Raw genomic sequence first — 288,358 nt, 5'->3', positions numbered from 1 at the left:
AAGGAGGAGGGAGGGAGAGAGGGAGCAAGGGAACGGCTGAAAACTTCCTAATGGATACTATGTTCATGATCTGGCTAATAGGGTCAATAGAAGCCCAAACCTCAGCATCACTCAATGTACCCTTGCAACAAACCTGAATGTGTGCCTCCTGAATGTAAAATAAAAATGGAAATTTAAAGAAATCTGTTATGGATCATTCCAGATTTTATACATACATGTACACACACCAACATGCACTCAGTTTTTCTTCATATGGTATGATGTCATCTATGTTGCTCTTCCAATGGCTTTTTCATTTAGTGGACAACTTTCCAAGATAGTATTAAAGAATAAAGTAGGTATCTACCTTATTTTGTAATACTTGCACTATTTTAATGGACATTTATGACAGTTCCCATTTCCAATGGGAATTTGTGGTCATTATCCTGAGATTATCACACAATCCAAGGAAAAGCTAAACAACCATCAGCAAGAATGAATGAACCAAGGCAATTCTGCAGCAGGAATTCTTTGTTTATTTGTTTGAGAAGGAGTCTCACTCTGTCATCCAGACTAGAGTGCAGTAGCCTGATCTCAGCTCACTGAAACCTCCATCTCCTGGGTTCAAGTGATTCTCCTGCCTGAGCCTCCCAGGTAGCTGGGATAACAGGCACATATTACCATACCAGCTTAATTTATTTTTGTATTTTTATTAGAGACGGGGTTTCACCATGTGGACAAGGCAGATCTTGAATTCCTGACCTCAGGTGATCCGCCCACCTCGGCCTCCCAAAGTGTTAGGATTACAGGCATGAGCCACTGCACCTGGCCATCAATCCTTTGATTCTCCTTTCAGAGCTCTGTGATCAATACGCCTTTCCGTTTAAATTCTCTAGAGTGTCTCAGATTGGTTCAGCTGGGGTCAGGTGCTATTCCTAGTCCAATTAGGTTTGACCAGAGAACCAGGGTCATATGGGGGGAAAAAAAGGCTGCCAGGAAGCAATACCTAAGGTGGAATGCTGGGCCTATTACTTGATTTTGTCTTTCTGATGCTTACATGGTCTTACCAACTTCATAGAAATAAATACGACAGGCCAGGCATGGTGGCTAACGCCTGTAATCCCAGCACTTTGGGAGGCCAAGGCAGGCCAATCACGAGGTCAAGAGATCGAGACCATCCTGGCCAATATGGTGAAACCCCGTCTTTACTAAAAATACAAAAATTAGCTGTGCTTGGTGGTGCGCACCTGTAGTCCCAGCTACTCTGGAGGCTGAGGCAGGAGAATCACTTGAACAGGGAATCGGAGGTTGCAGTGAGCCAAGATTGTGTCACTGCATTCCAGCCTGGCGACAGAGCAAGACTCCATCTAAAAAAAAGAAGAAAGAAATACGACAAAGTAGTGTTTAGAACCTTCTACAATACGTTGTCCTTTTCCCACCTTGCCCCTTTACTTCAGTGTTTTCCTGGTACTAGATGCTAAATGCAAAGATCATGTGTTGTGACGGGCCCTGAAGTTGAAGTTGAGAAAGGGCCAGCCTGCGGAGCTGCAGGGAAGGTAGGGACTGGCAGTCTGTAAGAGACCTGAGTCACAGGTCCTTCCTTTTTCTCCAACACACTCACCCGCATTGCTTTCTCAAGTTCCAGACCTACGTGTCCAAGTGCTTACCAACATCTCCATTTAGTCATCCAAAGGACACTTCGGATCAGCATTTCCAGCTGAACTTATCTCCTTCTCACAAATTTATCTCCTTCACTTTTTCTGGGTTACCTCAGTTAAGAGAATCTCCAGCCAATTCCTTTCTCATCCTTGCTTTCCAACCAGGTCACTAACTTCTGTCAGCTCTTCCTCCTTAAGGCATCTCAAATATTGCTTCACTTTTCTCCAGCCCATTACAACTGCCCTTGCTTAGCTAAGACAATTACAACCTCTAACTCATCTAAGCCAGCTCCTGCCTTTGGTCTTGTTCCCTATAATCAATTCTTGACCCTGCAGCCTGTGTTAGCAAAACTGATCACTCCTTATCTTGCAACTAATTTCTTTTCAGAATAAAGCCTAAAGTCTTTAGCATAGCACAGCATAGAATGACATTGCATAGCCTACAAGGCATTTCATTAATTGTCTGCTTCTTCTATTCTAGTCTTTCTATTCTCCTCCCTCATTAACCTTTCTCTTTATTTTCTCGTAACTCCCTGATTTCGTGTTTGTAGAGGTCTGGTTCTGAACCTTGACTAGACATTAAAATCACATGGAGAGCTTTAAACTATCCCACTGCCAAGGTCATCCCAGACCAATGAAATCAGACCCTCTGGGGGAGAACCCCAGCATCATCTGTATGTTTTAAAGTTCCCAAGATGATTCTGATGTGCAGCCCAGTTTTGGGACCTTTGCAATTTGGTGCATATGTTTACTTTCTCTTTCTGACCAAATTTGCATCCATGTCTTTATTTGTTCTTAGATCTTCACATCCCCTGAAAGCTGCCCAGTACCTACTTACCCTACAGATTTCATCTCACAACCCACTTATACTGGGAAGCCTTTGACCATAGAGAATAGGTTATGTAAATAGATGTAGAATTTTGAACAATGAAGTCTCACAAATCTTTAAATTCATGTTCATAAATTATTTCTTGAGCCATCTGATATCTATGTAATAAACATTTTTGAAGACTCAAGTGTGTTTGTCAGGCCAATAATACACTTATATTCATGAGTTAGCTACCACTGCTGGGGTTTGTACTGTGAGTGGTGGCAAGTCTATATGGGTCTGCAACAACATAAATTCTTGCCCCCTCAGAAGAAAGAATTAGACTGAGGGGCATAAGGCAGAGTGAGAGACTGAGGGAAAGTTTTAGAGCAGGAGTGAAAGTTTATTAAAAAGTTTAAAGCAGAAATGAAAGAAAGTCAAGAACACTTAGAAAAGTGCCAAGCAAGCGACTTGAGAGATTCAAGTGCACGTTTTGACCCTTGAGTCGGGGTCTTATATGTTGACATGCTTCCGGGGTTGCATTACTTCTCTCCTGATTTTTTCCTTGGGGCAAGCTGTCTGCATGGAGTGGCCTGCCAGCATTTGGGAGGGGCCACATGCACAGCGTGTTCACTAAAATTGTGCGCATGCTCACTTGAGACGTTTTCCCCTTATCAGTCCAGTGTTTCTAGAGGAAGGTCATATACCAGTTAAACTCCACCATTTAGTACATATGCTGGAACTCACTATCCCAACTCCTGAGATCTTATCAGGAAGCTGCTGGTCACCAGTGTCAGTTTTTTTCTATCTATTGGGAAACTTCCTTTTCCTGGTGCTGGCTATGACAAATTAATATTTTAGAGATGCAGTTCAACAACTACCTGATCGTCACCTGATGGCTGCCTGACATTTCTGGTGAGCAAGCCTTCTCCTGTCTGCCCTACTACCTCCTGTAACAGTGCTGGGTGAATTGTCTACATTATTTCATTTAATCTTTTTAACATCATTAGGAGGTACTCAAATCCCATTTTGCTACTGAGAAAACTGAAGTTTTTGGACAGTTTAACAAATTTCCCAAATACATACTGAAGCTACAGTATAGATATGTATATGGATTTTTTAAAACCCAAAATATATTCACCAGACTTTTAAAAAATCAGAACGTTGTAAATGTAAACATTGAAATCTTTTAAACAAGAAACCTTTTTAAGTTGATATTTTTAAAATTTCTGATACCATGGAACGAACTGTTTGGCTGGATAGCAGAAAAAAAATAAATAAAAACGTTGGAAATAATAACTAATGATGTTATGACATATACCAGTGTTTCTGATAAGCACATAAAGATTCAGAGAACAGAAACTAGAGATGAGCTTATTTTACTTTAAATTGGAAAACAGTTATTTACTCTTTCAATGTGAACTCAAGAGGGTGCATTTCAAAAGCAATAGTTAGAAACAAAAATTTGAGCAGGATTTCTAGAACTTTTTTTTGCTACAGATACCTCTGTATCTACTGCATGGTTGGCAGACATTAAGGTTTTAGAACCACACCCTTTTCTTTTTTTTTTTTTTTTTTTTTTTTTTTTTTTATTGCATTTTAGGTTTTGGGGTACATGTGAAAAACATGCAAGGTTGTTGCATAGGTGCATACGTGGCAGTGTGATTTGCTGCCTTCCTCCCCTTCACCCATATCTGGCATTTCTCCCCATGCTATCCCTCCCCAACTCCCCACCCCCCCGCTGTCCCCCCCACTCCCCCACAACAGACCCCCATGTATAGTGCTCCCCTCCCTGTGTCCATGTGTTCTCCTTGTTCAACACCCGCCTATGAGTGAGAACATGTGGTGTTTGATTTTGTGTTCTTGTGTCAGTTTGCTGAGAATGATGGTTTCCAGGTTCATCCATGTCCCTACAAAGGACGCGAACTCCTCGTTTTTAATGGCTGCATAATATTCCATGGTGTATATGTGCCACATTTTTCCTGTCCAGTCTATCATCGATGGGCATTTGGGTTGGTTCCAGGTCTTTGCTATTGTAAACTGTGCTGCAATGAACATTCGTGTGCATGTGTCCTTATAGTAGAACGATTTATAATCCTTTGGATATATGCCCAGTAATGGGATTGCTGGGTCAAATGGAATTTCTATTTCTAGGTCCTTGAGGAATCGCCACACTGTTTTCCACAATGGTTGAACTAATTTACACTCCCACCAACAGTGTAAAAGTGTTCCTATTTCTCCACATCCTCTCCAGCATCTGTTGTCTCCAGATTTTTTAATGATTGCCATTCTAACTGGTGTGAGATGGTATCTCAATGTAGTTTTGATTTGCATTTCTCTAATGGCCAGTGATGATGAGCATTTTTTCATATGTTTGTTGGCCTCATGTATGTCTTCTTTTGTAAAGTATCTGTTCATTTCCTTCGCCCACTTTTGAATGGGCTTGTTTGTTTTTTTCTTGTAAATCTTTTTTAGCTCATTGTAAATTCTGGATATCAGCCCTTTGTCAGATGGGTAGGCTGCAAAAATTTTTTCCCATTCTGTTGGTTGCCGATTCACTCTATTGACTGTTTCTTTTGCTGTGCAGAAGCTGTGGAGTTTGATTAGGTCCCATTTGTCTATTTTGGCTTTTGTTGCCAATGCTCTTGGCATTTTGGTCATGAAGTCCTTGCCTACGCCTATGTCCTGAATGGTTTTGCCTAGGTTTCCTTCTAGTGATTTTATGGTGTTAGGTCTTATGTTTAAGTCTTTAATCCATCTGGAGTCAATTTTAGTGTAAGGTGTCAGGAAGGGGTCCAGTTTCTGCTTTCTGCATATGGCTAGCCAGTTTTCCCAACACCACTTATTGAACAGGGAATCCTTTCCCCATTGCTTGTTTTTATCAGGTTTGAACCACACCCTTTTCATCCACTACTCCTTTCTCTCTCTGCCTCTCCCCACGTCTCCCCTAAAATCACCTCCTCTAGGGGACCAACTGAGTAACTTAAGGAGGGAGATTACCTGTTTACCTAAGATAGTTGGCTCTTAACTCTGACTCTTAACTCCCCTAAAATCACCCCTCCCTACCTTTCCCCTAAACTCCCCTAATCGCTCTCTATTTTCCAGTTTGTTCTGTGTGTTCGCCTCCTGTGTAATTACCATAAATAATCAGCAAGATAGGACCTGTGTGGTACAAGTGCCATACCTTGGTTGTGTTGTGAGCAACCACTTAAAGTGGTGGCAACCTAAACATTTGCACACTTCTCACCACGGTGTCAACAAGTAAATCCAACCGGTGAAATTTTGGAATACCTCTTCATGGTTAATAACTGACCGGAAAGTCACCTGCTGTCAGTTGAAGTGTTGACTGGCTAATTGACTCTGTATGCTTAGTATGGGTGTTTATAGCAGCTCAAAATGATTTATTCAAATTAAACAAAAAAAAATTGTTCTGTCCTATGGAGAACTGAGCTGGGGAAAACAAAAGGCTTTGTTTAGCTGTAAACCATAAAAACAGAGGTATGGTACTTGCTTCTGCCAAGGCTAAAGTAAAGCAATTAGCATCATGACTTGAGGGGTCACAAGATCCAGAAAAGCAACATTGTGGAACTTTCTTAAGCCAGATACGGGGGGGGGTGAGGGGGGGGGTGGTGTTGCAAAAAGTCCACAGGAGTCCTCAGTTAACAGTAAGGTAGGCAGGAAAAGCTCCCATTATGAGTTTCTTTGGTCTATCCTCTGTCTTCATTGTTCTCAGGCCTTGAATAGGTGTTAATCCTTCCCTGCTTGTGTTCTATTCAGTATTTCTCAGCTACAAGAGAGTTTTTCATTCCCTTTCTTCCCAAAGAAAGTGTGAGGTTATTCAGCATGTTATAGTGAGCTGCCAGTGTTAGAGAGATACCAAACTCTGATTTCCAAGTCACTAATACCAGCCCCAAACCTGCCCCCCCCACCACACACACACGAGGCCAAGGTGTGCAAAAAGACAAAATTATATCAGTGGATGGAATAGTGTAAATCAGTCAGATTGCTAACTTAAATACCAAGAAATTGAGAGTCAGAAAGGTGATTCATTTGTTCAAATTCACACTACTTATTGGCAAACTAGAATAAGATCCAGATCTCATAGTTCCAGTCAAGCGTATTTTTCTACTCCTAATTATTTATTTTAGTAAACTAATTTTGTTTACAGAATTTCTTAACACCTTTTGAGGTAGGTAGTGACACCTTGGTTATCACAAAACTAGGGGTAGACCACAGCCAAAAAGAAGCACAACTATTTAGTATAATTTTTAACTTAATTTTATACTGTGCTTCTAAACTTTACTGATATCAGGTTTTTTTTCAATATCTGGGTTTTGGTGGCACAATCTGGATTATTTATGTCTTGTAATTTTGCAATGTTATTTCAAAGGAAAATGCATTTTCCTTTGATTTGTCACTATTACTCTTTCCAGTATGACTAACTATTGCACTATGTGTTTTCAAACAAGGTGGCACGGCTCCTCTAGAGGAACAACTGAGTAACTTAAGGAGGAAGATTACCTGTTTAACTAAGTTGACTCTTGACGCTCAGTGTGTTATGCAGTTCTCCTTCCTGGCCCAGGAAGGTGCCTTCGAGAATAAACCCAACTGGGCCTAATCCATTTTGATAACCTTTCTTAAAAGATCTGGCTGGGCAAGGTGGCTCAAATCTGTAATCCCAGCACTTTGAAAGGCTGAGGTAGGAGGATTGCTTGGAATTCTAGATCAGCCTGGGCAACATAGTGAGACCTAGCTCTACAAAAAAAATTAAAAAAAAATTAGTGGGGCATGGTGGCATGCACCTGTATTCTCAGCTACTTGGGAGGCTGAGGCAGGAGGATTGTTTGAGTCCAGAAGTTGAGGCTGCAGTGAACCATGATCATGCAATTGCACTCCAGCCTCGGTGACAAGCCAGTGGGTGACCCTGTCTCAGAAAGGAAAAGAAAGAGATCTGGCAATTGCTTTATTTATAATTCTTTGTGAAATATCAAACAAATAACTTCTCTGCTTTGGGTGCTCTGACGATGTAAATGTCATGAAGTCAAGGCATAATTGTTCTTACTTGGCAGCACTTAATGGCATATCTATGACATGCCACTGAGTGCTAACTCTGTAAGCACATGTAGTAACTATATCCCAAATTGCAATTCCAGGATACACTGGATCTTCAGTGTCCAGGATACCCAACAGGCACCACCACATGTTACTGTACTCAGCTCCAACCTATGCCCTGGCCAATCATGCTATTTCTTCAACCTCAACCTGAACTTTACATTGAGAAATATATCTACCATTTTTCCTCCTTTCTAGGTTTTAATCTAACTAAAAATATTGGATGCCCATCTTTCAGACAATGAGCTCCTTAAAACAATCACTATGAGGTATTTAACTTTGACTTTCCAGTCACTGACAGCCTTATTATGCGGATTTAATAAATGTGAATCAGGTGAATGAATAAATAAATAAGAAATGAATGTTTTTAGAATCTCTCCCATATAAAGATAATCCTGTTGACATTATGTCTTAATTATGCCCATTTTTCTTTTCTTCGATAATTCCTTGCCCTTTCCCTAACTGCAGCTCTCTTCATCTTTGTCTCAAAATACATCATCCCTTTTCTGCTATGGTCTAAGATTATAGGGAATTGTAAGGCTTGTAGAAGATGCTGGTCTCACATGTCAAAGTAATAAGGTACTGGTTGACAGGCCCCAATAAATTATTAGATGTTTATTGGGGGGCAATGATCAGGTTCCAATTTGCTAGCAAAACTGACACAGTTCATTAAGAGATTAACTAAGGCCAAAACATTGAAAGGGGGCACATCATTTCAAAGCTGGGAGGCTAGAATGGAAATCAGTGAGGAAACGAACTGGAAGAAGACTAAGAGTTATACTACGAGGTGGTGTTAAAGTTGATGTGAGCTTCTAAACACAACCACAGAGGCAGCTCATACCTTCCCTGACCCAGCCCCCGTAATGAGCTCTGTATTGTTGATGGTTGCTCAGTGACCACACTCCTTTCCACATGCCTATCTCAGTTGCTTGTAAAGGATTTGTGGTTTCTCGTTTTTTTTCTTTTACCTTTTAGAACTGCCTTTGAGATTCAGTTATTAATCACAATCCAAATGTCAACAAATGTACTATTGTTTTGAAAGCTGAACACTACTCAAGATGGCCCAGTTGCCATAGAGAATTTTGTGTTATTGACCTGACAAACCCAAGGACGGTGTCCGAGTTAGAGACTTTAAATGTATGGATCCTTCACCCCAACACACCTCTTCTAGGAATTTAACCCAAGGAAGTATTCAGAAACATGCTCACACTGATGGCTCATTATTTACAAAACTCAAAAACTGGGAACAATCTTAGCATTATACATCCATACGAAGGACTGTTGTCAACTAAAACTTAAGTTGTAATAGGATATTCTCATCATTATTATTAACATGCTATTTAAACTATGTGCGTGTAAGTACATACATAACAAATAACTCGACGGATGAAAGCAAAATGTTGACAGTGGTTATCTTTGGGTAGTAAGATTATGGTGAACTTTGTTTTATAACTTTGTAGTTACTTGGTATTTTCTAGGTTTCTGATTAGAAAATATATTATTTTTGTAACTAAAAACATTAATAAAATATAGAACAGGCAAAAGAGATAACTTACATGCTGGGAATTCAGAAACAATGAAATTTTTTTCCTGCTTCTTTAAAACTACCTTTGGAATAAGCTTATTGGTGTCTAAAATTTCACATTTAGAGATATTTCTTTCTCCCTTTTTTTTTTTTTTTTTTGAGATGGAGTCTGGCTCTGTCACCTAGGTCAGAGTGCAGTGGCATGATCTCGGCTCACTGCAACCTCTGCCTCCCAAGTTCAAGCAATTCTCCCTACCTCAGCCTCCTGAGTAGCTGGGATTACAGGCACCCACCACCACATCTGGCTATTTTTTGTATTTTTAGTAGAGAGGTGGTTTCACCATTATGGCCAGGCTGGTCTCTAACTCCTGACCTGAGGTGATCTGTCAGCCTTGGCCTCCCAAAATATTGGAATTACAGACGTGAGCCACTGTGCCCAGCAGAGATACATTTCTTTGTCCTTACTTTGCATCTTTTGCTAAAATGAAAATACAACTAAAAGGGGAAACATTAATTCTATTAAGGATTTATACCATCAGAGACCCGTGTTTTTAAGCTTCAAGTTTATGAAATTAGTTTATTAGGTCTTGGCTTAAACACAAAATAAATGAAATAAAATAGAATTGAAAATATCTAAGTTTTTCCTTCTTAGTAAGGGAAGGAATTATTTAATGATATTTTAATTTCAATCACATAAGTATATACTGGGACATGATGTAAAATATATCCTTTATGAAAAAAAAATATATATATATCCTTTATGGAAGAACACAGTCAAAATAGTTTAGAAGTCACTGCCATAGAAGGAACACTAGATCCTGTCCTGAAAATGTGGCAGAGATACCTGTGAAAGACCACTAGGTGCTTCAAATAGATAAAAGAGAAATCTCTGGGTTTTAAGGATGCAGAAAGGGAGATGAAAGCATCAAAGGACACAATTTGTTCTGTGGTTCTTCTTGGCTCTCCTTGACCTCCTTTGGGAGTCTGAACTGTGGCGCAGAGCTCTACTCAGCAGTTTCCTGGAAAAATGGATCTGCTGCTGCTGTTACACTCATAGTGGATGTTTTTGTTTGTTTGTTTTTTGAGATAAGGTCTTACTCTGTCACTCAGGCTGGAATGCAGTGATGTGATTAAAATTCACTGTAACCCCTCACTCCTGGGGTCAAGTAATCCTCCCACCTCAGCTTCCCAAGAATCCAGGACTACAGATGAGGGCCACCATTCCTGGCTAATTTTTAAATTTTTGTAGAGATCGGATCTCTCTATTTTGCCAAGGCTGGTCTCAAACTCCTGGGTTCAAGTGATCCTCCTGCCTCAGCCTCTCAAAGTGCTGGGATTACAGGTATGAGCCACTGCACCCAGCCCATGAATAGGGTTTTTATAGTTAGTAAAGTTTAGGACTCTAGGATCATTGTAATCCAGTGGGCTTTTCAAGATCTTACTATCTGCTGTTATTTAAACAAAAAACCAGCTACTTGCTCTGTCCTGTGAAAGCAGTATAATCTTTACAAGCTACTGGAAGAATATTTTCTAACAACTGAATGCTCAAATATATTGATACATTTTCAAATAATACAAGAAGAGAGATTGTAGGCCTTCTTTCACCCTTCTAGGATCCAAGATTCTAAACAGTTTGGGAAATCACAATTTATCCTGCCTAACTATTCTGTACCAGTGGATGGGTTTTCATTCTTTTTCATACATTCTTTGTTCCCATAGCATCCAGAATTTCTCATTCAAGCAAAGGAAACTGAGAAAAAAATACATTAAGTTGTACATGATTTTGTGTTACCTCTTGAATGGGTATTTGCTTTGGAAAGAGGACCTAATAGTGTCAAGAAGATACTTAACAGAAAGCAATAAATGCAGCCCATGACAGGCAGGTCAGGAAAAGGTCTATAGTAGACACTTCTCATGTTTTGACATTTATTATTTGTGACATCCTTCCTCAAGTTAGAAATCTAGGCCACAGCCAAGCCACCTTGGCTTTGCTAATCATGTGTACTTATGTGAAACTCTCAATTTGAAAAGAATAATGTGAAGTGATTGGGGTCTTAAAGGTAAAATTATTCTGTGTCCTTGTACAAGAAAATCAAAAAGCTACTAAGTAGATAAGTATATAGAAAAAATTAAGCTAGATAAGTAGATAGCATTCCTTTAACCATTAGTTATAGTGCTTTGGATTCATATTAAAAACAACATAAAATTTACATAAAAATTACAAAGTTATATTCCTTTTTTTTACTACCGAGTTAATTTAAACAGAATTTATTGTAAAGCTTCATACACAGAGATCAATAAATACTTCTTAACCAAAACAATAAATGGCTTATAAGGACAACTCAGGGTCATGAAAGCCAGAATGGAAAAGATGTCTTCCCATTTAAAGGAAATTTTCATTGATTCAATGGATCTTCTATCATAACAGCCAGTTTTGCTGGGCTGTTGCTTCAAGAGTTCTATTAAATTCACAAATTGTAAGAACCATGATACAAACAAATAATCCATTCATTTAAATTTTACATAGAAAATGGCTGACTACAAGTACCTGACACTCACCTCCTGCACAAATAAGAACTAAAATAAACACGCTTCAAATGCAGAATCTAAGGGAGAATACTGGAATTTAGCAGAGGAAACACTTGAAACCAGGAAGAAGAGGGACCTAAGGAAATCTGCTGGTGCAAGATCAGCTGGGAGCCCAGAGAGACTTTTCAGTACAGGGAAAGGGTAAGTGAGAGATCCCCAGTGGTCTGCATTCCAACTATGGACTCTTGCTCTTCTAGCCATGAGGGAGCTCCTTGACTCTTGTGGAGTCTGAGGCTAGTATAGGAAGCTGCCTGGCATCTGCATGACAGTGTTGCTCCAGAGAGAGAGCTCACGTTAGGTCCCACACATGCCCTGAGACCGAAACAGCTGCAGCACAGCACCATTTTGAGAGCTCAGCCCCCAGCAGAGTGCATCTTCCCTGAAGTCCAGCATCTCCTGCATGTACTACTCCTTGGAGCCCCACTGACATCCCCTTGTGCCTACCTGGAGGGCTGCAGTAGGATGATGCTGTTTGGACCCAGTAGTGTGGCCTGGTCCAACACTCTGTCCAACACAGTGTCCTACACTCTGGGGAATGGGTGATGTAGCACACCTTGTAGCTGCTCCTGGGACAAAGAGAGCCAAGCACAGGGTTTCCCTACCCACTGCTGCTGCCGCCATCACAGCCACTGGAGGCAGAAGTACCTGATCTCCAGAATTTGAAAGCCACCTGCCTAGGACCACTGCCACTGACAGTAACATCACCCCCTGCCCCTCATAGGAGAGGGCAGCAGTGTACTTGTACATGGCCTGATGACAGGCTCCATCTGCCCATCGCCACCTGAACTTGCTGCCCAAGGACCTGGGACAGCCCCATTCTGTACAACACAACCCATATACACCACCAGGGGGCCTGAGAACAAGCCCTCCCAGCCCGGTACCACACCTCAGTTCCCAGGCATGCCACCTGAGGATCTCCCAACTCCACTGGCTGCCTCAGGTGTGTGTAGACCACCAGGAAATCTAACAACAGGCCCAAAACACCTGCTGGGACCCAAGCATGCTGTCTGGAGGCCTGAAGATCTCCCCACCCCATCTACCATCTTTGGCGTCAGTGCACTCTTTCCAGGGACCTGAGGATGGGTCCACCCAGCCAATTGCCATCACCCCATACACACTACCTGGGGGTTGAACATTGGCCCACCCATTTAATTGCAGCCATTGATAACATCAGCATGTGCTGCCTGGGAACCTGAGTATCGTCTTGCTACTGCTACTCCCATTGCCCATGCCATACATGCTGTGCAGGTACCCAAGGACCCATCCACGTGCCCGACCCGCCAATATGGCTGTCACATCCAACCAAGCTGTCTGGAGGCTCAAAAATTAGTCTGCTTGAACCCACTAACGCTGGTACCTGCATATGCCACTTGGAGGCCCAATGACAGGCACAATTGGCCTTGTCACCACTGAGTCTTGAGGACTGACCCTCCTGGTATCCCTGTCTTTAGCAAAGCCTCACTACAGCCTCTGCTAACAATGGCAGCCTAAGCCACTGAGAAAATCACAGACACTACTAATTATATTTACAACTGAAGAAATAATAGGGATACTACATGACTATATAGACACAGAACCAAAGTTAAAGTGTCCTACCTAATAAATGTCCTACCTAACCAATGCCATCCACAGATCTTCAGGAAAAAGTCACCTCCTATGAAAGCCACTTAAAAAAATTTGAAGAATCCACAATTATACAAGATGTGCAGATATCAAAAAAAGGATACCAAAAGAGAACAAGAGTTTCTGCTTGGTAATCCAGAAAATTCTTCTGGATCTTGTCCAAGATCATAAACGTGATACTTCTACAAGTCTGAAGGAAACACAGCATTACTGGGCTTGGGGTGCCCCGTAAAGCAGATACAGCTTAGATAACAACTCCCAAGTTCTTCAAAATATCTGGAATGCCTTCCCAAGAAGGATGGGCACAAACAAGCCCAGATAGTGCAGACTATAACACATACCTAACTCTTCAATGCCAGGACAACAAAGAACATCTATTAGCATCAACACCATCCAGGAAAACATGACCTTACCAAGTGAATTAAATAAGGCATTAGAAACCAATCCTGGAGAAACAGAGATATGGGACATTTCAGACAGATAATTCAAAATAGCTGTGTTAAGGAAACTCAAAGAAATTGAAGATAACATAGAGAAGGAATTCAGAAATCTACCAGATAAATTTAACAAAGAGACTAAACTAATTAAAAAGGATCAAGCACAGATTGTGGAGCTGAAAAGTGCAACTGGCATACTGAAGAACACATCAGAGTGATTTATCAACTTAAGAAAGAACTAGAAACAGAAAACCAAATACCACATGTTCTCACTCATAAGTGGGAGTTCGGCAATGAGAACACATGGGCACAAGGAGGGGAATATCACACCCCGGAGCCTGTTAAGCAGCTGGGGGCAAAGGGAGGGAGAGCATTAGGACAAATACTTAATGCATATGGGACTTAAAACCTAAATGATAGGTTGATAGGTGCAGCAAACCACTATGGTACATGTATATCTGTGTAACAAACCTGTACATTCTGCACATATATCCCAGAACTTGAAGTAAAATAAAATAAAAAGAATTAGTGAGCTTGTAGACAGGCTATTTAAAAATACAGTCAGAGGAGACAAAAGAAAAAATAATAAAAACCAATGAAACACACCTACAGCATCTAAAAAACAGCTTCATGCAAATCTAAGAGTTATGGACCTTAAAAAGGAGGTAGAGAAAGAGGCCTAGGGATAGAAAATTTAATTAAAGGGATAGTAACAGAGAACTTCCAGAACCTTGAGAAACATATCAGTATACAAATAAAAGATGGTTACAGAACACCAAACAGATTTAACCCAAAAAAGACTACTTCAAGTTATTTAATAATCAAATTTCCAAAAGTCAAGTATAAAAAAAGAATCCTAAAAGCAGCAAGAGAAAAGAAACAGATAACATACAATGGAGCTTCAATACATCTGTCACGAGTCTTCTCAGTGGAAAGATTACAAGCCAGGAGGAAGTTACATGCCGTATTTAAAGTGCTGAAGGGGGAAAAAAAAAAAAAGGTTTACACTAGAATAGTATATCTAGTGAAAACAAGCTTCAAACACAAAAGAGAAATAAAAAGATTCCCAGACAAACAAAAGCTGAGAGGGTTTATCAACACCAGACCTGTTCTACAAGAAATGCTAAAGAAAATATTTCAATCAGAAAGAAAAGGACTTCAGTAAGAAATAAGGAATCACCTGAAGATACAAACTCAATGGTAATCATAAGTAAATAGAAAAACACAGAATATTATAACACTATAATTGTCAATGTAAACTACTTTTATCCTAAGTAGAAAGACTAAATGATGAACCAATAAAAAATAGTAACTACAGGCTTTAAGATATAGTGCATGCAATAAGATATAAATAGAGATAACTAAGTTTAAAAATGAGGGGATAATATTAAGGTGTAGAATTAGTAGTTTTCTTTTTGCTTGTTTGTCGTTTCATGCAAACAATGTTAAGTTTCTATCAGGTTAAAATAATGGGTTATAAGATAGTGTTTGCAAGCCTCATGTTACCATGTTTTTTTTTTCTCAAACCAAAAAAACATTAATGGATACACAAAAATTAAAAAGCAAGAAAGTAAATCATATCACCAGAGAAAATCACTTTTATTAAAGGATGACAGGAAGGGAAGAAAAAGAGAGAAAGAAAGGAAGGAAGAAAGCGAGGGAGGGGGAGGGAGAGAGGGGGGAGTGGGGAGGGAGGAAAGGAGAGAGGGAGAGAAGGAGGGAACACCTCAAAACAACCAGAAAACAAATAACAAAATGGCCAGGAGTAGGTCCTTACTTATCAATGATAACATTGAATGTAAGTATACTAAACTCTCCAATCAAAAGACATAGAGTGACTGAATGGATGAAAAGACAAAAAAGATTTAAAGATTTAAAAAATCAGAAATGAAGAAGGAGACATCACTTATAAAGACACACATAGACTGAAAAGAGAAGGGTGAAAAAAGTTATTCAACGCAAATGGAAACCAAAAAGAGCAGGGGCAGCTATACTTATATCAGACCAAACAGATTTCACAATAAAAACTAAAAGAAGAGGCAAAGAAGGTCACCATAGAATGGTAAATGGGTCAATTCAGCAAGAGAATATAAAAATTTTAAAGATATGGGCACCCAACACCAGTACCGAGACATATAAATATTTTTAGAACTAAAGAGAGAGAGAGAGAAGCCCAATACAATAATAACTGGAGACTTCAACACTCCACTTTCAACATTGGACATATATTCCAGACAGAAAATCAAAGAAGAAACATTGAACTTAATCTGCACTTATAGACCAAATGGATCTAATAGATATTTACAGAACATTTCATCCAATGTCTGTAGAATATACATTCTTTTTCTCAGTACATGGATCATTCTCAAGGATAGACCATATGTTAGGTCACAAAACAAGTTTTAAAACATTCAAAAAATTTGAAATAATATCAAGCATTTTCTCTGACCACAATAGAATAAAACTAGAAATTAATAACAATAGAAATTTTGGAAACTATAGAGATACATAGTTATTAAACAGCATGTTCCTGAATGACCAGTGGATCAGTGAAGAAATTAAAAAGGAAATTGAAAAATTTCTTGAAACAAATGATAAGAGAAATACAACATATCAAAACCTATGAAATACAGTGAAAGCAGTACTAAAAGGGAAGTTTGTAGCTATAAGTGCCTACATCAAAGAAGAAAAACTTCTAACAATGTATTCTGCAAGATACATTGTTAGATTTTTTTTTATTAGAAGTGCCAACATCAAAGAAGAAAAACTTCTAATAAAAAAAACTAACAATGTATCTTGCAGAATTCAAAAAGCAAGAGCAAACCAAACCCAAAATTAATAGAAGAAAAGAAATAACAAAGATCAGAGCAAAAATAAATGAAATTGAAGAAAACAATATAAAAGATCAATTAAACAAAAAGTTGTTTTTTTTTTTTTGGAAAGTTAAAATTGGCAAACCTTTAGCTAGACTAAGGAAAAAAGAGAGAAGATTTAAAAAATCAGAAATGAAAATGGAGACATTACAGCTGATAGTGAAGAAATTCAAAGAACTATTAGTGGCTACTATGTGCAACTATATGCCCATAAATTGGAAAATAGAGAGGAAATGGACAATTGGTTAGATATATACCATCTACCAAGATTGAACCAGGAAGAATTCCAAAACCTGAGCAGACCAATAACTGAGGTCAAAGCTGTCATAAAAAGTCCTTCAGCAAAGAAAAGCCTGAGTCCTGATGGCTTCACTGCTGAACTCTACAAAACATTTGAAGAACTACTATCAATCCTACTCATAGTATTCCAAAATATAGAGAGGAGGGAATACATCCAAACTCATTCTATGAGGCCAGTATTACAATGATACCTAAACCAGATGAAGACACATTTTAAAAAAAGGTAAACTAGGCTGAGTGCAGTGGCTTCACACCTATAATCCCAGCACTTCAGGAGGCTGAGGCAGGCAGATCACCTGTGGTCTGGAGTTCAAGACCAGCCTGACCAACATGGAGAAAACCTGTCTCTACTAAAAATACAAAATTAGCCAGATGTGGTGGCACATGCCTGCAATCCCTTCTACCTGGGAGGCTGAAGCAGAAGAATCTCTGCAAATCAATCACTGTAATACATTATATGAACAGAATGAAGGATAAAAACCATATGACCATTTCAATTGATGCTGATAAAAGCATTTGATAAAATTCAATATCCCTTCATGATAAAAACCATCAAAAAACGGGCTAGAAGGAGCATACTTCAACATAATGAAAGCCATATACAACAGACCTACAGCTAGTATCACACAGGATGCAGAAACACTGGAAACCTTTCCCCTAAGATCTGGAGCATGACAAAAATGTCCACTGCCACCACTGTTATTTAAACACAGTACTGGAAGTCCTAGCTAGAGCAATCAGACAAGAGAAATAAATAAAGGGCATCTAAATTTGAAAGGAAGAAGTTAAATTGTCCTTGTTTGCAGGAGATATGATCTTATATTTGTAAAAGCCCAAAGACACTACCAAAAAACTATTAGAACTGATAAACAAATTCAGTAGAGTTGCAGGTTACAAGACAAAAATTAGTACATACAAACATCAGTAGCATTTCTATATCCCAACAGTGAACAAGCTGAAAAAAAATTAAACTGTAATCTCATTTACAATCACCACAAATATAATTAAATATCTAGGAATTAACCAAAGATGTGAAAGATCTCTGTAATAAAAACTATAAAACACTGATGAAGGAAATTGAAGAGGACACCAAAAAGTGAAAAAATATTCTGTGTTCATGGATTGGAATAATCAGTATTGTTAATATGTCCATACTACCCAAAGCAATCTACAAATTTAATGCAGTTACTATCAAAATACCAATGACATTCTTCACAGATATAGAAAAATCAGTCCTAAACTTTATATGGAACTGCAAAAGACCATGAATAGCTAAAGCTATTCTAAACAAAAAGAACAAAACTGGAGGAATCACATTACCTGACTTTGAATTATACTACAGAGCTATAGTAATCAAGACAGCATGGTACTGGCATAAAAACAGACACATAGACCAATGAAATAGAAACCAGAAACAAATCTACACACTTACAGATAACCCATTTTTAAGAAAGGTGCCAAAAACACACACTGGGGCAAAGACAGTCTCTTCAATAAATGATACCAAAAAAAAAAAAAAAAAAAACTGGACATCCATGTATAGAAAAATGCATCTAGACTTCTATCTCTTACCATATGCAAAAATCCAATCAAAATGAATTAAAGGCTTAAATATAAGACTTGAGCTATGAAACTACTACAAGAAAACACTGGGGAAAATCTCCAGGACATCAGAGTGGGTAAACACTTCTTGAACAATACCCCACAACACAGTCAACCAAAGCAAACATGGACTAACGGGATCATATCAAGTTTAAAAGCTTTTGCACAGCAAAGAAAACCATTAACAAAGTGGAGAGACAAACCACAGAATGGGAGAAAATATTTGCAAGCTACTCATCTGACAAGGCATTGATAACCAGAATATATAAGGAGCTCAAAGAACTCCATAGGAGAAAATGTAATATTTTGATCAAAAAATAAGCAAAACATTTGAATACACATTTCTCAACAGAAGAAATACTAATGGCAAATGGGTAAATGAAAAGATGCTCAGTATCATTGATGATCAAAGAAATGCAAATCAAAAGTACAATGAGATATCATCTCACCCCACTTAAAATGACTTATATCCAAAAGAGAGGTAATAACAAATGCTGCTGAGGATGTGGAGAAAAAGGAAGACTTGTATGCTGTTGGTGGGAATGTAAATTAGTACAACCACTATCGAGAACAATTTGGAGGTTCCTGGAGAAACTAAAAATAGAGCTACCATGTAATCAAGCAATCCCACTGTTGAATATATATCCAAAAGAAGGGAAATCAGGGTATCAAAGAGATATGTGCACTCCCATGTTTGTTGCAGCACTGTTCACAATAGCTAAGATTTGGAAGCAACCTAAGTATCCATCAACAGGTAAATAGATGAAGAAAATGTGGTTCATACACATAATGGAGTACTATTCAGCCTCCATTATAAAATGAGATTTTGTCATTTGCAACAACAAATGGATGGAAATGGAGATCATTATGTTAAATGAAATAATCCAGGCACAGAAAGATGAACATCACATGTTCTCATTTATTTGTAGAATCTAAATATCAAAAAAACTGAACTCACGGACATACAGAGTAGAATACTTACCACAGTCTGGGAAGGGTAGTGAGAATTGTTGAGTACAAAAATGTATATGTATACTTAGAAAGAATGACTAAGACACCCTACTTGACCACACAAGAAGGTGACTATAGTCAACAATAAGTTAACTGTATATTTGAAAATAACTAAAAGAGTGCAGTTGAATTGTCTGTAATGCAAAGGATAAATGCTTGAGGTGATGGATGCTCCATTCTCTAGGATGTGACTATTTCACATGGCATGTCTGTATCAAAACATTTCTTGTACCCCACAAATATATACACCTACTATGTACCCATAAATATTAAAAATTAAATGACAAAAAGGGATAGATACCATAAAAATACATAAAACAGAAAACCTAGAACGGAAACATTTAATGAATAAAACAAAAATATAACCAAGAGCTTCAAAAATAGACTGGATCAAACAGAAGAAAAAATTTCAGGACTTAAAAATGGGTCTTTTGAAATAGAACAGTAAGACAAAAAAAAAGAGAGAAAAAGAAAAAAGTACAAAATATTGAATAAAGCCTATGTGACATATAGGATGCCAAAAAGCAATCAATCAAAAGAGATTAAGACATCCAGATATCTGATCCCCCAATAGAAACAACCCAAAAAGGTCTTCAAGGCACATTATTGTAACATTATTGTAACACTGTAAAAGTCAAAGTCAGATAATACTAAAGACAGTAAGAGGAAAGCATCTAGTCATATATAAAGGAAACCCATCAGACTAAAAGTGGATTTGACAGCAGAAACTTTATAGGTCAGGAGAGAATGGGATAATATATTCAAAGTACTAAAAAAAAACATATTAGCCAAGAATATGACCACCAGCAAAATTAACCTTCAAAAATAAGGGAGAACTAAATATTTCCCAGACAAGCAAAACAGAGGGAATTTATCACCACTAGATCAGCTCTACAAGAAATGCTTAAGGGAATTCTATGCCTGGAAGTGAAAGGATGATATCTACCATCATGAAAACAGACAAAAAATATAAAGTCACATACAGAACAAACACACATATGAAAAAGAGAAAAGACTCAAATGTTACCACTATAGAAAACCACCAAACTGCAATGATAATAAGAGAGAAACAAAGGACATACAAAACAATCAGAAAACAATGAACAAAATCACAGGAACAAGTTTTCCTATATCAATAATCTTGAATGTAAACAAACATTCCACTTAAAAAATATAAACTAACTTAATTTTTTTAAATGACTGAACTACATGCTGCCTACAAGAAACTTAATTTGCCTATAAAATACATGTAGATTTACAGAGATGGAAAAGGTAGTCCACATTAATGAAACTCAGAAGTAAGCAGCACTAGCTATAATTATATCAGATAAAACAGACTTCAAGTTAAAAACAGTGAAAAGAGGCAAAGAAGGTCATTATATAATGATAAAGAGATTAATTCAACAGAAGGATATAACAATTCTAAATACAGATGCACCCAACACCACAGCACCCAAATTCATAAAGTTAATGTTATCAGATTTAAAGGGAAAGACTTCAATACAATAATAGTTAGGGACTTCGACACCCTGCTTTCAGCATTAGACAGATAACCTAAACAAAGAATCAACCAAGAAACATTGTGTTTAAATGGCGCTTTAGACCAAATGAACCTAACAGATATTTACAGAACATTTATCCATAAGCTGATTAATACAGATTCTTCTCATCAGCACATGGAACATTCTCTAGTATAGAACATATGTTAGGCCACAAAACTAGTCTCAACACATTTTAAACGACTAAAATGATATCAAATATCTTCTCAGACCATAATGAAATAAAATGAGAAATCAATAACAGAAAGAACTTTAAAAACTGTATAATATGTAAATTAAACAACATGCTCCTGAATGACCATTGGGCCAGTGAAGAAATTAAGAAGAAATTAAAAAAAAAAACCCTTGAAACAAATGAAAATGGAGACACAACATACCGAAACCTATGGGATACATCAAAAACAGAGCTAACAGGGAAGTTTATAGTAATAAATGCCTACATAAAAAAATAGAAAGATTTCAAATAAACAACCTAACAATGCACCTCAAGAAACTAGAAAAGCAAGAACAAACCAAACCCCAAATTAGTACAAGGAAAGAAATAATAAAGATCAGAATAACACTTAACAACATTGAGACTAAAAAACATACAAAGGTTCAATGAAATGAAAAGTTGTTCTGTGGAAAAAAAAAAAATAGTAAACTACTAGCTACACCCACCATTAAAAAGGAGGTAAGACCCAAATATACAAAATCAGAAACCAAAAAGGATATGTTACAGCAGATCATCAAAGACTACCATGAACAGCTAGATGCTAACAAACTGGAAAACCCAGAGGAAATGGATGAATTCTACTTATGGACACATAAACCTACCACGATTGAATCAGAAAGAAAGGGAAAACCTGAACAAATCAATAAAATAGTGAGATTGATCAGTAATAGAGTCTCCCAACAAAGTGAAGCCCAGGACCAAAAGGCTTTATTACCGAATTCTATCAAACTTATGAAGAATATCTAAAACCAATTCTCAAACTATTTCACAAAATTGTAGAGGAAGAAATTCTTCCTAATTTATTCTATAAATTGATAAATGTGCACAGAAATAATAAATGTTGGGTGTGATAGATATTTTTAAAACTGAGTTGATTCTTACATGTCGTTTGCATGTAATAAAATATCACATATGCCACATAAATATGTATGAATATATATATTAATAAAAAATTACACATCAGACAATTTAAAATCCTTATTCTGTATGCATCAATGTGTGTGTGTGTGTGTGTGTGTGTGTGTGTGTGTATGTGTCTGTGTATGTGTGTTCCAGCTTTTCAAAAAGCTGGAATCAGTATTTTGATTTTTTAATTCTAACAGATATAGCAAAAAGTTTCAGAATTGTCTTATTACCTTTTGCTCTTAATACAATGTGTTATGTGGGGGAGTTTTTGAGAACAGGCTTAAGCCTTCCAAGGCCCAGTAGAACACACAGTTAAGTATCAGTGACTAACATTTGTACTTTAATCATGATCATAACAATTTAGGACACATTTTTATTAGCTACATCTACTATAAATCTCACCAGCTAAGAATCTGAGTTTTGGTGCCACTTATGAACAAAAATGGTTTCTTTTGGCTTTAACATTGCAACGCACAGAATAGAAGTATGTGTGTGTGCCATGATACTTTTTAGATATATATCAGATTAGCATAATAATTCATTTTAAAGAAAAAAAGGGGGAAAGTATACATAAAAAACTCTGACCTAGAATACATTTTGTCAACTCAAAAAATACCAGTTTTCAAGGTTTTGTTACCAGTTTTCTGGAGTAGAGGGCATTTAAAAAATTGCTTTTAACAAATTTCTTTGAAATGTTTGCAAAACTGCTTGGAAAAGCTAAGATAAAATTTCTTAAGAAATAAGCTGAAAAAAGAAAGAGCAGTAGCAAGACTGCTGAAATCAAAACGTCTGCTCAGAGTCAAGTATGAAGTGGCATTAAAGAACAAGAACTCTAAATTTGAACAAACTGGAGTTTTAATTCTAGGTCCATCATTTGATTTCTGTGTTATTTAATCTCTGTTCTTCAGTTTTCTTATTCTTAAATCAGTAAAATATGTTTTAATATCTCTCAGGATTTTAAGTATTTAAATGAAAAGTACTTTATGTAGTATATTGCATATAATAAACGTCAGTAAATGGTGATGATCTTGGTGATAATGATGATACTGTTTTGGAGAAAGCAAGGCAAGAATAGGGCAGTGTTTTCTACAACTGGCTCATCAATTCTCAGGCTTCATCCTCTTCCTATTAAGGCAGAATTTTAGAAAGATTTTTTTTAAATCTCCTGGTCAATGTGTTAATAGGCTAATTTTGAAGGCCATTGGAATTTTGTATAGGTTGCTGGCATTCTACTGGCTTTTGTGATGAGAAAGACATCATAACTGCAAAATATCTCAAAGTAACCAAGTAAAGAACTTGTGGGTGAATCATTACCTGAGCTCCTTCTTTGTACCTGTGTGCGTCTCTAGACCTGGTGTGGAGGTTACCCTCCAGCTACACACAAAACTAGTATGCTAATTTAAATAATTTCTTTAATGAAAAAATAGACCCGTGTTAACATTCTCTGTAAGGCTTATAAATTCATTGAAAAAGTAAATAACTAAGCCTATGTTGATTCATAAACAATATCTCCAACTTCTGAAAATATCACTGAGCTATGAGCAGACTGAGACTCAGTGAGACCTGAGGCACAACTTGCAGACTCCACTTACCTTCATGTTTCCATTAGTGGTTCTCGAAGCCTACTCTGGAAAGCTGTATGCCGCCAAGTGGCCACAACCCTAACCCTGACTCTGCAGTTTTCTGCTCTGGCTGGCAAGGCGGATTCATGGACATTTCCAGGTATCCTTAATTGGGTAAGACTGAGCTCTGGGACGTCAATGAATGTGAATTGGATTGGAATGTAGAGAAAACAAATGAAATTCCTTCACTTTTAAGAAATGGCAGTGAAGATTCCTGAATCCCTTCCCCAGTCCATGTAATGTATTTATTTTAGGTACTTTTGTAACACTCCTTTTCTCTGGACTCAATGTTGATCACATGTTCTGACATGTATTCTATAAAGAAGCATCACCTCCTGTGACACACTCCAGATTGCCATTCAGAGTAAGACATTGCAGTATATGATGCACGATTTTAAAAAATCAATTTGGTCTCTGGGAGACTGACAGGGGGAAATAGAATAACTTAGCAGAACTTTTTGGGGCACAGTAATGACAAGACAGTAATAATAATAATGTAACCCTTATGTAACACTTTGTAATTTATAAAAAGCATTGCAAATGTAGTCTTACATTTCTAGGTTTGAGAAACCTTGTTTTATTTAGTTTGATATTTATAATAAAAAATCAAACAAAAAGGGCAATATTAAGAAATTACTTGCCTAAATTTATCAACTATTGAAGCTGCATTTTTATTTCCAATTCTTAATTCACTTCATTACTTTAAGTCTAATATTTTCACTGTTAAGGTGATTTGATCACAATTTATATGTAGTAGGAAAACATTAGCTGACTGAAACCTTTTGGTGTTGTTCCAAAACTAAATGTAATAGTTCCTTTAAAGAGGGTTTTACTGAATTGGGTGGAGGAGCTAATTAACTAAGGCCTGAAGTAGGAGAGAACATCTTATTACTGATCTTAATGTGTCCACACAGAGGTATTATTTATTGGTTTCAACAATCCTTTCTCAAGTGGTAGTTAGAAAAAAATAAACTACTATATTTAACACAAAGATCATATTTCAAAGTCTTTTTCATGAGGAAGAAGAGCAAGTGGAAAGCTTTATATAAAATCTTCAGCCATAATTAAAAAGGTAATAATAAAATTCCCACTGAATTACATGGGAGGACGTGCCAGTTCAATAATAATTACATCGTGTGTCTTAATAACACTCTAAAATCACTAATTAGATAATCCAAATGTCTTTCCTATGCGGTAGGGTGAGTACTGTCAACTTTGTTTTGTCAATGAGAAAGCAAAAATGCCAAGTGGTTCCATGACATGCCCAAAGCCATACAAGTGAGTTATGGCAAACTGAAATAAGAATCCTTAGCTCTGATTCTCTTATTCCTAGAAATTATTAATCTTTTTTTTAACCAGTTTTTGGGCTAAAACATTGTTCTTTATGTTTTACAATTATTATTATTTCTGATTAAGTGTTTTATAAAAAGCATGTCATCCCATTGTATGTACAGCTCCTTTCTTCTGGTGAATTTAAGAACTTGCAAGACATTCACTAGAGTGTCTGTCAAGATTGTATGACCATGCATCTATTTTCTGATTGGTATAGCAGGGAATGAAAGAGAGACATAGAGAAAATAATGAGATTTACATTATAGGATATGCATACATATACAAATACATGGGTATGTTTGCACATATCTTAGATTATAAAAACACACATACACTCTATGTGACTCATAAAGTCTCTCCGAATGTACTAATGACTCTTTTGAACTGAAATTACTGGGGAATGAAATAAAGACACCCAAAAACATTTGTGGAAATAAACTAGACAAGAGCTACCAGCTATCTTAGTCTGAACCAAATATAATAAAAAACTATTTTGGTTCTGGTTCCATTGTTGACATACTCCTTTAACCCCATTATCTCTCTGATGATACCTAATCAGAGAAGTAAATATTGCTGTATTAATAGATTCTTATACTGCTGATAAAGACATACCTAAGAATGGGTAATTTATAAAGAAAAAGAAGTTTAATGGACTATCAGTTCCACATGGCTGGGAAGGCCTCACAATCATGGCAGAAGGTGAGAGGCACATCTTACATGGAGGCAGACAAGAGTGAATGACTGCCAAGCGAAAGAGGTTTCCCTTATAAAACCATCAGGTCTCTTGACCCTTGTTCACTACCACAAAACAGTATGGGAAAAACCACCCCCACGATTCAATTATCTTCCACTGGTTACCTCCCACAACATATGGGAGTTACAATTCAAGATGAGATTTGGGTGGAGACACTGCCAAACCATATTATTCCACCCCTGGTCCCTCCCAAATCTCATGTCCTCACATTTCAAAACCAATCCTGCCTTCCCAACAGTCCCCCAAATTCATAACCCATTTCAGCATTAACTCTAAAGTCCACAGTCCAAAGTCTCATTGAGACAAGGCAAGTGCCTTCCATCTATGAGCCTGTAAAATCAAAAGCAAGTTAGTTAGTTACTTCGTAGATACAAGGGAGGATAGGGATAAATACACCCATTCCAAATGGGAGGAATTGGCCAAAACAAAGGGGCTAAAGGCCCCATGCAAGTTCAAAATCCAGCAGGGAAGTCAAACCTTAAAGCTCCAAAATGATCTCCTTTGATTCCATGTCTCACATCCAATCACACAGATGTAAGAGGTGGGCTCCCATGGTCTTGGGCAGCTCTACCCAGCTTTGCAGGGTACAGACTCCCTTCTGGCTGCTTTCCCAGGCTGATGATGAGTGTCTGTGGCTTTTCCAGGTGCAGAGTGCAAGCTGTCGATAAATCTATCACCCGGGGTCTGGAAGACGATGGTCCTCTTCTCACAGCACTATGAGGCAGTGCCCCAGTATGGACCCTGTAGGGGCTCCCACCCTACATTTCCCTTTCTCACCACCCTAGCAGAGGTTCTCCAAGACGGCACCGCCCCTGGAGCAAACTTCTGCCTAGGCATCCAGGCATTTCCATACATCCTCTGAAATCTAGGCAGAGTTTCCCAAACCTCAATTTTTGACTTCTGTGCACCCACAAGCTGAACACTATGTAAAAGCTGCCAAGCCTTGGGGCTTGCACCCTCTGAAGCCACAGCCTAAGATATACCTTGATCCATTTTAGCCATGGCAGAGCAGCTGGGATGCAGGTCACCAAGTCACTAGGCTGCACATAGCAGAGGGGCCCTGGGCCTGGCCACTGAAACCCATGAAACCATGTTTTCTTCCTAGGCCTCCAGGCCTGTGATGGGAGGGGCTGCTGTGAAGACCTCTGACATGCCCTAGAGACATTTTCTCCATCGTCTTGGTGATTAACATTTGGCTCCTTGTTACTTATGCAAATTTCTGCAGCTGGCTTGAATTTCTTCTCAGAAAATGGGTTTTTCTTTTCTATCTCGTTGTGATGCTCCAAAATTTCCCAACTTTTATGCTGTTTCCTTTTTAAAACTGAATGCTTTAAACAACATCTAAGTCACTTCTTGAATGCTCTGCTGCTTAGAAATTTCTTCCACCAATACCTTAAATCAACTCCTTCAAGTTCAAAGTTCCACAAATCTCTAGGGCAGGGGCAAAATGCCACCAGTCTCTTTGCTAAAACACAGCAAGACTCACCTTTACTTCAGTTCCTAACAAGTTTCTCATCTCCATCTGAGACCACTTCAGCCTGGATTTCATTGTCTATATCATTATCAGCATTTTGGTCAAAGCAATTAAAAAAATCTATAGGAAGTTACAAACTTTCTCAAATTTTCCTGTCTTCTTCTGAAGCCCTCCAAACTGTTCCAACCTCTGCCTGTTACCCAGTTCCAAAATCGCATCCATGTTTTTGAGTATTTTTACAGCAGTGCCCCACTACCCAGTACCAATTTACTATATTAGTTTGTTCTCATGCTGCTGATAAAGACATACTTGAGACTGAGTAATTTGTAAAGAAAAAGAAGCTTAACGGACTCACAGTTTCAGGGGTCTGGGGAGGCCTCACAATCATGATGGAAGGTGAAAGGGATGTCATACACAGAGGCAAAGAAGAGAGAATGAGACCCAAGTAAAAGGGTTTTCCACTTATAAAACCATTAGATTTCATGAGGCTTATTCAGTACCACAAGAACAGTATGGGGGAATCACCCTCCATGATTCAATTATCTCCTATTGGGACCCTCCCACAACACGTGGGAATTATGAGAGCTGCAATTCAAGATGAGATTTCATGGGGACATGGCCAAAGATCACTGGTTTCAGAGTCCAAGAACTGGTGTTTTTAAGGCCCGTCTTCACCATATAAACTTGGGGGACCTCTTTAACAATTCATTTTCCTCAGATGTAGCATTAAACAGGTTAGGGATTGCAACAAGATGTGTCCTGCTAAAAATCTGCACATAGGCTACTTACGGATACATGGTTGGCACTGGGGACCCTGTTGAACCACTGGGCCCCTTTCTTCATCCTAATTCCCCTACTTCTTCATCCACCATGAAGCTTCCCTCTTACTACATCATGTGGTCTGAGGATCCCATAAGATGATGCACAGGAATTCTTTATAAATCTAAGTGGGGTTGCGGGGGGCGGTTAGGATGTAAATATCTGTTACCAAAGGTGAAGTGGTATAAAGTAAAAACCAGAAAGGGGTGCAAAGTTATGACCATGATAGCCAATAAGAAACTACTACGCAACTGCCAAAATTCCTGTGGCTTCCAAGATGAAGCATATATTTTGATTAAACTTGGATATAATTTGGTTGTAATATATTAAGTCCCTAGTAGACATGTGCATTTTCCATACGCAGGGCACAAATCATTTTACTGAATTTTTAAAAACACATTATACCTTGTTTAAAACCTCTAGGAATAAGGGCAAGATATGTTTTGACTGCTCATCTATAGCTGCCAAATTTCCTCTCAGAAAACTTCTGCCTTCAATGATGAGAATCAGTGGAGAAAGTTTAATTTTATGTGGCATTTCCTTCCCTTTTATTTAGATTTAAAACTTTATAGTAAAGTAATAATAATAGCAAATACTCATACCCATATCTGTGTGCCAGATTTTGTTCTAGGCACTTATGTATCACGCCACTGAATTTTTACAATAACGCTTTTAATACGCCAATTTTCCTCGTTTTACAGGTGAGAAAAGTGAAGCCTGAAGTTGCACAGCTGGTAAGTGGCAGGACTGGAATTCGAATGCAGGTTGTTTGGCTCAAGTTTGGGTTCCTAAGTGCTTCATGATTCCATCACTTTGTACAAAAATAACATAACCCTCCACATCTGATCAATGTTAACATTTGGCATGTTCAATGCAGATTACTTTCTTCTTTGGGTGGTGGCAAGATTATAAACAGAAACAGTTGACCAATACTTTGTGCCCCTTCCTGAACCCATTGTTCTTAACAGAGCATTTCCAATGAACCAACGTTAGTCAGGAAAGCATTAGTTTCTTCATGAGTGGCACAGTATGTCTTTGAAAATTCATGCCTGAAAAATCCCATAGGTATATTTGAAAATACAAGTTTTAAAAATTTAATTATGGGTCAGATGCTTTAAAATGCTAACATGTTCCAAATTTTGCTAAAAATGTATTCTTCATCAGACATTTATCTTTAATTGAAGGAAAAAATATGGATAGTATTGTATGGGATTCATAACCAATACTGCCTCATTTTTTCACAATACATCATCATAATAAACTCTTTGATTCAGTTATCTTCTTTCAAGGTATGCATTCTCTTATGGGCTTTGCAGTGGTATTCAACAGCAAGAGTATTATTGTCAGTGCTTTTGTATAATTTAAATAGTGGATTTAAGAGTTAAGATTTAAGAATTTCCATAATACCTCTCTGTTCTGTATAGCAAATAGTTTTCTTGCATCAAAAAATAAAATCCACATTAACCTTTAAAATAAGATTGTTAAGATGTGTTGAAGCCCTTGATTTGCTGTCTTTCCTAGTTCTTTTAAAACTCTGGTCAAAGTAATTTTAGCATGCTGCCAAGCTACAGCAAAGTTTTATTGTGCTTTATTTATTTATTTATTGAGATGGAGTTTCGCTCTTGTTGCCAGGGTTGGAGTGCAATAGCACGATCTCAGCTCACTGCAACCTCCGCCTCCCAGGTCCAAGTGATTTTCCACCCTCAGCCTCCTGAGTAGCTGAGATTACAAGCGCCCAGCTAATTTTTTGTATTTTTAGTAGAGATGGGGTTTCACCATGTTGGGCAGGCTGGTCTCGAACTCCTGACCTCAGGTGATTCACCCCCCCTCGGCCTCCCAAAGTGTGGGAATTACAGGCGTGAGCCACTGTGCCCAGCCAGTTTAACAGTTAGTTTAATATCTACAATTTAGTGACTTCTGAATGTGAAATAAAAACTTACTTCTGGAACACATAGATTCAAGCAGCATCTTAATCACATATGTTATCAAATTATTCAACAAGTATTTGTCAAGCTTCAATTCTAGGCACTTTTCTAGATATGGGTATACTGGCATGAACAAAACCTCCTGCTCTGTGGAGCTTACATTCTAGTTGGGGGTAGGAGGGTTGCATTTTTTTTTTTTTTTTGAGACCCAGTCTCACTCTTTCTTAGGCTGGAGTGCAGTGGTGCCATCTCAGCTCACTGCAACCTCCACCTGCTGGGTTCGTGATTCTCCTGCCTCAGCCTCTCGAGTAGCTGGGACTACAGGCACATGCTACCACACCCGGCTATTTTTTTTAATTTTTAGTAGAGATGGGATATCATCATGTTGACCAGGCTGGTCTCGAACTCCTAACCTCAGATGAGTCACCTGCCTCAGCTTCCCAAAGTGCTGGGATTACAAGTGTGAGCCACCATGCCCAGCTGAGGATTGCATTTTGCAGGATTTTTCTGTCATCAGGAGAGTGGTCAGCTCTGTCTTTGGTGTCCATTAATAAGGTGAGTTACTTTCTGCTGTGGTTTGAATGTTTATGTTCCTCTAAAATTCCTGCATTAAAACCTAATCACCCACATGATAGTATTAAAAGATGAGGGCCCTTGGGAGGTGATTAAATCATGAGGGCAAAGACTTCATGAATGGGATTAACGCCCTTAGGAAGGAGACTTGAGGGAACTGGTTAGACTGTTTTGATCTTCTACCAGAAAAGGAGGAGCAGTTTATTTTGTAGCTTCTTGCATGGCAGAAAGACTAATGTGAGGAAGTTTTGAAACAGGTAAATGCTGCCAACCATATTTTTAAACAGTACATAGTTTAGGCAGGAGTTTTTAATTTGCTCTCTCTCGATGGACTTCAGGGATCAGTAGAACCCTTTACATTATAAACAAAATTTTATGTACATCTGCATTCCTCTCTTGGATCACATTATTAAGGGAGCTCAGTCTTTCTTAACTAAGGCCATTGTTGCTATTTTGGGTGGAATAATGCTTTTTCATGAGGGGCTGTCCCAGGTTTCAAAAGACATATAGCGTCCTTGGAAGTCTGTATAATACATTAAATGCAAGTAACAACCTCTAGCCTTTGTGACAACCCCAAACAACCCACGTATTCTCAAACGCCATTTCAATCCAAGCAATTTGGATTGAAAATCACTGAATGTTACATATTTCCAAAGAAGATTGAGGAGCGTTGTTTTCCAAAGTTTTGATTACCTCATTGCTGAAAGATTTTTTCTTGCTTATGGGATGATCTACTTATAGAGAATAGATGAATGGGACTGGAAGCCTCAGTTAGGTGGACTAACAGGTATTATGGGAGTATCTGAGAAAGGGAAGAAGTGTAGAAAGAAGGCATCAGAATGAGGTATCTGACTTTAAGTTCAGAAGTTCAAGTAAGATGATGACAAAGTTTTACTGTGTCCATGGAAGGGAATGGCTCATGTGGGTGGAGATGAATGTCATTAGAGATGAAAAGGTCAAGGAATAAAATGACCCATGTGGTTAGATGAGTTATTCATATGCGCATTGAAAAGACTCAGGGCAGGTCTTGAAATGAAAGAGAATTGTGCTAGGTAATATAACTTTAAAACGTGAAGCTGACATCTGACATTTGAAAAGCTGTTTAGGATCTCCAGTAATCATGAAAATACAGAGTAAAGAATAATTGGGTTCTGGTTTTTTTGCCAGGTTACCTACTGGGGACAGAGGAGACAAATTAACACTCATGCATTACTGTAGGAAATGCTATGATCTTTTTGGAAGACGATCTGGCAATGTATATTAATTCTTCTATTCCACTTTTGAGAAGCTGTTCTGAAGAAATACACTTACCAGCATGGAAGCCACATAGACAAAGCTGTTTATTGCAGTCTTGATAGCAGTATGCTAAAAATCTGGAAACAATTAAAATACCCATTAACAGTGGAACAGTGTACCACATTATGAAATAGTAGCACTTACTAAAAAGAACAAGTTAGAAACAAGTGTTTTCAGAGAAAATATCTATAATATATTAGGTAAATATTTTTTAAGTTACAGAATTATGTGGAGTAAACAGAAGTAAATAAATCCTATACCTGTTAGTATAAAAATAGAGAAAGCTATGAATGCTTACCAATTTGTTCACTTGGGATATAAGATTGAAGAGAAGAGAGATTATGAGTGCTTTCTTTCTACATCTTGACTTTTTTTTAACCTGTTTTAAGTATGATTATTACTTTTACCATTGAAAATAAACTATCATAATGAGCAAAACAATCCATTTCCTCAAAAGAAATTACAATTTTTTAAAAGGATAATAGAAGTATACATGTAAAGTAAAAGGCAGAAAAATTGATGATCCCTGAATGAGATCAATGAATCGAGTGTCTTGAGGACATAGTCTAAACAAAGAGCTCTTAGAATTTTTATCATACCTCATAATATTTCTAAGGAAAAAACACCTGTTCACATTTTAATTCAGATGATGATGTAGAGGTTTTTTTGTAGTGAGATCTGCCTTGTGGGAAATTTTCTTCTTTAACCCTGCGTTAGGGGTATATTAAATTTTTAAAAATTACTTTAGAATATCAAATCTCTAGTTTTATAATAATTATAAAACAGTCTTTAGAAATTAATAGGCACTCCCTAACATATGTCTTGTTTCATTGCCCGAGAAGTATCCTTAAAACTCTTCTCAGTGTTTCTAGATACTGCCTGGAACCAATGCAGTGTTTGATAATACACAGCCCATCTCTAGCCTTTGGCTATAGAGGCAGTATGACATGTTATGAAAATAGATAAAGAAAAATAAGAAACAGAAGTCACATGATAGGAATAAATCTCAACAAAAGTGATAAAGAATTGCTGCATGTGAATAGCGTGCTTTGCAGAACCTGGGGTATAGAAGCCACTCCTTCAGCACAAATTGTTATAGTATTACTGTTTTCTTTTCTCCACCCATTTTAAGCTAATAAATTATGTCAGCAGCTATAAACCTGGGAGTCATCAGTGAACTCCACCCCTTACTTCCAGTTTCACAAGAACCATAAGTAGGTGAATAGGTGTGCAGTAGGGTGGTGGCCCTGCCACATCCATCATGCCCCTGCCAGTCCAGTTGTTGAGCCAACAGGAGGCTGCAATGCTATAAGGAATAAAGGACAACTTCTACCCAACTTATGATCTTCAGTTCTGCACAATTTGACACTTCACTTGTTACATGATATTGTAAGAGCATTGACATTGGAATCAAATCCCAGCTTTAGAGTTTATAATTGTATGATTTGGAATGTTATTTTCCCCTCCCATCATCAGTTTATCTGCCAGTCAAAATAGGGCTTATACCATCTTCATAGAGTTTTTGTAAAGATAAAGTGAGAAAATATGTGAAAAGCTCCTAGTACAAAGCATGCTCTGAAAATGTTGAGTCTAAGCCAGGCATGGTAGCTCACACCTGTAATACTAGCACTTTGGGAGGCCAAGGCAGGAGGATTACTTGAGCCCAGGAGTTTGATCAATGTGGGCAACAGAGGGAAAAAGGAAGAAAGAAAGAAAGAGAGAGAGAGAGAGAAAGAAAGAGAAAGAAAGAAAGAAAGGAAGGAAGGAAGGAAGTGGAGGAAAAGAGGAAGAAAGGGAGGGAGGGAGGGAAAAAGAAAGAAAGAGAAGGAAGGAGGGAGGAAGGAAGAAAAAAAGAGAAATAGGGAAAGAAAGGAAAGAAAGAAAGAGGGAGAAAGTAAAGAAAGGAAAGGAAAGAGAAAGAAAGAGAGAAAAGAAAGAAAGAAAAGAAAAGAGAAAAGAAAAGAGAAATCTCCTCAGCCACCTGGCGCACACTCCTTGATGCTGGCCTCTCGTTCAGTGCTTGGCTCACTGTCTAGTTCACTTACCTCTGTCCTTCCTGGCCCGTTTGCTTCTCTAAATGGATTCTCTTTTCTCTGGAACAATTTTTCTTTCTTAAATATACTGCCCCTTTAAAGTTATAGCCACTAGAGGGCTATAAAACAAGATACAATCCACTCTCCCTGATCACATTTGGAATCAGAGGGTGGGATCAAGTAATCATAAAATGTTGAAAAGACTTTAGAAAGCATCTAATCTAACTCCTAACTTTAAGAATAAGGGGACTAGATATTTAAACAAATACAAACGGGTAATTGTTATATTTTTCAAATTACTAGGCCTCTCTATAAATCTATAGTTAAAAAATAAATTTTACATTCTTTTAAAAGTTTTTCTTCAAATTACTTATTTAAAAAGACATATGTGAGGGCAAATAAATCTCCATTATTATCAAAGGTAGTTTATAGATCATTTTTGTTAATTCATTTCAAATAAAGTCCAAAATTAATCTACATGTTCACCATATTCAATTAAAAGTGTATAATCTCTAAATTTGAAATATCTTAGATATATTTTATTTTTTGCTTTAACATTCAACAAATTGAAATTTGTCTTTACTTAGATATCCAAGCAACTTGATGCTGTAATCACTTAATTTTGAATACCTATTCATTCTAAAATATACACAAACTATGCCAAGTGTTCATACTTACCTGGAAACTAATATAAAATATAATACCATAATTGATAAAATAGCCTTAAGTAAATACTACATGCTATTGAAAGTATAGATTAAAAATTTAAACAACGAAGAATTGAGACCAGGCACAGTGGCTCATGCCTGTAATCCAGCACACTGGGAAGCTGAGGTAGGCAGATCACTTAAGATCAGGAGTTTGAGACCAGCCTGGCCAACATGGTGAATCTCCGGCTCTACTAAAACTACAAAAATTAGCCAGAAATAGCTTCAACCTAGGAGGCAGAGGTTGCAGTGAGTGAGCTGAGATCATGCCACTGCACTCCAGCCAGGGCAACAGAGCAAGACTGTCTCAAAAAATGAATGAATAAACGAATGAATGAATGAATGAATGAAAAATACATGTAAAATACACAGTCTAGAAAAAACTCTATATATTTGCTTCAGAGTTTCTTCTAGACTGTGTATTTTAGAGTCCATATGTCCAGAAAGACATTTTTTATTTTACTTTTCTTTGTTCCCTACATTATTCTCACTTTAAACAGAATGTCACTTTGATGTTTTTGAGAACATATCCGACCCTAGACAATTCTACCACAAAAATTCTGGTGGCAGTGAGAGTTTTGTCTGTGTCTTAGATCTGCACTAAAGGGCCCTGAGCAGCCAGAAGCTCCCAAATAACATCCACCAAATATGGAAGGTTCAAATATATTCTCATGCTTAAGTTATATTTTAAGAAAAGGCACACATAAGCTGTTCATAAACTGGTTCTTACAATTAGCAAAATTAAGCTAACACTTTTATACACATAGAACAAGCTAAATTCTGATTTTTAACAAGTGACTATACCGTGGAATTCTTGACTTTAGTAAAATAGGGAGAAGAGTTTTGTTGTTTGTTAAACAGATTTATATTTAGGTGCTTAGAGCACTTTAGGAATCATATACAAGCAACTTAATTGGACAACCTTGAGAGATAAGCTAAAGAAAATGTTCTCTCTCCATCCCTCACATGTTTACTTTTCATTTTATATCCCTGTGTTCCATTTTGATTGAATGTGTGTGTTTTTTGGCCAGCAGCATCACCTTTATAAAAAGGACCAAATAATTTGTTTTGCCTGAAAATCTGGTTTGAGCCTTGCATTGTAAACACTACCCATGATAAAGTGTTATGTATATGATATCATATCTTTGTTGTCAGGTAGGTGTGACTAATACTGGACTCCCCAGGCTACCCTCCCATTACCAAATGTGCCTAAACTTGGAGGCTTCTTCAGGCCACCCTGTCTCTGTGCCCCTCATTTCCTGAGTTCTCTTTTTTCCTCTGTGTGCACTCAATCCACTGATGATGCCCTCTGGCTCTTAGGAGATTGTGCAAATTTCGTAGACCCCCTCCTGCACTCTAGACACACACAGGCATTGCACCTACCTTTTCAAAAGCTCCACTTGGATATCAAGCAGACACCTAAAATTAAACTGGTCTGAAACTGAACTCATCTTCCCTCTAAGGAAGGCTATGCTCTACCATATGGTAGATATGCTCTACCATATCTCAGTTGATGGTATGTCCAGGCTTCTAGTTGCACAAGCCTATAACCTGAGTAAAAGAATGACTGGAAAGTAGAGTGTAACCCATAATGCCAGATACCTAAAAACTAAGATAGGTTTGGATATTAGGATTGAATACATCATAAAATCATTAAAATGATGTTTGAAATGTTTAAAGATAACTCATTTTAAATCTATGATTTAGATTTTTGTTGAATCCAACAGACTCAACAGAGTGACAGATTAAAAATGTACACTGACCCAGGCTTGCCAGTCAGCGTGGCCAGGGGCCCTCTGCCAAAGTTAGCAGTGGCCCCCATAAGCCGGCAACCTTTGCATTTATTTAGTACAGATTAAATGACAAAGGTATCAAGTAAACACCATTAGAGGGTAATTAACATTGTCGACCCCGCTAATAAAGAGCAGTTCTGCCCATGAATGTTTGAAGGTCTTCCTTAGTACCACATGAATAAACGAGGTATTTAGATAAACTCCTCTACATTCCCTTGTTATCTGCTCTATGCGATTCTCTCAAGGTAAGAGGGTTAGGCTGCATTCAGCCATAAGCTTCTTCCAAGGCTTTTGCAAAACCTTCTGACCTTCCAAGAAGGTTTGACTTTTCTAAAATTTCTGCCACCGTTCTGACCAATCATCTACAGATTTTTACATTTTTGTTTCTTTTGAATATATCAGCATTTTACAAGCTAAAAAACAGAATCAAAATAAAGCCATCTGGTCCTCCAGGGATTCAGGAATCCATGCTGAGTCTTATAATCATTATCAGAATGACATCATAAAACGAGGTGCTAGCAATAGGGTTATAAACTCGGAATCATAACCACTAATCCACATTTTTCATTAGAAAACAACCAAAAGTCCAGTCCTTAAATGCATGATCTACAGAACTTCTTGATTTACAAAGGACAAAGTGATCCAAATTATATGTTGTCCAGCCTATTGGTAGACCAGATCCAGAGCTGTCCACGAACTGGTGTTTGCATTTTAACAACTTGCTCTGTGGAATAAAAAAATTCCTGGTTGCTATCAATAAGAAAGCAAGTAAAAAATATTACAGGCGAATCAAAATGAGGCAGGAGAATAGGGTCGGGAGGCAGGTAACCTAAGAACTTCCTAGAACTGAGTCAAATGGAAACACCAGCTATGACAGGAAATATCGTCTTCATTTACATAGGGCATATAGTAAGTAACCAATGGAAACATCTAGAGGGTATTTAAACCCCTTAAAATTCTGTAACAAGCTCTTGAGCACCTATGCTTGGGCCACTCTCACACCGTAGAGTGTATTTTCATTTTCTTTCTTTCTTTTTTTTTGGAGGGGGATGGAGTCTTGCTCTGCCACCCAGGCTGGAGTGCAGTGGCACCACCACAGCTCACTACAACCTCCGCTTCCAGGGTTCAAGTGGTTCTTCTGCCTCAGCCTCCTGAGTAGCTAGGACTACAGGTGCCCACCACCACGCCTGGTTATTTTTTTATTTTGTATTTTTAGTAGAGATGGGTGTCACCATGTTGGCCAGTCTGGTCTCGAACTCTTTGCCTCAAGTGATCTATCCACCTTGGCCTCCCAAAGTGCTGGGATTACAGGAGTATGTACTTTCATTTTGAATGAATCTCTGCTTTTATTGCTTCATTTTTCCTTGCTTTCTTTGGGCATTTTGTCCAATTCTTTGTTCAAGACGCCAAGAACCTGGACACCTTACACCAGTAGCAAACTCACACTGATACTTATTTTTCCAAGGTCTTCCACTAAAACATGATGGTAGAGATAAGTATAGGGGATAGAATACTTAGATATTTCAAAACTCTATTACCTTGTATTAAGAAATTAGACATACGCATTCTTCTATTTGGTATAAGAACAAATTGACAGTGAAGACTAAACGCTCAACTGTAGAGAGGGTAGTGACAGCAACACTTTCTACTACAGAATAACCTCTCATTTTTGCAGTTAATATATCGATTCTTCCATCATACATATTCCTACTGAAAAACTTGTCCAGAGCTTTTGCCAGGGCCGCAAGATGGAAAACAGAGCATGTCCTAATTAGCTAATTATAAGCTCAGTTAATATCTTTGGGATGGGCCCATAAAAATCTAGCTATTGTCTTGTTAAACACATGAAAACTACAGGGTTCCTTAGTCCTTTAGCTATAGTTTCTGCTTAATATCTTAAAGTTGGGGCAGTCCCACTGAGACTCATCTCCTCAGGGCTGAGGTGGGTGCTAGTCTTCAAAGGCTGGAATGCCATTGCAGGAGCTAAAATCTCAGCAGAAGTGCCAGAATGCCAATGAGCAGGACTGGCACAATACCATCTGCCCCACCCTGGCTGATGTAGTGGACCTGCAGGAGTGACTCTATGATAATGAGAAAGGCACTAATCAAAAACAGCACAGTGCCAAGTGTAATGCCTTATAAGGAATCATAGGAGAGCTTTTCTTAAACTCAAGGTCAATGTAGCCATTGTGCTGGGGACGCTTGACTATTTCACTTTACTACTGACACACTGACAGCTACATTCAAGAAGCAGATTCCAGTTTATCTTGCCACGAGTGTTTCCTGCCTTCTAATTTTCCCAAAGTCACACAGAGATTAAGTAGAAGAGTGATGACTCAAATCTCGGTTCACCTGATACCGTAGCATTGCCTCTCCCCTTCCTCTGTGGAGCATTGCTCCAGGCTTCCTGTGCACTGAGAGCTCACTCACAGTTGCTAATACTCAAGGCCACATAGTCTGGCCCACTTAACAGCCGGCCATCAGCAAGGGCTGTTGTTGTTTTTAATAATCCCTTTAGAAAACGTTTTAGTGGCTCTATACCAATTCTCTGATACTTAACCTTAATTCTTACTTTTAGCCCTTACACATAGAGAAGAGTGGTAATTTGATTGATTAATTCTTCCATTCTGAGAACTAAGCTCTGATTTTTCTTATCTTGCTCAAATTCCCACCTAAGGGGTCTGGTGAGTTATACTCTACAAACCATAAATTCTTATCAGAAAGCTTGTTTTTTTTTAATCCTATATATCCTGACTCACTTTCTGATCTGACTCTGGCATAACATGATGTAATGAAAAAAAAAATAAAAATACCCCAAAACACGTTTCTTTGCCTTATTTTGAAATGGCCCTACAAAACTGTCCTTTGTGGAAAAAAATTTGCCTCTGTAAAGAATCTCTCTTAACATAGCTAGATATTTTTCTTCCAGGCCCTCCCAATTCTGAAGGGATGAACTGACGGTCTAGCACTTTTTCAGTCTGAATAGGAAACATTTCTCATGTATTCTCTCTAAGGGCAGCCACTATGAGACTTCAAAAGAACCTTGGTCTCCACAACCTTTATCTTAACCTGAACATTTCCTTTCTCTGATCCCAGGTCTTTAGACAAACTCAACCAATTGTCAATCAGAAAATGTTTAAATTATCTATATACCCTCCCTTCCCCCAATTGTGCTGCCATTCTGGACCAAATTAAGTATTTCTTAAACGTATTTGATTGATGGATCATGCCTCCCTAAAATGCATAAAACCAAGCTACACCCAATCACCCTGTGCACATGTTCTCAGGACCTCCTGAGGGCTGTGTCATGGGCCATGGTCATTCATATTTGACTCAGAATAAATCTCTTCAAATTTTTTACAGAGTTTCACTCTTTTCACAAACAACTGAACAAATATTTCTTGAGTTCCTACTATGGTCCAGGCAAAAGGCTAGGAAAATTTCTAGAGCCAAACAAACAAAAACAAACCCCATAGTACTTGTCCTAATGAAACTGACAAACTAGCGTGAATAGAAATGGAAGATTGGAAATGTTAAAAAGTAATAGCAAAACTGCAGTTACTTTTACACCAACCTAATAGATGTTAAAGAAAAGTAAAATTACATCTGCGATACAATTGATACAAAGAAGGCAGTGCTGTGATGAGAATTAAACAGAAAAGAGAGTTTGAGAAAGCTTCCCTGAAGAATTGAAGAAAGAACATTAATCTGAAAGAAAGAACGAGTAAAGTTGGTGAGGGGGCAGCTTTCCAGGCAAGTGGAATGACCCATGAAAGACTCTGTGATGTGAGGAGCATCTCCCATTTCAGGAAAGAAAAAAAGGACCTGAAGCACAGAAAGTGTGGTTCAAGAGGAGGCTTCAGGACAAGGGAATTCAGATTATGTATGGGCTTGTGGACAAAATAAAGATTTTCGTCTTTCCCAAGAGTTACTGAAAGTCATTGAGAGAACAATCACAGGATTAGATTTGCATTGGGAAAAGGTCACTGGCTACTGTGACTGGGATGGATGGACCCAAGAGAAATGTGTGCACACATGCAGCACGTGACATGGGTAAAAATGTTCATAGCAGTATGCTGCTCTTAATAGCCCTAAACTAGAACCAGACCAAAGGATTATCGAGTGGAGTAAATAAATAATTGTGCAGTAAAATTATTACCATATAATATGAGAATGAACAAACAATTACACACGACATGAATGAACTTCATGCACATAACATTAAGTAAAACAATGCAGAAAGATATAAACAATATGATCCTATCTGTATAAAGTTAAAGGAAGGCAAAACAAATGCAGTGTTAGAAGAGAGGATAGTGATTACACTAAGAGTAGGAAGGGCTAGTAATGGAAAGGAAAGCAACATAGGGTAGACCTTTGCAGTGCTGGCAAATGCTCTATTTCTTAACCTGGGTGGTGGTTAAACAGATTTGTGATAACGCATTGAGCTGGATGTTTATGTTTCATGAAGTTTTTAGAATATGTGTAATATAACATTTTTAAATATTCAAGAAATTTTAAAGAATAAGTTGGTAGAGTTATTGAATGGATGTAGAGAGATTAGTTAGGAAGCAATGGCGACAGGCCAGGTCAGAGAAAACAGTTACGCTTGAACCTTGCTAATGACGGTGAAGATGGAGAGAAGAGGACTTAGTCAAGGGCTGTTATTTAGGGGGCACAATGAACAGGATTTGGTGGTGAATTGGCTGTGGAGTATGAGGGATGAGGAGATGTCGTGGATGATTCCTAGGGTGACTGAGTTAGGTAGGAAAAGGGGCAGTCCTATGTTTATGAAAAGGGACAAAGTATAGAATGAATGAGGATAAGGGTAAGGTTTTATATTTGGTGGCAGAATTGTAAAGGGTCAGTCGATTAGCCATGAGAAAAGAAGGAAGGGAGGGCTGGACGTGTTCAGAGAGCAGGAAGAGTTTGAGATGAGTTGTACAGAATGGAACAGTGAGTGAACTAAAGAAACAGAGGAGGATTGCTGAATGGTGCTGAGAACGCTTTTGAAGGTGATCATCATGAATTTATAGCGAACTTGTTCCCGCAGCGCTCAGCTTCTCTTGTCCAGGTACGAAGAGAACCAGTGATTAGGGTCACACATGATTGAAATTTTGCCAGATGGGTATGATCAGTATAGTTTTAAGACAATATGATAAGTCAAAATATCAATGAAAGATTGTGATAAAACCCAATTTTCCATCCCATCTTAAGGACAGAGAATTTTCAATATTCACCTGCCCAGAATTCCCTGAGAACATGGAAATTTACCTGAGAAGATGAGAGAGAGATGAGTGTGACATTTGGACTCTTGGTCATAGGTGATAGGTCTCCAGAATTACTCCTCTCCTCTCTAAGCACAATTTCCATTGCCACTGCAGTCACATATTACTGTCTCTCTTTCCTTTTCTTGTCTATTTCTTATTATTTTTTTCCAAGTCCCTTGCTTTCTTATGTCCTTTTCCTTTGTGGGGATTGTACGAAACATGTAAGCATGAAATAGACACATTAAAATTGTGTAGGAACACCAGCAAATTTGGGTCTGGAGAAACTGAATTGAAAGGAACTTAATGTTTCAGCTTTTTGAACACATTATTTTTACATACAACCCAGGCTTTAGTAACCAGTAGTATCCATTGCAAAGACAGAAAGTCCATACAATTATAGCAACATGTCATCTGACATTTGGAACCTTGGCCCAATCTCAAAGAAAGCAATTTTATCGTTGGCATGTGCCTATCTCCTTTTTCCTTTCTTCTGTTAATACTTTATTTACCGATTCATTCAATCATTCTGTTACTTATTCCACAAACATATATTAAATAACTACTGTGCATCAGATACTGAGCATTAGCTCAGTATCCTCTATCAATTCATAATCCTTTTGAGGACTTGAAAAGACATTTCTCTAAAGATGATATACAAATGGCCAACAGCATATGAAAGGATGCTCAATATCACTAATCATGAGAGAAATGCAAATCAAAACTACAATGAGATATCACATTATACTTATTGGGTTGGCTCCTATCCAAAAAGTAGAAAATAACAAGCGTTGGTGAGGATTTGGGGAAGTTGGAGCCATTGTGCACTGTTGGTAGGACTGTAAAATAGTGCAGCCACTAGGAAAAATAGTACAGAGATCCCACATACACAAAAATAAAAAACTCAGCAATTCACTTCTAGGTATATATCCAAAAGAACTGAAAACATGGTCTCAAAGAGATAATTGTAAAACCATAATCATACAGCACTATTCACAATGGCCAAGAGGCTGAAGCAACCCAAGTAAGTGGTTAGGCAAAATATGGTGTATACATACACTGGATTATTATTCAGCTTTAAAGGGAAGGAAATTCTATCACACACAACAACAGGGAGGAATCTTGTGGACATTATGCTAAGTGAAATAAGCCAGTTACAAAAAACAAATACTGTACAATTCCACTTTTATGATGTATCTAAAGTTGTCAAATTCATAGAAACAGAAAGTAGACTGGTGGTTACTTGAAACTAGGAGTTGGAGGAAAAGAAGAGTTTAATGGATATGGAGTTTCAGATCTGCGAGATAAAGTTCTGAACACCCGCTTCACAACAGTATGAATATACTTAACATTACTGAACTGTACACATAAATATGTTAAAGATGGTAAATTTTACATTATGTGGTTTTTACCAAAATAAAAAAGAATTCAGTAACTTAAGTCCTCAAAATATTTACGCTGGTTTGTAATAAACTTCTAAGGGGTTGTGTGTGTGTGTATGTGTTAGGTTACAGTAAAATATATGTATAGAAGGTCCCTGTGATTGACTTATGACTTTTCAACTTTACTGTTGTGTGAAAGTGATATGAATCCAGTAGAAATTGTACTTCCAGTTTCCAATTTTGAACTTTGATCTTTGCCTGGTTAGAGATATGCAATATGATTCTTGCACTGCTAGGCAGCATCAGTGAACCTCAGTTCCCAGTCAGCCACTAATCAGAAGGTAAACAACTAATACTCTACAGTGCACTGTGCTGCTAGATGATTTTGCCCAGCTGTAGGCTGCTTTAATGTAACTGAGCACGTTTAAGGTAGGCTAGACTAAGCTACGATGTTTTGTATATTAAATGTACTTTCAATTTATGATATTTTCAACTCACTATGTGTTTATCAAAATGTAACCCCATCTTAAGTCAAAGAGCATCTGTATCTGCTTGGATCTACATTCACCTCATTTACCTATACCCTACCTATGTGAGTCTTGAAAACTTGTCTCATATAAACAATGAGCCAGCCTAAACAAAGGGACTTTAACAATTGCTTCATCAGTCTTTGTCACTCTGGAAATATCAGCATCTGCATGTTGAAAAATGTCTCATTGTATTAGTTTTCCAATAAGATGTCACCTGACTATAGGACGACTTTTGCATCTTCCCAGGTGAGTCCTCAGACAATTCTTTCGTTTTATACGTTTGTAGGTCCAATGCATTTTAATCAAATTTAATATATAAAAATTAAATATACTTCACATATAAGGTTATGCCTTATTTATATGAATTAAACTGACTAAAATTTAATGATATAGCCAAGTTAATATTATTTCATGTTTATCAATATTTCATTGCCTCATGAATACATAATCTATTTTTAGGTATAATATTAAATCACATAAAAACTCACAGGTGAATACTTAATCTCTTGGTTGTCTATATCAGGTCATAAGTACTGAGACAAGTTACATAACTTTAAATATGTTTAATTTTGGAATTCTTGTTTACTATACAACTATAATTATTTATTTTGCTTTTTAGAGTTTTCCTGCTATGTTTATCTGCATTTTGTGGTAACATAAGAGAATTACTTTTTTACTGTATAAAACTGGTTCATTTTCCATGATCTGAACTTGAGAAGCTATTTCTTAGGTTTTAAAACAACATGCTAAATATATGGGACCATCTACTGGTGAAGGATGATATAGTCATATAGACTGGTTTTATTGGAACTTGTAATAGCCCAAGTTGAGGATCATGAGGACTGTGAAGCCCAAAATTGTATAATCAGGAGAATCCTGCTGCCAGAATACACTTACTACTTAAATTGCAACAGAATTGTCTTAGGTAGAAAATATAAGAGCTGGGAAGATACTATAAAACAAGTAAGTCGTTTATATGGAGCCACAACATCTAACAGGCATATATTTGTTTAATATCTATATACTAAAGTATTTGATGAGGGCTCTGACAAGGACTGTCTTGTTAATCTCTGAGTCCTAGCACAGTAACTGGTGCCTGGAAGTATCAATAAGTATTTACCAAATGAGTGAATGAATAATGACAACCAGGGTCTCAAAACTTTTGAAAATTTGCCTTATGTTCTCCCTTTCCCAGAGGACTACACCCATAATTTATAATAAAAACAATACAAATATAATGTGTTACATAAATTCCATTTTTACGTGAAAAATGCATCTGTTTGGTTAACCAGAACCCTTGAGTCAGTAAAAATTATACTAATACTTATGTTAAAAATAGTAATAATGAAAAATGACCTAAAATAATTAAAAGGAAGGATATGTGGAGTTGCATAGGCTTTATAATCAAATATTTCTCATTTCAAATTTTAGCTCTATAGTTTGGCTATTGGATGAGGTTGAATGAATTGCTTAACCTTTCTCTCCTCATTTTCCTCTTTTACTAAATTACCATGTTGTGAAGATTTAGTGAGTCTGTATATGCAATGCTTTGTGCCTACTTGGTAAATATTAATAATAAATACATCGACTGACTTTTTGTCTGACTGAAGGCATTCACTTTCCTAATTTTCAATGGTCATAAGCATCTTTGAACAGGGACCACATTTTATTTAGTAATAGAACTTAGCACACTGCCTGGCATAGGGTAGATACTTGATAAGCGTGTTGTATTAATAAAGAAAATAAATATTTAAATAATTATTTGGTGGCTATTGTCTATAGTTCTACACATGGTTACATACAATACAATGTATAAGTAAGGTATACATAGACATATACCCAACATGGACATTTAAAGTATAGAAATAGGGTATTTTCTACCAATGAAATAATTTGTAGTTTCTTCGATTAATCTAATCTTTTTCTTGATGGTTAAGAAATTCATAAGGAATCATGAACTCAAGTAAATACACATTGGATGGAAATTGTATTATAATGTACTCACACACAGCCACAATCTCATTTAGCTACATAATGATTTTTACAATTAAGGACATTTTTCTCATTCATTTTCGTGAATACAAATCTGGTTTATAAATAGGCAATTGGTTTTGAAAATTTCACAATATAAAATGTAAAGCAGCCCTGAACTTGGTAATCAGGAAAAGCATAACAATGAAGAAGGAATTGGTTTTTAATAAAAATATTTTATACATCCACCTGAAAGCACTCATGTGGCAAATGTTAGAAGTTCAATCCCAAAACATATTCAACATATCTAAATCTATGTCATCAGAACCGTAAATAGCCTAGGTTATATGAAAATACCTTTCACTTCTAAATTAGGACAATTTTGCCCATAAAGTAAGTATATCAAAATCATCTTTTGAAATCAATGATTTAATATATTTACCATCATTTTATGCATATATCAGAAGTGTGTAACATTCTCTGGATTTGGGTTTCAGTGTGTAACAGATTTTTCTTGACTTACTGAATCAAAAACTATTCCAAACAGATTGTAATAGGCCGAGTCTATTGCCAAATATGAAATTATACTTGGAACGAATGTCTCAAATAAAAACTAACATATTCATTTATGCCTGTACTGACATTCCAAAATTTGAGACAAAAACCAAATTTCTATCAAGAGAAAACCATTCCCATTGTAAACAAAGGTAAACTTTAGTTTTAAGGTATATCATTCTTCTTGATATTATTTGCTAGGGATTATTATATCTCATCCTGCTGACAAGAACACAAACTGTTTTAGACTCATGCTTGGCATAACATTACATGCTGTGGAAATATAATGCAACATTTTCATAGAATGCAACTTATTTTCCAAGTTTAGGAATTAAAGAATACACATTTTATAATCAAGCTCCATAAACTTACAGCTTTTTTTTCTGACCAAAAATATCAAATGTTTGGGCAAATAGATACAACATGGTAAAAGCAGTTTGAAACTTGAAACACTCCTTTTTCCTTTCCTCATCTGTTTCTTGCTATATTCAAAAATGGCTAGTTTCTCAGTATTTTTCATGTTTTTCATAAAATATAACTATAAGAATAGTAAAATATGATATATCCATTGAATCATTTGGAAACAACTGAATGGTATATAAATACAAGTTCAAAGCAGAGATGTTTTCCCCTCCAAGTTAAGGTCCTGAAAAATAAATTTAGAAAACAAATAGGCACAAAAAGCTCATGGAAAACATGTTCGTATTAGAACTTTAACATTTAAATTACAGTGTATATAGTTTTTAATGCAGAATTTTAGACATCTTTGAATCCTGTACATTATAAATAATAAGTCTTTCGTCTTTAGTTCATTGATAAAATATATTAAATAATGACTAATTACAAATCTAATATTTGTTTTGGCGTTCTTTTCAATGTTTCAAAACACAAAATATCAAGTTTTTAAAAAGTATGTTTTATTTTTATATTATGAAAATTAAGGCATGAAAATTATACACGTCTTTCACATGAGGATTTTTCATTTTCTTCTTATACCTTTAACAGTTAAGAAGCTTGCCTCAGACTTTTCCCCTTACAGCAGTATAAACTGGATAACTACTTTTGTAGAAAAGATTAATGAATAATTTTTAACAAGGTTAAGTTTTGGTTCCATGCCTCTTAAAAAAATCTTTAAAACCTGCCTCACTTTTCTAGCGGGAAATATTAGTAACTGATGAATAAGTAAGTGATGATACTAACAGAAAATGTTGGACAAATGTACTGATTATAATTTTATATTGCATTCCTTCATGTAAGTTGGTTACGTTTATTGACAATTAAAAATGCACTCGTTATCATGGTAGAATTGAAAATGTGGAAATGTTATGATGTTCTATAATGACCATTATGAATGACTTCCAGGTACTCTATCACCTGAGAAGGGCTAAGAATCACAGAGTTGACATCTATTATGGCTGTGTCTCAACAGGCAATAAAATTCTAGGCCGCTAACAACTGATCATTCCAATATTCTTTTGGCCTATCAAAGTGGTGTCATAGGCAGCAAGAGATTGAAGTTTCAATCTTAGCTTTTGTACTTCCAACTCCAGTGCACACAAATAGAATAAGATCTATTTCATACGACTAGTCCATGCAGATTATTTCTCATTATGTTCAATAAATATTAAATTTACCCAAACCATAATTATTTGCCCTTCTGATTGCTGATGCCTTAGAGGTATATTCATATTGAGTAAGAGTGCATAGTTGCTGAATTATTTGCTAACTTTCTTGGTTCATTTTAAACCACAGAACGATGATCTTTGCACTTTGTACTTAATTTTTATTTCTTGTAAATAACAATAAGACTACCATTACCAAATTTATTTTATTTTCAACACCTCATCTAACTTTTATTGCTATTATAGCCTAGTTTGATTTAAAGGATAATAACAAAGAGTACTAAACCAGGGAGTAAAGAAAACTTCATTTGATTTCTGGATCTTTCCTTAAATAAATTGCACAATTAGGGCAAGTCTGAGAGTCAATTTTCTCAAAAGCAAAGTAGGAAAAATAATATCTGTCTCAAAACATTGCCACAAGAATTAAAGTGAAATGATGTAAATGGAGATTGTAAATTATAAAGCACTAGTCCAATGTATGTGATTACTGTGATTCTCAGAATCCTTAAATTCTATTATATCACTGCAATTCTTAAAATGTGGAATCTCATCCTTGGGCAAAAAAACAAGCTGTGTATTTCTGAATTAGAAGTTACAATAGATAATTCTACCAAGTAAATGATCAGGCTGAGACAAACATTGTTTGGATACTCCTTTTCTGTATTGGCAATTCTCTTTTTAAAATTAAAGGGCTTATTAAAAAATATTTCGGATTCCTACTAAAATTAATTCATCATATGTCCTCATTAAGATGTTTAAAGTCTAAAATTTTAAAATATGGCATTACATTTTAGCCGTGCTTTTTTCTTTGAACCACTGCCATTAAAACAATTTTTATATTGAAATTATTTATTAAACTGTCAGCTATTTTGTTTAGTTGGCCACTAGCAATGATCAATATGAATTCTAGCTATTAAACCTAATATCAACCATAAATGGACTAAATGTTACTCTAAGTTCTAATTTTATGCACTTGGTATCAACCCAAATGCTGTTCTACTTTTTTCTTTTCCAGAATATCTCCCATGTTTGTTAAGAACTTCAGACACATCACATAGACATAGTAAATCTGGTATTCATCATGAATTCACCTAGAAAATCCTGCTTTACAAGTGTATTAGGCCTTCACTAGGAATTAGTATAAGTCATAATGACTGATCTTACATAATGCATTTGTTTGTTTTTCTTCTGAAAAGTCAGATCATATACTTCCTTAATGCTAAAATCTTACAAAACGTGTCTTGCTGCCTTTTTTTAATCTGTGCTTAGCTTAACATACTTCATGCAATATAACAGAGTGTCTTTGAGGCTTTATCTAATAATTAACTTTTAAGATGTGTCAAAACAAATTAAGATGTCTCATCTTCATTTTTAATTGTTTTCAGCACTGAGTCTTCTCCCAAAATTTTACATAGTTCATTGAGTCTCTGCTGCATTTTGGGAATTCCAGCTAGTTGAGATTCTAGCTTTTGTTTTTCTTCACTCAATGTCAAACGGATAGCAGTATCCAATTGTTCAAAGCGCCAACCTCCTTCACCATCAAACTGTAATAAATGTGTATGGTATTTCCTGCATAATTAAAATGAAATAAAATTATTAGCCATAATTTTGAAAAGTCATTTTAGTTGTAGGTTTATCATCCAAATTGATACTCAGAGGCAAATTTTAAGTAGGTGCTGTTTTACATTTGAGTTTTAAGGACATCAAGAATTTAAATACTGTGATTTTTTTTAAAAGAAAATATTATTATATATTTTTTAATATTCTGGATGTATATTAACTATAAAGGAAGACATGCTGTTGCATGTATTTAATTTATCTTCATAATTCACTATGACTCCTGAATAAATAGTAAGGAATACTATTTATGTATGGGAGTAAGGAAGGGAAGCTGAGGAAAGAAAGTCAACATTCAAAGGACATAGAAAAACTAAGGAAAATAAAGGAAATACAATAGCAATTCATTAATAGAACATCCTCTGAGAATGAGTTCTTCTACATAAGTAAAATTTCTCAATAATTAAAGTTTAAAAAGATTTTTTAAAACAACTCTTTGATAGAAGAAATATTTTAAAGATACTTCCACATTTTTATATAATTTAATTTCTTTCTCGTGGCATAGTTTCATAATTAGGAACTTCACAGAGGTACAGAGATTATTTTACTGATAAGATAGGAGATGATCCATCTTGTGCTAAGGGAGGTTGAGGCCACCATTTTGTGGGCTATGCTATGTCGGGGATATTTGGTGAGAGAAATATTGGCAGAGCTGGTCCTGCATGGCTAAGTCACCTACATTTTGTTACTGCCGAACTGGCCTATATTCTTATGTGTCCTCCATTTTTCTGCCTTCCCTTATAGTTTTTCTCATTTCTTGCTTCCTTTTAAGATTTCATATATCATTATTAACTATGATTGGTGGGATTTTTTCCAAGCAATTTCCTCCTGCTTTTTAAAAAATTGAGATATAATTCATATACCATAAACTCATCCTTTAAAGCATAAAATTCAGTGATTCTTAGTATCATCACAAGCTCATGTAACCATCACCACTAATTTCAGAACATTCTCTTCAACCCCAATATAAACCTGTTACCCATTAGCAGTCCTTCTCCATTTACCTTTCCACCCAGCCCCTGACAACCACTAATCTCCTTTCTGTCTCTGTAGATTTCTCTACCATAGATGTTTCATACACATGGGATTATAGAATATGTGGCCTTTTGTGAGTGACTTCTTTTACTTGTAAAAATGATTTCAAGGGACAGAGGGTGGAGAAAGATGGTGGAATAGGACTCTCCAGTGATCATCCGCTTGCAGGAAAACATCAATTTGAACAACCATCTACACACAAAAATACCTCCACAGGAGCTAAGGAAACCAGGTGAGAGTTCACAGTATCTACTAATAGAATAATAATAAGAAAATAGTCACTGAAGTGGGTAAGAAGTGCAGTTTTACATTCCTCAAGTCACCCATCTCCCAACCACAAAGTACACAACTCAGAGAGAAATACCATCTACTTGGGGGAAAGAAAGGGATGTAAGCATAAGACTTTGCATTGGAACACAGTACCAGGGCTGCCCCAGTAAAATGCAGCACTGGACAGACTACTACAACCCCTCACTTCTGCTAATACCTGCAGACTGAGCTTCTGAACCTGCCTCAGGGCCAGACAGAAACTTGTAGTCGCTGTCAGACAAATTCAATTTCTGGTTTGCATCACCACCGACCAACTAACTATAGAAGCTATGGGCTCCAAATAGCCCACAGTGGCAGGCAGGACTGAGTGGCTGGGGGTTCAGATTTCACCTCAGCACTGTGCCAGCCTTAATGGCCAAGGGATTCCACCCTGGCACTGCACCATCTGTCATGGTCCTGGGCTTAAAGTGTTCCTGGTGTTGCAATAGCTGCAGCAATCACTATCTTAGAAACCGTAGTAGGCGACCTGCCTAGAATTTCTGGATAGGCTTACTGTTGAATTAATTTCCCAGACAAAGCCAGACTGTGCAATCTGGAATAAATTTATAGTTCTTTATTGTGTAGACATCAACTCATGACCACAAGGAGCAAGAACAATCAGGAAAATGGGACTTACCAAACGGACAAAATAAAGTGCCAGTGACTGACTCTAAAGAGATAAAGATGTATGACCTGCCTGACAAAAAATTTTAAATAGTTTTTTTAAAGTAAGCCCAGTGAATAATATGGTTTTTCTGCATCTCCACCCAAAATCTCATCTTGAATTGTAATCCCCATAAGCCCCCCGTGTCAAGGAAGAGACAAGGTGGAGGCAATTGGATCATTGGGGGTGATTTTCTCCATGCTGTTCTCAAAATAGTGAGTGAGTTCTCATGAGATCTGATTTTGTTTTTATAAGGATTTGGTAGTTCCTCCTGCATTTGTTCTCCTTCCTGCTGCTTTGTGAAGAAGGTGCCTTGCTTCCTCTTAGCCTTCCACCATGATTGTAAGTTTCCTGAGGCCTTCCCAGGCATGCTGAACTGTGATTTAATTAAACCTCTTTCTTGTATAAATTACCCAGTCTAGGGCAGTTTTTTTATAGCAATATGAAAACAGACTAATACAGTAAATTGGTACTGGTAGAGTGGAGTACTGCCATAAAGATACCCCAAAATGTGGAAGTGACTTTGGAACTGGGTAACAAGCAGAGATTGAAAAAGTTTGGAGGGCTCAGAAGAAGGTAGAAAGATGTGGGAAGTTTGGAACTCCCTAGAGACTTGTTGACTTGCTTTAACTAAAATGCTTATAGTAATATGGGCCATGAAGTCCAGGCTGAAGTGGTCTCAGATGAAGATGAGAAACTTCTTGGGAACTAGAGCAAAGGTGACTCTTGCTATGTTTTAGCAGAGACTGGTGGCATTTTGCCCCTACCCTAGAGATCTGTGGAACTTTGAATTTGAGAGTGATGATTTAGGCAGACAAAATTTCTAAGCAGCAAAGCATTTCAGATGTAACCCAAGTGCTCTTAAAAGTGTTCAGTTTTATGCATTCACAAAGAGGTGGTTTGGAATTGAAACTTATGTTTAAAAGGGAAGCAGAACATAAAAGTTTAGAAAATTTGCAGCCTGATAATGCAGTAGAAAAGAAACATTTTCTGGGGAGAAATTCAAGCCAGTTGCAGAAATTTGCATAAGTCATGAGGAACCAAATGTTAATCACCAAGACAATAGGGAAAATGTCTCCAGGGTATGTAAGAGGTCTTCATGACAGCCCTTCCCATCACAGGCCTGGAGGCATAGGAGATAAAAATGGTTTCCTGGGCCAGGTCCAGGAACTTGCTACTTTGTGCAGTCTCAGAACTTGGTGCCCTGTGTCCCAGCTGTGGCTAAAATGGGCCAATGTACAGCTCAGTCCATTGCTTCAGAGGGTGGAAGCCCCTTTTTGTGGTTTACACATAGTGTTGGACCTGTGGCACACAAAAGGCAAGAACTGAGGTTTGGGAAGTTCTGCCTATATTTCAGAGGATGTATGGAAATGCCTGGATGTCCAGACAGAAGTTTGCTGCAGGGGCAAAGCTCTCATGGAGAACCACTGCTAAGGCAGTGCAGAAGGAAAATGTGGGTTGGGAGCCCCCACACAGAGTCACCACTGGGGCACTACCTACTGGAGCTGTGAGAAGAGGACCACTGTCCTCCAGACCCCAGAATGGTGATCCGGTTTGCAGCATGCACATGGAAAAGCAGAAGACACTCAATGCCAGTTCATGAAAGCAGTCAGGAGGGGAGCCATACCCTGCAAAACTACAAGGGTGAACAGCCCAAGGCTGTGGGAGCCCAGCTCTTGAATCAGCATGGCCTGGATGTGAGGCATGGAGTCAAAGATTATTTCAGAGCTTTAAGATTTGACTGCTCCACTGGATTTAGGATTTGCATGGGGACTGTAGCCCCTTCATTTTGGCCAATTTCCCCCATTTGGAATGGGTGTATTTACCCATTGCATATACCCCCATTGTATCTAGGAAGTAAATAACTTTGGACTTGAACTCTTAGGTTAATGCTGGCATTAGTTAAGATGTTGAGGGACTGATGGAAGGGCATGATTGTATTTTGAAAGTGAGGACATAAGATTTGGGAGGGGCCAGGGTGAAATGATACAGTTTAGCTGTGTACCTACCTAAAATCTCATATTGAATTGTAATCCTCATAATCTCCACATGCCAAGCGAGAGACCAGGTGGAGGCAATTGAATCATGATGGGAGTTTCCCCCATGTTGTTCTCATGATAGTGAGTTCTCATGAGATTTGATTATATTGTAAGTGTTTAGTAGTTCCTCCTGAGTTCATTCTCCTTCCTTCTGTCTTATGAATAAGGTGCCTTGCTTCCCCTTCACATTCTGCCATAATTCTAAGTTTTTTAAGGCCTCCCCAACCATGCTGAACTGGGAGTCAATTAAACCTCTTTCCTCTGTAAATTGCCCAGTCTCCAGCAGTTCTTACAGCAGTATGAAAATGGACTAATGCAATGAACTTCAATAAAATACAGAGAAACAATTCAGAAATCTATTAGATAAATTCAACAGATATGAAATAATGTCATTAAGCCAGAAATATTGGAGCTGAAAAATGAAATGAAAAAATATTAAAAATGCAATGGAGACATCAACAGCAGAGTTTGTCAAACAAAAGAAAACTATATGTGAACTTGAAAAGAGGTTACTTGCAAACATATAGTCTGATATGAAAACAAAATGAAAAGGAATAAAGAAAACTTATGGGAGTTACAAAATAGTATCAAAAGAGCGAATGTCACTGGACTCAGTGGCTCATACTGTAATCTCATCAGTTTGGGAGGCTGAGGTGGGTGGATAGCCTGAGGTCAGGAGTTCAAGACCAGCTTGGCCAACATGGTGAAACCCTGTCGCTACTAAAAATACAATATTAGCTCAGTATCGGGGTGGGCACCTGTACTCCCAGCTGCTCAGGAGGCTGAGGCAGGAGAATCACTTGAGCCCAGAAATCAGAGGTTGCAGTGAGCCAAGATCAAGCCATTGTACTCCAGCCTGAGTGACAAGAGTAATACTCTGGCTCCAAAAAAGAAAAAAAAAAACAGCAAATATATGAGTTGTTGCATTCTAGAAGGAGTTAAGAAACATAAAAATTTATAAATATATAAAGCTTATTTAATGAAATCATAGCAGAAAAATTTCAAAATCTGGAGACAGATGTGAATATCTAGGTACAGGAAGGTCAAAAGTCTTCAATCATATTCAATCCAAATAAGACAACCCTATAATATATTACAATCAAACTGCCAAAAAACAAAGAGAGAAACTTGAAAGCAATAAGAGAAAAGAAGAAAATAACATATAAGGGATTTCTAATATATCTGTTATCAGCTTTTTCAGCAGAAACCTTACAGGCCAGGAGAGAATGGGATTACATATTCACAAGTGCTGAAGGGAAAAAAACCTTTCAACCAAAAACACTGTTCTTAGCAAAATTGGCCTTTGGAAATGAAAGAGAAAGACTTTCCTACACAAATTAAAGCTGAGGAGCTTTATCACCACCACACATGATACAAGGAGTGAGTATTAAAGGGAGTTCTTCACATTCAAATAAATGATGCTAATGGGTAATAAGAAAACATTGAAAAGTATAAAACTCACTGGTAAAAGCAAGTACACAGTCAAATTCAGAATACTCAAATAATGTAATGGGGGTATGTAAATCGCTTATTTCTTTTTTTTTTTTTTTTTTTTTTTTTTTTTTAATTGCATTTTAGGTTTTGGGGTACATGTGAAAAACATGCAAGGTTGTTGCTTAGGTGCATACGTGGCAGTGTGATTTGCTGCCTTCCTCCCCTTCACCCATATCTGGCATTTCTCCCCATGCTATCCCTCCCCAACTCCCCACCCCCCCCGCTGTCCCCCCCACTCCCCCACAACAGACCCCCATGTATAGTGCTCCCCTCCCTGTGTCCATGTGTTCTCCTTGTTCAACACCCGCCTATGAGTGAGAACATGTGGTGTTTGATTTTGTGTTCTTGTGTCAGTTTGCTGAGAATGATGGTTTCCAGGTTCATCCATGTCCCTACAAAGGACGCGAACTCCTCGTTTTTAATGGCTGCATAATATTCCATGGTGTATATGTGCCACATTTTTCCTGTCCAGTCTATCATCGATGGGCATTTGGGTTGGTTCCAGGTCTTTGCTATTGTAAACTGTGCTGCAATGAACATTCGTGTGCATGTGTCCTTATAGTAGAACGATTTATAATCCTTTGGATATATGCCCAGTAATGGGATTGCTGGGTCAAATGGAATTTCTATTTCTAGGTCCTTGAGGAATCGCCACACTGTTTTCCACAATGGTTGAACTAATTTACACTCCCACCAACAGTGTAAAAGTGTTCCTATTTCTCCACATCCTCTCCAGCATCTGTTGTCTCCAGATTTTTTAATGATTGCCATTCTAACTGGTGTGAGATGGTATCTCAATGTAGTTTTGATTTGCATTTCTCTAATGGCCAGTGATGATGAGCATTTTTTCATATGTTTGTTGGCCTCATGTATGTCTTCTTTTGTAAAGTATCTGTTCATGTCCTTCGCCCACTTTTGAATGGGCTTGTTTGTTTTTTTCTTGTAAATCTTTTTTAGCTCGTTGTAAATTCTGGATATCAGCCCTTTGTCAGATGGGTAGGCTGCAAAAATTTTTTCCCATTCTGTTGGTTGCCGATTCACTCTATTGACTGTTTCTTTTGCTGTGCAGAAGCTGTGGAGTTTGATTAGGTCCCATTTGTCTATTTTGGCTTTTGTTGCCAATGCTTTTGGTGTTTTGGTCATGAAGTCCTTGCCTACGCCTATGTCCTGAATGGTTTTGCCTAGGTTTCCTTCTAGTGTTTTTATGGTGTTAGGTCTTATGTTTAAGTCTTTAATCCATCTGGAGTCAATTTTAGTGTAAGGTGTCAGGAAGGGGTCCATTTTCTGCTTTCTGCATATGGCTAGCCAGTTTTCCCAACACCACTTATTGAACAGGGAATCCTTTCCCCATTGCTTGTTTTTATCAGGTTTGTCAAAGATCAGGTGGTTGTAGATATGTTGTGTTGCCTCCGATGCCTCTGTTCTGTTCCATTGGTCTATATCTCTGTTTTGGTACCAGTACCATGCTGTTTTGATTACTGTAGCCTTGTAGTAGAGTTTGATGTCTGGTAGTGTGATGCCTCCTGCTTTGTTCTTTTTGCTTAGAATTGACTTGGCTATGCGGGCTCTCTTTTGGTTCCATATGAAGTTTAAGGTGGTTTTTTCCAGTTCTGTGAAGAAGGTCATTGGTAGCTTGATGGGGATAGCATTGAATCTGTATATTACTTTGGGCAGTATGGCCATTTTCACGATATTAATTCTTCCTAACCATGAACATGGAATGTTTCTCCATCTGTTTGTGTCCTCTCTTATTTCGTTGAGCAGTGATTTGTAGTTCTCCTTGAAGAGGTCCTTTACATTCCTTGTTAGTTGTATTCCTAGGTATTTTATTCTCTTTGTAGCGATTGTGAATGGCAGTTCGTTCTTGATTTGGCTCTCTTTAAGTCTGTTATTGGTGTATAGGAACGCTTGTGATTTTTGCACATTGATTTTGTATCCTGAGACTTTGCTGAAGTTGCTTATCAGTTTCAGGAGCTTTTGGGCTGAGATGAGGGGGTCTTCTAGATATACAATCATGTCGTCTGCAAATAGAGACAATTTGACTTCCTCCTTTTCTAATTGAATACCCTTTATTTCTTTTTCTTGCCTGATTGCTCTGGCTAGAACTTCCAGTACTATATTGAATAGGAGTGGTGAGAGAGGGCATCCTTGTCTAGTGCCAGATTTCAAAGGGAATGCTTCCAGTTTTTGCCCGTTCAGTATGATATTGGCTGTCGGTTTGTCGTAAATAGCTTTTATTATTTTGAGATACGTTCCATCGATACCTAGTTTATTGAGGGTTTTTAGCATAAAGGGCTGTTGAATTTTGTCGAAGGCCTTCTCTGCATCAATTGAGATAATCATGTGGTTTTTGTCTTTGGTTCTGTTTATGTGGTGAATTACATTTATAGACTTGCGTATATTGAACCAGCCTTGCATCCCCGGGATGAATCCTACTTGATCATGGTGGATAAGCTTTTTGATGTGCTGTTGTAATCGGTTTGCCATTATTTTATTGAAGATTTTTGCATCTATGTTCATCATGGATATTGGCCTGTAGTTTTCTTTTCTTGTTGAGTCTCTGCCGGGTTTTGGTATTAGGATGATGTTGGTCTCATAAAATGATTTGGGAAGGATTCCCTCTTTTTGGATTATTTGGAATAGTTTCAGTAGGAATGGTATCAGTTCCTCTTTGTATGTCTGGTAGAATTCGGCTGTGAACCCATCTGGGCCTGGGCTTTTTTTGGGTGGTAGGCTCTTAATTGCTGCCTCGACTTCAGACCTTGTTATTGGTCTATTCAGGGTTTCGACTTCTTCCTGGTTTAGGCTTGGCAGGAGGCAGCTGTCCAGGAATTTATCCATTTCCTCCAGGTTTTCTAATTTATGTGCATAGAGTTGTTTGTAATAATCTCTGATGATGGTTTGAATTTCTGTGGAATCTGTGGTGATATCCCCTTTGTCATTTTTTATTGCATCTATTTGGTTATTCTCTCTTTTCTTTTTTATTAGTCTGGCTAGTGGTCTGTCTATTTTGTTGATCTTTTCAAAAAACCAGCTCCTGGATTTATTGATTTTTTGAAGGGTTTTTCGTGTCTCTATCTCCTTCAATTCTGCTTTGATCTTAGTTATTTCTTGTCTTCTGCTAGGTTTTGAGTTTTTTTGATCTTGCTCCTCTAGCTCTTTCAATTTTGACGATAGGGTGTCAATTTTAGATCTCTCCTTTCTTCTCATGTGGGCACTTATTGCTATATATTTTCCTCTAGAGACTGCTTTAAATGTGTCCCAGAGATTCTGGTATGTGGTGTCTTCATTCTCGTTGGTTTCGAAGAACGTCTTTATTTCTGCCTTCATTTCATTGTTTATCCAGTCAACATTCAGGAGAAAGTTGTTCATTTTCCATGAGGCTGTGCGGTTCTGGGTTGGTTTCTGAATTCTGAGTTCTAACTTGATTGCACTGTGGTCTGAGAGACTGTTTGTTATGGTTTCCGTTCTTTTGCATTTGCTGAGGAGTGATTTACTTCCAATTATGTGGTCAATTTTAGAGTAGGTGTGATGTGGTGCTGAGAAGAATGTATATTCTGTGGATTTGGGGTGGAGAGTTCTGTAAATGTCTATTAGGTTTGCTTGTTCCAGGTCTGAGTTCAAGTCCTGGATATCCTTGTTAATTTTCTGTCTCGTTGATCTGTCTAATATTGACAGTGGTGTGTTGAAGTCTCCCACTATTATTGTGTGGGAGTCTAAGTCTCTTTGTAAGTCTTTAAGAACTTGCCTTATGTATCTGGGTGCTCCTGTATTAGGTGCATATATATTTAGGATCGTTAGCTCTTCTTGCTGCATTGATCCTTTTACCATTATGTAATGTCCTTCTTTGTCTCTTTTGATCTTTGTTGCTTTAAAGTCTATTTTATCAGAGATGAGAATTGCAACTCCTGCTTTTTTTTGCTCTCCATTTGCTTGGTAAATCTTCCTCCATCCCTTTATTTTGAGCCTTTGTGTATCCTTGCATGCGAGATGGGTTTCCTGTATACAGCACACTGATGGGTTTTGGCTTTTTATCCAATTTGCCAGTCTGTGTCTTTTGATTGGGGCATTTAGTCCGTTTACATTTAGGGTTAATATTGTTATGTGTGAATTCAATCCTGTCATTTTGGTGCTAGGTGGCTGTTTTGCCCTTTGGTTGATGCAGATTCTTCATTGTGTTGATGCTCTTTACCTTTTCGTGTGTTTTTGCAGTGGCTGGTACTGGTTGTTCTTTTCTATGTGTAGTGCCTCCTTCAGGAGCTCTTGTAGAGCTGGTCTGGTGGTGATGAACTCTCTGAGTTCTTGCTTGTTCACAAAGGATTTTATTTTTCCTTCACTTATGAAGCTTAGTTTGGCTGGATACGAAATTCTGGGTTGAAAGTTCTTTTCCTTAAGGATGTTGAATATCGGCCCCCACTCTCTTCTGGCCTGTAGGGTTTCTGCTGAGAGATCTGCAGTGAGTCTGATGGGCTTCCCTTTGTGGGTAACCCGACCTTTCTCTCTGGCTGCCCTTAGTATTTTCTCCTTCATTTCAACCCTGGTGAATCTGATGATTATGTGTCTTGGGGTTGCTCTTCTAGAGGAGTATCTTTGTGGTGTTCTCTGTATTTCCTGGACTTGAATCTCGGCCTGCCTTGTTAGGTTGGGGAAGTTTTCCTGGATAATATCCTGAAGAGTATTTTCCAGCTTGGATGCATTCTCTTCGTCACATTCAGGTACACCTATCAAACGTAGATTAGGTCTTTTCACATAGTCCCATATTTCTTGTTGACTTTGTTCATTCCTTTTTACCCTGTTTTCTCTAATCTTGCCTTCTCGTTTTATTTCATTGAGTTGATCTTCGACCTCTGATATCCTTTCTTCTGCTTGGTCAATTCGGCTGTTGAAACTTGTGCATGCTTCACGAAGTTCTCGTGTTGTGTTTTTCAGCTCCATCAATTCGCTCATATTCCTCTCTAAGTTGTCCATTCTTGTTAGCATTTCGTCAAGTCTTTTTTCAAGGTTCTTAGTTTCTTTGCATTGGGTTAGAACATGTTCTTTTAGCTCACGGAAGTTTCTTATTATCCACTTTCTGAAAGCTGATTCTGTCATTTCATCACACTCATTCTCCGTCCAGTCTTGTTCCCTTGCTGGTGGGGAGTTGTGATCCCTTGTAGGAGGAGAAGTGTTCTGGTTTTGGGTGTTTTCATCCTTTTTGCGCTGGTTTCTTCCCATCTTTGTGGATTTTTCCACCTGCTGACTTTGTAGTTGTTGTCTTTCTGATTTTGGTAATTTTAAGTCTGCTGTGGCAGAACTCATAAACCCCCTGCTCTTCCCCCGAGGTGTTCTGTCCCAGGGAGTTACTGTTTTATGATGTTCCCCTGTGCGGTTGCTGTTTTCCCTGCCCACAAGGTGGCAGCCTAGTCACACTCAGGTTGCAGAGGCTTCGCTAAGCTGCTGTGGGCTCCACCCAGCTTCCGTGTGAGCTTCTGGGTGCAGTTAGAACTGCTTCCGCTATGTTGGCCCACCCCTGTAGTGACGGAGTCTCTGTAGTGGCGGATTGCCTTGGTACAGAACAGCAGGGTGCCTATGGAGAACGCCCCTCCTCCACAGAGCTGGACCGTCCCGGTTTCAGTTGTGTTTCAGGTCTTCTTGCTGGGTAAGAGGGGACACCGTCTCATCTGATCTGCCTCCGGAGCCGCTGCGTTGGCTAAAGCCGCGGCTCTGAGATTCGTGGCGCTGGCCTGGCTCCCCGTTTCAGCTCCCCTTGCTGGCTTATAGGGGACTCAGACTCTCTCACTTTATACAGTGAACCGTTGCCTCAGGGTGCCGGCCCAGCGGCTGCGCCGTTCAAGCCAGCTGCGCTGGTGACCCGTGTGGCTTCTCTGCGTGTGAATCTCCTGGTCTGTGGGCAGTAAAAATCAGTCTGGAAATACGGCGTCCACTCACCCTCTGTGCTTTCTCTCGGAGCTGCATTCCCGAGTTCCTCCTAAGCGGCCATCTTGGATCTCCGTAAATCGCTTATTTCTTTAGTATGAAGGTAAAAAGACAAAGCTACTAAAAATAATAGCTAAAATAATTTATTTTAAAATATAAAAATATATACAATATACAAAATGTAAACTGATATTAAAAATTTAAATTGGGGAGATAAAGGGTAAACTTTGTGCTTTTTTTGCAACTTGTATATACTTTAACAACTAAAATAATTTGTTAAATTATATACATTATAAAAAGATGTAAATTGTGTTATTAAAAATTCAATGGGGAGATAAAGGGTAAAAATTGTGTCTTTTTTGCAATTAAGTTAAAGTTGTTATGAACTTAAAATAACATGTTATAACTATAAGATGTTTTTATAAGCCTCACGGTAACCCTCAAACAAAAAGCTGTAACAGGTACAAAAATAACATGTTTAACTATAAGATTTTTTTGTAAGTATTATGGTAACCAACAGAGCAAAAACCTATAGCAGATACACTAAAAATAAAAACAAGGAATTAAAACATATTACTAGAGAAAATCACTTACCCACAAAGAAAGACTGTGAGAAGAATAAAGAAAGAAAATATCTACAAAACAACTAGAAAGCAATTAACAAAATGGCAGGAGTAATTCCTTACCTATTAATAATTACCTTGAATAGATTAAGTTTGTCAATTAAAAAACAGAGTGTCTGGGCCAGGCACAGTGGCTCATGACTGTAATCTCAGCACTTTGGGAGGCCAAGGCGGGGAGATCACTCAAGGCCAGGAGTTTGAGACCAGTCTGGCCAACATGATGAAAACCTGTCTCTACTAAAAAAAAAAAAAAAATTAGCCAGGTGTTGTGGTGGGAGCCTGTAATCCCAGCTATTCGTGAGGCTGAGGCAGGAGAATCCCTTGAACCTGGGAAGCAGAGGTTGCTGTGAGCTAAGATCACACCACTGCACTCCAGCCTGGGTGACAAAGTGAGGCTCTGTCTTAAAAAAAAAAAAGACAAAATGTCCAAATAGATTCAAATCAAGACTCAACTGTGCACTGCTCACAAGAGACTCAGTTTATCTGCAAGGACAGTATAGACTAAAAGTGAAGGAATGCAAAAGATATTCTATCTAAAATGAAAAATAAAAGACATCAGGAGTAGCTATACTTATGTCAGGTAAAATAAACTTTAAGTGAAAGCTATAATAGAGACCAAGAATGTTATTATAAAGGGGTCAATTTAGCAAGAACATGTACTAATTCTGAATATATTTGAATGCAACATCAGAGCACATACATATATAAGTCAAACACTCATCGATCTGAAAGAAGTGAACTACAATACAATAAGAGTAGGAGACTTCAACACCCTACTTTCAGCAATTAGATCATCCAGACAGAAAATCAACAAAGAAACACCAAATTTAAGCTATATTCTAAACCAAATGGATCTAACAAACATTTAGAGAAAATTTCATCTAAAAGCTTCACAATATACATTCTTTTCAACTACACATAGAACATTCTCCAGGACACATAATATGTTATGCCATAAAACAAGTCTTCACAAATTTAAAAAGACTTAAATTATATCAAGCATATTTTCTCTCCTCAATGGTATAAACCTAGAAATCAATAAATAAGAAGAACTTTGGAAACTTACAAATATATGGAAATTAAACAACACGATATTGGTTAATCAATGGGTCAAAAAAGAAATTAAATGAAAAATATTAAAAATTTTCTTCAGAAAAGCAAAATGGAAATACAACATACCAAAATCTGTAGAATAGAGCAAAAGCAGTTTAAAGAGGGAAATTTACAACAATAAATACCTACATCAAAAAAGAAGAAAAATGTCAAATAACCTAATGTTGTAGGTCAAGGAACTGAAAATCAAGAACAAATTCAAACAAAAACTTTTCTTTTTTTTACTGAAAGGAAATAATAAACATCAGAGTAGAAACAAATAAAATGGTGACTGGAAAAAAATATGAGATATCAGCAAAAACAAAAAATTGATTTCTTTCAAAGATAACCAAATTTGATAAATGTTTAGCTAGAATAAGAAAAAAAGAAAGAAGATTCAAATAAATAAAATCAGAGATGAAAAAAGGGAAATTACAGGTGATACTACAGAAATTCAAAGAATGACGAGGCTGTTATGAAAAATTATAAACCAACACATTGATTAACCTAGAAGAAATGAATAAATTTTGAACACGTACAACCTACAAAGATTGAACTATGTAGAAACAGAACATATCAACAGACAAATAACAAGGAAATGGAATCAGTACTAAAAAAAAAGGCTCACATCAAAGAAAGGCCCAGAATCTGATGGCTTAACTACCAAATTCTACCAAATACTTAAAGAAGAAATATTAGTTCTTCTCAAACTATTCCAAAAATTGAAGAGGAAGGAATACTTTCAAACTTATTCTACAAGGCCAGAATTATCTGGATACCAAAACCAGACAGGAAGACAACAAGAAAAAGAAAACTAGGCCAATATCCCTGATGAACATAGATGCAAAAATCCTGAACAAAGTGCCAGCAAACTGAATTCAACAGCACTTTAAAAAGATCATTCACCATGATCACGTGCAATTAATCCTGGATATGCAAGGATGGTTGAACATATGCAAAGCAGTAAATATGGTACATGACATTAATAGAAGGAAGGACAAAAAACATATGATTATCAGGGCCGGGCACGGTGGCTCAAGCCTGTAATCCCAGCACTTTGGGAGGCCGAGGCGGGTGGATCACAAGGTCAAGAGATCGAGACCATCCTGGTCAACATGGTGAAACCCCATCTCTACTAATACAAAAAATTAGCTGGGCATGGTGGCGCGTGCCTGTAATCCCAGCTACTCAGGAGGCTGAGGCAGGAGAATTGCCTGAACCCAGGAGGCGGAGGTTGCGGTGAGCCGAGATCGCGCCATTGCACTCCAGCCTGGGTAACAAGAGCGAAACTCCGCCTCAAAAAAAAAAACAAAACCATATGATTATCTTAATTACACAGAACCAGGATTTGATAAAATTGAACATCCTTTTATGATAAAAATGCTCAAGAAAACTAAGGACAGGAGGAACATATCTCAACATAATAAAAACCATACATGACAAGTCCACAGCTAACATCTATACTGAATAGGGAAAAGTTTAAAACTCTTCCTCCAAACCAGGGATGGTGGCTCATTCCTGTAAATCCCAGCACTTTTGGAGGCTAAGGTGGGAGGATCACTTGATCCAAGGGGTGTTTTGGTTACAGTGAGATATGATCACACTACTGTAGCCTGGGTGAGAGAGTGAGACCCTGACTCTAAACAAACAAAGACACAAACAAAAATAAAAGTTTTTCTCTAAGATATGGAACAAGATAAGAACAATAATGACCACTTTTGCCATTTACATTCAGTGTACTATTCAAAGTCCTACTCAGAGCAGTTAGGCAAGAAAAAGAAATAAAACACCTCTGAATTTGAAAGGAAAAAGACAAATTGTCCCTGCCTGCAAATAACATATTCTTATATATAGAAAGTCCTAAAGGCTCCATCAAAAAACTGTTAGATTTATAAATGAATTCAGTAAAGTTGCAAGATACAAAATCACTATGTAAAAATTAGTAGCATTTCTCTACACTGACAACAAATTATGTGAAAAAAATTAAGAAAACAATCCCATTTACAATAACTAGAAAAAATTAATACTTAGGCATAAATATAACCAAGGAGGTGTAAGATCTCTACAATGATAATTATAAAACATTAATGTAAGGAATCAAAGAGGACACACACACACAAATAAAATGCTATCTCATGTTCATGAATTGGAAGAATTAATATTGTTAAAATGCCCATAGTACCTGAAGCAATCTACATATTCAATTCAATCCCTATGAAAATGCTGATGATATTCTTCAGATAAATAGTTTAAAATCTAAAATTTGTGTGCAACTGCAAAACACCCAGAGTAGTGTAAAAAATATCAAGCAAAAAGTACAAAGCTGGAGCCATCACACTACCTGATGTCAAAATATGCTACAAAACTATAGCAACCCAAACAGCATGGTACTGACACAAAAACAGACACATAGACTGAAGGGATAGAATAGAGAACCCAGAAATAAATCCTTGTATTATAGTCAACTGATTTTCAACAAAGGTGCCAAGAGCACCCTATTGGGAAAGAGCGGTATCCTCAATAAATGGTGGGAAACTGGATATCCATATGTAGAAGAATGAAATTTGATCCTTACTGCTCACCATATACAAAAATCAACTCAAAATGGATTAAAGACTTCAATGAAAGACCTGAAATTATTAGAAGAATACATAGGGCAAAAGTTTTATGACAGTAAAATTTGGATGTTAAGTTTGAAATAACAAATTTAGGCAATGAGTTTTTGGATATGACTTCAAGAGCATAGGTAACAAAAGTAAAAAATAGATAAATGGTATTTCATCAAGCTCAAAAGCTTCTGCACAACAAAGAAAACAATCAACAGAATGAAAAGATACCTATCAAATTGGAGAGAATATCTGGAAACTATACATCTGATAAGGGAGTAATACCCCAAATATATAAGGAATTCAGACAACTCAATAGCGAGAAAACAACCTGATCACAAAATGGACAGAAGATCTGAATAGACATTTCTCAAAAGAAGATATACAAATGACCAACGGGCATATAGAAAATGCTCAACAACACTGATCATCAGGTAAATTCAAATCACCTCACTCTTGTTAGAATGGCTATTAGGAAAACCACAGAAAGTACTGGTGAGGATGTGAAAAAAAGGGAACTCTTACACACCTTTTGTGGGAATTTTAAATTTAAATTAGTAAAGCCATCATGGAAAACAGTAAGGAGGTTCCTCAAAATATTAAAAATAGACTACAAAATGATCCAGCAATCCCCCACTGGGAATACATGCAAAGGAAAGTATCTCAGTATGTCAAAGAGATAATTGTACTCCCATGTTTATTGCAGCACTATTTATATAGCCAACATATAGAATCAACCCTAAAGTCCATCAACGGATGAAAGCATGAAGAATATGTTATATATATACATGATGGAATACTACTCCACTGTAAAAAAAGAATAAAATCTCGCCATTTATGAAAACATGGTAGAACCTGGAGGACGCTACAGTAAGTGAAACAAGCCAGGCACAGAAAGACAAATACCACATGATCTCACTCATACCTGGTCATTCATGCATTGGGCAAGTCCCACCTTCGATGTATAATGATGGTTTGGCTCATCACCCTGGTCTTACAACATTATTTGATTTCTACATGGGGGAACCAACTGTGTAGGTGTTTCATACCCTGAGATTCAAAGACGTGTTCTATATTACAAGCTGAGAGAATAGAATATTTCAGGGTTTATCTTTGAGGAATTGAAAAGAAACTGCTATTTTAACTGAAACTCATTTGAGATAATCTTTATCCTATTTCTTTCACAAGCAGGATAAAGCTTAGGAAAGTGATGGTTATACAACTACAATTCTACCCAGGAATCAAAAATTCTAATAAGCTTCTATAATTTTTCACTTAACACTAGTATTGATTTTAATCTTTACAATCAACAATTACTCATTTGTTGTTATGGGAAAAATATGATACATCTTTCCCCACTTCAGAAACCTATTCAGGGAAAATAAAAATTTCATTTTTCCTGAGAGAAAGAATAATCAGAAATGACAACCTAAAATGGCAAAGCTAAATAAAAAATCAGAACTAACATGGTATTTTGTTTGGAGGAGAAATGTACTGTGGGTAGCTACAATTAAAATGTGTTTCTTGTCAAAAGGCATAGCACAACAGATTTCATTATTTACTTAAAAGACTATTTGTTCCCACAATTGCGGAAAAAATGGCTATATATGCTTTCAATGCCTCCTAGGGCTACTTGAGTAAGGAACTGAATGTCTGGATAGTGTAATAAATCCATTAACACAGGTCAGAAAAACTTTAAATCTAATACGTCCCAGCATGTGATTAATTTGGGAGAAAGTCTGGAAATTAAGGTTGATGCCAAAAAGGGCTCAAGAGTTCTGGCCTAGCTCTGTGTTATCCTCGATTCAGAGGATTTACAGGCACATGTCTTTATTGTTTTAAAGATCTAGGTCCTATTGATCTTCTTCAGGATAAAAGACAGGGGAAGCATACTCATTGGCTGGATCCTAACTCATGCTGGAGTAGATCCAGAAAATACATTTTTAAAGAATTCCAAAAAATCTGAATGTTTAAATTGAGTGTGAAAATAGATTATCTTTTCAATAGAAATGAAATTCAGAGTCAAAGAATTTTGAACAATAAAAGCCTGATTAGATGAATACTGGTTTGCTAACAATTTTAATGTAAACATTCTTTATAAGGTCAAAGGTCTAGAAGGGCTTCAAGGATAAATTCCAATAATGCTTGCTACTAGGCTAGATTTGAAGACATGTACATGATGACAACTTTGGCATGAAATCTGATCAGACACCTTCCACAGAATGCTGCAGCCAGAAAAAGGGGTGGAATCCTGTGCAGTCATTTGGAAAATAGGAGGCCAAAGCATATACAGAGTCAGTTATGGTTACTAAGAAGTCAAAAGAAAAAATTTTGATTGATTAAATAGAAATGCAAAAGTAGAGAAGGTAGTATTTATGGCCAATGCATGAGATATACTTTGAGGTCCTTATAATGAGAGCTGTGTGCTATAGTACAGAGTGTGTCATCATGGAAGTATCTCACTTCTCTGGTTCTCAGTTTCTTCACCTGTAAAATGGGAAGTTCAGGTTTCCTAAACTTCACTGGGTTGTTGTGAGGCTTAAATAAGATATACCTGGAACGGAATAAGTCCTCAACTATCATGATGCTGATAAATCAATGGAAAAGTAGGGAAAGTGTAAAATTAGTATGTTTATTTGAAGGAGAAATGCAATATAGTTTTATGAGATATTATTTCTAAAAAAAAATTCAGCTCATTTTTCTTTAAACCAACTAAAAATAAGCCCATCCCCACACCACCACCCATGTTTTCTCCATTTAATCCTTTGGGGGAATATCAAGTTGTGTGTACATGTAGTTTTCTCTGGATTTTACTTTTCTGGGTTTTAAAGAAAGGACTAAAAGAATGATGTACAGTACAATAAATATATTTTTTCCCAGTACTTGTTACTGGGTATTGATAAATATTTTCCATTAAAACAAATCACTGGATTTTTCCATGTCTTTTAAGAATTATTGGAAAGTGATGATAATTCAAATCATACATTAATGATAGTAGGTAGTGAGTATCTAAGCTACTAGTGTGCAACTTAAGAGAAATATAGGTAGAAAATTAGTTAAATACCCTACCCTCTACTGTAAAAAGTTTTGCAGTTATTTTCTGAGAAACTTAAGGAAAAGCCATCTACCACAAATTAGCGCTTCGAAACACTTACCAAAGAGAAGGCCTGTGTGTTATAGACAGTAAGGAAATTCCAGCCCCTTTTGCAGCCTGAAATATCTTTCCTTCGACATCAATGCTGACAGCACTGGTACATTCATCCAGCAAGGCATATTTTGGTCTTTTAAAAAGTACACATGAAAGTTAATTATTTTCCTATTTGAATTGTAAGTTTTTCTTTGGACAATATGACTTGCATTGCTGACAATTTTAGAGGAGAAAAAGAGAATATGACATTATTAAAGGCAATCAATTATAAAGCAAACAAGTAGTTATCCCCCTCTTTGGACTAGAACATCACATTTTTAATAAATTTAAATATATTTTCTGATGCTTTTTTAAATAATACAATAAGCTTTATTGTTTTGCAGATGAATGAATCATAAATATGAGGCTAGGAAAGATGAGGCAGATCACTGAGTACATCACTCCTCCAGGAGTAGGAGGCAGGTTCATTTTTGGTGAGAAGGGTCTGACTAATTACATGAAAAATACATTGCAGTAGCTAATTATCAAACTGGCCACAGCCCTGTTAGCAAAGATTTAATGAGAAGATTATTTTATCAGCAATGTGAATAGCTAAGCATTACTAATGGAATTTCATCACTAGAAGACTGCAAGAGTGAATGTGCCTCATCTTATAAATTTATAGCAGACATTTAACCTCGTCATATTGGAACCATACTCCAGAATCAAATGCTTAAGTGAAGAAGTAAATATTTTCCTAATTATATTGGACAATTTTTAAGCGTATTTTTTACTTTGATAGTGCATATCTGTTATCAGAGGCCCCTGTCACTTGGCACTGTTTCCTTCTGTTTCTCCTCTCTCTCTCATCTCACCCCTGCTCTTACTTTTCTTTGACCTTTCCCTTTCTTCTTTCCAGTCCCACTGGACTGTTGGTACTTACTTAGCTTAGTTAATGGTAACAGAGTCAACTCTTACACTGTCATTTACTATTCAGTTTGGAGTTGAAAATCAGTATCAAGTATTTGCGAGGACAATTTCTTTTATAAAAAATATTCTGATTTTTAAAAATTAAATGAAGTTTTAAAAAATGAAAATAGGCAATTTCTTATCAGCATAAATAATTATTTGCCTGTAAGTTACTGTTCTATAATAAATTTGCTTATTAAAAGGATCCAGTTACCTACTATAGGTCCGGTAGTCAAGGCTAATAGATGCAGGAGTCAAAGACTCTAAAACTGTTCTACATGCAAAGAGTAAGAGATCAGTACCTGTTCTCCATGACAGCGTTACTGGAAGTAATGTTACCGGTTGATTTTTGGTTACTGTTCTGGTATTAAGCATTACTTCTTTGTCTCAGAGTTATTTTCTGTTTCTTGGATGATATTTTTAAATCAACAAGAGGAAGAATTAAAGGAAGTATAAAAGAGAAAGGTTGAGTAAAATTTTCCTTTTGTGTATAGCTCTTTCCAGTTACTAACTTGTTTATTGCATTTGGTTTTATTTTTCAGAGTGCTTTGAAGGAAACAGAGAAAATATGCCATTTTAGAATTAGAAAAAAGTATGTATCTTACACTCTGTTGTCATAGCAACCCCTAGTCTAGCAGATGTAAGATCACACGTTTTAGTGTCCTTGGCAGGACTGGTGTGTGTGTGTGTGTGTGTGTGTGTGTGTGTGTGTGTGTGTGTACTTAAATATATCAAGCAATAGCTAGAATCTGGTACTGATATAAGTAAATAAGGCATTAGATGACATGGTTTCTCAGATTTTCTTTCGTTTTTGCTTTGTGTATCATCAGTAGAATGGGCTTTGTGAAGGACTTAATCTACCCCCCTTAAGACTGGACTTTTTCAATCATTCTTGAGTTATTAAAACATTTAAAATCCTCTCAAAAAGAGAATACTATTGTGATGCTTATTACTTCCTGCTAAAGTTATTCATTTTTGCCAGCTCAAGTCTTTCACATCACAATTCAAACTTTAAATCCTTTGAGAATGAGGGAAGGCAGTTTCCTATAGTTAAACTTTCTCTTCACTAGATTGAATATCTAAAATTCCTTTTATCTTTTGTCAAAAGATTGTGCTTTTAAGCTACCTGCTCTTCTTAAAAATCTTTATGTGGCTCACTGAATTTTCTTTCCGTGGATATACTTGTGACTTACCTTCACTCATTATCACATTATATACAAAATGTTTTAGATACACAAACATTAAGTATTTATTTCAGGTTATAAGTATGTGAAATCTCTTTGGGTCAACAACTTTTATTAATGCCACTTGCTATTTATTACAAGGTTTATTCTATTAACACACTGATACAGTGAAAAATTTATGGCTCAATTTTACATTCACCATATTATATTTCATTAACTATGCTGGTGATCATATTAGTGGATCCTTATGGCCTAGACCCAAACAGATTCAGGGTGATAGTGGGTAACAGCTGGTCATAAATACCAACCTGTAAAGTTTACTGTTGAATTTCATCACATCTTCTGAGAAAGGAGTATTCCAAAATACATGTCATTAAAAATCCCAAGTTAGCAAAATTTAGTTTATATTTTTAGCTAGCCATATTCTTAACCATACATTATTATAAATAACATGCTATGAACACAACTAATAATTTTTCTCACTAAAAATTCCAGCTAAACATGAAAATAATATTTAGTGCATGATTTAATTTACATGAAGTTCTACAACAATCAAAACTAATTTATGGTGATAGGAATCGGAACAGAAGTGTCTACAGGGGACTGGATTGAAAAGGAGGATGAGAAAACTTCCTAGGGTAACGGAAATGTTCTTTATCTTGATTGCGGTATTGGTTACATAATGTAGAAAAATTTATAAAAGTCATTCAGTTGTATACCTAAAATGTGTGTATTTGGTATATAAATTTCAGTACAATAACAATAAGCTCTATTTATTATACAGTATTATAGAAAAGCACATAATTACATATATAATTACATATGAAATAAAAAAGATGTAACAATATGTTTCATGAAAATAGCTGCATTAAAATAATAAAAACAACAACCAATTTTTGTGTATTATCAAGACTGGTAAAAAATATCCCCCAATTTTAACAGTGTTTAAATGTTACAGTAATTTAAAATATCCAAAATGCTAGTGCTAATAACAGCTAATGAGATAATAGCTAATGAGATAACAGATTTTTTTCTTTTTTTACTTACATACATTTTCTACTTTTTAAAATGCACCTAATTATATTTTAATACAATTTTTAAAATCATTTTCATATGCTATGGTCTTATTAAAAAGGCTGAACCCAAATCTCATCAAGCTCTTTGCTCTAATTTCCAGTTTACAGAAAAAAAAAATGAAAGACTGGGAGAAAGATAAAGGACCACTAGATTTACCTGTTAAGGTAGCAATGAGGTAAATCTAGAACAGGTAACATTCTACGGGACAATTAACCCAGTTCCTTCAACAAGTCAAAGGTATAAAAGGTAGGTGGGGCCCGGGAGGAGGAGAGACTCCTTAGATTAAAAAGGAATTAAGAGGTGTAACAATAAAACGATAAAATGCAATGTGTGAAACTTGTTTAGATCCAGGTTTGAACAAATCAAGTGTAAAAAGATATTTTTGAGACAATCAGGGAAACTTAGGATATGAACCATATATTAAATGACTTTAAATAATATTACCAATTTAATTAGGTATTCTTATTATATGTTATTATATAAGGCTATATTCTAATATTTCAGAGACGTCAAAGTATTTAGGGATAAATGTCACAATATCTGTGATTTGCTTTAACATACTTCAGAAATAAAAAAATGAGTAGATAAATCAAGTGTAGCAAAATGTTACACTTGTTGAATCAGTGCGATGAGAATATGGAATTCTTACAACAATTTCTCTTTTTTGATGAAGTTTGACATTTTTTCCATAATCAAAGGCTTTTAAAAAATGAATAGCCAACTGATTGCTAAGTGTGGGACAACTAATTGCTACATGTTCAATAATACATACTTGATATAATTTTTAAAGTTCTCTAAAAAACGTTACTAATGTCACTGCAACTCACTCAAGAGCGCTGCATCTGCCATTATTTGTGGCCCATTCATGCATTCATGTACATAACTCTTTGGTCTTTTCTGCCCAAGACCTAAGTATTAAAAGTGAGTAACATAGTTTCTGACAACCTTCTGTACTGCACAACTTAGGTTATCATTGCCAGAGATCTAAGAGGTGAAAAGAAAAAAAAAAAAAAAGGAAGGAATCAGGCGAATCAGAAGGACTTTAATATTTTCTTCCCATGTCTTGTGCTTGCTATCCTTAAACTCAAAAGGGTATGAAGCTAGTTGCAATTAAAAATGTTTTATCAGAAGCAATTATTTCCTGCCTCTCAATTTTTCTCAGTCCATTGAAATCTATGCAGAATAGTCCCTTTTTCCATTGACTATAACTTTGATTTCCAAGGAGAGAGCATTACTTGGTTTAATAGACTGCTAAATGGTCAAAAAGTTGATTTACCTTGAATTTAAAAATTTAATTCAGAAAATATTACTGAATGTCTACCTACTGGATTTACACAAGTATTTTAATGATTGTATATTCTTCATATTTTAATATTTGAAATAAAATTTATTTTATTTCATAAAACGTTTTATGAAATAAATTTATTTCATAAATTATTACATAAAAACTTTTATTTCATAAAATAAGTTTTATGAAATAAATCTATTTCATAAATTAAGCTTTATTACATAAAAACTTAATTTAGTCCTCTGTATACATTATTTCTGTATTACTATATAATAAACAGAGCTTATTGTTATTGTACTAAACTTTAAATACCAAATACACATTTAAATTAAATTGAAATTAAAATTCTTCATATTTTAAGATTAGTAATTATTCCTTCAAGCTTAGGATACATAAAAACTTAATTTAGTCCTCTGTACACATTATTTCATCTACCATTACACAACATGAAAGAAATAGAAAAAATACTTGGAGATTCTACTATGAAAAAAATTAATGTAAGAAATTTAAAAACTATAAACTCTTTGCACTAATCTTATAGTAAGATATTTTTAAACTAAAGATAAGGACAATAAATCCTGTCCAAACGTTTGTTGTTGTTGCTTGGGTGATTACAACGATGGAATAGTAGTTACCTGAATTTGGTATACTTACTTATGATAAAACATACGAGCCATGCCCATTCTTTGTTTTTCCCCTCCTGACAGGACATCTTTCCAGTCCATAACAGCATCCCATCCTTAAGAAAACAAAAATATATACATTTGTATAAATCATTTGTTTAATTGTTACTGTTTCTACCCTAGACAAGTGATTCCCGACAAATCCAAATTATCAACATGAAGAACTTGGTATTTTACAGAACATGTGCTTGGGATAAATGGCAGAGCTTCGTGTATAAGCATTTTGTTTTAGAGTTGATATTGTTTTGATGGTAATAACTTCTTACATTGACAAATGATCTCACAAGGATTCTAAACACTGACACTTTAAAATTTTTCTTTGTTTCTCAGTGTCTCCAGTGGGTTGATAGGCTTATACTTATTTTGGTGGGAGATGGGAGAAAAGACCCAATAAATTTTCATAGGTCAATTGCAAAGTCTAGGAAAGGAGCTAACAAGTGGCACCCCTGTGCCTAGCACTTTATGTGAGATTTGTCATCAGATATTTCACAGTTTTGTAAGACAGATTTTATTTCTTGCATTTTATAAGTGAGCAGCCTACAGTTCATAGAGTAATTGACATGTCTAGGTTTATACAATCAGATGTCAGAACTGGGATTTATGTTTAGGTCTGTCTGATGCTTTGACTGTTTTTCCACGCATGCTATTTCTTAAAACATCTTAACTGTTGACTTTCTGTTTGATACTTATTAAAAAAGCAAGGATTCTATTTTTCTTACAAATAGAGTAGGTCTATGTATATTCATATGGAAATGTGCCCAGAATATCTGTATTTTAAAAATCAACTTTCAGAATTGTATATATTATCATCTTTCTGTAAATAAACACATACACACTTTCAGGAACAGAATTAGATTTATTTCCTAAGTTATCTATTTTTATAAAATCTAAAAATTTTATAATAAGCCTACCTTATTTTTGTAATTAGATTTTTAAAAGATTACTTAAAAACAAAACCATAGTTCCACTACTGGAGAATCAGATTTTCAAAGAAGAAAATGACTGCCAAAACATAACAGTCACTTAGAGCAAAATTTCTAAATCGTAAGTGTTCAGGGCTTAACTCTCCTCTTTGGAAACAATCCATATTCTTTGCCATCTTTATACTTATTCAGCTGAATTTTTACCATTATTAAAATCTTGAAATAATCTTGGTCAATAGGAAAGAAAATAGAAAGTGTAGTCTTCATTGTTTTGTGTGTACTGTGTATCTGAAAAGTCAAATTATCAAAAATGATTATTTGATTCTGCTGGTCAAAAGAAAAATTTGGACTCGTTTTTTAAATCCAAAAGTTCAGAGGCTTTGACGAAGTAATATACATTAATTCTTAAAGATAAAATGCATCTTTATATTTCTTACCATCTTCTTCCTTTAAAATTACCACTACAAAGTACATAGCATTAAAAAGTGTATAAAAGCATAAAAACTAAATGAAAAACAGTGCTTGACTAATGGAGATAGATGATAACTGGATAGAAGGAAACAGGAATCAGATGTTTTTAGAGTACATTTAAAAATACCTTTTCATTTATAAATTAAAGTGTTACTTCAAAAATTAAATAAGCAAAGGCATATAATAAAGGTAATGCAATATATGAAAAGTTACCAATAAAAAAATATCTCGAGTGAAAAGGAGACTGTCTCTGTTTCCCAATAACACCTAAAATCTCACTTTCCAGAGGGGATCACTGTTCATTTTCTTGGGTAAACTTCCAGAAATTGTCATTTCTTAAAATACACATAGGAAATAGATATATCCTTAAAATTTTATATTAGGAAAAATAATCTTGAAATATCATCTGATTTAGAGTTCTTGCTTCTGGGGAAAACTGTTGAAATAAAACTTTCCCTCTGATTGAATTTCATAGTATTTATGAAATATAAATGATGATTCGAGAAATAGATTTGGATTACTATGCAGTGGAGAAATATTCTGGGCTTAACATTTTTTTTCCCTGCCCACTGAAGACATGGCACAAGAGAAAGTATTTGGGCCAAAGGACATTTTAACTTTTACATATTTTAATAATGTTCTTTGTTCTACTAAACCCAAAGATTTTTGTAGGCCCTAGTATTGCATGATCACGGAACACAAATCAAAACTCTGAGTCATAATGTTGCCTCTGATGCTGATTTAATGAGACCAAGTCAGCAAAAAAGAGAATGATTTTCCTGCTTCCTAGAGATGTGTATGCTTCTTTCATTCTGTCCATTTGTTAACCCTTGTATGCTTTCCTGCTTTGTAACCTAGTTGATGGAATGGAATGTAGTTTGTAATTCCATTTTTATCATGCTAACCAAAGGATTAGCTAGTCTAAATAGAACGTCAGTAGGCTTCTTTCTAATTAAGTAATGTACTTGCAAATTTAAGTGTTTTCCTGCTTTGCTTAAATATTTCAGGTTTAAGAATTAAGCAAGTAAAACAGGTTTCCTTGAAGTTTTTTTATATGCGAGGATATAATCATTTTTATTATTGTTTAAAAAGTTAGGGGGTACCATAGTGCAGTGGCATACCCTAGCATAGAACACTTTCAAGTCAGATCTGTGCTTGAATCCCTGTCCCAAAACTTGCCATGGGACTCTGAGTAAGTTACTAAGTTTCTGAACTTAATCTTTAAGATGAAGATACTAAAACCTATGTCATTATAATATTATGGATATTAAATAAGTTGATATATATAAATTCCACATAGTAAGCACTCAGTAATCCGTAACAACTGTGATTACGTTTTTAAGTTTGAAAAATTCTTGGAAAGAATTCTAGACTTTCTTGATGACTTCTAAAAGAATATAATACCTCATGTGTGTTCTAAATATCTATTAGATTTCAAACTTCCTCAACATAACTTGCCTAAGATAAACATGTAGTATTTATTGTACCACAGTCTTTTGAAACTCCAAGGAGTTGGACCTCATGAAACAAAAAACCAATCTGCTTTCCATATATAGTAGGAATCACAAATACCAAAAAATTGAAAGTATTTTTTTGCCTGCCTTGATTGTTTATTGTAAGGATCAAATGAAATAATGTATGGATATTGCTATATAAAACATCAAGCATTATCACACAAAGACAAGATAGTATCAATATTACAACTACTAATATTAACATTAGCTACTAATTCTTCTTTTTTCTTTTTTTTTAAGACAGGGTCTCACTCTTGTTGCCTAGTCTGGAGTGCAGTGATGCAGTCACACCTCACTGCAACCTTGACTTTGCAGGCTCAGGTGATTCTCCCACCTCAGCCTCCCAAATAGCTGGGACTTCAGGGGTCTGCCACCATGTATGGCTAATTTTTGTATTTTTTTGTAGGAAGTAGTTTCACCATGTTGCCCAGGCTGGTTTCAACCTCCTAGGTTAGAGCTACCTGCCCTCCTGAGCCTCCCAAAGTGCTAGGATTACAGGTGTGAGCCACTGAACAGGTGTTAGCCAGCTACTAATTCTTGTGTACTCATATGCCACTGTGCTAAAGTTTTACATACTTATTTAATTTATTTAATTTAATTGATTTAATCTTCACAAAAAAACGTATAAGGTAGATATTTATCCTCATTTTATAGTTGAAGATACACAGAACAGTGCTAATCAAGATTTAATTCCAGAACTCTGAGTTAAAAGCCCATATTTTCAATCAGTATACTACTACTCTACTTCTAATAATGTAAGTGGGCTGTGAAATAGAATATAAAATCCATTTAAAATTAAACTTGGTGTCTCATTTGTTATTTCAGTCATTTTTCTAGACTATGAATTATTAAATTACTTGAAAGTGTGACTATCATTATTGTTATTATTTTAACTTTTAGGAATTGGGGGACATGTGAAGGTTTCTTGCACAGGTAAGCATGTGTCATGGGGGTCTGTTGTACATATTATCTCATCACCCGGGTATTAAGCCCAGAACCCAATAGTTATCTTTTCTGCTCCTCTGCCTCCTCCCACCCTCCAACTCTCAAGTAGGCCTGAGTCTCTGTTATTTCCTTCTTTGTGTTCATAAGTTCGTATCACTTAGCTCCTACTTATAAGTGGGAACATGCAGTATATGGTTTTCTGTTCCTGCATTAGTTTGCTAAGGATGATTGCCTCTAGCTGCATTCATGTTAACACAAAATACACGATCTCATTCTTTTTTTATGGCTGCATAATATTCCATGGTGTATATGTACCATATTTTCTTTATCTAATCTGTCATTGATGGGCATTTAGGTTGATTCCATGTTTTTGCTATTGTGAATAGTGCTGTGATGACCATTTGTATGCATGTGTCTTTGTGGCAGAATTATTTATATTCCTCTGGGTATAAACCCAGTAATGAGATTGCTGGGTCAAATGGTAGTTCTGTTTTTAGCTCTTTAAGGGATTACCACACTACTTTCCACAATGGTTGAACTGATTTATACTCCCATTAACGGTGTATAAGTGTTTCCTTTTTCCCACAACCTTGTCGACATCTGTTATTTTTTGACTTTTTAATAATAGTCATTTTGACTAGTGTGAGATGGTATCTCACTGTCGTTTTCATTTGGATTTCTCTAGTGATCAGTGATATTGAGCATTTTTATAATACGCTTGTTGGCCGCATGTATGTCTTGAGAAGTGTCTGTTCATGTCCTTTTCCCACTTTTTTTTTTTTTTTTTTTTTGAGACGGAGTTTCGCTCTTGTTACCCAGGCTGGAGTGCAATGGCGCTATCTCGGCTCACCGCAACCTCTGCCTCCTGGGTTCAGGCAATTCTCCTGCCTCAGCCTCCTGAGTAGCTGGGATTACAGGCACGCGCCACCGTGCCCAGCTAATTTTTTGTATTTTTAGTAGAGACGGAGTTTCACCATGTTGACCAGGATGGTCTTGATCTCCTGACCTCGTGATCCACCCACCTCGGCCTCCCAAAGTGCTGGGATTACAGGCTTGAGCCACCGCGCCCGGCCTTTTCCCACTTTTTAATGATGTTGTTTCTTTCTTGTAAATTTGTTTAAGTTCCTTATAGATGTTGGATATTAGACTTTAGTCAGATGCATAGTTCGCAAATATTTTCTCCCATTCTGTAGGTTGTCTGTTTACCCTGTTGATAGTTTCTTTTACTGTGCAGAAGCTCTTAAGTTTAATTAGATCTCACCTGTCAGTTTTTGCTTTTATTGTGATTGCTTTTGGTATCTTTGTCATGAAGTCTTTGTCTGTTTCTGTGTCCAGGATAGTATTGCCTAGATTGTCTTCCAGGATTTTTATAGTTTGGGGTTTTACATTTAAGTCTCTGATCCATCTCGTGTTGATTTTTGTGTGCGGTGTAAAGAAGAGGTCCAGCTTCAGTCTTCTGCATATGGCTAGCCAGTTATCCCAACACCATTTACTTAATAATGAGTCTTTTCCCCATTGCTTGTTCTCGTCAGCTTTGTCGAAGACTAGTTGGTTGTAGATGTGCGCCCTTATTTCTGGGTTCTCTATTCTGTTTCATTGGTCTGTGTGTCTGCTTTTGTATCAGTACCATACTGTTTTGGTTACTGTTGCCTTGTAGTATAGTTTGAAGTGGGATGGCCTGATGCCTCCAGCTTTGTTCCTTTTGCTTAGGATTACCTTGGCTATTCAGGTTCTTTCTTGGTTTCATATAAATTTTAAAATAGTTTTTTCTAGTTCTGTGAAGAATGTCACTGATAGTTTGATAGGCATAGCATTGAATATGTAAATTGCTTTGGGCAGCATAGCCATTTTAATAATATTGATTCTTTCTATCCGTGAATATGTGATGTTTTTCCATTTGTGTCTTCTCTGATTTCTTTGAGCAGTGTTTTGTAATTTTCATTGCAGAGATCTTTCACCTCTCTGGTTAGCTGTATTCCTAGGTATTTTATTCTTTTTGTGGCAATTGTGAATGGGATTGCCTTCCTGATATGGCTCTTGGCTTGGCAGTTGTTAATGTGCATAAATGCTAGTGATTTTTGTACATTGATTTTGTATCCTGAAACTTTGCTGAAGTTGTTTATCAGCTGAAGGAGCTTTTGAGCTGAGACTATGGGATTTTCTAGATATAAAATCATGTGTCTGAAAGCAGGGATAGTTTGACTTCCTCTCTTCCCATATAGGTGCCCTTTATTCCTTTCTCTTGCCTAACTGCTCTGGCTAAAATGTGATTATTATTATTAAATTATTTGAAAGTATCACTAAGCACAGAAAAAGTATTATTAGACCATACTTCTATTTTAAGCTTACATGTACAAATGTTATTTATACTCTTTCAAAAATGTTTTATGCTGAAAAGCCACAATACAGAAGTTTCTAACTTTAATTCTCTATGTGCTACTTGAGATCAAAAAAGATATTGGTAAGATTGTGTGTCTGAAAGCAAAAAAAAAAACAAGTTCTGTGGTATCAACTTATCAAATTATTTAATTTAATGTAAGCCAAGAGCTTGTAAGGCAAATATTTCGGTCAGTGACTTTACATACATCTAGACTGGCAATGTCCTCAGGGACTTTGTACATTCACATATAAAATAAAAGAAACGTTTTTTAAATGTTAGCTGCACTGACATGGAGACTTGATAAAAACCTAGTGTGCTGCATTAAACATAACACAAGCAGAAAAAGAAATGTAAATAATGGAACAGCAATAAATCTCCATCTTTACACTTATGCGCTTATTTCTGATTATAGCATATGTTCAAATTAAACCACAGACTAAATATATATTCAAGCTTACTTTTAAAAAGTGACTCTCTTCCTGCCACCCAAGATGCCCAAAGGAAAGAAGGTCAAGGGGAAGAAGGTGGCTCCGGCCCCTGCTGTCGTGAAGAAGCAGGAGGCTAAGAAAGTGGTGAATTCCCTGTTTGAGAAAAGGCCTAAGAATTTTGGCATTGGACAGGACATCCAGCCCAAAAGAGACCTCACCCACTCTGTGAAATGGCCCCGCTATATCAGGTTGCAGCAGCAGAGAGCCATCCTCTATAAGCGGCTGAAAGTGCCCCCTGCAATTAACCAGTTCACCCAGGCCCTGGACCGCCAAACAGCTACTCAGCTGCTTAAGCTGGCCCACAAGTACAGACCAGAGACAAAACAAGAAAAGAAGCAGAGGCTGCTGGCCCAGGCCGAGAAGAAAGCTGCTGGCAAAGGGGACGGGGAAGCCCCCACTAAGAGACCACCTGTCCTTCGAGCAGGAGTTAACACCATCACCACTTTGGTGGAAAACAAGAAAGCTCAGCTGGTGGTGATTGCACACGACGTGGATCCCATTGAGCTGGTTGTCTTCTTGCCTGCCCTGTGTCGTAAAATGGGAGCACCTTACTGCATTATCAAGGGGAAGGCAAGACTGGGACGTCTAGTCCACAGGAAGACCTGCGCCACTGTCGCCTTCACACGGGTTAACTCGGAAGACAAACGTGCTTTGGCTAAGCTTGTGGAAGCTGTCTGCACCAATTACAATGACAGATATGATGAGATCCGCTGTCACTGGGGAGGCAATGTCCTGGGTCCCAAGTCTGTGGCTCGCATCGCCAAGCTCGAAAAGGCAAAGGCTAAAGAACTTGCCACAAAACTATTGAGTTTTCTGTACATAAAAATAATTAATACAAATTTTCCTTCAAAAAAAAAACAGTGACGTTAAATGCATTAAAAAAGGATGATGGACTTTACCTCCTTCTCTTTGAACTATGTGATAGAGATGGACATTGTGTAGGATATGTTCTAGATCTTGATCTGTATAACCTTTATCATGCATATCATCCACTGAATCAGGGTAAATGACTTGATCCCGAAGGCTTCCAAGAGACATATATGGCCTGTAAAACACCAAACACACAAAAACCCTGGTGGAAAATCATGTTAACTTACTCCGTGTTACATCTTGGTCTGAAAACATCAGCAAAGACTTTAAACCCTCCAATTCCAGGATGATATTTGTTACCTGGTGATGAGTACTTCTCCCGCAGGCACTGATAACTGCTAAACAATACCGTTATGTTTACGTAAAATCTTACTGACACATGGACGCAAGAAAAGCTTCTCCAAGAAATCATCTGACATTTTCTTTTTCTAAAAAATTTTATTTTATTTTTCATTTTGTAGAAACAGGGTCTTGATATGTTTTCCAGGCTGGCCTCAAACTCTTGCCTCAAATGTTCCTCCTAACTTGATCTCCCAAAGCACCGGGATTACAGTTGTGAGGCACAGAACCCAGCCACATTTAACATTTTCAGCAGAGGAATACTGTATATACTTTGTTTCACTGTTTTTGATAAATATTGCTTCTGTAATTCATCTATAATTATTTGGGTTACATATTATACAATTTGGGTTTTGACCCAGCAATGTGAACAGACAAAACAACAAGAAAATAATTCATAGTAAGAAAGACACATATTAAAACTACCTTGAGTTTCTTATTTATCATATTGGCAAAAATTCAACAACTTGATAACTCACTGCACTGGCAGGCCTATGGGTTAAGGAGTGTTCTCACACTACAGTGAAAATGCAGAATGGTACCACTCTTATGAAGGGGATTTGGCAGACTGACAGAGCATTTGCCCTTTGACCAACTTCTGGGAATTTACTCTGAAAATACACTTCTAAAATACAAAAACTGAGGCATAAGGTTATTCATTACAGCTTATTTGTATTAGCAGAATATTGAAATACAACATAAATACCCATAAAAGGAGGCTGATGGAATAAACCATAGTACATCCACCATGCAGCTGTAAAAAAGGATGGGGAAGGCCTTCCAAACTGATATAGACTGATTTCCATGATATATTGTTAAGTAGAAAAGCAAAACACAAAAGTAGACAAATAGCAGGGTTTCTCCACTGCAGCACTTTGGCTTATTGAATCAGATAAGTCCTTGTTGTCGAGGGCTATCCGTGTGTATAGTAGGATGTTTAGCATTATACCTGGTGCCTACCCACTAGATGTCAGTAGCACCCCTTCCTGTAGTGAACCAAAAACGTTGTCTCCAGATATTGCCAAATGACCCTGGGGGACAAAATCTTCCCAGTTGAGAACCACTTCTATGTAAAAAGAAAGCAAAGTGAAATATATACATACCCATTTATCTTTACAAAAGGAAACACAGGAAGAGTAAACCAGAAACTAGTGAAGTTGTTTAGCCTGAGTATCCTTTCTATTAACATAGTTTTTACTTTTGGAATCCCATGAAAGTGTTATTATTCAATAAATAAATAAAATTAAACCAACAAAAATGAAAGAAGAGACCTTAAAATTGAATACAACAAGAAACAATTTAACTGAACAGTATAGCCAAAGGATAAGTAACCTCACACAGAGGGGGATGGAGGTGGGGATGAATTAATCCATGCAACTTTTGAACTTGGCTACATAATTGCAAAGTCAGAAAGAATCACATGGAAATCTTGAACCTTATTTACAAGTTTATTTTTGGTAATGATAAAGCAGTAGCAATTCTGAAACTATTTTATGTATATTGTAGGATGGATTAAGTAAGTGAACGGTTTGGTGATGTTAGGAGCGAGAGTTCTCACTGTGGAAGAAGACAGATACAATCATGCTATGTGAGAAGGCAAGAGAAAAACTCTACCATTTAATTTGAATTTGAGTATCAGTATGAATTTATATTTTTTAACAACAAAAAAATTTCTAGCCTTATCCACATCTGGAACATTCTAATATTATCCTTTGAGAAGCACACAACATCATTACAGTAATGTCATAAATTCAATTGTGGACCCAAAAAGATCTATCTTAATCCAGACCCCCCATATCTGTAACTGAAATCTTATTTAGAAACAGAGTCTTTGCAGATTTAATTAAGGTTCTTGAGATGAGATCATTCTAGAATAACCAGATGAGCCCTAAATCCAATAAATGCCCTTATCTAATGAGAAGAAACCCAGCAAAGAAAAGAAAGCCATGTGAAGAAGGAGACAGAGATGGGAGTTACGCCACCACCAACCAGGGAATGCTTGGCACCATCAGAAGCTGGAAAAGAGGAAAGAAATAATTCTCCCCTGGAGTATTCAGAGGACGTGGATTGCAGATACTTTGACTTCTGGTGCTCAGGAATGTGAGAAAATAAATTTCTGTTGTTCAAACCACCAAGTGTTTGGTAATTTGTAACCCTTAGAAACTAATACAAATAGTATTTCCGTAAAAAGTTTACAACCCAAATTACATCATGGGGAAACTATCACACAAACCGAAATTGAGCTATTCTCTTTAAAATGAAAACAAACAGTAATAGTCTCACACTCTTTAAAAATATCAGTGTCATAAAAAAGAAATGCTGAGAAACTCTTTCGATTAAAATAAATATAATATATAGACATGGCAACTAAATGCAATGCATGACAATGGATTGGGAAAAACAAGTTGCTCTAAAGTACAGTGTTATGACAATTGGTGAAATTTAAATATGGACTGTATTTTAGACACTAATATCAATGTCAAATTTCCTGAATTTGATGAGTATACTGTAGTTACACAAGAGAATATCTCTATTCTTTGAAAATATACCCTTAATTAGTGAGGGGTAAAGATTTATGATTACTGCAACTTAATTAAAAAATACAAGGTGTATATTGTGCGTGTATGCCTGGAGAGAGAAAGAAAGAGGATAGATTTTCAAACACAAAATGTGTTTTACAGATGAATTAGCTACCTATTTTCCCATGGTACACAAGCCATTAGGTTGAAGGATAGACAGCACAAGCTTATTTTGTAATATATTTAATTATTATTTGAATTCAAAATGTTTATATTTATAGACATATATTTCACATATCATAAAATTCACCCTTTTAAAGCATACAGGTCAGTGGTTTTTAATGCATTCGCAAGGTTATGTAACCATCACGACTAATTCCAGATCGTTTTCTTCATCCCAGAAAAAGAATCCCATACCGAATAGCAGGTATTTCCTATTCCCCCTTCCTTTCAACCCTGGCAACCACTAATCTATTTTCTGTCTCCATGGATTTGCCTGTTGTGGATATCTCAAATATCCAGAACCATACAATATGTGGTCCCCTGTGATTGCCTTCTTTCCATTAGTATGTTTTCAGGCTTGTCCATGTTGTAGCATGTAACAGTTCCTTTTTTTGGCTGAGTAATATTTCACTGTAGGCCATATTTGATTAGTCCACTTATCAGCTGATGGATGTCTTAGTTGTTTTCACCTTTTTGTGTTATGAATAATGGATATATGCCAATGAATGAAAATACTGAAGCATATAATTTTTAGAGAAATTGCTAGATTTTTTTCTAAAGTGGCTACATCATTTCTGGCTGCATTTCTTGGATCATATCTCTCTCTAAGGCTTTCCCTTCTGCCCTCTTCTTTATTTTTCCCTCTCCAGTATAACTATATTTAAAAAAAATAGGACACATAGTTATGCGTCTGTGTAGATTGTCTTAAGCACTCATATAATATGACATTATCTTAAATTAATATCAAATAATAATAGCATAAAATAGAAATTAGTCATCAGAGCCAAGGAGCAGTTTTAATTAAGTACTCTGAGACTACTCAGAAGAAGAAATGCATAGAATCTCAGGAGAGAGTCCTTTTGCTGCCTTCCAAGGTGACATCAGCTCCAACTTAATATAAATCAGAAGCACAGATATTCTCCAACCATAGCATAAAACCCCTATATAATTAGGTCTAAAGAAAAGCCATGATACAATATACAACTGAGACCACAATGACAAAAATACATCAGTACATTCATTTTGCAAGTGTTTCTACAGGATTCTACTAGAGAACTTGATTAATTGGCAATATTTGATGATGAAATTCAGTTTTATACCTATATTTCAGAAAAGGCTGGCAATGTAGAATCATGATTGTGACAACTGGTTTTGGAGAAATGATTCTGGGGAATCATTGTGATGTCACCCAAAGTCCAAGCTAGAGGTACCTCATTTGTAAAATAACTTATTTTAGTAATTATATTTGTTACGAGGACTAAATGAAACAGTGACTTTTTATGGAGTTAAGTGAAGCAATGTACTCTGATCACTTATTATAGTACAGAAACATGGTAGGCACTCAATAAATGACATTATGAAGGCAAAAAAAGATCATTTCTACTTATGCCTATGTTCTCTACTTAGGTGAAAATGTAACATCTTAAAAAAGAATGGATACAAAAGATTTCTATTTGGCCAGACAAGAGACTGGTGGTTTTTATTCCATAGTAAATTTTCATTGTTCTTGACATGACTGAGAATTAAGTACCTAAATATGTAGATTTTAGATTATATTCTGTTAAGTACTCATGAGAATACTTCATTTACCTAGAAGCTATTGCTATTTAAATGATGTAACAGAGTATTTTGTAAAAAAAATACTTGGAGTATCATGTATTAATAGTTTACTGGAGGAATTTATGGGGCCTCAGAAGTATCAGAATGCCCCAGGATGCCAACTGTTTTCTTTGTAACATGAATTTGGAGGAGCAAAACTCTGTAATTTCTTCAAAAGTCTAGTTTAATACTATTTTTAATTTCTATAGACCTTTTGAAATCAGCCAATTTTCTTTAATGAAAAGATATGGACATTTTTCTTATAAGGGCTCTTACTTTTAAGGCAAAGCAAAATAAATTATGGTTTTACAATGCTTAATTTCTTATTGAATTTGTAAGTCTAACAGTAATATCTTAAATGTATACTCCTGAAATTAGAAAACAAACCAAAACAAAAAAAAGAAAACAAAATTTTAGCTACCTTTTTAAAAAACTTAATCAGGAGAAGATTTCCATAAAATACCAAATCATAATGTGGTGGTAAAGAGCTGCAAATGTGCCCACGTTATTTGTCATCTGAGCTATTGTAATTTACATGATGAGTTTACAAGTTGCTCACTTTGAAAACTGATGTGAATGAGAATATTGATGAACACATATAAAAATATTCATAAGATTATATGTTTATTGAGGACTTATCAAATACTGTTTTATTAAAGTTTTGTTTTCTGTAAATTACTGTTTTATGATCATGTGAAATGGTAAAAATAATACATTCTATATATTTTTGATGTAAGTAGCAACTAAGGACACAGGTTTTTATTAATATAATGATTTAAAAATATTATTATAATGTTAAAGTCACCACTGAATTCTCTGGAAAGATGGTGTCAAGCAAATTTGGAATGATATTTACTCAATTTGGAAGCACAAGGAAATGGAGGGCCCTATAGCCAATGTTTACATAATTAGTTTGTATGTGATTTTCTTTCCAGCTCTAAGGTCTGGAATTAAACATTTTGAATCAGTTCAAGTTTCTGTAGTCCTACCAATGTTGTACATAATAGATAAGCACTCAAAGTACCCTTTACTAAACTTTCCTTTCTAGATATATAGACATTCAGATTATCTTCTAAATATTTCAGGTAGACCAATTACCATGTCAGAATGTTACTGGCTCACTTGCTCTGGCTCATTAGAAAGGGGGTCCTGCAACATCTCTAACATAAGCAACAAAGGAAATGGACAGATTGCTTCTAATTAGTAGCCATCAAAAAAGAAACATTAACTAGTTTTAATTTACTTTCTGTAAGTAAAACCTGGAATCATCTTTCTATGTTATAGGAAAGATATCAGAATAACTCCATAGGTATCACGTATCATTTAACAACTAATCCTTATGTAAACAATTATAATTTTTTTTTGCTTGGGAATCTAAAATTCTTTCAAATGTATATATATAGTTAAAATTCAATTATAATAGTAAAATTATTTGAGATAAAATTCATTCCCCATGATTATGGCTTTTTATAGTTTTGTTACTAATGTCTTAAGGTGCTTTTATAGTTTGCATTATAGTCCCACTGTTCTGTGTTAACATTTAAGTAATCTGACAGTGATGATTTTTTTGGTAAAATGTATTGATGTTTGTTAGAGTTACTTTTTTATTATTCTCTAAGACAAAGCTAGAAAGAAGGGAAAGCATTGAGAAGTATTAGCTGTGTCTTTGTGCTTGGAGCTTCTGAACGACGCAAAATTCTAAATATTTCCTGAATTAAGAGCAAAAAAATAATTCAAATCCAGAGGAGAAAAGTGTAAAATGAAAGGTCTATATGCAGAGAAAACAACATTTTTAAAATAATAATATAAAATTTAATTGGAACAAAATTGATAACAATTTTGCAACAATGTTAACTGTATTTAAGGCATGAGGTGTGTTAAGTTTAAGAGTAATGTTCCACTAAGTACTGCTGTGTTGCTGTAGCAATAAGAAGTTAGCAATCTGAAAGCCATAAAATTTAATTATCAATAATTGATATAACTACACATGCTGGGACCAATTATGTCATCAGATTTTTTCAGGCATAGAAAGAACTAGATTTGGGTCATTTATACTGTTCTTAAAATAAATATGTGACAAAAAGAAGAAATATTGACGTGAAAATAGATATTTACTATTACTGAAATTATATCTTTAGGATAAGGTATTTCTAGATTCCAAAACAGAGTTAAGAATAGCCTAGTAAGAGCAGGGAAAAGGTTTATTTTCAAGTAATAAAAACAGTATTAGGCTGGGCGTGGTGGCTCATGCCTGTAATTCCAGTCCTTTGGGAGGCCAAGCCAAGTGGATCACCTGAGGTCAGGAGTTTGAGACCAGCCTGCCCAACATGGTGAAACCATCTCTGCTAAAAATACAAAAATTAGCCAATGTGGTGGCACATTGTAATCCCAGCTACTTGGGAGGCTGAAGCATGAGAATCTCCTCAACCCTGGAGACAGAGATTGCAGTGAGCAGAGATTGAGCCACTGCACTCCAGCCTGAGTGATAGAGTGAGACACTGTCTCAAAAAATAAATAATAATAATATCAGTGGAAGAATTAAAGTATTGCTAAGCTGTTAAAATGCAAGTTTCTCTAAAAGTCAACTTTAAGAATATCCTTATATCAGATTACCATTTAAATTGCTGATATCTGACCTATAAAAATTGCAGTTCTATATGGTTTAATAATACAAAACGAGGAAAACTTTTGAGTGAGAAGGAAGATTTTTTTCATTATTACTTTTATAAATGAAACCTTAGAAAAGTTAAAGATTTTAAAAAGTATTTTTAACATTCTTCCAAGCAATAGAAAGCTATAGAAAATTGTGTTTACATTTCTAGATCTCTTTAAGAGAAAAAGAGATTTAAAACAACTGAACTGTACCAACTACTAAACAGGAGGCACTAAAATGTACAACTATGTTTCTGTCAACTGACTGCCCAACGAAATTTATATAAAGGTTACTTGCTGTAACTCTAACAGTCAGAAAGCAAGGAATACAAGTAAATTTACTACAGCAATCCTACTGAGCCTTCCTTGTGGCTAAAATATTTTTCTAAAAAAGGACATGCTAAATGACAGATATTTATCCCCATCACGAAGAGGATTATGCAACATACCAACTGCAAGCAGCAAAATAAATAGATTGCCCATAATTAATGTAAGGTACCAGACTGTCTTGACAGTGGAAACCAGATCTGTGGAGACATTCATTCATTCAGTCAATCACTGATCAGATATTTACTGCACAATTACAACACATTTCCTAGGATCCTACCAGTGCTGTATGGAGACATGTGGATGCCTTTTCTAGCTTTTATTCTATAAAAGTTTGTTCAACAGTGACTCATAATGGGCAAAGTCTGTTCCAGTAAAGCCCCTACTCCCCAAGCCCAGGTTTCCTTACTTTGAGGGCAGCAGGACAATGGATATGTAACCTACATATGCATTGGTACAGTACATAGGTATGGAGTTCTCTGAGGAGGCCTGGATTAAGCCACATCACATTCCTCCTTTATTCTAGTGGCTTTTATAAACCCATATTCCACTCTGGCAGTGGCCTACTAACCCTGTTTCTTAAATAAACACACTCTTTGTCCTCAAGGGGTGCACCTTGTTTGCCTTTTGGCAGCTAGATATTCATTACGAATCAACAGATCTAAAAGCTAGAGACCCAGAAAAAAATTGAGATCAAGATATTTAAAAGAGCATTCCCCAGATTCTTACTTAGATCCTTTTCCAGACCACATCCTCATTTTAAAAACCTGAGACTGAGATAAAAAGAAGAAAAGCAGGGATCTCACCGAGAATACTTTAACAGCACACTCTCCTTCCACAGAGAAAGGAGGCAGATCAGTTCTTCTGATCTGATTTCATGTGCTTTCTAGTTTATAGTCATCATCTGGTTTTATATGTGTGTGTTAAACAATGTTGATATATAACAAATAGTTCCCTGATCCCTACAAAGAAGAGAGCTTGGATTTGGAAGTCATTTATATCAAAACAATAGAAAATGGAAGTTCATAGTTTTTTATTTTTGTTTATTCTTATTTTTATTATTTTGAGATAGCATTCTCACTCTGTTGCCCAGGCCGGAGTGCAGTGGTGCAATCGTGGCTCACTGCAGCCTCAACTTCCCAGACTCAAGCAATCCTCCCACCTCAGCCTCCTAAGTAACTGGGACTACAGGTATGTACCACCATGCTCGGCTAGTTTTTTATTATTTGTATTGACAGGGTCTCCCTATGTTGCCAGGGCTAATCTTGAACTCCCCGCCTCAAGTGATCATCCCACCTCAGCCTTCCAAAGTGCTGGAATTATAGGCATGAGCCACTGGGCCCAGCCCAGAACTTCATATTTTAAAATATCTAAAAAGCTTATTTGGTGCATGTACTTCTTAGTGTGCAGTGCAGTTGTACCAATGTTGGTATTACCATCATGCAAGTCCTTTCTGCAGAATTTCTTGAAACAAAACAGAGTCTTCACTCTGTTGCAAGAGACAATCTCTTCCTTTGATGACATAAAGGGTAAGTCATGATCTTTTTATGGAATAATACGTCCTGAAAATTAAGGCTTGCTTATTTTATATCTCAGCTAGAATTCTGATTTAAAATTAAGGGACTATTTTTGAAAACTTATTTAAAAGTTTATAGAGAAATGAATTTTAGAATAATAGAAAAGAGTAGAGAATATAATTTAATTTGAAAATGAATTGAACACCATTTAATTTTTTAAAATTTCACTTTCATGTGAGAATATAGCTTCCTTCATCTTAACATAGCTGAATGATGTCCAAGTACTTATGTTAAATATATATGTTAAAATTGACTTAATTGCCCTCTACATCCGGGATTATAAGGACCTCTGCCTCCAAACCACAGCTTGACATTAGCACAGATCAGCACACCAACAAAACAACCTTAGCTGCCTTCCATAGAGAAAGGAGGCAAATCAGTTCTTCTGACCTTATCTCACGCACTTTCTTTTTTTTTTTTATTATTATTATTATTTTTTTTATTGCATTTTAGGTTTTGGGGTACATGTGAATAACATGCAAGGTTGTTGCACAGGTGCACACGTGGCAGTATGATTTGCTGCCTCCCTCCCCTTCACCTATATCTGGCATTTCTCCCCATGCTATCCCTCCCCAACTCCCCACCCCCCCCACTATCCCCCCTCCCCCCCAACAGACCCCCGTGTATAGTGCTCCCCTCCCTGTGTCCATGTGTTCTCCTTGTTCAACACCCGCCTATGAGTGAGAACATGTGGTGTTTGATTTTGTGTTCTTGTGTCAGTTTGCTGAGAATGATGTTTTCCAGGTTCATCCATGTCCCTACGAAGGATGTGAACTCCTCCTTTTTAATGGCTGCATAATATTCCATGGTGTATATGTGCCACATTTTTCCTGTCCAGTCTATCATCGATGGGCATTTGGGCTGGTTCCAGGTCTTTGCTATTGTAAACTGTGCTGCAATGAACATTCGTGTGCATGTGTCCTTATAGTAGAACGATTTATAATCCTTTGGATATATGCCCAGTAATGGGATTGCTGGGTCAAATGGAATTTCTATTTCTAGGTCCTTGAGGAATCGCCACACTGTTTTCCACAGTGGATGAACTAATTTACACTCCCACCAACAGTGTAAAAGTGTTCCTATTTCTCCACATCCTCTCCAGCATCTGTTGTCTCCAGATTTTTTAATGATCGCCATTCTAACTGGCGTGAGATGGTATCTCAATGTAGTTTTGATTTGCATTTCTCTAATGACCAGTGATGATGAGCATTTTTTCATATGTTTGTTGGCCTCATGTATGTCTTCTTTTGTAAAGTATCTGTTCATATCCTTCGCCCATTTTTGAATGGGCTTGTTTTTTTCTTGTAAATCTTTTTTAGTTCATTGTAAATTCTGGATATCAGCCCTTTGTCAGACAGGTAGGCTGCAAAGATTTTTTCCCATTGTGTTGGTTGCCGATTCACTCTATTGACTGTTTCTTTTGCCGTGCAAAAGCTGTGGAGTTTGATTAGGTCCCATTTGTCTATTTTGGCTTTTGTTGCCAATGCTTTTGGTGTTTTGGTCATAAAGTCCTTGCCTACGCCTATGTCCTGAATGGTTTTGCCTAGGTTTCCTTCTAGTGTTTTTATGGTGTTACGTCTTATGTTTAAGTCTTTAATCCATCTGGAGTCAATTTTAGTGTAAGGTGTCAGGAAGGGGTCCAGCTTCTGCTTTCTGCATATGGCTAGCCAGTTTTCCCAACACCACTTATTGAACAGGGAATCCTTTCCCCATTGATTGTTTTTTTCAGGTTTGTCAAAGATCAGGTGGTTGTAGATATGTTGTGTCGCCTCCGACGCCTCTGTTCTGTTCCATTGGTCTATATCTCTGTTTTGGTACCAGTACCATGCTGTTTTGATTACTGTAGCCTTGTAGTAGAGTTTGATGTCCGGTAGTGTGATGCCTCCCGCTTTGTTCTTTTTGCTTAGAATTGACTTGGCTATGCGGGCTCTCTTTTGGTTCCATATGAAGTTTAAGGTGTTTTTTTCCAGTTCTGTGAGGAAGGTCATTGGTAGCTTGATGGGGATAGCATTGAATCTGTAAATTACTTTGGGCAGTATGGCCATTTTCACGATATTAATTCTTCCTAACCATGAACATGGAATGTTTCTCCATCTGTTTGTGTCCTCTCTTATTTCGTTGAGCAGTGATTTGTAGTTCTCCTTGAAGAGGTCCTTTATGTTCCTTGTTAGTTGTATTCCTAGGTATTTTATTCTCTTTGTAGCAATTGTGAATGGCAGTTCGTTCTTGATTTGGCTCTCTTTAAGTCTGTTATTGGTGTATAGGAATGCTTGTGATTTTTGCACATTGATTTTGTATCCTGAGACTTTGCTGAAGTTGCTTATCAGTTTCAGGAGATTTTGGGCTGAGGTGATAGGGTCTTCTAGATATACAATCATGTCGTCTGCAAATAGAGCCAATTTGACTTCCTCATTTCCTAATTGAATACCCTTTATTTCTTTTTCTTGCCTGATTGCTCTGGCTAGAACTTCCAGTACTATATTGAATAGGAGTGGTGAGAGAGGGCGTCCTTGTCTAGTGCCAGATTTCAAAGGGAATGCTTCCAGTTTTTGCCCATTCAGTATGATATTGGCTGTCGGTTTGTCATAAATAGCTTTTATTATTTTGAGATACGTTCCGTCGATACCTAGTTTATTGAGAGTTTTTAGCATAAAGGGCTGTTGAATTTTGTCGAAGGCCTTCTCTGCATCAATTGAGATAATCATGTGGTTTTTGTTTTTGGTTCTGTTTATGTGGTGAATTACATTTATAGACTTGCGTATATTGAACCAGCCTTGCATCCCCGGGATGAATCCTACTTGATCATGGTGGATAAGCTTTTTGATGTGCTGTTGTAATCGACTTGCCAGTATTTTATTGAAGATTTTTGCATCTATGTTCATCATGGATTATCTCACGCACTTTCTAGCTAATAGTCATCATCTGGTTTTATGTGTGTGGGATAAACAGTGGCGATACTTGCAAGCTCAGGATAAGAATAGTAATTTTGGGGGTTGGGCACTGTGGCTCACGCCTGTAATCCCAGCACTTTGGGAGGTCAAGACAGGCACATCACGAGGTCCAGAGATCGAGGCCATCCTGGCCAACATGGTGAAAACTCGTCTCTACTAAAAATACAAAAATTAGCTGGGTGTGGTGGTGCGTGCCTGTAGTCCCAGCTACTCAGGAGGCTGAGGCAGGAGAATCGCTTAAACCTGGAGGTGGAGGTTGCAGTGAGCCGAGATCACACCACTTCACTCCAGCCTGGCGATACAACAAGACTCCAAAAAGGAGTAGTAATTTTTCATAGACATCCCCCTGTTGATACCAATAACCAAGGCAAAGTGACTAGGGTAAGACACATCTGAATTCAAATTCTAGCTCCAGCATTTATCCACTAGAGGACTTCAGCCTCTTTACGTTTTCTCACAAAATAGGGATACTAATATCAACTTTATAGGTTTTCATACAGAAAAATAAGAAGCTTATATAATATGTGTAGAATTGTGACTAGCAACACTAGTTGTTTGATACATTCTAAATCACAAAAATTAGCAATAGCCCGAGATGCTAAATCCTGGTTCAAGATGCCTAGGACCCATCAGTTATCTCAAGAGGTCACAACATTTATCCTGAGGATAAAATCAATTTTAATTCATATAATTTTAAAAACACACACACTATATCATTAAAGGGGAGAGGTAGAAATGTCATCAAAGAAAATACTGTCAATACAAATAATACAAAGTTAGCCGGGCATGGTGGTACCATGGTGAACCCAGGAGGCAGAGGCTGCCGTGAGCCCAGATTGTACCACCACACTCCAGCCTGGGTGACAGAGTGACACTCTGTCTCAAAAAAAAAAAAAAAAAAAAAGGACAAAACCAAAACCTAAAATGCAATAAAAAAGAAAAAGAAAAAAGAAAAACAGTTGGTGAATACAGACATTTTTTAAAAGTGAGGACAAATTATAAAAAATGATACCTTGTTATTTCTCCGAAAATTGGAAAAATACTAGAGACTTTATCATGATTATCTGAGAAAATATTTAAGATCAAACACAGCAGGGTTTTTTTTCACCATAAGAAGGTGCTTAAATATGATAATTTCATTAATCTGAAAATAAGAGGCAATGAGTGTAGAGGATGTGTATTGAAAGACTTGGTATAGTCTAACTCTGGCTCTGAACTTCTGTATAACTCTAAGTAAAGTCTATAATCTCTTTGAAATTAAATTTAATTACTTAAAAATATTCTATTTAGCATAACTTATGCAGAGCATAATCAATATGTATTATTCATGCATAAGAAAATAGAAATAAAGTTATTATCTGTATTTAATTTCCTATGCAATCTAATTAGTAATGTTACCATTCTTGCTTACAATCAAATTTAAGATTTTTATGTTGCATTTAATTTTAAAATGTGATTCATAACTTTATTTATTAAGTAGTATTTATATTTAATCAAAGAGATTAAGTAACATGGTACTTGAACATACAATCCTGTGAATGAAGTAGTAGTTAATAGAAGTAAATAAATATTGAGCTGATAAGTAAAATGTTACTCATGATTTCAGAATATCTTCTGAAGAAAGGAAACAAAACATAATAAGTGTTGTGGAAGCAAGCTACTGTCATCTTTTATTATGCTTTTTGAGAAGCAATTTAACATATAAAATTGTATCATTTACTTATATAGAGCAGATTGAGCTCCTTAGCTAGAGACTGGGAAAATGGCAAACCTCCAAAGTACTAAAAAAACCTTTAAAAATTAAGTCAAAGAAAAGGCACAGTGCAGCAATGCCTAAGGACTTTGAGGATGAGCACTATTATTTTCAGTATGTACTGATGACTTCTTATTAGTGGGGATGAATCTAATAAATGCTTTCTTTTCTCAGCATGGCATATTAGAGAAGAGTGGGAAAGAGCAGTGTGCTATCCAAAAGTGTCCAAAAAACAAAAACAAAAACTTCTTACTTGAATCTGTGGTATTTCTGACCTGTTTCGAAATTGGAGAAACTGATGCAATTCATGGCAACTGTTCAAATCTTGAGTTACTTTCAAAACTCAGGTCAAATGACACGCTGTTCTATTTTTCCTGATTGTGAACATCCATAGCATTTCTTGACTTTCTTGAGGCACTTATTTCTGGCTTTCATTTCAGTTGGTTGAATGTTTTTGTTTATAAACTAAATGATACATAAACATCATAATGAGACTGTATCCTAGTTATTGTCTATCCTGAAAAGACTAAATGAAAAAAAAAATACTTCTCTGACATGAAGCACAATACTCCAGCCATTTCTCCCCCACCCTCCTCCTTTTTCTCCTTTTCTTTCTTTTATAAAACATTTGGTCAGATTTAATTCTATACTTATAATATCATCCTTCTTTCACTCTCCTAACCTTTTGCTTCTCAGACTCCAAAGTCATGGATGGGCAGAAGTTTATATAAGTTGCCTTTTTGTACACAGTTGTGGGAAGCCTGAATGTATTTCAGATCCTGTGGGCCTTAATATTTGGGCCTGTATAGTAAGTTTGAATAGTAAGAAAATTATGATTAAAATTTCCCTTTCAAGATATTTCTGCCAAAGACGGGTAGGTAGTGAGAGGGTAAGTGTTAGAATTACATGATGGATTGGTGCCCAGGATGGAATTGGTTCCATGACCCCAGAAAACACAAAAATCCACAGATGTCTTTCTATATAATGGCCATGGTTTTCGTATAACCTACATACATCTCCCTACATACTTTAAATCATCTCTACATTACTTGTAGTACCTAACACAATGTAAATACAATGCACTGGTTTTTTGTTTCTATGATTTTTTATTGTTATGTTGCTTTTAGTGTTACTTTTAAAAATATTTTTGATCCTTGGTGGATCAAATCCAAGGATATGGAAGCCGCAGATACAGAGGCCGGACTGTAATGTGATGCACGCAAATAATCTTCTGGAGGATTATTTTTAAAAACAAGCACAAAAGAAAGCAATATTTTGCTCTGAGCAAAATCTATTTTGTCAGCAAAGATCTATCATCCATCTTTCTTCCTTCCCTCCCTTCCTCTCTTGCTTCTCTCCCACTCTCTCTCTCTACACTCAACTCCCACTAAATTTCCAATTTATTATTTTGGTGCCTGTTAACATACTATAAAATTTTGTTAGCAGGTGAACAAAATAAACAAACAAAAGGATGGGTTTAGGGTCTTTCATGGGTGAAGACAGAAACTTACCAGGGCATTAGGAAGTAACAAATAGGCCATAAATTAGTGGATTTGTGCAAGTGAGAGCAGGGGATCACAAATCTCTCCTTAGGGACTTGGAAAACTGCAACAAGAATTGGATAAACTGAAACAAGAATTGACAGAAGAAATTTAGGCTCTATATCCAAGTGAAAGGCTTTTCCAGAGGGTCAGGATGGCCAAGATAGGAGAAAGCAGTAAGTTTCAATCATCAGCTTAAAGGGTACATTCACATGGCTCAGAAATTCCTTTTCGAACAGCCTAAATTTCCAGAATACTGTTTTAAAGTACTATCTGGGCAATATTAAGCATTTTACCATATGTCATTCCACAGATTTAGAGTAGCTAATCTACATTTTTGATGAAACTTTCTTTTCAAAAACGTATCAGCTGCTCCACTAATTATATATCTCATCATTAATGAAGACAGGATAAGGGGAAGCTGTTTTGAAACTAATTTATCTGCCAACAATTTTTTGTGTGTGTATTCTTGAACTAAAGCAGAGATTTTCTTTTATCTGGTTCTCATTATCAACACTGCTAAAGTATTAGCTAATACTAACTGGGGAAACATTGAGGTGATTTCATAATTTCTTAGCAATTCAGGTTTCCAAGCTTACAAACTGAGCTATAGCAGCATTCTTTGGGAAAATTTGGTTTAAAAACTAAATGGTCTAATATATTTAATTAGAACTTTTCCTTAGTGGTTCACTTCTTTCTTCTGTACACTACATGACATCATTATAAATCCATCTTTACAGAATACACTCTATTTTTCTCCCATGCAAGTAACAATTAGTGTACATTCTGATCAAACCATAAAGAGATTCATCCTCTACCCAGAAGACTTTCAATCACAAGAAGTGAATACAGGGGGATTATTGTAAAGGTCTGTTTTATGGCTTGTGAAATTCATACATAAGTCTCAATTCTATATTGAAATTTCATTTTTTTTTTTTGCTGCCAAACTAGTAGTTAACTTATATTTGATTACTATGAATTAATGCAATAAATTAGATTATAATATTCTAATGAGAATATCATAAGGCACTTACCTACCAACAAATATTTTGAAATAGGTTGCATAGCAGCTTTCATATCATAAAAACATGTGAGATTATTTTTTAAATGTACTTGAAAAAATTAGCAGCTTTTGGAATGTAAGAAACAAACACTACATTTAGACTCTCAGTTTATATATGCATTTAAATAAATTCTATGGTTTTTGCAAGGATAATAATCCTATAAAACTTTTAACATATACTCAAATGTTTATGTTTCTAAAAGCCATATAATCAAGGTAAATGACTTTTAGCAGTAATTATTAAAATGCATTTTAGCCTTAAAATTAGAGTTCTCATGGTTATTTTTCTCCTTAACTAGATTGTGGTTGATCTTTTTGGTTAGGCAACAGTAAATTTCACAAGTAAAAAACAGTTTCCTTGTGATTTATGTTTGTTGCAAAGTAACATAGTCAAGTTTCTCTGCAGGCAAAGGCTCGAGTTTCTTCACTTTTATTCCCTGTAAATGTCTTATGTTATTCAGGCCAAAGTTATATTCAACAACTGCAGCTAAAAATATAAAATTTATTTATGTGATTTTACTTGCATCAAGAGAATATAATTCTATGATATGAGAAAATGTTCTTCATAATATGCCTTCTAACCTAAATATAAAATTAAAATCAGACTACCAAATCAGACTAACACAATAATATCTAAAACAGAAACTTTTGACAGTATAATTTAGCTTTCAGAATCAGAATTTTCCCTAAGGAATTGAAAGCATAGACAGAAAGAGACAATGCTTCCGGTGTCACAAGATGTTATCTATTTTGTGTTAAACACAAATATCTGTGTCATTGCTCATGTCCAGCATTTTTGGCCAATGCAGTTCTTCATTCTTCTATATTCCAGGCAGCTTCCTACTACCACCATAAGTCTTACTTTAAAGGAAAAAAAACACACATACAAAACCTCATCTGCCTAACTACTATGTCTGGTCTAAAAATTAGGCCAGTAGACAGGATTGTACAGTACATTCAGGCAAAGGCAAAGGGAAAAGAGAGACATATGAGTACACCATACTTGATGTCACTTTTATGTTTGTGCTTGTGCTGTACTTCCAGCTTAGGCACTTGTTAGATTCCACAAAACAGCCCTCTGACATAGTAGGAGTACTCTATGGGATACCTATGTAACCAGGGTGATGACAGATGGAAAAATTACTGGGTCCAATTAACATCAGGAAGTTCTTCAAACTTCATCTTCTCTTATCCACAATGAATATTCCAAATTCACAAGTGTATAACTTTGAGTTTTAGACATTTCTAAATTGTTCCCAGGGAATATGACAGCTAAAGAGTTCTGAAGATATAATGTTCTTTTTCTATGCTTACATGATACTCATTTTTACAGTAAAATATTTTACTTAAGAAAGTTACAAATCATTAAGTAATCATATAGCATGATTGTAAAGTCTATTTCATGGAGTCTCAAACATAAATGAACAGTTTTAGAATATATAAATGTGTACAGCTTAATAGAGAGAGCTGTATACTTATCCAGGTGTTATTTTTTTCTGTGAGAAGAGATAATCTGGTATCTTAGGCAATCTAATCATTCTCTGGAACAGCCTGATTCTTATTTCTTGAGACTAACATCTGCAGTCTTTGAGTATTCATTCCATCCGGACAGATGTGAAAATGAAAAGGAGTGGTATTGTCCTAGAGAGTATTACCATCAAAGCAGTAATAGAATATTTTGGCCTACGTGAATTTTTACTTCCTTAATAGCTTCTCTTAATACAAAAATCCTTGTAGATTAACTGAGGAGCTTGAGGAATCAAGACAATTCAAGAGCTAAAAGAAATTTTTTCTTGTAATATAAAAAGATATGCCTACCTTTGTGGAATATAAAACATATGTTGAGGAGGCGGTTTATAGAGGACTCCTTCATACACAGGCCAGAGCCCACTTAGAATTCTGAAGAGAGAACTTTTCCCACAACCATTGGGACCAGTTATCAAAAGATGCATTCCTTCTTCTACCTAAAGTAAGAAATAAAATTACAAACTGCAATAGTTTAAAATGATTTCTTTTGGCATCATCTAAAAGTGAAATTTTTTTTAATGTTCAAACACATGATAACCTCAGATGGGTAAGAGATCAAAGAAAAATATTTCAGGGTTGAAAACAAGTTTGGCTTTTGACTATTCTCTGAAGCTAAAAGCATCATACAATAATTCAATTTGAAAGAAAATGGATCTTCTTGAAATGTCCACTGGCTTTCCAAAATTGTAATTTAGGTCTTGTTTTCAGATACCACATACACACAGAGAAAAACAACTACATGGGAAATAAGGTAAGTCATAAAAATTTAAATAAAAATATATTATATTATATTTTTATATTGATAATTGATTAAATTTATGTTGGATTCAAATACAACTGACAACTAACTGCAATTATTAGCTACAAAGCATAGTTATCCAAGGCATCGGCTGGGTTGTTTAATTTTGTACTTCAGCAGTCTGAAATGCTCCAAAAAATCATAAGAGCCCATAATGAGAGAGAAACTATGATTCTCTCTCTCAAATTATGCTTTATTTGCAGATGGAGAAAATACATTTAACAAACCAAGGACAGAGGAAAGCAAGAGGACTGTAACTTAGTCTCATGGCTAGGGATGAATTAAAACACACACACACGTATAGAATATTACATATATGTTAATACATATACATAATATTCATCAATAAAACAGAGGTTATTTATCTATTATCTATTGATAATAGATAAATGTTGGATGCTTCCCTTTATTTTCTATCTTATCTATTATTTAAATTTAAAGTGTTGAATTTTATGAGTTCCCATTCCACACCATAGGATGAAGAAGTTGTTTTATTATGGTATTTAAAGGGCACTGTGAAGAATGAGCAACAGAAACACCATTGAAACATTTTATTTGCTTCTACTAAGAGCAAATGAAATTTTATAATCAGTGATACCCGAAAAATAAATATCAGAAATTTACAGGATGTCTGTTGATCTAGCTTTGTATAGAAAAAGAAAAAGACCAATATTCAAGTATCAATTATGTAGAATACATCATACTGAAACTCAAAGATGAAGGAGTATTATATGTTAGCATACCAAGAAAAATCTCAGAAAGAACCTAGGAAAAACTTATTTTGTGATTTGCCTGTGCTCTTTCACTAGGCTAAGGGTTTAATTTTTAGAAGCATAAATATTTTTCAAATGATTTTTAAACAACATACATACCATGGTGAGAAACACATTGGCAAAATATCTTAATAGGGCCTTTCTCTATTAGAAATTCTCAGAAATCATTTTGAGGGGGTAATTGGAGACTTTCTACATTAATATTAAAATTTTCTCAGCATAAATTATCTGATGTTTAGTAAATAGTGAGACAAAAAATTCTCACACTAACTTTTCTTCTGCAAATGATTTTTAAATTTTTTAAAATTTTTATTTCTTTATTTTGAGACAGAGTCTCACTCTGTCTCAGGCTGGAGTGCAGTGGCATAATCTTGGCTCACTACAACCTCTGCTTCCTGGGTTCAAGTGATTCTTGTGTCTCAGACTCCCGAGTAGCTGGGATTACAGACACCTGACACAACGTCCTTCTAATTTTTGTATTTTTAGTAGAAATGGGATTTCACCATATTGGCCAAGCTGGTCTTGAACGCCAAACCTCAGGTGATCTGCCCACCTCAGCCTCTCAAAACATTGGGATTACAGGCATGAGCCACTGCTCCTGGCCAGCAAATGATTTTTAAATTCTGAAGGCTAACAAAGGTATGAGATCCTTTCCCTAGAAACTTATTTTTCAATCTATGCAGAGGGAACAGAACTTTCTATTATATTTTAGGGACCTGAGAATTTAAATATACTTCTCTGAGTTAGACCAAGAAAGTGTACTTTGCTAATGTATATCTTTTCACAACTTCAAACCTTCTAAGATACTTTCACTAGATGGAGCATTTTTAGTTTAGTTCATTTTACATAAAAGAAACTGAGCTGTAAATTTTTCTGCAGACTGTGATATGTCCATGCTAACGTACTTAGTAGGCAAAGCTCAAGACATGCACACTATTTATTTAATAAATAGAGCAACAAGAGTTGATATTATAAAACCTATCCTGACCAAAAAAAATCCCTCTTTATAAAATCATAAATTATAAATTATGAAACCATTAATAATAGTTAAATACTCTATGTATGCCATGGGTACCTAATCAGTATTTGTGGTCAGATCCTAGTAATGAGACCACCTTATAGGTCTATACATGAAAAAATAAAGTCCGATGAAATTGCAGCTAAAATACAATTTCTTTAAATTGACTGACACAGGATTTTATCCTGTTCAATGCTGCTCATCTCCTTTCAACTCTCAGTAACCCAAAATATTTGCAAATACATCTTTAATAATTAAACCTTGACTAAAGTCCATACTAAAATCATTAATTAGCATATGCATTGTCATTTTTGTAATTATTTTATCAAGTTAAATCATGTCTTTGTTTGAACTAAGCTCAACTTGCTATAATAGTCAATGCTTGTCAGCAAATTATTTTGTACTTCAATCCCAAAATGTGTATTTGAATTTTATAATGCCTTAAGCCAGAGTTTCAGGTTTATTAAATACTTTTACTTTTTAGTTTTTGTAATCCATATATAAGATATTAAATGACAAATTATTGTCAACAGAATTAAAAACTAAATTCCAATCCATGAAGCTTCTGATTATTTTATAATAGTATATTAGTACATGTAATTACTTTCAAAATTTAAGTTACAGAATGTATACTGACAAAATAAAACTTGCTTATGACCTCTATTTATATTTTATTGAGTATATTACAAGATAGGCTTTTAAAAAAGTAATTCCTACAAGGCAAAAAATTAAAATTTATTTCCAGGTAAAAATTTCTGATGAAATTTCCTATTGTTTCCCAAAATTACCTTGTGCACTATAATTTTGATTTTCAACCTGGCAATAAAGCAGTAGAAATCTAATTTCTCTTTTCTCTCTGCTTTCTGAGGAATAACTGCTTCTGTAATTGAGCCACTGTGCATACCTTTCTTGACTTCCCCTTTCCAAATGCTCCTCCAAGTATTTAACATAAGGTACATGAATTCTGAGTTGTTTTGTATTAGTGTGATGGCAACAATCAGAAGATTCTTGAATATCATCTTACTTTGAAGTTTAGCCTGGAAGCCACCACTTCTCCTGCTGGTGTAATTATGGGAACATTTTCACAAATAATTCCATGATCCACATCAATAACTTTTCCTGTAATTAAGACAAAGTGTAAGATACAAACGTTATCAAAGGTTGCTGATTAAATAAATTATAATGCAGTATAACAGGTAAATTCAATTATAAAGATAATTCACAGTAATAAATCACAGAAACAAATGTAAATGTAAATATCCAGACCTGAAGAAAATTTGATGTAATGCAAATTTGTACATATTGCCACACCTACTTGGAAAACTTTTCTGAGAAACATTGTTTTATAAAAATTGAATGTCAACATCATTACAGTAGCCAAATTATACAATCTGAAATGACCCAGCCATGATTTTTACAGCTACTCTATTTCCCTAAATTAAGATTTCCTATAGAAAAAAATTACCGTGCTGCAAAAAAGAGAATTAAGACATAGAATAGTGAAATTTTAATGAATACGTAACCAAACTTAAGTTTAGAAACAGTATAATGAAGAACAACATAATATTAGCTCTAATTCTATTTGTTAGTTGAATTTTTAAAGCAAATCATTCATTATGTCCTATGTGTAGTTTCCAAAAATAATTTGGAAAATTGTGTCCTACATAAAAGTAGCATAACACTATGTTTTTATGGAAATGTTAGTCACCACCCCTCAACTTGCAATACTAATATTAGAGATTGCTGTTTAAATAATGTTGTTATTTATGTTGGTTCCTTGTAACTACTAAAAGCTATCTTCTTAAACTTTGGTTCTGTGTATAAACACTTAATATAGGAAAATATAAAAGCACTTGAGTTTAATACCTTTAATTGCCAATGTGTCACTGAGAGGTAATTCTACATTAGCTCCATTCTTGCTATGGCTTTCAGACTCTTGAATAACAGCAGTTCTCTTATAAATGCCTCTTTTTACTTCGTCAAAGACCCAAAACATATTGTACACTCGAGCAGTGTAGCCTGCTAATTCAGTGATCTAAAAGCAATGCAGAGAGATAAAATAGAGTTTACCCAAGACAAGATTTTAAATAAATACATAATCATATAAGCTTCTTGACTTAATGTTAAAGATCCTACTTTATTATACATGAGACATAGATAATACATCTGAAAACTAAAACAAATGACAGTACAAAGCTTACCAAAAGAGCACGATAACACAATATGTTTGATTGAAATCATAAAACACATAATATGCAGATTTCAAAATATTAATGAGACTTAAGGATCTTTCAGTCAAATTTCTGATTTGGCTTCTGTTTACATGATGAAATTCATTTCCAAAAAATTATAAATTTGTAAAAAGCTTAAGATCATTCAATAAAATTATAATCTTTTATTTTTAGTATCTTTTTTCTATTTAAAATAGAAGGATTTAAGTAGGAGAAAAGTACCTTTTTTTCTGATTAGGAAATGAATGTTTCTGAGCCAAATTGATTGTCAAAATTCCTATATTTGGCAGGATACCAATATTGGGAGCAAGCTCAGTGCAAAGCTTCAAATCCTTTTTCGTATAATTCCCACAATCCAGCTTCTCTTGAAGCCAAACATGATTTATATGCCCAAAGAAAAACATTAAATAATTATTTTTTTTAGGTTATAAGATGAGATAAATCTCTAGTCTGCAGGGCTCAATGGAATGGTGCCTTGTTCCTATTCTGTCAACTGTTCATTTCAGTTAACCTCCTGCTATTTTTCTATTAAGAGAACACCTTGCTATGAGCATACTGTGAAAGGTGATTCATTTCCTATCAAGAACATGTTTCTCAATGAAAAAGAATGCACAAGAACTAAGGGTAGTTCTTGCATAAGAATAAGCAAGGCACATCAGAAATAAATATTTCTTAATAAATTTCAGAATAATACAACAATGCTGACATTTGTGTAAGATTTCTGCGTATGCAAAATGCAAGCAGTAAATGAGTAGGTATTACTGTTAAAAGCCTTTTACCACACATCTCTTCTGAGAGATCTGTAATTACGCTATCATTTCTATATGTTGATGTCATAGCTATTTAGATGATAATTTCTAATGTTATCTGAAAGAATCTCTTGAGTTGCCAAGTAGAGGAAAACATATTTAAAGATTAACAAAATATAGATTCAAGTGAAACCCAGGCAAATATAAATATTTGCATAGAAAAAAAATCCAAAACCAGAAGTAGAGGTCAATTCAAGAAAGACAGGAGGCAATAAGTCAGTGGAGCAGGGTGGAGTGTGAAGACGGCAGGAGTGTCTGAAGAAAAGTAAGAATGTGCCTGTAGATAAATTATTTTGGGGTGCAAGACAAGGAATTTATCTTAGAACTCTAACTCTAAAAGGAAACCTGGTTCCTCTGGTGCTAGCAGAGACAGCATGGTGGGTGCTTTCACGTGCTGTCACACCAGTACAAGAATTTTTAGAAGTGAACATTTTATGATTAAAAGTAAATTCAGGCAAAATAAAGCAAAATGCAATCATTTGTTGAGTCGGAGACAGTTTAGAAAAACTAATTTATATCATTTCTCTAACCTAGGTACCACAATATTTTAATGTGTGATAAACAAAATTTTGATTTGTCATTTAGTTTTAATATTGAGTAATTTATTATATCAACGTATCTATCCCAAAGACTGTGTCTCCAGATTATCAAAATTACTATTTGATTTTTAAAAAATTGAGTTACTTGCTAGCCCTCTGTAACTCTTTTATATAGTTTATTCAAGTGTGACTTAATATGCAGCTGAATTTATAAGGATGCTCTAGAAGTTACATTGATATGATAGCCATAAGAGTCATTCGTAAGAGAATAACTTTTATGGGAATATTGTATAATGTCTGAATTAAGTAATTTTAACCTTGGCCCTGTGGTAACTGCAGGTCTTATTGCTATTTTGTCAACAAATATTTATTAACCACATACAATATTCTAAATATTAAAATGGATATTGAATATAAAGATGAGTAAAACAGTTCTTGCTTCAAGGAGTTGAGTGGTGTGATGCAGGCAATAGACAGTTATAATGTGGTAAAACATCAGACGTATACCAAGATGGACACTAAGGAGGAAGACCCAAACTCTGCAGGAAGAATGAAGAATGGTAAGAAGGTGTTACCCATTTAATGAAAGAAAGGTAAAAGTTTGCAAGATACATAAGAAATGTTATTAGCTAACATTTATTGAGTGTTTAATATGTGCTGTTTTGAGTATTCTACATGTATCAACTCACAACAACCCCACAAGTCAATGTTATCATTTTCCCCATTTTACAGATGAGGAAACAGAGACATAGATGCATTAAGGAACTTGACCCAAGTCATATAATTTTTAAATGCTAGAGCAAAAATGAAAATTAGGCACTCTGGCTCCAGAGTTCAGACCTAGGGTTTTCTTTAAAATGTAAAAACAAAGATGTCATACTACTGAGAGAAAAAGGGAACAACTGATAGTGTAAAAAACAAAGGATATTAGCAGCATTACACTTGGGAGTTGCTGCCCTTCATCTTGATTATACTCAGCAATTTTTGGCAGAGAAAAGATATGTTTCCAAAATACTCAGTATACTTGGTAATTTACATTTTGGTTGATTTCATAAATTTTATTTTAATCAAATTGACAATAAGAAACGCAAGTACCTCTTTGTATGAAGACATAATCCTTTCAATAGCGTCAGCTCCAGAGGCCAGTAAATTTCGAGCAGTGGTAAAGGCTTCTGTCCGTTCACTAACCATAGCTTGCTTTTGACCATCCTCTAGATATAAAAGCAAATTACAAAACTATTGAGTTTTTTTTTTTTTTTTTAGTAACTTAATGTTTTATACTATGCAAACTAAATTGTGGCTAAATAATCACATATTAATTTTTAATTAGTAATAGCAATTTTCTAGAAATATAATGAATTATTGAAAATTCAGAGTTTGTGCTGGGTGCAGTGGCTCACACTTGTAATCCCAGCACTTTGGGAGGCCTAGTCGGGCAGATCACTTGAGGTCAGGAATTCAAGACTAGCCTGGCCAATATGATGAAACCCCGTCTCTATTAAAAATACAAAAATAAGCTGGATATGGTGGCGTATGCTTGTAGTCCCAGCAACTTAGGAGGCTGAGGCAGGAGAATCACTTGAACCCAGGAAGTGGAGGTTGCAGTGAGCTGAGTTCATGCAACTGTACTCCAGCCTGGGCCACAGAGTGAGACCCCATCAAAAAAAAGAGAAGAGGAGAAATAAAAGAAAAGACAGTGTTTGTATCAGATTTTGTTTAAAGTTCTTCTTGTTTTGGTATTTTTCTAAAAGGAGAGTTGGGACAAATAAATCGAAAGGCACTAAGACTATTTTCATTCAGCATTGTTTCAGCCCTTTCCATATATGACTCCCTGCCCTTAAGAGGGAGCCATAAAGTACTACTGGGCTGTGGTTCACTCCTGTAGTCCTGGCAATTTGGGAGGCTGCAACAAGCAGATCACTTGAGGTCAGGAGTTTGAGACAAGCCTGGCCAACATGGTGAAACCCCATCTCTACCAAAAATATGAAAATTAGTTGGGCATGATGGCAGATCACTGTAATCCCAGCTACTTGGGAGGTTGACTCCTGAGAATCACTTGAACACTCCAGCCTGAGTGACAAGAGTGAGAACTTGCCTCAAAATAAAATACCTACTGGGCAATAAAATAGTATTGATCTGGTAATTAAATATTAATACTACTAACTTCAATATAAGGAAACATTTATGGTATGGTTTTTTAAATAGAAATGCAAATTAACTGATTCTCATCATCTAGCCTCTGTCTGCCTGTCTCAATCATCCCTTACCGTATGCTCCAGCAGCACCCCATACGTGACATACTTTATTAGTCCTCTGGTATGTGATTTCTTCAGACTTTATCATACTTTCCTTCCTTTCTTGCCTCTTTCTCCTTCTTTAAGAGTTAACACTTTAGAAAGATTTTCCTGAGAATCCTTGTCACTTTTAGTGGACTGTAATTTCTTTGAAGGTCAAGAGTGTGTGTTTTATTCTTTATTCCTAGTATTCAGCACAGTGTCTAACACATAGTACTCTGTAACGTGTATTGAATGGATGGATGGATGGATGGATGGATGGATGAACGTCCTAAATTACTGTCAATGCAGAATTATGGTTAAGAGTTGGGAATCAGACTAGGTTTGAATCTAGGTTTTACTCCTTAAGAGCAAGTACTAAGGTAAGTAGGGCAAGACTCTTACCTCGCCACACCTATTTTCTCACCTGTAAAATGAAGGTACATAACTATCTTTCTCTTAGGGTTCTAAGGGTTATTGGTGGAAACCAAATGAAGTGTGAGTCCATACGTGGCCCACAGTAAGTGCTCTAAGTATCAGCAGTTAATATGTTTTCTAGTTGTTGTTGCTATTGTTGTGTATCCACTCAGTTTTTTTAGTATTCAAAATTTCATTTCCAGGTTGTTACTTTAATGTTTCCATCAGCTTGATTCTCTAGTTGGTCCTTCTATAGATTGTCTTCAAAATTCCAAACTAGATATTATAAATTAAGGAAGAAAGTAGCATTGATATAGACGGCCACAGGCCCATTTTGACATTTATTTCACTCTAATTTATCTCAAAGGATTTCGGTGCAGAAATATAATTTGTACCTTGCCATAATTACCAGATATTTTTACTTTCTTTGCTCATAGATAGCTCAATTTATTTTGAAAGGATACCTGCACAATATAAGGTAAAATTTACCCAGCACGTATTTACTGGACACCTAGATGTACAAGAAATTAGGCAAGATACTGTGGGATGTAACAGGAATAAGTGTGATTTTCAGATATTTTTTTCCTGAGGGAGCTTGCAGCTTGGTAGAAGAGAGATGCCAAATTCCTAAACGATTATGCAGGGAAGGCTGCAATGCAAGGTGTTTGGAGAAGGCAAAAATTATTACTTGCTTCCAGAGACAGGAAATGCTTCATGGAGGAGTAGATTTTGAGAGATGTCTTGAAGATGGCATAAAATTTTAATAGATCACAAGTACTGCTTAAGCAATGGCACAGAGGAGGGACATGTCAAGTAATGCTAATTGAATGACAAATTGGTTAAGTTTGCAGTATAGGTTGATGTCAAGCACTAATTTCACTGACTATCAGAATCACCGTAGTTCATGGAGATGTTTTACCATAGTCCAACGTGTCGTCTTCTAGCCCTACTGCTAATCACTGCTCTAGAGAACTACTGTTAGTCCCCTTGAAGTTAATTTGTCATTTACTTAAAGAAGGAAAACGAAAAGGCTGATGAGCCTTGGTATAAGGGAGAAGCAAAAGATGTGATTACATAAATAGACTAGGCACAGAATATAGATATTCTTAAAGACATGTAAATGTGGGATAAAATTTAGATAGCCACAAAAAGAGTACCAAAATAGTAAATTGCTATATCAGTTAAAATGCTAAGAATAGTTTTGGCTTATAGAAAATCTGGCTGACAATCTAAAATAATTATGGGATTTTATGAATTTGGGTTAAAAGGGATTTGAATAGCATTTTTCATTGACAGCCTCTGTTAAGAGGAAAAAACATTTGCACAGATGGACTGGCATTTCATGTGGCTTGATAATTTCTGTCTTGCTTTGGCAGATTAATGCCTATTGAGTATTCTTCATGTTTTTAGCAATAACATAACAAAAGCTTCCCCCAAATTTTATGTGGCTTTTCATTCTACTAGTTGTTCTGTGGCAGGTACTGTGAGAGCATTGCCAGTAGTATTTTCTTATGCACACAACAGCCAATTGCCTGACCTGTAAGACATGGCCAGATTCCTTAGTGTCAGAGATATAAATCCGTGACCTAAAATACTAAGCAGTTTTTATTCTAGGTCATTGCATTCTTTTTGTCCTCACCAAATATTTTAGCTATTTTGTCAAAAGTTCTTCATTTAAGGATTTCACATTTAACACTATACCTGTTTATTTTACTGCTAATTTTGAGTTCTGATAGTAACAAGTACATACTTGGTCACATCTCTTATTATTTCACAGAAAAGATGGGAAAGAATTTTAAACTTAAGGTTATACCTTTTGTATTTATCATAACCCTTAGAACTGTACATCACAAAGAGTGAAGCATAATATAAATTATGAACTCTAGTTTATAAGGAATAAATATTGGTTCAGCAGTTGTAATGAATGTTCCTCACTAATATAAGATATAAGTCATAGGGGAAACTACAGGGGGAGAGCGTACCTTCTGATAAATTTTTGTAAACCTGAAACTTATTTAAAGAAATAAGGTATATTAATTTTTTAAGTAAAAAGTAAGTTTATCCTCTACTTTTTTCAAACTTATTGAGTTTATTTCTCTTCATTTATCTTTCTCTTTGTCATCTTGACAAATCTTGACAAAATTTACAACCTGCACCTATCCTCCACCATATATAAACATCCATGCTAAATGACTGAAGATCTGAATGTGAAATGAAAAACCAAGGAAATTTCTAGAAGATACAATAAGGAATATCTTTATTATGCTGGTTTAGGCAAATATTTCTTAAATAGGACATAAAACCACTAACTACAAAGAAAGCTACTGATGAATTAAACTATACTAAAAGTATGATCTATCATATATCATTAAGAGAGTGAAAAGGCAAGACACAAAGTAGGAAAATATATTTGAAATTAAATGTGTGTGCATGTGTGTATGTGAGTGTGAATTGTGCATGTATATTATCTATCCAACAAACGACTCATTACATAATATGTAAAAGTTTTACAAATCAATAAGAAAAAACTGATAAACCAATGTAAAAATTAGCAAAAGACTTACAGGCACTTCATAACAAAGGCTATCCAAATGTCCAATAAATAAATAAAAGTGCTTAACCTCATTAGTAATGAGAGCAATGCAAACTAAGGACACAGTGAAGTACCATTATACACTCATGAGAATGTCTAAAATGAAAAGCCAGACAAAGATGTGGAGGAACTAGAACTCTTACATATTGCTGTTGAGAATGTAAATTCAAAGAACTTCTTTTGGAAACCTGTTTTACAAAGTCTACGAAAGCGGAACCTGTAATCTAAAGCATAGCCTGTAATCTAACAATTCTACTTCTAGTTAAGTGTCCACAGATATGTATATATACATCAAAAGATATGGACAAATTGTTCTTAGCACTATTACTAATACCCACCAAACTAGATATAATCTAATATCTACTAACAACAGAATAGTTAAATAAAGTGGTATAGTTACACAATGGGATAGTACCTAACAATGAGAATAAAAAGACTATGGTTATACTCAGTAACACTGATGAAGTTCATAAGCATAATACTGAGTGAAAGAAGCTAGTCATAAAAGAGTATACATTGTATAATACTATTTATATAATTTTCACACTAGCAAATACTTTTTGATAGTGAGTAGCAAATGCTACTTCATAGTCAGTATACTTTGTGACAACTCATTAACTATACACTAATGATTATGCCCTTATTGGCATAAATGCTGTTCTTTAAACAATTATAGTCACTTATATGCATACCTAATCAGAGTATTAAAGTATGCCTTTGATATGTATTGATAATACTGCTGTGTTCATTGGTCAAAAACAGTGCAATTATATCCAAATTGGCCCACAATATAAAATAACATTTCAACAATTTGGCATTGGAATAGGAGACAATACTACCGCAGAAGCTATGGATATAGTCTTATTGAAGGTGCATTTTAGGAATAAAAGCATCACCCCTGCTACTGGAGCGCAGGCAGTGTCTTTCAGTTATTCCTGATATTCTACTTCACACTTCCATATCACACACATGTGGACGTTACTGGCAGTGCTGGTAGCTCAGATGGTCTTTTTTCCTGCCTGTTAGGTGTCTGTGATAAGATACTGACAGAGGAACCAATACAGTTTCACTGGCCTCTTTGCCCAGAACAGCTTTTGATATCAAGAGAAGAAAGGCAGCCTACTAATGTTAAAGAACGGAGGTTGTAGACCTCAGATAACTATTTTCCTCACATAATTTCAGTCATTCTCTTAATATTAAGTAAAGTGATAGCCTTTAAAAATAATATAATAGAAACTCTACATAAATAACCACTTTAATGCCTCTTTAGCAACCATTTGGTCACATGATTAGTCTGCCTCAAACTTCCCCGTTTCTTATAGAATAAGTTCCGGTGTGCTAATATGGTGGCAGCATGATGCAGTAGAAAACAGCAGTGCATCTGGAGTTACATAATGCCCTCCATCCTTAGGGCTTCCACTAACTACCTGTGTGACTTTAGGAAAAGCTGGGGCTCTAGACTAGATGGCCTTTAAGCTCCTCTTCTGATGTAAAAATGCCATGTTCTATATGTAATTTTATAATGTGAATTTGAATACAAACATAATCCTGTCCTTAACATAAGATTTCACTTAAAGTTTTAGGTAGTGAGTAGAGCAAATCTGCTATAGAATAATTTTTCCTTTCCCTTCCATCAAAAACTATGCCGGTTCCTCTTCCTATCTCCATTTTCACCTCTGAATTCCTGCTCACTGTCAAACCTCTTGCTTCTTTAAACTACAACAATGATCATGTTAGCAAACACCTATTGAATATCTGTGAGGCAGGTCTTGTTCTAAGTTTTACATATCTGATCTTCTTTAATGCTTGTAACAACCCTGCTATCATTTCTGTCATTTTCGAAATAGAAATGGCAGGACACAAGGTTACATGATTTGCTGAGGGTCACAGCCTAGAAAGCAAAAAAGCCAGCGTGTGATCCAGGAAATCTGACTCAGGAGCCACAAGGTAAGAATATGATAAATATTAAAGATTGCTTCTATCTAGATTCTTACTTACCCAAGGACTGTTTCAAAGCACATTAAGTATGTTACATGTAATTTCGTAAAAATTTTGAAAGATATGTATAATTATCTCTATAGTTAAGGTAGGAAAACTGACGCATATAAAGTGTATGTAAGTTTCCCAGGAAAGGATAACTATTAAAAATGAGAGGCAGGCCGGGCGCGGTGGCTCACGCCTGTAATCCCAGCACTTTGGGAGGCCGAGGCGGGTGGATCACGAGGTCAAGAGATCGAGACCATCCTGGTCAACATGGTGAAACCCCGTCTCTACTAAAAATACAAAAAATTAGCTGGGCACGGTGGCGCGTGCCTGTAATCCCAGCTACTCAGGAGGCTGTGGCAGAATTGCCTGAACCCAGGAGGTGGAGGTTGCGGTGAGCCGAGATCGCGCCATTGCACTCCAGCCTGGGTAACAAGAGCGAAACTCCGTCTCAAAAAAAAAGAGCGGCAACATACGAACAGTGGCCTTCTTTTTTCTATCCTCTTTTCCCTCCTCTGTTTTACATTTTCCCCTTGCCATTTCTTTCTGACTCAGTTATTTTCTACCTTTTTTTTTTTTTTGCCTTAATATATATAGCATCATGTACTTTATCTCTAACATAAGGGACAACTAAAGGCATAAGTATGAAGTATGACTGAAGAATAGATTAGAATACATGGTATATAATTACAGGAACTAAAACCTTGAAGATATACTATTATCTTAAAAAAAATTCCGCCAGGTCAGATGAGGTGGCTCACGCCTGTAATCCCAGCACTTTGGGAGGCAGAGGTGGGCAGATCACCTGAGGTTGGGAGTTTGAGACCAGCCTGACCAACATGGAGAAATTCCATCTCTACTAAAAATACAAAATTAGCCAGGTGTGGTGGTGGATGCCTGTAATCCCAGCTACTCGGGAGGCTGAGGCAGGAGAAGAATCCCTTCAACCCGAGAGGTGGAGGCTGTGGTGAGCTGAGATTGCACCATTGCAATCCAGCCTGGGCAACAAGAGCGAAACTCCGTCACACACACACACACACACACACACACACACACACACACACACACAAATTGGCTGTGTGTGGTGGCTCATGCCTGTAATCCTAGCATGAGCCTTTGGGAGGCAGAGGCGGGTGGATCACTTGAGGTCAGGAGTTCAAGACCAGCCTGACCAACACAGTGAAACCTCAACTTTACTAAAAATACAAAAATTAGCCAGGCGTGGTGGCAAGTGCCTGTAATCCAAGCTACTTGGGAGGCTGAGGCAGGAGTATCTCTTAAACCCAGAAGACAGAGGTTTCAGTGAGCTGAGATCTCACCGCTGCACTCCAGCCTGGGTGACAGAGTAAGACTTCATCCCCCCCAAAAAATTCTTTTGTCTAAGTAAAGTAACTTGATATTTTGTGTTAAGTCTTTGTATGACAAGCATGTTTAGTAAATACATACATATACATGCAAACATTTTAAGCACATATAGTAACCTTTGGTATTGCAGATTTTGAAGAACATTCTCAATTAATGTTCTGTCATATGAATTCATTTTTTATCTATGAAATTCTTACATTTTCTCTGTATAAAAATTTTCTTTTGAAAGAAGCTTTAGGAAATACTTTGTTTCACTTGTCTCAATGTGATTACTATATTTCAATATAAAGTTTTAATGTTTCTTTAATTTAATATGGTATTTTCAGGATTTGTAGAATTTATTTTTAAACACATTATCACATCTTGTTAAGTAAACTTGTTAGATTATTTGTATACATTGTTTACTTCTTACTGGTCTCTGTGGGGTTAATTTGTCACCATTAATAGCTGCATTTTCACCGTTCTGTGCTGAATACTCCAGGGTTTTCTAATAACTCCAGTGTGTCCAAGTACTGACTAACAAAATTATACTGTAATTTTGCCTATAGAGTTGTCTCTAACATGCATTATATATGAAATTTTTAATGAGTATTGCTATTTTAAGAAATGACTTTTTAAGTGAATATCCGATAATTTTTGACATTTTTTTAGTAAAACTAATCTTAATACCATAGATTTTAAAGTGTCTTTTTCTCTCTAATACTCTTTTGAAAAAGTAATTGTATTTCATTATGAAAGGATTATGTCTAAAATACTATTACTAACAATGCTTTTTTCGATATAAATTTTTTAAAATGAAATTCTTTTGAGCAAATTTTGAAGCATAAAACCAGAAAAAATTCAATTTTCTCAGTGGTCTAAATATACTATCTGTTACACAGTTCATTTGTGAAGTATAATTGATATATGTACACCATTTGCCACAAAGAAAGGCTGACAAATACTAACTTACTAAAATGAACATATTTACGTTAAGAATAACTCAACTTTGACAAGTGTTTTCGTAAGGATTGGTTAAAAAACTGAAGCACTGTTTCAGAACATTAAGGCATATTATAATTATTTATTTGTTTTTATTAGATCTCTTCAAACAAATAACTATTAATCCTTAATTCTACACAAAAATAACTATAGAACAGTGTAGATTCTGTAACAATCTTCTTAGTTTTCTGGTGGTAATAATTGTCACCTTTTGTTTTCTACGTAATCATTGTCACTATATAAACAACTATAATATGCTCTGTGCTTCAAAACATTGTTTAATTAAGTCCTCGCAACAATTCTCTGAAGTATCCTTTCTGATTCTCATTTTACAAATGAGGAAACTAAGGTACAGAGAGTCTAATTAACATGACTAAGAGGATACAAGTAGGAAGAGGGGGAAGAAAAGTTGAACAAAACTCTGTCTCACTCCAAAGCCTATGCTTTTGTCGAGATCCTTCAACACCATGGCCAATTTTAGTCCTGTGATTTTTAAGGAGGGATGCCTTATTTTAGGAAAAGAGTAGAAAATACTTCTTCAATTAATTCTTCTCTGTTCCAACCCATTAAGATCCAAACTCCCATCCAAGGATGATACGACATGTTAACATTGTCTTTTCTTCCTTGCCCTTATCTTTCTTAGTTATTCCGAAGAATGAAAACTGTCATTAAAAACTGTCGAGATAGTGATAAGATAGAATTAGCCAGCTGCAGCTTGGCAACCGCCATTCCTACAATACCACCAAATCATGCTGCATAGGAGGTTATCTGTATTATTCACAAGTAGAGGAGTCCTTGTTCCACGGCATTTAAGCATTCCCTGAAACAATATTTTTGGTTGCTCATTGCAGTCAACTGACTTTTCAAATCACAAAGCAGGGCAAATTCAGTTACAGAATATTTGTAGACTAAACGTATGGGATGTGTAGAACTAACGTTTACAACACATGAGGAAAGCTTGTGTTATACTCTTTCTGAGGGTACTAACTTGTTGAGGTTAAGTGTAAACTAGAGAATCATCCTATATTTGGCAATATAATTAAAATTGCTCAAAGTCAACTCCCAGAAACATTGCATCAGAGATCTCTGAAATATCTCAGAACTGGGATCGTCTTTGAGCCACTGTCTCCTTATTTCATACTGCTGGTCTTATTACTGGACTCTATAAAGTCTGCCATTGTTTCTGACCATTAATAACTAAAATAATGACTATGTACACAGTTTAGCTCACATAAAACTAGCAATGACACCTTCAAAAGAAATAATGTTAAACACATATTTGAGATGAAGCATAAATGTCATTACCACCATCTGCAAAGCCAGTTGCAGTGATAATAGGTATAGCCACCATAATTAGTCCACTGCTGCTCCAAACATACTTCATTAGGAACTGTTCTATCATGATGTACCACAAACGTTTGGATAAAATGAGGTTCATCTGATCTGCTAAAGCTTTGTAACTTTTCTGAAGTTGTTTCATTTCTACCTATAGAGGGAAAAGAGATAATAATTAACCCAGGATGAACTATAAACATAAACATTGCCAGTGCTTGAGGACTTTCTTTAAAGATATATGCATATTCTTCTGTTTTTCTTAGTATGGCATTATCTCTGCATCTTAACAACCAATAAATGCAGATTAATACCAGTATTAGTTATTATTTAGTTTTGGTCACATGTGTATTATGTTAAAAAACTTATGCTACTCAGTGGACACAATGTTAGGTATAAAATACATATAAGTAATTTATTGTTATGATATTTAAATTATATATATGAGATGTTAAAATTAAATGATATTATGTAAGACATGAATAAACTATTGTTAGAGCTTTGTCCTTCTTGAACACAACAAAAATATCTGAAAATGGACACATGACATACATATGTATAGATTCCACTTTTGAACTGACTCAATTTGTTAGATTTTTGTCTTTTATGCAAGGAGTGTAAGCACACTATAATTTATGTCATTGAATTCAGGAGTTCAAAAAGAATCACAAATCAACATGCTAAAATACAACATATGAGGTCAATTTTCAAGTAGAAGTCCTAAATTTGCTTTAAATATTCTTTTTCTGACTGCTACTGCTACTAAAAAAACACTGATAATTACAGATGCTTTAAAAAATTAAATAATTCTGCTTGGTGATTGACATGCCATCTTCAACAGTAGAACACTTTATTTTATTCGCCAAGTCATTTAAATTAAGATTGTATTGCCTTCAAAATTTCTGTCTTATTTCATATTCTGAAGTTAGCTTCACGCACTGCAAATATGTATCATTGGGTTAATTGTCTTAGGGATCTGCTTAATGTTGAAAATCTTTAATAATTAAAAACAACATTCTGAAACTCCTTTTGTACTCCTCATTCCTTGTCTAATCTCAGCTTTTATTTCAAAGCTAGACAAAATTTCATTTCACGGCCCTTTTCATTTTATCAAAATATAGTGCTGAACATGAACTAAGAGTAATAGAAATTCTATTTTGAGAGACACTCTTCTACACTTCTTAGGAATGAGGATGTTCCATATTGAGCAGACCTGCAAAATCGTTAAAAATGTCTTTTATAAGAAATCATGGTTGCCCCCGACTCTTTGACAACAAAGGAACAACAAAGAATATCTTTCTAAATTTTTCACTTCAGTGGAAATGTGTTTAGTCTTAGTTTGCAAATATACATTTTCTTCTGGTAGGTGCTTTAGAACCACCTGCCAAGTTGGGATTTACATTTTAAGAAAATGCCTTAGAAATAATTCTGAGCATATTTGAGTAACTGAGGCTAAGTCGCTTTTTTATAGAGTGTTGCAAATTTTATTCTCATGAAACTTCAGATAAGTTTGCACCCTATAATTCTTTAACTAGTTACAGTTAAAAGGGGTAATGAAGCATACATTTTAATTCAGGTTTAGATGTCAGAGGAATCTAAGACACTAAAGAAGTGGGTCCATCAACAGGACAACAGATGGTATCTAGCACCGGAGTGGCAGCTTAAACAGTCTCACATTTCACCCATCACCTTAATTTCTGTCTTACCTTATGTCCTCCGTAAAAGGCAATTTCTTCTACATTGGCTATAATTCTGGAGTGCACATACCGCAAATAGCCTTTTCTATGAGCTTCCTCTGCCACCAGTTTGCCAAATTTGGGAGAACAGGCTTTCAACACTTTAGCAGTGGCATATACCACAAGTCCTGCTAATAGGGTGGGCCCAATTGGGCTTGCTCCTCTGGATGTAGCAGTTTGGATGAGTGTATAGGAGGTCAGGATTACATCTAAAATAGGTTTGGTTAGGTTGGAATACAAGTGAGCCACAGATTGGGAGAACATCATAATATCCTCAGTAAGAGATTGGTCAGGGTTTGCCAGCCTCCCATCCATATTAATCACTTTATAATAAGTCTGATTTGTAAAATAGGTTTCATAGGCATGGTCTACTAGGCGAGTTCTGAAGGCCAAAGCCAATTTGCATTCCAGGTACCTTATTGCACTGTTGACGAAGGTAGCAGGGATGGCAATCATAAGCCACTTGATTAATTTGATGATGAAAGTCCGAGGCTTCTTTTCCACAATGCTTTTCACGATTTTTCCATCCAGACCAGCCACATAAATAGACAGAAAGGTTCTTGAGATTAGAGCCACTGAGTGCAGGCAGAGCCACCCTGTTTCAGTGGTCACAAGTTTTGGAAACAAAATTTTCCGAAGTTCTAATAGCTGTTTGAAGAAATCTGCATTCACTCCAGGAGAAGGGTTTTTATAAATGCTCTCGGTGCAATGCAGTATTTCTGTATTCTCTGCAGCAGGATAAGCTGCTTCTTTTTTCTTCCCGTGGCCAGATTGCTTTAAACGCTTGCCAATGATGGGATAGAGGGTTTTCAGAGCATATGCCGCAGCCACCAGGCAGGCAGCCCTCTTAGCAGCACTCGATCTGGTCCATTTCACTCGATCAGCTGCTGCATTTAGCATATGTGTCATTTTCCCAGTTACCCAAACCGGCTTCAAAAAAAATTCGTTTTAAAAGATCATGCTCCGCAGAAATCCCCAGCAAATGTTTCAGGAAATCCTACAGCGTCCCATAGTCTGCAGCGTTGCTCTTCCACTGTTTTGTTTTTAATTTTGCTCTGCTGTGAACAGACGCAACGGGGCTCGGACTCCACTGCATCTACCGGGGATGATTCTCTCGGAAGCTCGAGCTGCACCAAGCTCCTCCCTCCCAGGCCCCTCATTGGCTGTGAGGGCGGTGGGACCTTGGAATCCTCGCAGCTTTCCTTTGAACCTTGAAAATGAGGAGAGAGCAAACCGAATTACATCCTTCCTTAAACAGGAGTTCAGAGAGTTAAATGTCTATTTTTGGAGAGGTCGAATCAGGCCAGCTGCTGGCGAACAAAACCGGCTCTAGCTACTGAGCATGCTCAGTGTCACTTAGAAACCCGCAGAAGTTTCAGAATATACATCACTTCGGTAAGATTTCAGTAGATGAGATACCGTAAACAGAAGAGCAAGCAGAAAGGGAGATTTCCAAGAGTTTTAATGAGACTAGGAGGGAGAAGGAACCACGGAACGAGGGAGGAGGGACAAGCGCATCAACATAAAATGAATGTGAAAAGGGTATGGAATGAATCTGAAAGGGATCAGAAAAGAAACTGACAAGTGGGAGGGGCACTGGAGAATGCCAAATTTCAAATACAAACATTTGAATCTGTTTTCCGGTTCCCCCACCACCGGCTTTTTGGGGGTCTATGATTTCACACAAGGTCTCAGAACCTAATAGACAAGTTGTAATTTAGGGTATCCCTTGTAAATAAATAGGATAAAAGTCTTCTGTGTTACAGAACATAATTATTTGCTATGCCTCTAGCCCCTCTCCCTTTTCCCCTCCATCCTACTTGTCCTTGTGATAAAAAATCTTCCAGCCCCCATAACTGGAGATCTGATGCACTCATATTTATTTACAAGGTGATGACTACTAAATAAATGAGAGCAATGTTTTTTTGTTTTTTTGTTTTTTTTTTTCTTTTTTTTGAGACGGAGTCTCACTCTTGTCGCCCAGGCTGTAGTGCAGTGGCGTGATCTCAGCTTGCTGCAACCTTTGCCTCCCGGGTTCAAGTAATTCTCCTGCCTCAGGATCCTGAGTAGCTGGGATTACAGGCGCCTGCCACCATGCCTGGCCAATTTCTGTATTTTTAGTAGACATGGGGTTTCTCCAGATTGGTCAGGCTGTTCTCGAACTCCTGAGCTCAGGTGATCCTCCCACCTCGGCCTCCCAAAGGGCTGGGATTAAAGGCATGAGCTACCGCGCCCAGCCTGCAATGTTCATTTTTACAACTCCCATGTGTTAGGTAGTTTTTGTTTGGAGTTGGGTAGCACTTACAGTCAGAGTTTAACCATTTGGGAATTCAACTGGTGTTGGATAGTAGAAATAGCTTATCTAGGACCTTACTTCATTATTCAAGAATTCCTTGTCTTTTGCAAGTGTCTGTTTTGTTTGTTTGGTTTAGCTGTAGAGATAATCTACTGGCTACCTTTTATTTCCATTTGGTTATTTGATAAAAACTAAGAGTCTTCAAAAAAAATTCTTCACATTCATAATAAAGAATTTAAACTGTTCAACAGTCAAGGACAATTCTGCATATTTTAAAATATGTAAACAGCTTTTGTTTGAGACAGAGTCTCACTCTGTCACCCAGGCTGGAGTGCAGTGACACGATCTCCACTCACTGCAGCATCCGCTCCCAGGTTTGAGCCTCAGCCGCCCCAGTAGCTGAGATTACAAGCACACGCCACCACACCTGGCTGATTTCTGTATTTTTTGTAGACATGGGGTTTTGCCATGTTGGCTAGGCTGGTCTCAACCTCCTGTTCTCAAGTGATCCATCTGCCTTAGCCTCCCAAAGTGCTGGGATTACAGACGTGAGCCACCACGCCCAGTCAAGAACATTTTTTTAGTCAAGGCTGAATATATTTTTGGATATGGAAAAGCCATTTTTTTTGCTCTCCATTCTCCCCCTACTCCACCTCATTAAAACTCTCAGAAATCTCCCTTTCTACTTGCTCTTCTGCTTGTGATATCTACTGAAATCTTACAGAAGTGATGTACATTCTGAAACTTCTGGGGATTTCTAAGTGACACTGAGCATGCTCAGTAGCTAGAGCCAGTTTTGTTCGCCAGCAGCTGGCCCCCAAAATACATACACATTTCTAGTCAATCAGAAGCTTAGGAAAAGGCGAGGACAGAAGTTGGCCAATTACAACTGGTGGGCCAAATCTAGCCTGCCACTTAATTTTATATGACCCTTAAGCTAGGAATGATTTTTACATTTTTAAAGTGTTTGAAAATACATCAAAAGAAGAATATTTTGTCCTGTGAAAATTATATGAAATGCTAATTTTTATGTTTGTAAATGAAGATTTATTGGAAAACAGTCACATCCATTAATTTAATTTCTGTCTATGGCTTCTTTCAAGCCGCAGCAGTGGTTACATGAATGCAACAAAGACTGAAATATGTACTATTTGGCTCTTTATAGGAGTTTGCAAACCTCGTGCTAGAATATAAAACCCATCTCAGTATTAAATGATCTTCATTAGTGCTAGAATATAAAACCCATCTCAGTATTAAATGATCTTCATTAGTGAGTTTATCACAAATAAAGAACTATCCTCACTTTTATAAGTAACTACATTCTTAAATTTTTAAAACATTTCTTATGTACTGATATTAAGTCCGACAATCATCACATATCTCTTCATTTGTTTCCATTCAATTCAGCAGATTTACTGACACATGAGTGTCAAACTTATGCAAGTCTTTTTGATAGCTGGCCATATTAGTAGCACACGCCATCATCCTGTTAAGACTTCTTAAGCCTGTATGTACAGATCATAGTGGTCATGGAAGTTATTGTCAAAATCTTTTATTCCTAAGCTCTTGTTTTTGTTGTATGCAAGATAAGGTTGCCTTTCATCTATGTCACATCTCCTAACAGCTAAACAAAAAAGGGTTAGAAGCGACAGGACAGGTGAAGGCCAGGGTAAACCTAATTGGGGGTGATGGCAGGATGTTATTAGGCAGAACGTCGTAACACAGAAGGATGCAGGGGTCAGATAGTAGCTGGCATTCAAGGCAAGTGGTGTGCAATGCATATGACCAGAGGCAGCCTATCAGGGGAGGAGTACGGCAGTGAGAACTCTAGAAGCAAAGCACACTAGAATTCAAACAGGACTTAGCTGGAGGTAGGTCAGTTTACTGACCTTACCTTAGCTGAGGTTGTAGTGCAGGAACAAGCTTTCAATATCCGGAGTGAGAGAATTGTGAGAATGAAGAATTGTGTATGAGGAAAATGACCAAGCAGAAGTTTTATTACCTGAATCGTGGTACAAGGAAGGTTGAAAGTGAGTTACTTGAACGGTGGAAAAAGTCAATGTGAGATTTGATTTGATGTTGAGCCACTTATGTGCAGACCTAATGCTTAACCATTTAAATTTCACTCCCACCATTCACCTTACCGTGCTCTCAAAGATAAGTACTGGTCCTAGTGTCTGAGACTAGGCACAAGCCTTCAGATAAGGCAGAGGAAGGATTCAAGAAGACAGGAAGTCATATAGACAATTGAGTCAGAAATATATGGCATTTAAGTTAAAACTAAGAATGTCAAGGTACTTCTTTCAGTTTTTTCTTTTTTTGAGAAAAAGTCTCACTCTGTTGCCCAGGCTGGAGTGCAATGGCACAATCTAGGCTCACTGCAACCTCCGCCTCCCAAGTTCAAACGATTCTCCTGCTTCAGCCACTCAAGTAGCTGGGATTACAGGTACCCACCACCACGCCCAGGTAATTTTTGTATTTTTAGTAGAGACGAGGTTTTCCCATGTCGGTCAGGCTGATCTTGAACTCCTGACCTCAGGTGATCCACCTGTCTCTGCCTCCCAAAGTGCTGGGATTACAGGCATAAGCCACCACACCTGGCCTTCTTTCAGATTTTTCTACGGGTGGTATGCAATTAAAGCTAAGAGAATGTTAATTTAGTTTGAATTCCAAACTAAATTAGGAGAGAAAGAGGAGAAAAAAATCATTTGTCGCTGTAGTAAAAAACATGCTTAGGCCTAATTTCCACACAAATGTCTTAATTTTATGTGTTAATATGAAATAATATTAAAATTTTTTAAGAGGGGAGAAATCATCTTAGAAAAGATCTTGAATAACAATGAGAATAATTTTTAAAATTAATTCTCAAATCACTGTGCTCTCGTGATATTCTAAAGAACACTACCAATATTCATGTAAGAGATGGATTAAATGAATTATATATATATAGAAGAATACAAATTAGAGACTATATGTTTTATGAACTGTAAAACATCAGAAATTATTTTCATAATAAAGATAACTATATATACATGTATATACATAAATGTATAATATATATAATATATATTATATACATACATAATATATTATATATTATATACATGCATAATATATATGTGTTGCATGTTCAGATTATGAATCTTCAGAAAGCAAATAATTTTTAGAAATAGGTAAAGATAAATTGTTTAAGGTTTGAGAATTTTGAATGGATTTCCTTCTCAACAAATGTTTAACAGTATTTCATCTGTGCTGTATTGCCTTCTTGAACTGTTTCCTTACCCAAGAGATTACCTAATTGCTCTACCGGTCCTAAAATAGCACAGTGTTGGACTCTCTTATTATCTATCAGTCATACTAGCCTTACTCATGGAGGCATAAACAGCACTGGAAATGAGATCTTAGGTCAACATTTCAGCTGTTGCACATAAGTAGCTAATACCTACTTCATAAGAAAATGTCTTCCTTCTGTGAAGGAAACCCCAGTAATCATCTTGTCTTAACATGTATCTCATAGGATAATCTTTCCTTAGCCTAATTCACTGCCTCCCTGTGGCTAGAGGGAGAGAAGTGACTCTAGTCAGCGAGAAGAGATGGTCCATCCAACTCTCAGTTCTTTTTAAAATTTTTCTGTATGTTTCTTTTTAATTTTAATGGGCACATAGTAGGTGTACATGTTTATGGGGTACAGGAAATATTCTGATACAGGCACATAATGCATAATAATCACATCAGGGCAAATGAAGTATCCATCACTTCAGACATTTGTTATTTCTTTGTGTTATAAACATTCCAATTTTTCTCTTTTAGTTTAAAATGTGTAATAAATTATTGTTAACTGCAATCGTCCTGTTGTGCTATAAAAACTAGATGTTATTCATTCTATCTAAATAAATGTTTGTACCTATTAACCATTCCCACTCCCCGCAACTAACCTTCCCAGCCTCTGGTAACCATCACTCTATCTCCATTAGTTCAATTGTTTTAATTTTTGTCTCCCATAAATGGAGTGCCAGCTCTAAGTTCTTTACTCAGCAACTTGGTCAACCTCTCTTTATGTCCCTTCACTCACAATAAAGAAAAAAAGAGTCAGTTAATCCCCTTTTAGTTAATTTAGTCAACATGTTTTAAAATGTTGAAAGTAGGAAAAGCTACTACACAGAGCCATAGCTCCTACCTTGAGTGTATGGTTTTGTTATTGAGAAACCAACTGCACATCAGAGTCTAATATTCTCTGAAATGCTGAATTCACTTGGTCTAATTCAATTTTAGATATACCTTGGTGAATTTTTTCATAAAAATCAGATTTATATGATTGAACAAGATGTTGACACTGGGACATAATCCTATTCTAGGTACTATTTTCCAATGACTTAACCAAAAATAAATTATTATATATCAAATTGGGAGATCTTCCCCAGGTTATGTTCTGGAAAAAAACCATGGCAATTAAAAAAAAATGTACTTTGTGCATTTATTTAGAAGAAGAGATGCCTAGTTTCTAACCAAAAATTATAGGACAGTTTTTAAGATACATGTTTTGTAAGAATATACGAACATAATACAGAAATAAATACCATAATTCAATTTTTATTTTGAGATTTGTTTTTGGTAAGGATTTTAACATCTTTGGACCTTTATATCTAGTTAAGTTTTGATCAAGTTCTTAGAAACTCAATGCACAGCATGGTAACTTACTATACTGCTATGTTTCTTATAAACACCTGTTTATGGAATATTAAAACTGCACATGAAAGATATTTAAGGAATTTGGGTATGGAGTAATCTATGGAAACGGAAACATCATTTTTAGGGTTAGAGATCCTTAACTTTGTCCTTGCCTTCTTTTTCTTTCTTAAGTCTGGTCTCTGACTCGAAAAAGACGTCGGAAACGTGGGTCAGAACTAGATAAAATTATGAGGAGATGGTTTGAAACACTAACCCTGTGGCCCCTGTCAGTTATTTAGGCTTCCATTTATTTAGGCTTGCCGTGCCTCAGCGATTAAAACGTTGTCAGCCGGCCGGGCGCGGTGTCTCAAGCCTGTAATCCCAGCACTTTGGGAGGCCGAGGCGGGTGGATCACGAGGTCAAGAAATCGAGACCATCCTGGTTAACATGGTGAAACCCCGTCTCTACTAATACAAAAAAAAATTAGCTGGGCATGGTGGCGCGTGCCTGTAATCCCAGCTACTCAGGAGGCTGAGGCAGGAGAATTGCCTGAACCCAGGAGGCGGAGGTTGCGGTGAGCCGAGATCGCGCCATTGCACTCCAGCCTGGGTAACAAGAGCGAAACTCCGTCTCAAAAAAAAAAAAAAAAAAAAAACGTTGTCAGCCAAGCTGGCTGCTTTGCCACAGCGTCCCCTTGCGGCCGCATCAGGACCGGAAAGAACCCGCGGAAGCCGCAGAGGCTGTCGGGAGGTTGGGCCTCCAGCCCCGGATCTGAGGAATTCCCCGGGGCACAGAGGCTGTCGGGAGATTAGGCCTCAGGCCTCGGAGAAGAAGGAACCTCTCCGGAGCGCAGACATTGTCTGGGGGCCCTGGAGGATCCCGTTGAAGCTGCCACTTGGCGCAGAGCTGAGATGTCGTCTGAGCTCTAGACATAAGGGAGATGAATTGGGTCGGGGGGTCCCGGTAAGTTGTGCGGCTGGAGTTTGAGACTGGGACGTTCGTTCCTCCGACACCTCTTTCTAGTTCCTGGCGGAGAGGTAACAGCCTTAGCTGGAAAGAACTTGGTAGGAAAGGGTCTTTTAATTGTTATCCAAATCGGGATGGAGACTCTAGAACCGTGTCTCTAGTCCTAAAACAAAAGTAACTCAGCTTCTCCCCACTGCCTTTCCAAAGGCTTCACCTGTGCGGGCCCCTGTGCGTGACTTCCCTGCTGCCCCTCCTCACCTTCTCCGCGTCCTGTTCCCTGTTACTCTAAAGAGGCCTTTTAGCTCCTGACTGCCCCCTCCCCTTCCCCACGTCCTGTTCCCTGTTACTCTGATGAGGCCTTTTAGCACCTGAGCCCTCCCCACTGCCTTCTTTCCGTGCCTGCACCTCTCTTAGGTTCTTCTGAGTTGATATATAGTCTCTGCGTGAATTTGGAAATTATTGTGAAACAGCCTAGTCCCAGCTGCACTTAAATCGATGGCAGGACAGCAATATCACCATAAATCCAAATTATAGTTTGTATTTCAAAGGGAAGTAAAGTGAACAGTTTTTAAACAGTTTTTACTTGAATAACTTACTAGATAATTTGCCATTTCTTTTGTATTTTGATCACGTAAAGTGTGATAGATCGACGATTTAATTTTATATAACCTGTTCATTGTTATTGACCTTACAAGTCCAGCTGTTTGGAAATCATGTGGGCCTGTAATCTCATTTGATCGAAATTCTTGATGAGAAGAATTGTTTTGATTGAAACGAGAAGCCATTACATGTAATTTTTTTTTGTCACAAGTAGACCCAGAACAGTAATTATATGGTTAGATTATAATGCATTTAAGTTATAAAGAATTTATCAGAGGAAAGACAGCTTGCGTATTCACCAAGTATCGTAACTATGCCTGATAATTTAGCATGCATTTTTATTTTGTTGAAGAATATGTTAGCATTCTAAAATTTCTTAATCTTAGAAATTTACCTGTATTACTTCTGGCTAGTGTTCTGGCAGCACACTTGTACTTTGGAGAAATGGGAAAATTTACTTACAGGCTTCAACAGGATTTACTTGATACATGATTATAATTTGATGTTTTTGAATTAACATTCTTTAAAATATCAAAGAGGATTATGTGAAATAATTTTAATATGCTTAGCACTATCAAAATGTAGATGTTGCTATTATTCTGTCAGATATTACAAACTTTTATGGCTATCTTGGAGTAATATTTTAGTTGCTGTTGGGAGGATACAAAAACAATATACTGCAGGAAACATGTAATCTAGGATTGTGTTTCTGAAAATGAGGTGTACTGCAGTACCTGGAGATGCAGCATTTGGAGATATTAGGTACCAGGAGATTTAAGAAACATGGTAACATCTCCCTGAAGCATCAGTTTTAATCAGAGCTTGAGGGAAATTATGTGTTTAAATTTATTCAAATGCCAAAGTCAAAATGTAGGGACAGATCTCTGAATTTAACGTTTTATTTGGAAATGGTAGAATTGTAATTCAGGGCATGTACAAAGTAAGTCTTTGGTATGTCTGAAGCACAAAGAAAAAGGTGGGGATTTTACAAAAAAAGAGAAATGTTACATATGGTTTTGAAAGAAAGTTCACTGGCAGTGGTAAAATTCTGGGGAACTGGCAAGCTCTCATTGGTGGATGATGGTGGCAGTTAAAAACTAATCATAGACTCCTGGAAGGTCATTTTAGTAGTTATTTGGTATAACTGGTCATAGGCAGTTTGAGCAGCTTGGCTTGCAGAGAATCTGATTTTTGGAGCAATTTATGTGCCCTGAGTGCTTTTTTCTCCTGGCACCTCAATTCTTATGTGTTTGGACATCACATGAATAACTTAATTTGTGTGATCAACTTTCACACAAACATGGATGCAATGTAGAGTGAAATGAAAAACTCTTGTGAAATGTTCAGATAAACTGCAATTTTAAATAAATTTTACTTGGTGGGAAGGGCTTCTTAGGGTAAAGCCTTAGATTGGTAATAAAAAAAAAATTGGCATCTCCACTTTCTGCTATCAGAGTAGGCAGGGGTAGACAAGATTAATTGATCTTGGCACTCCTAGTGTCCTAAAGGGCCTCAATCTGAAATAGTGCTTTTAGTAACCAGTGGCAGCTGATTGGAGCTAATAGAATAGAAATTTTAATCTTTATCCCAAACCATCCTGGAGTACTTTTTTACTCCCCTCCATTGTTAGGGATGTTTTTGGTTGAACAGTTTAAGAACTATTGGGAACTTAAAATATAGACAAGTGAAGGGATTGGAGAACAATTATAAAATTCCTTCAGAGCAACTCCAGAGCATTCAACAATAAGTAATTCAGCGAATATGTTTTTTACCTGTTTAGGGAATTGATAAGCTGTACAGGGGGGCTCAGAAAAGAAAAATACATTTGGTTCACAAAAAGAACCTATGAGAGAATGTCGAGAGTAAACTTAGATAAATCACTATAATAATAGATGTTTAAATAGTACTTGGTATTGTCACAAGCACTGTTCTAAGTGCTTCTTATTCATTTGCTGTTAAGAACACTATGAAGTACATACAAATATTATTCCCATTTTACTGAAGGGGAAACTGAAGCATAGTTAATGTTAAGTGACTTGACCAGAGTCACCCAGCTAGTAAATGGCACAGTTAGAATTTGAGCGCAATGTGCTTACCCTTTATGCTATGCTATATAGAAAGACCAGTGCCACAAATAAAGTGCATAAAAGTACCACAAAAAAGGACTGTGGAAATTCAGAGAAACGAGAAATAGGAAGTTACACTAAGTCTTGCAGGACAGAAATAATGCACAAAGCAAGCACCAAAGGGAAGCAATGGAACACTGGTTCTTAAAAGTTAAAATGGAGGTGAAATAATTAATTGATCAAATTGAAGATCTAGTTTTTAGCAAGTCTTCTTAGGAAAGGAAAAGATGGGTTGGAAGGAAAGGTATTAAAGAACTTGAAAAAAGTTCGTTTGTGATACTGGGTGAGTCTGCATTAAGACACTTAAACAACTTCAGACCTTGTTATTACTGGATAAAGAAAATGTGGCTCATATACACCATGGAATACTATGCAGCCATAAAGAAGGATGAGTTCATGTCCTTTGCAGGGACATGGATGAAGCTAGAAACCATCATTCTCAGAAAACTGTCACAAGAACGGAAAACCAAACACCGCATGTTCTCACTCATAGGTGGGTGTTGAACAATGAAAACACGTGGACACAGGGAGGGGAACATCACACACTGGGCCTGTTGTGGGGTGGGGGATCTAGGGGAGGGATAGCAGGGCATGGGAGGGTTGGGGAGGGATAACATTAGGAGAAATACCTAATGTAGATGACCAGGGAATGGATGCAGCTAACTACCATGGCATGTATATACCTATGTAACAATCCTGCACGATCTGCACGTGTACCCCAGAACTTAAAAGACATTTAAACAGTTAATAAAGGGCTCTCTATAAAATTTTTCTCAAGTGAATGAAGCAAATTTATGTTTTAGTAATAGCAACCAGATTGCATACACTAATTTGAAGTAGATTGTTCTCGTATATTATAGAAACCTGATATATTGAGTTTAATTGCAGAATCTTTTGATAGGACTGTCTTTACAGTTTTGTAGTTGCAAAGACCTTTACAGCTTTTTTGTACAAACCAAACTTGGCATTTTATGCTTTGCTGCTCTTCAATTTAGGGACGTTACCAGTCGTACATAAGATGCCTTTTTGTGAGGGCAAGAGCCAGTGGTTAGGGAAGAAATAAGCTTCCCTTATTTTCCTTTTTCAGTTGCTTACTTAGTTTGGCTTTAGTGTTTTGGGTTTTGGCCATCTTTGCAAGATACCATAACAGTGCATGTCAAACCAAGGTCTTTCATTAAGGGCAAAGAGATGAATCTAAGAAATTAATTTACATGTATATGATAGTAGTTCCCAAGCTACTGTCTGTGAGACTTGCTAATCAGTGGTAATATCAGGCTTTTCAATTTAATGGACTTTTTCTTTTTTCCTGAAGTTATATCCTTATTAAATTTTTTGATACTAAAATGTCCCCTTCTATTTTAAATCCTTTTTTTGACAAAATTAAAATATCAATCTTTTGTCAGCCCCACCAGCTAAAAATTTTATTTTTACTTATCTGGGAATCAGTGATCTGCAACTCTCACATTTGTTTCATATTTGCTAGAAGTCACCACTGAGACCCTGTATTTTCTCATCAGGTTGAAGGGCAGATTTGAGAGATGCCATAGTAAGCATTGATCTGTTTTTAATTTTGAAAAGATTCTTTTATTTTCTTGTTTATTAATCAGTAACTAGTTTCACCAAATTCTTAGTTACTTCAGGTATGAAGGTGGTAGTAAGAAAGGCAGAAGATAAGATATAACTAGACTTGGGCCTGCAAAATGCTATTCAGAATCAGATCCACTATAGATCTATAAATATACCACTATTCAGTATAAGATTTTTTTAAATTAGGGAGGTTTACTTTTATAATTCAGATTGGAGAATGCAATCAATGTCATAAGAAAGTCCTAGGTAAAGTTCTGTTGGAATTTAGGTGAGTGAGAGGTTACCATTTGTAAATGTAACCCTAGATCTAGTTTAAGCAAAATATTACTGAGTGCTGTGTACCAAGCACTGTGCCAGGTGGAATTACAAAGTAACTGAAATTTGGTCTTTTCTATAAGGTTGTAGTGTATTGGGGAAGAAAAGTATGACTTGCCATTAAGCTAGAAAATATTTAATGTCAGAGGCCAAAATAGGATATAAAAAATAGATAATGTGAACCATAATAAAACACAGAATAGGTTTAGCTGAGAGTTTGGCTACTCAGAGACAAGGACAAAAGAAGGTTCAATGGATAAAAGCAAAAAAGGAAAGCATTACCTAAATAGTTGGAGATAATGTCTGCATGTCTGCTTGATGGTGAGTTTGTAAGCTAGACAAAGAAGTTGAAATTTTATGATATTGAGGAGTCATTGAAATTCAGAAGCCACATATTAAAAATGGTATCTTATGACTATTAGTTTGTGGTGTTAGTGGTATTTAGGTTGGAATAGTATAGAATGACTTCAAGATAGTGATACCCATTAGTATTCTGCTAGGAAAAAAAAATGTAATACTATTTTTCCATTTTTAGGTATAACTATGTTCTTCAAACTCAATCCATACAAGTCCTAATTTGTTTTGTATGGATCACAGGCTATGTAAATTTGGGTTAATCATTAAACTTTTTCATATAGGAGCAGATGTGCAGAGCCCTGTTTATGGAAAAAGAATACAAAATTATGACTACAAAATTGGATACAGGGCCTTGGAAGAGGCACATTCAGGTGAGGGACCATGAAACTTAAGCTTAGTTAGCGTTACAGTAAAGTAGCCTCTGTCTCTATGCTTCTTTATGTTTCTTTCATCTCTTAAATTTGGATAATACATGTACAGTGAACATCATTCTAGTTTGCCTGAAACAGTTAAGGTTTATACCTGTGGTCCTAGTAGCATGCCCAGTTTAGCATTTGTCTCGGAGTGTTTGTTTTTTTAACTAAATATAAACTACCATTAATAGTTCTATTAAAATGAGCCCAGATAGATTCAATGAACGTTCTTTTTTTAATTTTAAAACCTGCCTGTTTCTTAGCATGTGAGCCATATGTACAATGAAGAGTGTTCTCACTTTAACATGAGGTTAAATCTGAAAGACATCTAATGGTAATACAGTTGTCTTTTCCTGATACTTTCCAGATAGAAATTAACAACTCCTTTTAAAGACACCATGATGGGCACTTGCTCATAAAATGCAAGTGTGCTGGGACATGAGCAGCTAGATACAACTAACTTGCTGGGTAAGGTGGGAGGAGTATTTATTGCTGCTGTCTCTGCTGGCCACATAGTGTACCAGCTTGTTAAACCAATGCATGTGAAGTCTGAGATTTGTGTATCTCCTTTGCTTGGGTTGGGGTCAGTAGGAGACATGGGGAATTTTAGATTAGGAGTAAATGAAATGTCCAGAGAATAGAGGCTTGTTAGTCCTCTCAGAGAGGATACAAAGAATAGTGTGAAGGCTTTTACTATAGCAAGTTTGTCAACAACTGTTTTTCCATTGTTTGGTAATGCTATTGCAATAAATCTTTTCGAGAGCAGAGAGCTCAGATAAAGGAAAACTTAATACATAATGAAAATTTAACTACCGATACTTTGTTTTCCAGGGATATTGGTGATGAACCTGTAAATTGTGCACAAAATGTTTGCCAATATTTAGCATCCCCACAGTTAAATTACTGACCACATGAAAATATGAAGACACAAATCTACTGAAAAGCATCAGAATTTACTTTCAAATTCAGTAGTTATTTTGAGGAGATTATACTTGCAGACCAAGTTTAACATATATAACTGTGGAAGGCCCAATTAATCTGTGAAATATGAGTTTTTATTTACATCAAATTACTTCTAAACTAATTCCAATTATTTTGATTTATTTTTTTCTTGTGTATATTCAGAAATAAAAGTAATAGCTGTAAATGTGTCTTTTATTAGCAGAAATTTATAAATGACTGAATGATGCCAATTTTCTATCTGTGTCATCAATGCTGCAAACAGAAAATCAGCTAATTCCAGTAATTTTTTCATCTAATTCATAAAATCAAAGAAAAATTTTTAAAAGTTCTTTCTAAGGTGAAACATTCCAATATTATCATTAATGCAATTATGAATTTAGTTAAGTTCACCATTGACAATAAAATTATTTCTGCATTGTATAAATACAAATTTTGTGGACCATAGCATAAAGGATAAAATGGAATTCTTACTAAATTATGTAACCTGTATAACTGAGATATACTTGGAATTGGTTGTGGTTTACATATGTTAAATAGTTGCATCAAAAGAAGCTTGATATTTTACCAAATAGAAAATACAGTTGTCAAAACATGAATTACTCTATATGTATACTTTATATATTCAGTAATATAACTGAACTACAGTATTTTGAGTAAAATTGATATTATATATAAAGGAATGCTTTAGTATGTTACAAGCCTTTTCTCTTTGTTTCTGTTCATTAATTGAATTTCATGAACATTTGAGTCTTTGAATAATTATAATTATGTTGTAAATTAATCTATGGGTCTTACAATGTCATTGAACATTTTTATAAACAGGTACTCTATACTTTGATGGCATTTTGTTCAAAAGCAGTTGGAAATTTTTATTTAAAGCATTCTATGAATGGACTAATCAAAAATTCAACTTTTGAAGCTCTTAGTAAATTATAATTATTGAAGATAAGGGTTTTAAAATGTAATTCTGCACAAGATTTAATTTTGAAAATTTATTTTTGGTATTCAAATATATTGGAATGTTGTGAGTGTTACAAATGTTTTGATGGAGTGCCTACTTTTAATTCGTTAATTTTTTATTTTGTAGCAGAACAGAATGGAACTGAAGGAACCTACAGTTTCATAGCACCTAAATTTAGATAAATATTTAAAAGAATCAGATATTGCTGCTGCTTTGTCACATTTTATCTTGTAAAAAATAAAGTATAAATGGAATGACAAAGGTAGTACTTGTGAAAATATTTGGGCTAAATACTTAAATACAAACAAAAATTTGATAGTATCTTCCATTTAGCAAAATTTTTTCTGAGTTTACCAGGTACTTCCTTATCTGTAGACAAAGTATTTTCTCAGTTAATGTGAATTATGCAGATTGTTAATTGAAGATCCAACAATTTTAAATTTGTTAACCAAATGCAGTTTTAAACAATGTAGGCAATTTTATGAAGATGATTATTTTTTATTATTATACTTTAAGTTCTGGGATACACGTGCAGAACGTGCAGGTTTGTTACATAGTATATACGTGCCATGGTGATACACTGTACCCATCAACCCGTCATCTACATTAGGTATTTCTCCTAATATGATCCCTCCCCTATCCCCCTACCTCTGACAGGCCCTGGTGTGTGATGTTCCCCTCCCTCCGTCCATGCATTCTCATTGTTCATCTCCCACCTGTAAGTGAGAATGTGTGGTGTTTGGTTTTCTGTTCTTACGTTAGTTTGCTGAGAATAATGGTTTCTAGCTTCATCCATGTCCCTGCAAAGGACATGAACTCATCCTTTTTACAGCTGTGTAGTATTCCATGGTGTATATGTGCCACATTTTCTTTTTCCAGCCTATCATTGATGGACATATGAATTAGTTCCCAGTCTTTGTTATTGTGAGCAGTGCCGCAATAAACATGTGTGTGCATGAATCTTTATAGTAGAATTATTCATAATCTTTTGGGTATATATCCAGTAATGGGATTGCTGGGTCAAATGGTATTTCTAGTTCTAGATCCTTGAGGAATTGCCACACTGTCTTCCACAGTGGTTGAACTAATTTACATTCCCACCAACAGTGTAAAAGTGTTCCTATTTCTCTACATCCTCTCCAGCATATGTTGTCTCCTGACTTTTTAATGATTGCCATTCTAACTGACATGAGATGGTATCTCATTGTGGTTTTGATTTGCATTTCTCTAATGATCAGTGACGATGAGCTTTTTTCATATGTTTGTTAGCTGCATAAATGTCTTCTTTTGAGAAGTGTCTGTTCATATCCTTTGCCCACTTTTTGATGGGTTGTTGGTTTTTTTCCATGTAAATTTGTTTAAGTTATTTGTAGATTATTGATATTAGCCCTTTGTCAGATGGATAGATTACAAAGATTTTTCTCCCATTCTGTAGGCTGCCAGTTTACTCTGATGATAGTTTCTTCTGCTGTGCAGAAGCTCTTTAATTTAATTAAAGAGCTCCTTGAAACTTAACTGTAAGCATTATAATAGTCTCGGTTCACTACCTACCCTTTTTCTTCTTGTCAGTAGTTACATTTTAAAAGATTTATATTGACAAGTTTATTTTAAGAATATAGAGGTTTTATGGTATTTATAATACTGCTTATTAAAATTCAAATCCATGTCTAGCTACCTATAAGACTAGCAGGAATGTTTGTGTGGAAATCTTATGAAATTTTTAGCTATGAAATTAGTTGCCAAATTGCATCTAAATACCAGTTTAGTTATTTTGATGAAAATATGTTAAAAGTTTCAAGTCTCTTTCTAAATTTTAGAAACAGTTCTAATGGAACTATGACTATATTCATTTTTTCTTCTTGAACTAATGATAATGCAAATAGCTGGAAATATACTTCTGTGTTGGAGTGTCGTTTGCATTCTAAAATATCTTCAACTGTGTGACTCAGGAAATGGCAGTTCATGTTTATGATTACAGCTTGTAGCTGTGGAACAGTGTATTCTGTGTGAAAATACTGCAGGAATTCAGTCTCTAAGAACTTATTTTAATTAGGCTCTGTATTCTAAATATTAGATTAATTTTTGCATTCGTGGTTTAACTTTTTTCCTTAATACCTTTTTTATGAATTCATACTTATCTGAAAACTTTTTCTTTGCATTGTAAAAGAAGTTATTTAAAAGCTGTAACTTTCTAGCATTTATCATTACTATTCCGAACACATCAGGTCGACCTGCTTTAGTTTTGTAGAAAGCCGATGTAAGTACTTTTTCTAGGCTAGTTGCTGTCTTGAATGTTAATAACTCTACCAGCTAACAGTGTTAGATTTTTTGATGTTTTAGGTTAATGTTAATTTCAGTATGATACAAACCATAAAATACTGTTTTTCATTTGCTAATTATTGCTCTATTAATTTTCTTTACATTTTTTACTTTTCATCAAGTTTAAGATATTATTATAAGATCTTAACAGTCTGGAACAGTTTCTTTTGCATGGCAGGATGCCCCTAAGGAAAACAAACTGATCAAGAAACTAAAAAGCAAAACAAAACAAAAGAAGCAAAAGAGAACAAGGTTAAGACTTGGCAGTGTAAGGATATATATGACACTCATAGTATTTAATTCCTAACAGTTTCAGTATCTCCTGCACACTCCATTTAAATGTGCATGTTAGTGTTTTTTTAAAGAAACATTTCTTTGGTAACTTTATTGCCTTTGTGTCTTTTTTATTTTTTAAATAAAAGGTTTCTTTTTTTAGCATTTTCCTTTAAACTTTTCCTTACTATAAAGAATAGCAAGAAGCAGAAATGCCCTGATGCATTTCTATAATTAGCATGGTGGTTTTTCCCTCTCCCTATACTCCTTTTTTCCTCCTTTCTTTTCTTTCTCTTCCCTTCTCCCTCCTTCTCTCTCTTAACCCTTTATACTTTAAAAAAAATTTTTTTTCTTTCTTAGGGAAGAATAATGTAACAAATGTCTATATTACTATGATCTGGAATAGATAACTTGTGGAGTATTCTATGAGGAGGTTATGACCTACAATTTTCTTTTAAGTACAAAATGATTTTGGATCAATACCTATTATAATGACAACTAATATTGTTCATTCATACTTTCATTGAAAGATATGATTGTACATATTTCTTTAAAAATTCATTTTCCAGAATAGCACAGTAATTACTGTTAAAAAAAAAAGAGATGAACCTCATTTCTACTGTCTATCTCACTCTCAATTCTCTAGTAATTTAAATTTCAAGACAAAAATTAGGGAAACATATATTTTAGTCTAGTTGAATGTCGTAGTACATAAGTCGAAGAATGTAAAACAAAGTTGAAAGCTAAGTAGGGGCATGCTATAGAAGTCATATCCCTAAATTATAATCACAACTGTGTTATAAAGCAATTACTTATGTAGTAAAATATATTGGAGAACATTTGCATAAAATCAAAGAGACCCTTTACAATGTAATTATGGTAGTTGACTACATATTTACTACATAGTTACTGCAGTAGTCAATGTGGAATGCCTTTAGCAATAACTACTAGGGAATCATTGGCAAGTCCTTTTCATTATGATTTATTTTTGTCATATATAAAGTTCCAGCTTGTTTCCCCTACTATTTAGGGAATATAGTCTCTCATCACTGTTGTCTTATTTTTAGATTAGCCTAAGAAAACCACAAGAAGCAACTATTAAGGAATACATATATCCTGACATAGCCAAATAAAAATGACTTCTGGATCATTACCTGTTTTGATTTTAGTGTAGCTGTGTAGTAGACATTTGTGTTCTTTGGCAAACCAGTATCTGAGGTCCCTGTTTACATGTGGTATATCTGTCTACCACTATAGGAGTTTTGGTGATAGGTACAGGCCACCTTCCTCTACAGAAGCTGAAAAAACAAACAAGGCTAGATACTTACTTCCCAGTCTGTTTTGCAGCTAGTGAATGGGTACATGATCTAAGCTCAATTTTGGTGCTCTTGCCTTGTACTTTGAATCTTGAGTTAGTGACCCAAGAAAGTAGGAACTGCAGTGCATCTGTTTTAGTAGTAGGCAGTTGCAGGAGCTGCAGCAGGATTCAATTTTCAGGGACAGGGATACCAGGGGAAGTGTTATCCAGGAGTGGAAGTATTACCTAGTATTCACCAGTGTCAGCAGTGGTATCTTTATGAGACTAATTGTTGCATGATTTTGGCCATATTCCCAAAGCTGCCTAGACTTCTTTGTTCTTGTCATTTGACAAGCACACCTTCTCAGCAGGTCTGTTTGGCTGTCTATTTTTATTTAAATAAACTTATTTTATGTTTGAATCAACCAAATATGCTTTCTATTGCTTGTACGTAAGAATTGTGATTGATGCGCTCTTCTTTAGTGCAAATAATTGAGAATGACTATATTCAGGAAAATATTTCATATATGTGGACATATGATTCTATTAATAACAGTGATAGCCTTAATAATCTAAAGTGTTCTGTTTAAGAAATGACCTTTGACATATATGTCAGAATCATTTTTCTTTTTTTTTTTTTTGAGATGGAATTTCGCTCTTGTTACCCAGGCTGGAGTGCAATGGCGCGATCTCGGCTCACCGCAACCTCCGCCTCCTGGATTCAGGCAATTCTCCTGCCTCAACCTCCTAAGTAGCTGGGATTACAGGCACGTGCCACCATGCCCAGCTAATTTTTTGTATTTTTAGTAGAGATGGGGTTTCACCATGTTGACCAGGATGGTCTTGATCTCTTGACCTTGTGATCCACCCACCTCGGCCTCCCAAAGTGCTGGGTCATTTTTCATTTTTCACTTCAGTCTAGTGATTGCTAGGCTGTTGGAGATATTGGTCTTAAATTCCTAATTAGTTTTTTTCTTAGGCACATAGTGATGGGCATTAAGTAGTATGTAGAATTTGGTGATAGCCATGAATGTACTGTCATGGCTGATTTACTGTAAGAGTAATGGAAACTGCTTATATAATAAACATTTATTTTTGTTATCCCCTTTTAATCTGGATTGTGTAATATTACTGCCAGCTCTGTTGTACTTTTTATATTTCTGAACTTTGAAAGTCACTTTGCTTTCTTTGCATAAGCTTTGCAAGTTTTAGAATGATGGAGAATATAGTAACTTCTCAGGTCCTCCTCAGTCTTAGCAAATGAATCTGTAAAATGTAATTTTAAAATACACAAATGGGATCGAATTAAACTTAAGAGTTTCTGCACAGCAAAAGAAATAATCATCAGCGTGAACTGGCAACCAACAGAATGGGAAAAAATTTTTTCAATCTACCCATCTGACAAAGGGCTAATATCCAGAATCTACAAAGAACTAAAGCAGATTTACAAGAAGAAAACAAACCCATTCTAAAGTGGGCCAAAGATATAAACAGACACTTTTCAAAAGAAGACATTTATGAGGCCAAAAAACGTAGGAAAAATTGCTCGTCATCACTGGTCATTAGAGAAATGCAAACCAAACCACTTTGAGATACCATCTCACGCCAGTTAGAATGGTGATCATTAAAAAATCTAGAGACAACAGATGCTGGAGAGGATGTGGAGAAATAGGAACACTTTTACACTGTAGGTGGGAGTGTAAATTACTTCAACTACTTGACTCAGCAATCCCGTTACTGGGTATATACCCAAAGGATTATAAATTATTCTGTTACAAGGACACATGCACACATATGTTCATTGCGGCACTGTTTACAATAGCAAAGACCTGCAACCAACGCAAATGCCCATCAATAATAGACTGGACAAAGAAAATGTGGCACATATGCACCATGGAATACTATGCAGCCATAAAAAACGATGAGTTCATGTCCTTTGTAGGGACATGGATGAATCTGGAAACCATCATTTTCAGCAAACTGACACAAGAACGGAAAACCAGACACCACATGTTTTCATTCATAGGCAGGTGTTGAACAATAAGAACACGTGGGCACAGGGACAGGAACATCACACACTGGGGTCTGTTGATGGGTGGGGAGTTAGGGGAGGGACAGCAGTGGGTGGGGAGGTTGGGGAGGGATAACATTGGGAGAAATGCCTGATGTAGGTGACAGGGGGATGGAGACAGCAAACCACCATGGCATGTATATACGTATGCAACAATCCTACAAGATGTGCACATGTACCCCAGAACTTAACGTATAATTATAAAAAATTTCAACCTCTCTTCATGTTAAAAATCCTCAGCAAACTAGGCATTGAAGCAACTTTCTTCAAAATATTAAGAGCCGTCTTTGACAAATCGTTTAATTTTGATGAAGTTCAATTTATGTTCAGTTTATTTTTGCTGTGGGATAGAAAGTCATGCAGCTTTAGGATAAAACTGGGTAGAACAGAAAAATATTAAAAATTGACTTCTTTCCTCATTTTAAATACATTTTACCTATTCAAATTGTTCAATTAAAATTACTGGCTTTGTTGGAAAAAAGACATATTCAATAAGTAGCAAAGTCTGGGGTGTTCAGTAATTGCCATTGGTATAGTTTCTGAAAATCATTGGGAAAATGAACAACTTTATATTCTCAGTTAACATAGTTGAAAGGCAATATAAGGCATTTTTGGCTAAGAACTCCAATATCAGACATCCTGGATTTGAATTCTGCTTCTACCACTTACAAGCAATGTGACCTTGGGGAAGTTACTTAACCTATCTCTGCCTTAGTTTCCTCATCAGTAAAGTGGGTACAGAAATAGAACCTACCTTATGGAGTTGCCGTGGAATTAAATGAATTTACACATGTAAAGTGTCTGAAGTATGGTAAAAGATATATGGTATTTATTATTAGTGATTGTTATTTTGATATTAGATATTACACAGTTAAGATACACTCTCATTTAACTTATTCTTACATAAATCTTCAATTTGAGGTCAGAGTGTTATGCATGTCTAAAAGTTATGTAGATCTGCTAATATTGTCATGAATATTTTATAGTGTTCCACTGTTATTAATAGAGCAAAGATTTTATAACCATTAAATACTGCACTATCATTGGTATTCAGTGCTTTATTTTGCCCAAGGATTATAGACATGAAGCACATCCAGAATGACCAGGTTTTTTTTAAAAGAAGATGCTATTGTCTGAATTTTTGTGTTTCCCCCGACTTCCTATGTTAAAATCATAACTCCCAAGGTGATGGTATTAGGAGGAGGTTGCTCTGGAAGGTGATTGGGTCACAAGGGCCATGTCTTTCTTTATGATTCAGATTGATACCCTTGTGAAAGAGGCTACATAGAGCTAGCTCACCCCTTTTACCATATGAGGGTACAGCAAAAAAGTGTCATCTGTAAACAAGAAAGTGGGCCCTCACCAGACATTGAATCTGCTGGTGCCTTGATCTTGGACTTCACAGCCTCTAGAACTGTAAGGAATAAATTTTTCTTGTTGGTAGGCTATCTGACTTTATGGTATTTTGTTATAGCAGCCTGAACAGACTAAGACATAGATAGGAGATTTCAAGTACATGTAGCCGATATATATATGTATTTTTTATTGCATTTTAGGTTTTGGGGTACATGTGAAGAACATGCAAGATTGTTGCATAGGTGCATACGTGGCAGTGTGATTTGCTGCCTTCCTCCCCTTCACCTATATGTGGCATTTCTCCCCATGCTATCTCTCCCCAACTCCCCACCCCCCACTGTCCCTCCCCTATTTCCCCCCAACAGACCCCAGTGTGTAGTGCTCCCCTCCCTGTGTCCATGTGTTCTCATTGTTCAACACCCACCTATGAGTGAGAACATGCGGTGTTTGATTTTGTGTTCTTGTGTCAGTTTGCTGAGAATGATGGTTTCCAGTTTCATCCATGTCCCTACAAAGGACGCGAACTCATCGTTTTTGATGGCTGCATAATATTCCATGGTGTATATGTGCCACATTTTCCCTGTCCAGTCTATCATCGATGGGCATTTGGGTTGGTTCCAGGTCTTTGCTATTGTAAATTGTGCTGCAATGAACATTCGTGTGCATGTGTCCTTATAGTAGAACGATTTATAATCCTTTGGATATATACCCAGTAATGGGATTGCTGGGTCAAATGGAATTTCTATTTCTAGGTCCTTGAGGAATCGCCACACTGTCTTCCACAATGGTTGAACTAATTTACACTCCCACCAACAGTGTAAAAGTGTTCCTATTACTCCACATCCTCTCCAGCATCTGTTGTCTCCAGATTTTTTAATGATCGCCATTCTAACTGGCGTGAGATGGTATCTCAATGTAGTTTTGATTTGCATTTCTCTAATGACCAGTGATGATGAGCATTTTTTCATATGTTTGTTGGCCTTATGTATGTCTTCTTTTGTAAAGTATCTGTTCATATCCTTCGCCCACTTTTGAATGGGCTTGTTTTTTTCTTGTAAATCTGTTTTAGCTCATTGTAAATTCTGGATATCAGCCCTTTGTCAGATGGGTAAGCTGCAAAAATTTTTTCACATTCTGTTGGTTGCCGATTCACTCTAATGACTGTTTCTTTTGCCGTGCAGAAGCTGTGGAGTTTGATTAGGTCCCGTTGGTCTATTTTGGATGTAGCCGATATATTAATGTAACTGATGTTGCTCTAGCAATAAACTTCAGATTTTCTTAGATCCCAAATAGATTTCAACTTCCTCTCTATACTCTGCTGATTTCAGTAGAATGTTAAATATAAAGAAAAAGAAGAATATTGACCAAGAATATTGCTATCAGATAAGAATATTTCAGGGTTCTATTCTTTCCAATACATTAATTTTTTTCTTTTGCTTAGCTTGGCATTATAATTCAGATTTATTTTATACTTAATTATTCATCATATGTATGCAGTATTTTTTATTAGATCTTGGATTTCCTATCTAAGAAGATTTTGTGAAAGATCATACTATAAATACTTTAAGAATATTTTTATAGTTTCTTTTAAAAAAGTTCAATGATACTACACTTTTAGATTTTAACTTTAGATTTTCAATTCAGCTAAATTTGCAATTATCTTAAAGGTCATTTCTTTAATCATTATATATTTTATTCTGCTTCCCTTTTCAGGTCCAGGGTTCTGATCAAGCAGGAAAGGAGAAAGCAAAAGGTAAAGAAAAAATATTTTTATTTGTATTAGCCTTATGAGAACAATAACCTAAAGTGTTTTTCCACCACTGATACATTCACCTCACTGAAACTGGAGACCATTTTCCTTTCGTCTTCTACATCCTTGTTGATAGCTTGATTAGTCACTCATTTTGCTCAGTCGGAGACTTAAAGATCATTGTTGCTTCCTGCTGTCCTTCTAGTTCCAAAATGTATTCCAAATCTGACTGCTTCTCACTACCTGAATATTGGTATTCTAATTTAAATAACCATTTATCACTTAGAGTATAGCAATGGTGTCATAACCTGTATACTACTTCCATTTATTTTGTCTTTATTTTTTATTGCACTTACTGCATTCCATAGTAAGGTTGAGCATGGATATACCTTACAACTGAGCAAAGAAACTCTTGTACATGTGCACTTTGGGATACATACAAGATTTGTTTGGGTCATTGTTATGCTGAAATAGCAAATGGTGGGGGTCGGTGGGGAGAGAGCAGGAGAAAGAAGCAAGAGAGGGAAGGTGCGGAGAGAACCACCTCAACATCCATTAGCAGTACAATAGTAGAATGGTTAAACAAATCATGGCGTATCCAAGTAATAGTATAGCAGTGAAAACATATCAGCTTAGTGCAGATGAATCTCAAATACATAATGTTGAGCAAAAGAAGACACTCACAGAATATAAGCAGTAAGATTCCTTTTACCAAAAGTTCTAAAACAGAAAAAACCAGTAATGTTAATGTGATCAAAGGTAGTAAAATATAAAGAAAAACAAAGGAGTGATATGAAAGCAGGATGGCAGGATAGTGGCCATCTCTGGGTCCTTTTCCTTCCCAGCTATCTCCTTTTATATTGCATCCCATTCATTTCTCAGTCATCTTGCTAAGGTCAACAATGAACTTTATGTTGTTCAGTTGAGTGGATATTTTTCAGTCCAGCTTATTTTATTATGTCATCATCTCCTACACAGTTTGCCATTCCTTTTGTCTTGAAACAGATTCTTTCGTTCGTTCTTTGGTACATTCTCCAGATTTTATTTGTTTCTCTGGTTGTTCCTATTTAATGACTGTTTTCAAGTTAAAACTTGATTACTTAGTTTCTGAAAGTTTTCTAGTTCTTTTCAAATTGTTTTCTAGTTGTTTTTACCAAGTGAGACTTGACAAAAAAAAATTGAGCTCGGTCTTGTCAAGTAAATCAGTTAGTAGCATACTTCCTTCTTGGAACAGAGATTAGAGGCTATCATTATGGCTACGGAATATGGGACAAATTTCTTTCACATGTTTCCTGGAATAAAGGCTTAGTCCCTTTGACAATCTTTGTATTGTTCTTCCCTATTCCTGGAATCTTATACTCCTACCCTCTTTGGCTAACTCCGAATCTACATCTATCTTAGAACTCATTTCCTAAGAAATCTTCCATGTCCTCCTCCCCTCCCGCGACCCACCCTACCCCCCAAACAGTAATTTACATACCTTTCCTAGGATTTGATGCCATCCCCAATCACACTCAGTTGTATTTATTTGTGTCATCATCTTCCTCACTATGATCTTATACATCACAAAGTACAGTGCCTTTGTACTTTGTACAGAGTAACTAACAATTTCTTAATTCCAGGACACAATTGTAAGATCTAGCATTGACTGAGTTATTGTTTCAAGGGGGAAAATATTTACATCCTGAAGATCCTGTTATTTCATTGCTGAAACATAGTGTGATCTTTAAAATATATATTTTAGTCTAATTTGGGGTTCCAGATCACTCAAATGAAATATGAACAAATACCTTTTATCTATGTTATTTTGTAAAATAAGACATTTACTTTTTTGTGTGATTATTGGCCAGTCTCTTAAAGTTCTTTCAAGATTTTTATAAACTTCAAAGTTATAATTAACAATATTCTAAGATGTTAATGTGAAAGTGTCTCAACTTCTTAAAAATAAATAGAATATGTAACATTTGAAATATGACCTCTTGCACTAAATATGTTGCCATCTTGGCCTTTTCTCATTTCTGACAATTTCATATTTATAATTATATTTATATAATTATTTTATGAGTTATTTAATGGAAGAGATGTTTTCACAATTTCTTAATATCTAGCACATAATAGTTGCTTGATAAATAAATATTAGTTAATTGTTAAATGAATCAATGTTATAATCTGAAAGAAAAAGAATGGCAGTAAGAAAGAATAATAATAGTTCAAACAAAGAAAATGAAAACTGGATAAAGTGTTAATTATGTGCAAGTCTGGCTAAAAAAACAAACATCTAGGAGTCATGGAGGGATAACAAAGTAAATGAAATTGGCTTTGGTTGCAGATTAATTTGCACATAGCTTTTTTTTCTTCATTTCTGTTGACTTTTAATGGCACTCAACTGTGCATATTTTTAAGGTTTTCTATATCTGCAGAGTAGCATACTTCATAGATAAAGAAGTTTTTAGCCTGTCAGAATTGTTGTTCTGTTACCAGATTTTTTAAACTTTCTATATACAAGTAATTTCTAATCTTTTGATTTCAGAAAATAGCTTCGTAGCATTCTGTTTTAAAGGTTATGCTTAAGGAAGATCATAAAAGGCTGTGAAATTGTCTTTAGACAAACTGCAAATTATGATTAATTATAATTTATAAACATATAAAGATGATGTCACAAAATGTAAAAATAATAAGTCCATGACTTAACATGATTGCTTTTTTATTATTTATAATTCTGTCTAACAACACATGGTTGCTGCATTATTTTTAACTTTTAATTACTTTAGGAATATTTTGAAAAACACAGGTTAAAATCAAAAATGAAATCACTGGGAGTTTTATCTCCTGTCAAAAATTCTGCTGTCAGCTTAGACATTCTTAATCTCTACGTGGTAAATCAGATATCTTGCAAGAAGAAAATTCCTGGTAAGTCATTCCAGTTGCATTCTGTTTTGAACTTGATGTGATCATAATGATGTTTAGCCTTCTAATTAGTTTATAATTTTTGAGCTTAAAGTATATGGAAAGTTAATTTTAAAATTTGGTTGCTCTCTTAAATTAGATGCTTAGTTAATATCTGCTTAAAATGTTTTGTTGCTTAATCCATTTATTTTTATTTTCATGTTTTTGTATATGCTCTATAAAATTAATTTATTAGGTGTCATTCAACTGACTATAGTATAGTTGTTACATTATTCTATACAGGCAGGTAGTTGCCAAAGTTTAGCTAGAGAGCAGGGAATAATTGTTAATACATGTCAACAAATTAACTATTCTTTACTGTTTAGAGGACAGGTATTAAAGGAAGAGCTTGAAAGATTTTTGCCTCAATGACTAGTTTCCTATGTCATAACTTGAATTATTTCTTACACATTCCTGGGATGTTAATCATAGCAGTCTAATACTGCAAAATAAAGTCCATTTGGTCTTACATTTTGATTCTTCAAGTAAATAAAAAGTTTAATTAGAGTATATTTTTACTGTCTCAGAGGAACTTGTGTCTGATATTTAATTTTTAAAACCAGCGCTAAAATGAGATCATAAAAATAAGACAATTTATTATGAAGGTATAGAAATTGATCATATATTTCCTATTAATAGTCCTCATTTCCTTTCTTCTTCATTTTTTTCTCCCTCCATGGATAACAGATTACACAAGTAAATTTAGTTATACTTTAGAAAGAATAAATACATTGTTCATGGACTTGGGGAATAAAACTTTTTGTTCTAAATCTTTTTGATGTATTTACCTTTATTCCCAGTTGTAGGAGAATAAAAATACGTTTCCTCATCTATTGCTAGGTTTATGGCTAAAGCCTCAATAACAAAAGACAGATTAACAAGAGAAAAAACATACAGATTTATTTAGTAAGTTTTATGTGACACAAGAGCCTTGATAAGAAAGCTAAGATCTTAAGATTGGAAGAAATGGCTAAACTAGTGTATTTTTCATGCCAGGTTTAATGAAAAGTGGACAGTCCTCAAAAAGTATGATTGGATTTTTATAAGAATGATCAAATAGTAATTACCTGAGGGGATCTTAGCAAGGCCTTTTGGTTCAGATTCTTCTTTGTGACTGTGTTTTCAGAGGCAGGGATCTTATTTTCCTCCAAGTATAACCAGGGCACCTCTCAAATGAGGGTTTTATGGCCTGCTTCAGGAAAAACCTGAGAGTAACCTTCCTACTTCTGCTATTCTCTTAAATGGCAAGATGCCTTATTTGGGGATAATGTCCTGAACCCCTGTACTTTCTTTTCATTTATTTCTTCAGCATATTTTTATTGGCTACCTATGATAAGTACTCTATTGGGTGCTGAGGATAAAACAGAAAGCAAGCTTTATTAGTCAGGACTCATAGCTGCAAATGACAGAAATTCAAAACAGGTTATCTTTTTACTCCTTTAACAAGAAGGATGATGGTGCAGTGGGCCTCAGAGACAACTTGAAACAGGGACTTAAATACTACCAAGATTCTTTTTCACTTCAGTTATTAACTTTATTCTCTCAGACTGTCTTCATCATTGAGGCTCAAAACATGGCCTTAAGAAACTAATATTACTCATCTCCTCTAGTTTTGCCACCAGGGAAAGACTGAGAATTGTTTCTCTGGTCCCACATTTTAAAATCGCACTGCCAGAATGTTTCCTTGCGCTACTGGTACCAATCTCACAGTGCAACAATTTCACTTATAACTAGCAGAATGGGATACTATCATTGGTTCATCTTCAGTTGGATGGCTACTGCCAAATCAATTATTTTTTCCAGAGAGGCAGAGTTTTATTTTGTTTTATTTTTAAAGACAGGGTGTCACTGTGTTGCCCAAGCTGGTCTTGAACTCTTGGCCTCAAGCAATCCTCCAACTACAGCTTCCTTAGTAACTGGGATTATAGGCATGAGCCACTGTGCCTGGCTTGAGGCAGGGATTTTATAAGAAATAAAATCTACACTATAACCATGTACATAGTTGGGGTGGATGTATCACAAAAATAGAGTGGGTAAAAGTACTGACTAGAGAAAGAGAAAATATGTAAGAGAAACATAGTGTCTAATATAGTCTGAAGGTCAGAGAAGTCTTGGTGGAAGAAAAAGTAGAACCAAATTAATAGGGTGCCTATAATGAGGAGTATATAAGATGATGAAAACTATTTTAAAATCTCTGTGATAATTGTTTATATTGTAATGACTTATTTTAGCACTGGTAGAATGTAAATGTTTTAGTGAAATTTCTTAGGTATACATTTATTTAGTAAACATGATATATTAAACAGTACTTTTACAAGATTATATTTTTCTTATTTTAAAATTATATCTTTTTTGTAGAAACTGTAAGAAAACCAACCCATGTGAACATGAAGAGAGACATAAAAATGCCCCTAAGGAAGCGTGATTTAGAACTTCCAATGTCGCCTCACTGTGTACCTTCTAAACTCTGCCTTGATGATACAGACAAGTAGGTTTTAGCTAGGATTAATATTATTAGGTGTTTAAACTGGTTATCATCAACACTTTTATTCTTTGGAAAATGTGTAAAGTACTTACTTCCTACCTCCAGCTTTTGTTCCTTTGGCTGTTGACAGTATTATACAACTATTAAGACCTTCATCAAATGATCCAGATTTTGTACACAGAGTTTGACTTTCCTTATCATAAAAATGTCTATTTATCTCTAGTATTAATATAGTATTTATAAAACTTAGTAATATTATGACCCTGTAATGATTTACTTAGATTTTTATATGTTCTGTGTAGGATAGTATGGATTTTAAATATATAAAGATATGGTCAACTTTATTTCCATTTATATTTTTAACTTTAAATTTTTCTTTTCATTAGTGTAAATTATCAAAGACTAAGTAGCAAGGAAGATCTTGGCTCAGTTCAGGTAAGATTTAAAAAAAATTCTGTAAGCTATTTCAGCAATTGTGACATGCCACCTAATGATCTAAATGTCTGAATACTGGAGAAAATTATTTTTAAGAAAATTTTGAGTCTTTTAATTCTTTTAAAAGCTTTCCAGTGTGGGAAAGCTATGTTTTAAGAATATTTTAATTGATTGCTTATGAGAATCCCTTTGGAGTGCTGGTAATGTGACTAGACCTATGTTTGCATAACATTAGATTCTGCTTGTTACTGATGAGCTGCCAAGGATAATTCACTTAGGAATTCTTACTTTGGGCTTACATGATTATTGAGCAATTCATCTGTTCAAACATAGTAACCAGATTACTTTATATCAAATTGTGATGTCCAACCCTCGCTTGGATCCCAAGATTATTTCTCTTTCCAAGTATAGCAAATACTTTTCTTAGCAAATAAAATTTTAATTAGAAAATGCATAGATTATAATTAAAGCTTGAGACTTTAACATCTAATGTCTAACAGCTAATATTGTTAGCTGTCATGTTTTTCCCTTTGAATTGCCAGAGTTAAACTAGATCAGAAAGATAATGGCAATGATACTAAAATCCCTTAGAAATCGTGTCACCTGGATTGTGGATTAATGAAACTCCGAGTTCCTGTCTTTAGAAGGTAGCCTACAGGAGTGGAGCTTGAGGATGGAGAGGAGCAGGACCAGGGAAGGCAGAGGGAAAGGTGCTCTTGAGTATAGACTTCACTGATAAGCACTCTGGTCCTAGTAAGTTCTGTCAATTACTGATGGGTTGCCTCGCTTTAGGACTTTTTCTTTTGCAACTGCTGCCCTTTTCACTTATTTTAATTTTACTATTTTTACTATTTTGACTTTCTTTTTCTCTAGTTTATGTATTTTGGTTATATAAATGATTTTATCTTCTTTCCTATAGTCACGAAGCATGGACTCATATAGTATGCTTGACCCTCAGTTGAGCAAAATAGAGAACTACAGTTTCACTCCACCATCTTTTTCATCGGAGTTACCTTCTAACAGACATATTTCAAAACTAAATTTCACACTCGGAATAGCACCTACTCCTCAGAAACTTGCATATGAAAAAAAGCAGAATGACCAGGTACTTTTGAATCATTAGTTCTTAGCATTTTATATCATTATATTTTCATGAAACCTTTTTCTCTTTTTATAGATTTTAAATATTTGCATTTTGAATTGCTATAGATATAAACAAATTAGGAGGTAAATTAAAGATAATTCCCTTTAGAACAAAAACTTAATTCTCTGCACTGTAGAAGATTGTGAATCTCAAAACTGGAGTTTTTTTTAATTTTGGAATTTATCATTCTCTTGGAAAATTATTGATAATAAAATTGAAAGTAGTTCAGTGTGTTATAGAGTAACTGATGTTTATAATCACTGTAATTGATTAGTTGGTGATGTCATAATGACCCAATACAGGAGATACGGAAAGCGTCCTGTGAATAGTAATATACAGTTTCAGAGATGTCATAGTAGTCCCTTAACGTGTGAATTGTGATGGCTTGAGCTTGATTCTTTTTATGATTTGAAAGATGACAAGTTTTTATGTGAAGTTTTTCAAGTAACCCTATTCAAATATATTTATATAGAGATATGTAGTGCTAAAATGTTCAATCATTGTGTTCTCTAAAGTTAAAAATATAAAATATATATTAAGATTCTAAAATACATCTCTCATAAAGCATACTGGGAAATAATTTACTAAAAAATTTTAATTAAATATTACTATACTACTGTCTAATGGTAATGAGGAAAATGGTTATATAAACACTATGTCTTTTTAAAAGGAATACTTAGTTTTGAATTTCTCCCATTTTTAGCATGCAGTGGTTTTATACCATATTTATATATGTATTATTTATAAATCAATTTATAATTAATTTATAGTTTTAAATTTTATAAATTATAGCTATATATTATATCAGTTATATACATGCTGTATGATATAGTTATATGTAATTCCATTTTATTAAAGTCTTTATTAAAGACTTCCCAGATAAGAGAAAATGAAGTATTATATTCCAGTGACCCATGCTAGCCTTATTATAAAGGCCCAATAATTTTCGAATGATGTAATGAAAGACATTAAATTACCCATTCAGTTTGTATTTCATAAGACAAAAACCTGCATTCTAGTTCAGCTTATAACTTGTCCTTGCTCTGTTGCATAGTTTAAGGATAGAGGGTAAAAAACCTGTTTAATCCCTACTTAATTTTCTTGCCTTTACATATTATATACTGCAGATTAATGATGAATTCCAGAGAGGTAAATAACATTATGCTTAATATGGTAAAAGACTGAAAAGAGAAATGTCCCTTTTCAATCATAGTGTCACATCATGAAATACTAGGGAAGTACTCAATAATGTATTTGAAGGAATTTTGAAAAAAGTTAAAATAATTAAAATGAAATTATAAAATACAAAAGAAAATGAGTTGAAAAACAAGTTAGAAGAAAAAGTGGCTTGGAGTTTCCTGATCCATGGTTAAGTAGTATTTATCAAATATGGAATACTATATTCTCTTATCTTTTGATTTATTTTTTGTTTTAAGGAATAACATTTTGCACCTCTGTCACTCCCTCTCAGATATGTTATTTAGCTGAGACATTAGTATCAGCTCTTTCTGACTTTGGTCTATTTTTTTTTTCCCAAAAGACTTTCTGTATCTCTTTCTGAGTCTCCCCTCAACCCTGGCCTTTTTTTTTTTCTTGACAATTCTGTCATTAGTGTGTATGGACTTCTCATTTTTAAGTTTCATGAGTTATAAATCAAATATATGACATAAATAAATTATTGTTGAATAGATTAGTGTTTGGCCAATATAATAAGTTACATTTATAGGGTACTTTCCACATTAGCAAATTGATTATCTGATCTGCTTTTAATAATAGTCTTTACACTCTATCCCCCTTTTGAACTGAATAATACTGATACTCAGAAAAATTAAAGTAACAGTCTAAAGTTACTCAGTAAATGGAAGAACTGAGATAAGTACAGCTGTTTTCTTGAGACAAATTATTGTTTTCTGTCAGAGAAATTTAACTTACAGTTATTCAAGATCCTGATATCCTGGGGTTTTTTTTTTTAATTTTTTTTTTTAACTTGGAGAAAATGATTAGCTTACCATAGTATCAACTCTGTTATTTAAAAAATTATTCAAATACTGGCATTTTTTTTTTTGGTTAGGAAAGTGTTTATTTTGTTTTCAATAAGTAAAATTACTTTCTTTTAGATTATTTTTACGATTTTAAAATATAAATGTAGTTCGTTTGCATGACATTTTATGGTATGTATGTACATTTACTATTTTGGCAATTTCTTCCATTTTTTTTTTCAGCTCAGTAATGTTAACTGTTCTGATTCCTTGCTTTCCAAATTAAATAAAAGTCAAGATGTTCTCAGTCCCTCACATAAAACTACACAATTTGGGACATTATTTGAAAGATTAAACAGGTAAGGAAAGATGCTGAAGGAAATAAAGAAGGTTTAGCATTCTGTACCTTCACTTAGAAATTTGATTTTAATGGACACAAATATTTTTAGTTAAAAATATAAACAGTCCTAAGTAATACTTCTAGAAAAAAAAATCACAAAGTAAAATGTATCATTTAATTAAAATAGGTAAGTAATTATTTTCTAACATGAACATCTGCCTTTCATTTATTTAAGTGTTGTTGTTGTTGTTATTGTTTGAGACTAAAGTCTCATTCTTTCACCCAGGCTGGAGTGCAGTGGCACAATTAGCACACTGCAACCTCCACCTCCTGAGTTCAAGTGATTCTCATGCCTCCGCACTTGAGTAGCTAGGATTACAGGTGTGTGCCACCACAGCTGGCTGGCTAATTTTTGTATTTTTAGTAGAGAAGGGGTTTTGCCATGTTGGGCATACTGGTCTCAATTTCTTGGCCTCACGTGGTTTGCCCACCTTGGCCTCCCAAAGTCGTTTATTTAGTTTTAAAATTATTTTGGACAAAGGTATTTTGCACATTTTGTAGTCTCCATGAATTACTGTTTTATTTTTCTGCAAAAATGGTGATTTCTTTTTCACATTTTTGATAGTTGAAGAGAATCCCACTTTCATTTTCTAAATGTTTGTATATACAGTACAATAATGCCACCTTATCCACAGGAGATATATTCCAAGACCCGCAGTAGAATCCTGAAATTGCAGACAGTGCCAAACCCTATATATACTATGTTTTTTTTAAAACATACATACTTATGGTAAAGCTTAATTTATATTAGGGACAGTAATAGATTAACAACAATAACTAGTAATAGAACAATTATAACAATATACTGTTAAAAGTTACAAGAATGTGGTCTCTTCTCTTGGTCTCAAAGTATCTTACTATGTATACTGTACTTACCTATTTTTGGACTGCGATTGACTATAGAAAGTAGAAACTGCAGAAAGTCAAACTGTCATTAGTGGGGAATTCTGTGAATCCTAGACTGTTGTTTTAAAATCTATTAAGCTTGTAAAACCAGTTTGACCCATTGCTCGTGAAGTGATGAGAAACCTTGACTCTGTCATCCTTTCCTAGTTTCCTTATTTTAGTAAATGGTACCACTTTTCACGCAGTTGCTAAAGCCAAAATAAAAGTTGTCCTTGATTCCTTCCTTTCCTTCAACTCTCAGTATCCATTTCACCAAAGTGTTTGCCATTTCTGTATTTTAATAAACTTTAAAATTATCTACTTACATTTCTGTGTCTCTGGGTTCCATCCCAGTCTATGCCATCATTCTTTTTTGCCTGGAGAGTTGTTATACCATGTAACAGTTCTTTTTGTTTTTTTGTTCTGAGATATATTTTTTAAAAAAAGTTTTATGATTGTATAATTGATATAAACTAAACTAATTAACTGTGATAGTGAACATATGCACTTTCATAAGTTTTGGCACTGTCAAAGATAATGACACATGAAGACATTTATTATCCCTAGTAGTTTATTTGGGTACCTTAGTAATCCCTTCTCCCTGTTGCTTCACATCCCTTACACCTATCCAAAAGCAACCACTGATCTGCTTTGTGTTGCTATAGATTAGTCTGTTTTCTATAGTTTTAAATAAGACATCATATTGCATGTTCTTTTTTGTTGTTTGACCTCTTTTCACTCAGCATCATTATTCTGAAATTCATCTATGTTGTTTGTTGTGTGTATCTATAGTTCATTCCTTTTTATTGCAGAGTAATATTTCATTGTATGGACATAGCACAACATACTCATTTAGCTGTTCGTGGGCATTTGGTGTTTCCCCGCAGTTTTTGGCTATTCCAAATACACTTGCTATGACAGTTCATGTATAAGTCTTTGTTTTGACATATGCTTCATTTCTCCTGGGTGCAAGCAGAATGACTGGATAATGTGGTAGGTATATGCTTAAGTTTTTAAAAAACTACCAAACTATTTTCCAGTGGTATTTGTATCATTTTTACATTCCCATTAACAATTAACAATTGCAACACATTCTTGTGAACATGTGGTACAGTCAGTCTTTTAAAATTTAACCCATCCTAGTCAGTGTATAGTAGTATCTCATATTTTTGGTTTGCATTTCCCTAATAACTAATGATTTTGGCATCTTTTCATGTGCATATCATCCATTTGTGACTCTTTGGTGAAGTGCTTACCCTTTTTATTACTGGTACCTTTTTGAAGTACAAAAGGTTTAATTTGATGATGTCTGACTTACTAATTTTTTCATGTATTAATTGTGCTTATGGTGTCAAAACCAACAAATCTTTGCCTAACCTAAGGTCATGAAGGTTTTTTTCTATGTTTTCTTCTGTTTTATAATTTGAGATGTTACATGTAGGTCTGTGATTCATTTTGAGTTCGTTTTTATGTGTTGGGTGTGGTAAGAATCTGAATCCATTACTTACATTTGTGGAAAAAAATATTTTTTCCTTGCTTAATTGCTTTGACACTTTTGTCAGAAATCAATTGACTGTAAATATAAAGATTTTTTTTTTTCTGGAATCTCTTTTCTGTCTTGTTGATTATGTTAGTACCACACTGTTTTGGTTACTGCAGTCTTATTAGTTTTGAAATCAAGAAGTATATTAGTCCAATAATTTTTTCTTTTCAAAAATGTTTTGACTTTCTTAATCCTTTACATTTCCATATAAATTTTAAGTTCTGCTTGTCAGTTTCTGCAATAAAACCAAAAACCAGAAACCACACCTATTTGGATTTTAAGAGATTATTTTGAATTTATAGATTAATTTTGATAGAATTGCCATCTTAAAATAGTGACTTTGGCAGTCCACAAGCATAAAATGTTTTTCCTCTTTCATCTTCTTTAATTTCTTCAATAATGTATTATGGTTTTCAGGATATAAGCTTTGTTTCTCTCTTCCTAGTATTTGTTTATGGTATTGTAAATGGAATTACTTTGCTAATTTCATTTTTAGATTGTTCATTGCTAGTGTATAGAAATACAATTAATTTTTGTATATGAATCTTGTATCTTTTGGCCTTGACAGATTTATTATTAGTTCTTGTAATAGTTGAGTAGGGCTTTTTTTTTTAATCTTGGTAGAATATATTATCCATAAATAAAGATATTTTTACCTCTTTTCAATCTGAATTTTTTTTTTTTGCCTTTTGAACGTGTTCTTAGCCAAAAGGCCAGGGAGCAATTTTTAAGCAATTTTTACTTCTCTTTCTTGCTTACCTTTACTAATTTAGAGCCTCCAGTACAATGCTGAATAACAGTGACAAGAGCAGATGTACTTATTTTCTAGGGAAAAAGCATTCAGTCTTTCACCAGTAGTATGATGTTGTCTATAGGTGTTTCTGTAAGTGTCCTTTATCAGGTTGTGAAAGTTATTGTTTCTTTCTAGAGCATTGGAGTTTTTATCATGAATTTTGTCAAGTGCTCCTTCCATGTCTCTTGAAATTGTCGTGTTGGTTTTTTCCCACCTGTTAATATATAACAATTTATTTTCAGGTGTCTAAGCGTCTTGTATTGATGAGATTAAAAACTGCTTGGTGAATACCCTCTCCATATGTTGTTGGATTTTGTTTGCTAATACTTTATTGACAGTCGTTGTGTCTATACTTATGAAGAATATTTGTCTGAATTTTTCATTTCTTTGTAATTATCTAGCTTTGGTATCAGGATAATACTAGCCTCATAGAATAAGTTGAAAGTTTTTCCTCCTGTTTTATCTAAGAATTTCTGGGGGTTTGGCATTACTTCTTTTCTAAGTATTTCTTTGAATTCACCAGTGAAGCTGTCTGCACATGGGCTTTTCTTAGTGAGAATGCTTAATTACCAGTTCATTTTCTTTACTTGTTATGGTCTGTTCAGATTTTCAAGTTTGTTCTTGAGTCTGTAACAAATTTCTAGGAATTTGTCCATTTCATCTTAAGTGGCATGTTTTGTTAGCATTAAGTTGTTATAGTATACCCTTGAAATCCTTTTAGTTTCTGTAAGGTTGGTGGTGATGTCCCTTCTTTAATTCTAGATACGTGTCCTTTCTCTTTTTTTTTTATGTTGAGTGTAGCTAAAGATTTTTCAATTTTAGTGGTCTTTTTAAAGAACTGAATTTTGCTTTAATCAATTTTCTTGATTGTTTTTCTGTTTTCCATTTTTTAAATTCTACACTAATGTTTATAATTTTCTTTTTCTGCTTGCCTTGGTTTTAGGTTACCCTTCTTGTTCTAGTTGCTTAAGGTGCTGGCTTAACCTATTCATTTTATATCTTTCTCTCTTAGTACTGCTTATATGTCAACTAATGATTGGTCAGAAGTTGTGTTTAAACAGCCAGACCTAATAAGACTTCCTCTTGTATGCAAGACCTCACATTCAGCCAAGGATGAATATATACCTGAGGGTCTCTCTGGTCTCTCCTGAGTGTACACACAGCCTTATACATGTATGCATCCTCCTAGATTATGACTATTTGTTTTCTGTATCTCTCTATGAAATTTCTTCATAGTTTTTGCTTGCTCTTGAATATTACAGCCTCAGGGAGCTGCAGTGTTGGACTTCCCTGATGGTTTGCTACTGAAAGTATGGTTGTTTTTCATGCCCTTTCATTATGGGGCTCTCCTGTCTGTAACACTCATGGATCTCGGGATGGAGTGATGGTACAGCTCCAGGTTAAAACTCTATGGACACCTCCTATTTCTACTAAGGCTCAGTACTTTTCTTAAAGTACTGCTTCTCAGTTTGTTGTGTGCCTTTGGCTACATCACACATTCTGAAATGGTTGTTTTTGCACATTTTTTCTGGTTCTAACATTGCATTTAGGGGAGAGTCTTTGCCAAATTGCTTACTCTACCATCTCAGGGGGTCCTGCCCCACATCAGTTTTTTTTTTTTCTTCTAATGTTAAACCAACCTTGTATTCCTGTGATAAATGTCAGCTGTCACAGTATGTTATTCTTGTTATGTATTCTTGGCTTTGATTTGGTAAAATTTTGTTAGGAAATTTTGCATTAGTCTTCATGAGGAATGTTATTTTGCACGTTTCTTTTCTTATACTATCTTGGTCTGATTTTGATCAGTATAATGCCAATGTCATAGAATGAGCTGGGATGTATTCCATCCTTTTAAATTTTCTAGAAGAGGTTGTATAGAAAGCATATATAGTCATGTGCTGCATAACAATGTTTAGGTCAACAATGAATGGCATATGTGATGGTGGTCCCATAAGTTTGCAATGGAGCTGAAAAATTCCTACCATCTGGTGACATCAAAGCTGTTGTAAAGTTGTAGGACAACTTGTTACTCATGTGTTTGTGGTGATGGTGGTATTAACAAAGCTGCCAGTCATATAAAAATGTAGCATATAAAATTATGTATACTACATAATTGATAATGATAATAAATGACTTGTTAATGGTTTATGTATTTATTATACTATTCATTGTTATTTTAGAGTATGCTCCTTCTACTTATTAAAAAAAAAGTTAATTGTAAAACAGCTTGAGGCAGCTCCTTTAGGAGGTATTTCAGAAGAAGGCATTGTTATCACAGGAAGTAACAGTACCCTGCGAATCAGTGCCCCTGAAGACCTTCCAGTGGGATAAGATGGGGAAGTGAAAGACAGTGATATTGATGATCCTGACCCTGTGTAGACCTAGGCTAATGTATGTTTAAGTCCTAGTTTTTAACAAAAAAGGTTAAAAGTAAGGAAAAAATTTTAAAAATAGAAAAAAGCTTATAGAGCAAGAAGAAAGAAAAATATTTATGCACAGCTCTACAACGTGTTTGTTTTAGGCTAAATTTTTTAGAGTCAAAAAGTTTAGAAAATTATAACATAAAGCTACAGTAAGCTAAGGTTAATTTGTTTTTGAGGAAAGAAATTTTTAAAAATAAATTTACTGAAGCATAAGTGTAGAGTGTGTATAAAGTCTGCAGTAGTGTATAGTAATGTCTTAGGCCTTCATATTCACTCCCTACTCACTCACTGATTTACCCAAAACAACTTCCATCCTGCAAGCTCCATTCATCGTAAGTGTCTTTTGCAGATGTACCTTTAAAAAAAATTTTATACTCTATTTTTTTACGATATGTTTTCTATGTTTAGATACACAAATATAATTGTGTTACACTTGCCTACAGTATTGTGCTGTAGGCAGCTGTGCTGTAGGGAATACTGTACAGCTTTCTAGCTTAGGAGCAGAAGTCCATAATATATAACTTAGGTGTGTCGTGGGCGATGACATCTAGGTTTGTGTAAATACACTCTATGATGTTTCCACAATGACATTGCCTAAGGACACATTTTTTAGAATGTATACTGTTGTTAAGTGATACATGATTGCAATTTCTAACTTAAATTGTAAAATTAGTCAGTGAAGCCATGTGAGTACTGGTGTTCTTTTTGTAGGAAGGTTTTTTATTATAGTTTTAAGTTTTTACTAAACACAGGGCTAGTCAATCAGATAATTTGTTCTTGTGTGAGCTTTGGCAGTTGTGTCTTACAAAGAATGTATTTGTTTTGTCTACCTTGTAGAATTTATTGACATAAGGTTATTCATAACATTCTCTTATTGATTGTTTGAAATCTTTACCATCTGTAGCACTGTCTTCTTTCTCATTACTGAGATTATTTTTCTCTAGTTATTCTCTATTTTCTTCTGACTACCTGATTACAGCAATATTAATTTTATTTATGTTCTCACAGAATTATCTTTTAGTTTCACAAGTCTTTTATTTTTCTATTTTGAAAAATTGCATTGAATTCTGCTTCTCTATTATTTCCTTTTATTTGCTTATTTTGCATTTAATTTTATCTAGTTTTTTTCAAGTTAAGAGGTAACATCATTGGTTTGAAACTATTCTTCTTTTCTAATAGGCATAAATTTAGGTTCTTTAACCATAATTTAGAGCTATAAATTTTCTACTAAGTGCTGCTTTTAGTGTATCTTACAAAGTTTGAAATATTATGTTTTTATTTTTATTCAGATCAAAATATGTGTTTGTTTATTTGTTTTTGAGGTGGAGTTTTGCTCTTGTTGCCCAGGCTGGAGTGCAGTGGTGCAATCTTGGCTCACTGCAACCTCTGTCTCCCGGGTTCAAATGATTCTCCTGCCTCAGCCTCCTAAATCGCTGAGAATACAGGTGTGTGCTACCACACCCAGCTGAATTTTGTATTTTTTTTTGGTAGAGATGGGGTTTTACCATGTTGGCCAGGATGATCTTGATCTCTTGACCTCGTGGTCTGCCCACCTCAGCCTCCCAAAGTGCTGGGATTACAGGCGTGAGCCACTGCATCTGGCCCCAAAATATGTTTTTTGTTTGTTTGTTTGTTGAGACATCTCCCTCTGTTGCCCAGACTGGAGTGCAGTGGTGTGATCTTGGCTCACTACAACCTCTGCCTCCTGGGTTCAAGTGATTCTCCTGCCTTAGCCTCCCAAGTAGCTGGGATTACAGGGCCTGCCACCACGCCTGGCTAATTTTTAAAAATATTTTAGTAATGTCAGGGTTTCACCATGTTGGCCAGGCTGGTCTTGAACTCCTGACCTCAAGTGATCCACCTACCTCGGCCTCCCAAAGTGCTGGGATTATAGGCTTGAGCCACCATGCCCAGCCTAGACCAAAATAAGTTCTAATTTTTCTTTGGATTTCTTTTTAAATCCATGTTATTTAGAAATTTGGTGTTTGGTTCCCAGAAACTAAGACTTTCCCATTATCTTTCTTCCTTTGTGGAAAGTGAACATACTTTGTATGATTTGATCATTCCAGATTTATTGAGATTGGTATTGTGGCTAAGAATATGGTTTACATTTAATATGACAATGTATATGTTTGGGTTTAAGTCTGTCCTCTTGCTATTTGTATTTTCTCTGCCCCTTTGCCTCTTTTTCTACTTTTATTTGATTTAAGTATTTTTTATGACTTCTTTTGGTCTCTTTTTTTGTTTATTAGCTATAATTCTGTTCCATTATTGATTGCTTTAGACATTATAGAATATATATTAATATATCACAGATTATCTTCAAATTACACTATCAGGGATAGTATAAGAATCTTACAGTAGTATACTTTTAATTTCTTCTCTCCTTTGGCCTTTATGTTATATTCATGCACTTTATTTATGTGTATGTTATAAACCCAATAATGCAGTGTTGTTTTATTTTAAATAAAGCTAAATAAGAAAATGTTTTTCTTATATTTAAGCACAGTTATTATTTTTAGTGGTCTTCATCATTTTGTGTAGATCTAGTTTTCCATCTGATGTCATTTTCTGTTTGAAAGACATTTCTTATGTTGTAGATGTGGTGGTTATTGTTCTAATCTTTGTATATTTGCAAATCTTTATTTTGCTCTGTTTTTGAAAGATGTCTTTTGACTTGGTGTAGTTTCAAATTAGAAGTTTGCTGTCATTATCCTAATATCTGTATATTTAATATAATTTTTATCTTAAATCATGATTTTTTTTATCGTTGGTTTCTATTCTTTGATTAAGATATTTTTTTCTATTTCTTATGTTTGGGTTTTGTTGATCTTGGATTTATGGACTTACTATTTTTATCAAATTTGAAATTTTTTCAGCCATTATTTCTTCAAATATTTTTTCTGACTCCTTTCCTTTTCCTTGGGGGACTCAATAAATTAGTCTACTTGAAATCTCAGTTGACTGATGCTGTTTTATTTTTTCCAGTCTTTTTTCTCTCATTGTTTTATTTACGTAGATTATATTACTATATCTTCAAAATCCCTAATTGTATCTTCCATGTTGTCTTATCTGCTGGTAATCCTATCCAGTGTAATTTTCATCTCTAGAACTTTGATTGAGCTTTTCTTTTTAATCTTCCATGTATCTATTAAGCATGTTCAGTCTTTCTTCTATCTTTTTCAATACAGGAAATATAGTTATGATCACTATTTTAATGTCCTTGTCTATGAATTCCATTATTTTTGTCATTTTGTGATCCGTTTTTAATAATTCATTTTGTTTCCTACAGATTTTCTCTTTCTTTTTATCCCTGGTAATTTTGTTGGATTCTATACATTGTGGATTTCTATCTTTATGGTTGTTGGACATTTTTATTTTCCTGCACATCATCCCATAAATTGTTCAGGTACTTGGAAACAGTATGATCTTATTAAGGCTTGGTTTTACATTTTGTTAAGCAGGACCAATAAGCCTTCAGTTTGTAGCTAATTTTGCTCCACTGGTGAGGCAATACCCTTCTCAATACTTTCTTGATTTCCCTTGAATTATGAAGTTTTCCACTCTAGTGAGTGGAAACAAAATTTTCCCAGCCTTAGTGAGCACCCAAGATTTTTCTATTTTTTTCATCTTGGGTGGTACTTTTCACAGCCTTCGGCAATTACTTCACATGCATGTGCCGATTGGTATTTAGTTGAACCCTTGAGAAGAACACTCTGTAGATCTCCAGAGCTCTTACTCTTTGAAGCACTCTCTAGCTGGGCTCTGACTGAGCTCTCCTTCCTTGTTCTGTGGCTTGAATATTCTCCAGACAATAACCTAGGAACAATAGTAGGGTTCTCCTCATTTGTTTTCTCTCTCTCAGGGATCATTATCTTGCTTACCTGGTCTCTTGTGACTGAAAACTGTTGTCTCATATATTTTGTTCTGTTTTTTTTTTTAATTTTTTTTATTGATGCATATTATTTAATGTTGTACATATTAATGGGGTACATGTGATATGTTGTTACATGCATAGAATTTGTAATTATCAAGTCAGGGTATTTAGGACATCCATTACCATGAACATTGATCATTTTTATGTGTTGAGCACATTTTAAGTCCTCTTCTCTAGCTATTTTGAAATGTATAATACATTTTTGTTAACTACAGCACCCTACACCACTATCAAACATTAGAACTTATTCATTCTATCTAATTATATGTATCCATTAAACCTCCCTTTGTACCCCTTTCTTTCCCCCTGCACATATACCTGCATCATTTCCAGCCTCTGGTAGCTATCATTCTACTCCACCCCGAAGAGATAAACTCTTTTAGCTTTTACATGTGAGTGATTACATGTGCTATTTGTCTTTCTGTGCCTGGCTTGTTTCACTTAACATAATGACCTCCAGTTCCATCCATGTTGCTGCAGATGATACAATTTCATTCTTTTTTAATAGATGGATAGTATTCTGTTTTGTAAATTTACCACATTTTTATTATCCATTTCATCTACTGAAGTATATATAGGTTGATTCCGTATCTTTGCTATTGTGTATAGTGCTGTAATAAACATGGGGGTGCATATATTGTTTTGATAGACTGTTTTCCTTTTCTTTGGGTAGATACTCAGTAGAAGGGTTGCTGGGTCACACTGCCATTCTATTTTTAGTTTTTTTTTTAAAGTCTCCGCACTGTTTCCATAATGACAGTACTAATGTACATTCTCACCAGCAATGTATGAGAGTTCTCTTTTCTCCGTGTCCTTGCCATTTGTCATTTTTTAAAATAATAGCCATTCTAACTGAAATAAGAGGATACCTTATTGTGATTTTGATTTGCATTTCCCTGATGATTACTGATGTTGTTCATTTTTTTATAGACCTTTTGGCCATTTGTTTGTCTTCTTTTGAGAAGTGTCTGTATCCTTTGCCCACTTTTTAATGGGATTGTTCGTGTTTTTGCTGTTGAGTCAGTTGAGTTTCTTGTATACTCTGGATATTAGTTCTTTGTAAGAGTAATAGTTTGCAAATATTTTCTTTCATTCAACAGATTGTCTCTTCACTCTGATGATTGTTTCCTTTACTGTGAAGAAGTTTTTATTTAACATAGTCCTACTTATCTATTTTTTTTCTTGTTGTCTCTGCTTTTGAAGTCTTAGTCATAAAATCTTTGCCTAGACCAATGTCCTGGAGTGTTTCCTTTGTATTTTCTTCTTATAGTTTTACCATTTCAAGCTATACATTTAAATCTTTAATATTTTGAGTTGATTTTTGCAAATGGTGAGAAGTAGTAGTCTAGTTAAATTCTTCCACATATGGATTTCTAGTTTTCCCAGCACCATTTATTGAAAGTGTTCTTTTCCCAAGATATATTTGTGACACCTTTGTCAACAATCAGTTGACTGTAAATATATAAGTTTATTTCTGTTTTCTCATTTCATTCCATTGGGCCATGTGGCTATTTTTGTATCAATGTCATGCTGTTTGGTTACTATAGCCTTGTAATATATCTTGAAGTTGGGTAGTGTGATGCCCCAGCTTTGTTCTTTTTACTCAGCATTGCATTGGCTACTTGGGCCCTTTATTGATTCCATAAAAATTTAGGATTGTTTTTCTATTTCTGTGAAAATTTCATTGGTATATTGGTAGGGATTACATTGACTCTGTATATTGCTTTGGGTAGTATGGTTATTTTCACAATACTCATTATTCCAATCCAGGAGCAATGGATTCCATCTGTATCTTCTTCATTTTCTTTTATCAAAGAGTTGTAGTTTCCTTTGTAGAGACCTTTCATTTCCTTAAATTTATTCCTAGATATTTTATTTTTATATTTTGTAGCTCTATAATGAGATTGCTTTCTTGATTTGTTTTTCAGATAGTTCATTATTGGTGCATACAAATTCGACTGATTTTTGTTTGTTGATGTTTTGTCCTGCAACTTTACCGAATTTATCAAATCTAAGGGTCTTTTTTGGTGGAGTTTTTAGATTTTTCTAAATATAAGATCATGTCATCTGCAAAGCAGGACAGTTTCACTTCCCCTTTTCCAGTTTAGATGCCTTTTGTTTCTTTCTCTTACCTCATTGCTCTGGCTAGGACTTCCAATTCTATGTTGAATAGGTGTGGTGAAAGAGCATCCTTGTCTTGTTCGAGTTCTTGAAGGAAAGGCTTTCAGGTTTTCCCACTCGTATGATAGCTGTAGGTTTGTCATAGATGGCCTTTATTATATGCAGATATGTTCCTTCTATGCCTAGTTTGTTGAATATTTTTGTCCTGAATGGGTGTTAAATTTTATTCCATGATTTTTCTGAATTAATTGGTAGGTTAATATGGTTTTTGTCCTTCATTCTGTTAATGTTTTGTATCACATTGATTGATTTGCATATGTTGAACTATCCCTATATCCCTAGGATAAATTCCTAGGATAAATTCCTAGGAATTTATCCTAGGGATATAGGGATAGTTCAACATATGCAAATCAATTGATTATCATGTATTATCTTTTTAATGTACTTTTGCATTTGGTTTGCTAGTATTTTGTTGAGGATTTTTATGTCTGTTCATCAGGAATATTGGCCTATAATTTTCCTTTTGTTGTTGTGTAATTGTCTGGTTTTGATATCAGAGTAATGCTGGCTTCATAAGTTAGGAAGAGTTTCATCAGGAATATTGGCCTATAATTTTCTTCTTCTTGTTGTGTAGTTGTCTGGTTTTGATATCAGAGTAATGCTGGCTTCATGAGTTAGGAAGAGTTTCCTCCTCTTCAATATTTTGTCTAGATGATCTGTCTTATGCTTAGAGTGTGGTGTTAAGTCTCCAACTATTATTGTATTGGTGTCTCTATTTAGATCTAATAATATTTGCTTTATGAATCTGGATGCTCTAGTGTTGGGTACATATATATATTTAGAAATGTTATATCCTCCTGCTGAACTGATCTTTTTGTCATTATATAATGACCTTTGTTTCTTTTAACTGTTTTTGACTTAAAGCCTGCTCACTTTTGTTTTCCTTTTGTGTGGAATATCTTTTTCCCTCTCTTTACTTTCAATCTATATATGTCTTCACAGATGAGTTTCTTGGAGTAGCATATAGTTGGATCATGGTTTCTTATTCATTCCATGAATCTTTATCTTTTAATGGGAAATTTTAATAAGTTTACATTCAGGTTATTCTTGTTATGTGAGGACTTATTTCTGTCATTTTTGTCAATAGTCTTCTGGTTGTATTGTATTTCTTTTGTTCTCTTATTTCTCTCATTATTTATCTTAATGGTTTGTTTTTGTGGTGTGGTAACATTTGAGTCCCTTTTCTTCCTTATCTATATCTTTGCTCTACCAGTTAGTTTTATATGTTCATGCATTTTCATGATGGTAGATTATCATCCCTTCACTTTGAGGTGTAAGATTCACCAAGCAATTCTTGTAGGGCAGGTCTAGTGGTAATGAATTGCCTGTTTTTTTGTTTTGTTTTGTTTTGCTTTTTACTTGGGAAAGTTTTTATTTCTCTTTTGTTTTTGAGGGATAACTTTGCTGGGTATTTTTGGCTACCAGAATATATCATCCCTTTCTCTCCTGGCCTATAAAAATTCACTGTTAGTCTAATAGGGGTTCATTTATATATGACTACTTTTCTCTTGTTTTTAGAATTCTTTGTCTTTTTTTTTTTTCTTTTGAGACAGAGACTTGCTTGCTCACTGCAACCTCTGCCTTCCGGGTTCAAGTGATTCTCCTTCCTCAGCCTCCCGAATAGCTGGGACAACAGGCGTGCACCACCACATCCAGCTAATTTTTGTATTTTTAGTAGAGACAGGGTTTTGCCACGTTGGTCACGCTCATCTTGAACTCTTGACCTCAGGTGATCTGCCCACCTTGGCCTCTCAAAGTGCTGGGATTACAGGCGTGAGCCACTGTGCCTAATCTGTCTTTGACTTTTGACAGTTTGATTATAATGTGCTGGGGGATAAGACCTTTTTGAGTTGTATCCCTTTTGGGATCTTTTAGCTATCTGGATCTCTAAATTTCTTGCTAGTCTTGGGAAGTTTTCATGTATTATTTTATCAAATAGGTTTTTTTATGCCATTAAACTTTTCTTTACCTTCTGAGATACTCAATATTTGAATATTTTGTCACTTTACTGTGTCTCATACGTCAACGTTGTCTTTCTACATTTCTTCTTCATCCTCTTTCTCTTCCTCCTCCTCCTCTTCTTTCTTCTGCTTCTACTTCTTTTCTTGTTTTTATTCGTCTGACTGGGTTATTTTGAAAGACCTATCTTTAAGTTCTGAAACTCTTCCATTTGATCTATTGATGATTCTGATTGTATTTTTCATTTCATTCATGGACTTCGTTAGTTCTAGGACTTGTTTTTTGTGCTATCTCTCTCTTTGTGAATTTTTCATTTATATTTTAAATTGTTTTTCTGATTTCTTTGTATTTTATCTGTGTTCATTGTTATCTCACTTAGTTTCTCTTATATCATGATTCTGAATTTTTTTCAGGTATTTCATAATTTTTTTTTTGTTAAAATCTGTTGTTGGAGAATTATTGTGTTCCTTTGAAGGTACCATATTTCCTTGCTTTTTCATGTTTGTGGCTTTTTTTTGTTTGTTTATTTTTTCCTGCAGGCATTCTGATGAAAAAAGTTTGTGTTCTTTTACTGATATATGTGCACCAGATGTAATAGTTTCTTCTTGTGATTTTTTGGATTGACTTTCATAGGGGAAGACATTTTCCTGTAGGTATATCCATAAAGTTGGTGGGGAAGGGCACTTGGATTTTGATTCTGGATACATGCAGTAGTGTAGCCTCTGTATAATTTCTTCAACTCTACACATTGTCAGTGGTGTCTGATTTCCTCTTGACTTAGGCCACAGAATTATTAGAGGAAGCTGTGGTGAGATTTTTCTGGGAATGGGATGCCAGATGGGCCAGTCTTTGGGCCCCATTTGTGGCAATTGCATGCTAAGTGTGCCTCTTTAGGCTCTGGTGTTGACAGATCCAGGTCGGCCAATTTTTGGTCCTCCTGGCAACTTGCTCAGGTTCTGATTGTGTTAGTGGCAGACCAGGTGGGTGGGTAAGTCCTTGGGCCGCTATAAGCTGTATGTGGTGTGGGTGATGATAATCGTGGTGGTGGGACAAACAACCCTCAGATTTCCAAGTAGCACTTGGTAATAGTGGTGGCTTTGACAGGTTGGGCTGGACAGTCCCTAGGACCCTAGGTGGCGTGTGTGAGTGGGTGCTGGCACTGGTGGTAACAGCAAGCTAGGTAAGCCCGTCCTCAAGCCGGCATCTCTGTATTCCTTCCCAGGGCAATCTGCAGGCCTCTGGATGGTAGATTGGGCACTGGTGGCAGGTTTTCTGGGCCTGTTGTTAGACTCAGGTGGTATGCATACATGCCTGGAGCAAGATGTTCCCCAGGCCCTCAGGTAGTGTGCTTGGGCACTGGGGGTTAGTGCTAGGTAGGGCAGGTCTCTTCTTAAGTCCTTACAATGGTTTACATGGGCACAGGCTATGGTGGATGGGGCAGGACAAGCCCCAGGACTCTAGAAGGAATACTAGGGCATTGGTGGTGGCAGGGGGTGTGGGGCTGTTATTAAGCCCCCTGATGGTGCATGAGTGTGCACCTGTGGTGACTGATGGGGTGAGCCAATTCCTGGGACCTCGAGCATCATGCTTGGGTTTGGCAGATGCAGGTGTGTGTGGAAGGGATGGTGCCAGGCTAGGTGGGCCTGTCCTCAAGCCCGTGATGGTACATGGATGTAGGCTGTAGTGAACAGGGCAGGGTGATCCCCAGGGCTTGAGCAGTGTGCCTGGGTGGCAGTGACAACAGAGGCAGTGGGTGGAGAAAGGCTGTCCTCAGGGGCATGCAAGTGTGAGGTGGCTCAGCTGCTAGGGGGAGGCAGTATCTATCTTTGGTAGATGCCTGAGGCAGGCAGATTTCAGGCTCTGGGGAGAACATGATTTGACCCTTGGCAGTGGCAGTTGGTGGGGAGAACCTGTCTTCAGGGCATGCACAAGTGTGTGGCTGCCCTGTCACTGGGGAGGAGTGATAAGTGATAGCAGTTCCAGGCTGGCAGTTTTCTGGCTCTTGGGAGCACATGCTTTGGCATCCTTTGTACCAGGGGTAGTCTTCCCGGTGTGCTACACCACCTTTTCTCTAGTGTGCAGGACACTGTGGGCTAGAGTGCTGGAGGCTCTGCTGATCCGCAGGGTCTAACTGGTGTCTTACTGTTGCACTCATCCAGGTGGACATGGGAAAATGTCAGTGGGTGCTCTGAATGCTTCAGACTTTGGCTACCAGAGTAGGGGGAAAAAACACTTGTGTATGGCTTGAAAAATATAATAGACATAAAGTCTTGGGAACTCTATGGTCCCATCTATCACTTAAGAAACTTGAAAATTTGTCCTGGCCAGCGTAGGGCAAGCGTATATACCCCTTCTACTGCCACAGGTTGTGCTCTCTTGAAAGTGCCACCTCTGGGCTGGAGGCCAGCCAACTCAGACCATTACAACAACTCAGAACAAGCCTGCTCCAAAGGAGGAGAAAACAACAGCTAATTCCACCATTGCAATATCCTGGCTATCCAGAGGTCCTGAGTGACAAATTCCACGTTGACAACTTCACTGTTGCATAAGCAGCATTTGAGAAAACCAGTGCACTAAACAAAACTACAACCAAGGACTCCCACAGAGTCCATGTCACTCCCCTGCCATCTCCACTGGAACAGGTGCTGTTATCCATGACTGGAAGACCTGAAAATGTATCACATCATCACATCACATCACAAGACTCTTTGCAGACATTCTCCAGCACCAACTTGGAGCCTGATAGCCTCACTGGATGGCTAGACCCAGAAGGACAAAAATCACTGCAGTCCATCTCACAGGAAGCCCCATCTGTAGGGGGACAGGGAGAGCATCAAATCAAGGGATCACCCTATGGGACAAAAGAATCTGAGCAACAGCCCTTGAGTTCCAGATCTTTCCACTGAAACAGTCCACCGAAATGAGAAGGAACCAGAAAAGTAATTCTAGTACTATGATAAAACAAGTTTCTATAACACCCCCAGAAGACCACACTAGCTCACCAGCAATGGATCCAAACCAAGAAGAAATCTCTGAATTGCCAGATAAAGAATTCAGAAGGTTGGTTATTATGCTACTCAGGAGGTACTGGAGAAAGAACACCAACTTAAGGAAATTAACAACAACAACAACAACAACAACAACAAAAAAACCAGGATATGGATGAAAAGGTCTCCAGAGAAATATATGGCATAATGAAAAGACAATCACAACTTCTGTAAGTGAAAGACACACTTTGAGAAATACAAAATGCACTAGAAAGTTTCAACAATAGACTCGAACAAGTAGAAGAAAGAACTTGAGTTTGAAGACAAGGCTTTTGAATTAACCCAATCCAGCAAAGACAAAGAAAAACTAATTAATAAATAATAAATGAACAAAGAATTTGGAATTATGTTAAATAGCCAAACATAAGAATAATCAGTGTTCCTGAAAAAGAAGAGAAATCTAAAAGTGTGGAAAATTATTTGAGAGAATAATTGAAAATAACTTCCCTAGTCTTACTAGAGATCTAGATATTCAAATATAAGAAGCTCAAAGAACACCCAGGAAATTCATCACAAAAAGATATTCACTTAGGCACATAGTCATCAAGTTAACTAAAGTCAAGACAACGGAAAGAATTCTAAGAACTGTGAGGCAAAAGCATCAGGTAACCTACAAAGGAAAACCTATAATATTAATGACAGATTTCTCAGCAGAAACCCTACAGGCAGAAGGGATTGGGATCCTATCTTTAGCCTCCTTAAACAAAATAATTATCCACCAATAATTTTGTATCCAGTGAAACTAAGCTTCATAATGAGAGATAAAGTATTTTTCAGACAAACATATGCTGAGAGAATTCACCACTACCAAGTCAGCATTACAAGAAATGATATAAGGAGTTCAAAATTTTGAAATAAAATCTCAAAATACACCAAAAAAGAACTTCCTTAAAGTGTAGATCTCACAGGGTTTGTACAATACTAACACAAAGTAAAAAAAATACCAAGATATCCAGGCAACAGCTAACATGATGAATAGAAAGGTACTTCACATGTCAATACTAACATTGAATAAAAGTGGCCTAAATGCTCCACTTAAAAGATACAGAATGTCAGAATGAATAAAAATCCACCAACCAAGTATCTGTTGTCTTCAAGAGATTAACACAACACATAAGAACTTACATAAACTTAAGGTGAAGAGGTAGAAAAAGATTTTTCATGCAAATGGAAACCAAAAACAAACTGGAGTAGCTATTCTTACACAAAACAGATTTTAAAGCAAAAACAGTTAAAAAAGACGAAGAAGGACATTATATAATGGTAAAAGGATTAGTACAACAGGAAAATATCACAATCTCAAATATATATGCACCTAACACAGGAGCTCCCAAATTTAAAAAACAATTACTACTAGACCTAAGAAATGAGCTAGATGGCAACACAATAATAAGGGTTTCAGTACTATTTCACAATAGTAAGGGATTTCAGTACTCCACTGACATTAGAGAGGTCATGAAGACAGAAAATCAACAAAGAAACAATGGGCTTAAACTGTACCCTACAACAAATGGACTTAACAGATATTTACAGAATCTTGTACCCAACAACTGCAGAATATACATTCTTTTCATCAGCACATGGCACATTCACCAAGATAGACCTTTTGATGGGCTACAAAACAAGTCTCAATAAATTTAAGAAAATAGAAGTTATATTACGTACTCTCTCAGATCACCGTGAGATAAAATTGGAAGTCAACTCCAAAAGGAACCCTTAAAACTGCACAAATACATGGAAATTAAATAATCTGCTTCTAAAGGATCTTTGGGTCAACAATGAAATCAAGATGGAAATCTAAGCATTCTTTGAACCGAACAATAATAGTGTCATAACCTATGAAAACCTCTGGCATATAGCAAAAGTGGTGCTAAGAGGAAAGTTAATAGCATTAAATGCCTAAATCAAGTCTGGAAGTGCACAAATAGACAATTTAAGGTCACACTTCAAGGAACTAGAGAAACAAGAACAAAACAAACCCAAACCCAGCAGAAGAAAAGAAATACAAAGATCAGAACAGTACTGAATGAAATGGAAACAAATAGAAAAAACAGTACAAAAGATAAATGAAACAAAAAGCTGGTTCTTTGAAAAGATAAAATTGATAGACTATTAGCAAGATTAACAAAAGAATAGAAAAGACCCAAATAAGCTCAATTAGAAACAAAATGGGAGATATTACAACTGATACCACAGAAATACAAAAGATTATTCAAGGCTACTATGATCACCTTTACACATACAAATTAGCTAACCTATAGGACATTGATAAATTCCTAGATATATACAACCCTCCTAGATTAAACCAGGAAGAAACAGAAACTCTGAACAGACCAATGACAAGTAGTGAGATTGAAACAGCAATTTTAAGTATTGCTAACAGAATAAAAAGTTTGGGACCAGATGAATTCACAGCTGAATTTTATCAACCATTCAAAGAAGAATTGATACCAATTTTTCTGAAACCATTCCAAAGGATAAAGAGGGAATCCTCCCTAAATCATTCTGTGAAGCCAGTATCTCCTTAATACCAGAACTAGGAAAAGACATAACAAAAAAGAAAACTAGAGACCAATATTTCTGATGAACATAGATGCAAAAATCCTCAACAAATTACTAGATAACTGAATCCAACAGCATATCTAAAAGATACCATCAAGTGGTTTTCATACCAGGGGTGAAGGGATGGTTTAATGTGATAAATCAATAAATATATACAACATAAACAGAATTAAAAATAAAAAATGATCATTTCAATAGATGCAGAAAAAGCACTTGACAAAATCTAGAATCCCTTTATGATTAAAACCCTCAGCGGAATCAGCATAAAAGGGATATACTTTAAGATAATAAAAGCCATCCATGACAGACCCACAGCCAACATTATACTGAATGAGGGAAAGTTGAAAGCATTCCCCTTGAGAACTGAATCAAAAGAAGGAGGCCCACTTTCACAACTTCTATTTAACATAGTACTGGAAGTCCTAGCTTGAGCATTCAGACAAAAGAAAGAAATAAAGGGCATCCAAATTGATAAAGAGGAAGTCAAATTGTTGCTGTTCACCAATTACATGATCATATACCTAGGAAACCCTAAGGACCCATCCAAAAAGCTAGATCTGATAAATGAATTCAGCAAAGTTTGAGGGTACAAAATCAATGTGCACAACTCAGTAGTACTGCTATACATCAACAGTGACTAAGCTGAGAATCAAATCAAGAACTTAACCCCTTTTACAACAGCTGCAAAAAATAAAATTGTTAGGAATATACCTAACCAAGGAGGTGAACAATCTCTATAAGGAAAACTACAAAACACCTCTTAAAGAAATCATAGATGACACAAACAAATAGAAACACATCCCATGCTCATGGATGAATAGAATCAATATTGTGAAAATGATCATACTGCCAAAAGCAACTATAAATTCAAAGCATTTCCCGTAAAAACACCACCATCCATTCTTAGCAGAACTAGAAAAAAAAATCCTAAAATTCATATGGAACCCAAAAAAAACCGTATAGCGCTAAAGCAAGACTAAGCAAAAAAAACCAAACAAATCTGGAGGTATCACATTATCCAACTTCAAACAAGACTACAAAGCTATAGTTACCAAAATAGCATGGTACTGGCATAAAAATAGGAATGTGGACAGAACAGAATAGAGAACCCAGAAATAAAGCCAAATACTTAAAGTCAACTGACTTTTGACAAAGCAAATGGAAACATAAAGTGGGGAAAGAACACTCTAGTCAACAAATGCTGCTGGGATAATTGGCAAGCCACATGTAGAAGATGAAACTGGATCCTCATCTCTCACCTTATACAAAAATCAACTCAAGATGGATCAAAGACTTTAAGACCTGAAGCCATAAAAATTCTAGAAGACAACATTGGAAAAACTCTTCTAGACATTGGCTTAGGCAAACAGTTGATGACCAAGAACCAAAAGCAAATGCAACAAAACCAAAAATAAACAAATGGGACCTAATTAAAATATGCACAGCAAAAGAAATAGACAACCCAGAAGGTGGGAGAAAAATCTTCCCACACTATGCACCTGCAAGTACTAATATCTAGAATCTGTAAGGAGCTCAAATCAGCAAGAAAAAAAGTAATCCCATCAAAAAATGTGCTAAGGACATGAATAGACAATTTGCAAAAGAAGATATACAAATGGCTAACATACACATGAAAAAATGCTCAATCTCACTAAAGATCAGGGAAATGCAAATCAAAACCACAATGCAATGACCACCTTACTCCTACAAGAATGGCCATAATTAAAAAGTGATAAAATGATAGGTGTTGGCATGGATGTCGTGAAAAGGGGATACTTTTATACTGCTGGTGGGTTTGGAAACTAGTACAACCACTATGGAAAACAGCATGGAGATTCCTTAAAGAACTAAAAGTGGAACTACAATTTGATCCAGCAATTCCACTACTGGGTATCTACCCAGAGATAAATAAGGTATTATATGAAAAAGACACTTGCATGTGCATGTTTATAGCAGCACAATTCACAACTGCAAAAATATGGAACCAGCCTAAATGCCCATCATCCAAGTGGATTAAGAAAATGTGTACACACACAAACACACCCCATGGAATACTACTCAGCCATAAAAAGGAATGAAATTATGGCATTCACAGCAACCTGGATAGAATTGGAGACCATTATTCTAAGCGAAGTAACTTAGGAATGGAAAACCAAACACTGTATGTTCTCACTCATAAGTGGGAGCTAAGCTGTGAGGACACAAAGGCATAAGATTGATATAATGGACCGGGCGTGGTGGCTCACACCTATAATTCCAGCACTTTGAAAGGCTGAGGTTGAAGGGGATCACCTGAGGTTAGGGGTGAGTAGTTCGAGACCAGCTTGGCCAATGTGGTGAAACCCTGTCTCTACTAAAAATGGAAAAATGAACTGGATATGGTGACACACACCTGTAATCCCAGCTACTCAGGAGACTGAGGCAGGAAAACTGCTTGAACCCAGTAGGTGGAAGTTGCAGTGGGCCAAGATCATGCTACTGTACTCCAGCCTGGGATGAAAAGAGCAAAACTCCATCTCAAAAAAAAAAAAAAAAAGATTGATATAATGGATTCTGGGGACTCCATGAGAGGGGTGGGGGATGGGAGGAGGGAAAAAAGACTACACACTGGGTACAATGTACACTGCTCAGTGATGTGTGCACCAAAATCTCAGAAATCACCACTGAATAAATTATTCACGTAACCAAACACCACCTGTTCTCCAAAAACTATTGAAAGAATAATAAATAATAACGATTTACATTTATAATGTGCTTAATATCTTACAAAGTGCATTTACCTCTTTTTTATGTAGAGTAATAGATATTTTTCTAATGTTAATGGTGTATTAGTGCATACTATAGATTATGCCTTTTGGTATAGCAAAATAGCATCATTCTGTCTAAAACACTAATAAGGCCCTCATTGAGAAACAACATAGGATCATAAGCTGTGAACATTCATGGGTAAAACATTAATCTCTTTAACAACAAGCTGAGTTCTTTTATCTCTATCACCAATACATGGCCTAGTACCTGGAACAGAGTAGGTGATCATCAAATATTTGCTAAATAACTTAAAAATAAGATTGGAAATTAGGGTTTTAGCAATCTGTGTGTGTGTGTTTGTTTTTCTAACTTTTTTTGTTATCTCCAACTTCTGGAACAACCCACTTCCAAATAAATTTGTAGATAGTCACCAACAATAAAACAAGAAACATCTTGATTTATAATTATTTTCCATTATAGCTTTGATTCTTGTACGCAAATTGGACTTAACCTGGAATTATTATTTTTGCATTAGAATAGAACCTACAAGCTATCTAATTCATCAAATCGTTTTTTATGTAATTCACCTTAGCTCTTGGTTTTATTACTTATATACACATTTGTGTTTACATTTCTCTTCCTTGGAAACTTTATAATTGTTTTTATATCCATATTAGTTTGAAAAAATATGTTAAAATGGTCTCATAACTATTTGATTTTATGTGTTAACACTGGTGATAAATTTTCTCTGCACAGTCTTCAAAATACCTTTCTCTGGTTAAATGGAACAGCAGCGACATACAGTGGTTGTCTAGTTTATACTTTAGATTTTATTACAGAAGATATACTGTAGGTTGGTCATGTTTAGTTAAACCACATGCTAACATTTTATGTTGTAATAAACTGACCATAGATTATTTTTATACCCAATAAGTCATTAGAAGAGCATATTATACAAATTTTCACCCAAAGCAATATTATTTATTTAAATATAAAAATAAAAATAGAATCTAGGTAAATGTTAGTAGCAACTAAATGTGTCCTCTAAGAATTTAAGGCAAGTATTTCTAAATGCAAATTATTTATGCTTTTTTTGATAAATATGTTTTTGTTTGTCCCAAAGTCCAGGAAATAGGAATTTACTTACTAAACAACCTGCTGTAATTATGGATGAAGATTGTAGAAGCATGGATGAAAGAAGACAGTCAGACTACATTATTGAAAAACACTCAATACAGCATATTTGTGGGGGAAATGGAAAAGAAGTTTCACATTTTCTTGAAGATGTGAACCAGTCTATTCCTAACTTTCTGTCAGAGAATTGTGACTCTTTTGTTAGTCAAAATATGATCAATTTATTAAACATAGATCAGCAAAGGATGAAAAAAATATTTAACAAATGTGATTATGATAGTATGGGAGATATTTGTGTAGTCACCAGTTCTGATAAAAACCATTTCAGTGACAGATGCATTAGAAACATTTTTACAGTTCCAGAGTTGACTTTTAGTAATTCAACTCTGATTAAAACAAGTTATCCAGAAAACTATCAGCTAAACAAGAAGTATCAGAAAGGGTACAACAATAATGAAAGAAATGATCTTAGTACATCTATTGAGAAAGATTACTACCCAACCAGCTCTGAAAGAAAAGGTTGGTATTGTACATGGAAAATCCAATAACCTGTTCTTTTTTTTCTTTCAGCTTTACTATATATATTTGTACATTTATACATACACACGTCTCATATTTGTATGTGTGTTTATGTGTTTGGAGGAAAACGAAACCAAAAATAGAATGGCTTTCTATTATATAACATTGTGGACCAGTGGTTTTCCTCTGTATGTGTCATGGTAATATGCGTCAAATTAAACAATGAAAATAGACTATGCTAAGTTTTTAACTTAGTGCATACTTTTATTTTTTAAGGAAAACTTGAAAATGATTACAAAGAGAAGACATCACAGAAATGCATTCAGAAATATCCAGTGAACTCTATGTAAGTTTTTAGGTAAATCTGGGGAATACAAATCAGGATCTGGTATGATGCATGATGAAGGTTGAATTGATGCAAAGTGAGGTAGGCGTATTGCCATCTGAGGGTGGGCAGGCAACCTGGTCTCCAAGGAGCCATACCAGAAGTCACAATCTTGATAATATCACCCCAGTTGAGAGTGTGGTGCTCATATTTGCCAGCTCCCACATACCTTCTTATCTAATAGTGTTGATTAGATTTGAGGAAATTGACTCAATGTGACCAAGAAACTCGTATCCACCAGAATGTCAATGGATTAAAGTAAGAAATAGAAAGGTAACATGCATAGGAAGGCTTATTGACATGAAAAAGCATGTTTTCTTACTTTCATACAGCTCTCAATGGGAAGGTTGCTTGCTTGCTTGGTATAAAAGTGCTACGGGGAGTGATAGAATTCAGATGTTAGTGACATAAGCAAGCATATCAGCAAATTATAGGACAGTGTACATTCTAGGAATAAAGCACTCTCCTCATTGCCAACATTTACCTCTCAGAGACTCCATGTTTTCTCTCTGTTCAGGATTACAATCTTGTCCACCCATACATTGAAAACAATTATGTTCCACCAGATTTTTCTTTCTCCTCTTGCAGCTGGTATACAAAATGTTCTGAATTTAAGGTGATTTTTACACTCATCCATTATGTGTTGATATTAAATTTATTCCTTAGAGTTTGAGAACTATCTTCCAGGCTTTTCTGAATAATGGCCTGCAATTATAAGTAACTAAAAAAGAGTTTCTTTCTGATCGGAAATCATGAACTAGAATAAATTTATATTCTGGAAGTGATTTCTTGTGGAATTATTAAAAATATTGATTGATTAAAAAGATGCAGTTTTAACAGGATTGGTACATAAAATTAAAACATAGATTTATGAAACATTTTATTAAAGCAATTTAGAACATGGTTCTCAATCCTGATTGAAGGTCAAGATTGCTTCAGGGAGTGATTTTAAACTATAGAATACAAGATTACCTCTACGTAATAAATGGGCTCCTTTGCATGGAGCTTATGAATCTTTACTTTTAAAAAAGCTTCCCATATAATTCTGATCTGAAACCAAGTTTGGGAACTATAATTTAGAACAATAATTCCCAGAGGGAATACAACAAACTTTAATACTGTGTATTTATAATCCTTAGGGGAAATATACCTTCGGAAGAAATGCACTCTAAGCAGTCATGGGACTTCGGACTTGATGAGGTAGAGCACAGTTCTCACATTATCTTCTCAATTAAGTCAGTTTGTGTTACCATATCATATTTCTGTATTTACAGGTTCACTTTGATTTAAGGTTAACATTTATTCATACATTTTTTAGATGGACTATTTTTCGTATACTTTTTTATTCTGAGGAAATTATAACTTAGATCTAGAAACAAAAACATATTCAGAGATTGATACATGCTTTAATTGAGAGAAACCAATCTTGAGACAAACCAATCTTTTAAATACTTTTTTTTTGAGTATTAAAAACTTCTTTTGCCGGGCGCAGTGGCTCACACCTGTAATCTCAGCACTTTGGGAGGCCGAGGCGGGTGGATCACGAGGTCAAGAGATCGAGACCATCCTGGTCAACATGGTGAAACCCCGTCTCTACTAAAATACAAAAAATTAGCTGGGCACAGTGGCGCGTGCCTGTAATCCCAGCTACTCAGGAGGCTGAGGCAGGAAGAATTGCCTGAACCCAGGAGGCGGAGGTTGCGGTGAGCCGAGATCGTGCCATTGCACTCCAGCCTGGGTAACAAGAGCGAAACTCCGTCTCAAAAAAAAAAAAAAAAAACTTCTTTTGTGTTACTTCATTCTTGCATTACTATAAAGAAATACCTGAGACTGGGTAATTTATAAAGAAAAGAGATTTAGTTGGCTCATGGTTCTGCAGGTTGTACAGGAAGCATGATGCTGACATCTGATTGATTTCTGGGAGACCTCAGGGAACTTGTAATTATAGCAGAAGGCAAAGAGGGAACAAGGAGTCTCACATAGCAGGAGCAGGAGCAAGAGAAAGTGAGTAGGGAGATGCCACAGACTTCTAAATGACCAGATTATGGGAGAATGAACTCTCTATCATGAGGACAGCACCAAGTAGAATGATGCTAAACCATTCAGGAGAAATCGCTGCCACCCATGATCTAGTCATCCCCCACCAAGCCCCACCTCCAACACTCAGGATTACAATTTGATATGAGATTTGGCAGGAACATAGATGCAAACTATATCATTCCACTCCAGCCCTTCAAATCTCATGTTCTTCTCACATTGCAAAATACAATCATGCATTTCCAACAGTCCTTTCAAGTCTTAACTCATTCTAGCATTAACTCAAAAGTTCAAAGTCTCCTCTGAGACAAGGCAAGTCCCTTCCATCTATGAGCCTGTAAAATAAAAAACAAAGTAGTTACTTCTAAGATTCAATGGGGGTGCAATCATTGGGTAAATATTCCCATTCCAAAAGAGAGAAATAGGCCAAAAGAAAGGGGCTACCAGCCCTGTGCTAGTCTGAAACCCAACAGGGCAGTCATAAATCTTAATTAAAGCTTTCAAAGTTATCTCCTTTGACTCTGTATCTCACATCCAGACACATTGGTATAAGAGGTGGATTCCAAAAGCCTTGGGCAGCCCCACCTTTGTGGCTTTGAAGGTTCAGCCCTTGTGACTGTTTTCATGGGCTGGTGCTGAGTGCCTGTGGCTGTTCCTGGAGATAGGTGCAATTTGTCTGTATATCTACCATTCTGGGGTCTGGGGGATGGTGGCCCTCTTCTCATGGCTCCACTTGGCAATGCCCCACTGGGGACTCTGGGTGGGGGCTCCAATCCCTCATTGCCTCTCCACATTGCTCTAGTAGAGGTTCTCCATGACAGTTCCTCCTGTGCAACAGACTTCTGCCTGAACATCTGGGCTTTTCCATACATCCTGTGAAATCTAGGTGAAGTCTCTGAAGCCTTAACTCTTACACTCTGTGTACCCACAGGCTTAACACCATGTAGTAGCCACCAACAGTTACAGCATGCATCCTCTGAAGCAGCGGACTGAACTGTACCTGGGCCCCTTTAAGTCATGGCTCAAGCTGGAGTGGCTGGGATTCAGGGAGTAGTGTTCTGAGGCTGCACAGAACAGCAGGGCCCTGAGCTGGGTCCAGGAAACCATTCTTGCCTCCTAGGCCTTCAGGCCTGTGATAGGCGGGGCTGCCATAAAGATCTCTAAAATGCCTTTGGGGCCTTCTTCCTATTGTCTTGGCTGTTAGCACTTAGCTCCTTTTAACTTGTGCAAATTTCTGCAGCCTGTGTGAATTCCTTCCTGGAAAATGGGCTTTTATATTCTGCCACATGGCCAGGCTGCAAATTTTCCAAAGTTTTATTCTCTGCTTCTCATTTAAATATAAGTTCCAGTTTTATATCATTTCTTTGCTTACACATAGGAACATAAGCTGTTCATATGAAGCAGTTGGTCCACATCAAATGCTTTGCTGCTTAGAAATTTCTTCTGCCAGATATCCTAAATCATCACCTTCAAGTTCACAGATTCTTAGGGCAGGGGCACAATGCTGCCAAGTTCTTTGGTAGCACATAACAAAAGTGACCTTTGCTCCATTTCTGAATAAGTTCCTTATTTCTATCTGAGACCTCCTCAGCCTGAACTTTGTTATCAATATCACTATCAGCATTTTCAGCATTTTTGGTCATAGTCTTTCAGCCATCAGTCTCTAGGAAGTTCCAAACTTTCCCTTATCTTCCTGTCTTCTTCTGAGCTGGCCACATTCTTCCAACTTCTGCCCATTACCCAGTTCCAAAATTGCTTCCACATTTTCAGGTATCTATATCAAAATGCCACTCCTGGCACCAATTTTCTGTATTACTCTGTTCTCACATTGCTATAAAGAAATACCTGAGACTGGGTAATTAATAAAGAAAAGAGGTTTAATTGGCTCACAGTTTCACATGCTGTATGGGAAGCATGATTCTGGCATCTGATTGGCTTCTGGAGAAGCCTCAGAAAAATTACAATTATGGTGAAAGGTGAAGGGAGAATGAGGCATCTCCAACAGTAAGGGCAGGAGCAAGAGAGAGTGAGGCAGGAGGTGCCACACACTTTTAACAAACCCCAGATCTCATGGGAACAAACTTAACTATTGTAAGGGCAGTACAAAGGGGCATGGTATGAAACCATTCAGGAGAAACTACTTCCCAGGATTTAGTCACCTCCCATTGGGTCCCATCTCCAATGCTGGGAATTATAATTCAACATGAGATTTGCTGGGGGGCATCCAAAGATCCAAACTATATCATCTTTCAACAAGAAAATGCTTTAGATTTCAATGTGCTATGTAGTTTTATATTTGTCAGGGCATTGAAACATCTATAAACACTGGTTATGTAATGTTATAATCCCTTGCTATAATGAGGGTGTAATTTTTACAGTAGTGCTAGGAACTTTATGTAGTTTATTTCTAATCTACAGGAGTCTGAGTCACTAAAGTCTTCACAGCAAAAGTTACTGAAATTTAGAGAGATTAGATAACTTGTTTGAAGTCACACACTCAAGATAGGAAAGCCAGGATTCAAACTACTGTCTTACTGACTCGATATTTTCAACTATACTGTTTTCCCTTTTTACTTCAGTAAATATTGAGTACATCTTATGAGTTCATTTAAAGCCACTTATTGAGTATCTCTTATATGCTAGACACTTGGGATAAAATGGCCCTTTGTTCTCAAGATTATGATTTAATGCACTAGACTCTGCAAGGTACAGAGATGAAAGGACTTGGAACCTGCCTTTAAGAAGTCTTTATCTAGTGGGTAGTCAGAAAGAGAAAAAAATATAATGCATTTAGATAAATTGCTTGAATTGAAGTTTGTATTGGGTTATTAATAAAAGACACTTCTAAGTTCCATCTGTAAACATAAGGAAGATGTGATGGAGGTAACTTTTGAGTACAGTATCAATAAGTTGTTTATCAAATGATGAAACTGGGAATAAGTAGCAACAAACAAAAAAACAAAGATGTCAGAGTACAGCCTGTTTTAGAAATTTCAGATACCTTGTTTCATTCTAGTTATGGTTATAGCTACTATTTATAATACTAATTATAAGGAGTGCAGGAGTGGCCAAGGTAATTCTGGACAATAGAAAGAGGTAGGTCATAAATGGCCTTGTGTGATATGTAAGTTTAATTCTTGATTATTAAACAGAGATCCATTAAATAAATTTTAGCAGAGGAATATGGTGACATCAGAATAATAAAAAGGTTGACTCTAGTAACAATGAGGAGGGATTTTATCTGCTAAGTGGAACAACTCAAGTTAGGGGAAGAAATAAGGAGCGCTTGAAGTTTTGCAATATAGTAAGGATGAAAGTGAGAGAAGAGATTGAGATCTAGAATTGGTAGTACTTGGTGACCAGTGATTAGTTAAGAGAGAAGGAAGAAATTGTGGAAGACTTGGATTTATTTATTATTTGGGTAAATGGGTAGTTGATGCGATTATGCCACTGAACAAGATTGGAACCATGGGAAGAGGTGGCAGGAAAGTTTAACTCTCCAACAAAATTCATTTTTTTTTTTTGTAGAATTTGCCCTTTTTAATAAAATAGAACTGCCACTGTGAAATGGCTTCCCAGCCAAGGAACATGTTTCCTAACATCCATCCATGTACACGTGGCCATATGGTTAGATCTCACTAATGAAATGTTAGGAGAAGTGATGTGCATCATTTTAGGTCAAGGCTTATAAGAAAAAGGAATTATTTTTCCATGCTGTCTTTCTTTTGATAGCTAGATGTCAGTGAGGCCCCAAGGGATAATGGGGTCACAAGATGGAAGGGACTGGGTCTCTCAGTCACTACATGGAGGAAAATTGCCTGCTTACCAGCGACACTCACTTTAGATTATTACACAAGAGAGAAATGATTGTGTTTGGCATTATACATTTTGTGATACACTTTTTAAAAATAATACCTAGCATTACTCTGATTCAGAGGAGGAGCAGATTTCTGAGAGAGATAAGTTTGACCCACTGAGCTCACATGAGGATCTTCTGAAAACAACCTGTGATCTATGTGGAGATGCATAGTGGACAATTATATATACAGAGTTTGAGATCAGAAGAGATTTTTAGCCTTTAATTAATAGGAGATAATTGACTACATCCATGTGTATGATTCTCGATAGAAAGTGTATAGAAGAAGAACAAAATTTTTCAGATGCCTGAGAAAGCACAACATTTCAGATTGAAGCATATGCAGTAGAAGAGGAACCAGAAACAGGCTGAGATTGAGCTACTAGAGATGTTTGAGGAGTACTAGAAGAATAGTGTCATAGGAAAGAAAAAGGAGATACTTTCAAGGAGGAGAATGGTTAGTAGTGATGGATGCTGACCTGTTACTCCTTTAAATAATTCACATTTTCCCAAATATGAATAATATAGATGTATCCTCTAAAAAGATGAATTATCAACAGAGTATACTACTTCAAAAACAAATTCTGTTTCACAACACCTATGTCAAAAAGCTGGCAGCTTGAATGTAGCTAGATCTAGTCAAAAAAGAGAAAAGCCCATTGGTGTAGCCCAAAAGGAATCAGGTGCTACGAGGAGTTCTTTGGATAGAGCAGGTGTTGGGACTTTTAAATTGTGATGCCTGCCCATGGCCAAAGGTGCAGTAGAACCCTGACTAAAATTAGATTCTACCAGAGGGGCCAAGGCAGGAGTCACCAATGAGACAGAATGAAGGGGTAGGAGCAGAAAGAAGGCTGGGTTGCACCTGCCCACTGGTTAGGTAAAATTAAAACTGGTAGATTCTGCTGAGGAAGAATTGATGAAGAAACATATGGGCTAAAACAAGCTAACGGAAAAGCCTCTTGGATGGGGACATGTGGTGTTCTCAAGAGCCTTTGGTGGGAGTGGAAGCGAATAGGAAAGAACAAAGTATTGGAGGAGTGTAATTATTTAATTTTAAAGGATTAGTAGAGGAATAAAGTTTAAATACAGTTGTTAAAATGGGAAGTCAATCACCAGAGAAGTGGAGACATGGAAGAACAAAATTCAAGAGTGATGATGTCACACTGGGAAACCTGATCAAGATGGGAAGAAATGAAACAGCAATTCTATATAAAGTGTATGGAATGAAACCCACTTAGCAATTAACATATTGAATATGAATTTATATATTGAATATGAATTCTTTTCAAGATTGAATATCAAATTATGAAGAAAAAATCCATATAGTTTACAAAAAACATATCTAGAATATATAATAAAGGTTGAAAGCAAATAGGAAAATACATACATTAAGAAAACATATATAATATTGGAGCAAAGACCATATAAATGCAATAAAAAGCGCATTCTGAAAAGAGAAAAATAGAAGATACAGCTTTTCTGATCCATAGCATCTATAAAATACTGCTGGGCATGCATTGTGAAGGCTTGCCATCCTTGAGGGTGGAGGAAGCTCGTGAATAACTTAGTGTCTTATCCTTTGGGAAGATCTTTGCTGTTCTTCTCAAACAGATCATTGGAGTACAGGCCTGCCTTGGAGTCTATAGAGCTTTCTTGAAAGTTTTGTGTTCTTGTTGCAGGTTTGGGGCTTGAATGTGTCCTATGTTGAAGAGAAAAGATTTTTAAATGATAAAATAGTGGGGTTAGAGAAAGGGCTCTGCTCCATGTAGTTATTCAGGCCCTCAACTAGTGGCTTCTATTAATATATATATATATTGTTATTAGAAAGCAGAAGGGAAAAGGAAGTGGAAGATTGTGGGGAAGATTTTTATGGACCAGAACCCGCAGTAGTTTACATTGCTTTTGCCTATGACCAGAACTTAAGTCACATGTCTAAACCAATTCCAAGGGAGGCTGGGAAATATACTCTAGCTGTATGTCCAAGAGAAAAGGGAGTCAGGTTTGGCAAGCGGCTAGACAGTTTCTCCTTTATTTTGTCTATCTATAATGCTATGTCCTACCAATAGAGAATATATAGAAAAAATTTCTATAAGCCCATGGTACATTAGCAAACATGATTCATATAGTAAGCTCTAAAGAAAATCTAAGAAATTTATTTAAGGAGAGCTCTAACTTAGGAAATTAAGTAAATAATAACAAATTTCCAAATTGCCTTATTATGCTTGTCTTTCTTTAGCTGCATTTTACTATGATTACTAGAAGCTTTTAAATTTTGTCAGTAATTCATTTCTTGGTAAGTGTCTATTCTGTTGCTTATTGTTTTTAAACCAATTTGAATTTCATTTTATTGTTCACCACAGGCTATTTTTTCTTTGTGGCTTTAAAATAAACCATGTTGAACTTGAAATAATGTAAAGGAAAAGTACTATGAATGAATTGGTGGTATAAATAGGGTAGATATAAGTGAATATTATTATGTATACTTAGGAATTGTTAACATTTTGGTTTTCTCCTAGATTCTGATGGAAGAAGGAAGAATATGTTCTTTAAAAAGCAGGCCAATATCTACTGGGAAAATCTGTCAGTATAAGTTAATTTTATTTTATATGAAAAACTAACAGATAGAAATCAGTTAAATTTTAAGTGATTTTTTTAGATGTTTGCCAACAAATATATATCCTAGATATTTTAGTACTACTAATGCAATTGACTCTTTAAAATCACCTTTATATTTTCTTAAATATACATAATGAGTACATTAATGCATGTGTACAATTTAGCAAATAATAAAACAGATAAGCCTTGTATTCACTAGATAGCTTAAGAAACAATACATAATACTTTGGAAGATTTCTTCAATTGTATTTCATATCCTGCCCTCTAGAGGTAACTATTATCTTGAATTTGTTTTTTGTTATAACGCACTTTCATTGCTTTGTTTTGAACTTTGTACACATCCAACTCTATATATTTTTCTGCAACTTGCTTTTTTTTTTTTACCCAGTATTATATTTTGTGGTTCATCCACTTTGAAATTGTAGCTCTAGTACATTCATTATTTTTCCTGCTATACAGCATTCTATTGTATGAATATATCACAACATGTGTGTCTTCTAACAATGGATATTTAGGTTGTTTTGAATATTTTCCTATGATGAACAGTGCTACCTGGACTATTGCTGACATTTCTCCTTGCACACATATAGAAAATGTTTCTCTAGGATATATTTCTAAGAGTAGAATTGCTAGACATATGATATGCACATCTTTGCAACTTCAAGGTAATGCAAAATTACTTTCCTAAATGGTTGTGCCAGTTGTATGCCTCTTAGCAAGAGACTTAGCAGTCTTTTACTATTATTGGTAATCTGATAGCTCATTATAGTTCTAATTTATTTTTTCCTGATTACTTATTAGGTTAATTGACCATTGATGTTTCATTTGTGAAATGTCATTTGCTCATGTTCCTTTTCTGAAGTTTGGTTTTCCTTCTGGGATGTGTCTATATCTCATCCTATATGTATTTTAAGTGTCCTCGATGCTGACTGCTTGTAGGCTTGTATATATCAAATACTTCATATTTGAGTTATCTTTTAATTCAATACTGTCTTTTTACAGACAGAAGTTTCATGTTGATCTGGTACTCTTTTAGGTATTCTGTGCTAGCATAGATCTTTATGTTATCTAGTCTGATGGAATACCTTGAAACTTTTTATGATTTATGGTTTTGAATATATAAAATACTAGTCCAGTTTCTTTCCTTTTTTCTCTTTGGACAATTTTTTTTCTTTTTTATAGTTTTCGTTCTGGGGTACATGTGCAGAATGTGCAGGTTTGTCACATAGGTATACATGTGCCATGGTGGTTTGCTGCATCTGTCACCCCATCATCTTCATTAGGTATTTCTCTTAATGCTATTCCTTCCCTATTCCCCCATCCCCTGCTATCCCTCCACTAGGCTCCCACCCCCTCGACAGGCCCTTGTGTGTGATGTTTCCCTCCCAGTGTCCATGGGTTCTCATTGTTCAACACCCACTCATGAGTGAGAACATGAGGTGTTTGGCTTTCTGTTCTTGTGTCAGTTTGCTGAGAATGATAGTTTCCAGCTTCATCCATGTCCCTGCAAAGGACATGAACTCATCCTTTTTATGGCTGCATAGTATTCCATGGTGTATATGTGCCACCTTTTCTTTATCCAGTCTATCATTGATGGGCCTTTGCGTTGGTTCCAAGTCTTTGCTATTGTGAACAGTGCTGCAGTAAACATACGTGTGCGTGTGTCTTTATAATAGAATGATTTATAATCTTTTGGGTATAATCCCAGTAATGGGATTGCTGGTTCAAATGCTATTTCTGGTTCTAGATGCTTGAGGAATTGCCACAATGTCTTCCACAATGGTTGAACTAAGTTCCACTCGCATCAGCAGTGTAAAAGCATTCCTATTTCTCCACATCCTCTCCAGCATCTGTTGTCTCCTGACTTTTTAATGATTGCCATTCTAACTGGTGTAAGATGGTATCTCAATGTGGTTTTGATTTGCATTTCTCAAATGACCAGTGATGATCTTCTTTTCATGTTTGTTGGCTGCACAAATGTCTTCTGTCCTCTGGTCCAGATCTCTGTTTTGGTACCAGTACCATGCTGTTTTGATTACTGTAGCCTCATAGTATATAGTTTGAAGTCAGGTAGTGGATGCCTCGAGCTTTGTTTGTTTGTTTGTTTTTGCTTAGGAATGTCTGGGCTCTTTTTTGGTTCCATATGAAGTTTAAGCTGGTTTTTTCCAATTCTGTGAAGAAAGTCAGTGGTAGCTTGATGGGGATAGCGTTGAATCCCTAAATTACCTTGGACAATATGGCCATTTTTACGATATTGATTCTTCCTAACCATGAGCATGGAATGTTTTTCCATCTGTTTATGTCCTCTCTTACTTCCTTGAGCAGTAAACAGATGGAAAAACATTCCATAGATTGGTTTGTATCCTTATCCTCCCTGCCCTGTTTCATTCTGCAACGAGTGTTTTTTTTTTTTTGTTGTTGTTGTTGTTGTTGTTGTTGGTTGTTTGTTTTTGCTGCTTTCTGGTTTGTTATTCCAGTGTATGTTTTTAAAATAAATCCTAAAAATATATAAGGACGTGCATAATCCATGAGTCTCAGTTTCCTGCCTTTCTCTAAATGTAATATAGAACACTTTATAAAAGAATTAAGTGAATTCATTTATTTAATAAGATATCTTATAGAGTCCTCTGTCCTGTTAGTGCTAGATATTTCTTCATCCTTTACTTATGACTACTTAGTAGTGCATTACATACATGAAATGTTTTTTCGGTCAATGCCCTATTGATGGACATTTGGGCTACTTCCAGTATACTTACTAGTACTATAAGTAAACAACTTTGTATAATGTTTCTTATTTGTGGTGGTACATTTTCAGGGTCATTTCTGGGAGTGGAATTGTTGAGTTAAAGGAGAAATATGCTGGTATTTGATAGATATTGCCAAATTTCAATTTTTATATATATATTTACAAGTATTTTGTGGAAATTTTGGCAATTTTAATAGCAATGTGCATTTTATGACACAGCTTCATCAACAGGGATTGTGGTCAAATGTAGGAGTTTTTCTGAATCTCACAGGGGAACAGATAGATAAGTTTTAGTTTGCACTTTGCTATGAGTGAAGTTGAGCATCTTTTAAAAATGTTCATTGGCTATTTGCAATTCTTGTTCTGTGAATTCTCTATTCATATCTTTAACCCACTTGAGTTTGGCCTTTTTATCTTTATATTTAAGAACTCCTTATATATTAAAAAGATTTAGACAGAGGGTGGAACAAGAGGGCAGAATAGAAGACACTACCTACAAGCACACCAATTTAACAACTATCTACACACATAAAAAAACCACCTTCATAAGAACTGCCTAAGAGCACTCAGAGTACGTGTTTTTAATTTTATATCGCTGAAAGAGGTACTGAACAGGTAGGAAAACATTCTTGAGTCACTGATACCACCCTTCCCCCATTCCCTGGCAGTGGTGGCATGGTGTGGAGAGTGATTCTGTGTACTGGGGAGAGGGACAGTCAGTGCAGGAATTTTGAGGCACTGAACTCAGTGCTGTCTTGTTATAACAGAAAGCAAAATTGGACCAAACTCAGCCGATGTCTACCCATGGAGGGATTATTTAAACTAGCCCTAGCCAGAGGGGAATTCATGATCCTAGTGATCAATACTTGGGTTCCCATAAGCCCCCTATTGTAGGCTAAAGTGCTCTGGTGCTCTAATTAAATTTGAAAGGCAGTCTAGACCACAATTGATGCTGAAAAAGCATTTGATAAAATTTAACATCCCTTCATGATAAAAAAAAAACTCCCAAAAAAACTGAGTATAGAAGGAACATACCTCAACATAATAATAGCCATATATGACAGACCCACAGCTAGTATTATACTTAATGGGGAAAAACTGAAAGGCTTTTCTCTAAGATCTGGAACATGACAAGGATGCACACTTTCATTTTTATTCAACATAGTACTGGAAGGTCTATCTAGAGCATGAGACAAGAGAAAGAAATGGCATCCAAATTGGAAAGAAAGAAGTCAACTTATTCATGTTTGCCGATGATGTGGTCTTAGATTTAGAGAAACCTGAAGACTCCACCAAAAACCTATTAGATCTGATAAACAAAATCAGTAAAGTTGCAGGAGGCAAAATCAACATACAAAAATCAGTAGCATTTTTATATACCATCAGTGAACAATCTGAAAAAGAAATTTTAAAAGTTCTTCTGTTTACAGTAGCCACAAATAAAATTAAATACCCAGGAATTAACCAAAGAAGTGAAAGTGCTCAATAATAAAGACTATAAAACACTGATGAAAGACATTGAAGAGGACACCAAAACATGGAAAGATATTCCCTGTTCATGGATTACAAGAATCAATATTGTTTAAAATGTCTATACTACCCTAAGCAATCTACAGATTCAATGCAATCCCTATCAAAATACCAATGACGTTATTCATAGAAATTGAAAACCCAATCCCTAAATTTATATGGAACCACAAAAGACCAAGACTAGCCAAAGCTATCCCAAGCAAAAAGAACAAAACTGGAAGAATAGCATTACCTGACTTCAAATTATACTACAGAGCTGTAGTAACTAAAACAGCATGGTACTGGCATAAAACAGACACATAGGCCAATAGAACAGAATAAATAACCCAGAAACAATTCCACACATTTCCAGTGAACTCATTTTTGACAGAGGTGCCAAAACATGCACTGGGGAAAAGATAGTCTCTTCGGTGAATGGTGCAGGGAAAACTGGATATCTGTATGCATAAGAATGAAACAAGACCCCTGTCTCTCACCAAATACGAAAATCAAATCAAAATCAATTAAAGATTTAAATCTAAGACCTTGAACTATGAAAGTACTACAAGGAAACATTGAGGAAATTCCCCAGGACATTGCTTTGGGTAAAAATTTTTGAGTAATACCCTACAAGCACAGGGAACCCAAGCAAAAATGGGCAAATGGGATCACATCAAGGTAAAAAGTTTCTACACAACAAAGGAAACAATCAATAAAATAAAGAGACAACCCACAATGGGAGAAAATATTTGTAAATTACCCATCTGACAAGGGATTAATAAACAGAATATATAAGGAGTTCAAATAGCTGTGTAGGAAAAAAATCTAATTATCTGAATAAGAAATGGGCCAAATATTTGAATAAACATTTCTCAAAAGCAGACATACACATGGCAAAGAGGCATATGAAAAGGTGCTCAACATCACTGATCATCGAAAAAATACAAATCAAAAGTACAATGAGATAGTATCTCACCTCTGTTAAAATGATTTATATCCAAAAGACAGGCAATAACAAATGCTGGTGAGGATATGGAGAAAGGGGACCCTTGTACACTATTGATGGTAACATAAATTAGTACAACTACTATGGAGAATAGTTTGGAGGTTCCTCAAAAAAAAAAAAAAATAGAGCTATCATATGATCAAGCAGTCCTACTGCTGGGTATATACCCAAAAGAAAGGAAATCAGTGTATTGAAGAGATAGCTGCACTCCCATGTTTGTTGCAGCACTGTTCACAATAACCAAGATTTAGAAGCAACCTATATCCATCAACAGATTAATTGTTAAAGAAAATGTGGTACTTGTACACAATCTAGTAATTGAATTATACACAATGTAATGCTAACAATTATTGTTTTATAATGTTTGATTTCTTGAGAAGTTACACCCCTCCTTGCATTTTTTAAAAAGTTTTTTTTATGATTATTCTTGATTACTTCTTCATATAACCATTAAAATCAACTTGCCTAACTTCAGAAAACATCACAAAAAAGGAATGATCCTGCGATTTGCAACAGTGTGGATAGAACTGGAGGTTATTAAGTTAATTGAAACTAGCCAGGCACAGAAAGAAAATCAACACATGTTCTCACTTATTTGTGGGATCTAAAAATCAAAACAATTGAACTCATGAAAATAAGAAGGTAGAAGAATGGTTACTAGAGGCTAGGAAAGGTGTGGGGGGGCGGTTGGGAGGGTGATGATGGTTAATGGGTACAAAAAAATGAATTAGAATGAATAAGGCCTAGTATTTGCTAGCACAACAGAGTAACTACAGTCAATAAAAATTGAATTGTACAGTTTAAAATAATACAATATAATTAGATGATTTGTATCACAAAGGGTCATTGAACGGGAGATGAATACCCCAGTTTTCATGTGATTATTATACATTTTATCCCTGTATCAAAACATCTCATGTACCCCATAAATATATATGCCTACTATTTATCCACCAAGGTTAAAACTTAAAAAAAAAGTATGTTTTGTGATATGTGGCAAATGTTTTCTTCTAGTTTAATATTGGTTTTTGATTTATTTTTTCTTTGCATATAGTGTCTCTTGCTTTGCAGAAGGCTTAACTTCTTTAGTTAAATGTATCAGTTTTTTCCTTTATTTCTGGATTTAATTAGACTCTCCAGACTCTCCACACTTCCAAGTTATAAATGAATTTACCATAGTTTCTTCTAATATTAGTATGCTTTTCTATTTTTAAATTTACTTCTTTAATCCATTTGGAGTTTAAGTTGATTTAAGGTATAAGGTTTCTATCAGCCCAAGTTTTAAAAATACATCTTTTCCCTAGATGTAGTTTTGGGATACTACCTTTTGTATTTGTGATACTACCTTTTTTAGATACTGACTTTCCATATGTAGCTGACCTATTTTGTGGCTTTCTAATTGTTCAATTGGTCTTTCCGAATTTTCATGTGCCAATACCATACCACTTTTATTATCATTGTTTTATAAATGTTCAATTTCTTGAAGAATTACATGCCCCTTTGCACTTTTTAAAAAGCTTTTTTTCTGGTTATTTTTGTATTCCTTTTTCATTTAACCTTTTAAATCAACTTGTTTAACTCCAAAGGAAAAGTTTCAATTTTTATTAGGAAACTGTTAACTGTCTGTATTAATTTAGTGTTAATTATTATCCTAATGATGTTGAGTAATCTTTTCTAAGAACATGGGATGTCTTTTCATTAGTTCAGCCTAGTTTTTTATATTTAGTAGTTGCTTAAAACACCTTTAAGCACTTTCTTGAAGTTTTCCTCGCATAGATTCTGCATGTTTCTTGTTAGATTTATCTGTTGTGCTTTTTGACACACACACACACACACACACACACACACACACACAGACACACACGGCTACTTTAGCATGAATATACATCCTGTGTTTCTGTATTAAGATTCTGTATTTGAGGCTTAGGCTCATGTGTGGTTTTTTTCATTTTACCAAGAGATTTTTTTTTTTTTTTTCTTGTGAGGTAGTTTTGATGAGTCAGTAATTTGGGAGAGAATGATTCTTAGCATCTGTGGAAATTATTATTAATTTTTATTCATATGTCTTTTTGCATTATTGTTGCAAAAAGGCATGCCACGTAAAATTTATCTTCTCACCAGTTTCCAGGTGTACAGTACAATATTGTCAACCACATGCACATTGTTGTGCAACAGACCTTCGTCCTGTCTCTTACACCACCTAAACAACAATTTCTTACCTCCCACTCCCCCTAGCCCCTGACCATTACCATTTTACTTTCTGTTTCTATATTCTACTTATATACCTAATAAGTAAAATATGTAGTATTTGTCTTTTTGTGACTGGCTTGTCTCACTTAGCATAATGTCCTTAAGATTTATCCACATTGTACTATATAACAAGATTCCCTTCTTTTTCATTGATGAATAGTATTCAGTTGTATGTGGATACCATCATTTCTTTATCAGTTCTTTCAGTGATGGTCATTTAGGTTGTTTCTGCCTCTTGGCTATTATGAATAATGCTAATTGAACATAAGTATGCAAATGTCTCTTCTAGATCCTGCTTTCATTTATTTTAAATATATACTCAGAAGTTGTATTGCTGGATTATATGGTAGTTCTAGTTTTATTTTTTTAGAAATCTTCATATCATTTCCATACTTGCTGCCATTTTACATCCCTACCAGCAGTGCAAAAAGATTCCAGTTTTTCTACATCCTTGCCAATATTTGTTATTTTCTCTTTTTACTGGTGGTGGTCACCCTAAGAGGTGTGAGGTGATACTTCATTCTGATAAAGATCTTTTTAAATGGTGAATTTTACTAATTGATTTTCTAATTTGGACCATCTTAGCATTCCTATAATAAATTTCATTAAGTCCTTACGTGTTATGATTCTTTGCTATTCTTTTTATTATGTTCTTTTAAAAAATTTAACATTTTTTAATTATAAGATTTTTGTATTGGTATTCATAAGTGAGATTTCCCTGTAGAGAGAGTGTGTATGTGTATGTGCTGTCTTTATCAGATTTTGATGTTGATGTTATATCAGATACACAAAAGTTTTAAAATGTACATAAAGGCAAAAATGGAGGCCATTTGAAACCTTCTTGGAACTTGTGTCTTTTGCTTCTTCTCTATCCCAGTTTCACTGCTTTACTGCAGATCATAATCACTTCATATTTATTCAGTTAATCTTCTAACTGACTTGATTTTGTTGTCTCACCTTTGTTTAATTCATCCTTAGGTGACATCATGGATAATCTAAAATGTACCTCCATTAATATTTAGAAATATTTGCACATTCTTTTCCCTCTGTCCCATATGTTTTTCATCTTGCCTCTAAAAATTGTTTATTCATCATTCAAAACCTACTCTCTATACTTGTGTTTTCTTTATAAATTGTCACCAAATCTCTTTCCCTAGGGTTCATCACGCTTAGCTGTCTACTACTTTTGTATTTTCTATGATGTTACATCTTACTTTGTGACTTGAAAAACTTATATTTTTCTTTACTAAAAGATTCTGAACACTTTGAGGGTTGTCATGGTCCCTAATAACTATCACAGTGCCTTACATAAAGTAGTTACTTTTTAGTTTTCTTTTTACAAATTTTTTCCATAAGTTACTGGGGTACAGGTGGTATTGGGTTACATGAGAAAGTTCTTTAGTGGTGATTTGTGAGATTTTGGTGCGCCCATCACCCAAGCAGTATATCCTGCACCATACTGGTAGTCTTTTATCCCTCTCTTCCCTCCCATTCTTCCCCTCAAGTTCCCAAAGTTCATTGTATTGTTTTTATGCCTTTCTCTCCTCATAGCTTAGCTCCCACATATCAGTGAGAACATACAATGTTTGGTTTTCCATTCCTGAATTATTTCACTTAGAATAATAGTCTCTAGTCTCATCCGAGTCACTGCAAGTGCTGTTAATTAATTCCTTTTTATGGCTGCATAGTATTCTATCATATATATAGGGCACAGTTTCTTTATCTATTTGTGTTTGATGGGCATTTGGGTTGGTTCCATGATTTTACAATTGTGAATTGTGCTGCTATAAACATGCGTGTGCAAGTATGTTTTTCAAGCAATGACTTCTTTTCCTCTGAGTACATATCCAGTAGTGGGATTGCTGGACCAAATGGTAGTTCTACGTTTAGTTCTTAAAGGAATTTTCATGTTGTTTTCCATAGTGGTTGTACTAGTTTACATTCCCACCAGCAATGTAGAAGTGTTCCCTGTTCACTGCATCCACGCCAATACCTGCTTTTTGGTTTTTTGATTATACCTTTCTTGCAGGAGTAAGGTTAGGTATTGCACTGTGGTTTTGATTTGCATTTCCCCAATCATTAGCGATGCTGAGCATTTTTTTTTATATGTTTGTTGGCCATTTGTATATCTTCTTTTGAGAATTGTCTATTCATGCCGTTAGCCCACCTTTCAATGGGATTGTTAGTTTTTTTCTTACAGATTTGTTTGTGTGCCTTGTAGATTCTGGACGTAGGTCCTTTGTCAGATGTGAAGATTTTCTCCCACTCTGTGGGTTGTCTGTTTACCCTGCTGACCGTTCCTTTTGCTGTGCAAAAGTTCTTTGGTTTAATTAGGTCCTGGCTATATATTTGTTTTTATTTCATTTGCATTTGGGTTCTTGGTCATGAAATCCTTCCTTAAACCAATGTCTAAAAGGGTTATTCATGTTATCTTCTAGAATTTTTATCATTTCAGGTCTTATTCAAAGCATCTAGTTTGATACATTTTCAGTATCTGCTTAATATTGTTAGATCAAGTCTTAGGTTTAAGTCCTTAATCCATCTTGAGTTGATTTTTGTATAAGGTGAGAAATGAGGATCCAGTTTCATTCTCCTACATGTGACTAGTCAATTATCCCTACATGTGGCTAGCCAATTATCTCCTACATGTGGCTAGCCAACTATTTGTTGAAAAGGTTTTCTTTTATCCTCTTTGCTTCTGTTTGCTTTGTTGAAGATCAGTTGTCTGTAAGTATTTGGGTTTATTTCTGGGTTCTCTATTCTGTCCCATTGGTCCATGTGCCTATTTTTATACAGTGCCATACACATCCTGTGCTCACGGATGGGTAGAATCAATATTGTGAAAATGACCATACTGCCAAAAGCAATGTACAAATTCAGTGCAATCGCCATCAAAATACCACCGTTATTCTTCACAGAATTAAAAAAAAAAAAAATTCCAAACTCCGTATGTAACCAAAAAAGAGCCCACACAGCCAAAGCAAGACTAAAGAAAAATAACAAACCTGGAGGCATCACACTACTTCATTTCACAGTATACTATAAGGCTATAGTCCCCAAATAAGTGTTTAATTGTACTTACTTTCATTTGCATGCCCTTTTCTGCACTGTTAAAGGTGAGAACATTCATTCAATAGACAGTTTTCTTCCTTTCTGATGACTATGGATTTATGGTACCTATAGACTGAATGAACCTTATTGGGGTGAAATGCCCTTAAATTATGTTGTTAGTAGTAATATCCTACCCTTCACTTTTGTGTAGTCTGCTTTCTTTTGTCAGGGATAAACCTGCTTTGTAGTAATATCCTACCCTTCACTTTTGTGTAGTCTGCTTTCTTTTGTCAGGGATAAACCTGCTTTGTGGGGTATTAATTTCCTTCTAGAATGATGAAATAAGAGTATCAGGAGTATCAGAGTTAAGCTAAATTCTCTCTGCTTCTCCGCTGACTGAAATTAGATTCTGTTACAGAGAGCATCAATCATGGCCTCAGGTACTGATGGTTTATTGCATATAGGAGGACATGTAATCTGGTGTGTGTTCTTTCATGTTCTGCAGCCTTTTGCTTCCCTTGATAGCCAACCCATTTTCGTAAACAAGGGAACAGGAGTGGTTGAAGCTATGGTTGCTCTTTGTAGTTTAGACATAGTAGAGAGTCATGACCTATATCCCAATCCCATTTTAAAACTTTATTTGCATTTGTAAACTAACAATATTAAGCAGATACTGAAAATGTATCAAACTGGATGCTTTGAATAAGTTTTATTCACAGGGTTTGATTGCACAGTAAACTTCCATTTACTAGATTGGCAAATGTCTGATGTGTTAGGACTTAATAAACTTGGATAACTCTTCCTTCCCTCAGGTTAACACTTTAAATTATTTGTTCATAAAATATAATTCATATGTTGGAAAAATCAATCCAATTTCCTCTATTCTGTTTTCTTTACTTACATTATATATGCTTATTTTATTTGTGGATACAAATCTTTTAAGAGTAGAATAAACCCATAAACTCTGTCTGAATTGTAAGGTGCCAAGTATCCAAGATTTTAACTAATTTTGTCACATTTTAAAGTGTTGTGTGTTGTTAGCTAAATTTTTTTTATGAGCAGATAACTCCTGCCTGGGATATGTATGTTGTAGAGTATTAATAAATACCATTATTCATGTATTAAACCTTTATTTTTCAGCTCTTGATTCTGCACAGAGTGGTCGGTCTACCAGTTACTCTCCAAGACCAACAGACAGCTCTTTCAGTTCTAGTTCAGATTTGGTAAGTTATGCTTGTTTTGCTTATTAATTTATGCTATATTAATAATTGTTTTTCTCATAGTCTAGCTTTACCTTATAAAAATGTTGAGTCAATAAATAGTAGAAATAAAAAATTAGTGTAAACAAAAATAGTAACAAAAGTAAACAAAAATATGTATGACTATTTAAAAACATAGGAAAGAAAAATGTAAATGAAAATAAAATAAAAATGTAAATGAATACCATTCCTCACATTTATAAAAATAATGCTTTCATTGCTATTTACAAAACACTTTTTATCAACATATATACATGTATATATATAGACACACACACACACACACACACACACACACTACGTGTGTACAGTTTATCCTTGAACAATACAGGGTTAGGGATGCTGCCCACTCAAAAATCTGAGTAAAAATTTGACTCCGCAGAACTTAACTATTAATAGCCTACTGTTAGCCAGAATCCTTACTGATAACATATGCAATTGATTAGCACATATTTGTTTGTTGTATATATTATATACTGTATACAATAAAGTAAGCTAAAGAAAAGAAAATGTTACTAAGAAAATCTAAGGAAGAGAAGATATATTTACTATTTAATTAGGAATAGATCATCGTAAAAGTTGTAATCCTCATCATCTTCACATTGAGTAGGATGAGGAGGAGGAGGGAGAGGCAGTGTTGGTCTTGCTGTCTCATTGATATCAGAGGCAGAAGAGGGTGGAGGGGGTAGAATGTGGGGCAGGAGAGGCAGGCACACTTGGTGTAACTTTATGGAAATGCATCGTTATTTCTGCCTGACTTTTGATTTTTTGTTTCTCTAGTATGTTTTTACATGGTACCAATCCTTATTCTACTGTTTACTTTAGCTTCACAGCCTGTATCATAGAACTGTCTATGTCATAAAAGAAGCCAAAAGGGTCTTGAGTAATCAACACTCCTGCCAGATTGTCTGTCAGTTTGTTTTCTGGCACTGCTTCTTTTATGTCTTCTTCCTTGTTGCCTATAACTGGTTGTTAAGAATTCATCTCCATCAAGTTGTCTTCTGTTAATTCCTCTGGTGTTGTATCTGTTAGCTCTTTAATTTTTCTAAGCTCCATTGAAACCCTTCACCTTTCACCTTTTTTTTTTTTTTTTTTTTTTTTTTTTGTTGTATCCACAATCTCTTTTTCTTGATGAGCTCTTGTAAATTTTATGAAGTCATGTTAGACATCTGGAACAGTTTTCTCCTACAGAGATTTCTTTTCTGAGTCTTGATGACTTTCACAGCTTTTTCTGTAACAGTAATGGCATCTTCAATGGTATAATCCTTCTAGACTTTTATGATGTTCTCTCTCTTGGGTTCTCTTCCATTTCATTGACTATCCTTTCCATAGAGCACAATGTATGATGAACCTTAAAGGTCAGTGTGACCCCCTGATCTAGAGGCTGAAGATGTGCTTGGAAACACATAAACTACTTTAATGCCCTTGGTGTTGAACTCATAGGATTCTGGGTGACCAGTGCCATTGTCAATTTCAAAATAACTTTAAAAGGCAGTCCCTTACTGGAAAAGCACTTACTGATTTCAAGGACAAAGCACTGATGGAACCAATTCAGAAAAAGGATTCTTGTTTTCCAAGCCTTCTTGTTGTGTTACGAAGAAACTAGCAATTGGTGTTTATCTTTTCATTCAAAGCTTGAGGGTTAGCAGCATTATAGATAAGGGCAATCTTGGTCATAAACCTGACTGCATTAGACAAAACAGTAGAGTTAGCCTATCCAATTGTGCCTTAAATTCTGGTGCTTGCTTCTCTTTCTTACTAATAAATATCCTATGTGGCATTTTTTTTTTTCCTGGAATAGGGCACTTTTGCTCCCATTAAAAACTTGTTTAGGCAGATACCCTTTTTCCTCAGTGATTTTGTTTACTGGAATCTGGGAATGTCTCTGCTGCTTCTTGGTCTGCAGAAGCTGCTTCTCCTATTACCTTTACGTTTTTTAAGCACAACCTATTTCTAAAATTATCAAGCCATCCTTTGCTGGCATTAAATTCTCCAGCGTTAGATCCTTCACTTTCCTTTTGCTTTAAGTTGTCATAAAATGGCTTCACAAATCTTGAATCATATTAAAGTCTAAAGGTCTGCCTTTCTCATAGCAATCCTGTACCCACATAAAAGCTACATTTTTAATATAACATTAAAAGGTATTTCACAAAAGTACATTTTCCTTCACAAGTTTCCTTTTCTTTTTTTAAAGAACTATACTTAGATTTAACTTTTACTAGTGTATATATAAACTCATGCAAATGAGGCCTTAGGAAAGAGGGGTTGACTGTATTTCAGTAGCGTGTTCTCAATACTATATTACAGTGTTCTCTATTTGTTAACTAGTTTCATTTCCTGAAATAAAAGAGCGCAAGTAATGCATCTCTAAAGGATCCTGCTTAGATTTACATTTTAAATGTATATGCAGAAACATATTATGATAAGTATTTATGAACAAAGGTAAGAAATATCACTTAGGTGGGCATAGTGGCTCATGCTTGTAATCCCAGCATTTTTGGAGACTGAGATGGCCAATTGCTTGAGCCCAGGAGTTCGTGACCAGCTTGGGCAACATGGCAAAAACAAATACAAAAAATTAACTAGACATAGTGGCATGTGCCTATAGTCACAATTACTGGGAAGACTGAGATGGGAGAATCACCTGAGCCTGGGAGGTTGAGGTTGCAGTGAGCCGTGATTGTGCCGCTGCAATCCAGCCTGAGCAACGGAGTGAGACCTTGTCTCAAAAAAAAAAAAAAAAAATTCACTCAATAACATGTTGTCAACACTAGATTACAAGGTTATCTATTTGTTAAACAGTTCAATTCTTTGAAAGAATATAACTCAAATTGCATCACTAAAGAAGCATGTTAAATCTAAACTTTTATTTATTTTTATTGATGTATAATATTTGTACATATTTAATCGGGGTATATGATGTTTTGTTACATGACTTGAATGTGTAATGATCAAGCAAGAGAATTTAGGATATCCATCACCTCGAGAATTTATTTCTCTGTGTTGGGAACATTTCAAGACTTATCTCCTAACTATTTTGAAATATACATATTTTTTCAACTATAGTCACCCTAATCTACTATTAAACATTAGAACTTATTCCTTCTAACTGTATGTTTGTACCCATTAACCAACTTCTCTTTGGTGGGGGTCCCTCCCACCCCCTGACACCCACACCTTTCCCAGTCTCTGGTATCTCTATCATTCTACTTTCAATCTCCATGAGATCAACTTTTTTAGTTCCCATATGTGAGTGAGAACATGTTATATTTGTCCTTCTGTACATGATCCTTATGCTGGATTTATATATCTTTAAATGGCAGGAAACTGCAGCTCCAGATCCCAATTTATAGTACACACCAAGCAGTTCCAGCAGTTAATGAATGTCATGACTTTTTCTGCTTCTTGGAAGTACTGCCAGCATCATTAGTGGCATTTTATATGGCTCCCCTGATGTTATTCAAGGTGTACGTTACTGCACTAAACATAGTGAAAAATATGCAGGAACCACAAGAGATCACTTTTTACCAATATTTGCAATTTACTGGAGAGACCGCAACAGGAATAGGAGGTGGCTACGAAATTATTACAGTAGTACAGTATGTGCTACGGTTAGTTTTATACAGTCATGATTGAATACTGCATATTTGTTTACACTTCTCTATGTTTGTTTACATTTGTCTTGGTTATAAATGTGCCACTTATGGCCTGTGTTTGTGTGCATAAATTTTGATAAACTTTAACTTTTCATAATAGACTCATGTATATTTTACAGTAGTAAATTATAAAATTAACTAGTATCTACATATATTTTATGCATTCATGATATACTTAACTTTTTCTTATGTTTTTTGAGATTTCTCAAATTGTCACAAATCTTCAGAAAGTTTTCTAATATATTTATTAAAGAAAAATGCACATATAAGTGGACCTGTGCAGTTCAAACCTGTGTTGTTCAAGGGTCAACTGTGTATGCACACATGGTATATAATATATAAAATGTATATAGATCAATTTTGTTACTTTTAAGAGGCCTTTTAAAAGAGCCCATTCACAGTAATTAGAAATGTAAAATAACCTAGAATAGATTTAAAAATAAAGTCTTTAGGTTTAAATGTAGAAAACTGTAAAATGTTATTGAAAACTGAAACCAGAATAATCGGAGTGACAGTATATTCTGCGTGGGAGTTCTCCATTGTTGATACATCACATGTTTCAATGGAATTCTCCTTCATTCACTCTTTCATCTTCGTTTCATCTACCTTTTGTCTCTAATTCATCATCCAAGCGGCTCTTGCTAAAGACACCAATGACTTCTTTGTTGCTAAATTCATTGGATACTTTTGAATTTATCTCATAAGAACTCCTAACATTGGTATAAATGATCATTTTTTAAAAAACGTTTTAACTCTTCACTTTGTGATAACACATTGTCTTGTTTTTCTTCATGCTTCTCCGAATGCTATTTTATTCCTCTGCCTACTTTTCCTCTACCCTTCCCCCCATATAAATGTTGTAATGTTTAGAGTTTGACACAGGATCATCTTCTTCTTCTGTTAATCTGCACGCTAAACCTCAGGTGATGTTACAGACTCCAGTGATTTTTTTTTTGTACTGTCTGCATGGTGACAGTTCTTAACCTCATCTTTATTTAGATGTCCAATTTTTCATTGAACGTATTTCTGATATTTCACAAAAATCTCCATCTCTTTATTCCTCAAACTGAATACCCCTGGTCTTCTCTACAAATGAGTTTTTCTGACATTCCCCATTGTTGGTAGATTCCTTTTCTGTCTACCCACATGTTCATGTCAGAAACTTAGTACTTCACTTTGTCCTTTCTGTCTTGTCTACCTCCTTCAACCAATTCATTCTGACACTTCATCCAATCAGGTCAATGTTTTGTCTTGAACTATTGTGGTTGTTTCCTAAGAAATCTGTCTACTATCTCTCTTGATCCACTTTCTTCTTGTTAGCAACTATCATGATCTTTTGCAAACATAAATTGAATCATGCTATTTTCATATGCAACTCTTCAGTGGATTCCTATTTTACTTTAGCATCAATATCCTTTACGGTGACTATCGGCCATGTGCGATATGACCCTGGCTAACACTTTTAATTTCTTATAGTGTTCTCCCTCTCTCAACCTGTCCCACATTACTGACATTTCACTTTTCTTAGCTTTTCAGTGTCTTTTCTGCTTCAGATCTTTTATGCAATCTGTTTCCTCTACCTTACTCTTACTCATTCTTCAGGTCTCATCTTAAATATGTCACTTATTAGAAAAGTCCTTCACTGGCTCCCCACTCTAATTAGGCCTGAAAGTTATATGTTCAAAGTGCCTAATATTTGTTCTTCATAACAGTTTTCTCAAATTGTAATTATATTTGCAAGTGTATGATTATTTGACTAATGTCATTTCTACCCATCAGAATGTCTGCTCCAAGAGGGTCACATTATAGATGCTAAATGAGTATCTGTTTGAATAAATGAATGCATTGAGCTTGTGTGCTCAGCCAGTTTTAATGCTATTTCATATGCTTGCTTTTGATGTTTCAGTGTCAATCAGCTAAAGCCTATACTCCATTTTATATTAGTTTTTTATATTAACTTTGCATTTTTAGCTTGAATAATCAACACATTTATAAGATTTTCATTAAAAGAGTATTTTTAATCAGTAATTAAGAGATAATTTTTTCACAAAGTTTGAAAAATTTATTCTTAAAAATTAAAATCTAGATGTATTAAAAAGTTCTTAGTTTGACTTTTTATGTAACAGTTGAGATATGTATTGCTACTTAACTTTTCTGTTTATTTGATTTCCTATTAGCCAATGTTCTTCTTAAGTTATGTTATCTTCTTAAGATATATATATATTAATATATATATTAAATATATAATATTAAATTATAAATAGTATATAATAAATTATAATAAGTAATATAGATTAAATATACATTATTTAATACATATGTATTTATGTATATTATATGATATATATTTCATTGGACTGGGCCCATAAAACATATGCAAATAGTTATTTTTTACTTAATGAGTTAATAAATAACTGAACAGTTATTTGTATTAGCTGTTCCCTTCAAAGGTATTGTTTCTACTCCACTCTTTCTAAGTAAAGTAAGAGTGTGCTGCATATCATTTCTTCTGTGTGAAAGGGTAGAGAGATATAGCCTATGATTAGAGGGACTGATAAAAGAAAAAAGTTTCCTTCTCCTTTTTACCTTTTTTGCATTTTTATTACAAATATTATTGTTATGCTATTTTAAAGTTCATGACCTCCTGGGAGGTATGGCAGATAATTGGTTGGAGACTCTTTGATGATATACCTGCTTTGAGTTGTAACTTGCCAAACTCTGTTCTGTATTTAGAAAATTTCTATAATAGGGATTTTAAGAATGTATCCTTTGAAGTGATTGAATGTATTTTTTAAATTTAAGCATGGTTTATAGCAAAATTATTAATTTTTTTTAGCTATCTGAAGATGAAGATCAAGTATCACAGCAAATTGAAGATTCAAATAGGATGCCCATCAAAACCAAAGAAACAACTAATAATTTTTATGTAGAAAGGATGGAAAAACTTTCAGGTGATAGGATTATTAAAAACAATGACAAAATTCATAAACAGAGTGAGAATTTCTACCAGTTCTCAGTGAAATGTAATACAGATCAGTTTCCACAATCACAGTGCAATTCAGCACACATCTTGCAAAACAAAACCAATGATAATTGCATTCTGCAGGTTGCAAGATGTGATGTAGGGATACAAACAGAGAGTGAATCTGTACTGGAGGAAAAATTAGATGCTGCCATACAGTGTAATCTAATTTCAAAATGTACATGTAGAAGTGATGTTTCTCTTTGCAACCTTGAAAGGTGCAGTGAAAGTATTAAGGCAGATACCACTGGAGGGCAGGAAATCCTTAAGAAAAAGTAATATTCTAAAACCTCTACCTAGGACGTAGAATTTCACTTGCCCTTAGAAAACAATAGTAAATGTTGAAAATTTCATTAACATTTTAAGAAATGAGAAAATGTAGCTAAGCACAAGCTGACAGTGTTCAGAGAGTATATTTATGGTTCATGTTAAAACATTTTAATATTATTAATGTATGTATTTAACTTTTATATAGACATTTCATTAATAGCTTTGGTATATGGCCGAGTTTTTAGAAAATAATAGCAAATTTACTAGCATTCTTATGTATATTCAGTATATTATAATGATATGCTGTTATGGGTTAAAAATGTGCTGAATTGCTTTCTTCCTTGTTGCATTTATTTAGATATTCTTTGTAGTTGCATCTTCTGGCAAAAATGTTCTCTTTCAAGATTTTAAGATAGAAAATAATACCTAATATATTTTTTGTCCTCGTTATAATAATTTTGTTAGCCATTTCTCTTTAGTATTTTATTCCCATTTAATCCTAGTATTAATGTATAGATAATATACATATCTTCTCTTGCATGACATAGTTGTTTTTGTTGGTGCTGGTATTAATTCAAAGGAAATGTCCTATAGGATTAAAAGATGTTTTAATGCTTTTATAAAAGAATTGTTTGAAATTGAAAAATAATGATTTATGTTACTAATTTTAATGATGCTAAGATTCTTTTCATAAATATAATAACAAGATTTCTTATTTCTAAAAAATAGGCTTTGTTTCTAACACAACACTGATTTTGTATCAAGATTTAAATGTTTGTATTCTTTCAAGGTACAGAAGAGGGCATTCCAATATCTAACTGAACCCCAAATCAAATTGTTAGAGGTTTCTGTGCCTTTAAAGAAAACAATGGTTTTGTGTTACATTTTTATATACAGATATATCACTCAAGAGTGTGTTTTGCAGAGGTGATTTGAGGCCTAGCAATTTAGAAACACCAATTGCTAAAGTAGTAATCTTCAGATTTTTAGCTAGTTTTAGGAAGGTTTTTTTTGTTACCTGACAGAGTACAATAAGCTCCTAAGTATTTTCTTCCAGCTTAATGATCAACTCATGAAAGGGGAATATAATTATCTGATATATGTATGCTGATAGTTTTTCAAAAGGCCAGATTTTTATCCTGATACTACATGAAAGGTACTCCATTGTGGATTGATTGTCCTGAGCATTATTTTGAAAAATACTGCACTCCATAGCAGTGAAGACTGATACATAAAAAAAAAGAAGATCTATATCAATGACAGTAGAATAAACTTGAGCTGTGAATCTTGGGTTGGTTTCAAGTATCAAATCAACTGATTTTTTCCAAATATCCATCAAAGCCTAGCAATACTGAAAGTACATTAATTACAAGAGTTCACACCTAGTTCTGTTTTTATCAATATCATAATATAGCAGTTAAGCTCAATAAGATGAAGAATTTCAGGGCTTTAAAAAATGCAGTGACCACTCATGGTGAGAGCAGAGGAAGGTGCAGTGCAGTAAAGAATTTCATCTTGCCCCAAAAGAGGTCTTGCCATTGCCCTTGGCTTCTGGGAGGTAACCTCGAAGCCCTTGGAATGTCATGGCTAATGCGTGTCTTTATTTGCCTGGGAAGCCTGGGTCAATTTAGATAGTAACAATATGATTTAGGATGGAGACATTGAGTAAAGCAGTAACAGCTTGCCTTCTTAAGGGGTCAGACTGAGATTGGATAGTCAGCCACACCACTGTGATTGAGCCCCAGTAAACACTTTGAATATCAAGGCTCAGGTGAACTTCCTTGGTTGGCAGTACTTCACGTGAATTGTGACAGTCATTGCCAGGAAAGTAATACTGTCCATGACTCCATGAGAGAGGATGACTGAAAACTCCCCATTTGTTACTTTACTAGACTCTGTCCTATGTGTTTCTTCTCTTAGTTGATTTTAACTGGCTTCCTTTTCCTATAATAAACCATAACTGTGAATATAATATCTTTGAGTGTGTTCTGTGAGTCCTTCTAATGAATTGCCAAATCTGAGGGTGGACTTGGAACACACGGACTTGCTGTTGGTATCAGAAGTAAACACAGTTTTATGGACTTACCCTAACTTCACAATTGCTAATTCCTTAGATGCTTTAAGGAGATAAATATATTCAGGGTGGAAAGTGAGTATAGATTTGCACAATAAGCCATCTTATGTAATTATAATATACTTCTGAAAATGCATTACTGGTTTGGACTTTGTCTTGGTGAAATCATTTGATGAAAATATAAATAAAAAGCAATTGAAGTAGACATTGTTTTTCATTCCATGTTTGTCATTTAATGTTTATAAAGCAGAGTAAATTCTAGCTAAGTTATATCCAGATGAAACAAAATGAAAAATGATTCAGCACACATTTCTAATGTAAACTGCCAATCAGAATGACTTCAGATAAGATAGTATATATTCAGTAAGGGCTGATGCTATACAGGATTGCCATATTTGTGAAACAGTACATTGTTTTGGTCCACAACAACTCTAGAAAGTTTCCATCTGTAATAAGATGAGAGGGTATCTTTAGGGGTAGTTTCATGTAATTTACTTTTAAAGCATGCATAACAATTGTAATTTATTTATAATTTCTTGGTTAATTTTTATTTTCCTCCATGACAATGTAGCAGTGTAGCAAATGCTGTCTGTGCCCTGCTCACATTTCCTGGGCACCCCCCATTTTCATACATGCCGGCCTGACTTGCAGCTGCCAGTGCATGACTTGTTTCCTAAAGGGTTTCTTTTGGCTGCCAATACCTCTTTTGCCTTGGAGAGGCAGATGGAAGTACCAAAGTGTTAATGCTGTTTGAGCACAGTTGTTTTAAACAATAACCGAATAGGAATTGGTGAATGAATGCTTCTCCCTTGCCTCTTGGGCAGGATAAGTCTTTGAAAGTGTGTTGTACAACTCTGCTTCCTCAAAAGTATCCACTGACCAGTAACGGTAGCATCAGTACTGGCTGGGAACTGGTTAGAAATGAAAATTTGTGGAACCCACTCCCAAATTACTGAATCAGAGTCTCAGGCAGTAGGTCCTGGAATCTGTAGAGTGATGTCTGTGCTCTCTCATGTTGGAAAACCCTATTCCTGCTGAGTTCCTCAGAAGAATTAACTTAAGTTGCTCACAATGGTAACTTGCTTAGTAACACATACTTTATTACTTTCCTTCTTTTCCTGTCTGTCTCCTTTCTCACTTCCATGTGTTTGCTGATTTCATACCCCAAACAAACTATATGTACATGATTCCTTGCCTCATGGTTTGTTTTTGGGGCAAGTCAAATTAAGACAGGCAGAGATGGTGGCAAGTAGATGAATGAATTGGCTTCACAGGTATATCTAAAAGGTTAACCTTGCTAGTTTTTGTAGTTTTACCATTCTCTAGTTTCAGATTTCCATTTCTACCATCTGCTGAAAATTTAGTATGTGGGTGAAGTGGCATATTAGGTACAAGTAAAGAGATAATTTATGAAGTGAAATATATATATATAAACGATAAATTATCAAGAATGCCAGAAGAGAAAAGAAATAGAAAATATGAAAGAGTGGTTAAACAATAATGACAGAATGAGATGATTTATGTGTTTAATAGAAGTACCACAGTATAGGAGAGAGAAAGAATAGAGGCATAATTTGAAGAGCTAATAGCTGAGAATTTTTCCAGAATTGATCTTTTATATAATCCACAGATTCAGGAAGACCAGCAATTTCCAAGTTTGATTTAAAAAACTGAAATATATATTCTAGTCCCAACATAATAAAATGACAGAGCCTCAAAGTCAAATGAACAACAGCCACTGAAGAGAAAGACTACTTTCTTAGAAAAGACGGCTACAGTGTCAGATGACTCACTAATAGCAATGATGGAAGCCAAAAGACAGTGTAATAATACCTTCCAAATGCTGATAGAAAATTATTGGCATTCCAAAATTGTGTTTCCAGCCCTGGTTTTGAAATTACAAAAGTAGCCACTACTAGCATGAAGGATCTGCTTCTGTAGGATTTGGTGACTTATATTTAGGGTCTTTATACTATATATAGATAAGCACTTTCTCTTTCACTATAGGAAAGGTTTTTCCTGATTGTATCTCTGTTTGCTCTTCAACCCATATGTTCAACCATTTTCTTATTTCTTATATGTCTTTAGGCCTTTTTAAGAGACTTCATAGCACTTGAAATGGCTTTAACCACAGGCATTTGTTTTATTTTTGCAGTGCTGTCTCTGTTGGTCTACAGTGTGTAACCCTTTATGCCTGTTGCTCAGGAGATACCATGTGTTTTCTCATTTCTTTCAAGCTTCTCTTTAATACTTAATTCTTCTCATGCACTGCTTGAATTTTTTTTTTTTTTTGGAGACGGAGTTTTGCTCTTGTTACCCAGGCTGGAGTGCAATGGCACGATCTCGGCTCACCGCAACCTCCGCCTCCTGGGTTCAGGCAATTCTCCTGCCTCAGCCTCCTGAGTAGCTGGGATTACAGGCACGCGCCACCATGCCCAGCTAATTTTTTGTATTTTTAGTAGAGACGGGGTTTCACCATGTTGACCAGGATGGTCTCGATCTCTTGACCTCGTGATCCACCAGCCTCGGCCTCCCAAAGTGCTGGGATTACAGGCTGAAATTTTAAAATCAGGACACATAGGCATATTTAGGAAGTTGAGTGACTATGTATATTTTATATGTGTATAATATATATCATAAGCTATATATAATATAATTGATATCTATAAATGTCTACAATGTGAAAGAATGGCAAGACAAACTCATGAGATAATACACACAGTGAATTGAGGTAGCTGAGCTGGTAGGTGTCTGAGGGGTGTGTGTGTGTTCATTTGGTGTATTATGTGGTTCAGTTCTGATGGGCACAGGTTTGTGTGTTCACCTGGTATTTCTTATGGGCACAACTGCATATCAGCCAGCGTGATATTTGCATTATGCTCAAATTGTTTCCAAATATGTCAGTCATGTGGAAACAAATTTGCCTTTTCAAAACAACTTGGACCAGCAAAACTATTTTCTGAGTCTGTATTGTCTTTTAATTTTCTTTTTCTTTTTTGATCTGCTTTTTTAAAAATTATTTACTATACCTTAAGTTCTGGGATACAGGTACAGAATGTGCAGGTTTGTTACATAGGTATACATGTGCCATGGTGGTTTGCTGCACCCATCAACCCATAATCTACATTATGTATTTCTCCTAATGCTCTCCTTTCCCTAGTCCCCCACTCCCTGACAGGCCCTGATGTGTGATGTTCCCCTCTCCTGTGTTCATGTGTTTTCATTGTTCAACTCCCACTTATGAGTGAGAATATGGAGTGTTTGGTTTTTGGTTCCTGTGTCAGTTTGCTGAGAATGGTGGTTTCTGGCTTCATCCATGTCCCTGCAAAGGACATGAAGTCATCCTTTTTTATGGCTGCATAGTATTCCATGGTGTCTATGTGTCACATTTTCTTTATCCAGTCTATCATTGATGGACTTTTAGGTTGGTTCCAAATATTTGCTATTGTGAATAGTGCTGCAATAAATATACGTGTGCGTATGTCTTTATAGTAGAATGATTTACAATCCTTTGGGTATATTCCCAGTAATGAGATTGCTGGGCCAAATGGTATTTCTGGTTCTCGATCCTTCAGGGATTGCCACAATGTCTTCCACAATGGTTGAACTAATTTACACTCCCACCAACAGTGTAAAAGTGTTTCAGTTTCTTCACATTCTCTCCAGCATCCATTGTTTCCTGACTGTTTAATGATTTCCATTCTAACTGGTGTGACGTGGTATCTCATTGTGGTTTTGATTTGCATTTCTCTAGTGATCAGTGATGATGAACTTTTTTTCATAGGTTTGTTGGCTGCATAAATGTCTTCTTTTGATAAGTGTCTATTCAAATCTTTTGCCTACTTTTTGATGAGGTTGTTGGTTTTTTTCTTGTAAATTTGTTTAAGTTCTTTGTAGATTCTGGATATTAGCCCTTTGTCAGTTGGATAGATTGCAAAAATTTTCTCCCATTCTGTAGATTGCTTGTTTACTCAGATGATAATTTATTTTGCTGTACAGAAGCTCTTTAGTTTAATTAGATCCCATTTGTCTATTTTGGCTTTTGTTGCCATTGCTTTTGGTGTTTTAGTCATGAAGTCCTTGCCCATGCCTATGTCCTGAATGTTATTGCCTCAGTTTTCTTCTAGGGTTTTTGTGGTTTTACATCTTACATTTCAGTATTTAGTCCATCTTGAATTAATTTTTGTATAAAGTGTAAGGAAGGGATCCAGTTTCAGTTTTCTGCAGATGGATAGCCAGATCTCCCAACACCATTTAATAATAGGGAATTCTTTCCCTATTGCTTGTTTTTGTCAGGTTTATCAAAGATAAGATGGTTTTAGATGTGTGGCATTATTTCTGAGGCCTCTGTTCTGTTCCGTTGATCTGTAATCTGTTTTGGTACCAGTACCATGCTGTTTTGGTTACTGTAGCGCTGTAGTATAGTTTGAAGCCAGGTAGCATGATGCCTCCAACTTTGTTCTCTTTGCTTAGGGTTGTCTTGGCTAAACAGTCTCTTTTTTGGTTCCATATGAAATTTAAAGTAGATTTTTCAAATTCTGTGATGAAAGTCAGTGGTAGCTTGATGGGGATAGCATTGAATCTGTAAATTACTTTGGGCAGTCTGGCCATTTTCATAATAATGATTCTTCCTATTCATGAGCATGGAATGTTTTTTCATTTGTTTGTGTCCTCTCTTATTTTCTTGAGCAGTGGTTTGTAGTTCTCCTTGAAGAGGTCCTTCACATCCCTTGTAAGTCATATTCCTAGGTATTTTATTCTCTTTGTAGCAGTTGTGAATGGGAGTTCACTTATGATTTTGCTTTCTGTTTGTCTGTTATTGGTTGTATAGGAATGCTTGTGATTTTTGCACATTGATTTTGTATTCTGAGACTTTGCTGAAGTTACTTATCAACTTAAGGAGATTTTAGGCTGAGAAGATGGGGTTTTCTAAATATACAATCATGTCATCTGCAAACAGAAACAATTTGACTTCTTCTCTTCCTAACTGAATACCCTTTATTTCTTTCTCTTGCCTGATTGCTCTGGCCAGAACTTCTAATACTATGTTAGCTAGGAGTGGTGAGGGAGGGCATCCTTGTCTTATGTTGGTTTTCAAAGAGAATGCTTCCGGTTTTTGCCCATCCAGTATGATACTGGCTGTGGGTTTGTCATAAATAGCTCTTATTATTTTAGATACGTTCCATAAACACCTAGTTTATTGAGAGTTTTTAGCATGAAGAGCTGTTGAATGTTATCAAGGGCCTTTTCTACATCCATTGAGATAATCGTGGTTTTTGTAATTTGTTCTGTTTATGTGAAGGATTGTGTTTATTGATTTGCATATGTTGTACCAGCTTTGCATCCCAGGGATGAAGCCGATTCGATAGTGACGAATAAGCTTTTTGATGTGTTGCTGCATTTGGTTTGCCATTGTTTTATTGAGGATTTTCACATCGATGTTTATCAGGGATATTGGCCTAAAATTATTATTTTTAGTTATGTCTCTGTCAGGTTTTGGTATCAGGATGACGCTGGCCTCATAAAATGAGTCAGGGAGGAGTTCCCCTTTTTCTAGAGTTTCTAGTTTATTTGTGTAGAGGTGTTTATACTATTCTCTGATGGTATTTCTGTGGGATCAGTGGTGATATCCTCATATCATTTCTTATTCCATCTATTTGATTCTTCATTCTTTTCTTTTTTATTAGTCTGGCTAGTGGTCTATCTATTTTGTTAATCTTTTCAAAAAACCAGCTCCTAGATTCATTGATTTTTTTTGAAGGGTTTTTTTGTGTCTGTCTCCTTCAGTTCTGCTCTGGTCTTAGTTATTTCTTGTCTTCTGCTAGCTTTTGAATTTGTTTGCTCTTCTAGTTCTTTTAATTGTGATGTTTAGGGTGTCGATTTTAAATCTTTCCTGCTTTGTCCTATGGGCATTAGTGCTATAAATTTCCCTCTAAACACTGCTTTAGCTGTATCGCAGAGATTCTGGTACATTGTGGCTTTGTTCTTACTGGTTTCAAGAACTTATTTCTGCCTTAATTTCATTATTTACCCAGTAGTCATTCAGGAGCAGATTGTTCAGTTTATGCAGTTGTGTGGTTTTGAGTGAGTTTTTTAATCCTGAGTTCTAACTTGATTGCACTGTGGTCTGAGAGACTGTTTGTTATTATTTCCATTCTTTGGCGTTTGCTGAGTGTTTTACTCTCAATTATGTGGTCAGTTTTAGAGTAAGTGTGATGTGGTGCTGTGAAGAATATGTATTGGTTGATTTGGGGTGGAGAGTTCTGTAGATGTCTATTAGGTCCACTTGGTCCAGAAGTGAGTTCAAGTCCTGGATATCCTTGTTAATTTTCTGTCTCATTGATCTGTCTAATACTGACAGTGGGATGTTAAAGTCTCCCACTATTTTTGTGTGGGAGTCTGAATCTCTTTGTAGGTCATTAAGAACTTGCTTTACGTATCTGGTTGCTCCTGTGTTGGGTGCATATATATTTAGGATACTTAGCTCTTCTTGTTTCATCAATCTCTTTACCATTATGTAATGTCTTTCTTCGTCTCTTTTGATCTTTGTTGATTTAAAGTCTGTTTTATCAGAGACTAGCATTGCAACTGCGGCTTTTTTTTTTTCTTTCCATTTGCTTGGTAAATATTCCTCCATCCCTTTATTTTGAGCCTATGTGTGTCTGTACATGAGATGGGTATTTTGAATACAGCATACCATGGGTCTTGACTCGATCCAATTTGCCAGTCTGTGTCTTTTAATTGGGGCATTTAGCCTGTTTACGTTAGGTTAATATTGTTAGGTGTGAATATGATCCTGTCATTATGATGCTAGCTAGTTATTTTGTGCATTCATTGATGCAGTTTGTTCATAGTGTTGATGGTCTTTACAATTTGGTATGTTTTTGCAGTAGCTGGTACTGGTTTTTCCTTTCCATATTTAGTGCTTCCTTTAGGAGCTTTTTTAAGGCAAGTCTGGTGTTAACAAAAATCTCTCAGCATTCGCTTGTCTGTAAACCATTTTATTTCTCCTTGCTTCTGAAGCTTAATTTGGCTGGATATGAAATTCTGGGTTGAAAATTCTTTAAGAATGTTGAATGTTGGCCCCCACTCTCTTCTGGCTTGTATGGATTCTGCAGACAGATCTGCTGTTAGTCTAATGGGCTTTCGTTTGTTGGTAACCTGACTGTTCTCTCTGGCTGCCCTTAACATTTTTTCCTTCATTCCAACCTTGGTGAATCTGACGATTATGTCTTGGGGTTGCACTTCTTGAGGAGTATCTTTGTGGTGTTCTCTGTATTTCCTGAATTGGAATGTTGGTGTCTCTTGCTAGGCTGGGAAAGTTCTCCTGGATAATATCCTGAAAAGAATTTTCCAACTTGGCTGCATTCTCCCTGTCACTTTCAGGTACAGCAGTCAAATGTAGGTTTGTTCTTTTCACATAGTCCCATATTTCTTGGAGGTTTTGTTCATGCTTTTTTCATCATTTTTTCTCTAGTCTTGTCTTCTTGCTTTATCTCATTGAGTTGATCTTTAATCTCTGATATCATTTCTTCCACTTGATTGATTCAGCTATTGATATTTGTGTATGCTTCACAATGTTTTTGTGCTGTGTTTTTCAGCTCCATCAGGTCATTTATGTTCTTCTGTAAACTGGTTATTCTAGTTAACAATGCCTCTAATTTTTTTTCAGGGTTCATTGCTTCCTTGCATTTGGGTTAGAACATGCTCCTTTAGCTTGGAGGAGTTTGTTATTACTCACCTTCTGAAGCCTACTTCTGTCAATTCATCAAATTCATTCTCATCCAGTTTTGTTCCCTTGGTGGCGAGGGGTTGTGATCCTTTGGAGAAGAGGCCTTCTGGTTTTGGGAATTTTCAAACTTTTTGTGCTGGTTTTTCCTTATCTTTGTGGATCTATCTACCTTTTGTCTTTGATGTTGGTGACCTGCAGATGGGGTTTATGTGTGGGCATCCTTTTTGTTGATGTTGATACCCTTCCTTTCTGTGTGGTAGCTTTTCTTGTAATAGTCAGGCCCCTCTGCTGCAGGTCTGTTGGAGTTTGCTGGAGGTCCACTATACGCCCTGTTTGCCTGGGTATCACCAGTGGAGGCTGCAGAACAGCAAAGATTGTTGCCTGTTTTTTCCTCTGGAAGCTTCCTCCTAGAGGGACACCTGCAAGATGCCAGCTGGAGCTCTCCAGTATGAGGTGTCTGTTGACCCCTGCTGGGAGATTCCAGTCAGGAGGCACAAAGGTCAGGGACCCACTTGAGGAGGCAGTGTGTCCCGTAGCAGAGCTCAAGTGCTGTGCTGGGAGATCTGCTGCTCTCTTCAGAACCAGCAGGCAGGAATGTTTAACTTTGCTGAAGCTGCACCTGCAGCTGCCTCTCCCTCCAGGTGCTCTGTCCCAGGGTGATGGGAGTTTGATTTATAAGACCCTGACTGGGGCTGCTGCCTTTCTTTCAGATGTGTCCTGCCCAGAGAGGAGGAATCTAGAGAGGCAGTCTGGCTATAGCGGCTTTGCCGAGCTGCAGTGGGCTCTGCCCACTTCAAAATTCTTGGCAGCATTTTTTACACTGTGAGGGGAAAATTGCCTACTCAAGCCTCAGTAATGATGGATGCCCCTCCCCTCACCAAGCTTGAGCATCCCATCCCATGTCAACTTCAACTTCAGACTGCTATGCTGGCAGTGAGAATTTCAAGTCAGTGGATCTTAGCTTGAAGGGCTCCATGGGGGTGGGACCCACCGTGCCAGACCACTTGGCTCCCTGGCTTCAGTCCCCTTTCCAGTGGGGTGAATCGTTCTGTCTCACTGGTGTTCCAGGCACCACTGGGGTATGAACAGAACTCCTGCAGCTAGCTTGGTGTCTGCCCAAATGGCTGCCCAGTTTTGTGCTTGAAACCTAGTGCCCCAGTAGTATACTAGGGGAATTCCCTTAGGCATCTGAGGGAATTTCCTGATCTGTGGGTTGTGAAGACTGTGGGAAAAGCATAGTATCTGAGCCAGAATGCACCATTCCTCACAGCACAGTCCCTCATGGATTCCCTTCTTGGCTAGGGGAGGGAGTTTCCCAATCCTTTGCACTTCCCTGGTGAGGCAGCACCCCACCCTGCTTCTGCTGGCCTTCTGTGGGCTGCACCCACTGTCTAACCAGTCCTAATGTGATGAGCCGGGTACCTCGGTTGGAAATGCAGAAATCACCTACCTTCTGTGTTGATTTCGCTGGGAGCTATAGATTGGAGCTGTTCGTATTCAACCATCTTGCCCAGGAATCATCTTTTAATTTTCTTAATAGTGTCTTTTGAAAAGGGCAAAAGTTTTAAATTTTGATAAAATCAAATTTAACTTTTAAAAAATGTTGATTGTGGTCACAGAAATTTTCTCCTGATTTTTCTTCTAGAAGTTTTGTATTTTTAGTTCTTATATTTGGTTCTATGATTCATTTTCAGCTAATTGTTGTGGTGTCTATAACATAGGGTTATTAGGGGTTTTTTATGGTTTTTTTTTTTTTTAGGTATAGATATCTAGTTGCTCCAGCACTATTTGTTGAAAAGACTACTCTTTCTTAATTAATTTTGCACTTTTATAAAAAAAGTTTCATTGATTTATATATCTCTTCTTATGTCAGTATCATACTGTCTTGATTATAGTGTAGCTGCTGCTGCTTTTTCAAAATTGTTTGGGCTAGACTTGGTTGTTTGCGTTTCCATAGGTATTTTTGGCTACAGCTTGTCAATTTCTACCAAAAATTCCTGGTTGGATTTTGATAAGAATTGTGTTGATCTGCTATCTCGATTTGGAGAAGGACTGATATCTTAATAACATGTAGTTTTATAATCAATGAATATGCTGTATCTCTTTATTTGTTCAGGTTTTCTTTAATTTATTGCAGCAGTCTTTTGTCCAAAGTACAGCTTCTTGAGAAACATGAAAGTTATTTTAAGCCACTAACTTTTGAGTAGTTTTTTTTTTTTTTTTTAACCCATAGTAGATAACTGGGAACACGTTTTTGTAGCTGGGAGTGATGTGCTAGCATAACAAAACCGCAAAACAAATGGCTTTAGGACTAGGTGATGGTCGAAGCTGGAAGAACCTTAAGATTGTTAGTTAAGGTCTTAGGGCCTTGAAGAGATTCTTAGTGTAACTATATGGACCTTGAGGTGGCTCGTATTTCACAATTTCCTTTAGTGAGGGCTGAAAGGAAATTAAAGATAATGTTATTGAAAGTTGGAAGGATTGGAATATTTATTACATAGTGACATAAAGTTCAACATTATCTTCTGAAGTAATATGGAAAATAGAAATAGAAAATAAGACTAGAAAATTATGCTGATTTTCAAGGAGAATGTTGATAATGACTCCTGGTTTCTAGCTGCCTATTATAAAATGGCAGATGAGAGTGTTAAGCAACAGAAAGAACTTTAACATATAAAGAAGCCAGAACTTGCTGGGGTCAAAAGTACAACTTTCTCATTGTAGTCTCTTCAGATGGCAAATGAGGCTAAAATTAAGGAAAGCCTATTGGATGAAGGTCAAATTTAGGACATTGTCCTGAAAATAAGTAATAAAGATGATTTCAAGGGCATTATTGTACAACCTTTTGCAAAGATTTGAGGTAGTATTTTATTCAGGTAACTTTCTCTAAGGATCTTGAGGGACATGCATTGCAGGTTGTCTCTTCTAAACAATAGGGCTTATAAGAATGTCAGGGTGCTTTCCTATAGCAACCTTATGGAAACTAAAGGTAGAGAAATGCTTATCTTGATGAATTTTGTGGGTATAAATTTGGCAGATGGGGTGAACCCCAGTATGATTCATGTGAGACCCACAAAGTTTTAAGAGACACATACTTGCAGAAACACTGCCAGCTTGGACTAAAAGGGACAGAGACAGACCATCACAAAAAGAGAGCTTTGGAATTCTGAAATAATTCTAGTAGGAAGCAGGTTGAGAAAACTATTTAGCTGTAAACATTTTTTAATGGAAAAGGATGACTTGAGGAGGAACTATGAGATCAGAGGATAGAGCTAAGACCCATGGAGATGCTATGCTGCATTATGAGACAGCAGACCTGAGTCGAGCCAATAGTGTGAGCATGGCAGGATTACAGAATTGTTATGGACTAGTGAATCCTGTTTGCCTTTCTTTTCCTCCCTTTTCAATGGGAAAGTCTGTAGTAATTATCCTGTGCTTCTTCCACCATTGCATGTCAGTGTGTGACGGACATATAACTTGTCTCTTTAGTTCACCAGGTCTTTGGATTGAGGATAACTGTACTTTATGAGCTGTATTTGATAAATGGTATCTGAGGAGATTCATCCACACTGGTTGTGTAAGTAAGTGGAGTATATTTTGCATGTGAAAGGAATATAAAAATTTGTGTCCAAAGGGTATGTTTGCAATTTCTTTCACACTCCTTCCACAGAAGGTAGAGTCTAATTACCCTTCCCTTATTATCTGTGAACCTTAATGACTTGCTTCTAACAAAACAGAATGAGGAAGAAGTGATGTTGCATGGTTTCCAAGGCTATGTCATAAAATGTGATAGAATTTTCAGCTGGCATGCTCACTCTCTCTTTCAGGACACATGCCATGGGTGTCCTGAGCTGCCATTTAAGAAGTCTGGCTACCCTAAAGCCTCCATGCTTGAGAGACCATGTGGAGGGACCACAAAGTGATTGAGAGTAAGATGCCTGAGAAGCCCCAGCTTTCCCAGCCCCAGCCTTTTGGGTCTTCTCAGCCTGAACACTAGATGTGCAGCCCAGTCCATGGTGAGTAGAAATGAGCTGTCCCTACTAACCCTGCTCAGATTTCATATTTATGATAAGATATGTTGTTTTATACAACTAAAAGTTTGAGGTGGTTGCTACACAGCATTAGATAATTGGAACAGAGTACCTTTCACTGTCTTATTCTCTTTAATGTTGTATTTGCTATTGAGAGCCAGAACTGTGTTGCACTACTTTTTGTTTTTTAATATGTATGGCTCCAAATAATGGTTTTTTTACACAGTGGATACTCAATAAATCCAGTTGGTGATATTAAACGGATTGGAGCACAACCCAGAATATATACATCTGGCTCTTTTAAAGTAGGTCTATTCTAGCAATGTTTGCATTACTTTACATTTCCCTTGAAAGTTCGTTCTTGTTGGTTTGTTTACCTTAGTAATGTTCTACCCTTTGCTTTAGTTCACAAACTAGTATCTAGCATTTCTTTTACTTCATCTCAACTTCTACTCCTTAACCTAAATTTGCCTCATGGCCTGATGATGATATCTATAAAATATATTGAGCTATATGTAAGTTTTATAAGGTCAAGAGCCACTGTATCTCCCTGAAACAGTGCCTAGTACAGAGTGTTTACTCAGTAATCATTTCTTGATTTATCATAACTATATAGGAGACACAGAAGCAACTTTATATGCATACCTCCTTTAATCCCCACAACACATTATTAGGATTTTTATCCCCATTTTGCAGATAATGAAGTTGAATAAGTTAATGAAGTGATTTTCCCACGTCAGTAAGTCAGTAGTGGAGACAGGATTTGAATCAAAAGTCTGACTTCAAAGCCTATGCTCTAAGACTGATTTTTAACCATAAATTCTAGCATATGTTAACCATAAATTTCTAGCAGTTGAATTAGATATTATCCATTGACTTTACCTACAACATGTATTTGATTGGATATTTGGCCATTGCTTCTCAAGAACTTACGCTTTGCTTGTCCCTGATTTGTGTGTTGCTTCATTCCATCCTATGGTTCACATTTGAGTGTCCATGGAAAGAATCCACCAAAATATGATTAACTATGCACATGAAATTCTGAACCAAGAAGACCAATTTCATTAACACAGAGAATAACCTGTCTAGATGAAAAACTTATGAAATCTAACATTCGCTGGAGTCATTTAAATGTTTCCGTGCTTGACAAAAATTAAGATTTGTAGGAATGAGTGAAAAGGCCTATGGCAATTCTGTTTTAATGTTAGATTTCACACACTTAGAATTGGACATTTTAAATCTTCCAGATATGCCAGTAAATGTTTTTGTTCTGTTAAGCTGAAATCACTTGCTCATGTGGAGTCTGTTTTCCTGTTGCATGTTGGCATGAGAATTAACTCTGTTGCCCTGCTCTTGGCCATTTGGTCCTCACCTTTTTGTGTCACTGAACATGTGTGTGAGCAGTATTTGCCTTCTGTCTTTTAAGAATTTTTATTCATATGTCATTTATGAATTAGAGAAAGTGAATGCATAAAAACTGAGAGAAATTAACCAGGTAAATCAAGAGAGCAGTTAGAAACATTCGAAAAATCAAAATGCAATGAGTATAAAAATGTCTTTTTCATGTCATAACCTAATTATTCTGACACCTTATTATGTTTGATAGTCAACTCTCATTTGTCTTTAATAATTTATAATGGGAAACTACTTCATTTTAGGTAAGATCAGATTCAATGGTTATTATTTTCTTGGACCGCTTTTACTTGGAAATAACTTCATCTGACTTTATAGAAAGTGACCTTAGTAAGTTTTGGAGCTTCCAACATTTGTTTAATATGTATGAAGGTAAAATATTTCAGTGTATATCTTAATCTGGGAGTCTTTTCTAAATTTTACAGCCAGACTTACTATATGTTTTCAAATGTCATTGCCATATACTATGTTTAAAAAATGGGAGATTAAAAAATCAAGTGGATATATTTCTGATTCAATCATATTTTTATAGTATGAAATAACAAATATTTTATTAGAAAATTTTTCCAAGTAAAATAGTTGATAAGATTATGCTATTGAATTGAGATGCAGAGTTGCAATTCTGTTTACAACTACAACTTTTGCTCTCCCTATAAAAATGTACTTAACAATTATTTATAGAGGACTTACCATGTGCAAATAAATGCCTAGAGACTATGGGAGATACAGATTAGTTGAGACAGCCCCTTTCTCTATGAGTTCTTAATTTAATAGAGGATTCATTCCTTTATTCATTCAATCTTTTAGTCAGTAAACAATATTGATTGAATACCTACTGAGTTCAGGTATTGCCAAAGCAATGATCACACATTAGAAGAAAAGATAGAACTGATCCCTAGCCTTCAAAACTCATGATCAATTAGGAGCTCCCAAATAAAGAAAATACAGCAGAATAGCATGATTGAATTATTTATTCATATTGAGTTAAAATATGTCACTTTTGGCTGGGAGGCTCAAGGAAGTCTTTCTTGAAGTTATACTTCCAAATATTATAAGTCGCTACAAGAAATAAATGCTCAGAGCCTTCATTTTTTGAAATTAATTACAAAAGAGGCACAAAAACCAAATGCAGTACTGTAGATTGCCAAAATGGTCATAATTCTCTACCCCTTTCTGTATTCTCATCTGGTAAAATGTGATGTATTTTCTTTCATCAAGAGGTGTAATCTGTTTCTCTACCTCTGAATTTGGGTAGGCATTGTGACTTGATTTTGCCCAAAAAATATGGCAGATGTGAAGTTGTGACAATTCTCAGCCTATAACTCAAGTTTGCATGCTTCTGCTCTCTTTCTTAGTATCCTTGTCATCTTCCACGGATAAGCTTGGGCAAGCTTATTCATGAGAAGACATTGTGTAGAAGAGAGATATATCATCCCAGCTGAGTCCTCTTAGGTAGCTGTCATACAGCCAACATAACTGTTGATGTCATGCATTAGTGATATTAGGAGTTGTGGCAAGAGCAACCCGTATAGGACCATTTGACATTGTCAAACCACCAAATTGTGTATTTGTTGATATATACCCCTACATTTTAGATGGTTTATTACACAGAAATAACTAGCTGATATGCCAGTTAATAAAAATCTTCCTAATGCTTTAGAGTTGGGGGGAGTAGCACAATTAATAGCTGAAACTGCATGTAGGAAAAAAATTTAATTACCAAGCTTTTAAGACCATTTATATGGCATATGTATTTTTTGGGGAATCTTTTTCTTTGCAAGCCAATTTTCTTTCCTATAGTGAATTTTTATGGCAAATGTGGAGTTAGGATTTAAATTATGCATAGGCTATATTTCTTTCCAAAATGTTGTCTCAGATTAATAGGAAATAGGTATTTATTTTCACAAAAACAACATGCTGTACGTTTTTAGTGTTTTTTGTTTTATTTTCTGGGCACCACTTTACAAGGTATAAGTGATACAATCAGGTTTTATTCAGTTGCATCTTGGGATCACTTGCAAGGATAATTTGTGATGAAAAATATAAATGGGCCAGAGAGAATCAGTGAGACCCTGTGCTGTGCTATAGTTAAAGAAGGAATACATTGAGGAAAAAAAGATGGGAGACTTGGGCTCCAAACAACTATATCTGTTCAGAAAATCTAATTTCCTTTGTGTTTTTAGAAGATTATTTTTAATCTTCATAACTTTTTTATTGCTTCCCAAAATGTGAAAACACAGCTGTTTAATGATTCTTTTTGTAACAAAATTAAAATTGATTTGGATTCCTTTGTTAAAGGAAACCTTATTTGTATTGGCTGAATAAACCATATTGTAAAACTTAATGTAATATTCGTAATTATGTATGCTTCTTTACTTTTTTTTTTTTTTTTTTTGAGACGGAGTTTTGCTCTTGTTACCCAGGCTGGAGTGCAATGGCGTGATCTCGGCTCACCGCAACCTCTGCCTCCTGGGTTCAGGCAGTTCTCCTGCCTCAGCCTCCTGAGTAGCTGGGATTACTGGGCTCCTTTACATATTCTTAACATGTTCTTAATTTAGAGAAAACATGGGTAGAAGAGATAATTTCAGGTTTTCTTGAAATATCCAAATTTCTCCCTGAAACAATTTTTTTATGCATTCAGAATGTTCATTATATTTACATTGGTATTACTCTGTCATTTGAACTGGACATGGGTCAGTTCTTCTCTTTTTTAAATAATAACTAAACGTAGAGCCTACCTTAATCCTGGGGACAGACAAGCATATCGGTAGACTTCAACCAACCTGAGCATCATCTTGTCAGAGAATATGATAAGAATGTTATGTCTCCATTTCCTTGAGGAGGACCATTATTACTGAGGATAGAAGAATTTTATCATGTAGTTCATTTCACAGGGCTTCAGATGTGAAGAAGTGTAGAGAGGTGTTAACGGACAAACCAAACTTTGCAAAACATTTTAAAGAGGTTTATTTTGAGTCAGTATGAGTGACTGGCCTGAGAAAAGTAAAAACCCAGGAAGTCTTGAGTACATGGTCCCACAGTTTGGTTTTACACATTTTAGGGAGGCAGGAGTTACAGGTGAAGACATAAATCAATATATGGATGGTATGCATTGGTTTGGCCTGAAAAGGTGAGATATCTTTAAGTGGGGGCTTAGAGGTTATAGGTGAGTTTCCAGAATCTTTAATTTGTAATTGGTTAAAAGAGTAAGGCTCTGTCTAAAACTTGAGGTCAGCAGAAATAAGTTTTTATGATAAGGAAGCTGTGTCAGTCAGCCACAATATACTGGGTCAAAATAACCTGTTTAGCAAGACTAATGGCCTGTAGATATGATGTAACCCTTGCCTTTCATGGCCTTAGGTCTTGTTCTTATTGCCACAAAGAGTCTGTTTGTCAGTCTGTGATCTCTGTTTTAACGTTAATGCTGGTCAGTTGTGAGTAAATTCCAAAATGGTAGAGGGTATAATGAGGCCTGTCTAACATCCTTTACCCTGATGGCTGATAACTCAGTTTTTAAGGTTTTTCTGGGGTTCCCTTGATTAAGAGGGGGTCCATTTGGTCAGTGGGGGGATTAGGATTGTATTTCTGGTTTGCAGGTAGGAGTCAGTACAGTGACTGTGAACGTTTTCTGATTTGGGCTAAGCAAGATGGCTTTTTTAAAAAGGCCACTGTGTCAGGTTCTTTTCAACAGTTGAACATCTTTTTCTTTTTTTTCAAGGGAGGAAGAGATCATGTAATTGCCAGATATACCCTTGTTATATTTATTAAGTGTTGATAAATTAGCATCTAACAGTTTGAAGGCTGAACTCTTGGCACCTTCCTATTAGTTAAGATTTCTGATTAAACTTCAGAAATAAAGGTAATTTTTAATTTCTTTGTTTTTAAAGGTACAGTTGTCTTGGTGACATCTTATCTTTACCATGTGTCAAGGTGAGCTGTCTTGGAGCTCCCGGGTAGATGACTTCTCTGCCTGTGAAGACCTCAGAGAAGGCTTCAGTGTCTTCTGGTCATTTGCCCAGTAGTTTTCCTGGTAGGAAATGGCTTCTTAAATCATGTAAAAAGATACTGTGTTTGCCTTAGCTGGAATTTTTCATGTTGTATTTTACAGAGTTATAGAAGCTTATTCGGTTTCTGGTCTAGTAGGTAAGGAGCTTGGAAGTTACACACTGTCCTCACAAGGAAAGTGCTAAACAAACTGACAATCACTAACTCTTCTATGTGAAAAGTAAGGTCACAGGAAAATTGCTGTCCCCCAAATTGGAGAAACAGACAGATGGATAGAGAGAATCATTACCAGAGCAGAAACCCTAAGTAGAAACCTCCATGGGAACCAGTACCTGGACAGGAAAACCTAAACTATAATAGGCAAATTGCTGGAACCTCAGTATGAACAAGTCTGAACTAAAAACTCCATGGGCCCAGTCATAGTGAGGACCCCCTCACCTTCACTGACACACTTTTTAAAGTTTTACTTTCAGATACTCTATAAACGAGGTTTAAAGAATGATGATGGGAGAAAAATCCCCCTGTGCCTCTGGTAGGGGGAAGAGAAAATTAACCATTTTGAAATATGCCAGAAGATTCTGTTGCTTTTAATAAAGCCAGTCCTCAAGAGAAATTCTTTTATCACAGCCTAACTTACTAGGGTTTAATCAGAGCCTAACTGACTTGGGGGAAAGGAATACTAAACTCCAGCCTACTCTAGCTGTCCTTTCCCACTTAGAGGGAGAAAAACTGAGAAGCACTTGTGAAGTTCACAGCCCAGGGGCACTGGCTAACTAAAAGACTGAAACATAATCATAGAACTATAGAATGCTTCTCCTTCCCTCATATCTTATCACCATGTCACCAAAAGTTTACTTGTCAGAGTTTCTTTAACCCAGTACAGTATATCTAGCTTTCAATGAAAAATTAGAAGGTATACTAAAAGGCAAAAAACACAATTTGAAAAGACAAAGCAGTCATGTACCAGATTCAGATATAGCAGGGATGTCAGAATTATCAGACTGAGAATTTAAAACACTATAAAGGCTCTAGTTGAAAAAGTAGATAACACAAAAGAACAGATGGGTGAGGTAAGCAGACAGATGAAAATTCTAAGAATCAGAGGTGCTGGAGACAAATACCCTGACATAAATGAACAATGCCTTTGACGAAGGGCTTGTTGATAGACTGGACACAGCTCAGGAAAGAATCTCTGAGCTTAAGGATATGTCAGTAGAAACTTCCATAACTAAAACAGCAAAGAGTAAAAAGATCAAAGCAATAAAAAATAAAAAGGAACAATCTCCAAGAACTATGGGGCAACTACAAAAGGTATAACATACACATAATGAGAGCCCCAGAAGAGAAAAAAGAGGGAAAGGAACAGAAGAAATAGTTGAAGCAAGAACGTCAAACAAAACCCCACAGATATAGGAAGCTGGATAAATGCCAAACAATAATATTAAACCCTTCAAAATGGATACCTAGGCATATCAAACTTCAGAAAAATCACATTAAAAATATTGAAAGATCCAAAGGAAAAAAAGGCAACTATAAAGGAATAAAGAATTACATTTGCCTTTTCCTTAGAAACCATGCAAGCATGAAAAGAGTGGGGTGAAACACTTAAAAAAGAAAATCCACCCATCTGAAATTCTGTATTCTGAGAAATTATTCTTCAAAAGTAAAGGTGAAATAAGACTTTTTCAGGAAAAATTGAGAGAGTTTGTTGTCAGTATATCTAACTTGCAAGAAATGTTAAAGAAGTTCTTCCAGAGAAGGTGGATGATACAGGTCAGAAATTCTGATCTGCACAAAAAATGGAAAAGTATTAGAAATGGGATGAGTGAAGGTAAGTTAAAATTTTTTTTCTTATTCTTAATTGATCTAACAAATAACAGTTTGTTTAAAATAATAGCCACCATATATCCAATTATTATAGCTTATGTATAAGTGAAATGAAGGACAGCAGTGATGTAAGGGATGGGAGGAATTAGGAATAGTGTAAGGTACTTGCTTTACCCACAAAGGGGTATAGTGTTTTCTGAAAGTGGATTTGGATAAGTAGTACAACGCAAACTCCAGAGCAACCACTAAAAACAGTGAAGAAAGAAATGTAACTGATACACTAGGAGAGAAAATGGAGTAACATAAAATACTCAGTTAAACCCAAAACGGCAGAAACAGGTGGAAGACAAAAATTGGAACAAAGTGCAAGGGCAACAAATAGAAAACATGAATAGAGATGGTAGAAAGACATCACTTCAAAAGTTAATGCTCATCTAAATACACCAAGTATGAGACACTGTCAGAATGGAATAAAAAACAAGACTCAACTATATGTTGTTTTCAGGAAACCCACTTTAATACAAAGACAGGTAGATTAAAAGTAGAGATGGTTAGCATATACCATGCTAACACTAATCAAAACTAAGCTGAACTGACTATATTAATTTCAGATCCTAGACTTCAGAGCAAGGAAGTTTGTTAGGTTTCTGGGTTAATTCATAAAAAACAATAAAGGGTACTGGTTAAAAATGACTTTTGCCCAATTAACCTTGGTCTAAATTCAGATTTACAAAGCTGAGCTACTTAATGTAAGTGACTGCTTCCTCTAACTCAGTCATTTTGTAATTCATAAAATAGGGGTGATAATAGTGTTTTGGATATAGGGTTCTTATAAGGCTAGAATGAAATCATGGATGTTAAGTATCTAGCACATAATGAGTGTGTTATTCTATAAAGAAAATGTATAAATAGAATAATTATAAAATGGAGATTCCACCCAACTTTATCTTAATAATGATTTTTTTATTATGTTTTCCTGTTTAACAGGAATAAGAAACTATCTAAATGTATCATCCAAATGTGTTTATGTGAACATGCATGCATTCATATCCTGTACAGATTTGCTGTTTGATTAAAGCAGCTATGCTATGCAGAGTTTCACTGTGAAGCTTTTTTGTTGTTGTTAATGTAAGCATGGTGCCATGTTGCTGTTTTAATCTTTTGTTTTCCAGCCTGGGAAAAACTTCCACTGTTCCTTTGCTGACTGCAGGAATGCTGGAGATGCATGTACCTATTTATTTTTAAAAATGTATAGAGCACATACTATATGCCAGGCACTGTATGAGGTGCTAGAGAGGCAGTAGTGAATAATTCCATGCTTTCATGCAGTGTAACTTCTAGTGTGGAATCCTCAGCACCCAGGACATGGACTGGTACTGACTGTGACCTGTTAGGAACCAGGCCATGTAGCAGGTGAGAGATTGGCAAGTGAGCATTACCAGCTGAGCTCTGCCTCTTGTCACATCAGTGGAATCTTATGGGAGCACAAAAACTACTGTGAACCGTGCATGCAAGGGATCTAGGTTGTGCACTCCTTATGAGAATCTACTACCTGGTGATCTGAGGTGGAACAGTTTCATCCCAAAACCATTCCCCCACCAACCCCCAATCTCCCAGATCTCTGGAGAAATTGTCTTCCTTGAAACCAGTCCCTGGTGCCAAAAAGTATGGGGACTGCCGTCCTAGTGGGAGAAACAGGCAAGAAATAAGAAAAGTAATAATCTTCAAATAATGATACTATGAAGAAAATGAAAGAGTGACTTGGCAATGTATTCAGATGAAAGGTATGATTGCATTACAAAGAATCAAGTCAGGCTCTGGGAAGACAGGATTTTGAGCTGAAAATGACAAGAAAAGAACTGGATACATAAAGAGTAGGGCAACAAGCATACCAGGCAGAGGCAGCTACCTGTGCAAGGTCCCTGAGGTGGAAATAAAACAGTTTTACAAATCCCTGAGCAACTTGCACGTAAATCCAGTTGATCATTTTATTATTCACTAGATGAGCTTACCATTTAAAAGAACACATCGGATTGCTTTTTAAAGTGTTGATTCCAAAGTTCTGTGCAGTGGTTTCTAAACTGTTGTGTGCTGAAATAAATCACCTGGAGAGTTGTTGAAAAGGGTTACCAGAGCTGTATCCTTCAAGAATCTGATTCAGCAGGTCCTGCAAGGCCCATGGATTTGCATTTGTAACAAACTCAGGTAATGCCAATGCTAGTCTGAGCACCATTCTTGGAGAACTGCTGTTCTAATGTATGTTTTGTGAGCTTAGTATTTATTTACTAAAAGTAAAGCACACCAAAATTTTCTTTGGTGTAAAAAATTGACTTATGCTGCATGCTGATCATGAAATTAGTTTTTAGAGGTGCAGTAGAAAAGCACACAAAACTTTAAAGGTTAAAAGAAGTAGCCTCGATGTTTTATACTGCATTCAAAGCATCTATCATAAGATGAGCTTAATTTCAGTACAGTTATTTAGTGAAGGGTTAATGTCACTGTTTTTGTTTGAATCAGGTTTCAAAAATTAGTTTTGAAAACAAAGTAAAGACTTTAAATGAGAGATTACTGATTTGAAAGTTATTTTATGTCTTGACTGTGAGATCATAGAAATTGTGTATTAAATCCTGTTAATCTGGGGAATATAGGAAGGTTGTTTTTTTTCAACTGCCATTCAGGAGAATGCATATGGAAAAGAGAGGGAGAAAGGAAGAAGGACATCAGGCTAGTCAGCCAGATCAGCTCAGATCATTCTGGTCAGCTGGGATGACATATGTCAAAGAAGCCAATGTACTCCTGTTCCTAGTAGTTGTTCTCAAAAAAGGACTTTATCAGCAAAGTGCCTGTGCTTTGAACGTTGTGACCTTAGTATCATCAGGGATAGGATACGGATGATGAAACCAAAAGCCAACAGTTATCCAGTCCTTACTATATGTTACTGCTCTACTTGCTTTACATGATTCATTGATAACCCTCACAATGCACATGTGACGTAGATGGTAAGCACATCTCATTTTATAGACAATGAAAGTGAGGCATAAGAGTAGTTCAGTAATTTATGGTACTAGGTAGTAAATTGAAAAGCTGGCATTCAAATATAGATGATTTGAATTCAGTCTGACCTCTTAGACAATGCATTGTATTGCCTCATATTTGACAAGAGTCTGTAAATGAAGATTTTTAGGATTTCTTCCTGTAATCCAGGTTAAAAATGAGGAATCCAATTTTCTATGTATTCTTTTACGTTATAATGCAAGAATTCCACAATTTCTTTTGTTTTAAATTTATTTTCCTAGGTCTGAAAATATGATGTTCCAAAGGAGCACATAGAGAGGAAGACTTTTGGTGAGTCACTGCAAAGAAGAGTTTTGTATAACTTTCTAGTATGATCTTGGGCAATTGACAAAAATGTTTTGAACTTAAGTTTTAATACCTGGAAAAGGTATGACAGTGTTTACCCCACAGGATTAGACAATTAAATGAGGGTTTTTCTGCCCACTGATACTGACATGTACTGCACTATTCAGGTGTCCATTACTCAGGTGAATGGACAATTGATAGGTAATTTGTGGGATTTTCAAGGGTCATTTGACTTGGATTTTTGCCTTACCTGCTGACATTAAGAACCTTGGTTAAATGTAACTTTACTGTAAGCCTTTGAGTGACAGTAGGTCTAGAGTATTCTAGAAGATCTCCTTGGGCTATTTCTAAGAGAGGCTTCGGAAGACACACAACTAACTATGGAGATGTGTCTAGAGACTGCCAATATCAAACAAGTGTACATTTGCTAATTATAGCTATGCCTGAGGCAGAATGGTAAGGGAGAGCAACAGAGTCCCAAAAGGAACTGTCAACTGGTCTTCCAGCACAGTTTTCATTTTCACTTACAAAACAACAACCAAAGATAATTTTTGACAGCACAACTTAATGGTTCACGTCAACATCTGGTTCTCACAATAACCAGAATTATTACTTCAAGGGTTCCTAAGTACCGCGTTTCACAGTTTTACATTCACTATTTAGAATAATTCTTTAGAAAAATTTTTAGGTATTATAAAATATTTTTTAAAGATGATTAATCTTACCCATAATCAAAATAAATAAAATATTAAAATGAGTAGGACTGCATGAATATATAGAAGTAGACTGTCTTTGTAGATGCTTTAACTTATCTAACCTGGATCCAAGGAAGATAATTTAAAAAATAAATAAGTGCAGGGGAAGTTAATGAGTAATGAATTATTTTAACTTTTATTTGATTATTTTCATTTACAGTTCTGGCACTGACACTTTTTTTAAAAAAAGATTTTAATTTTATGTAAAGATTGAACTTCAATAAAATAACTTAAAAAACATTTACATGTATATATCACTTAATCTCCATAAAATATACAATACTTTTGATACAGCATAGGCTAGGATGACTTTGAAGGAGATAGTACATATTCATAATTTTTAAGAGATATCTCATATATCACTTGTGGGAATAAATATTTATATTGAATTTGCCAAGACATCTGAAGTATTAAATACTATATAACATGCACTCAGAAATTAAAATACACAGTTTGAAAGACATATATTTTAAAAGCATAAAACTGTGATTTGATTTAATCTAGGTGTACATCGGAGCTTCTAAATAGAAATTTGAACATTTATTACAAATAAAGATACTTTAACATCAAGTAATATATAGTCCAAAAGCTGCTAGGAAACAGTTTAGACGTGTAGAATATAAATTTCTACTTTGGCTACAGTTGTCTCTTCTTTTTTAACCTTTAAATGTGATGGAATAATGTTAAGTTTGCTGAAACTTTACAAAATGGTTACTCATTAGCTGCATGATCCACTTCTTTTTCTCATTTATACTGACATAACAAAATCAAAGACGACATGAACTAAAATAAAAATGTGAATATTACTGCTAAATGAAGGTTTTTAAAAATTCCATAGACCAAATTACTCAAGTACAACAGACTATATATTTTGTACATATAAAGTAAAGATTTACATAAATTGTTTTACACTCACAAGCAAATTATAGGGATAAAATACTTTCATGAAATTCTGAACATCAACATTCTTATAAAACACCTCTTTGATGATTATTGGCACACAAAAACTTCCTTCTTCAAAGAAACAATATACAAGAAAGAGTTGATAGCAGTTAGCTATTTGGCATTTTTAAATGATGATTGCTATTTCTAGAAAAATAGCAGCAATATTGCTCACCTAGAAGAGCTAAATGTACCGACAATTTGTAGACTGCTACAACCTGAACCATTTCATCAAATTGGTTTAACATTATTGTACACAAAGCTAAGAAGACTGGCAAAAGTGACAGAAAACAGGATGTAAAATTAATCCAGAGAACAATTCTGAGCTTTCTTATTGGCAGCAGCTACATATGAGCTGTAAATTTTATCCATAGTTTAATGCATTTTGCTATATAAAGCACATATATTATAAATTCTCTGCTACTGGTCTGATATAATCATCTATTTCTTTTACTCATAGATACTGAAAAGGTCTTAATTTGGTAACTGAAAACTTGTCACAAGTGAATAAAAGTCAGTTGTTAGGTACTTATTATAATTTGAACATTTTTAACTTTGAATATGGTAAAAAAGTATGATTATAAAAAAACTCAATTTTTTATAATTGTGATGAAATAAAACCAAAATAACATTCCAACTCTCTCTACTGTATTACAGTATTTTATGAATTGTACTAGTGTCACTAAATTGTGAGACTTTTTCTTAGATAAACATATGGATAGTGTTTTCTAAAACATTCTTCCATTTCCACCAACTTCTGGATCTGTGAGTTATCATAATAGATTTTCAGTATTATTTTATTGTTGAAAAGCAAAAGGGTAAGTTGCCAGCTTATATTTTTCCTGATCGTTCTTCCCCTGTATAACAGATATTAAAATTATAGTAAAAATTTCATAAATTCCTTTTTACTGATTTCCCCTTTTAGAATGAACAACTTAATATTTAGACTCTTATGTGCTAAAATCAGGTTCAGTGGTAAAATTAAATTCTGAAAAAATACTCAGTATTCTCAGAATACAGAAAAATTCTCAATATTTTCTATCAGGAAACCACTGCATATGACTGGGAACAAAATTTAAAATGGACATATTACCTTTTATTATTTTTTAAGTATTTTACATATATATTTAAAAAAATCATGTTTTGGGAAATGATTAAATTAGGAGCAACAATCTCAATCAAAATTATTAGGAATGTTTACATTGAAGAAAATTATTAATGGCAAATCCTTCTGACATTATATTCAGCCCTATGTGTTTATCTGCAGACAAAATGATACATCCTCTTCAGTCTAGTGCAGATCAGCCATCCAGCTAAGCCTCAGTAGGGATTTGGACCATCTTCATTATATTTTCCTAAAACATAATATACCTCTATCAAATCTGCAGCACGTTTCAAAGGAAATCTATAATTTTTGTTGAAAGCGTATGTAATCTGTGTCTGTTTTAATATGGTAGGTCAAATCACATCCTATATAAATTGTCCTACAAAATATATATTTGATGATACTTCAAATGGAATGTTTCCAAGTTGATAGTGGTAGCCGAATATGCAGGGAATTAAAAGGTGCCTAATACAAAAAAATCTGCAAAATTTAAACATTTAATTTTTAATATACTATAAATGTTCACCAAATCTAAAAATAATACCCTAATTGTATAAGTTTCCTTTTCAAGTAGTTATTTGTTTCTAAAAAGTTAGTTATAAATAATTCTTATACTGTGCCTCTCTATCTTATACTTTAAAGATAAGGAATATTATCTTTAACACTATATAAATAACAAATAGTCCTTTAAAGAAGGGGCTCAGGCGAGTAGGGGAGAACTGTGGCTAATTTTCCCTGTTATTATATGTGCATTTATGGTTATAAAGTTGAAAACATTGTTTTCTTATAGCAGGGAGAACATGCCATGTTCTGCTTTAGGAAATAACAAAAGTCCAATTTCTCCTTTAATAAATTACTGTGCATCAGCCCAGCTGAGTTGTAAGTATATAATTAAGGCTATGTATACAATAAAGAGAAGAATTGAGGCAATTATTTTGATAAGTCCAAAAAATAAAATTTTTAGACTGCACTTTATTGGTCTAAATATTTTTTCTCCTGTATTTTGATTGTACCACATAGTAGCTCATTTTCACTTCAATTTACCTGTGTAAAATATGAGAAATTTCTTATAAGAAATATCAATAGAATAATAATTTTCCCTATTAAATCATATCTGCTTTTCTGAGGAAAAAAATCAATGCTAATATTCCCTTGGAAATCAATTGTTAAAGCACCTAATTCAAGGCAATAACCTCTCTAAAATATTAAATTTTTTTATTATATGAAATGACCAAAGAGAGAAAACTTTTTTGTTTTTGGTTAAAGAATTTTTAGGCCACTAAGGTGACCGTTTAAGCACATATTATACCTCTGGTGACTTAGAGAATGAACTTCCTTGGCTGTATTCTCAGCTTGATAACTGTGACAGGAAGAAGCCAAATGTTAAAAGAATAGAATATCTTGGAGACTGGCAGAATATGGAGATAGCCACCTTTTCTCTCCAAATACAGTACCTTATTAGATGCATCAAACTGATGTATTCCTAACTGGCCACAGAAGACTCATTCATATTTTTCTTGGAACTATCAAGTACTTTTGTGATCAAGTAATTCTGTACATACTATATTAATAGAAAAGCAAAAATTAAGAGTTTAGTGATGAATTACCATAAAAAACCAATGAATACTTTGGAAAGGCATTGTAGAAATATAGTTAAGTCTGCATTTCTTATAGACATGCTATATTAGAACCAATAATCTGTTCCAATAAATAGGAAATCTCAATTTTTAGACAAGAAGGAAAAACTAAATGAAGAATAAGAAAAACATAGAGACAAATCTATGTATCCTTGTTTTTTTCTGGTACATTCTCAGGGAAGTGAGAAAAGTGTGCAAAATAAAAACGAGTTTATGCTCTTAAAGTAAAACAAAAAAAGACAAGTACAATTAAATAATAATATGTGACAGTTCCCTTAGGAAGAGTTAATAACAAGTTAAGAAAAAAAGTCTCAATATTTTTATTAAACAAACACCAATAACAGCAGGATTATTTCTGCCAGTGATTTCTTTCCTCTTTTTTGCTTTGAAAATTATTGTTTGAATAAAAGAAAGGGGAAAAATAATTTGCTTGCAGCTATATATGTAACACAAATGAAGGCACAAAATAGTAGGACTCCAGGGCCAGTGAGGAAGGTGTAGTCATTTGGGCATGAACAAAAACTGACCCTGATATACAGTTAAAGATCCGGCACTATTTTGCATTTATAATTGCATACCTAGTGACTAACCAATTTGGGACCCATAGAAACTTTTTCTGTTACTTTCCGACCATAAAAGATACTTCTCAAAACTTGCTAGCTTGTCTGTGCAAATGTATGCCTTATCACTGATGCAAAAAAAAAAAAAAAAAAAAAAAAAAACCTATGAAAATAACCCCTAACAGATTATCTTTTCATAATGTTCAAAAGCTAGTGTGCAGAGTCAGTCTCTGAAGAACTCCTAATATCTGAATTGGAGAGAAACAGAAATGTGGAATCCAAAGGAGATAGGGACAGCTGTGCCCTTGTAGGAGGCACTTTGGAATTTGTTGATAAAAGCATAAATGGAATTTAGTTTGTAACAGCTGATCAGAGACAAGCCACTATTCTCTGTAGGAAAATTGAGGGCCAATAGACCATCTTTTGACATAGAACACCCTTGGACCATCTCCCAGAATCCTTTATAAATATATTATGCATATATAATTTGACAAGATTAGCACTGACTCTATTTGCCACTAATAATTATAAATGGTCTTAGGAAAAAAGGATACCACTGAAGTCACTGGGTACAATATTCATTTTAGACTATTTCAGGAAGGCAATACACACATTTGCTTAAGAAGTATTAGATTAAAATCTCTGTAAATATTTTTTTTAAATATTCCTTGTGAAAAAAAAGGTCATCATGGTTGTATCTTCCTCCTAATCAGGTATTCTAGAATATAAAGTGAATCAAAACTAGACTGTGGAAAGAACCAGATTAGAAGCAGGGCAGTGAGGTCACCAATTGCTGTTCTTCTCCCCAAGTTTGTTTAAATAACTAAATATATGAGCAGCTGAAAATTATTCCACATCAGAAGCATCATTGTCAGAAAGATGATAGTTACTTCCCTTTACCCGAATATATTCAATATATCTCCCTTCATCAGAATCTGAAGTGCCACATGTACATAGCCTGTTGTCAAAGAGTGATTCAATTTCCTCTAGTTTTTTGCCTTTGGTCTCAGGAAGACAGCCATAGATGAAAATGAGTCCCACAGCAGCAAATCCAGCATAGAGGAAGAAGGCTCCTGCAATGGAAAATAATAGATACGTGAATATGAATATATAGAGAGAGACTTAAGTTGGAAAGAGTACTTGATTTTGACTTTTTTTTCTGGTTAGTCATGCATAACCACAGTAAGAAACAGGACTAAAAAAATTACTACGAGCCTGGTTTACTCCAGTTGTTCCAACCTTGTGAATATGACGCAATGTATCTTTCTAAACTCAAGTTCAGAAAGTCAAGAATAATTGAATTTCTAACTTACATCTGGGGTAACAGACTGAGTTCAGCTGTAAGTTTGGCTTTGATGCCCTTCCTCACTTCCCTGATTAGAGGGAATTACTCTCTTCCATGTGCTATCACAGCATGTTGTTGAGACCCCTAAAATAACAATCAAGAAGTATTATAATTATGTACACACATGTGTGCTTGCCTTGTGTATTACACTAGAGGCATTCTGAGGTCAGAAGAAGTTCCTTTCTTATTCATCTTGTGTTTCCAGAACGAAGTACAATGATGACATTGCAGAATGAATGCCTCAGTGGAATACTCCATCATTCCAGTTTCTCATGTCTTTAATTTTTACCTTACTCTCATGACTAACATCCAATCTGTTAGGAGATCCCGTTGGTTCTACCTTCAAAATATAATCCAAAGATGGCCACTTTTCACCACTTCCATTGGTAACTGTGGTCTAAGGGCCATCGTCTCTCATCTGCACTATTTCAACAGTTTTCTAACTGGTCTTCTTGTTCCTTTTCTTGGACCTTGACAGTCCATTTTTTTCTCCATAGCACGTATCATCATCTGATATACTCTGATGCTTACTAATTTGTTTTTTGTTTCCCTCCACTAAAATGTAAACTCCACGAAGTCAGAAATTTTGTTTTGCTGTAAGATTATGCATGTCAATGCAGCACAGCCAGAAATACATATCTATTAGCTAGTTTGTTTTCTAAGGGTCATGATAGCAAGCTAGATGGATGAGATATATGATTGTATGACTTGTTTATATTCTCTACACATTTCCAAGATGGACTTTTAAAATAATTGAATTCTGACCAGCCTAGCCAAGATGGTGAAACCCTGTCTCTACCAAAACAGACAGACACACACACACACACACACACACACACACACACATACACACACACATTGAATTCTTTGAATTCTCAATTTAAATATAAGAAACTATACTTGTAATTTTGATGGTGGAAAACAACTAAGTATAATGGATCCCCTGTCTTATTTTAGGCCTTCAGTCGAGACCATCATGTTTATGAGATGGAGGAAGTAAGATGAAAGACTAATGTGACAATTGGCTGGAGAAAGGATATCAGATTGTGAGTAGGAAGGTCTGAGTTTAAATGTTGGCCATGTGACTTCTGGATAGTCATTTAACCTCTTCTCTGGGCCTCTGTTGACTCATTAAGTAAAATAAGAGGGTTTCTCAGCTCCTATTTAAGTGTTGGCAATTTATGATTCTATAATTCTTACAGCCAAAATCAGGAACATGTATAGGAGAGACAGTTAAGAGATACTTGAAAGAGAGACCTGCCCTTCTGTTTCTGTGGCAAAGGTAGTATCCGTGAGGGCAGAGTATATGGCTTCTTTGTCTTTGGTTCCCAGTGCCTGACGCATTGTGGGTTTAGAGAATGAATGTGCCCTTATTGACTGACAGATGGAATAGCATTGGGTAGCAGATCTGAAATAAAGGGCTAAACTAGACAACACACAGACATATTCCAAAGTCAAGCTGTAAGCTGAATAAACATACAATTTAAAGAACTGAATAATTTCCTCAGTTTTGCTGAATCCTCAAAGTTAAGGACATATTAAGAATACTTTCTTAAGAAACTGATTTCAGAATATCCACTGAAACATGTCTTGAGAAGGCTCAAGAAAAACTATGGAGGAAAAATGCTGCTGAATCGGCCACCCAACCCAGAATCTGCTGTGTGGATTTCAGAGCCATGACAAAATAGAAAAGAAGCAGAGGTAAATTGTGAGACATTAAGAAAACCATGAAAAAGTTAACTAAAGATACAGTTTGTCAGAGCCATATTATTCTTTAAGGAACTGGACTTGTATAAATCAATTACTCTTTGCTTAATAGCAATACAACGCTGTTTACAAATGTAAGGCTCTTGATATGATGGGCTGTGTCCTCACCCAAATCTCATCTTGAATTGTTCTTGTGATAGTGAGTTCTCATGAGATCTAATGGTTTTATAAGAAGAATTTCCCCTTTTGCTTAGCACATCTCCTTCCTGCCGTTACGTGAATAAGGATGTGTTTGCTTCCGCTTCCACCATAATTTCGTTTCCTTAGCCCTCCCAAGCTATGCGGAACTGTGAGGCAATTAAACCTCTTTCCTTTATAAATTATCCAGACTCGGGCATTTCTGTATGGCAGTGTGAGAACAGATTAATACAGTAAATTGGTATCACAGAGAGTGGGGGTATTGCTATAAAGATGCCCGAAAATGTGGAAGCGACTTTGGAAATGGATAACAGGCAGAGACTGGAACAGTTTGGAAGGCTCAGAAGAAGATAAGAAAATGTGGAAAAGTTTTTTTTTCTTTCTTTCTTTTCTTTTTTTTCTTCTTCCAAGAAGAAAAGAAAATGTGGGAAAGTTTGGAACTTCCTAGGGACTTGTTGAATGGTTTTGACCAAAATGCTGATAGTGATATGGACAATAAAGCCTAGGCTGAAGTGATCTCAGATGGAAATGAGGAGCTTGGAAACTGGAGCAAACGTGACTCTTGTTATGGTTCAGCAAACAGATGGTATTTTACCTCTGCCCTGGAGATCTCTGGAACTTTTTGAGCTTGAGAGAGATGGCTTCGGGTATCTGGTGGAAGAAATTTATAAGTGGCAAAATGTTCAAGAGGAAGCAGAGCAGAAAAGTTTGGAAAATTTGCAGCCTGACAATGTATTGGAAAAGAAGAACCCATTTTCTGGGGAAAAGTTCAAGCCTGCTGCAGAAATTTGCGTAAGTAACAAGGAGCCAAATGATAATCACCAAAACAATGGGAAAAATGTCTCTAGGTCAAGTCAGACCTTGTGACAGCCCCTCCCATCACAGGCTTTGGAAGCCTATGAGGGAAAAATGGTTTCATGGGCTAGGGTCCAGGGTCCAAGGGTTCCCTGCTGTGTGCGGCCTAGGGACTCAGTACTGTGCATCCCAGCTGCTCTAGCCATAGCTAAAAGGGGCCAAAGTACAGCTCAGGCCAATGCTTCAGAGGGTGCAAACCCCCAAGCTTAGGCAGCTTCCATATGGTGTTGAGCCCGCAAGTACACAGAAGTTAAGAATTGAGGTTTGGGAATCTCAACCTAGATTTCAGAGGATGTATGGGAATGCCTGTATGCCCAGGCAGAAGTTTGCTATAGGGGTGGAACCCTCATGGAGAACCTCTACTAGGGCAGTATGGAAAGGAAATGTGGGGTGGGAGCCCCCACACAGAGTCCCCACTGGGGTACAGCCTAGTGGAACTGTGAGGAAAGGGCCACCGTCTTCCAGACTCCAGAATGGTAGAGTCACTGAGAGCTTGCACCATGCTCCTGGAAAAGCCACAGACAATGCCAGCCCATGAAAGCAGCTGGGAAGGGGGATGTACCCTGCAAAGCCACAGGAGCAGGGCTGCCGAAGGCTGGGAGAACCTATCTCTTGCAACAGTGTGATGTGGATGTGAGACAGAGTCAAATGTGATCATTTAAGAGCTTAAGATTTGACTACCCCACTGCATTCTGAACTTGCCTGAGGTCTGTAGCCCCTTTGTTTTGGCCAATTTCTCTCATTTGGAAAAGGTATATTTATGCAATGCCTGTACCTTCATTGTACCTAGGAAGTAACTAACTTGCTTTTGATTCTATAGGCTCATAGGTGGAAGGGACTTGCTTTGTCTCAGATGAGGCTTTGGACTTGGACTTTTGGGTTAATGCTGGAATGAGCTAAGACTTTCGGGGGACTGTTGGAAAGGCATGACTATGTTTTGAAATGTGAGGAAATGAGATTTGGGAGGGGACAGGGGAGGAATAATATGGTTTGGCTGTGTCCCCACCCAAACCTGATCTTGAATTGTAGCTCCCATAATTTCCATGTGTCATGGGAGGGAGCTGGTGGGAGATAATTGAATCTTCGGGGCAGTTACATCCTTGCTGTTCTTGTGATAGTGACTGACTCCATGAAATCTGATGGTTTAATAAGAAGCTTTTCCCATTTTGCTTGGCACTTCTTCCTGCCATCATGTGAAGAAGGATGTGTTTGCTTCCACTTCTGCCATGACTGTAGGTAAGTTTCCTGAGGCCTCCCCAGCCACGTGGAACTGTGAGTCAGTTAAAAACCTCTTTCCTTTATAAATTACCCAGTCTCGGGCAGTTCTTTATACCAGCATGATAACTGAGTAATATAGTTCCTTTCATTTTAGTTTGGTTCACATTAAATATAACAAGGTTATATATTTTTACCTTGAGAAAACAATGAGAAAATAATACTGGGTCATCTGGAATGTCTGGCTGAGTGATACAGTGAGAGAAAGGCTACGTGGCTCTGTGGAGAATGTGGGCCTGAATTTCACATAATGACCCAGGCTGAATCCTTGGACAAACTTTCTTAAATTCTCTTGAACTCTGTTTCCTGATCTGTGCAATAGGGAAAATAATTCTTGCTTTGCTCAACTGTCAGAATAGAAATAATGTATGTTTCCTTGCCCACTAGAATTCTAAATATTGGTTACTCAAAAATGTGATGGCCAGATTGTTAAATTCTACTAAATGACCAGGAAAGGAAGAGTTGCTAAAAAGAGACAGAATGAGATTAGTGTGACTAACAAATTGGGATGTGTTCACAAAAAGGATGATAAGGTATAAGCCACATTAATAAATTGATAAGCTGCCTCTTGGAGAATGGGGGGAATTTTGACACACAAAAAAAATGAAAGGAGATGAAGTGCTATATTCTGAGCACAGATAAGCAAGGCTGTGAAAGTAGGAAAAGCAATGGAATCTTTAGCAGGGAGGGACACAGACTGGATGGTAATTATGAAGATACAGAAAAAATAAGTGCAGATGGTAAAATATTTTAGACTAAGCTAGGCTTCTAAACTACAAAATCTGTAACAGCAAACTCAGTTTGGCTTTATAAATATAATAGTATACATTTTGTCTTTATCATTATCTTTCACAATTTAGCATAATTAGAAGTAACAAATCAAATCTGTCAGTGCTAAACTCCTATAGTTAAAAGCATTAGTTGGATTAGGAAGATTCCTAAAGTTGATTACAGATTCTTACTTGTGACCTAGATTCCCAAAGCTGAATAATATCAAGGAATTCCTATTAAAATACAAGGTTCTTTTATAAAATCTCAGGAATCCAAAGCAGGCAAATGCCAAAACTGCCTAGTCAGTGTGGATTCCAATGGTAAGACCTGTGGTTAATTCACGTAGGAGTGTGGTATGACCTGGGAGACTGTGACCTGTTCCACGTCATGGTCAAATCAATCATGTAACTCAGTTTCCCATTTATTCCTCCCTTGGAATGAAAATGAAAAGAAAAATGTCTGTAAGAAGTCCATCAGGACTACTGAACAATGTGGATATTCCTCACCTTTATTCTAAGGAAATAAATCTTATTAGGGCCCTAAATTAAGTTCCAGATTAAAACTACCCTTTAACTGAATTACAGAAATTGAGGACTCAAAGGTCATGTTTGATTGAATTTCAGTAGTACCTCAAAAGAGAAGCTTTGATATAATGCCCTCCAAGGGATCTCTTTAGCCACATGTGCCATATGTAAAATGGCATATTGGTGATATTTCAATAATACTTTTTAGTAATAAACATTATTGAATGTGGGCATAAAGAAGACTTATAAGCAATATGGCTGAGGAAGGAATCAAATTTTGAGATCTATGAAACAGTTTAAAAAAAGGAGGCAGCAAAGAAGACACAGCTATTTCCACAGAAATACACTATTAGGATGTGTATGTATTAAATCAGGAACATAAATGCATAACTTACATAAATCAATAACATGTAGATTAAAATGACATGCAAAAAGGGGAAAAACTAGCCTGAACGGAACTATTTTTCTACTACTAGAGAGTACTAGACCAAATGGACCAGTGCTCTGACATGAGAGAAGCTAAAGCAAAATGCTTTCAACGGCTTGTTTTTGAAAGAATTCTGCTTATGCCCTATTTAAATTTCATTACTGTTGCATCATGTTTCTCTGTAAGGATAAATTCAAGAAAGAGGAGCTTCGCTGTCAAAAGTATAATATAATCATGTAGACTTTTATTATTTGGTCTATGCCTTTCTATGAAGAACGCTTTCTCAGGATGCCAGCATATATTTAGGTCTTCAAATATTTAAGTGTTCTGAAGAATCAGTAAACAGAAGGAAATACTTATTGTGCTCATATTTGTTATGTCATGAAGATAAGTTCATGAATTTATAGAAAAATTTTAATTGCCAAATGGGGTCCAGCTGAATATACTAAACATATATCCAGTTTAAAATGCAAGTGCATTTCCTTTTCAAGAAAATAAGTATTTTCAAATGTTCTAAGTGGTGATTAGGAGAGAGAAGAGTTTTATGAACATAATAAAATCATTAGATAAATACTAATAACCAAAAGCAAATACCAATTCAGCATGTTTAGAAGAGACAAGGAATAGATTTTTATAATGTTTCATCATATTCAACATTCATCTACAAAAATTTATCCAGATGCAAGATCTAGAGGGAAATTTATACTACTAAATGCCCACAAGAGAAAATAGGAAAGATCTAAAATCGACACCCTAATGTCATGATTAAAAGAACTAAAGGGGCAAGATCAAACAAATTCAAAAGCTAGCAGAAGACAAGAAATAACTAAGATCAGAGCAGAACTGAAGGAGAAGGAGACACAAAAACCCTAAATTCAGGAGCTGGTGTTCTGAAAAGATCAACAAAATAGACCACTAGCCAGACTAATGAAGAAGAGAAAAGAATCAAATAGATTTAATAAAAAATGATAAATGGGATATCACCACCGATTCTACAGAAATACAAACTACCATCAGAGATTACTACAAACACCTCTGTGCAAATAAACCAGTAAGTTTAGAAGAAATGGCTAAATTCCTGGACATTTCCACCCTCCTATCACTAAACCAAGAAGAAGTTGAATCCCTGAATAGACCAATAACAAGGCCTGAAATTGAGGCAGGAATTAATAGCCTACCAACCAAAAAAAGTCCAGGACCAGAAGGGTTCACAGCCGAATTCTACCAGAGGTACAATGAGGAGCTAGTACCATTCCTTCTGAAACTATTCCAAACAATACAAAAAGAGGGAATCCTCCTTAACTCATTTTATGAGAACTACATCATCCTCATACCAAAACCTGGCAGAGACACACCTTAAAAGGAAAATTTCAGGCTTGGCCTGAAATGCAAAAATCCTCAATAAAATACTGGGCAGCCAAATCCAACAGCACATCAAAAAGCTTATCCATCATGATCAAGTCAGCTTCATCCTGGGATGCAAGGCTGGTTCAACATATGCAAATCCATAAACATAATTCACCACATAAACAGAACCAAAGAGAAAAACCACATGATTATCTCAATAGACGCAGAGAAGGCCTTCAACAAAATTCAACAGCCCTTTATGTGAAAAACTCTCAATAAACTAGGTATCAATGGAACGTATCTCAAAATAGTAAGCTATTTATGACAAACCTGCAGCCAATATCATACTAAATAAGCAACAGCTAGAAGCATTCCCTTTGAAAACAGTCACAAGATAAGGATGCCCTCTCTCATCACTCTTATTCAACATAGTATTGGAAGTTCTGGCCAGGGGAATTGGGCAAGAAAAAGGGTATTCAGTTAGGAAAAGAGGAAGTCAAATTGTCTCTATTTGCGGATGACATGACTATATATTTAGAAGACCCCACTGTCTCAGCCCAAAATCTCCTTAAACTGATAAGCAACTTCAGCGAAGTCTCAGGATACAAAATCTGTATGCAAAAATCACAAGCATTTCTATATACCAATAACAGCCAAATCATGAGTGAAGTCCCATTCACAATTGCTAAAAAGAGAATAAAATATCTAGGAATACAACTAACAAGGTATGTGAAGGACCTCTTCAAGGAGAACTACAAACTGCTGTTCAAGAAAATAAGAGAGGTCACAAACAGATGGAAAAACATTCCATACTCATGGATATGAAGAATAAATATCATGAAAATGGCCATACTGCCCAAAGTAATTTATAGATTCAATGCTATCCCCATCAAGCTACCACTGATTTTCTTCACAGAATTGGAAAACACCTTAAACTCCATATGGAACCAAAAAAGAGCCCACCAAACCAAGACAATCTTAAGCAAAAAGAGCTGGAATCATCACGCTACCTGACTTCAAACTATACGAGAAGGCTACAGCAATCAAAACAGCATGGTACTGGTACCAAGACAGAGATACAGACCAATGGAACAGAACAGAGGCCTCAGAAATAATGCCACACATCTACAACCATCTGATCTTTGACATACATGACAAAAACAATCAATGGGGAAAGGATTCGCTATTTAATAAATGGTGTTGGGAAAACTGGCTAACCATATGCAGAAAGCTGAAACTGGATCCCTTCCTTACACCTTAAACAAAAATTAATTCAAAATTGATTAAAGATTTAAACATAAGACCTAACACCATAAAAACCCTAGAAGAAAACCTAGGCAAAACCATTCAGGACATAGGCATGGGCAAGGACTTCATGACTAAAACACCAAAAGCAATGGCAACAAAAGCCAAAATAGACAATTGGTATCTAATTAAACTCAAGGGCTTCTGCACAGAAAAAGAAACTATCATTAGAGTCAACAGGCAACCAACAGAATAGGAAAAAATTTTTGCAATCTACCGATCCGACAAAGGGCTAATATCTAGAATCTACAAAGAATATAAACAAACTTACAGGAAAAAAACAACCACATCAAAAAGTGGGTGAAGGACATGAACAGATACTTCTCAAAAGAAGACATTTATGCAGCCAACAAACCTTTGAAAAAAAGCTCATCATCACTGGTCATTAGAGAAATGCAAATCAAAACCACATTGAGATACCATCTCACACCAATTAAAATGGTGATCATTAAAAAATCAGGAGACAACAGATGCTGGAGAGAATGTAGAGAAATAGGAACACTTTTACACTGTTGGTGGGAGTGTAAATTAGTTCAACCATTGTGGAAGACAGTGTGGCAATTCCTGAAGGATTGAGAACCAGAAATACCATTTGACCCAGCACTCCCATTACTAGGTATATACCCAAAGGAGTATAAATCATTCTATTATAAAGACATATGAACACATTGGTTTACTGTGACACTGTTCACAATAACAGACACTTGAAACCAACCCAGATGTCCATCAGTGATAGACTGGATAAAGAAAATGTGGAACATATACACCATGGAATACTATGCAGCCATAAAAAAGGATGAGTTCATGTCCTTTGCAGGGACATGGATGAAGCTGAAAACCATCATTCTCAGCAAACTGACACAAGAATAGAAAACCAAACACCACAAGTTCTCATAGGTGGGTGTTGAACAATGAGAACACATGGACACAGGGAAGGGAACATCACACACTGGGGCCCGTCATGGGGTAAGTGACTAGGGAAGGCATAGCACTAGGATAAATACCTAATGTAGTTGATGGAGTGATGGATGCAGCAAACCACCATGGCACGTGTATACCTATGTAACAAACCTGCACGTTTTGCATATACATGGACCCCAGAACTGAAAGTATAATAATAAAAAAAAACGATGTATTTATTCATTTGACAAATACTTTTCAGTGCTTATCAGGTGGAAGGAACCGGGAATGTAACAATGAACAAGGCGCAGTCCTGGCCCTCCAGAGATTTATGTAGTAAACTTCCCTGTAGTAGAGGGAGCTGGGGGCAGACAAACCTGTTCTTGCAACGAGGGCTGATAAGTGCCCGGATCACAGAATAAAGTGAGACTGTGGGGAGATCAGAGAAGGGCTTCTGGGAGAATGGTCTAAGCAACAGGCATTCCACCTCTACCACAGGGACTTAGAAGGAGAGTAGAAAGAAACCTCACACTACGAATAATCCTATTGCAACCTATAAAGTCATGTGATCAATGCAGAAATTTTTTCTAAAAAGCAGTCTTTTCACTTTAGTAAAAGTGGATTTCAAGTAGCTCCCCAAAGTATTTTCCTGACTCAGCCACTAAGCACTATTGTTTTTTATTTTGAATTATGGTCTCCACACATTTGCATTTGAACAGTTCTGTCATATTTATACTTTCGCAAGTGGTAAGTGCTGGTCTCAGAGGACACCGAAATGCATATGCATTGGCCTGAGCAGCACAGGTGATACCGTGGAAGGTATGGCCACAGCACAGAATATTGTTAAGTGTCTGGGGAAGCTACTTTCAGCCCTCCTCAGATTCTGCTCTTGGACTTGACGCTATCCCTGTCGCAGGGTATCTCATTGGCCCTGGACTCCCTGCCTACATCTTTTTTACAATTTTGTGTTTTTTAGGTTTCAGTGAAACTACAAGCTATGCTGTAAAGAATTCCACCTGGGGAGATAGCTGGGAGATGTCTGAGTTGGGAGACAGCCCTAAGCACTGTGGGACAAGAAGCAATGCTGTTTAGCATAGGGGAATCCCTCTTTTCTTTCCCAGACACATTTTCAAGGCCTTTGGAAAATGAGAAAGCCACATGGAGATACTTCCAACAGCAAAACATAACCACATACTCTCAATCACAAATGATATTATAGTATATCTAAAAATAGAGTAATAAAAATAAAAACAAAATTATGTTGGAAAAAATATTCTCTTACCATAGTATGTAAGATACTCTGCTGTGTGTAAAAATGTTAGTGAAACCAGAACATTGAAAATCCAGTTTATTCCAGATGAACATGCATTTCCTGTACTTCTTGCCCAAAGGGGATATATTTCAGAATTCACAGTCCAAGGCATTGGTCCCATTCCTGAGAAATAAAACATTAAAAACTTTAGTAAAATAGCATGTAAGATATTTGAAAAATTATAGTTTCTCTACTCTAAAAAGAGGCAATTCAATTAATGCAACAGTAATAACAAAGCCTTTGTTTACCAGGTGCAAAGAAAACAAGATATAAAATAAGGCCCAGAAGTGCAGTCCAGGAGTATGGCGTAGGGCAGAAATTGTAAGCCCAAAATATGTCTTCTGTTTTGAACTTTGTTTCATTTTCACACCTGAAAAATAATGCAATATAAGTATTAATGTTTTAGGCTACAGTTGCAGAAATTCAATATGATCATATTTATGTATTTGGAAATTCCTTAATGTCTTAAAGGGTCCAAAATGTTTTTCTTAAAAGAAATAGGAACTGAATATGCAGTATTAGATCTGCAAGCTCACATAGGAATTTTAAAGCTAATTCAAGAGCAAAACAAAGAAAGACACTATGTTTTATAATCATTTCCCATAAATTAGACATGATTTCTAGTTAGTCCCTGGAAGCTGCAGTAACACTTCAGTACCACTGAGAGTCAGTATGTTGTAGTAGAATTTGCAATCAGGACAAGATTCAAATTTTAGAGCCAGATATTTTTCATCAGATAAAATGGGGATAACACTTTGTAGACTATTTTAAGAATTAGAAGGGTAACCTGTAAAGGGTGATGGGATGGATGAGAGGAGCAACTGATTCTGATTCCAGATAGCCCTCTCCCTTCCAGGTCTGTGTCCTTGCTTCGATACCAGTCACTCCCTGATGACCTTGCCTTCTTAATCCATAGTAAAGCAAAGCATCCTAAAGTTTGATTAATTCTGAAGTTGAACTTCCAATTCTTTACCTTAATTGCCCCTGAAGATATTACCAGCCTCAAAAACATTCCTATCCCCTATTGTCAATTTAGACTATTGTTCTGTCTCCTTCAACCTCTAACTTTGAACCTTGTCATCCAAGCCCTATTGTTATAGTATTTATCAACTCATCATAACATTCTACCTCTCTTGATGATTTGGGTGCCTGCTCAGTCCTCCTCCTTCCATCTCTTGCCACATTCATTTATATTTAATTCATTGGCCTCATTTTTAAAAAAATTAAATTTAAGTTCCAGGATACATGTGCAGGACCTGCAGGTTTGTTACATAGGTAAATGCTTACCGTGGTGTTTTGGTGCATCTATCAACCCATCGCCTAGGTATTAAGCCCCATGTGCATTAGCTATTTATCCTGATGCTGTCCCTCCTCCCAGCCCCTCCAGGCCCTAGTGTGCATTGTACCCTTCTCTGTGTCCATGTGTTCTCGTTGTTCAGCTCCCACTTAGAAGTGAGAACATGTGGTGTGTGGTTTTCTGTGCTCCATATAATGCATTTGTCTAATTCCTTATGTAATCTCCAACACTACAGAGAGCGGTTTACAGTTCGCTTGATTTGGAACTATTTTACTTCAGACTTCCATCCTTCCTTTTCTGATTACAAGCACTGCTTTGTTTATTTGCTCATTTTTGATAATCTCTGCTACACCCAGATCTGCCTTTGGATTATAAACTCCTCTCAGTATTCATTTACCTTATTGCTCAGCTTATAACATGGAAATATAGGCATAACTTGGAGATACCGCCAGGTCAGTTCCAGACCACTGCAATAAAGTGAGTCACAGAAATTTTTTGGTTTCCTAGTGCATATAAAAGTTATGTTTCCACAAAAGCGTAGTCTATTACATGTTCAATAACACTGTCTAAAAATGTATAAACTTTAATTTTAAAATATTTTATTGCTAAAAAATGCTAATGATCATCTGCACCTTCCATGAGTCATCTTTTTGGTGGTGGGTCTTGCCACAATGTTGAGGGCTACTGACTGATTAGGGTAGTAGTTGCTGAAGGCTGGGGTGGCAATTTCTCAAAATAAGACAACAAGGAAGTTTGCCAAATTGACTTTTTCCCTTCACTAACGATTTCTCTGTAGCATGCAATGATGTTTGATAGCATTTTACACAGAGAACTTCTTTCAAAATTGGAGTCAATCCTCTCAAACTCTGCTACTGCTTTGTCAACTAAGTTCATGTGATACTCTAAATCCTTTGATACCATTTCAACAATGTCCATAGCACTTTCATCAGGAGTAGATTCCATCTCAGAACTACTTTCTTTGTTTCTCCTTAAGAAACAACTCCTTATCTGTTCAAGTTTTTTCATGAGATTGCAGCAATTTAGTCACATCTTCCAGTTCCACTTCTATAATAGTTCTCTCGCTGTTTTCCACTGTATCTGAAGTTACTTTCTCCGCTAAAGTCTTCAGCCACTTAAAGTCATCCATGAAGGTTGGAATCAACTTCTTGCAAACTTCCAAACTGTTCATTTGGTATTTTGACCTCCTCCCATGAATCATGAATGTGGGCATCCAGAATAGTGAAGCCTTTCCAGAAAATTTTCACTTTACTTGGTCTAGATCCATCTGAGGAATCACTATGGGAGCTATGGCTTTAGAAAATGCATTTCTTAAATAATAAGACTTGAAAGTCAAAGTGACTGCTTGATCCATGGGCTGCAGAATGGATGCTGTGTTAGCAGGTATAAAAACAACATTCATCTCCTTGTACATCTCCATCAGACCTCCTGAGTGACCAGTGTCAATCAGCAGTAATATTTTGAAAGGAATCTTTTGTTTTTTTTCTGAGCAGGTCTCCACAGTGGCTTAAAATATTCACTAAACTATGCTGTAAACATAAGTGCTGTCATTTAGGCTTTGTTGTTTCGTTTTTAGAGCACAGGTTGAACAGATTTAGCCTGTCTTAAGGGCTCTAGGATTTTTAGAGTGGCAAATAAGCATTGGCTTCACCTTAAAAGTCACCAGCTGCATTATATCCTAACAAGAGAGCCAGCCTGTCCTTTGAAGCTAGGCATTGACTTCTCCTCTCTAGCTGTGAGAGTCCTGGATGATATCTTCCTCCAACAGAAGGTGTTTTCATCTCCACTGAAAAATCTGTTGTTTAGTATAGCCACCTGATACGATTTGGCTATGTCCCACCCAAATCTCATCTTGAATTGTAGTTCCCATAATCTCCAATAACAATAACATTATCTTGGAGAATGTTGTGGGAGAAATCCAACGAATCATGGGAGTGGTTACCCTTATGCTGTTCTGATAGTGAGTGAGTTCTCATGAGATCTGATGGTTTTATAAGGGGCTTTTCCCCTTTTTACTTGACACTTCTTTTTCCTGCCACCATGTGAAGAGGACATGTTTGCTTCCCCTTCCTCCATGATTGTAAGTTTCCTGAGACTTCCCAGCCCTGTGGAACCATGAGTCAATTAAACCTCTTTCCCTTATAACCTACCCAGTCTCAGGCAGTTCTTTATAGCAGTGTGAGAACAGACTAATACACCACCTTTATCAGTTATCTTAGCTAGATGTTCTGGAAAACTTGATACCACTTCTCCATCAGCACTTGCTGCCTCACCTTGCAACAAGGTGCGAAGTAAAGACAGCTTCCTCCCTTAACCCTCGTGAATCAACCTTTGCTAGACTCAAACTTTTCTTCTGCAGCTTCCTCATCTCTCTCAGTCTTCACAGAATTACATGGAATTGGAGACGTATTCTAGATTAGGCTTGTGCTTAAGGGAATTTTGTGGCTGGTTTGATCATCTATCCAGACCACTCAAACTTTCTTCATATCAGCAATAAGGCTGTTGCATTTTCTTATCATTTGTGTGTTCACTGGCGTAGCACTTTTAATATCCTTTAAGAATTTTTCTTTTGTAGCCACAGTTTGGCTATTTGGTGCAAGAGGCCTAGCTTTCAGCCTATCTCAGCTTTCAATATGCCTTCCTTAGTAAGCCTAATCATTTCTAGCTTTTAATTTAAAGTGAGAGTCATGCTACTATTCCTATCAATTGAACACTTAGAGGCCATCATAGAGTTATTAACTGTAGTATCTTAGGGAATAGAGAGGCCCCAGAAGAGGGAGACAAAAAAGGAAATGGCTGGTTGGTGCCATGATCAGAACACACACAACATTTATAATTAAGTTTGACGTCTTATATACAGGTGCTGTTTGTGATGCCCCACAACAATTATTATAGTAACATTAAAGAATACTGATCATCGTAACAGATGTAATAATGAAAAAGTATGAAATAATGTGAGAGTTACCAAAACATGACACAAAGACACTAAACGAGCATATACTGTTGGAAAAATGTTGCCAGTAGACTGGCTTGATGCAGGGCTGCCAGAAAACTTCAGTTTGTAAAACAAAATGCAATGTCTATGAAGTGCAGTGATGGGAAGCACAATATAATGAGGTATATACTGTCTTCACTGGCCTCTAGAATCCATTCTCCTTTTTTTTTTTCCTGCCATTTTCACCATTTGAGTTCTCAACCTGGTGTGGCATTATTAACTTCTTTCAACAACCACTTCTCAGAAACTGACCAGTGTTATGAAACCATGCTGTTGGGCTCTATTAAAAGTTTATGCCATTTCATCTCAGTTGGTTCTCTAATGATGCTTATTTTATCCTTTATTGTCTTCTCTACTGAATTATCTGTTTATCTTAGACATTGAGTAAACTTCTGTTAACTATTGACTCAATTAATTAAAATATTTCTTACCATCTTATAGTCCTGAAACCTTTCCTTTTGTTTCCTATGTAGATGAACTTACCTCCTTTTTTTGAGAAAATTTATCAATTTTAGTTGAGAAAAATAAAATATAATTAGGAATCGAGATGCTTTGGAGGACTTGATACATTTGAATCTGAAGAACAGATATTTTTAACAATTGGAATTCCTTTTAAGGAACTAAGGATCATTAATTTAAACATTAATTTTTCTCTATCAACTTCTACTTTTCTGTATTTTTCTCGATATTTGAGGAAAAAAAAGCTTTTGACAAAATATTGTAGGTAGGCTTCCTTCCTCCCTCCAGGGGTACATGTGTCTCGCCCTAAGGACTGCCCTTCTTATCAGTGGTCTTGCATCTCATTCTTCTGCCCCCTCTTGGATCACATTCCATCGATATCTCTTCTTTTCCTGCCCTGTTTAGTTTCTTCCTACTTGAGCCTTCCCTTCGGTCTACAATACACAATGTTCAACCCCTCTCATATTCCTACAACTAGCTCTCCTGAAATACCAGAAGTTTATACTCATGAGTTTTTCCTGACCACATACTCCTCCTTTCACAGCCTAACTCTTCCACCCTCCCAGATGCTGGCTAACTCTTACATGGTCTCTTTTCCTGGCTATGTTCACACAAAAGTAATCAATTATCTCCTAATCCCCAAATTCAGGTTTCTTGTCTTAATCTTGATGCTCTTTGATCACTCTGTGGTGCTTGGTATTTGCTGACAACTCTTCTTCCTTCTCTTCCCTCTTTGCTTTTATATCCGTATCTCCTTTTTAGCTCTCTGACCTATATGTATTCATTTCTTTTTACAGTGCCTCTTCCTCTTCTCAACCTCTAAATATAGGTGTCCTCTAAGGTTCTATTTTGGAACCTATACCCTCTCTCATAATCATCTAATCTAATTTTAGGACTATATAATTTCCATGTGGATGGTCCTCAATAGTTTATTATGGCCTTGATCTTTCTTCCAAGTTCCACTGATGGAATTTAGGTACTTAAATACCTAAAATAGCAGAGTTACTATGAACAGCTACATCCAGCCATGGCTCAAATGCAGTGTAACTACGATGAAATGACTTCTCCAGGAGGGAGCATGAGGCTGCTCTGAGTTCAAATCGTGACTTTGCCACTTACTAGCTATATTCATTCCAAAACTTATATAATGAACATTTTCATGTGTCAGACATAATGTCAGAGATAAAAGCTATGAACAAAATAACCAGTACATTTACAAAACCTTGAGTTTAGTGGGCACTGGCATGGTCTGGTTTCCCAATCTGTAAAATCAGGGAAAGGACTGTATCATGGGCTGTTGGAAACATTAAATATTTCCGTTTGCATAAGCATAGAACATCTGCATACTCAGTGCTTAGCATACTGCCTGGCATGTGGTATATGCATAGCATAAGTATTACTTTACTAGTGCCCCTCATGACATTTCTATTTTAGTTAACACCACCTTTCCCTAAATTAGAATGGTTTAAAATCTTGGATTATCTTCATTTTCCTCTTATCCACTTCTCTTAGGTCCTTTATACTTTTAAGTCCAAGTAAAGAAAAGTGGCCAAGACTGAGCATCAGCATTGGCATCCTAGGTTCGGATCTAGCCTGGGACACTCAGATGTGAAGCTACGATATATGTGACCTCTAGGTGCTTAACATCTCAACCCTGTGTCATCATCTGTGAAATAAGGGTTTTCCTGGCACCTACCTTAAATATTTTGATGCTTATGTTAGATAATGTACACAAAGAACTTCACATGGTATAGGCAAGAAATAGTATTTCCTAGACATAATTTCTTGAATCTGACTTTTCTATTTGCATTAACACCACCCTAATTTAGACTCTTTGTGTGTGTCCCATCACCTGCCTCTGCCTTTCAGGGAGACTGACTCTAGAGTAACCCTGATGATTCCTATTTCCTGATTTTCTTTTCTTTTCTTTTTGAGGTGAAGTCTCACTCTGTTGCCCAGGCTGGAGAGCAGTGGTGCGATCTGGGCTCACCACAATCTCCGCCTCCCAGGATCAAGCAATTCTCCTGCCTCAGCCTCCCGAGTAGCTGGGACTACAGGTGTATGCCACCATGCCCAGCTAATTTTGGATTTTTAGTAGAGACGGGGTTTCACTACATTGGCCAGGCTAGTCTCGAACTCCTGACCTCATGATCTGCCCACCTCAGCCTCCCAAAGTGTTGAGATTACAGGAATGAGCCACCACACCTGGCCTGTTTCCTGATTTTCATGCCTTGTGTAGTTCCTTCTCCTGGAGTGTGAGAGTGTCCTGGGACTTGCTTCTAACCAATAGAATATGACAGAGGTGACAGGACATATGTGATTAAGATTCCAGTGTTGTTGAGGTGAAGTCTCTCATTCCCTTGCTGGTTTTGGAGAAGCAGGCTGCTATGTTGTGGGATGCCTATGCTGGGAGACTTGTGGAAGGAACTGAGGGTAGCCTCTGCCCAACAGCTAGCAAGAAACGGAAGTCCTCAGCACAAAACGACAAATTACTGAATTCTGCTAACAAAAGTAAATCCGTCTCCAGCTGAGTCTTAGATGAAACCATAGTTCCACACTGCACACTGATTGTAGGCTTGTGAGACCCTAAGCTATGCCTGCATTCCTGACCCACAGGAAGTGCTATATTATTAATGTGTGTTGCAGTAGTAAATGAATACAGTTTCCTGATTTTCCTGCTACTGTCATTCTTTTCTTCAAACTCACACCCTACCAATTTAAGCACCCTGGCCACCTCAGTGCTCAAAAAGCTCCATTCTCCTTATTCCAGCAGTCTACAAAATGGACTGTAAAATGTGGCTACAGCCTATCTTATTTTGTACTCCTATACACAATCCTTTTATCCAACTAAACTAGATTACATATTTTCTGAACTTACATTCTAGACCCAGTATCTCCTACTCATGACATTTCCTATAACTGAAGGCAAACTCTTATTCCTGACATCTACTGTTAGTAACTATCATTAGTTCCTACCTCCTCACTCAAGGCCTGTATGGATGCTACCCATTCACCTGCCTGAAATATTCTTTCTTTCCTCTCAACTCCTTTTCATTTTCCTTTTATGTCATTATCATGTGGTGCTCTGTATAGTCATATATTAATATACTCCTCCTTCTGTTGTACTGAGATTTCATCCCAGGCAGTACAGCATGGCACAGGGGTTAACAGCACAGGGTCTAATGTCAGAACTGCATGAGTTTGTATCTCAGTTCTATCTCTTATCAACTTTGTAACTTTGGCCAAGTTACTTAACCTCTCTGTCTCAATTTTCTTGTAGAATAAGATTGAGTAATAGGACTATAAAGATTAAATAAGGGGATAACTGCTTGGCACATAAAAAATACAATTTATAATTACTTGCCAAAAGAATAGTCACCTTTCTATTTAAAAAAAAACCTCAATCTATTGTTCATCATAATACCCTATGTAGAGACAAATGTTGAATGATGAATGAAGCTTTCACATTTGCATTTGTTTAATTGTGAGTAGAAAACAGCATTAGATGTCCCTTGACCAATAATCCCCAATAATGAAATAGTCTTTCGAGTCATGAAGATCTTAAGAAAATAAGAAAGGAAGAAAAAAGGCAGGAAGGCAGTAAGGAGGCTCCTGTAGGGAGCAATACTTACAAACAATGAAACTAAAATTCACTGAACAGTTTCCTATTTACTCTTTTCATTATTATCACAATTCCTTGGGTGATCTCCTTCTTTGGCCATGGTAAGTAGGACATTTTAGAGTGGACTCTGTGCTTGCCCGGATGAAGCTTTTCACCATCTGGCTATGCACGTTTACATGCACAAAAAAGGCCGAGTAGCCTCTTGTCATCCTCATGCTGATTCTGGGAAGGCACTGCAGGCACTGACTTGGCAGAGTTACACACTTAGCAATACACAGATAGCTAATGACTGAGAATGTGACATCACACCTGACCTTCAAAATATAAACGGTAGAAATACCAACTACAAAATGAAAACGCAGATTTCAAACATTAGCACAAAATATCCTCATGCTTTCCTGACAACTGCTGGTTAAAGAACATAATGCTCCCAAGAAGGAGCAAAAATACTTTGACATCAGTGTGTGGGTTGGGATTAGAAAAAGTCATGCTCTCAGATGTGGCACCTCTTCACCACATCCTAGAGCAAAACCTGAAAAGGACTGCAATTATGGGAAGCTGCGCAGAGGGCGCTGCAGTGGACACAGCAGCAGAATTGCACGCAGTCAGGTGAAATATGTCTCATCGTGGCAGAGGGAGAGAACTAACCTTTACCAGCAGAATGACTAGACTAACACCTGACGCACTGACCAAATAAATCATCAGTTCCCCGTTCCAATCATGGAAGCACAGTACTCCCTTTAGTAATACCATCTAGAAATTAACAGCTCCGTTTGAAGGTGGAACAATGCTCCCCTGCCCACTCAACACCCACCAAACTAGTTCATACGTAGAGCTATTTCTGCCTTTTTAAATGTTACCTCTCCATCATCTATATATCTGTAGAGTTTTAAAACTAAGAAATAACCAAAGGAACTTAAGCAAATATACAACTGTTCTTGCCACAGTTAGCCATAAGTAGTATATTCCTTCCTTCCTACACAGGACATGCTGTCTATATTGCCCCTTTATTTTCTATGATGAAATAATTTGACTGCTCCAGCTTTATATATGGGAGTGGGGTAAAAGAAATAGGACCTGTGTTTAAAATACAAAACTTCCAACTTTATACATTCAGTCCTAATCACTGATAAATTTATGAAAGTTCATTCTCTTCCCGAAGTTTATAAAAGATCCAGATTTTTGGAACAGGGGAGAGCTTACTATAATTTGCATGACGCATCTACCATTGTTCTACTAGGTTTACTGCACAAGCTTGCTAATTCTTTATTGAAGAGTGCCAGTGAAGCACAATTTTATTTCCAGGTCCTGATACAGGACTGTGATTTTTCTGTCTAAGGTCCCTAAGCTATCACTTTACAATATAGATATCCCTGTAAAAGTTAATCCTAATAGTTCTTTATTGATAGAAATTTATGATAATAATTACACAGTTACAATTTGAGGGTAGTGGTGAAAAGGTACCTAGGAAAGCATAGAGTATGTCTCCAGGATAGGACACCTTCACCTTATCCGAGGAGAACTAGAGAGCAAAATCTGAATTCCCAATCAGAGAATTACGATGATGTAGATTTCCTATAAGCAACCCAAGTTATAAGAAATTCTAAATTTTGGGCATTCCATCAAAGCAACTAGGAAAACTTACTGGTATAAACTTGGCCCTTTACTTCCCAGATACTTTCAATTATTGCTCAGTAGGCATATTTCCTATTTAATAATCTAACATGAAATAAACATGTCAAGGGTGGCAACCTAGCATTTAAACTCTAATAACATTTCTGTGGTTTTGAACAATTTTAGAAACATATGGCTCCCTAGCTTGCAGCGTGCAGACCATGTTGAAAATCTTGCTTTTTAATGATTTCCCATTGTCTAGTCCTTTTTTTTCTTTTTGTAATTTTCCTGCAGAGGATTGTCATTTAGAGGCAAGATGAAAAAGCTATTCTTTTGTCAATTACTATTATTTTCTAATAAATCCTTATTAAGACAGTTAAATCACGGACATGGGTAAATTTCAAAAGCATTAGAAACTTGGAGCAAAAAGCCACTTTTTTTCCTGAATAAAATGTTATTTATCTATACATCATTGCACCTAAACTCCTTATCAGTATATCGGCTACCTTATGCACCCTGAGTATGAAAAACAGATGAATGGAATATAGACAGACACAAATGAAAACAATGATAACATTTAAAGGTTGTGAGACTATAGTGATAGTAGTACAGTCTCTAATTCTGGTAACAACTTAAATTGGTATAATCTCCTTTTGGAAAGAAATTTGGCAATTTGGACATTAGAATACACATCCCTTCTGTCCCAGTCTGATATCCAAAGTGTATCTTTAGGAAATCACCTAAATGGGAAATTATATGCTTAACAATGTACTTTTCTCTGTACTTTCATTTAACACAAGATTAACATAGATAATTAGAAACCATAAAAGTCTCCCACAGTGGAAGGGTAGTTAATGCAATTAAGGTACAACAACTGAATAAAAAAGCAGCCATTGAAATAATTATTGTAAAGGAAACTGGGCCAAAACCACAAAGGTTGGTCTGGATAGAGGACTGTTGGAAATGAAGTCTTAGGTAACGTAGGTTACTTTCATTTTGGCACCAAACTGGCCAACAAGCAATGCAATAAGTGTATGCAAAATCCAGGACATGAGGATGTGGTAGTGGCCTACTTCTCTCCCTCCAGTTCCTCCTATGTTCCTGAAGTTCTGTGGTCAGTGTGAAAGTAACAGGCTGCCGGGTCAGAGGAGCCCTGAACTCTGCCCTGGGGAGGGTCCACACTGGCATTTGAGTGGTCTAAGAAAATGTTTCAACTCTATTAATTCATAAGCAAATACTTTGAAATTCTTTCTCTTACTGAGGCCTCAGATCCAAAGCAAGCAAGGCCATGGCCTACTTTATAAAGTCTACCTGGAAACGCAAAATGTCACAAAGTTGGCAGTGGAGAAGATATCAAACTACAAATACTGCCTAGAGAATAAGTTATATGGATAAGAGTGACTGGAAATATAAAAAATTAAGGGAGGAGAAGGTCATTTATTAATGATTGTTTTCACAGTTGAACTTAACCAGGTTGTGTGTCTCTTATTCAAAGTACTTAAGACCAGAAGCGTTTTGGATTTCAGATTTTGGAATATTTGCATTATACTTACTGGTTGAGCATCCCTAATCCAAAATCCAAAATGCTTCAGTGAGCATTTCTTTTGAGCATCATGTCAGCACTCGGAAAGTTGGAATTTTGGAGCATTTTGGATTTTGGATTTTTGGATCAGGAATACTCAAACTGTAGTTGTTACAATATTAGTTTGAGAAGATGGGACAAAGTATAGTGACTCATAGACGCTAATGTTGGGCCTTTTTCCATACTGTTGCTCCCCTCTACAATGTTTCCCGTAATAAAGTCAGGCATTCCAGTAATTAGCCGTTCTCCTGCTTCAGCTGGCACTGAAAGAAAGGGAATTACACATCATCTCCGTTGTGTGCTTCCTTCATACTGACCAAAGGCCTCAAAATGCTGGTTTCCATATTTATACTACACAGTCACTACACTGCTCCCCCGCTTAGGAGCAGGAGGGCCTGCCTCTGCCGACAGCTGATGGGCCCCCTCGCCACCAAGCACAAGTGGTAGTGCTCTCCCCCAAAACCTGCCTGCCTGGCCATTACTATGTGTGACACAAAGGCCACCAATAGCGTGGCCAGTGCTCTAGGAGGTAGCTTGGCAAGGAGTAGGTGCTTTATACCAGAGAATGATGTGGCATACAGTTTATATTCTCTGAGGATATCTGAAGAGGATAGAGTGACACAGAAGTGGAAAGACAGAGCCAGTGAGCAGAAGCCAGTAAGCAGAGGCCATACTGTAATAGAAGCCATGAGGTAAAGAAGGGTCACAGAGTTGACAGTGACTGGGGAAAATAGAGAAGAGAAACCAAGCACAGACTGCTGCCAGTCTGCTGAGCCGTAATCTAGATTTCCATGAGTTTGGGATGGATGAAGTTGAGACATTTTTCTTTTTTTTTTTTTTACCTTTCCTATGTGCCTTTATTATAAAACTTTCATTAACTGAGGAAATCAAGCATGTCTCTTTTCTGCCTAACATGAAAAGTTGTAACAAAGTGATGGCTAGGTTCTAAGACAGTGATTACTGATCCTGATTTTGAATTAATAAAACCCCACAGGTTTTTCTATGTTGGCTGTACAACTCCATTCCTATTTTTTCCCCCAATTTTTTATAGATATGGCATAAAAAACTAAGATGACTTTTCTCCATATTCCATTGCTGTGGAAGGTAATATATTAATACTTATTCCAACTACGCTGTACTATACTGCTCATATTTTATGAAATTCCTTTTGGAATCATATTCAGAATCTGCTTGTCACTCAAAAAAAAACAACCTTATTTTTTCCTATTCTACTCATGGTTCACTTTCCCTTCTTCCCTCTTCATTTCTTGCCATAATGAGCCAATTATATGAGGGACTCTGGGTGAAAAGGAGGGACTGGACTAAACTGAGTAAAGGTAGGAAAACAGTCAGATGAAATAATAGCAACAAACTCAGGATAATTTCATTTGTATGTTTTGACTCGAGTTATGAGAAATAAAATATTATAATTAGATAAAGGTCATCAAATTATAGAAATCTACATCGGAGAAGTGATACAGAAGGGACGTGCTGGGAAGGGAAGAGTGTGGTCCCTTTAAACGATATGGAAGGGAAGTGCTGGGTAAAGCAGGGTGTGGTCCCTGGCTAGGGCTCCACCCCTGGCCTGTGCCCATGGACCTAGGTGAGGACAGACATTTGTTCTTTTTCCTAGCCAAATGTTCTACTTCCCAAGACCACCTTGGCCTGCCACAGCCCCTTCCTGTGCCTATAAAAAACCACAAGACCCTAGAAGGCAGACGCACAGGTGGCTGGACATCGAGAGAAGGACATCAGTGGAGGAACACACAGGTGGCTGGCCATCAAGAGGAAAGCAGCGACAGGCACCGGCACTGCCGGCAGGGCCACCGACTGGCAGAACAACATGCAGTTTGGCTGTGGCAGTTGCAGGACGGCCCAGGCCACTGAATAAATAAAACCTGCTCAATAAAACCTTGCAATCATTCTCCAAGCCCACGTGTGAGCCGATTCTTCCAGTACACCAAGGCAAGAAACCCAGGATACAGAAAGCTCTCTGTCCTTTCTTTAAGGCATGGGTCTAATTGAGTTGACTAACGGTAGCCACCTATGAATGGCTAGATTAAATGAGCACGCTGTTACGCACGCCCACTGGAGCTTCAGCCATAAACATTCACCCCGACGCTGCTATGGGGTTGGAAACCCACAGCCTGCCCGTCTGTATGCTCCCCTAGAGGTTTGAGCAGCAGGGCATTGAGGAAAGCCACACCTTCATCGTATGTCCTGCAAGGGAGACAAGGGAATCTTTCCCATTTTAGAAGGTTGGAGAACACTGCATCCAACATACTCATTTTATAGGTAGCACAATTGAAGTCCAGTGAGGTTGAATGACTTACCAAAGTTTCAGAGAAAACTGTAAGTAAAACTAGTCTTCAGTAGCACTCCGCTCACGGGCCACCCAGCTGAGGGGCTAGTGGGCACTGAGATCCAACTTATGCCAGCCCTTGGGGGCCAGCCATAGGGATGACTCTTCCTGGGGGAAAGTGTCTCATATTCTAGTTGTCACAAAAGCATATTACAGGGAGAAAGTTATTTCTTTGCAACAGTGCACTCATGTGAGGACCACTCATAACCCTGTTTTAAAGAAATAACTTTATCCCTGTGATAAGTTATATTAATTTTATATTGTGTTATTTTGGTTTAAAAATGGTTTATCATTAAATAGTTATTATTAAAGTATTATTACATTAAATTATTAAATCAGTGGCAACCAGTAAAATAGACTCTATTGAACTCACTGTCTTCATTCATTTCTTCCCTCATTTATTTGACACGTGAGTCTATACGTTGCCCCAGGTGTTAGACATCCTTTAAGATACCAAAACAAGTGGCTATCAAATACCAATGATTGAAAAACAGCAAGTCTGCAACACAAAACCATTTAGCAACATCTGTAGGGGTATAGGAGGAGTTTAAGTTGGCAGGGCTTCCAAGAAAACTCATTTGTATCAGTTTGGGGGTTAATTTTTAGGTTAAGAATTTAATAATGAGGAAGGGAAATGTCTGAAAAACCATGAATTGCAGGAAAAAGAACCAGGGAGTGAGAACGAAGACATAGGTAATACGTACCTTCGTGACAACTAGAATACGAGACACTTTCCCCCAGGAAGAGTCATCCCTACGGTTGGCCCCCAAGGGCTGGCATAAGTTGGATCTCAGTGTCCACAAGCTCTCAGTTTGTGGGCAGGTGGGCACTGAGGTGCTACTGGGTAGGTGCTACTGAAGACTGGTTTTGCTTACAGTTTTGCTCTGAGACTTTGGCAAGTCATTCAACCTCACTGGACCTCATTTGTGTTACCTATAAAATGAACATATTGGATGCAGTGTTCTCAAATATCCTTCTGAAATAGGAAAGACTGCTTAACACTGCCATCTTATTGTGGCATCCTTCCCAAGTTCCAGTTCAGAGAACTGATGTTTTTCCATGCTTAAGGGTTTACCCGATTGCCTGAGTGGGTTGGCTCGCATAGGACCCCGGTTTATTTTAGGGGCTTTTATGACCCTCAGTAGATAGTAAACTTCAGTGAGAACACCATACTTACTATCTCCTTTTTCCTTCTCTAGGCCTCATAGGCTAGTACTTGGCATAACATTTTACACACAGTCAATAGCTCAATAAATGTAATGTAAATGCAAATGTCAATTAAAACAAAACACTTTTTTTTTTTTTGCTTCCCATTCGGCTGATCTTTTGTCGTCTGACAATTTCTTCACTACATTGTAAGCCTCAGAGAAGACACATATTTGCTGTCGAAATTTCTTGAACTCTAAGAAATCTGTGTCTATTTAATTTAAAACATGCCTGCCTGTGGTGGTAAAAGGAGAGACACATTTCTTTACCATAAGTGTTGAAAAATCCATCTGCATCATCCTAAGGTTTAAAAATTTGAAACTAAACCAGTATTCTGATTTTATTTTCTTTCCACTGCAAGAGTGCCTGCACAGTATCTGCAGGTGCCTGAGAATGAATGCAAGCTGATTTATCACTGTGGGCTATCGTGATGCAAACAATGGCATACTTTGTTTGATTCTTTTCAATCCATTCTACAGCTGTTTTCCATCAAATATAAGTTCTTTATGAAAGTTGTGCTCCCAACAGAAATGTCCTTGAGTAGATGTAACTTCCTCATTTGATGAAATTGACTAATGTTTGTATAGGGCCTTACCATAAACAAAACACAGTTCACATATATTAATTCATTTAATTCTGATGACCATTCAAATTCCCATTTTGCAAAGGAGACAAGTCTTTTTTAAGTATAGTGACTTTCCCAAGATTACACAGTGGCGGCAGTGTTTCAAATCCAGTATTCTGTTTCTTTCTCCTTCAACGTAATCATCCTACTGGTTCAGATATATATGGAAACCTCTCTTGAGGTGCATTTTTTTTATGGAATTCGAATGGAAAAAGAGATGAAATGAAAACCGCTTGAAATCTCCCCTAAGTTAGCATTCTTTTTAATAACAGCAGTGAAGTAAGCCCCTGAAATCTCATCCAGAAATGAGTAGAATAAAATGCTTCTCGAAGAGCATTAGGAATTAAAATGAGCGGCATCTTGGTAGGTCTGAGCCTCTGTGTCCTCTATATTCTTTTTGGTATCCATTTTGCCCCAAAAGCACAAAACAATAATTAGAACAGAAAGGATGCCTGCATGAGCTGGAAGTTAAAATATCATATAACAATCTCAATAACTAGATAACTCATTTGAGAGCAGTGATGTCAATCCTACAAATGTATTACAAGGAGAACAGTCATTCTAATGCAATAAGATGGCAGTGTTAAGCAGTCTTTTAATAATACATACACGAAAACACAGAGCTACATAATGATTTTCTCTGATACAGTCATGTCAGTAAGGAACTAAATTAAAAAAAAAAAAAAATTCCCCTAGAAGCTGCTTAGAGAGTGAAAATACATACGGAGTGTCTCAAAAATTACTTAAAATAGAACTTGTGCCAATAGTTACTGACATATAAGAACTTTGTAAATAATGAGGAGATGGAAAGTCATTATAATAAAACTAAACTGTAAGGCAGTTTCACATTATTTCATCTCAAATTACTGCTAAAGTGAAAACATAATAGCTTCACAGATTAAGCATTTTAACTGCAATTGCCTTTTTTTCTCACTTCCTGATTTGTATAGAAAGTTCTGAAGCACCTTACTATCAGCAATGGAGCAAAACTATAAAACTGAGAAAAATCTATTTCAATCCTTCCAAATCAAAGATGAGTTTTCTACCATTTGGGTAAGTGAATAGCTTAACAGGTCTATTAAAATTCACTCTATCCTCCCTTCTAATCTGTTCCTGGCACTAGAGCAAAGAAAATCATGTCACACCTACTGTCACACCCACTGTCACACCCAGCCTCCTAAACAGAGCCTGGTTCCCACTGGGGGTGCCCCGCACAGTCTGGCCTGCCCCTCTCCAGCCTTCCACAGCACCTCCTCCACATCACCTGCCACTGTCACCACTATGCCCCTGGGGCTGGTACAATGGCATGCACACAGTTGGGGCTCAATATACATTTGTTTAGAATCATTTTCACCATTTGATGAATGTAACAAAATATTGTCTCACAGTTTTGAAGCTTCCTTATTTTCAAAGTGATTTTATGTAAGGAGAGAAGGAATTAGTAATTCAATTTATCCTTTATTCTTGATATGACTTTCTAAATTATAATCCAGAGCAAGTTTTGAAAGTTGTATTTTAATACCATAGTTATTTCCAACACATACAAACACATACACAGGCATACAACATAAAAGAGATACTAGTAGACATTTGTCGTGTTTCTCTCTAGAATAGGTGGAAAGGACATGCTAGCAATGGACAAAAGTTAGTGGGTGGGCTTGCATAGGACCCTGACATATCCCGAAGAAAGGGATTTAGCACATTTGCCTGATTTGCAGAGGTGTCTAGGAGATCAGCTTTAACACCTGGTAATATGTGATATTCTGAATAACTAAGAAATGGATAATCTTGAGTTATAGTGTTTTGTGAATACAGGAACTGGAAATTACCCAATGTCTAGGCTCTATCTTGGATTCTAGATGGGCTTGTACTTGGTGGGGTCAAAGTAACTATAGTTATGGAACTATGCCTAGAAATAAGATCAAATCTTAGGACATAAAGACAAAAATCTTAGGAGAAAGCATATTTTAACTTAAGGAAGTCTTGCTATGCTTTGATTATAAAGTAATGGGCAGTCTGCTATTGAGAAACCTTCGTGTTTACCTTGTTTCTTGTGTAGAAGATTCCCCAGTGATATGGTTTGGCTGTGTCCCCACCCAAATCTCAACTTGAATTGTATCTCCCAGAATTCCCACGTTGTAGGAGGTACCCAGGGGGAACTGCATCACGGGGGTTGCCAGTCTTTCCTATGCTATTCCTGTAATAGTGAGTAAGTCTCAAGAGATCTGATGGGTTTATCAGGGGTTTCTGCTTTTGCTTCCTCCTCATTTTTCTCTTGCCACCACCATGTAAGAAGTGCCTTTTGCCTCCCATCCTGATTCTGAGGACTCCCCAGCCATGTGGAACCATTAAGTCCAATTAAACCTCTTTTTCTTCCCAGACTCAGGTATATCTTTATCAGCAGCATGAAAATGGACTAATATAGTAAATTGGTATAAGTAGAGTGGGACATTGCTTAAAAGATACCTAAAAATATAGAATTGGCTTTGGAACAGGGTAACAGACAAAGGTTGGAACAGTTTGGAAGGCTCAAAAGAAGAAAGGAAAATGGGGGAAATTTTGGAACCTCCAAAAAACATGGGAATGGCTTTGAAAAAACTGCAGATAGTGATATGACCAATAAGGTCCAGGCTGAGCTGGTCTCAGATGGAGATGAGGAATTTGTTGAGAAATGGAGCAAAGGTGACTCTTGTTATGTTTTAGCAGAGACTGGCAGCATTTTGCCCAGCCCTAGAGATCTGTGGAACTTTGAACTTGAAAGAGATGATTCAGGGTATCTGGCAGAAGAAATTTGTAAGCAGCAAGGCATTCAAAAGATGACTTGGGTGCCGTTAAAAGCATTCTGTTTTAAAAGGGAAACAGAGCATAAAGAGAATTGGCAGCCTGACCATGCAGTAGAAAAGAGAAACCCAGAGAAATTCAAGCCTGCTGCAGAAATTTGCGTAAGTAGCAAGGAGCCTAATGTTAATCCCCAAGACCGTGGGGAAAATGTCTCCAGGCCATGTCAGAGACCTTCACAGCAGCACCCCCCATCACAGGCCTGGAGGCCCAGGAGTGGTTTCGTGGGCCAGGCCCAGGATCCCCCTGCTGTGTGTGGCCTAGGGAGTTGGTGCTGTGTCCCAGCAGCTCCAGCCACAGCTGAAAGGGACCAACGTAGAGCTCGAGCTGTGGCTTCAGAGAGTGGAAGCCCCAAGTCTTGGCAGCTTCCACGTGATGTTGAGCCTGTGGGTGCACAGAAGTCAAGAATAAAGGTTTGGGAACCACCGCCTAGGTTTCAGATGTATGGAAACGCCTGGATGCCCAGGCAAAAGTTTGTTGCGGGTGTAGGGCTCTCATGAAGAACTTCTGCTAGGGCAGTGCAGAAGGGAAATGTGGGGTTGGAGCCTCTACACAGAGTCCCTACTGGGGCACTGCCTCGTAGAGCTGTGAGTAGAGGGCCACCATCCTCCAGACCCCAGAATGGTAGATGCACTGACGGCTTGCGCCACATGCCTGGAAAATCTGCAGACACTCAGTGCCAACCTGTGAAAGCAGCCGGGAGGGAGGCTGTACCCTGCAAAGTCACAGGGCAGAGCTGCCCAAGACCATGGGAACCCACCTCTTGCATCAGCGTGACCTGGATGTGAGACCTGGAATCAAAGGAGATCATTTTGGAGCTCTAAAATTTGACTGCCCTGCTGGATTTTGGACTCGCATGGGGCCTGTAACCACTGTGTTGTGGCCAATTTCTCCCATTTGGAACAGCTGTATTTACCCACTGCCTGTACCCTCATTGTACCTAGGAAGTAACTACCTTGCTTTTTATTTTACAGGCTCATAGACAGAAAGATTTCTTTGTCTTAGATGAGCCTTTGGACTGTGGACTTTTGGGTTAATGCTGAAATGAGTTAAGACTTTGGGGGACTATCAGGAAGGCATGATTGGTTCTGAAATGTGAGGACATGAGATTTGGAGGCGCCAGGGGCAGAATGATATGGTTTGGCTGTGTCCCCACCAAATCTCAACTTGAAATGTATCTCCTGGAATTCCCATGTATTGTGGGAGGTACCTAGGGGGAGGTAATTAAATCATAGGGGCTTGTCTTTCCCATGCTATTCTCATGATAGTGAATAAGTCTGACGAGATCTGAAGGGTTTATCAGGGGTTTCCGCTTTTGCTTCCTCCTCATTTTTCTCTTGCCCCTGACATGTAAGAAGTGTCTTTCGCCTCCTGCCATGATTCTGAGGCCTCCCCAGCCATGTGGAACTGTGAATCCAATTAAACCTCTTTCTCTTCCCAGTTTTGAATATGTCTTTATCAGCAGCATGAAAACAGACTAATACACCCAGAAAGGTCTCTGGGGCTGGTCATGTGTTCTAACTTATAAGGGAAGGGGTTACAAGGCATCTAGAGTGCATTCAAAATAGGTCCTTGCATATAAAGCACAGGAGAGCATGATATTCAGCCCTGGAGCTTAGGACAGTCAATCCATCTGGCTGCCTTGACCACAGCACAGAAAATCAAGTCATAAACTTTTAGGAATTGGGGAAACATCAGACAGAGAGTATTAAATCTGGGCTCAGCCTTGGTGAGTGAATCATTCTTTGTACTATCTTTACTCAAGGGTTAAGTGGTCTATATCTAAATCCGCTCTCTCCTATAACAGGTACAATGACTGTTTCCTCTGTGAGACAGAACTCATAGAATTGAGATTTTAGTAAATGAACTATTTTGAGCTAGTTCTTTGTCCACTTGCCTTTGTTCTTGGCATAGTGATCATAATAGCCAGAACATTTTTTACACAAATCAGAGACATAGGCATATTTTCTGTGTGTGTGTGTGTGTGTGTGTTTTAAAGTAACACCGAGGTTCTGAAATGTAGTAAAACAACATAGTCTACCTAGCTGTTAAGGTAAATCTCTGTTCTATATATTAGGAGTGACTTAATCTGGTTAAAAGCTGCAGAGGAAATTAGATGGATTTGGGTACATAGCTAGTTTTATACGAAGGTTAACACACAAGCCTTGCAGCGTAGCAGACTCAGATTTGAATTCTGGCTTCACCACTTAGTACCTTCCAGCAGAAGCTTCCATCAAGTTACTTAACCTACCTGAGACATGATATTTTCATTTAAAAATGCTTTGCATGAAATGACATTGGTATTAAAGCAACAGTAATTATTGTTGTTATTATTAAAGATGTATGCATTCTGCCAGTCCCGAGGACAGAAAGGAATACTTTTTCTTCTATAAAGTTTACACAGTACAATATTCCCTGTGGATATAATGTGTTCTCTAAAGGAAAGAGAAATCCTTCATGTGGATTTCTGGGAGATTGTTTTTTCCTTCAGTTTACTTTATTTATCCCAGGCAGAGTATTTTCGTTAATCTTTTTCACATTTTGATATACTTTCTTGACTTCCTCTTTAGTCCCTATTGAAACAAGTTTTCTCTTCATACAATCACAAATAGCCTTATGCATTTCTATTCAGTAATGTAAGCATTATCTTTGGTAACATTAGGATAAATTTTAGCTTGCAAATGAATGAATAGCAAGGGTGAGAGACAAGAGAAGGTGTCTGTTAAGAAATGACATGATGTTAGGTGAATGGAAACAGTTGGGAGGCCTAGTTTTAATTTCCTCATTATCTAAAAATCAAAAGGCCAACTGCACCAAATTTACTGATAATTCACTTTTATTTGCTAGCCATGCATCAATCATGTAAAGAGCAGGATTGATGAAAAGAGCAGTATTATCACCTACAAAATGTACTTGGTACTAATGTAATATATAGTACTGCCAATTCTATTGTAGAAATTTGGCCAAGGAATGAGAATGTAGTAATTTATGAATTCCAAGCACAATTACATAATAATACAAATAATATTCTATTACTCATACTTGTTGGGGTATATAAATAAAAATTATTCTACCTCTAGGAGACTTATGTACAGTAGCTCACCTTTACATGTGAGGGATACATTCCAAGATCCTCATACCTAGTACCAAACCCTATAGATGCTTTGTCTTTTTCCTATACATATAAACCTACGAAAATGTTTAATTTGTAAGTTAGGCACAGTAAGGGATTAACAACAACTAATAATAATAAAATAAAAACAATTATAACAGTATGCCAGCATCACTACTCTTATGCTTTGGGGCCATTAGTAAGTAACATATAAGGGTTACTTGAGCACAAACAGAGTGATACTGCAACAGGAGATCTGATAACCGAGAAGACTACTAAATGATTAAGGTGCAGGTAGCTGAGACAGCATGGACATACTGGACAAAGGGACGATTCGTATCCCAGGTGGGAATGAGCAGAACGGCTTATGATTTCATCACACTTCTCAATGGTACACAATTTAAAACTTATGAATTGTTTATTTCTGAAATTTTCCATTTAACATGTTTGGACTGTGTTTGATTACAGGAAACTGAAACTATGGGAAAAGAAATGATGGAGAAGGGAGGACTACTGCACATCAAATGGACCAATCATGGCTTTCTGCATGTGTAAAACTTTAGGGAGTATCTAAAATTTTCCTAAAATATGCAAACTTGCAAGTTTAGGTCTGTAGTGATATAATGATGCTGATATTTTGATAAGCACAATTAACAGAATGCTGATTTGTATTGGAAAGTAGCTCAACAATCAAAGCTGCCCTGCAACCTAAATTTCCAGACTCAAACTTCAACTACTCATCTACGTGTAGCCATCTTATCACCATAAAATACTTTGATATGCCTCCTTAGGGTTCTAATACGTATTTAAAAATCTACTCTTTGTGTGTGTGTGTGTGTGTGTGTGTGTGTGTGTGTGTGTAAGGAAAATTGGGTTGATGCCACAGTTGTTTTACAGTTTGTTTTAACTTATTAAAGTCTTTCATACATACAAAGAAGTTATCTAGGTATACTTTAAAGAATGATAATAAGATAATCACCAATTTACTCACCAACCAGCTTAGGAACTATATCATTATCAGACTTTAGAAGCTCTCTGTGAACCACTTTCTGATTCGATACCCCCCCCTCCCCTGACCCCAGAGATAATTACTGTAAGGCCAGTTGCCTTGCCGGGAGCTCGGACATGCCCACCCCCCTCCACGCCTAGAAACCACGTCACCACTCCACGCCCACTTCTGCACTGAGCACGCAAATCTGCACTCAACACCAAACTCTGCACTCAGCACCTAGCCCGCCGTTAAACTCCCCCACGCCCACTTCTGCACTCAGCACACAAATCTGCACTCAACACTAGCTTCTGCACTCAGCACCTAGCCAACTGTTGAAGAATCCCACCAAAATTTAAAAGAAGCCCCGCCAGAACCTGCCCAATAGCATTTTGCCCCGTCCAGGTCCCACTCCCCCTAGGCAGCCCGCTCACCAGAAATCTCGCCTACTTGCCAATAGCAGCTTGCCCCGTCCATGTCCTGCTTCCCCACAACCAATCAAAACGCCTCCACTCCCTATAAAACCCCACGCCCAAGAGGAGTCAAGCGCGACTTCTCTGGCCCCTCCTGTCAGACTGCAGAACCTCGCCCAGGAGCCAATTAAATTTATTTATTTCAATAACTGGCCTCAGTTGCCTCAATCGAACCTCAGTTGCTTCATTTAAACCTTACAACAATTACCATCGTGAGTTTCATGTTATTTATATCCTTGTTTTTCTGTATAGGATATTTTCTATGCCTGTACTCCTAAAAATATGTATCACTCGGTTGTGTCTGTTTTTGAACTTAATGGAATATATGATTTATTTAATTACTTGTTTCATTTAGTATTATGCTTTTGAAATTCATTCAGGTTAATGACTTTAACTACAGTTTATTTTGAGTATTACCATGATACATACGTCTATGAAAATACGTCAGACTATCCCTGATGTATTTATCCCCCATTCTTGTTTCCAGTTTTTAAAAATTACAAATAATGCTGCTATGAACATATTTTTAACATCTCCAGGTACATGTGTGCAAGAACTTCTCTAATAAATTCAGGGAAACAGAATAAATAGAAATGCGGGATTATAGGGTATGTGCATACAGTCAATTTTATAGATAATACAAACTATGTCCTAAGAAGCTGAAACCATTTAGATTCTCACTAGCAGTGGAGGACAGAGAACTTCATACTACAACCTAGCCAACATTTCTTAAGTATCCATTAATCTAGTTGAAAAAATGGTATGCCAATACAGTTCTAAATTGCATTTTATTAAGAGCTTGATCCCCTATTTCACATATTTATTGGCCATTTGGGTATCTGCTTTTATAGAGTGTCTATTCTTTCCTGTTTTCCAAGTGGACTATTTGTCTATTTCTGATTGATTCATAGGAACGTCTAGACATATTATAAATCAGGATTGTTAATATACATGAGACACAAATATAATTTTAAATTTTCTATTAGCCACATTTAAAAAGTAAAAAAAGAAGGTGAAGTTAATTTTATTTAACCCAATATATCCTAAATATTTTAATTTCAACATGTATTTAATATAGAAATTATCAAGTTACTGTACATTCTTTTGTTTTCATACTAAGACTTTGAAATCTGACATGTATCTGGGATAAGACACTGCACATGCTCAAACACGTGACTTGTGGCTACCCTTTTGGACTGCACAATTCTAGATACTAAGCCTCTGCCAGGTGTATATACAGTCGCCTTCAGTATTCGTGAGGGAACTGGTTCCAGGATCCCCCTGGATACCAAAACTTACACATATTCAAGTCCTACAGTTGGCCCTAAGGATACCAAAAGTCAGTATATGTGGGGTTTGCATCCCGCAAATACTGTATTTTTGATCCTGTTTTGTTGTAGATGCAGAACCCACTGATACTGAGGGGTGGCTGTATTTACCGGAGGAAAAAAAAACCCACATAAAAGTGGATCCACACAGTTTAAACCAGTGTTGTTCTAGGGTCAATTGTATTGTAAATTTATATCAACCTGGGACTTCTCTTTCCACTTTCTCTATGGTATCCAAAATTATAAACTTTAAGTAGAACCAAATTTATAAACTAAGTAGACATTTATCTATATTTTCCTTTAAGCCCTGTATTTTCTATAACTAGTTAACAAAAGTCTTTCATATTGCCTGGGCCATAAAGATATACAATGATTGTCTATTAAAAGTCTTACGGTTTATAAACACCACTGTCATATATGTAGATCTAATGAAACCAACAAAAAGAATGAGTGAATTTAGCAAGGCTGCATTTTATAAGACTGGTTCATAAAAACCTACATACTATTTATACATAATGAAATAATTGGAAACTGAATTAAAGAAAATTATATTTATAATAGCAGTAGAAAAGGAAATAAATTTGACAAAAGACATGCAAGATTATACATTAAAAACCAGAAACCGTTGCTGAAAAATATTCAAGACTACATAAATGCAGAGATGTACCTAGCTTATGGGTTTATTAGTAAAGACATTAATTCATCCCAGATTGATCTATAAAGTCAATGCAAATCCAATCAAAATCTTGGCAATATAAGCTGACTCTAAAATTCATATGGAATTGCAAAGGACGTAAATAACCACAACAACATTGTTCTTGTCGTAGCCTCCTGAGCGGGGGTACTCATACTACTTGGAAATGACTGCTGCATGTGCGTCCCTGAGAATCTTTCTAATGTGAAGCCAACCAGAATCTCTTCTGCATGGACAACCTGGCTTTTACTAGAATATACTCTGCATTGGGTGGATAGGGGCTGGGACCTCTGATTTTAGGCATTCCAAACAGAAACCGAGTCTTGGCTCTGAACAATTCTCCAGATTATTCATGCATCTGCTCTTCTTCTTCATAGGAATTCCTCCCAATAAATGCATAATTTATATGATCATTAAGCTATACAGTGACATACTTTCCAAATAAATGATCCCAGAACATTATCTTGAACAGAAGCACAAGGGAACTTTAACCCTGAAGTTCACCCTCCCATCCTAATGACTTTTCTCTCAGAGAGCTCATTATGGTTGGTCAGTGTTGACTTTGTGCACGTTGGCCAAGAAGAGGGATGTGGAGAACTGTAACATTTTCTGCTCGGAACCTAATACCTACTCTCTTATTCTTTGATACTGAGAAAGTAATGCACTCCCTCTAAATTACTCTTTTGAGCTAGCAATTCCTAGAACATGACGTATGGCCTGGGATGGGCCAAATTGCAAGGAAAAACAACTCCCTTCTGCAAGATTGCAAGACTTGCCTGAACGGTGCCCACCAAACTTGCTGCTCTCCCTTTGCTGCTTTTGTGTTTTTCCCCTGCAAAACCCCCTCATTCTTGATGTTTGAATAAAATAAATTTTCTGTTGCATTTTGAGATTTAAAGAATTTTTGACAAACAGACACTTTTTACTTTTGTAAGTTGAAAGATATTTTCACTGGGCATAGAATTATAAATTGGTGTTGTTAAATTAAATTTGGCCTAGAGCTGCCTCTTTACATGTTTTAAATTCTGCCTAAAAGTTTCCCCATACATAATTAACTATAACTCAACTTGGTATATAAATAGACTGTAACCTACTCTTGTAACAAGTAGCCAAGTCTCAGCCAATCACAGGCGCCAAACTTCAATCAACCACAGACAACTGTTCGAAGAAGGCAAAGGCAGGTTCAAATAAGGCAAAGGCAGAGCTGTAACCAATCCAGCTGTTTTTGTGCCTCACTTCCATTTTCTATACATCACTTTCGTTCTTCTGTCCGTAAATGTTATTCAACCATGTGGCAGCCCCGGAGTGGCTCTGAACCTATTCTGGTTCTGGGGGCTGCCTGATTTGCAAATTGTTCTTTGCTCACTTTGCGAATCATTCTTTGCTCAATTAAACTCTGTTAAATTTAATTTGTCTAAAGTTTTAACTGTGTATTTTCTCTCAGCGCATGAAGGATAAAATTAAATTCTCTTCTGAAGAAATGAGCTGTCAGTCTAATTGCTCTTGCTTCAAGATGATTTCTTTTTCCACCCTCTTTAGCTGTTTTTAAGCTTTTTCTCCCTCTCATTGTTCAGCAGTCTCATTCTAATGTGTTTGGCGTGGATATTGTCTTACTGCTCGGATGCTTTGTTCTTCTTAAAGTCATGGGTGCAAAAATTTGGGAATATTCTCAGTCACCATACATTCAAATATTGCCCCTTCCCCATTCTATCTTTCTAGAATGTCATTTGAAGTACGCTAAACTTACTATTCTAACCTTTCTTACATCTTGATCTCCCACCTCTCTCTCTTTCTCTGTGTGTGTGATATCTTTTTCTTTATGTTTGAGTTTCATTCAGGAAACATTTATATATCTTTCAGTTCACTAATTCTTCTGAGTCATCTGCTGGTAAATCTACATAGTTTTAAACTTAATTTATCATTTATTTCTTTTCTAGAATTTTTATAATTATAGTTATAAATCTTCTTATTGTCTGCTTATGTTGCTAAAATTCTCTTTTATTTTTTAAACATCTTAAACATGGTGATTTGATATTTGTCTAATAAATCCAATACCTCTAATCTCTGCAGGTCCAGCTGACGCCTGGGTGTTTCACTGCTTCCCACTCATGCTGCCTAGTTTCCCTTATATATTTTACGCTATGAGTTACTCATTTTCTTTGGGCTTTTATCTATGGAATGAGTTGAGGCTTGGACTGATGTTGTTATTTCCGGAGAGGATTTACACTGGCTGTTGCTAGACATCTGGGGGTGCAGCAGAGCCAGAGCTACTTGAGAGTAAATCCTTGCTAGAGGTTTAATGGACACAAGAAGCATACAGTCAGGCCGCATAAAGGCTGACTTCTGGTTTTAAGTGATTGGGCTAGAGTGTTTCCTCTTCTATCCAAGCCATGGCTGAGGGAGGAAAGCTTCCTTGTTGTCCTTTTATGCATTGGGAAATTTTTTTCTTTTATAATAGTTTTATCGAGATAATTCACATATCATAAATTCGTCCTTTTAAAGTATATAACTCAGTGATTTTTAGTATATTCACAGAGTTGTGTAGCCATCATCACTATCTAATTTTAGAACATTTTCATCATCCCCAAAAGAAAACCCACACCCATTAGCAGTCACTCCCAAACCTCTTCTCCCCTTAGTCCCTGGCAACTACTAAGCTACTCTCTGTCTGTGTGGATTTGCTTATTACGGATATTTCACATTAATATCCGGAATCATACCGTCTATTACCTTTTGTAACTGGTACTAGGCCTACCATGTTTTCAAGATTATGCATGGCAATTTTCATATTTCATTCACTCTCACAATGCAGGGGGTAGCCCTTAGCATCTTAATTTATCTGTGTGTGACCATGTGACTAAATTTTTACCATGGGAATGTGGGCAGAAATACGGTACAATTCTGGGTGCAGTGGTGCATGCCTGTAATCCCAGCTACTTGGGAGGCTGAAACAGAAGGATCTCTTGAGCTCAGGAGTTTGAGACCATCCTGGGCAGCACAGTGGGACCCAGCTCTAAAAACAAAACAACAAAACAAAACCCAAACAAAAAAAAAAATAAATGAGGTATAAAACTTCTGGGCCATTTCCTTAAAAGCAAGCTTCTTGCCCTTTTTCCTTTTTCCCATTCCCAGAAGCTAGCAAGTGCAATACCCTAGTGACTGCTGGAAAAAGAGAGGAAACCCAGGTCTTAGATAATCTTGTGGTGTACAGCCAGCCAGTAAACCTCCAGAATAGAACGTGATGGAAGTAAACTCTGTTTAGATGGGTCTTTTGGTTTCAGCAGTTCAGCCTATATGCCAACTAACAATAAGAACGCAGCATCGTGTATTTTATCATTTCCCTGCTAGATGGTTTTGTACTATTTTTAATAATGATAATGCTGCCATGGACATAGATGCACCTTTGACTTCCTCTCTCGTTATTTCCTTGTAACACTTCTAGAAGTGAAGCTGCCTATTACCGAATGTGGACATTAAGTCTCTTAAAACATATTGTTAAATATCCTATTAGAAAAATAATTTGTTTTATGCTGGACATCAGTGTAAAAGAGTGCTTTATGGTTATTTAAAAAAACTTAAAACATAATTACCTAAAAAGTACTACTTGATAACTTGTGTCGGCATTGGATAATGGAAACTATTCAACAGTAAGTACTAGTTAATAAAACTATCATTTTGTTATTTGCATACATCCTGATGCTAGGAAAACACCACATAATTTCAAGCAAGCATGCAAGCCTGATTTAAAGTAAGCACGCAAACATCCCTAAACCTTTCAGCTGGGAAACGATGGTAAAAACTGTATTATGTTTGCAATGTAATTATCTTTAAGTACATTGAAAAATGCTAACATTTTCAGCATACACTGAACTTATTTTGGGTTTCTGACTTGCATTTCCTGAGCTATAATTATAATGTTATTTTCTTATTTCAGCGCAGTATTTTTCTCATTTATACGTTGGTTCTGTAGCCGAATATGGTTTTCTGTTTTCATAAATAACAGCAATATGGGAAAATATGTAAGTGGTGATTTGACACAAAATGAGGAGGTAATCTAATAACCCATTTCTTGTAAATAAGCTAAATATTTCAGTCAAATTCGCATCGATTACGAGGACAACTTCGTCCCTGTTGTCGTCTCTCATTGGTAACTTTTATTTTGTGAGAATGAAAACCATAAAGCTGATAATCTAATCATACTCCAAGATGCAAGTGTGCTTTCAAATAAAATGAAAAGCTAATGGATACATGTTATAAACAGTTATGATAAATACACACACATACATGCACACACATGGATGCATACTCAAAACCAGTCACAATACAACCTATGTATTCCATCTATGTAAACCTAAAAATCATTGTTTTAATTAAAGAATACTTCTAATGAGATCTGCATTTGGGGCTGTGAGAGTCAGCCTCCAGAATGTCCCTCATTGATCTTACTTCCTGGTGTTCATGCCCTTGTGTAGCTCCCACAGAATGGGGTTAACCTGTGTAATCAATTTGATATTATGGAATGATGGAGTGTGACTTCAGAAGCTAAGGTCAAAGATATGATGGTGTCTGTGTCTCTTTCTTGGATCACTCACTTTGGAGGAAGCTACCTGCCATGTCATGAGGACAGCCAAGCTGCCCAATGGAAAACTCCACATAAAGAGAGAAATTAAGGCCTGACAACAACCAGCATTAACCTGCCAGGCACATGAGGAAGCCATCATGGAAGTCGATCTGTCAGCTCCCCTTAAGGCTTCAAAGGACTGGAATCTCATGAGAGATACCACCCCAGAGCCTCAGCTCAGCTACTCCTGGATTTATGACCCAAAGAAACTGAGTGAGACATAAATGTTCATTGTTTGAAATTGTTAAGTTTTAGGGTCACTTGTTACATAGCGATAGATTACTAATATAGGGGCTTTGGAATATTAAATGAAGATCAATTAACTTGAATAAGAAATAGCAAAAGGAGATACCTTAATTAATAATAAACTAAAATCTAGATCCCCACGTAACCATTAATTCATGAAAAATTTACAACATACTTACTATGCCTAAGAGCCCTTCCACTGTTTCTAGCTGTAAAGCAAGTGCTTCTGTCCTGAGTAGGCCTCCAGCTCCTGTGTTTGGCCTCCCAGGAATGCCCCGGGCTAGTCCTGAAAGACTCATGAGACAGATCACATCCATTCCAGGCTTTCTTAAACTTTTGACACATTTCTCATGACACTTTTAGAAACATAAAAATCTCTTACATTCCTTTATTACTAAATGAAGCTCAAAATACTTTTTATAAAGAAAATGTATTATATATTAATTATGACATATAAACATATAATGTTAATGAACTATTATGTATTTTATATAATCTAAACATATAATTTTATGAATCCAACAGCATTATAATTAGACATTAAAATTACAATTTATAAATTGTCCCCAAAATAAATCAAAGTAGTAAAACAGGGTGCTGCTTGTTTCAAACTATATACAATCCTACCATCTTGCATCTTCTCCCCACTATCCCCACTTCAGATAATACAGCTACCTCAAGAATTAGTGTACTTGTTTTTTTTTTTTTTTTTGAGACAGAGTCTTGCTCTGTCACCCAGGCTGCTGGAGTGCAGTGGCGCAATCTCCGTGCACTGCAACCTCCGCTTCCCAGGTTCAAGTGATTTTCCTCCCTTGGCCTCTCAAGTAGCTGGGACTACAGGCATGTGCCATTACACTTGGCCATCTTTTTTGTATTTTTAGTAGTGATGGAGTTTTGCTATGTTGGCCAGGTTGGTCTCAAGCTCCTGCCCTCAACTGATCCACCCATCTTGATCTTCCAAAGTGCTGGTATTACAGGCATGAGCCACTAAGCCCAGCCTGTTCTGTTCTTTAATCTTTACCATTAGCCTCCCCTACATGGCCCACTTTCATAGGAACCCACCTAGAGTAACCTCTAAAATTATAGGAAAAATAAGTTTCATTTCCACTAGAAGTGGCAAAGTAGAGTAAATGAAATAAACAAGTAAGAGGGTTCAACAACAACAAAAAGGCAAAAACCAACTCTGGCGGTTGGCTAAAGCCTGGTCAGAAAGGGAGCTGGGGAGGGATAACACGGGGAGAAATGCCAGATACAGGTGATGGGGAGGAAGGCAGCAAACCACACTGCCATGTGTGTACCTATGCAACAATCTTACATGTTCTTACATGCCAGACATAGGCGATGGGGAGGAAGGCAGCAAACCACACTGCCATGTGTGCACCTATGCAACAATCTTACATGTTCTTACATGCCAGATACAGGTGATGGGGAGGAAGGCAGCAAACCACACTGCCATGTGTGCACCTATGCAACAATCTTACATGTTCTTACATGCCAGATACAGGTGATGGGGAGGAAGGCAGCAAACCACACTGCCATGTGTGCACCTATGCAACAATCTTACATGTTCTTACATGCCAGATACAGGTGATGGGGAGGAAGGCAGGAAACCACACTGCCATGTGTGCACCTATGCAACAATCTTACATGTTCTTACATGCCAGATACAGGTGATGGGGAGGAAGGCAGCAAACCACACTGCCATGTGTGCACCTATGCAACAATCTTACATGTTCTTACATGCCAGATATAGGTGATGCCAGATATATCTTACATGCCAGATACAGGTGATAGGGAGGAAGGCAGCAAACCACACTGCCATGTGTACACCTATGCAACAATCTTACATGTTCTTACATGCCAGATATAGGTGATGCCAGATATAGGTGATGCCAGATATATCTTACATGGCAGATATAGGTGATGGGGAGGAAGGCAGCAAACCACATTGCCATGTGTGTACCTATGCAACAATCTTACATGTTCTTACATGCCAGATACAGGTGATGGGGAGGAAGGCAGCAAACCACACTGCCACATGTGTACCTATGCAACAATCCTGCATGTTCTTACATGCCAGATACAGGTGATGCCAGATATATCTTACATGCCAGATATAGGTGATGGGGAGGAAGGCAGCAAACCACACTGCCATGTGTGTACCTATGCAACAATCTTACATGTTCTTCATATGTACCCCAAAGGCTAAAATGCAATTAAAAAAAAGTATTTTATTCTTTTTGATAGTACTGTAAATGGAATTGTTTTCTTAATTCCCTTTTTCAGATTGTTAGTGTACAGAAATGCAAGTGATTTCTGCATGTTGATTTTGCACATTGCAACTTTGCTGAATTCATTGATTAGCTATAGTATATTTTTGTGAGTCATTTGGTATTATATATATGTAGGATTGTATTATCTGTGAATAAAGATAGTTTTGCTTCTTTTCCAAAAAAAAAAAAAAAAGATTGGAAAAATCAAGGCCACAAAACAGTATGTATAATTAATAGCAATTCAAAAGGCAGAGAATGAATGTCAGTAAAATGGAACAACTGAATGCTTTTTTGAATGTCAGTAAAATGGAACAACTGAATGCTTTTTAAAGTTAGGCCTATCATACAAGAATGTGTTTTGAGACAGCAGGATAATACATTCACATTGCTAAAGTCTAGCAACTGAGGAGAGCTGGCTGGATCATGAGTTCACATGCCTTGGAAAAAAACTTAGTAGAACTTTCAGCTGATTGGTGCAGAGAGAATCAAATTTACAGCAGAATAATTTGTCACCTGTCAGAATCCTTGGAGTAAGAATTATTCCCCATCTGCAGTGAAGCAGCCGATATGTACAAATTAAAGATTGATGCCTACCTTTTTTTGCAGTTCAGTGAAAAACAGATTTTTGCTGAGTAAATGTATATGTAATGTTTACCGTGATAGTTGGACCTATCCCAATCTTCTAGGTACATTAAAAAATCAGGACAAGTCTCAAACTGCCACTGAGCTTCCCAAATGGGTAATATATCTTTAAACCATTGGCATTTTTGCAGAAAGGTAATTGGTGCTGATGTGTTTTGCATGGAAACAGTATGCAGAAACGTAATTTGTGGCTAAAATCTCTTCTGAGAATAATATAAATAGGAATACAACTTATACTGAGTAAGAATTGGCAAGGCTATTTCCAAGGGGGGCTTGAAAGAACTGAACTGCTGTAGGTAGCGAAGGCATAAACAAAACAAAGCCAACAGCCATAAACTAAACAGTTTTCCCAGAGAAAATGACAATCTGCTTTAGAGGGCTGACCTCATGATCAAGTCTTATTTTTCTTAGCACAGAATTAAGATTCAAATTTGGGACATATTCCATTTAAGATTATTTTAAAAGTCAAGTAGCTGAATACAAAGATCATTAAAGCAGGAAAACTCGCCCCATGTACTAGTCCTAGGAAACAGAGGGTAGAATTGGAAGTCAAGCAGACTTATTTTTCTTTTCCTAGCTCTGCCACTAATTGGTTTTCTGAATTTTAGCAAATTAATTAAACTGTATGGGATTCAGTTTCCTTATCTATAAAAGGAAAGGGCTGGCTTAGAATCCAACATTCACTGGTTTGTGCAAAATCAGATCAACTGGAAGTGGAGACCAAGAATATTATGTTGAAGAAGATTCTTGGGCTGCTTGGAGACTCAATAGGAAAGCAGACTTTATTCACTTATTACACAAACTAATTATTGCACCAGGCACCATTCTAGGTGCTGCAGCAGCAAACAATATGGCCATCCTCATTCCCATAGAACTTACAATCTAGTATCTGAAGATAGCCAATGAATAAGTAAGCAAAGTATTTCACATAGTGATAACTGTCGTGATGAAAAAAGTACAAAAGTGATATAACAGAGAAACGCTAAGTGGGGTTGGGCAGTTGATGGGCTGGTCAGGTAGGGCCTGCTGGCTTCATGGGTGTGTAATCTTTGTAACTGCATAGAGCCTGCCTTGTGCTTAGAAATCCCTATTTGATTTAGAGCTCTGCTTGTACTGTCCTGAAATTCTTAATCTTTTTTTTTTTTTTTAAGACAGAGTCTCGCTCTGTTGCCCAGGCTGCAGTACGGTGGTGCAGTCTTGCTCACTGCAACCTCCACATCCCAGGTTCAAGTGATTCTCCTGCCTCAGCCTCCAGAGTAGCTGAGACTACAGGTGCGTGCCACCATGCCCGGCTAATTTTTTTGTATTTTTAGTAGAGACAGGGTTTCACAATGTTAGCCAGGATGGTCTTGATCTCCTGACCTCACGATCTGCCCGCCTCGGCCTCCCAAAGTGCTGGGATTATAGGTGTAAGTCACTGCACCTGGCCAAAATTCTTAATCATTTTTAACAAGGGGCCCTGTATTTTCATTTTGCATGGAGCTCACCATATTATGTAGCCTGTCATGTGGGGATGTGCGATCTAAATGACAATAAGAAGCTGGACGTATGTGAAGCTGGTGGAAGTGAAGAAACGTATTCTCTTACCGGGTCCACAAAGGGGCATAGTTTCAAGGGCAAGAACTTCCCAGCGCCATGCCTCCCCTCTGCTCCATCTGGGGATTAGAGGTCTTTTTTAAATTTTCGCGTGGCGGGAAAGAATCAAAGATTAATCACTCCAGCGGAAGTTTGAAGGAACTTTTTTCATAGGCCAGGGGGCTTGGAGGAGGAGGAATTCCTCCCAGGTTAAAAGTCCCCTTCTTCCACACCCCTTTGAATTCCATATTTGGGTCCCCTTCCACAATCTTCATGGAAGCTTTCTCTCTCTCATCTTTTTCTCTTTCTCTGCCTAAATAAACCACTTTCTGCAAAAACTCTTTGGAGTCTGATATTTACTTGCAAGCGCATCGCGCCTGGCGTGATCCCCTCTCCCTTTCTTGGGCGAGTGAGAGGCCAAGAGCCTGGAGCCCAGTGGGGATGCGGAGTGAGCTAAACCTCCCCTGCATCCGGGTCCTGGGACCTGGCAAACAGGAGGGCATTCTATGAGTAAACAGTAAGTGCAACGTAACCTTGGTTTGTCTGAGAAATGGAAAAAAGACTAAGATGGTTGGTGCACAGAAGTAAGAGAAATACAGTGGCAGGAAATGATGCCAGAGAAATAGGCAAGGGCCACTTCCTACAAGGTCTTGTAGGAGACTGGATTTTATCTAAGTACAAACATAGTGTACTTGATTAAAAGGTGTACAAGAAGAGAGACCCACACACTGGCGGTGAGACACAAAACTTGATTGTCTCTGTGTGAACTTAGATTGAGACTGTATCTATTTATCTATATAGAACTATGTGTATATATATATAGTTGCATATTTATATATGTCTACCTATAGATAAGAAGATACAGAGACATAGATAGATAAGAATATGTAACTATATATTGGATAGGTAACAATATCTCCATCCTGAGAATTTATAACCACAGGCCCAAAATCTTATTGAGATTTCAATGAATAATCTAGGAACCTCCAAGTAGGGAAATTAACATCAAAATAAAGTATGTCATAGGACAATAAAGCCCTCTAGGAAGGGCAACTCAGTGTGGGATCATCCAAGATAATTACATTGGAAAAGAAGCCTCACTATAGGTATCTTCCATGGGCCCCTTGGGATACAATGAAAAAGAAATCTCTAAATTTATTTAATTTTCAGAAAAGAGAAGTAAAGTACAACCATTCTATGGGATCCTACCTCAAGCAAAGGGTAGAAGGCAGCCATTGCAAATGCTCCCTTATTCTGGGGACCAGCCTGTTGGTTGGTGACACCCCTGTGGCATCTAAAAGAAGCAAATGCAAAAAAAAAAAACCCTGTAGAAGGACAAGCTCTGAGCAGAGGTTGCACAGGATTGCCACAGATAAAACCTTGATGAAAACAGACTCACATGACAATTATACAAAATGCATGAGGAAACGACCCACTATGATCAGTAGCCAGCAGATGACAGCGGCGGATAACAACAATAAAGAGCACAGCCGCAGGCACATTCAACTTCAGACTGTAAAACTGTCACTTGGGAGCGAAAATAAGGATGAGTATAGTTATTTAAAGGAGACATCTAAAAAATTTAAAAAAATACCTACTGTAGAAACATTCAGATTTATAAAGTAATAAAATGTAACTTCTTAAAAATATATATATATACACACACATACATACACATATATAATCAGACAAAAGAATCCCTCAATAGATATGCTAACCAGCAAATTGGATACATGTGAAGAAAAGCAGTGAACTGGATGAATGATCTGAACAAATTCTTCAGAATATGGCACTAAGAAATGAAATGTGTGAACAAAAGCTTATGAGACAGGGAAGGCGGAACGTAATGGCCAATGTGCGTGTAACTGGAATTCCAGAAGGACCAAGAGAGAAATTTGGTAAGTAATATTTGAAAATATAATGGCTGCGAATTTATCATAACTGATGAAAAACAAGAATCTTCACAATTAGGAAGGACAGTGATCCCCTCCCTGGATAAATAAAATTACACTTCTAACAAGGTACATCACTATGAAACTACAGACTTAAAAAAAACAAAGAAAAGTGCTCAAAGCATCCAAAGAAAGGCCACAGTACAGGAAGAAGTAATGTATGAATAAATAAAAATTAAAAAAGATTTGACAAGAAATTACGAACAAAATCTGATGTACATGTGGGTAAATGTAACATCCTGTGACCTGATGAAAAGGCAGTTGGTTAGAGTGGTGGGAAAAAAGCACTAAATATGTATTTAGGAGACATATCCACACATACAAACAGCTGCAATATTTATGAAGAAAATGTGATATAACGAGCAAATATTAACAAAAAGAAAATTAGTAAAAATACAATAAAGTTGAAGGCAAAATAGTTATCAGGGATAAATGACATTATGATAAAATGCTCATTCCATCAGAGAAATAGTTCTAATCTTATAAACACCTGATAATATACTTCGAGCTATGTGAAGCAACACTGAATAATTTCGAAGAGAAAATGACAGCTTCACAATCATAATGGTAGAGTTTAACATTCATTCCCAGAAACTGCTAGATTAATAATAACCTACCTGTCAAAACCAATTTACCATACTCATGTTATGCTTATTAAACAGCTTTGGTATTCCCTGATTTCTCTGCTTGTAGCTTATTCTGTAACTTTTATATGAATATGGCATAAAGGAAAGGGGACACAGATTGGTTAATTAATGTATTTATTCAACAAGTATTTGCTAAGTGACTTCTAGGCTCCACACGCTGTTCTAGCCTGCTGTGTTACAGCACTAAACAGGACGTCTCTCCTCTCATGGAGCTTACATTCTAGAGCACAGAAAATAAACGGATAAACACACAGAGGAGTTTATATTTACATGTTAAATAAAAATATAGAATTATATACACTAAAGAGAAGCAAGGTAAGTAGTACTAGGACGTCAGTGTGGGGAGTTCTGGCTCTCAGGGAAGGCACTATGCCGGGCAGAGAAAAAAAACACTGTGCAGATACCTGAAGACTTTGGCACTTGCCTGGGAAGTGCCACAGTCTGAGGGAGAAGCAGGCTGGGCAGGCAGCTGCGAGCACAGTGAGGGTCACCAGTGGTGACGGGGCCAGGAAGACACAAGGGCAAGCCAGGCCAGAGAGCTGGGTGTTGCACGCGGCCAGAATGTGTAGGACTCTGCGGGGCATGGTTTTTATTTTAAATGATGTGAGAAGCCACTGCAGAGTGTTGAACAGAAAGTGGTGTGATCTGGCTTTATTTGAAAAGGGTCAGTGTGGCTGCTCTGCTTTGCAGAAAGAGGCGGGGGTTGGGGCTGACGTTGCAACGCCAGTTAGGAGGCGTTTGTAATAATTCTGGGGTGGTTGGACCAGGTGCAAGAGGTAGAAGTGGTCCAAAAAAGTGGGACTCCGGGTACATTGTGAAGAAGCACCTACCGGCTCAATGACAAATCTTTCCAGCCTGCGTTATACTCTGTCTCTTAGGTTAATGCCTCTGTTGGTTTTTCTTTCAGACTTTATTCCCATAAGCCTGAAACAGTGTATTTAAAAACTGATATATTTAAAACATGCTAAAATATTTTTAAAAGGTTTGGAGAAGCTGCAAATACTGCTAACAGTGCTCTTTAAAAACAAAAATCCATTCTGCTTAAATAATCTGCTAATTAAAATGGCAAGGGTAAGTGAAGGGAGTTGGAGGAGCGACACTTTCTCAGTAACTTAGGCCTCCAGGAACCCAGATCTGAGTGGGAAAGTAAGAGCTGAGGTTTTAGACGAATCATCTAGAAAGGGAGTTACCCATTTTTTTTCTCTACTCTGTCGCTGAAGGGACATTTTGGAAACACAGGCAGAGAGCAGGAAGCTGTGGGCAGGATTTGCTTAGTTTCACAGGTAATTGGACCTAACAGCAAGAGAGAATTAATGGCTGGTCTATTCATTAAACACTTTCCTTGGCAATGGAAGACTCCCTGCAATTTAACAAACTTGTTTCTGATATCGATTGTTACCAGAAAAAGGTTACAGTGACAGCAATTGTAGCTGCAGCAGAACCGATTATTTAAAATCATAAAATCAATTTGTATACAAATATATGCAAGTTTCACAAAGGCTCCTATAACATGATTTCACAACTGAAAATTAAGAAAAAATTGATGACAAGTTTATATTTCAGAGTTGATTCTCTTTATCTTGCCTGGAACCTCTAATGCTGAAAGATCAGATCAAAAATTCTAAATGAACTTTGAAGGGAATGAAGGATGTGTCAGAAGCAAAACCTTTGCCCAGTAAATGGTAAGGTATTTTTAACAAGAATGTCTAACTAACCCTAGGTGCCTAATGAATCAATCACCCTTTTCCACTAACAGAAGAAAGTGACATTCTGTTCCCTGAACAAGGCACCTTTTCTCCTGAATGCTGCAGGATATATATTTTCCCTGTGATCCAATTAGAAGCCACACAGGCTTCTATCTGATTGCGTTTATCATTACCTGCAAATTACAAGAAGTCTACAAAAAGTCATGTTCTCAGTTGCGATAAAATCTAATCCAAGGTGTTCCATAAAAGAAGTTCCGCTGTACTTGGAATACAGCTTCTTGAAGCAAACTTCCCTAAATAGACTCAGGAAAATATCTTAAGGTACTTTAGATGGCAACAGAATGTTAATATCTTAATATTTGAGAATTCTTCAAAATGCTTGAATTATACTGTGGGAAACATTGGTTGTTATGGAATAATGAAATCAAGATAGTTGAAACTAAATTTTTAGGAGTTAAAATTGGAAACAATCCACGTGTCTTTCAAAGGGTGAATTGTTAAGAAAACTGGTATATTCATACTATACAGTACTACTCAGCAATAAGAAGGTATGACTACTGACACATATAACATGAATCTCCAGAGAATTATGCTGAGAAAAAAGCCAGTCCCCAAAGGTTACAGTGTGCATGGTCCTATTTATTAAATGTTCTTGAGATGACAAAGTTCCAGAAATGGGAAAAAAAAAATTTAGTTTGGTGCAAAAGTAATTGCAGTTTTTGCCACTGAAAGTAACTGCAAAAATCTTGATGACTTTGCAGCAGCCTGAACAGTGGTCATGAGGAGTTTATGACAGGGCCACGGGGGATGTGGGGAGTGGAGTGTGCTTATAAAAGACCACCAGGGATCCTTGTGATGATAGAACATATCTCGACTGTTCTGGTAGACACACAAGCCTACATATGTTCAAACTGTATAAAATACACACACATGCATAAGTAAAATGGAAAGTCTGAACACAATCAATGGATTGAATCAATGTCAATCTCCTGATGTAAAACTGGAGTACAGTTATGCAAGTTGTTATCATTCAGGGGAACTGGGTAAAGAGCACGTGGGATCTCTACATTATTTGTTAAAACTTCATGTAAGTACATAATTATTTTTAAATAAAAAGATTAATTAAAAACAAGTAAAGGGTGGCTACAAGACTTGATAAATACCAGCTTGGCTATTCATTTACTTTCAAAAGTACTTACTGTTAAACCTGCAGGTAAGTAAGCTACAGGCAAATAAATTTGATATTTAAATACATGATTTAGTTTTTCTATTTCTTTTTCTGTTTTGGAAATCTGTGCCATCATGAATTTTGCCCGTTTCTTCTAAGTGCGCTTTTTTAATTATGATAATGGAGAGTTGAGTCTTCTTTTCCCCTAGGTGAATCCAGCTATAAAAGTTGCCTAAGCCAACTTTTAATAATCGAAACAGGAGAATCTTGTCTGTGATGAAAAGTGCCACCAAATGCTGTTTGCTTTAAGAAGAATTAGTTTGCCCTTTGACAATAGCTAGGAAAATATAATTTCATATGCTATAATTCTGAGAAGCCAAGAAATCCATTATTTTAATCACCTATTATGAATAATACACAAAATACAAAGTGTACCCATTTTATGTCTAAGTCAATGAGTTTTGACAATGTATAAACCCATGTAACCACTACCACAGACAAGAGAGTAAACATTTCTATGACCCCAAAAAGTTCCTTCATGCCCAGCCCTAGTCAGTAACAGCTATTTCTGATCAATAGAGGTTTTGCTGTTCTAGAATTTTATATAACCTCACCAACATTTTTTATATAACCTCACCAACATTTAATATTTTGTCATTTTCATTTTAACTATTCTAGTTGGTGTGCTGTAGCATGTCACTGTGACTTTTTTGCATTTCTCTAATGATTAATAATGTTGGACATTATATCTATGTGCTTATCTGCCATCTTTTTATAGTCTTTTGTGGCTTGTCTGTTCAAATCTTTTGGCCTTTTTTTTGAAAGGTTGCTTTATTTATCCTATTTTTATCTTGTAAGAATTCTTTATTCATAAGTCCTTTGTTAGATATACTTTTTGCAAATAATACTTCTAGTCTGTGGCTTTGGATTTTCATTATTTAACAGTGTCTTTCAAAGGGTAGACAATTTTAATTTTAATAAACTCCAATATATGTTTTTTTCTGTGTGTGCTTTTTGTATACTATCTAAAAATTACTTGCTTACCCTGATGTCACAAAGACTTCCTCCTATGTTTCCCGATAAATGTTTTATGATTTTAGCTTTTACTGTTAGGTCTATGATGTATATTGAGTTATTTTTTGTTTAGGGTATAAGAATTGAAGTCCATTCCCTCCACCTTCACCCACAATGTAGACAGCCAACTGTATTAGGACGCTTTGTCGAGAAGACTATTCTTTACCTATTAGATTAATCTGGCCTCTTTATCGAAAATCAATTGGCCATACATATATGGATCTATTTCCGGACTCTATTCTGTTCCACTGATGTATATGTCTATACTTACCAATACCACATAGTCTGGATTACTGTAACTTTATAGTAAGTCTTGAAATCAGATAGGGCATGTCTTTCTTTTTCAGGAATGTTTCGGCTACTCCAGTTCTTTTGCATTTCCATATGCATTTCAGAACCAGCTTGTCATTTTTTACAGAATTGTTTATAGGGATTATGATTGGAATTAGTTGAGTTGATCTATGGATCAATTTAAAAGAAACTGACATCTTAACAATATTGAGTCTCCTAATCCATGAGTGTGATCTGTTTAGTCAGGTCTTCTTTAATTCCACTCAGTAATATTTTACGGTGTTTAGTGTAGTGATCCTTTACTTCTTGCTAAATTTACCTTTAAGAATTTCATGTCTTGATGATGTGATTACCCTTTAAAATATTTCATTGGCCAATTGTTAGTAATAGAAGTAAAATATATTTTCGACATGCCCTTTTTTTGAGATCTTGTTACATTCACTTATTCTAGCAGGATTTTGCAAAAATAATGCCATCTGGAAATAGAGTATATCTTCCTTTCTAAACTGTATGCTGTTTCTTGCCTTATTACACTAGCTAAGACCTCCAGAAAAATGTTGCGTACAAGTGTTAAGAGTATACAAAAACTAACTCAAGAAAGATTAAGACTTAAACATAAGACCTAAAACCATAAAAACCCCAGAAAAAACTTAGACAATAATATTCAGGACACAGGCATAGGAAAAGACTTCATGACTAAAACACCAAAAGCAATGGGAACAAAAGCCAAAATAGACAAATGGGATCTAATTAAACTAAAAAGCTTCTGCACAGCAAAGGAAACTATCATCAGAGAGAACAGGCAACCTACAGAATGGGAGAAAATTTTTGAAATCTATCCATCTAACAAAGGGCTAATATCCAGAATCTACAAAGAGCTTAAATAGATTTACAAGAAAAAAACAGCCCCATCAAAAAGTGGGCAAAGGATATGAACAGACACTTCTCAAAAGGAAACATTTATGCAGTCAACAAACACATGAAAAAAATATCATCATCACTAGTCATTAGAGAAATGCAAATCAAAACCACAATGAGATACTATCTCACGCCAGTTAGAATGGTTATCATTAAAAAATCAGGAGACAAAGATGTGGAAGAGGATGTGGAGAAATAGGAACGCTTTACACTGTTAGTGGGAGTGTAAATTAGTTCAACCATTGTGGAAGACAGTATAGCAATTCCTCAAAGATCTAGGACTAGAAATACCATTTGACCCATTAATCCCATTGCTGGGTATATACCCAAAGGAGTATAAATCATTCTATTGTAAAGACACATGCACATGTATGTTTATTGCAGCACTCTTCACAATAACAAAGACTTGGAACCAACCCAAATTTCCATCAATGATAGACTGGCTAAAGAAAATGTGGCAAATATACACCATGGAATACTATACAGCCATAAAAAAGGATGAGTTCATGTCCTTTTCAGGGACATGGATGAACCTGGAAACTATCATTCTCAGCAAGCTAAAACAAGAACAGAAAATCAAACACTGCATGTTCTCTTTCATAAGTGGGAGTTGAACAATGAGAACACATAGACACAGGGAGGGGAACATCATACAATGGGGCCTGTTGGGGTGGGGGGTTAGGGCAAGAATAGCATTAGGAGAAATACCTAATGTAGATGACGGGGTGATGGATGCAACAAACCACCATGGCACGTGTATACCAATGTAACATACATGCACATTCTGCACATGTACCCCAGAACTTAAAGTATAATAATAATAATGTGTAAATATTCTCACCTGGTTTTCAATTTTAGAGGGAAAATAATCTTTGGCTATTAAGTATAATGTAAGCTGGAGGTTTTCAACACATGTTGTGTATCAGGTCGAGGAAGTTTCCTTTCATTACTAGCCTTCTGAGAGTTTTTATCATTAATGGATTTTGAATTTCATCAATTTATTTTCTGTATGTATTAAGATGATCATATGATTTTTTCTTTTATTCTACTAATATAATAAATTACATCAACTGACTACAAATGTTAAATCAACCTTGCATTCCTTTATATTGCTGGATTCAATTTGAGAAGTTTCTGTCTGTATACAGGGAGATACTGCCATGTTCATCTATAGTTTCCCTTATTTGTAGTTCTTGAGTAGATTTGGTAAGGAAGATAAAACCAACCTTATAAAATGAGTTGGGAAATTTCCCCCCTCTGCTCCTTTCTGAAAGAGTTTATGTAGGATTGGCATTATTTCTTTTTAAATATCTGGTATAATTAACCAATGCAATTTTCTTTATGGGGAGATTTCTAATACAAATTTGATTTTTTAAAAATAGATGATTTAGTTTTTCTATTTCTTTTGGAAATTTGTGTCACCAGGAATTTTGTCCATTT

At 36.1% G+C, this 288,358-nt stretch overlaps 4 protein-coding genes and 1 long non-coding RNA gene across 7 annotated transcripts in view; 3 read left to right on the top strand and 2 right to left on the bottom strand.

Moving 5' to 3' along the window:
* Nucleotides 1–47,124: 47,124 nt before the first annotated feature.
* Nucleotides 47,125–119,293, bottom strand: ABCD2 (ATP binding cassette subfamily D member 2). 3 transcript variants are annotated; one of them, XM_012465624.3, is made up of 10 exons: nt 118,055–119,290; nt 116,322–116,502; nt 106,500–106,615; nt 103,692–103,860; nt 102,850–102,944; nt 99,527–99,672; nt 81,195–81,340; nt 73,546–73,630; nt 68,402–68,527; nt 47,125–49,420 (listed from the first exon to the last, which is right to left on the bottom strand). In XM_012465624.3, exons 1-10 carry the CDS (start codon nt 118,991–118,993, stop codon nt 49,201–49,203), a joined length of 2,223 nt encoding a protein of 740 aa, XP_012321047.1. In that variant the 5' UTR covers nt 118,994–119,290; the 3' UTR covers nt 47,125–49,200. The 3 variants fall into 3 exon arrangements, with proteins under 3 accessions (XP_012321047.1, XP_064225932.1, XP_064225934.1); XM_064369862.1 differs by lacking the exon at nt 47,125–49,420 and adding an exon at nt 64,509–67,800 and having other exon boundaries at nt 118,055–119,293; XM_064369864.1 differs by lacking the exon at nt 47,125–49,420 and adding an exon at nt 64,509–67,733 and having other exon boundaries at nt 118,055–119,291.
* On the top strand, nt 80,299–81,159 carry LOC135271815 (large ribosomal subunit protein eL8-like). Its single transcript, XM_064369821.1, has one exon. The coding sequence runs from the start codon at nt 80,299–80,301 to the stop codon at nt 81,157–81,159; it is 861 nt and encodes a 286-aa protein (XP_064225891.1).
* Nucleotides 119,294–125,923: 6,630 nt separating the features above from the next.
* REDIC1 (regulator of DNA class I crossover intermediates 1) lies at nt 125,924–203,850 on the top strand. Its single transcript, XM_012465625.2, has 13 exons — nt 125,924–126,011; nt 142,366–142,405; nt 145,174–145,312; nt 147,707–147,836; nt 148,220–148,268; nt 149,188–149,373; nt 151,635–151,750; nt 174,993–175,522; nt 175,799–175,868; nt 177,047–177,107; nt 184,317–184,380; nt 196,119–196,201; nt 202,730–203,850. Exons 1-13 carry the CDS (start codon nt 125,989–125,991, stop codon nt 203,192–203,194), a joined length of 1,956 nt encoding a protein of 651 aa, XP_012321048.2. The 5' UTR covers nt 125,924–125,988; the 3' UTR covers nt 203,195–203,850.
* Nucleotides 203,851–227,333: 23,483 nt separating this feature from the next.
* Nucleotides 227,334–258,055, top strand: LOC135271820 (uncharacterized). Its single transcript, XR_010339955.1, has 4 exons — nt 227,334–227,612; nt 234,929–235,017; nt 237,850–237,967; nt 257,813–258,055. It is a non-coding gene; the product is annotated as an uncharacterized LOC135271820 (long non-coding RNA).
* The window catches only part of SLC2A13 (solute carrier family 2 member 13), a 361,442-nt gene continuing 301,575 nt past the window's right edge, over nt 228,492–288,358 (bottom strand). The window contains exons 8-10 of the mRNA XM_021673777.2: nt 244,841–244,962; nt 244,563–244,715; nt 228,492–233,699 (exon numbers count right to left, since the gene is read on the bottom strand). Coding sequence (XP_021529452.2) covers nt 233,473–233,699; nt 244,563–244,715; nt 244,841–244,962 — 502 coding nt within the window. The 3' untranslated portion in view covers nt 228,492–233,472. The remainder of the gene's footprint in view (nt 233,700–244,562; nt 244,716–244,840; nt 244,963–288,358) is intronic.

The sequence above is a fragment of the Aotus nancymaae genome, unplaced genomic scaffold (genome assembly GCF_030222135.1).
Source record: "Aotus nancymaae isolate 86718 unplaced genomic scaffold, 86718_ANA_hifiasm-v0.15.2.pri h1tg000092l, whole genome shotgun sequence".
Lineage (NCBI taxonomy): Eukaryota > Metazoa > Chordata > Mammalia > Primates > Aotidae > Aotus > Aotus nancymaae.
Note: the sequence above shows the minus strand (reverse complement) of the source record. Positions and strands in the feature narration are given on the sequence as shown.

What these genes read in the sequence shown, in the direction of transcription:
- LOC135271815 (XM_064369821.1), top strand. Translation starts at nt 80,299, where the DNA reads ATGCCCAAAGGAAAGAAGGTCAAGGGGAAGAAGGTGGCTCCGGCCCCT.
- ABCD2 (XM_012465624.3), bottom strand. Translation starts at nt 118,993, where the DNA reads ATGACACATATGCTAAATGCAGCAGCTGATCGAGTGAAATGGACCAGA. An exon ending in CTTCCAGGCTAAACTTCAAA is followed by an intron (nt 99,673 to 102,849) that starts GTAAGATGATAT and finishes TTCTTACTTTAG; the next exon opens with GTAGAAGAAGGAATGCATCT. An exon ending in CATAGTTCAAAGAGAAGGAG is followed by an intron (nt 73,631 to 81,194) that starts GTAAAGTCCATC and finishes TGTTTTCTTAAG; the next exon opens with GATGGGATGCTGTTATGGAC.
- REDIC1 (XM_012465625.2), top strand. Translation starts at nt 125,989, where the DNA reads ATGAATTGGGTCGGGGGGTCCCG. An exon ending in TTATTTGAAAGATTAAACAG is followed by an intron (nt 151,751 to 174,992) that starts GTAAGGAAAGAT and finishes TTTGTCCCAAAG; the next exon opens with TCCAGGAAATAGGAATTTAC. An exon ending in AACCAGCTCTGAAAGAAAAG is followed by an intron (nt 175,523 to 175,798) that starts GTTGGTATTGTA and finishes TTATTTTTTAAG; the next exon opens with GAAAACTTGAAAATGATTAC.